At 42.1% G+C, this 288,358-nt stretch overlaps 4 protein-coding genes across 8 annotated transcripts in view; 2 read left to right on the plus strand and 2 right to left on the minus strand.

The window, feature by feature from the left end:
• Positions 1–13,780: 13,780 nt before the first annotated feature.
• Positions 13,781–132,874, plus strand: AOAH (acyloxyacyl hydrolase). 3 transcript variants are annotated; one of them, XM_077809231.1, is made up of 22 exons: positions 13,781–13,887; positions 14,684–14,835; positions 36,864–36,959; positions 44,899–44,965; positions 46,580–46,679; positions 61,087–61,146; positions 69,691–69,761; positions 71,479–71,539; positions 72,023–72,093; positions 74,211–74,259; positions 75,142–75,190; positions 76,404–76,498; positions 88,249–88,340; positions 91,881–91,963; positions 100,557–100,593; positions 102,902–102,976; positions 110,809–110,981; positions 113,079–113,137; positions 113,223–113,282; positions 115,894–115,990; positions 122,344–122,420; positions 132,287–132,874. In XM_077809231.1, exons 2-22 carry the CDS (start codon positions 14,685–14,687, stop codon positions 132,413–132,415), a joined length of 1,752 nt encoding a protein of 583 aa, XP_077665357.1. In that variant the 5' UTR covers positions 13,781–13,887; position 14,684; the 3' UTR covers positions 132,416–132,874. The 3 variants fall into 3 exon arrangements, with proteins under 3 accessions (XP_077665357.1, XP_077665359.1, XP_077665358.1); XM_077809233.1 differs by having other exon boundaries at positions 13,880–13,973; XM_077809232.1 differs by lacking the exon at positions 13,781–13,887 and adding an exon at positions 14,118–14,227.
• A 3,047-nt stretch (positions 132,875–135,921) lies between these two features.
• Positions 135,922–177,554, minus strand: ANLN (anillin, actin binding protein). 2 transcript variants are annotated; one of them, XM_077811028.1, is made up of 24 exons: positions 177,499–177,554; positions 169,631–169,784; positions 168,749–169,045; positions 167,956–168,296; positions 166,987–167,206; positions 165,178–165,371; positions 164,926–165,033; positions 164,229–164,349; positions 163,105–163,221; positions 162,339–162,574; positions 160,367–160,518; positions 159,568–159,715; positions 158,144–158,279; positions 157,561–157,743; positions 154,084–154,210; positions 152,415–152,463; positions 152,274–152,333; positions 149,635–149,673; positions 149,253–149,274; positions 148,390–148,502; positions 143,623–143,709; positions 140,332–140,439; positions 137,799–137,971; positions 135,922–137,355 (listed from the first exon to the last, which is right to left on the minus strand). In XM_077811028.1, the coding sequence occupies exons 1-24, from the start codon at positions 177,514–177,516 to the stop codon at positions 137,232–137,234; spliced, it is 3,327 nt and encodes a 1,108-aa protein (XP_077667154.1). In that variant the 5' UTR covers positions 177,517–177,554; the 3' UTR covers positions 135,922–137,231. The 2 variants fall into 2 exon arrangements, with proteins under 2 accessions (XP_077667154.1, XP_077667153.1); XM_077811027.1 differs by having other exon boundaries at positions 152,274–152,463.
• A 19,700-nt stretch (positions 177,555–197,254) lies between these two features.
• On the plus strand, positions 197,255–244,925 carry MATCAP2 (microtubule associated tyrosine carboxypeptidase 2). 2 transcript variants are annotated; one of them, XM_077811029.1, is made up of 7 exons: positions 197,255–197,672; positions 215,859–216,547; positions 228,358–228,501; positions 229,581–229,713; positions 230,817–231,122; positions 231,741–231,838; positions 244,306–244,925. In XM_077811029.1, the coding sequence occupies exons 1-7, from the start codon at positions 197,645–197,647 to the stop codon at positions 244,465–244,467; spliced, it is 1,560 nt and encodes a 519-aa protein (XP_077667155.1). In that variant the 5' UTR covers positions 197,255–197,644; the 3' UTR covers positions 244,468–244,925. The 2 variants fall into 2 exon arrangements, with proteins under 2 accessions (XP_077667155.1, XP_077667156.1); XM_077811030.1 differs by lacking the exon at positions 244,306–244,925 and adding an exon at positions 236,266–236,491.
• Positions 244,926–255,977: 11,052 nt separating this feature from the next.
• Positions 255,978–288,358, minus strand: part of EEPD1 (endonuclease/exonuclease/phosphatase family domain containing 1) — an 83,767-nt gene continuing 51,386 nt past the window's right edge. The window contains exons 3-7 of the mRNA XM_077811031.1: positions 271,753–271,863; positions 265,644–265,778; positions 264,040–264,172; positions 256,931–257,125; positions 255,978–256,680 (exon numbers count right to left, since the gene is read on the minus strand). Of these exons, the coding sequence (XP_077667157.1) occupies positions 256,481–256,680; positions 256,931–257,125; positions 264,040–264,172; positions 265,644–265,778; positions 271,753–271,863 (774 nt within the window). The 3' untranslated portion in view covers positions 255,978–256,480. The remainder of the gene's footprint in view (positions 256,681–256,930; positions 257,126–264,039; positions 264,173–265,643; positions 265,779–271,752; positions 271,864–288,358) is intronic.

Consider the following 288,358-nt stretch of genomic DNA (forward strand, 5'->3'; position numbering starts at 1 on the left):
TCCTATGGGCCACATGCTCCTAGATAGCCACTCCCTGTGAGAAGGTTCTTCTGATTGAGGGAGGTGAGGACATAGTATAGCTGTCTTTGGTCTTGATTCTACAAAACTTTGTATTTGATGGGTACCGGGGCAAGATACTCATGGGTGCATGTAAGGCAAAGTTGTTGCCTTGGTACTTCACAGCGAGCAGTGTCCAGTCCCACAAGCTACAGCTCAGAAGTGTAGAGGGTAAAAAGGAAGCTTCGCGAACCAGCTGAGCGGCGGCGAACCAGCTGAGCAGCGGGGGACAGCAGAGCAGCACACAGCAGGAGTTTGCCTGGGAGTTCGCCTGGAGTGAGCCCAGTGAGGCTTACATCTTGCCAACTTCTCTGAGGAAGCTCATAGTAAGAAGGTGGTATGGAAGGGAGGGGTTCAGCTATTGTGACCTGCACTGGATGTGCCATGTTTGTCTTTCTTCCACAGGACAGAAGCGACTTTGTGTGTACAAAGTGCAAGCTGGTCTCCATACTGGAAGAGAAGATTGAAGGTCTGGAGCAACAGATAACGACCCTGCGTTGCATACGAGAAACGAAGGATTTTCTGGACAAAAGTCAGGATATGCTTCTACAGGCACAAAGCTCTAAAGATTTAGAGCAGGTTGCACAGCGGAGCCAAGAGGCCAGTGAAGAAGCTTGGCAACATGTGACCTCCAGAAGAAGAAGGGGGAATGTCCGGGTTCCAGCAACGCGGACACAGGTAACTAACCGCTTTCATGTTCTCTCCACAGGTACCGTTGCGGAGAGTGGACCAGATGATACGTCTGGGGGGAGAAAGCAGAAGGAGACTCCGCTGGTTGGAAGGCATGAGATGCGCTGTCCTGAGATGGGGGGTTCCACGACCACCACTCCCAAGAGAAGGAGGCGGGTGGTGGTGGTCGGGGACTCTCTCCTCCGGGGGACTGAGTCATCTATCTGCCGCCCTGACCGGGAAAACCGAGAAGTCTGCTGCTTGCCGGGGGCTAAGATTCGCGAAGTGACGGAGAGACTGCCGAGACTCATCAAGCCCTCTGATCGCTACCCCTTCCTGCTTCTCCACGTGGGCACCAATGATACTGCCAAGAATGACCTTGAGCGGATCACTGCAGACTACGTGGCTCTGGGAAGAAGGATAAAGGAGTTTGAGGCGCAGGTGGTGTTCTCGTCCATCCTCCCCGTGGAAGGAAAAGGCCTGGGTAGGGACCGCCGAATAGTGGAAGTCAACGAATGGCTACGCAGGTGGTGTCGGAGAGAAGGCTTTGGATTCTTTGACCATGGGATGGTGTTCCATGAAGGAGGAGTGCTGGGCAGAGACGGGCTCCACCTTACGAAGAGAGGGAAGAGCATCTTTGCGAGCAGGCTAGGTAACCTAGTGAGGAGGGTTTAAACTAGGTTCACCGGGGGAAGGAGACCAAAGCCCTGAGGTAAGTGGGAAAGTGGGATACCGGGAGGAAGCACAGGCAGGAATGTCTGTGAAGGGAGGGCTCCTGCCTCATACTGAGAATGAGGGGCGATCAGCAGATTATCTCACGTGCTTATATACGAATGCACAAAGCCTTGGAAACAAGCAGGGAGAACTGGAGGTCCTGGTGATGTCAAGGAATTATGACGTGATTGGAATAACAGAGACTTGGTGGGATAACTCACATGACTGGAGTACTGTCATGGATGGTTATAAACTGTTCAGGAAGGACAGGCAGGGCAGAAAAGGTGGGGGAGTAGCACTGTATGTAAGGGAGCAGTATGACTGCTCAGAGCTCCGGTACGATACTGCAGAAAAACCTGAGTGTCTCTGGATTAAGTTTAGAAGTGTGAGCAACAGGAGTGATGTAGTGGTGGGAGTCTGCTATAGACCACCGGACCAGGGGGATGAGATGGATGAGGCTTTCTTCCGGCAGCTCGCAGAAGCTACTAGATCGCATGCCCTGGTTCTCATGGGTGACTTTAATTTTCCTGATATCTGCTGGGAGAGCAGTACAGCGGTGCATAGACAATCCAGGAAGTTTTTGGAAAGCGTAGGAGACAATTTCCTGGTGCAAGTGCTAGAGGAGCCAACTAGGGGGGGAGCTTTTCTTGACCTGCTGCTCACAAACCAGGAAGAATTAGTAGGGGAAGCAAAAGTGGATGGGAATCTGGGAGGCAGTGACCATGAGTTGGTTGAGTTCAGGATCCTGGCACAGGGAAGAAAGGTAAGCAGCAGGATACGGACCCTGGACTTCAGGAAAGCAGACTTCAACTCCCTCAGGGAACGGATGGGTAGGATCCCCTGGGGGACTAACATGAAGGGGAAAGGAGTCCAGGATAGCTGGCTGCATTTCAAGGAATCCCTGTTGAGGTTACAGGGACAAACCATCCCGATGTGTCGAAAGAATAGTAAATATGGCAGGCGACCAGCTTGGCTTAACGGTGAAATCCTAGCGGATCTTAAGCATAAAAAAGAAGCTTACAAGAAGTGGAAGGTTGGACATATGACCAGGGAAGAGTATAAAAATATTGCTCGGGCATGTAGGAATGAAATTAGGAGGGCCAAATCGCACCTGGAGCTGCAGCTAGCGAGAGATGTTAAGAGTAACAAGAAGGGTTTCTTCAGGTATGTTGGCAACAAGAAGAAAGCCAAGGAAAGTGTGGGCCCCTTAATGAATGAGGGAGGCAACCTAGTGACGGAGGATGTGGAAAAAGCTAATGTACTCAATGATTTTTTTGCCTCTGTCTTCACGAACAAGGTCAGCACCCAGAATGCTGTGCTGGGCATCACAACATGGGGAATAGATGGCCAGCCCTCTGTGGAGAAAGAGGTGGTTAGGGACTATTTAGGAAAACTGGACGTGCACAAGTCCATGGGGCCAGATGAGTTGCATCCGAGAGTGCTAAAGGAACTGGCGGCTGTGATTGCAGAGCCATTGGCCATTATCTTTGAAAACTCGTGGTGAACCGGGGAAGTCCCGGATGACTGGAAAAAGGCTAATGTAGTGCCAATCTTTAAAAAAGGGAAGAAGGAGGATCCTGGGAACTACAGGCCAGTCAGCCTCACTTCAGTCCCTGGAAAAATCATGGAGCAGGTCCTCAAAGAATCAATCCTGAAGCACTTACATGAGAGGAAAGTGATCAGGAACAGTCAGCATGGATTCACCAAGGGAAGGTCATGCCTGACTAATCTAATCGCCTTCTATGATGAGATTACTGGTTCTGTGGATGAAGGGAAAGCAGTGGATGTATTGTATCTTGACTTTAGCAAAGCTTTTGACACGGTCTTCCACAGTATTCTTGTCAGCAAGTTAAGGAAGTATGGGCTGGATGAATGCACCATAAGGTGGGTAGAAAGTTGGCTAGATTGTCGGGCTCAACGGGTAGTGATCAATGGCTCCATGTCTAGTTGGCAGCCGGTGTCAAGTGGAGTGCCCCAGGGGTCGGTCCTGGGGCCGGTTTTGTTCAATATCTTCATAAATGATCTGGAGGATGGTGTGGATTGCACTCTCAGCAAATTTGCGGATGATACTAAACTGGGAGGAGTGGTAGATACATTGGAGGGCAGGGATAGGATACAGAGGGACCTAGACAAATTGGAGGATTGGGCCAAAAGAAATCTGATGAGGTTCAATAAGGATAAGTGCAGGGTCCTGCCCTTAGGATAGAAGAACCCAATGCACAGCTACAGACTAGGGACCGAATGGCTAGGCAGCAGTTCTGTGGAAAAGGACCTAGGGGTGACAGTGGACGAGAAGCTGGATATGAGCCAGCAGTGTGTCCTTGTTGCCAAGAAGGCCAATGGCATTTTGGGATGTATAAGTAGGGGCATAGCGAGCAGATCGAGGGACGTGATCGTCCCCCTCTATTCGACATTGGTGAGGCCTCATCTGGAGTACTGTGTCCAGTTTTGGGCCCCACACTACAAGAAGGATGTGGATAAATTGGAGAGAGTCCAGCGAAGGGCAACAAAAATGATTAGGGGTCTGGAACACATGAGTTATGAGGAGAGGCTGAGGGAACTGGGATTGTTTAGTCTGCAGAAGAGAAGAATGAGGGGGGATTTGATAGCTGCTTTCAACTACCTGAGAGGTAGTTCCAGAGAGGATGGTTCTAGACTATTCTCAGTGGTGGAAGAGGACAGGACAAGGAGTAATGGTCTCAAGTTGCAGTGGGGGAGGTTCAGGTTGGATATTAGGAAAAACTTTTTCACTAGGAGGATGGTGAAACACTGGAATGAGTTGCCTAGGGAGGTGGTGGAATCTCCTTCCTTAGACGTTTTTAAGGTCAGGCTTGACAAAGCCCTGGCTGGGATGATTTAATTGGGTATGGATCCTGCTTTTGAGCAGGGGGTTGGACTAGATGACCTCCTGAGGTCCCTTCCAACCCTGATATTCTATGATTCTATGAAAGAGGCTTGGGCAGAAAATGGATGTGTCTGAGAAGATATGGACATCTAGGCAACCTATTTTATTTATTCTGCATAGTGCACCTATCCTCATACTGTCTAGGAGTAGATGCTTATGATAATGAAACACTTAACTATGTGTTCTCCTTTTGGGCCTTACGTCTGTCACTAGTCAGGAACACAGATGATCTCACCGAAGAATTCTCAAAGCAGGATTGAGTTCTGTACACTCCTTATTCTCCTTCTATCTTGTATTTCAATCAAGGCAAAGCTCTACACTTGCTCTGTTCAGAATCAGCCCCCCTAGTGGGAATCTGAAGTATCATTCATCAGATACACCAGATGACAAAATAACAGGTACTTTAGAAATGCATGCAATATCTGGTATTTTGGTATATTTGTTGTATTTGAAAAATTTATATATATATATATATATATATATATATATATATATATATATATATATATATATATATATATATATATATATAAAGTGTGCAATAAGCTGTGGTGTATACCTCTGGGTAATTGTTATGATTTTGTTTCCTGAACAGTGTTTCTTTAAATTTCTAGGAATCTGATCCTTGTTGAAGGCCACTGCCATTTTGTTTTCAGTTCAAATGCAGTTTGCTATAGAAGAGACATACACTGTGTTCTCTCAAGGAGAATGTACCCATTTTCTTTCTTTCATTGTTTTTAAATTTGTTTCCTGAGAATTTAGTGAAAAGTGACCCAGAACTGTGGTGGTGTCTATGTGGTGCATTCTCCCTCACTGGAAAGTTTAATGTCAAGATTGGATGTTTATCCAAAAGATATGCTCTAGATCAAATAGGAATTAATACAGGGAAGTTGTATGGCCTGTGTTATACAGGAGATCATATTAGATTATCACAATGGTCCCTTATGATCTATGAATCTATACATCTATTTGCTTTCCCTTTTGGCCTGACAGACCCCCCAATGCTCAATCCTGCAAACTTCACTCATTGAAATGTCCTTTCTAAAGTAATAAGAAGTCTCACTGAGTTTCCTAGTCAATGGAACTACTCAGGTGAATATGGTTTGCAGGACTGAGCCCCAAGTTGTTGACTTCCCGGACACAGTGTAAAGCCAATCTGTTTACTCAGATTTTTGTCTTTGTGGGAGCTGGCTGTGATGAAGGCAAAGAATTTCATGATCAAGTTGGAGTCTATTTAATTTGACGTTTGTCATGAAATTGTGCCTATTGCTTTAAATATGAAATATGCACTCAGAGCCTGCATGATGAGTGGTGTTAAGCAAATAAATAAAATGAAGTGAGAGAATCTGGGGATAGTACACAGTTAACTTCTTTGCTAAGCAAAGGTCTGAGTGAAAATATTTCTCCCCACCTCAGTATAACTACAGATAAAATTATCTGCTCTCTCTATTTGTTGGTCTGTGATATTTATATGGTACCAACCACTAGTATCTAGACAAAGAATACAGAATTAGGATAAGAAAACTGAATAATAAGTCTTTCTGATATCTTGATGTTCAGCTGCTTAAGCTTGATTTTAAAAAAAACCCTTTTTATAATCGGCATATATTTGGGCACCCCCTGTGCAAAAAAGGAGTTGCCTGCTCTCAAAAATCTTGGAGCACATTCGTGCGGCAGATGAACTGATTTGTAACGCTGAAACAGACAGGAATAATTTACTTGGCTAGACTTTGCTAATGCCTATGCCTATACGCCTCGTACTTTAATAAACCTTGAACTGAGCATATATCAAGTTTCTGAAAGGATTCAATAACTCATCAGAGAGTGTTATGGTTCTTTTTATGTATCCAGAAGTGAGATTAGAAAAAGCGTTAGAAAAGAATTATAAGGAGGTGTTGATTTATCTGAAATACTATTTATGTTTCATTGAATCAGCTAGTTGAATCAGCTAGTTAAATCAGCTGAAAAAGGACTGCAGAAGGCCAGTAATGAGAGGGGGAGTCAGCCAACCAGTCAGCTATCCCACAGAGCACAAAGTACAGTATCTTGATGGCTGACTTAATGGTTCCAACCTGGGCAATAGTACCAGAGACCAGGTGGAAGGAAGCATTCTGCATTCAAGGGATTGGTGGAGTGCGAAAGTACAATACAGTGCCTGATTCTTCTCACTTACACCATCTTACGGCTACCTTGATTTCACTGGTTTGATTTCATTGGTACTACTCGTGGTTTGTGAGAGAAGAATCAGACTGGTAATCTCCATGATTAGGCCTCTTAAAAGGGGAATTAACTCTACCAAACTCTAGTCTAGTGAATTCTAGTCACTTATCCTATCAGGTAAATCAGTAAAGTGCCTGAGCAAGTGGTGTTATATTTTCTTCAGGAATGCAAGAATTTTTCTTTCTTTCTAACCATAATAAACCTTACGTAGAGAAAAATCTATCATGATTCCGGAACAAACAGGCACGCCCAAAAGTTTCGCAACCAGCATAATAACAAAAGGGAGTGAGGAAAGAGCTACATATGAATAAAGTAATTCCCTTGTGCATATGGGTGCTGAGAGGATAAATTCCTTAATTATTGTGAGGTGCTCAGATACTATAGTAATTGGGACTGTGTCCCCATATATTCTGCTTTTATATACACAGGCAGGATTAAACTAGGAGTAACTCCACTGATTTCAAAGCTGTTAAATGAGCATAAAACTGCTGTAAGTGAAAGGAGACTTAGGCATCTATACAGTTTTAAAATCAAATACGGATTTTTTAAAGACATATGTTCAGCCTCGATTTCAAAAGGAATTATATCAATGAAGTTCTATGGCCTGTGTTATGCAGGAGGTCAGACAAGATGATCACAGCGGTCCCTTCTGGCCTTGGAATCGATGTAATAGACCGATAAATGCAGATTATTCATGAATCAGATTTCTGTAAAAATACCTGGAAGACCAAGGTTTGTGTGCTGATTTGTCATTTGCACTGGGATTATCTGTGTAAGGTTATCAACCTGTACAACATTAGCACAACAGGAATATATGGCATTTAGTGTTTAACTAAAGGATAGGTTCACCTTTTTGCTATGTGCATAACTGGTACTGAGTCTCCTAAAATTCATACTGTTTAAACTGAGTATGTGTAACCCACACACCTTCTGGGTGTGGTGTTCTGTCCCACCTAGTGGCACTGAGACCACTTGAAGACAGAGATAAAATGAGTTGGCTCTACAGCCTTAGCTAACAGGCAGTTGGCTTTTAGCTCATGCAGTTGAGGCTCATGCACTAAGCTCCAGAGATCCCAGGTTTGATCCTGCCTGCCTACGACAGGGGACTGTCGTAAATCCTAAGAGTCTTGAGCACATTAATATGGCTAGGCTTCCTGTACAGTATGGAAACTCTGTAAATGGCTGGATGACTAATTGCTTGTTTAATTAATAGTTTAAAAATCATCTTGTAATGGCTCTGCGTATTTATACATGCGTCACTGGGAAATGTCTCTTTAAAAAACAAATGTTGATATTTTTATGCTACCACCAATACAGTTTATATAGGCACAACATATGTCCCATTTATAATCACAAAAAAACACAGTCACAAAGCTCAAACAATACATTTAAACAATGTTGTAATCCCTAGTTTACACTAAGAATGCCCATTTTGACATGTTTGTGCCACAAACCAAACTGTGGAGTAATTGTTACCATTTTTAATGGGTCTTTTATCTACAGATATCTCATGTTCTGACAAAGACTAGGGAGTACTGTTAATATTATTTTCACCAATGGAGCGAAGCCCAGATGGAATAAATGTAATCAGCCCTTGAGGTGTTACACTCACAACTACGAATACTTTTCACACGATGCTACCTGTAAATGTTTTTGACCAGAACCAGTAAAAATTGAAATAGTTGCTACATTTCTGATTAAACTGACTGTACAGTGGTAATTCTGCAAGGATGGATTTCATGGATCTCATTCTCTATTGGCTTGGAACATATGAATCACTTACACCAGTGTGACGTGAAAGTAAAATGCTACCATTCTGAGTTGGTAGTGTTTTACATCCAATTTGCATAGGATTAATTGACTATATCAAGTGCAAGGCTTTGGAGAATCTGGTCCAGTGTTTCAAGTTTTTCTTACAATATGACACAATGTTCTCATTAATCCCTCCTCCCATCATCATCTCCTCATCAATAACCCCCACACCCTTGTTCTCATTAACTCATCATGTGTTTAGACTAGTAAAGCAGGAATTATGTCTTATTTATGGCCACACAGCCAAAACTCTGTGTCAGCACAGAACCAAATGCAGGATCAGGACTTATGTATTTAAAGCTGTACATGCAACCCTATGGTGCTATAAATGTGTTTTGTTACTGAAATAACGATTATGGTTGTATCTACAAACTTAGAACAATCGGCTAAAATGCGATACATATGCTGTTAATTTGGAGACATTTTATATTATCACTTCTATTCTAAAAGTCTTAAATGTCTTGATTCACATATTTTGTTACACCTGAAACTGAACTGAGTAATGTCAGCAATTTACATTTCAAAAAGCACAGATGTCAACAGCTCTTGCAGGCTGAGACAGATAATTTCATTAAAGGTTACAGAATAAAGGATAATCACCTCTTCTACAGCATAGTAATAGGTCAGAACACATTCTCAGATATGAATGTAGAACAATATTGGTTTGAATGCTTTCCCTGGAGTTTTGAATGACAAGGAGATTGAAAGAGAGTCGGAGAGCGATGTATAACTTGAACCACAAGCAGCAACTGATAAGGAAACCAGAGTGGGGAAATGACTCACTTGGATGTGGCACTGTAGAAAATCCACATGGGGCCTTGGAAATGTTCATCCATGCCAGCGATAATGCGCCAACCACAGAGATGATTATGACAGTCCCAGAAATTGTAAGAGTGGTAATGAAAAATATCCAACTCAATGAACCAGTGAGAATTTAGCTGTCAAAGGCCACTGTGAAAATAAAAACATGAAAAGGGAGCAAGGTGATCACTGGTCTAAAGGTTTCTTTCTGCTGGATTTATATCTTGTAGGCAGATTTCTAAAACGTGAGGTACATATCCGCTCACTTAAAAAGAGCAAATAACATGTCCAATAAGAGAGGCCTTCCAAAGTAACTATAAAATTGTCAATATATTTGAGTGTGAGAGAGACATATTTTTAAATTAAATAAAATATTATCAAAACAAGAAAGTTATAATGGTAATGGGTGACGAATACAACAGATTAGAGTAGACTGAGTATATATTTTTTCAATTGTTATTCCTTTGGGAATGTTGAATAGCGTATTTAAAGCCTTATCCACCCTAGGAAAATTAGGATCCAATATTCAGCACTACTGCATCCTCATCGGTGTCAGCTGCAGTGGAGTCTATAGTGTAGATAGGGCACAGTGCTTTTGCCCCCGGTCATCTGACTTTCCTTATGGTAGGTGTTGGGAGCTGATGTAAAGAGCTTTTCAAAGGAAACCATTTGTAGTGTACGGCGACAAGCTTTGAGTCCTATAATACCCAGGAACTGTGCTGCATGTTCTTGAGTGCCAGCAACTGCCACCTTATCGATTTTGGCATATATACAAATATTAGAGCACTCTTACAACAGCAGGGTGACACAACATGGTGATAAAAAAGTTTGAGTCCTGTCTACGCTGCAGTTGCCATTGTTGGGGTCATGTAGTAATTTTTGTTGTCAGAAGGGGGTCACGGTGCAATGAAGTTTGAGAATCCCTGAAATCCCTAGTCCTAGGAGGTCCTTAGTGTCTCTTTCAAGATGGTGCATGGGCCCCTCACCTCCTAGTGATTGAAATAGGAGTTGAAGAAGCTCAGTGTAACTGTAGCATCTATTACGCTCAGAACTGCACAGGGTCAGGTATTTAGTTAGGGATTACACTGCAGCGTAGGCATATCCTAAATGGCCCCCGTTACAGTAGTATCTGAGCCCCTCACAATCTTTTACTGTATTTACCTCACAACATCCCTGTGAGGTAGAGAGTACTATTAACTCCATTTCACAGGTGGGCAACTGGGACAGAGAGAGACTAACAGCCAGTTTTTCAAAGGTATTTAGGGCCTATGGATGCAGATAGATATCTGTTGGGATTTACCTGGCTGGCAGTGCTTGCCACTTAAGTCCAGGTCTTGCAGCTGTTGCGAAATGACCCTGTATCACTATTGTTGCTGATTCTGAATTAACATTCAGATGGGAATTGCCAGTTCTCAGGCACTCATTTTACCATCCTTACATGCGAAGTCCCAGTGAAATTAATGAGGCAGAGTATGTTACTGCTCAACGTGTGCAGGGGCAGAGAGGAGATGCGGCAACATAGAAAATGTGTGTGGAGTCAGGCATCCTTCAGATCTGGAGAATAGAGATGTAAAGTCCCAACTAGCTGTTAAGACATCAAAATTCACCTCCTGCTTAGGGCAAGACTAATGCCACACGTAGGCTTAATTTCCCCAGCCTCCTTCTGATGTGTATATCTCTTACCCACACACAGTTGACTCAATGCAGGTGTGTGGGAGGGGGATGAAGGTGCAGTGAGCACTTTCCTCTATCCTCCAATGCACCCATGCAAGTATCAAGCAATATTTGGCAACAGGGTGCTGGGAAAAACAGGAGATGAAGATTAGATAACAGAAGTGTCTCTAGGCAGTAGGCCTTCTCCCTAGCATCCTGTAGGAGGCAGAATTTTGCCTATTGTAGTTGTTTTATTTATTATTTATTTGTGTTGAGGCAGCGTAGAGAGGTCTTTAGTCAGGAATGGGTCTGAGGCTCTTAGTTTGGAAGAAATTTCAAGGCTTTTTTTCCTCATTAATCTCATTCACATTCTTATCAAGGGTTTCAGAGTAGCAACCGTGTTAGTCTGTATTCGCAAAAAGAAAAGGAGTACTTGTGGTACCTTAGAGACTAACTAATTTATTTGAGCATAAGCTTTCGTGAGCTACTTATCAAGACGTTTGCAATATTACCTGTTCCCTCATTGTTGTACTAAAGTGAATATATAGATCATAAAGACCAGTAAATTGATAATGTCAAAGCGCCTTAAGTATCTGCTATTAACATTTTTACCTTCAAAATACCTTTGGCAAAAGGAAAGAGTGAGTAGCTGAGTTAATTTTTGCCTGGCCTCTAAAATTGACCATGTAAATCCTGTATTTGCCTAGTCAGACTGCATTTTAAGAGGTTTATTTTTAAAATTGGTTTAATAGCTTTGAAAATATATAAAATGTAGGGAAAAAACACTCAGATCTTTGTTACACAGACCTCTGCATCACTGCACCAGTATTTCTAACACCACATATGTGTAACAAATAACATAACTGATAAAAAACTACAACAACACTGTAAATAACTGATAAAAGATGAGAACTATATTCTTTCCTGGCTTACATCCCCAGCAGCAGCTGAGTATCTGGCCAATGTATGTAAATATTTTCTAAGTGGCAGTGATGTTATTTAGATTTGTATTTTGCTGCAGATATAAAATGGAACCAGTTCAAAAGATCTAGGTGCTAGGAATATTTTCCAGCATGAGTATGAGAGCTCTGGCTTTTGAAGCAGCTTCTTATGAGCCAGTATCCATGGTTTTAAAGGACTTCAAAGTATTATTGGGAACCAACTAATATGTGTGTTAAAAAGGTTTAATAGGGGATTAAGGGAGATGCAGACACTGTAGCATAATGTCTTTTTATAGTGAGTTTTTATTGAGATAGAAAACAATCCCTGTGGATTACAGGCACTGGCATATTGAAAAGGTAATTTACACTAACATATTTGCTTGTCTGCTGTTGAAAATAGAGGCCATTCACGATGAAGATTGCCAGCTTCAAGAAGAAGAACAAGTGGAGACAGGCTTGAGAAATTCAAGTACTAATTATTACATTTATTTTGTTTTTAATGTTCATTAAGGGCAATGTACTGAATAGTCCTGAGTTCCGGTTTAAAGGATGAAATTACATATACCATGAGGTGCATCCATTTACATTTTTGAATAAACCTTTTTGCAGCCATTGCATCGGAATTTGAACATGTCTTTTTGTTCCTTAAAATGAAGACAAACGTTCAGTTCTTGAACCCTCTTTGATAAATATTTGTCTAGCTTTTATATTAACTAGGTTCCTTATGGGAAGAAAGACAACACAATTTGTGACTGTTTGTTTATACTAAGGTAGCACTTAGAGACCCCAACTAGAGCTTAAAGTGCGCCTGGTCAAAATGGGTTGCAGGCCCAGGAAATACAATTTCTAGGCGGCAACCTGGGTTGCTAAGGAGTGTATAGTTTTCATACGGCCCTCTCACTGGTTGCTTTCCCCACTTGCCTGCCTCCTGGGGTAGAGCAGCCATTCAGGCCTGCTGCAGGAATCCATCAGCGATCTCTCCCCAACCCCTCAGCAATCCAACACCTTTCTCACAGGAGGGAAGAGGGGTGAAGGAGCAGAAAGAGCCCAGCACCTCAGAGTGGCTCCATTCCCTTCCCTCCCCACCCCAGCAACACTTGGCTGGGGAAGGAAGAGGGAGGACCCCACTGCAGCCTGCTACAGCCTGGGAGAGGGGGTGAAGAACTCCAGGAGCTACAGGACAAGGAGAGGGGAGGCGGGGGTGGGGGGGGCAGAATAGATATGGGAGTAGAACTAATGTGAGGATTGTGGGGACAGGACTGATTTGGTGATTAGGGGCAGAATTAATTGCTGGGTGAGGGGCAGGCAGATGTGATGGTGATGTGACCCCCACCCACTTTTTTTAGACCACTTTAAGCACTGTTGCCACCTGAGATTGGAGCCCTCTTGTACCCCCCTGCCAGAGGCTGGCTAAGCCCTAAGAATTTATAAGCCAAAGGGAAAAAAAACAGACAAAAAGTAGGAGAAATGGAATATGATTAGCCCCATTTTATAGATGGGGAACTGAAGCACAGATACAACAAGCAACTCCAGTGGCAGACCTGGGAAATGAACCCCGAGACCTAATCCAGTGTTTTACCCAGAGGACCATCCTTCCTCCCACTCCTACGGCCTCTGTAGTTAAGACATTTGGGCTCATTCCATCTCTGCCATTACGCCATTTTAAGTTAACATTTCGCTATTCATTTCTGCTGCAGGCAGAGGTGGACTTTACTTCAATTTTTGTTTCAAACCTTATTTGAAAAACAGGCAGCAAACCTTCAGGTGCTTAGATGGTCCAAGCAGGAAATGTATCTGGCTTTTTAACCCTCAGACACTGGTGGGGGTTGTAAACAAACTTTGAAAATACTGATGAGAATAGAGATGTCCAAGTCTGCTTTGAATCAGTCAGCTCCCTGCATCCCCTTTGTTCCCATTATGTTGGCAACTTGGCTTGGCTTCTTTTCTTTCCTCATCATTAGACTTCAGCAGAATGACACAAGTAAAACACTGGTCTGGGAACCCTACAGCCTAATTGCCACCCCCCACAGTGATCAAACTACACTTGTTAAGAAAAAGGGAAGAAGAAAACAGAAGACTGAGCTGTTTGCTGGGAGTGTGTCACCAACTCGGAGGGTATTTTCTTCTATTATTAATATTCATTATTTCTATCTGAAAGTGGAAGGTCCAGGCTGAGATACTACTGGAAGAGTCTGGGTTAGGTATTATTTTTTTCTGGGCTTTTTTCTTTTGTGTTTTGTTTTTGCCACACTAGCTGTGCCGGGGAGTGTCTTGCTTTATTAATGCCGAGCGGCTCCAGCACTTGCTGTGGTTTTATGATCAGTTAGTCATCTGCTGCTGCTGCCCTTGCTACAAGTGGCTGAAGAGCCCAGAGCCACAGCAGTGCATACGGGCCCCCTTCTGTTCCAGGGCCAGCAGGGAAGGAAAAGGAGGGAAAGAGAAAGGGATAATACAGGTGTGGGGGAGCTGGGGGAGGGTACAGTCCTACTGATTTTCTCTAAGTTCCTGATGAGAGGGGGGATGTTGTGTGAGTGCTAGTGAGGGAGGGGGAGCCTCTCTAGGTACTATGAGGGAGGAGAGACCCCTGGGTACTAGTGAGAGGCTGTGCAACTGTCCGTGAATATTAGTAATTGGGGATTGGAGGAAGAGACCCTCCCTGAGTACCAGTGAAGGGTGTGTGTGTGTGGAGGGGGGGAATATATGTGTGTGTGAGATTCTCCCTGAGCACCAAAAGAGCAGCTGGGGGTGAAAGAGACGCTCCCTGTGTAGCAGGGAGGGTGTGTGAGTTTCTTTCTGTCCCCCAGATTATGAATGAGAAGCAGGTGTGCCATTCTCTCCCTGAGTATTAGGGGTATGTGTGTCCCTGAGTACTCTTCCTATATTACAGTTCGTTCTTTCTTCCTTTCTCTAGGATGAGGGGGTCCTGGCAGGCGTTTCCCCCTCTATTCTTCTCCCTTTTCCTCCTCATGCTTCCACTGAAGGACATCTCAACCTCACCTCTCTCTGGTAGAGCCCAACCAACTTTGGTCTCTGGTGGGAGTGACAATGGACACACCTGTCTTGGTATGTATTCAGGTTTTGTTTGCTTGCTTTGTTCGTTCATTTGTTATTACACTGGTAAACAGAGGCTAGCTGTGCACGTAATAAATCATCCTTTATCTGTTTCAACAGCTGCCACTGCTGCAAACCACCAGTAATCTTAGCCCAAATAATAACTGTTTTAAGACTCTCAAGGCTAACATGGGATTTGGAGCTGCTGTTTGATAGAATTCATACCCTTGGTCTGCAGGAAATATTAGTGATACTGGCTTTCACACCTAGTAGCTAGAGAACCGAAAACAGGATGTGATTGTTTTTAATATTTATTGTGGCTGTTTTGAATGTATGTTACTATGTTTTATTTTATTGTACAGATGAGCTCCCCTTTCCCTCCCCCAAGACACCCTCAAAAAACAGAAGTTTCATCTCAGTTGGTTTTGCCTGGCAAAATCTTCTTAAGAAATACATTTAGGTTTGGGACACAGAGCTTTGTCAGTGCTTCTTTGGGTTTGACAATATGTTCCTGGTGTTCAGGGTGAAATTCATCTAATGTGAAGGGCCTGTGCAAGGCTTTTTGCATCACTTAAGCATTTACCTGCTTTGGAGGATGTGTCTGCTCTGGTCTGAAAGGCCAGCACAAAGGGAAGCATTGAGAAATGTTAGGGAAGAAGCCTTGAGATACATGGATTCAGTGGTCCTAACTACCTGTATAAATGACATGGAGGTTTGCAGCTCCTTTTCCAACTTGCATGCTGAACCAGTAGCCATGGATGTTGAGATGTGATTTAAATGCACACACCCAGGGTCCATGCACTTAACCAAATATGAGATGATTTGGGCTTTATGAGGGTGGAGTGATGTTCACCCAACATGGACTTGGTCAATTTACTCCCAAGGTGTAGCGAATCTGATAAAAGTACTAATGTAAGAGTCATCTCGGAGCATTTCTGACATCTGTGGTTAAAGTGCAGTAGGCAGGAGAATCAACCAAGGTAGGGAGTTGAGCTTTTATTGATTTATTTTTAATTGACATATAGTGACAAAACAAACATCAATTTGCTTTGTGACCAAACAGACACCTTTTTGTCCCTCTCTAGATAATTCAGTTTTCACTGAATTAGTTCCCATAGGATTCACATATCAGTTTTCACACTGTTTATACAAGTTTTGTTACGTTTCTGTGTGTATAAGGAAGAATCCTCTATTTTGAGTCTATAAAATTACTTTTATGATTCGGAAACGGAGAATTAAATGTAGGCTTTGTAAAAACAAGCTTTTGCAAAACTTAAGATGAGTAGAAAACTTTTCCATGAATTAAAAATGTGTAATAGGAACAGTTGTTTTTCAACAAATAAATGTTGCCCTGCAGTGTCTGTAACCCAATCACTGAAGCACGGGGAACCTGAAAGTGAAACGAACTGTAAACATAGCAAAATGGAATTAATTGCTATTTACTGTCCAAGGAGACAGCCGTGCAAATGGTAAACAAACAATACAAACAGTGAAAAGTAAATTGTATTTTTTAAATTCCTTCAGTTGTAATAATTCAAGTTTTAACATGGGTAAGGGATTTAGTTTGCTTACAATATGTGATTTTTGTTAAAGTTTGTGTCCCTTTAATTTTTGCACAAGGCCATTATCTATCTTATCTATCTTTGAATACCACATCCATCAACATGGTAAGCATCTGAATCCTAGCTGGCTGCATAAGGCACTGGAATACAAGGGAAGTAAATTCTACTTTCATCCCATCCCTAACATCATTGACCCTCCATCTAATATCTCTTCCCTCTTTGAAGAGACCTTCAAAACTCTGCCCCTACACTTTGTGTATAGAGAGAGAGAATCCAGATCACTCTTCTTGATGTAGAGAAAATCACTAATTGTGCTGAAACCATCTATGTGACAACAGAATTTGACTCATGACCAAAACAGATTGTCATGCCCCTGAAAACTCTGCAAGCTAAATTGGTGCTGTTCAGATAATTAAAAATGCAAGTGCAGGGGGCCTGCAAGAGAGGCTTTGTAATTTCGTACACACACAACCATTCCTTATCCCAGACTGCAATGCCTGTGGTTTAACTTCTTATTACCCGCTTTCTGTATTAATTTTGAAAACAATGACAAGCCATTTATGTTTCTTCCCTTTAATCAACAAAGCTCTGAGGATCTGATTTTTTACACTTACACTGGTGTAAAGCAGGAGTAAGTGCACAGAAGTGCCTGGAGTTAAAGTGGTGTGAGAGAAGAATCAGTCCCTAAGTCAATAAAACTAACCTGCTTAAAAGCAAGGAAGATAGGATTCTATCTATCTATCTATCTATCTATCTATCTATCTATCTATCTATCTATCTATCTATCTATCTATCTATCTATCTATCTATCTATCTTAGGGAAGTGTGGACATCATTTCTGACTCCTCTCCAACAGCTTCCCTAAGCCACAGACTTATTAACTGAATTCTCTGTTTTGGACAGGAGTGAGAGAGATTGAAGAATCATACAGGACTCCCATTTTCATATATGTCATATGTTGATATAAGATGAAGCAGTATTTTTAACAGGAAATGGCAAACTCTCCAGTGCAAATGCCCACTGTAAAATATATAGGAAGATTTTCTTTCAGGAGCAGACTTTCAGACAGGTTAGCTGTCCAACTGGTGGTTAACTTTCCAAGACAGTTACATCCTTTGGATAAGTGAATTGGGCAACTGCTCATTTGAATGGACAGTTCAGTGCACCTGTGTGTGCAATTTACCTGATTTACATGTGTAACCATGGTAATAACTAGTTGGTTGGAAAATGAGCCTTGTGAAAAATTTCAGTGGAAACTGGGGGAAAAGATAATTGTTGAAATTTTCCACTAAACAGTTTGACTTTTCAGTGAAACTGAAAATCAAAATATTTTGTTTCAGGAATGCTGCTATCGTACTGTATAGGAGTTGTAATTCAGGTGTTTCATGTGTCTGGTCTCCTCTGTAGTCCAGGCTCTGAGGTCAGACTGTATCTCCCATGATGCACTGTATTCTCCTCTCATGGTGAGGGGAAGTGGCCACAGTGCATCATGGGAGATGTTGTTTGCCTCAGAAGCCCATGGAGGAGGTCAGAGGCAGAGGAAACCCAGATACAACTCCCATGAGGAACCAGGACAGGATATTGAAATCAATATTTTGGGTTTTGGTCAAAATATTTGTTTTCAAATGTCTGATTTTTCAATAAAAAATCAAAACGTTCTGCAGAGTGCAGGCATTTTTCTCAAAACAATTAATTTTTTTGAAAACTGAATTTTCCATCAACAATCAGTTTTGACAGTTAACTTTCATCCAGTCCTAATAACTGCACAAAGATAATGCATATAATTGTGTGTGCATTTTGCACACACAATCACATGCCAGACTAGTCTGAAAAATTCTGTTCCTCAATCTACAGAAGGCTTTTTGGGAATATACTTATGAAAATGAAAACTATCCTCACAATTTCAATGTAGTCCTATGTAAAAGGGGACTTTTATGATGCTGTCTTTTAAAATAAAGACATTACAAACAATTTAGGGACTCCCTCCGCTCTTCTTTGTGTTGCACGTGACAGATAAGAAGGGTTTAAACTGCTGCCTATTTTATATGTTTAAATTACAACTATAGGGAAACAGCTGCTTTTCCCTATAGAGGCCCAGATCTAGCGCTCTGCATGCAAGATAGGTGAGTTAGGAGCCCTTGAGTTCTGAGTCTGGCTTTGCCACTATCTTGTTGTGTGGCCTCAAAAAGCCAGTTAGTACCAGATTTGTAAACCCTTATTAACATTCATGTGTACTTTTTGACAAGAGTAGCCCTCTGCTTTCAATGAGACAACTTGTTGAGCAAGTTACTACACGCACAGCTGAGAGTGTGGCCTTTAACCTATTATGTCTCCATTTTTCCCATCTGTGGTGGGAAACAAATAGTTAATATTTGCTAACCACAGTTTGAATACCTGGTATTATTGTTGGCCATGTCTAACATCCCATTCTCTGTCTCTTGTCATTTCTTCTTTTGCATCTCTGTTGTATATTTTTACATTGCTAGTGATTTTTAAAATAAGCTTCTGTTCTCTCCTCTGTTGCCAGAGAGCACTGTAGGGGATCTGTGCAAACGATCTGTGGAGTCTCTTGTAAGGATGAGACTGCATGTTGCAGTTGCCGGGCACTTCTTGCTAATTGCACATTTTATTTTTTTTAAAACTTCAGCTTGCACAGCCCCCTTCGCAGCTCCCCTTTGGCTGCCCTGTGGAATGAGGCTGTTAGTCAGAGAGAGCACAATATGTTTGGGCAGCAGCTCTTTTAATCTTCTCTAGCTGACCGATATTGCATGGGTCAGCAGCCACACAGGCCAATTTTAGCTTTACCAGGACCAATGTAATTCTGCTTCATTCTTCTCATCACTTCCCTGGACCACCTCTCACATTCATCTGTAAGAACCTAACTTCTGGGGGTAGGGGGGAAGATGCGGTAGGCACCATATTAAAACCATGTATATTTTTAATAATAACAATAACAACTTCAGAAAAGCAGAGAAAAAACCCAACCCATAATTCCAGGCTCTCCTGTGTTATAAAGCATTAATTTGCAGCCCTGATAGTTTGTGTGATATCCAACTTTTAAAACTCTCTAGCTGTGCTTTTTATGGCGTGGATGCAGGACTGAATAATTTACTGTAGCGTATGCAGTGTAACTGTAGCTCCAGTCCCAGGATATTAAAAAGATTACCTCGCCCACCCTATCTCTTACTGTAGAGTAATAAATTCCAAATCTCAGATCAATGTTGTTTGCAGTTCCTGATAATTTAATACAGTAGCACATACCTAACACAGTGAGAGGCTTTTAATAATAATGCTGAAACAAAATGGCTGTCTAGGGAAGGAGTGTGCTATAAAACATAATGTATAGACCAATGAGTGCTGTAAAATGTCATACGTTGGCATCAGTGTAAAACCACAATTCATTTTAGGCTGACAGTCTAGGCTAGATTCAGATCTGATCTCACGTAAACCAGTGTAAATGCAGAGTGAAGCCATTCACTTAATTGAAGTTACTCTTGATTTACACAGATGAAAGTGAGCAGGATTTGGCCCATACCCAGTAGTGAATGTCAAATGTTTTCTATATATTTTTCCCTTTGGTTGAGATATGGATATATGAATTCCAGGCGTATATAGCACTATGGTAGTGATACTATACCAACAGTTGAATAGATATTTTCATTCTAAGCCTCTATTTTCAGAGAAATTTCAAGAAATATAGGGTAACATTTTCAAAAGCACCTAAGTCCCATTTTAAAAAGTGACTTAGGCACTTAGGAATCTCATCGAAAGACAGTGACCATAAATCATACATATAACAATGAGTGCTGTAAAGAATGTATGTAGCATACTTACATACATTTTGGTGCTTTTGAACATTTTACCCATCACCCTTGGGGTTGAAATTCCTTGTACTTGTTCTTAGCCCAAAGGTAAGTTTGTTTTTTTTTCCCCCTTGCACCTTTAGTAACATTCTTTTTTGGCCCATTTGAATGATACAATGATGAAAAGTTGTTTATGATTCACATAATAGGTGTAACTCAGCCACCAAATGCTTGTATATATATATATCTTTTCTCCTTCTATAGTCATCAGAAGTATTGCACGTACTCAGTGAACACGTTTCGGTGGTTTGGGGAGTCCTACATTTGAATCTCTTTACTTTTGTGCATATAATATGTTAAAATAGTAAGCTTTTTGCGGAAAGGACCATCTTTTTGGTATGTTTGTATATATACGGTACCTAGAACAACTGGGGCTTCTAGGTGTTACTGCATCAATAATTACTGTGGTAGGTTTTTTCTCATTAGACTGAGGACAAACTGGAAGTAAAGATGTGATTAAACCTTTCTGACGCCAATTCAGACTTCAGTGGAATTTAAGCACATGCTTAACTTTAAGCATGTGCTTAAGTACCTTTCTGAAGAGGGAAGCTTTCCTGAATTGGGGCGTCAGAGAAAAGAGGAATAGAGAACATCACTTCTTACATTACACACACACACACATTTTTATATTAAACAATATCAAAGAGGAAAGTCCATTGGAAATGCTTGTTATATATTTTGCTAAATGATTATCTTTCAGATATACCTTCTGTAGCACCAGGCATCTATTTTGCCAATGTGGATAGGTACCACTGACCTCTACTGGGTGGAATCAGAACTTTCCACATCTATATCATGGCCCCTGTATGGTATCTAGAGGAGAGAATAATAAATACAGACCTTTGTTTTTTGAGCAGTAGGATTAGAGTTCTGTCCCTGCTATTGCATGATGCTCAGAGTGACTGTGGTAAACAAGAAAAGTGACACATGTGATGTTCCTAGGTTTTTATGCCATCTACTGAGATGCAATACACTTAAAATATCAATACATTGATATTAATATTTTAAATGTATGGTAATGCACTACATTACATTATGCAGCATAGCTCAAATATAATGAAAATTGACAAATTTGGTGATATTCTAAATAAAATTTGTGTATTGCCACATGTATTTAACATGCAAAATATGTTACGTAACACAACAAATTTAGGGGGAAATGTATAGTTTATGCTAACATTTTTAAAAGTGGGTACCTAAAATTACAATCACATCAGTGTCTCTATCAAATGTATTTACATATTATGCCTATATGATATGGAAAACTAAAATCTGAATTTTGTCCTTCAGAACCTCCCAGACTCAGGTCTCTTTGTCCTTTTTCTTCAAAAGCCATAGAACCTCTGGGTAGCCTGGTAGGTGAGGTTTTTGACATACAAGGCCCATATAAATCCATTGTACAATGAGTGAGGCAGAGTTGGAGGAATTGTGGGGGGAAATGCACGTTTGGCCACATGGAAATTCAGATGTACTGTCTTCTGTAGAATAGCATGCATCTGCATGTGTGCTTATCAGGAAGCAGGTAGGGGGGAAAGTGAACAAGCCCTATAAAATAATAATTTTATAATTGCCTTCAAGGATTTCATTGCACTGTACAAACACTGAGCCTGTTTACAGATGGGGAAACTCAGGCCTTGGGAATTGGCTTGTCCAAAGTCACGCAGGAAGTCTCTGACAGAATAGACTCCAAGACTCACAACTCCATGGGCAGATCCTCCACTGGTGTAAATTGTCACATCTCCATTGACTTCACTTTCACCTGAAAATCAGTTCAAGTGCCTTCACCATTAGATCACGTTTCCTCTCTCTCTCTCTCTCTCTCTCTCTCTCTTTTTTTTTTTTTGGCTTCTGGGATAATTTTAGCCCAGGATGTTGAAGCAAGTCAAAATACAACAAGTTCTCTTCAGAAGTACAGTTCCAGAAATGTCTCAGAGCCCTCTCTGGCTATACACTCTATGCTGTATTAATCATCCCTAAGGACTCCAACTGAGATAGCCAAGACATTTTTTATTCATTCTGTTTCCTGATTTTCCTCCATATCCTAAGGCTCCTTTTGTAATAGAGTTTTCTGAAACTTGGACAAGTATTGTATTAACTGTGAAATACAATAGATTAAGGGATATTGACTTAGAACAATGTTGTGCCTGTTGAAACCATATATTATCAGCCCCAGCTCTTAGCTAATTTACCAATCTATTCAGCTGAAGAAGATAAAAATACCAGTAAACATAGGAGAGGTCAAGACAACCAGACTCCTCGTCGAAATGCAGGTGTATGGGAAGGCAAGGTGGTAGGGGCCAGACAACTGCATGAAATGGGAGAAGTGCTCATGTGCTTCAGAAAATCTTCGTTCTTGATATCAATAGGAAACATTTAAGAAATATACAACATTTGGGAATGGATATTCATTTTTATAAGGGTCACTCTTTTACAGATAGAAATCAGGAGGTTTTGCTGTATATTTAGATCTGTCTTTATTTTCCATTGAACTTGAACTCATTTTATGGAAGATGTTCTTTAATAACTAGGATCAGATGGGTTTCAGAGTAGCAGCTGTGTTAGTCCGTATCCGCAAAAAGAACAGGAGTACTTGTGGCAGCTTAGAGACTAACAAATTTATTTGAGCATAAGCTTTTGTGGGCTACAGCCCACTTCATCGGATGCATAGAATGGAACATATAGTAAGAAGATTATATATATATACATATACACACACACACATATACCAAGAACATGAAAAGGTGGAGTAAGAGGCTAATTAATTAAGATGAGCTATTATCAGCAGGAGAGAAAAACTTTTGTAGTGATAATCAAGATGGCCCATTCAGACAGTTGACAAGAAGGTGTGAGGATACTTAACATGGGGAAATAGGATCAGATGCTGTCTTGTGTTTCAGAGTAGCAGCCGTGTTAGTCTGTATTCGCAAAAAGAAAAGGAGTACTTGTGGCACCTTAGGCAAAAACAATCCCTACTCAAAGCGGAAAGCAGGAAGAATGGACTGCTGCAGGCTCGTGCCCACTGGAGATTGGGGATGCTGTTCCACGGGAGCTCTGCAGGGCTAGGCTTAGGATCTTTGGAAGTGGGGTGGAGAAAGCAAGAAATGGAGCCAGCAATCAGTTCTTCTCTGCAGGGTGCTTTGCTTCTGGCCCCATCGATTACTGAGCAAAAATCTATCCCTTAGAGAAGAAATAGCCCTCCTCTCTGCGGCTGATTCTGAGCAACTGTGAGGGGAGTCAGCCAATGTTAGCTTGGCTCCTGAACATTCAGTGCACCTGGGTAGCAAATGGTACCTCCACACCTCACCAGTTCAGCTATTACACTGTTAATATGGAGTGATCAGAGTTTCCTGACTTCCTTCTGCAGCAGCATATGTCTTATTTAAACACACAAGGGAAAGACACAACTTACTAACAAAACTGTTTTATGCCAGCTGCCTGAGCAGCAGTGACTCTCCCGTGCAGTAGGTCTTCCTATTTGGGTTTGCTCAGTAGGGTGGGAAGACAATATGTAAATAAAGTCATGAAATCAATGCAAGTAGACACATGCAGGGCAAACAGTACACACTGTTACACCTTGCACTGCTTCTAGAAGAGGGAGGACTAGGAATGATTACTCATGTTCAAGGGGAAGGGTGGAGTTCTCTGTTGGAGTGGAGTTCATCCCATTCTCGAGACACTGCCCTATAGTCCAAGTTTCAAAAAGATACCCCTGAAGACCAAATATTGTGCCTTTCCGCCAAATGGTGTTCATTATTTAGGTACTCTTCTGCACAGACTGCCACCCCCCTCTCACAACTCGGCACCGCTTTAGAGAGAATGCCTCCTTTGCATCCCAGTAGCACAAGGGGCAGAGAATAATTTGCAACACCCCTTTATGGGGTACAACATTCTCTCTGCTGCACAACTGGCTGGCTCCTTGGGGCTGAGAAGGCAGAGCCATAGCTCCTTCCACTCCCCGCTGCCTTTTCAGTGCGTTGCTCCCAGCGGAAACAAATTAGTCGCAGCCCTGACACGCCTCTGAGCGCGGGGACTGCCATTCTGGGTAGCCCCTCCATCTACACCCTAGCCCAAGTACAGAGGCTTGTGCTAGCTCAGCTTGGGTGAGCTGCATAACAGGGGAAGCATCGTTAGCGGCCTAAAAGGGGAAGCTAGTTGTTTCCTCACCACCATGTATGTTTGTGAAAGGGCTAGCCACAATCTCGCCCACAGAGTTTGCGCAATGCTGGAAGCAATCTGCCTGGAAACTTTCTCTCATTTCCTGTCTGAACTGCACTTTTCAGAGGGGCTGTTTGCCTAACTAGGAGTTCAGTAAGGGGGGTGGAGGGGTGAGGAAAAACTCCATTGTCTAGAACCCTAGATCAAAGTAAAGGATGACAGGCTATTCTCAGTCAGTAACCTGAAGGTCTGTGGGTTCATGTAGAGTGCCAGAGAATCCATTTGATAAAGTCTTGGCTTTACAAAAACTTATCTGAAATTGGAAACCTGAAAACTAAAGAGGCAACTCTGTGTGCCTTGACACTCTCACAGCAGCCACAGATATAATTCTAATGATGGTTTCTTTTGTGTGTTGCTGCAGAAGTGGATTAAGTTAAACAGTCTGCTGAGATTGCTAGAGACTGCATGGCCAAGAAATGAATTTCTCTTGCTCTGGTTTTATTATAAGGGTATGATTTTTTCTAGTCTATTGGTAATGTCATTTTATTATTAAACACTATTTTCAAATACATGGGGAGAAGTGCTCCTTGACATGTGAATTTTCAGATTACTGCTGCTGAGTAAAATGGTTATGGTTTCCTCTTATCTCCTCATAAATTAACAGCAAATGGGACAAACTATCTCTAAAAGAGGCAGGTATTTTATTAATACCAGAGTCTAGTTTCTAATGGCTAGTAAGCATTATAATACCAATGCATTTCTCCTAGAGAAAACATTCTTCAACCTGTCAAGGCATTGAAACCTATTATCAAGTACCATGGAACAGTCAATTTCTTGAATCTTATTTATAAAGAAAATCCCACACAACTACAAAATAAATGCAAGTTTTTAACTTCAATTGTGGAACCAATTTTAAAAAAATCTTTAAAAAAAGGGAAGAAGGAGGATCCTGGGAACTACAGGCCAGTCAGCCTCACCTCAGTCCCTGGAAAAATCATGGAGCAGGTCCTCAAAGAATCAATCTTGAAGTACTTGCATGAAAGGAAAGTGATCAGGAACAGCCAGCATGGATTCACCAAGGGAAGGTCATGCCTGACTAATCTAATCGCCTTTTATCATGAGATTACTGGTTCTGTGGATGAAGGGAAAGCAGTGGATGTATTGTTTCTTGACTTTAGCAAAGCTTTTGACACGGTCTCCCACAGTATTCTTGTCAGCAAGTTAAGGAAGTATGGGCTGGATGAATGCACTATAGGGTGGGTAGAAAGCTGGCTAGATTGTCGGGCTCAACGGGTAGTGATCAATGGCTCCATGTCTAGCTGGCAGCCGGTGTCAAGTGGAGTGCCCCAGGGGTCGGTCCTGGGGCCGGTTTTGTTCAATATCTTCATAAATGATCTGGAGGATGGTGTGGATTGCACTCTCAGCAAATTTGCGGACGATACTAAACTGGGAGGAGTGGTAGATACGCTGGAGGGGAGGGATAGGATACAGAAGGACCTAGACAAATTGGAGGATTGGGCCAAAAGAAATCTGATGAGGTTCAATAAGGATAAGTGCAGGGTCCTGCACTTAGGACGGAAGAATCCAATGCACCGCTACAGACTAGAGACCGAATGGCTAGGCAGCAGTTCTGCGGAAAAGGACCTAGGGGTGACAGTGGACGAGAAGCTGGATATGAGTCAGCAGTGTGCCCTTGTTGCCAAGAAGGCCAATGGCATTTTGGGATGTATACGTAGGGGCATAGCGAGCAGATCGAGGGACGTGATCGTCCCCCTCTATTCGACATTGGTGAGGCCTCATCTGGAGTACTGTGTCCAGTTTTGGGCCCCACACTACAAGAAGGATGTGGATAAATTGGAGAGAGTCCAGCGAAGGGCAACAAAAATGATTAGGGGTCTAGAACACATGACTTATGAGGAGAGGCTGAGGGAGCTGGGATTGTTTAGCCTGCAGAAGAGAAGAATGAGGGGGGATTTGATAGCTGCTTTCAACTACCTGAAAGGGGGTTCCAAAGAGGATGGCTCTAGACTGTTCTCAATGGTAGCAGATGACAGAACGAGGAGTAATGGCTTCAAGTTGCAGTGGGGGAGGTTTAGATTGGATATTAGGAAAAACTTTTTCACTAAGAGGGTGGTGAAACACTGGAATGCGTTGCCTAGGGAGGTGGTGGAATCTCCTTCCTTGGAAGTTTTTAAGGTCAGGCTTGACAAAGCCCTGGCTGGGATGATTTAACTGGGAATTGGTCCTGCTTCGAGCAGGGGGTTGGACTAGATGACCTTCAGGGGTCCCTTCCAACCCTGATATTCTATGATTCTATGATTCTATGATTCAATTTAACTTGCTTCATATGTGCCTCCCACAATATGAAAAATAAATCAAATATCAATTTGCTGAATTAAAAAAGCTATAAACAGGTATTTCTAGATCTGAAACTGGTTAACTTGCTTTTCCACTGAGCCCATGGTATTAAAAAGCTTATATACTCTCTGAAAATATTCTCTGACATCAGCAGAAGTGATTAAAGCAGTGAGATTTCACCAGGTTTTCAAAGGCAGTTGACTTTTCTTTTTTCCCCCCTCATTTCCTTTTTATCTACCTAATGATTTTCCATTTTTAGCCAACAGAGTACTGACCATAAATGTCTTATGAAGATTTGCTAATATGTCTGTGTGAGGAGCTGATGATTTGTCTACTTATTGTGAAGTGTTTTTTAAAAAAGACTGTAGCAAAAGTGAACTCTGCTGATGTTACTAGTATATGCCTGGAGAAAAATGGATTGTATCATTATGATTATGGTATGATCAGTGTGCACTAAGGCACAGTCCCTGCCTTGAGTGTCTTATAATTTAAAGAGATCAGAATTCCACCCTGAACTTCCCAAAATCCACTTGGGGAATATTTATAACTTCACCATGTGTCATTCTTTTCTAGGGCTTTGGGAAGGAAAGGATGAATCATTATGTTGATTTGTTTTCTATCAGTCTTAGTTTTACACTGAAATAAATCTGTCTGTAGTATATCAGAATGCAATCTGGACACACATCCATGTAACAGTGTAATTAACATTCTTGCATGCATCTTACTGACATGCTGCTGCATCTGAAATATTAAGTGAATATAATACTTAGTTCAGTTTTTGGATACTACAGTACAACTGTGAAGACCAGAAAAGAAGTGACATGACACAGGATATACATCCTCCCCTTTCTGCAAGACTGCAAACATGCTATGATTACAACATATAATCACATCATCAATGAGCGTATGGTATCACACTGACTGGTTACATTAAATGGCAGCTATATGGATCCCTAACCACAACAGCAAATAGTTCCTTCCTGCCTGATAGAGTGCAAGAAGATGCTTGAGGTAGGAAGAAGACTTCCACAAGGACTGTCAGGATTGTAACCATGGCTATGGCTGAAACTTCATCCCTGCTATAAATGGCTACAGTACAGTGCTTTGAAAGAAAAGCGGATGTGCGCTTTATTGCTGTCTTAATTGAGAAATTAATATATCGTGAACAGGAGACACAGAGGGAATGCTATCAGGGGCTTACGTGGTGAAAGAGCAGTGAAAATGAGGAGTTCTCTGTTATATCACAAAGACAAATGGAACATTATTTTTTCTGTGCTGCAGACTTTATAACCTTCAGCTGCTCAAAGTGACAGGTTGCTCAGCTTGAGGAAGTAGATGTTCAAAATCTAAATGAAAATCTCTGCAAATTTTACCTACATTGGGCGGGGGGGCGTATAGGGGAGAATATGTCTTTTCTCTGTGAATGTGACCAGCCTTGGAATTTGCCAATAGATCCTTTCACTCCCTTGTTTGAACCACTTCATCAGGTTCTCCTTCCCAGGGCATCAGTTTGAATATTTTGCCCTGAATTCCAGGCTGTGCTCATTTCTGCCTGAGCCTACATTTGGCTCTTGTCTCCTGTCACATTCTCCCCTCATGCCTTTTGCTTTGCCAACAGTGTTGACCTCGATGCCCCCATAGTTTTCTTCTCTCACTCCCATCTTTGCACTTTTTCCAGGCTGCCATGAATGCAATGCATGACGTTCCGAACCCACTTCTCCCAGCCAGTGTCCCATCTTCATTCAGATCTTCCCTGAAGAGTCACTTCTTCAGTGAGGCCCGCACACAATAAAAATGAAAAATAATAACTACTACTTTTTAGAAATGTCAAAGCCAACTCCTGCCTCTCGTTTGGCTAGTGCATCTCATCTTTCTACTCCTGTCTTTGAGACTGTAAACTCTTTAGACTGAGGGCTGTGAAAAGAAGGGTAGTCCTGTGGTTAAAGCACTGGACTGGTACTCAAGAGACAAGTTTACTTCTTAGCCTTACCACGTATTTCCTATGTAAGCTTGAGCAAGTCATTTAATCTCTGTAAAATAGAAGCAGCAATAGGGGTTGGGAGGGTAAATTTGCTAATATTTGTAAGGTGCTCAGACATACAGTGGTGGGGGCCTTAGGTATATAGAATAGAAGTCCCTCCTGGATATGTTCCTAGCAGGGTTTCCACGGTGGGTATAGGATGTACGGTATGTCTCCTCTGGGCATTGATGTTGGGTCTCTGATTTTGTTGGTAAGGTCTTTATTATTTGGGATATTTTCCTCATTATGAACTGATTTTTTTTTTTGATTAAGTGCTAATTCCTTGAAATGTGCTGCTGTCTTTCTTCCTTGGTGTCTGTCTCAATTTATTCTCTGTTTTATCTAAGTATCCATTCTTATAATTAGCATGCCTTCTAAATTACATCTGTAAAGGAGGCCTGTTGAGGGTTTTGTTTAATGATCTTAAGTATAGTGAAGCAGGGTTTTTTATGTCTACACTACGGAATAAGGTCGATTTTATAGAAGTCGTTTTTTTAGAAATCGGTTTTATATATTCGAGTGTGTATGTCCCCACAGAAAATGCTCTAAGTGCATTAAGTGCATTAACTCGGCGGAGTGCTTCCACAGTACCGAGGCTAGAGTCGACGTCCGGAGCATTGCACTGTGGATAGCTATCCCATAGTTCCCGCAGTCTCCGCTGCCCATTGGAATTCTGGGTTGAGATCCCAATGCCTGATGGGGCTAAAACATTGTCGTGGGTGGTTCTGGGTACATATCTGCAGGCCCCCGTTCCCTCCCTCCCTCCGTGAAAGCAAGGGCAGACAATCGTTTCGCGCCTTTTTTCCTGAGTTACCTGTGCAGACGCCATACCACGGCAAGCATGGAGCCCACTCAGGTAACCGTCACCCAATGTCTCCTGGGTGCTGGCAGACGCGGTACGGCTTTGCTACACAGTAGCAGCAACCCATTGCCTTGTGGCAGCAGACGGTGCAATACGACTGGTAGCCGTCATCGTCATGTCCGAGGTGCTCCTGGCCACGTCGGCTGGGAGCGCCTGGACAGACATGGGCGCAGGGACTTAATTTAGAGTGACTTGACCAGGTCATTCTCTTTAGTCCTGCAGTCAGTCCTATTGAACCGTCTTATGGTGAGTAGGCAGGCGATACGGATTGCTAGCAGTCGTACTGTACCATCTTCTGCTGGGCAGGCAAGAGATGAGGATTGCTAGCAGTCGTATTGTACCATCTTCTGCCAGGCAGGCAAGAGATGAGGATGGCTAGCAGTCGTACTGTACCATCTTCTGCCGAGCAGCCATGAGATGTGGATGGCATGCAGTCCTTCTGCACCGTCTGCTGCCAGCCAAAGATGTAAAAGATAGATGGAGTGGATCAAAACAAGAAATAGACCAGATTTGTTTTGTACTCATTTGCTTTCCCCCCTCCCCTGTCTAGGGGACTCATTCCTCTAGGTCACACTGCAGTCACTCACAGAGAAGGTGCAGCGAGATAAATCTAACCATGTATCAATCAGAGGCCAGGCTAACCTCCTTGTTCCAATAAGAACAATAACTTAGGTGCACCATTTCTTATTGGAACCCTCCGTGAAGTCCTGCCTGAAATACTCCTTGATGTAAAGCCACCCCCTTTGTTGATTTTAGCTCCCTGAAGCCAACCCTGTAAGCCGTGTCGTCAGTCGCCCCTCCCTCCGTCAGAGCAACGGCAGACAATCGTTCCGCGCCTTTTTTCTGTGCAGACGCCATACCAAGGCAAGCGTGGAGGCCGCTCAGCTCACTTTGGCAATTAGGGGCACATTAAACACCCACACGCATTATCCAGCAGTATATGCAGCACCGGAACCTGGCAAAGCGATACCGGGCGAGGAGGCGACGTCAGTGTGGTCACGTGAGTGATCAGGACATGGACACAGATTTCTCTGAAAGCATGGGCCCTGCCAATGCATGCATCATGGTGCTAATGGGGCAGGTTCATGCTGTGGAACGCCGATTCTGGGCTCGGGAAACAAGCACAGACTGGTGGGACCGCATAGTGTTGCAGGTCTGGGACGATTCCCAGTGGCTGCGAAACTTTTGCATGCGTAAGGGCACTTTCATGGAACTGTGACTTGCTTTCTCCTGCCCTGAAGCGCATGAATACCAAGATGAGAGCAGCCCTCACAGTTGAGAAGCGAGTGGCGATAGCCCTGTGGAAGCTTGCAACGCCAGACAGCTACCGGTCAGCTGGGAATCAATTTGGAGTGGGCAAATCTACTGTGGGGGCTGCTGTGATGCAAGTAGCCCACGCAATCAAAGATCTGCTGATATCAAGGGTTGTGACCCTGGGAAATGTGCAGGTCATAGTGGATGGCTTTGCTGCAATGGGATTCCCTAACTGTGGTGGGGCCATAGACGGAACCCATATCCCTATCTTGGCACCGGAGCACCAAGCCGCCGAGTACATAAACCGCAAGGGGTACTTTTCGATAGTGCTGCAAACTCTGGTGGATCACAAGGGACGTTTCACCAACATCAACGTGGGATGGCCGGGAAAGGTACATGACGCTCGCATCTTCAGGAACTCTGGTCTGTTTCAAAAGCTGCAGGAAGGGACTTTATTCCCAGACCAGAAAATAACTGTTGGGGATGTTGAAATTTCTATATGTATCCTTGGGCACCCAGCCTACCCCTTAATGCCATGGCTCATGAAGCCGTACACAGGCAGCCTGGACAGTAGTCAGGAGCTGTTAAACTACAGGCTGAGCAAGTGCAGAATGGTGGTAGAATGTGCATTTGGACGTTTAAAGGTGCGCTGGCGCAGTTTACTGACTCGCTTAGACCTCAGCGAAACCAATATTCCCACTGTTATTACTGCTTGCTGTGTGCTCCACAATATCTGTGAGAGTAAGGGGGAGACGTTTATGGCGGGGTGGGAGGTTGAGGCAAATCGCCTGGCTGCTGGTTACATGCAGCCAGACACCAGGGCGGTTAGAAGAGCACAGGAGGGCGCGGTACGCATCAGAGAAGCTTTGAAAACCAGTTTCATGACTGGCCAGGCTACGGTGTGAAAGTTCTGTTTGTTTCTCCTTGATGAAACCCCCCGCCCCTTGGTTCACTCTACTTCCCTGTAAGCTAACCACCCGCCCCTCCTCCCTTCAATCACCGCTTGCAGAGGCAATAAAGTCATTGTTGCTTCACATTCATGCATTCTTTATTCATTCATCACACAAATAGGGGGATGACTACCAAGGTAGCCCAGGAGGGGTGGTGGAGGAGGGAAGGAAAATGCCGCACAGCACTTTAAAAGTTTACAACTTTAAAATTTATTGAATGCCAGCCTTCTTTTTTTTGGGCAATCCTCTGTGGTGGAGTGGCTGGTTGGCTGGAGGCTCCCCCACCGCGTTCTTGGGCATCTGGGTGTGGAGGCTGTGGAACTTGGGGAGGAGGGCGGTTGGTTACAGAGGGGCTGCAGTGGCAGTCTGTGCTCCAGCTGCCTTTGCTGCAGCTCAACCATACACTGGAGCATACTGGTTTGGTCCTCCAGCAGCCTCAGCATTGAATCCTGCCTCCTCTCATCACGCTGCCGCCACATTTGAGCTTCAGCCCACCACTTACTCTCTTCAGCCCGCCACCTCTCCTCCCGGTCATTTTGTGCTTTCCTGCACTCTGACATTATTTGCCTCCACGCATTCGTCTGTACTCTGTCAGTGTGGGAGGACAGCATGAGCTCGGAGAACATTTCATCGCGAGTGCATTTTTTTTTCTTTCTAAGCTTCACTAGCCTCTGGGAATGAGAAGATCCTGTGATCATTGAAACACATGCAGCTGGTGGAGAAAAAAAAAAGGGACAGCGGTATTTAAAAAGACACATTTTATAAAACAGTCGCTACGCTCTTTCAGGGTAAACTTTGCTGTTAACATTACATACATAACACATGTGCTTTCGTTACAAGGTCGCATTTTGCCTCCCCCGACCGCGTGGCTACCCCCTCAACCTTCCCCCCTCCCTGTGGCTAACAGCGGGGAACATTTCTGTTTAGCCACAGGCAAACAGCCCAGCAGGAATGGGCTCCTCTGAGTGTCCCCTGAAGAAAAGCACTCTATTTCAACCAGGTGACCATGAATTATATCTCACTCTCCTGAGGATAACACAGAGAGATAAAGAACGGATGTTGTTTGAATGCCAGCAAACATACACTGCAATGCTTTGTTCTACAATGATTCCCGAGTACGTGTTACTGGCCTGGAGTGGTAAAGTGTCCTACCATGAAGGACACAATAAGGCTGCCCTCCCCAGAAACCTTTTGCAAAGGCTTTAGGAGTACATCTAGGAGAACCGCGAATGCCAGGGCAAAGTAATCCTTTCACATGCTTGCTTTTAAACCATGTATAGTATTTTAAAAGGTACACTCACCAGAGGTCCCTTCTCCGCCTGCTGGGTCCAGGAGGCAGCCTTGGGTGGGTTCAGGGGGTACTGGCTCCAGGTCCAGGGTGAGAAACAGTTCCTGGCTGTCGGGAAAACCAGTTTCTCCGCTTGCTTGCTGTGAGCTATCTACAACCTCATCATCATTTTCTTCGTCCCCAAAACCTGCTTCCGTATTGCCTCCATCTCCATTGAAGGAATCAAACAACACGCCTGGGGTAGTGGTGGCTGAACCCCCTAAAATGGCATGCAGCTCATCATAGAAGCGGCATGTTTGGGGCTCTGACCCGGAGCGGCCGTTCACCTCTCTGGTTTTCTGGTAGGCTTGCCTCAGCTCCTTCAGTTTCACGCGGCACTGCTTCAGGTCCCTGTTATGGCCTCTGTCCTTCATGCCCTGGGAGATTTTGACGAAGGTTTTGGCATTTCAAAAACTGGAACGGAGTTCTGATAGCACGGATTCCTCTCCCCAAACAGCGATCAGATCCCGTACCTCCCGTTCGGTCCATGCTGGAGCTCTTTTGCGATTCTGGGACTCCATCATGGTCACCTGTGCTGATGAGCTCTGCATGGTCACCTGCAGCTTGCCACGCTGGCCAAACAGGAAATGAGATTTAAAAGTTCGCGGTTCTTTTCCTGTCTACTTGGCCAGTGCATCTAAGTTGAGAGTGCTGTCCAGAGCGGTCACAATGGAGCACTCTGGGATAGCTCCCGGAGACCAATACCATCGAATTGCGTCCACAGTACCCCAAATTCGAGCCAGCAAGGTCGATTTAAGCGCTAATCCACTTGTCAGTGGTGGAGTAAGGAAATCGATTTTAAGAGCCCTTTAAGTCGAAATAAAGGGCTTCATTGTGTGGACGGGTGCAGGTTTACATCGATTTAACGCTGCTAAATTCAACCTAAAGTCCTAGTGTAGACCAGGGCTATGAGATGGTGAGCTCCCTGCTATTCCCATTGGTGTCCTTGAATTACTTCCTATAAAATATAAAGTTTGCTTTTCTCTATATAGAATTATATTACCTTGTAATAAAAACTCTCAATAAAGAGATTGGGCCTAATAATTTCCAGTGGTGGTATGTTTTCTCCACCACTTTCCAACTCAGAACCTGGCCCATGAAGAATATCGCAGCCTTATGTTGGAAAATAACACCTTGTTTGGTTTATTAGCACATTGTGGCAGGGTCATCAATAGAGAATTTATCTGCCCCTTACTAGATATAGGCCTGACCAAAACCCTGAATGTTAATAGCTCTGAGCTTTGGGAAAGTTTGGATCTGTATCAGTATTTGAATTTTGCATCTCTATTTTGTGTCAAACAAAAACCTGAGATCTGAGTCTCCTCAGTAGTCCCTGGTGGGAGAAAAGAGACAGGACTCAGCTGTATTGAATACAAAGGGAATTCTTTATTTGCGCTGCTGGCAACAAGTAGATCTTAGAATTCTCTCCAGCTCTCTAGCTCCTAGAATACACACACACTGTGCTACTGATTGTCACTACACAGGCACACTCTCTAAGTCTGTCTGCACTGCAACCAGGGATGTAATTTGCAGCTCATGTAGACATTCCCATGAGAGCTTTAATCTAGCTAGCTCATGGAAAAATAGTAGTGAGGACACGATGGCATCAGCAAACTCTGTACAAACCCTCCTCCCTTGCTGGTACATACTTTCTTGACCAGCCAGGGCCTGCATGTCCTCACTGCTATTTCTAGTAAGCTAATTAGATTAAAGCTAGCAAGGGTACAGCTACATGAGCTGCAGATCACAGCCCCAGTTTCAGAGGAGTCAGCCTAAGCCTGACTTGAACTTCGCAGTCAAGGAAGGGTCTGCTGATTATTTTGGTCAAGACATAAGAACGGCCATACTGGGTCAGACCAAAGGTCCATCTAGCCCAGTATCCTGGGTTCCGACAGTGGCCAATGCCAAGTGCTTCAGAGGGAATGAACAGAATAGGGAATCATCGAGTGATCCATCCCCTGTCGCCCATTCCCAGCTTCTGGCAAACAGAGGCTAGGGTTACCATCCCTGCCTATTTTGGCTAATAGCCATTGATGGACCTATCCTCCATGAACTTATCTAGTTCTTTTTTGAACCCTGTTATAGTCTTGGCCTTCACAACATCCTCTGGCAAGGAATTCCACAGATTGACTCTGTGTTGTGTGAAGAAATACTTCCTTTTGTTTGTTTTAAACCTGCTGCCTATTAAGACTTTGCATCATCTAACATGGCTCCTTTTAAAATTGCAGATCCTTCACCCCATAGCCTCACTGAAGGGAGATCCAATGACAGGTACCCCAGTTTTATATGGAGCTATATTCAGCTTTTGAGCAACAGCTCTGTGCAGGGCCAATGTGGAGCCACCCCTCGAGGAGCACCAGAGACACTGGACCTCTCAAAGGCACAGCTCTCTAGTGCTTCCCCTTGCACACAAGGAGACTGAAATGTGCTCTGTTGGGATTAAATAGAACCTCTTCCCTCCTTCTCTGCCATTTCCCCTGGTGCACCAGCCTTTCTCTGCTGTCTGGTGCAGTGGAGGCAAGGCTGTGTTCCCACTTGCACAGGCCTAGAGCAGCAGCGAGCAGTCCCTGAGCTTACCAGAGCTCAGAAAGTGACCCCTATACAACCACATAAAGGGAGCATGGTGAATTTAGGAAATATTTCGGCCTTAGCAAATGTTTATTTTGTTGTCTTGGGGCCTGCTCTTACAAGCCCTCTGTGTGTAGAACCTCCATTGACTCCCATGGAGATCCTGTGCAGGACTATGCCATGTTGTCAGTGGAGTGTTTTGTCTGATGTGTTATATTTGTGGTTGGTGATTTCTAATCTACAGTCATGCAGGAGTTTTTTGTCCTTCAGCTTTTGCCTATTTCTGTCCAGGTGCATGCTGTGAAGATGTAACAGTTAAGTCACTGTGAATCAACCTTGGGCATGTGATTGCCAGCTATGTGCAAAATGCCAAGATGCTGATTACAATACTGTCTGTTGGAATAGTGTTGGATCACTAGAATATTTTTTTTCCTTCCTCAGTTTGTTTCTTCCTTGCAGGTGGGTTCACACTAGGGACAAGAATCAAACCTAGAAATTAGTTTGTTTGTACAGTGTTTCTCACCAATGTGGCTAACAAAATATTTTTCTATTGGAAAATACCATTTTGTAGAAATCTTAACTTTCTGCTGGAACGTGTAGATTTTCGAAAAAATTAATTTAAAATTTTTTGGATAAAAAGGCATTTTGATATTTTATTTCAAAGTGAATTTTTTAGAAATTTATTTTACATGATAAATTATGACATAACGTACAAAAATCAAAGTTTGAACAAAACATCTTGATTTTATTGGAATGAATTTTGTTTTCAGAAAGATTTTGTTCCAGGAAATTTCTGGTTTTCTTCTGATTCAGAATTAAAACAAATTTTGAAATGTCAGATTTGATGGGCGACTTGACCAGATCTAAATATGGCTGTATAAAATTCAGGCTGTTTTGTGCATTCATCTACCAATTGCATCCAATCTCTGGCTTGATAAGTAGCACTGTTTTAATAAAAGTTAGAAATAAAGTGGGGTTTTTTTTCCAGAACTATTGTCAGCCATGGAACATCTCAAAAAACAAAACACCCAATGGTTCATGTCCACTTGGCTATATTCACACTCTATTTAATCCTGTCATATGTATGAGATAGTGATCTCTTTGTTTTTGCTTGTTTGCAGGATGTGTGCTTGTGGTATCAGTAATTGAACAGCTTGCAATGTTTCACAACTGTACAGCAAAAGCAGCAATAGAGAGAGTCTGCAACTATCTACCTGGTAAATATCAAATACACCATATGTTATGCTGGTACCACTGTATTTCACTGTTAATTAAAAATTCATTTGAATCTGAAAATGTTTTACCCACTACTGTTACAAAATCTACGAATAGTGTATGTGAAAGACATCAAGGGTGAAATTGTAGCTCACTAAAGTCAGTGATCACTCCCACTGACTTTAGTGGAGCCAGAATTTCACCCCAAAGATACTTGCATATAATACCCTCAGTTTGTTTACTTTGTATATTTGTCAGCACTTTAAGAATAGCCAGTTTCACTGTATATTCAGTCAGTTTCCCCTGACATTTGTGCGAGTCTTTACATAGCAACTGGGAAGATGAAAACATTTTCAGAAATAAGAAACTGTTATAAACTGTTGTAAAGTCACAAAAACTGGCAGAGGGACTAAAGGGCAGGTGTAAGACATTCAATTACTTCAAAGTAGCTTTTTAAAATGGACTAGATATATGCCATAGTGCTGGTAGGGAACCGTACCTCACTCACCCGTCCAAAACATAACCCAGGGGCTGCACTTGTGCAACAGTAACACAATCCGCAGCATGCAGATGGCGTATCATGGGCAGCCAAGGCCTGAATGAGGTCAGGCACGTGCTGTGCTGCCAAGGGGGAGAAGGAGGAGAGGTGCTGTTCACAAAAGGCAAGCAGAAAGAAAAGGAGTACTTGTGGCACCTTAGAGACTAACCAATTTATTTGAGCATGAGCTTTCGTGAGCTATAGCTCACTTCATCGGATGCATACCGTGGAAACTGCAGCAGACTTTATATATACACAGAGAATATGAAACAATACCTCCTCCCACCCCACTGTCCTTCTTTTTGCAGGACAGTGGGGTGGGAGGAGGTATTGTTTCATATTCTCTGTGTATATATAAAGTCTGCTGCAGTTTCCACGGTATGCATCCGATGAAGTGAGCTATAGCTCACGAAAGCTCATGCTCAAATAAATTGGTTAGTCTCTAAGGTGCCACAAGTACTCCTTTTCTTTTTGCGAATACAGACTAACACGGCTGTTACTCTGAAAAAAGGCAAGCAGGAGAGCTACCCCTCAAGGGTCACGGTAGATTCTCCATTACTGACCATTTTTAAATCAAGATTGGATGTTTTTCTAAAAGATCTGCTCTAGGAATGATTTTGGGGAAGTTCTCTGGCTTGTGTTATACCAAAGGGCAGATCAGATGATCACAATGGTCCCCTCTGGCCTTGGAATCTATGAATCTGAAGCTGTCTCTAACTTCATGAATTTAAAAAGGCAGTTTAGGATTTTTCATTAAAGAGTTTTTTCATACAGTATCTTATTAATTCCATCTCTGAAAAGCTAATATTTTTCTCTTTAGTCCCTAGTTTCATGGAGGATGCATGTAGAATAATAATTCTATGCTTTCTAAGGTGTGGAGAAGCGTTTGCTAGAGGTCATTTGCTGAGTCAAATGAAGTCAGTCAGTTCCTGTTACATGAGACATGTTTTCATTTTTGACATCACAGGCAGATAACGATAGAGCTTCAATTATAAACCCTAATATTGCTGTTAAACTATGGTTTTCTTCTTTAAAAAAAAAGGCTCTGTAAAGATGACACACTGTGGTTCTATGTTTATTTTCACACAGTGAATCTATTTCAAATTTGTTCAGTGTACAAGTGATGAAATTTATTTTTAACTGCCAGACCTGTAAACTTGCCCTCTACTCTGAAGGTCAAGTTGCAGTCTTTGTGGTTTATACATCATTGTAAGTGTAAAAATTCTACAGGCCAAATTCTGCCCTCCTCTGTATGTATATAACCCCATCATCCCTTCAAGTTACATCTGTGCAACCTCATTATCTTCAGTGAGGCACATGGATGCTATTGCTATTCCTTGAGGGAAACGTTTGACCTGGGACTAGAAATTTGTTAACAATTCTATGGATGATGCATGAGTCAGAATGCAATCAAGCCCTCTCTCTCTCTCCTAGATGTATAGGCTCTGCAGAGCTAATAAGAGTAAAAAGCAGTAAAACTTACTTTTATCACTCAAGTAAATAGATATTATTTTGAATGCACTCAGGAAGCAGAGCTGTTGAAGAAAAAGGTACCATTTAAGCTGAAGGAGCAATTCTATTATTATAGATATGCCTGAAGAGCCTCATGAATAACAAAAACAAAGCTAATATACAACAATTCGGTTTTCAGAGGAACTAAAGGGAGTTGGGGTTTCTGTTGGCCTAATCTAACTTTCTTTAAGGTCAATATTCTTCACCTTCTTAAAATAAACATTTTTTACTTGAACCTCTTTCCCTTAGCAAGGCTTGTTTCTATAAAAAAGACTTCTGTGTATTTTTTTCTTTGTATCTGTGTGCATACAACACAGCAGGAGATATGTGTAAGTACAAATACTGACTGACTCTGAGGACATAATTATAAAATACTGGTCAGAGGTTGTGGTATATTGCCTGAAGCCAAATGCTAAATGTAATATGTACAATCCAAGAAGACTATATTTACCCTAAAAAAAGAACAGGAGTACTTGTGGCACCTTAGAGACTAACAAATTTATTTGAGCATAAGCTTTCGTGGGCTACAGCCCACTTCATCGGAAGCATAGAATGGAACATATAGTAAGAAGAGATTATACATATCTATATACAGAGAACATGAAAAGGTGGCGAGGAAGAGGCTAATTAATTAATATGAGCTATTATCAGCAGGAGAAAAAAACTTTTGTAATGATAATCAAGATGGCCCATTTAGACAGTTGACAAGAAGGTGTGAGGATACTTAACATGGGGAAATAGATTCAATATGTGTAATGACCCAGCCATTCCCAGTCTCTATTAAAACCCAAGTTAATGGTATCTAGTTTGCAAATTAATTCAAGCTCAGCAGTTTCTCACTGGAGTTTGTTTTTGAAGCTTTTCTGTTGCAAAATTGCCACCTTTAAATCTCTTACTGAGTGGCCAGAGAGGTTGAAGTGTTCTCCTCCCGGTTTTTGAATGTTATGATTCCCGATGTCAGATTTGTGTCCATTTATTCTTTTGCGTAGAGACTGTCCGGTTTGGCCAATGTACATGGCAGAGGGGCATTGCTGGCACATGATGGCATATATCACATTGGTAGATGTGCAGGAGAACAAGCCCCTGATGGCGTGGCTAATGTGATTAGGTCCTATGATGGTGTCACTTGAATAAATATGTGGACAGAGTTGGCATCGGGCTTTCTTGCAAGGATAGGTTCCTGGGTTAGTGTTTTTGTTGTGTGGTATGTGATTGCTGGAGAGTATTATTTGCTTCAGGTTGGGGAGCTGTCTGTAAGCGAGGACTGGTCTGTTTCCCAAGATCTGTGAGAGTGAGGGATCATTTTTCAGGATAGGTTGTAGATCTTTGATGATGTGCTGGAGAGGTTTTAGCTGAGGGCTGAAGGTAACAGCTAGTGGTGTTCTGTTATTTTCTTTGTTGGGCCTGTCAGGGTTTCCTTCCCCACTCTGAACTCTGGGGCACAGATGTGGGGACCAGCATGAAAGACCCCCTAAGCTTATTTCTACCAGCTTAGGTTAAAACTTCCCCAAGACACAAAATTCCTTGTATCTGGGATTCAGTATGTTACCACCACCAGGCGATTTAACAAAGAATTAGGGAAGAGACACTTGGAGACGTCTTCCCCCCCAAAAGAAAATATACCACCAAGCCTTGCATCCCCTTTCCTGGGGAGACTTGAGAATAAACAAGATGAGCACAGACCAGCCTTGGGTTTTTAGGACCCTAAAAACCCAATCAGATTCTTAAAAAAACAGAACTTTATTAGAAGAACAAAAAAAGATAAAAGAAACACTCTGTAAGATTAGAATGGAAGATAATCTCACAGGCAGTCAGACTCAAAACATAGAGAATCCCTCTAGGCAAAACCTTAAGTTACAAAAAGACACAAAAACAGGAACATACATTCCCTCCAGCACAGCAAATTTCACAAGCCAAAAACAAAAGAAAATCTAGCACATTTTCTAGCTAGATTACTTACTAACTCTGTAGGAGTTGGATTGCTTTCTTTCTTGATCTGTCCCCAGCAGAGGCATCATACAGACAGACAGACAAAGCCTTCCCACACTCCCAATTTGAAAGTATCTTGTCCCCTTATTGGTCAGGTGCCAGCCAGGTTACTTGAGCTTCTTAACCCATTTCAGGTAAGAGGATTTTATAGTACTGTATCAGAGCTTCTTAACCCCTTCCCTTTATATTTATGACAGGGGCTGTCCTGTAGTAGGTGACTTCTGGGTACTCTTCTGGCTCTGTCCATCTGTTTTTTCACTTCAGCAGGTGGATATTGTAGTTTTAAGAATGCCTGATTGAGATCTTGTAGGTGTTTGTCTCTGTCTGAGGGATTGGAGCAAATGCGGTTATATCTTAGAGCTTGGCTGTAGACAATGGATCGTGTGGTGTGCCCTGGATGGAAGCTGGAGGCATGTAGGTAAGTATAGCAGTCAGTAGATTTCTGGTATAGGGTGTTGTTTATGTGACCATCGCTTATTAGCACAGTAGTGTCCAGGAAATGGAACGCTTTTGTGGATTAGTCTAGGCTGAGGTTGATGATGGGATGGAAATTGTTGAAATCATGGTGGAATTCATCAAGGGCTTCTTTTCCATGGGTCCAGACGATGAAGATGTCATCAATGTAGCGCAAGTAGAGTAGGGGCATTAGGGGATGAGAGCTAAGGAAGCGTTGTTCTAAGTCAGCCATAAAAATGTTGGCATAGTGTGGGGCCGTGCGGGTACCCATAGCAGTTCCGTTTACTTGAAGGGGTATATATTGCCCCAAATGTGAAATAGTTATGGGTGAGGACAAAGTCACAAAGGTCAGCCACCAGGTTTGCCATGACATTATCAGGGATACTGTTCCTCACGGCTTGTAGTCCATCTTTGTGTGGAATTTTGGTGTAGAAGGCTTCTACATCCATAGTGGCCAGGATGGTGTTTTCTGGAAGATCACCGATGGACTGTAGTTTCCTCAGGAAGTCAGTGGTGTCTCGAAGATAGCTGGGAGTGCTGGTAGCATAGGGCCTGAGGAAAGAGTCCACATAGCCAAACAATCCTGCTGTCAGGATGCCAATGCCTGAGATGCTGGGGCGTCCAGGATTTCCAGGTTTATGGATCTTGGGTAGCAAATAGAATACCCCTGGTCGGGGTTCTAGGCATGTGTCTGCACAGATCTGTTCCTGTGCTTTTTCAGGGTGTTTCTTGAGCAGATGATGTAGTTTCTTTTGGAAATCCTCAGTGGGATCAGAGGATAATGGCCTGTAGAATGTGGAGTTAGAGAGCTGCCTACCTCTTGTTCATATCCCAACTTATTCATGATGACGACAGCACCTCCTTTGTCAGTCTTTTTTATTATCATGTCAGAGTTGTTCCTGAGTCTGTTGATGGCATTGTGTTCAGCATGGCTGAGGTTATGGGACAAGTGATGCTGCTTTTCCACAATTTCAGCCTGTGCACGTCGACGGAAACAATCTATGTAGAAGTCCAGTCTGTTGTTTCAACCTTCAGGACGAGTCCACACAGAATCCTTCTTTTTGTAGGGTTGGTAGGAAGGTTCTGTGGGTTAGTATGTTGTTCAGAGGTGTGTTGGAAATATTCTTTGAGTCGGAGACGTCAAAAGTAGGATTCTAGGTCACCACAGAACTGTATCATGTTCGTGGGCCTGGAGGGACAAAAGGAGAGGCCCCGAGATAGAACAGTTTTATGTTATTGCTATTCCCCCTGGAGCCAGTCATTATTTGTTTTGTTATGCCATTGGATATTTATATGCTGAGCTTCTTATGCTCATAAGGAATTCTGTGTGCATAGAAATGGCTCTAGCTAGCCAGCTCCCCAATGTCTACTTTCTAGAATTGATGGCAAGCCAAACCAACCCCTCCTCCTAGCTGCTAGTGAGACTGAACCAACCAGTTATCTCTTCTTGGGCAAGAGACGTTGTACAAACCTGCTGGCTTGTCTCCTCAACGGGAAGCATTAGAGGATGCTGTCAGCTTTTGTCCGCCATGGGAGATGTTGGGGAAGCCAGCTATTTTCTCTTACAGGACACTTCAAAGAGCCAGCTGGCTTGCTGGCTAGCTTTACCAAGGGTATTTTAATCAGTGATGGTAGCAGACATGGGATTGTGTTTATCCACTGCATGTGCCCTTTCAGGAGGGTAATAGCAAGATCTAATTCTGGTCAGGAGACCCATTTTTAACCAGCAGATTGATTATAAAAATCCAATCAAAAGAAATTATGTGGCAAAGGAGGCAAATAAATGAGTCTAATAACTTAATTGAAATAAAATATTTAACATGGGATAAGAAGGGTAAGCTGCAGTAGCTCTTGCAGCTATCATCAGCACCTTATCATTAAGAGGTAGTTGGGTATTTAATTTATGTACTCACAGCTACATTGTTAAACCTTTGGGGCCTGGCTCTCCCTTCACTTATACAGGTTTTACACTGATGTCACTCCGTTCACATCAGTGGAATTACTCCTGATTTACTCTGGCAGGAGTGAGAGGAGAGTCAGATCCAGTGCTGTCTTAAAACCTAGCAGTGTTTTGGAAGGAAATACTTTTTGTCTGGGGAAGAACCTCAGAATAGACCACTCCAGCTGGATGTTGGTTCTGATAAATCTGATTGGGTGAGGAAAGATAGCTACTTTGATTGGTGGATCCTAAGTGTTTATTTGGGCACATTAAGACGGACAGGAGAGAGATACATAGGAGTTTGCGGAACAGTGTTTAAGGGGGAGGTGACTGGAGACTTGGACATAGCTACTTTCTAGAGTCCTAGGAGTTGTGGGCTTTATTCTTGCTTATGTATTTTGCCACATTTACCATATACATACCTGTGTAAATGCACCTTTATTTTAATGTCTGGCTATGAGTCGTGCTTCACTGCCTATTAATAAGCAAAAACTGATATCCAGTTGTTGATTACAAGATACAGGAGACTGGTAGGCATTACAGCCCCAATTGAGTAGTACATCCCTGTTCAGCACATCTCTTAAGCACTTGGTTAAAGTTAGCCACATGCTTAAGTGCTGTACTGAACAGAGATGCATTTAACAATATGTACAAGTGCTTTGCTGAATCAGGCCTGAGTCCAATTATATGCAGGAAATACTCCCATTCCTCCACAGAACTACAAGATCAGACCCTAGTATTAGATTGTAACTGGATTCAAACTCAAGTTTCTCTCACAGCAGTGCACCGCTTTTCCCTCAAGGCTAATATATGATAGTCCAAGTACTTGTCTTTTTCAGTAAATATGTTGCTAAAGACTTTTTTTATAAACCGTATTTCGATGTGTATCCTTATTTGTTCAACTAAAAAGAATGAGATTTTAGTAAGTATTTAGAAAGGCCATAGTAATGTGAAAGATGAAAGGAAAAAGGAACACGATAGCTATTTGCTAAACTATAATTACTCCTTCTGTTATTCATTGCAAAATTATTTCTGTTCTAAAGATATGAGTTTTTTACCTGCATAAATACTTGAAGATATTAGGTAATTCCAGCAGTAATATGAACTCATACATCATTTTCTGCACATTGATTTATCTGTTTTGCTTTCTTTTTGAGTTACAATATAAGATAACAAGTGCTTTGTCCTTAAACTGCTTAGAAGATGCTCTTTAATAAATATTATGATAATTCTTAGCGCTTACATTATGCTATTCATCATTGCACTTAACAAACATTAATTCTCACTATAGTTCTGTATGACTCACCTACTAACACACAAAGAGTCAGAGCCTTGGTTAGAAGAATTTTCTGGTTCACAGTCATGTGCTGAAACCACTGACTGAGCACATGCCTTTCTCTAAAATAACCTGATATTTACCTTGACAGAGCAAGTCCAGCTGTGTTTCATGGGTTTGTAAAACTATCTTTAATTATGTTCCATTGTTTCAAAAATGTATGTTTTCCAGAAATACTGAACTTGCAAGGCATCTGTTACTTGGTAGCTGAGCTTTATGGGCCAGAACTAATTAAACTGTAAGTACTAATTAAACTGTAATTTTTCATCTAAAGTTTGCTTGTTTTAAGGGATTGTTTTTGGTTTTTAATGTACTGATGTATTGTCAGTGTGAATTGCGGGGGTTTCACTCTTCAAGTTCCATTAGTATGAGAGTGAGAATAACTCTTTTTTATATATAAGGTGTTCCAGAGAGACGCTCGATTAGGTAGTTTGGGCAGTAGACTGAAGTTATCTGTTGTAAGGACCCAGGGACTAAAACCGGGTCTGCAGAGACTGCGATGGCTGATAGTCCCACAGCACCCCTGGGGGCCATGCAGCGGCACAGCCAGGGAGCACAATGGAGAATAGGCGCCACAGGAAGTGCCACCCAAAAGACTCAAAAAGTGGTGATACTCTGAGGAACCTCTGATTGGCCAAGCACTCTATTTAACCCTAGGAAAGTTGTCTGGGCAACCATACAGACTTTGGCCTGCTGCGACACCAGATTTTGCTTGATCTCCTGTCTCCTAGTCCAGTTTGACTCTGACCCTGACTCTTGTTTATGGAACCTGCTTGCTTGTGCTTCCTCCAGCTCCTGCCTGGCAACTTACTGTTCCTGGTGAGCAGACCTCAGCCTGGCTGTGCCTGCTAGGCCAGACCGCCTATGCTCCGGTCCCATAAAGCTGTCCCTGAATGAATTAATAAATGCTATCGCTAGCTCCTACTACTAAGCATTTTTATAGATCTTTACATATCTGTAAATCTCAAATCAGGTCCATCTGTCTCTGTTACCTTTTGAAATTCAGTCCATTTGGCTGTGGAAGAAATTTCTTGAACCAGTGGTGTGTGGGGGAGATCATCTAAAGGGTCATAATATTTTAATCGCTTGTTCCCTAGCTTCCTTTTATACCTTAATAGGCTTTCTAACTGTCATCCTCTACTTGCTTCCAGGCCCTGAGCTTGATCTGAGCACTTGGGAGCCCCATAAACTAATTTAAATTCCTTTAAAAATAAAAGTAGATCATTTATTCCTCTTTGCAAGTTCTCTTTGCAAGATTAATTAAATGAATGTTTGCTTTACTTTCTACTTCCTTGGGGCTTTTTTTAAAAAAAAATCTAGCCCGGAGACCATGCTACAGAGCTAAGTAGTTCAGTAATCAAACATCTTGATTTAATTCTCTATAAATCCAGAGGTTTGTCCCAAAAGAAGGAAACTATCTTGGCACTTGTATCTGACTAGAGGTTTGAAGGATTTCTAGTTATTTTGTTGAGTCAGGGTTTGAAAATTTGTACTAGACAAATTGCATCTGGATTAACTTTATCCTTTTAAAAAACAACAACGAGGAGTCCTTTAAATCTTTGTCACGTGTATGGTTGCTTAAAAGTGAGTACAGTTATAATATATTTGATTCAGGGGCAGTATATAAAGCTCAGGGCTTCTTAGCCCTAGAATCTGGTTTTAAATGCTGAGTAAAATGCAATGGGAGAAAATAATTATGTTCAGGTAGCTACACTGAACTGAGCTTAAAGATGATTAATAAAATGAGTTAAGGTTCTTAGTATTCTGGATACTCACCCTTCCATTGAAGTAGTTTATATTCCTAATACCCAGGAGAGCTTAATGGTCTTTGTTGTGCACCATTTCCCTGTAGGTTAAAGTATAAAATGAATGCTGATGTGGTATGCCATTCCATTAAGCTGTGTAAACAGAATGCAGGACAACCGTTTTGTCACTTGTACCCTCCTCCTGAGGTAAGTTATGCTTGGATTTCTGAAATTACAGTGTAGAGGTCTGCTAAACTTGAATTGTACAATAGAAAGAATGAAGTTTGCAATCTTCATGCACTGAATTGCAAGCAGAAACACTTTAAATGTGGACAGTTCAAGAAAGCTTTCAGTAGAATAAAGGGTACATGGTACATCTTAATTGTTTCTTTGACTATGTGTGATCCTGCTGTCTGTAGTACCAGATGCATGGCTCTCAGTCTCCATTTATCACAATGGGAATCTTAGAGGTAAATTCTCCTGCACCATTGTGTGTGAGTGCATTTGCCCTAGAATGAGTAAAATTCTGGATTCCATGTTATATACAAGTAAACATCCAGTTTTTCAAGTAAAAAACTAATACGCACATACACAAATCCAAACTTTCAAACATAGATGCCCAAAGTTAGGTACTTACATGCATATTTAAGCACCTAAATAGAAATGGTTTGATTTTTCAAAGGTGCGAAGCATGCCCATGTTCCATTGTCATCTGTGAGATATATTGGGTTGCTCAGCCCATTTGAAAATCAATCCATATATTTAGGCACCCATTTCTGAAAATCTATAGAACCTGGGACAGAATTCAGAAATCTAAATCTGAGTAAAATGCTGTGTGTGTGGTCTCTGATCCAGTGCCCACTGAAGTCAATCGGAGCCTTTCTGTTGGCTTCAGTGGGCTTTGAATCACGTCCATAAGAAGCGAGCTGGTTTAAATTCTGTTGCTGTTTAGAAGAGGGAAAATAACTGACTTCCCACTTCTCTGACTTCATTAGTGCCAACCGCTGAGCATGACAATAAATTTCACTTTACAGCATGCGTGCATTGCATACATGTACTAACTCCCCCCCCCCACCAACACATAGCAGCTACAGCAGTGGCCATTCTACACGTGGTGTGAGAGATGGTAAACGCGGTAGAGGGGCGGGGGGCGACCTCCCTCAGCTCCGATGCTGTGCTGCCAAGACTTTAACCAAGTGCTTCCCTCAATAATATTCTGACTCAGCTGGCAACTTGTTCTTTGGGTGAAATACCCCTTCCACCTTTCCACAAACTGCATCAGTCCTATACTCCTCCTGCCTTCCTCTGAAAATCCACCAGTCACATACTCTTCTCCACAAATAAATCCACCGCTGCTCCCACCCCGGCACCTGCCCCAGTATCTCCTGGCCCACTGGGCTTACCCCTCCCCAGCACTCACAGCAGCAATGGCGGTGTCAGTAGCTGCCGGGATAGTAATAGTGCTGCAGCAGCAGCTTAGCCCTGCTTCTTTCTTTCTTTCTTTCTTTCTTTCTTTCTTTCTTTCTTTCTTTCTTTCTTTCTTTCTTTCTTTCTTTCTTTCTTTCTTTCTTTCTTTCTTTCTTTCTTTCTTTTTCCAGGAGCAGTGGGTAGGGGTATGTGGAGGGACTACATAGTGCATCCTCTATGCGCTCCTAGCAGCATTGGGGGGGGGGGAGGCAGAAAGGCAGTTCCCCTTCCAGAAGGTGCCAGGGCAATAGCTGATGCACCGGTAGTGGACTAGATTTTGATCTGAATTTAGATTTTGATTTGTGCCTATACGGGGGAGAAAGGAGGAGCAAGAACTTCCCTTGGACCTCTGCACGCGCAAGACTACCTTGGACCTAGGTCAGCAGCAAACACCTACCCTCTAGAACAAGGGGAAAGCAGGAGTGAACTGTGCCTAAAGAGAGCAGAGAAGTGTCTCTGAAAGCACAGAGCTTCCTGGGCTAGTGCACTGTATACCCTAGGGCTGTACCTAAAGACTGTATCTACCCCTGAGCCAGCAGCAGTTGGGTTAGTTCCATCCTCAGAGAAGACTAAACATTTTAACAAGCCAAGATGGCCACAGTATATTTTGCCACTCCCTCCACTTAAAATATTTTATTCCAGTCCACCATTATCATACTGCTATGCAGAGAGTCAGCCTAAGAACTCTGGGAGGGGTTAGTGAGGTGATTTGGGGATACACCCAAATTTAACTGACTCTTTGTATAAATAAGTGTGTGGAGACGAAATCTGACCCATTGAAGTCAATGGCAATCCTCCCATTGACTTCAATAAGGCCAAGACTTCATCCTGTGTGTCTGCGTATTTGATCTTTGGTTCACCCCCACCAGTCTCCTACAGCAGACTGGAATCCTTCTGCCTGCCTCTTCCAACCCTAGAGAGCTGTTCACATTGATTACATTTTTCAGAATAAATCAGCAAACAAAACGGCTGGAAACTTTTCCCAAAAGTCAAGATTTGGCCGAGCCCAGTGTTATTTTGGGGCTTGTGCAAATCTTCTCCGGCTCATCATTATTACTCTTTCTGACAGGCTTCATTTGTCTCTCATCACCAGCCAGGCAGATCAATTAACAGAGTTTTTTCCTCCCCAACTTTTCCCCTGAATCTTTAACTATTTGGACACCCCAAGAAACTATGAATGGAGGAGGGGAAGGTGTTTCATTTAGAAACCATGCTCTGTTGGCTGATAAATTGCCCACGGTAATTCTGTGACAAGTAGGAATTGTGGGTGAAAACTTTAATATGCAGTTCAGGGATTCAGATACATAAAACCCAGTTTATTTCACATTTGCTCCTTCAGTTTGTAGTTTGATTGATCATTTCAGTTATATGAACGTGCAAATGTTGGCTAAATTCCCTGCCAAGTGTTTGAACAAGATTTTAATACTAATGACTGTTTCGTTCAACTCTACTGATTTTCAGGTACATCATTTATGCATTTGGATGCATGCTTTCCCAGAGTTAGTGCAATATTTGTACTGGCAAAGTGAATGCAATAAATATGTAGTTTCTTTTCTTTATAGGACAGCATAATTTTTTGTTTTAATTGTCTTTATGACAACAAATATTAATGGCACTTTGATGTTTAACAGTTTTTTCAATCAATATTTTACAATTAGTGTTTACGGTAATGTTGATGTTTATAAATGAACATGTTGCTGTACCAAGGGCAAATGTTCTCAGCAAATAAGAGTCACTGTTCTAACAAATTAACATCAATTAAATTTTGTGCTATAGTCATTAATGCTCCCTGATTATTATAGGAGACTCAGATAATTATGATTAAAAATACTGCTCTCGTCATGAAGCATGAAATTCACTTAGCATAGCAGGAGCTGTAGAATGTTCCAAAACAGTGGAACCAACTCGGTGTGGGTGGATGGCCATGGAGCGATTGTGTGGGGGAACTACCCATTTACTCTATGTAGTGGAACTGGGGGAGAGGGAAGGGGAAGGTGGCATGCTTTTCAAAGCTGCTCAAGGGATGTTGACACTGAGTCCTTATTAAAATAGGAAATGACTGTCTAAAACCCCGTGCTGGCTTTTGGAAATCTCAGCCTATCTCCTTATCTTGGTTATATTCTGTGAAAACAAGAGGATTCCATGCCCACGCATTCATTATTGTACACTTCAGAGAATACTTTAGCAGTCCCGTAGCAAATCTGTATTGTGAAGCCTGTGAGGAGAATGGGCTCTTCGGATCTTGTATCTATTATTCTCTTTTGACATGGTGAAAGCAATATGGATCAAAGTCAGAGGAAATATGTAAGCTGTGGTGTAGATTCATCTACACCCACTTACTGATGAGTTAGCCATTCTAAGTTCATACAGCTTACATACTTAGGAATCAGGTGATGGTGTAAAACAAAGCTTAGTAGTATGTTGTGAGGGACTCTGCTTTCCAGCACTGCTTTTTAAATGTTTCATGTCTGCATCCACTACAGCTCAGTGTCTTTATCCAGCATAGCTTGTCAGGGTTCTTGGTCTCTGAGAATTAAGTATAGGCAATACTAGAAAAGGTTTGCCAGTATAGTTGTACCAGAAACCTTCCTACTGTAAATGCAACTTATACTAGCATAAAAGTGCTTTTGAATGTATAGCTAGTACCAATTCTCCCAGTGAAATAAGATATTCTATGAAAAGCACTTCTATGCCAGTATAATAGTATTTACACTAGGACTTTTGCCAGTATAGAAACATTGCAAAAAAAATCACACCCCTAACTGACATTATTGTACCAACAAAAGTTTCTAGAGTAGACTTGCCTTACACTTCTGATCTGAATACTATAATTATTACTCCTTCTATCAGTGACAAGGATTGATTTGCCAGAAATCTCAATAATATTGAAGGGAGTTAAGTGATTCCGACTTAACAGAATTTTTTGCCAGGTGAATGAGACCAACAACCTAGCCTGTCATTTGTATTGGAACTGAAACTCTGTGGCCCATTGGCATGCTGATACATAAGTGAAACAGGGACCTGATGCAAAGGATAGATAAGAACAAAGAAATTAATGGAAACGGGTTACTTTACAAGCTGTAGTGTTTGATTGTTTCAGACAACCTCAGACACTTGCGTACACCCTGCTTCAGTGTGCCAGAGAAATTCTGGATTGTACCTGATTCAGTTTTCCAGACTACCCAAATCACTAGCAATACAAATCACTCAAGTGGTGAGAGAACTTTTATGTGTGTATCCTAGCTTCTCACTCAGTTTGTGGCAAGTTCTCAGAGTTTCAGACTTGATATGCTAAGAGGAAATCAAATGTATATGAAAGAAGCAAATATTAAACACAAAGCAAAACAAAAATGCCCCAAAAATCTTCTTTACTCTTAACTTGTTCACCTATCTTTTCAGGTGTAAGTGTGCATCGTTATAGTTAGGGGTGGGACTGATCCAAGTCCCTTGATCTGAATGCCTCTGAACTCTGGGTGAAGCCTAACAGAGAGTACGCAGTTTGAGCAGTAACACATTCCCGCTCCACCTCACTTAGCTACAACTTATTAGAAATAGATGAACTGCAAAAACCACAAATAAAATAGTAGTTCGTTTCCCAGGTGCTTCTCCACTTTTGTTGATAGCTGTCATTACTACCATAAGTATGGAGTTAACAAAGAACGCGCTCGCACACACACACATATCTGTTTCTGTGTGTATATATATGTGTGTATATATAATATGTACGCAGCAGCTATATGTTTGTGTGTGTATATATATAATATGTACACAGCAGCTTCCCTCAAGCAGAATCCCAAAGCACTTCACAAATATTAAACATCCAGTCACACTGAAGTGCAGACTCTTCTCAGGTGAGAGGGCGGTACTTAGGAAGGTGACTTGTATATGGCATGCTACATAATACAGCAAAAGTGCATAGGGCAAGAAAAGGAAAGGACACTATGGCAATCCTCTGCTCTTACAAAAAAGTGCCACAGACCTTTAATCCAGAGAACACAAAACCATGGTCTCCTCCAAAAGATCCAGGTGCTTTAAAATGCATGGAACTCAATGTAACTCCCTCCAAAAGATAAAAAGCGGAATCAGCCCTACTATATTTCAAACCCATGTGAGATTGCAGAACAGAACATTCAGCCTTCCCTTCTGACACTGTTGTTGTATGTGATATCAGAGTAGACCATGTTAATAAGAAATGTGTTTCTGAAAAACATAGCCTGAAGCAAAAAAGCCTTCTCTCCTACTGCTGCTTGTGCCCACAACTAAGATGCACAATGCAAGAGTAAGGAATGAGAGATAGAAAGAGTGAATCCAACATCTGCAAGTGTTGTTCATCAAGGTTTCCAATCTTTTCCTTTCTCTACTTATTGATGGCAAAAGGAGTTTCTCAAAAGAAGATGAAAATTGAGGGATTGATCCTGAGTGAGAAGAGAAAATGATATGTTTAATAAATATGTACCGTACTAGAAAAGAGAACTTGTTAACAAGGGTTATGAATGAGAAAGGATTAAAGGTTCTGATTTTTTTTAAAAAAAAAGGATACAGGGGATCATTATGAATGAATCTAAAGGCCAGGGCACAAAATGAATTACGCCTAAGGGACATAAAAGGCAATAAGAAGAGTTTCTATAAATACATTAGGAGTAAGGGAAAGACCAAGGAAAGTGTAGGTCCTCTACTTAGTGGGGAAGGATAGAGAATAACAGATGGCATCAAGAAGGCTCAGGTGTTTAATGTCTATTTTACTTCAGTCTTCACTAAAAAAGTTAATTGTGACCAGATACCTAACACAATTAATATTAATAACAAGGGGAAAGGAACTCAAGCCAGAATAGGGAAAGAAAAGATGAAGGACTATGTAGATAAGTTATATGTATTCAAGTCATCAAGGTCTGCTGAATTTCATCCTAGGGTGCTTCAGGAACTAGCTGGAAGCAATCTTGGATCTGTTAGTGATTATCTTCAAGACGTTGTGGTGGACAGGTGAGGTCTCAGAGGACTGGATAAGGGCAAACATAATACCTATCTTTGAAAAAGGGAACTAATTGGACTTATAGTCAGTCAGCCTAATTTCAATACCTGGAAAGATACTGGAACAAATGGTTAAATAATCAATTTGTGAGCCCCTAGAGGGATAATAGGGCCATAAGTAATAGCCAGATGGATTTGTCAAGAACTAAGCATGTCAAATCTACCTGATTTCCTTCTTTGACAGGGTTACTGGCCTAGTAGGTGGAAGGAAGCTGTAGACATGATATATCTTGGTTTTAGTAAGGCTTTGGATACAGATCCACATGATATTCTCATAAGCAAACTAAGGAAATGAGATCTAGATTAAAATACTATAAGGTGAATGCAAAACTGGTTGAAAGACTGTACTGAAAGAGTAATTATCAATGGTTCACTGTGAAATTGGGGGGATGTATCTAGTGGGATCCCACAGGGTTCTGTCTTGGGTCCAGTACTGTTCACTGTTTTCATCAATGACTGAAATAGTGGAGTGGAGAATATGAGGATGACACTGAGTTGGGAGGGATTGCTAACGCTTTGGAGGACAAGATTAGAATTCAAAATGACCTTGACAAATTGGAGAATTGGTCTGAATTCAACTAGATGAAATTCAGTAAAGACACAAGCACAAAGCACAATACTTAGGAAGGAAAAATCACATGCACAATGCTCCAAGAGAGGTCGTGGAATCCCCGTCACTGGAGTTTTTTAAGATTGGTTATAAAAACATCTGGCAAAGATTGTCTAGGCATTCTTGGTCCTGCGCCAGCACAGCGGGGCTGGACTAGATGACTTCTCAAGGTCCACACTTCTATGATTCTATCATTAAGGCTGGTAGAAAACATGACAATGTAAATAAGTAAGTAAAATCCATTTATTTATGTCTAAATGTTGGTGACATCCTAGCAGAATTTTCAGAAGCCTTCTCAGTCTATTGCTAGTTTCAAACAGTCAGCTGACCTCTCAGTGGTCTGCCGCATACCATCTATCCATCTCCTTGCTGGTCATCCCCTTCTACAATGACCTGCCACCATTCCTTCCAGGATAACTTTTCTCAAAAGTCTCTATTCCTGATGTGACCAAAGTTTGTTGATTTCCGAAAGCAGAGTCTGATTCTCTCCAGTAATATTTCTGACCTAACCATTCATCATCTTTTCTGTCCAGGACATATGCAGAGTCTTTGGCAGTACCACATCACAGTGACTTCAATTATCTTTTTGTCAGCAGCATTCATTTTCCATGATTCACATCCATAAGTCACTATGGAAAAAAATATGCTTTTCACTAGCTGACCCTTCATAGATTTTGAGAGGCCAGGGTTTTTCCAAACTTTGGTAAGAGAGGTCCATGGCTGAGTGAGCCATTTCTAGTTTTCTTCCAATTTCTTTGGAACAGTATCCTTGATTGGATATGTATGAGCTGAGAGAATTGAATTCTGTTACCTTTATAGCTTGTTGGTTAATCATGATGTCTGCTTGCATCCTGGTTTTATTAGTCATCTCAATGTACATGCCTTTAATTCTTGTCATATTCAGGAATAGTCCATATTCCTCACTATCTGTTTGTACAGATTCCAACATTCATTTAATCATATTGCATCAGTGGCTGTAGCGAAGAGTTTTGTGTCTTCAGGATATCTGAGGTCAGTTAAGAGGTGTCCATCAATGAAAATCCCAGCTCCTTCCAGGGCTTGTCTCATAATAAATTCTGCATGCACGTTGAAAAGTCTTGGGGACAGGATACACCCTTGTCTCACACCCTGCCTGGTTGAAAACCACTCACTATCACCTGCTGCTATTCACACCAGAGTCTGTTGTTGATGTTATTGACTTGCAATGAGTTCATTTAGGGGCTTTGGAATCCCCACGTCTGCCAGTGTCCTCCAAAGATGGTCATGCCAGACCGTATCAAACCCTTTTTGAGTAGTCTGTGAAACTGCATTGTACGCCCTGTGTTTTTCAATGATGTGACTGATGTTTGTGATTTGATCACATGTGCCTCATCCCTCTCTGAAACCAGCTTGTTGTGGTGGTAGTTCTACTTCTATCATTTGCTTCAGGCAATCCTGGATTATGTAGAGCAGAACTTGTCTCAAGCAATATCAGGGAGATGATTGTTACTACACCATGTTATGTCTCCTTTCTTTGGTAAGAGTAGAAAGATTCCCGTCATCCAGTTGTTGTTCTCATCCATCCATCCATCTTTGCAAATTTTCCACATGAAAACAATTCTGTTGTCACCAACCGCTTTTAACAATTCTGTTGGACCGTTATCTATTGCCATGCCTACCCCCAGGGCTTTCCCAGGCTTCATTTTCGTAATAGCATGCACTGCTTCCTCTTGCAGGATTCTGTACTCTCCTTTCTGTCTTTCTGTGTTGTGAGTGGCTCTGAAGAGGCATGCAGACTGGCACAGTAATGCCTGTAGCATGTTGTACTAGTCATAAATGTGGCTGTATAATCTTTAAAAGACAGCAGTGAAAGAGCCAGGTAAATGAAATCCCGTAGTGCCCAACCTTTCCTTGGCTCTCTTCTGTTGCATGGAGCCCTCAGTAGCATTGCAGCAACCCTAGGCGGTGCAGCCAGGGACACATTCATCAACGTGGATGGAGCCGGACCTACTCTGGAGGGCTATGTGGGCACCCAGTGATCTTCCCTCCCCAGGGAAGGAGTCTGAGTTCACCAATCAGCTACCAAATAGCATCCCAGGCACACAGTGCTTCTTCTGTGTAGCAGCAGAGGTTACTCTCTGGCTGAGTTACAGCAAGGGAGATTGCATGGGCTGTGTAGCCTACAGGGACAGTTCCAAAATAGAGCTCTGAGCCAAGGATAGGACAAGGATGCTAGAGGGGAATAAGAGAGAAACTCTTGCCACCTCCATAAACATGGAGCCTATCCTCGATTCTCCCTAATCAGAGTAGACAGAGGACAACTGGACTTAGCATTTTGTGGAAAGAATTTTTCCCATATAAAATGAGGGTCAGGGGATTAACAAGCCGAAATCTGCTGAAAATAATTGGGTGCACTCTAGTGACAATATTTATTCAAGATAACTATTGCAAATGGGAGATGCATGTATGTACTGAGGCCAATGGGCTACGTTATCTTGGCTCCTTATTGGCACCTCTCGTGTACTTGTTATATGCTACAAACCAATATTTTTTAAAGATTGTCTTAGAATAAAAGCACCATAGTGCTCATACTGTAGGCAGAATAATGTTGCATATAAAAATGTACATAAAGAACAACCTTTGCTTTGAGAGAGACTCTTCTACTAGTTATTCTTATACTTCATTATTCCTCATATTGTTTGCCTTTTATTTTTGACCCTTAAATTTCTGAGTTAATTAATTTTGCTTTGATCAGTATCTACATCAACTATAATAACAAACTGAATTTTATCTCCAGCAAAAATATTGATGGTAGTTTCTTGAAATGCAAGTATATGCTGCTTAAAATTCCAAACTGGCATCCCAGCCACTCAGTATGGCAACATCACTTGTTTTTTCTAATATTTTAAATCTGCGGGCTCGACAAAGTATGCTTTTCCCCACATTGGATATCTATAACTTCATCCAGATAAATATAAACTTGCACTGAACTTTTCTACTGAGCCTTCAAGCCTAGTGGATTTAAAGCTAGCAATTATATTCTTATGGCGGATTATAAGAGGGATTGATAGGTCATAGTCAAAAGGAGCAATTTGTCCTGACTAACCATTTTGATCAGCAGCAAAGCACTCACACAGTTGTGATCTGACCGTATAATTTTCCTTTCAGTTTGAAAACTGTTCAACATTAATTGATTTCTTAGTTCACTGATTTTTGTAATTCACAGAAAAAAGGCAGGGATTCCTTCCATAGCAAGGTTAGTTGGGCATATTCTCAGCTCCTAAATTCCTCACTATCTGTTTGTACAGATTCCAACATTCATTTAATCATACTGCATCAGTGGCTGTAGCGAAGAGTTTTGTGTCTTCAGTATATCTGAGGTCAGTTAAGAGGTGTCCATCAATGAAAATCCCAGCTCCTTCCAGGGCTTGTCTCATAATAAATTCTGCATGTACATTGAAAAGTCAGCGAATGACAAAGGCTGAGGGAATCAGGAGAATGTGCCCCCGACTGATATGACTGGTTATAAAAGATGGCCTAATAAAAGCAGAACAACACATGGGATTCATCGTCACTGTTGTGGAAGAGTATTATTTAAAAAGTAAGCTGTATAAAGGGTGGGTATTAAGATGTTGCTCTTATGAAAGTTCACAAATTTGTCTTAAGTTCTGGGCTCTGTCCTGAAAGCAATCTGCGGAGTCCATCTCCAGAGGCACTCGGCACCTTACAAAACTGAACCCCAATTACAGGGGTCTCTGACTTCGGTGAAATATAAACTTGGAAGATCTTTCTCACATCCATAGAGCTACCCTTTTCCCTCTACTGAAGCTTTTTAATGTATTGACATTTTAATAGGTAAAAAATTAACATTTTCATACATAAAGGAAAGAGAGTGTAAATATGTTCCAGAGTACACTGTCATTCACTAATGGAGATACCTCCCCTCAGTATCCTGCATCAATCGGATTAATATTATTTATAACAGAGGGGAGAACAGTTCCCCAATAACTTAGCTACAGTGGCTTAGATTCTAGTCTCAATTACACCCCAGTCAACACAATCAGTAGGGATATCTGAGTGTAACTGAGGGAGGATCCCCCACCTCCTCGACAGTGAAGGGTCCTTTGGCAAAGGAACCAGTGTGATTCTTCTGTACAAGGATAGGGAAAGAATTCCCGAAGGTTGTATAGTGGGGTGGGGGAAGGGAGAGTTTCACACCACAGTAAGGTGCAGAGGTCTACTCCACAGTGGCTCTCTGTGCTTCAGCATTCATGCAAGGGGCTGGTGTGGTGTTGGGAGCAGGGCTGAAAGATCTACTGTCTGAGGCTAGCATATTTTTGTGCTGTGAGAGTGGCTGCAAAGCAGTTTCTTAGCTGCTCCACTACCCACTTCCTTCTGCACTTTTCTCAGGCCAGTCTATCTGGACTGAAGATTTTGGCGCAATTTAACCAAAATAAGAAAACGCATCTGGACAAATTCTATAAGAGAGGCACAAAATAAGTGTAAAATGAAACCGCAAGTGTAAATTAGTTGTGGTCAACGGTGCACACCAGATTTTGGATTCTGCAAGTCTGAACAAGCAAAACAAGGGCCTGATCCAAAGAGACAATGAGCTCCTAGTGACTCTCAGTATCAAGCCCTAATCTTAGGTGTAGTCCCAAGTGAAGTGTCAGAGTGCAGGCTTGACAAGCCAGCTTTGCTTCACAATGTGTCTTGCAGATGCCTACTCACAGATCTCTGTGACACACTACACACAGCAGGTGTTACAGATTAGTGGAGCTGCTGATAAGAACCTAGACATTGATAAAAACTAGGCCCCCTTGCTGTTTCCTCTTGTATCCAGAGTACCCGCTGAGTCCTAATGGTATTGCTGAATATTTGGCAGATCCTGGCTGTGAGAGCCAGTGGTTGCTGTGGATTTGACCTTCACAGAGCACTGCATAGATTACCTCCTACTGCAATATGAACAGGTCTCTAGTATTACTGCTGTCATTCATGTTCATGGTGCCCGATGCATGTGAATTCCTTTGTGAATGGGATTGGTTGGGTAGATGGCCCAGTAACATTTCTTGTTCCAAAGAGTGACACTTCCACTGCAATTGGGGGTGGCTATGTAGGTCTTTGTGTACTGCTGCCAAGTGTAAGGGATTAATATTAGTATAGTTGCTTTTGACCCACTTGTACAAATGCAGGAGAGGCTTTTCTCCTTGACATGCCCTCTTTTTGGCCAATCTGTCCCCCTGTTCTGCTATACTTCCCTGTGTAAGTAAATTTACTGTCTTTTGGACACCTACAGAATGCTTCATTAGAACATGTGCAAGTGGATTGTGTCACAGGGTGACACTGGCCCTTTAAGAGGGAGCTGGGCTGGTGCACCTGTGTTTTATCAGCACTCTCCATTTTGGCCAATTAAGAGGGCTTTACAGAGGGCACCTGGGCATAGAGTAGGAAGGGGGTGGGGGGAAGAGATCCAAAGAAGGAGAGTCTGGGTGAATCAGGTCTAAGGGGGGGAGAGAGAGAGAGAGAAACTCTCCCCACCTGCTCCCTGAGAATAAGGGGAGAAAAAGTGGGAAGTTCTCTGGGAAGCGGGGGAGGGATAGCTCAGTGGTTTGAGCATTGGCCTGCTAAACCCAGGATTGTGAGTTCAATCCTTGAGGGGGCCATTTAGGGATCTGGGGCAAAAACTGGGGATTGGTCCTGCTTTGAGCAGGGGATTGGACTAGATGACCTCCTGAGGTCCCTTCCAACCCTGATATTCTATGATTCTATGATGGAAGATGCATCCCGTGAGTTGGAACCACCAGCTCCTGTGGAAAGCCCTGAGCCAGGGTTTGCAAGGAAAAGGATACTCCAAGGGAGCCAGCCTGGGGACCCAGAGCCAGGAAGGACACAAGGCACCGAGCCCAGAAACAGGCTGGGAACAGTGCCCCATGGGTGCGTTAAAGAGAAGCCCCAAAGGGCAGAGGGACCTTTTTGTTTGGTAGAGACTTTTTAGTTTCAACTTTGGTACCCCAGAGGGGGTTGTGTTTGTTGTGACTAGGCCAGAGAGCTAAGCCACATCTCCAGCACAAATTGGTGTGTGGAGAGCTGAGGATGTTGGATCATATTAAAGAAGTTCTGTATTAAAATCACAAATGAGTTTGATTCCCCACAGTTTAAATTCCAGGGTATTACTAATTAAGAGGTCTCTGGGTTTTTGGTACTGTTTCTCTCCCTCTATGTGTGAAACTTGCAACTGCTAATTGCGTTCGTATATTCTAAGACAGAGTCTGTTCTCAAAGCATTTCACACAGAGAGAGACTCAAAGCAATGCTCTGTAACAACAGAAGCAGCACCCAGAGACTCCCCGCCCTTTTGTTGTATTAACAATTGTGATTAAAATAGAGATAGAGGATGTATGTGGATGGACGCTTGGTGTGGATAATAACTGAATGATCAGGGAGGTGCCAGCCTAAGAATCCAGTGTCCATCGGCTGAAGAAGGCGTCAAGTGGAAATAACCAGAGGACCCCCGGAGGGCAGACTGGAATCCACCCAACAGCCTCAAGAATGGGAGAACCAAAGAACAAGATAACATCTGGCAGCACGGAGCCATCAGGAATGTGCCATCTGCTGATTGATTCAGCAACAGCATGATGAATCAATTCCCATAGACTGGCATAGGAAGAAATTCCTATAAAAATGGACTCTAGAAAGTGAGAACTTTGGGGTCTGATTCTGCAAACCAACTTCCAGGAGCATCAGATGAGCATCTGACAAGGCCCTGCTCCCTCCTCATGTCCAGGCCACCTGGCCAGTGGCTTGGCATGAGCAACTCTAAGGCTGGTAACTATGATAACAACCTTGCAGAACCTGTGTGTGTGTGTGTACATGAGTGAATATGAGATTGAATGGAATGTTATAGCTATAACTAACTGCTTACTAGGATTCTTTCTGTATTCACAATAAGTGTGGTATTTTGCCTTTTCCCCTTTAATAAGATCCTGCTGGTTTTTATTTTATTGGTATAACAAAGGGAACCACCTCTGAGAGGGAAACTGAGGCTAAGAGTACTGAAAGTACCATATTCAACCGACAGGGAACACTACAGAGCTATGACAGATGGCAAATCTGAACTGAAGTTAACCTCTTGTTTTCTGGAGACTGGGTGGTTCGTGCATCCTTACATCCTATTTCTGGCCATCTTGTATAGAACAAATAGATAGCGCTTCTGTAAGAGTTGTTGAATTTTGTCCACTGTCACTAATTCAGCATTGCTGAGATCTGAATCAAAAATCGTAAACTGAGCTGGATTTCATCTAAGAAAATAAATGGTGCCCTGAAGCAAAATAAATGAACTCTTGCAACTGGAGTTTCATACACGGTGATTAGATAATTGATTATTAGTCCAATAAAAAGTAGTGAATGATTTATTTATAGATCCATCCTTCATTTTTGTGCCATGATTAATGACAGAAGAGAGAAAATATTTGGGGAAAAATATATAGGTAATGCAAAATTGATATATTTTGTTTTTCTCTTGCTGTTTTAGATGGGGCTGAATAAGGCTGTAAGGAAAGCAAACAGGATTGTCAGGAATTCCAAAGTTCTGGTAAGAAATAAGAAACAAAAGGTATTTCATGTTGTGACTGCGTTTATCAGGGATAGGTGGCCTCAGTTTGCATAATTTCAAATTTCAGAGTAGCAGCCGTGTTAGTCTGTATTCGCAAAAAGAAAAGGAGTACCAGTGGCACCTTAGAGACTAACCAATTTATTTGAACATAAGCTTTCGTGAGCTACAGCTCACTTCATCGGATGCATTTCAAAACCATTTGAACCTCATAGATTTGAAATGCTGACTCAGACTTCAGAATTTATTAGTTCTGCACTGTGGTTAGGTGAGACTGAATACAGGAATAAAGAAGGAGCAAAGAGAATGTCTAGTGTAAAAATAGGTGGAAAATACTGCAGAATGAAAAACAAATGCAGAGAGACTGTATGGGAAAATAAAAGATAGAGCCAGCAAGACCAAAACTATAATGAAAAGTAAAAGAGTTTAGGTCCTCTCAAGCCGTAATAGGTATAGCAGATTTACACGTCAGCTGAGGTGCAGTACCATACTCGCGCACAGTTGGTGCTAGCTTAACTCTTGGATGATTCGTCCATCCTTAATACATAGCATTTTTTTAAAAAAAGGAAATGGGGGAATAAAAAAAGCTAGAAATATATGAATAAAAGCCTGCTGAGCTCTAATTAATTTTATTAAGCCTGCCAACCTGATAATGGTTCAAGAAGCTCCCTGAACTCAGACTCCGTGCCCATGCTCAAATCCTCATCTGAGTGTTTACTGCAGCATTATGCCTCATTATTATTTATTACTATGTTGTTTGTGTTTGTTTATGCACAACACTGTGCTGCCAGCCTCACTCGTGTTGAATAGTGCTCACTCACACAAGTACCTCATTGAACCCCATAGGGCCTTCATGAGAGTGTAACGGTGGCAGGAATCCAGATAATAAACACAAAACACCATGACGCTGCAGAGCTTAGGAGTCTGCTTCAGTAGCCCGATGTCAAACCCTTTGGTTCAAATCCTATTTAGATTCTTTACAGAAGCAGAAGTTTCCAGAGCCTGTCAGTTCTGTCCAGGGCTCTTCCTCCAGCTGGGTCTCCAGATCTGTTGCTGGTCCAGCCCTGTCTGTGTTGCAGTTACACTTTTCTTCCTAACCCACCATCACTCCAACCTTTTCTGCATGCGCAGACCTTTGGCTATTAGAGATAAGCCTGAACCAAAACGCTGGATCTGAACACCCCTGCGTTTTGGGGTTCTTTGAAATCCAAATATGTTTATGGGTGGGCTGAACCAAAGTAAAGGCCTGGCTCCAGCCAGCCTTAAACACTAGAGTTGGAAACCTCACATTTTGAGCCTTGCACCCACCTCTAATTGGTAGCAGCGAAAAGAAGAGCAACTTTTTTGCTGGTAGCTGGCTATGCCTTCAGTTTTATGAGTCAAGTAAGCCATGGAGTTTGCTTCCAATTTTCTTCAGGCATTTGATTACTGAGCAAACATTTTTTGCTGTTTGCAAAGAAATTATTGATATTGTTTCTTCCTGAATCCTCACTGTGATGCTGCTCACAGTCATGAAAATTGAGATTCCTAATTAGCCTTTGGGCTACTGCCAAACTGTGATACCAAGGCAATAAACAATACACTGTAAATAAGGGTTTCCCCTCATGTGGAGCAGCAACAACAGGACCATGCTCCTTATTCTTACCATTGAATATCATGTTAGTGATGGTCAAATATTTCCTCGCAAATTGCATGAAGTTTCTACTTTTTTCCATCACTGGAGAAATCTAAAACTGTATAAGGTTTGGGGTTTAGTAATGCAGAGACCTCAGCCTGCTTAGTGTCTTGAGGAAAAAACATTTTAACCTTATGTTAAAGACACAAGCGAAAAGAGTTAAAGCATTTGAAATGTAAAGTACTAAGCAAGGCTTTCACTTTAACGACATCCCTTGCTCACATTCCCTTTAGCTGGAGAGAATTTTTTGACAGTCTTTTACATGATATTAAAGAGGATGATAGCTGTCCTTGAGGGGAAGGTTGAGGAGGAGAGAAAAGGTTAGTTGAGAGGGACTGGAGCCACTGTTGCTGTTAAAGCCCAATCCCATTTCTTAAAAGACAAAACAAGACACACACACACACGAACGAGGGGAGAGAAAAGAACAGCAAACATAGAAAGCACAGTTTCTGTCTCTGGTGTTGACTCTTTCTCGCAATTTCACTGCTCAAGAAACACATGCATGGAACACAGTCTTATTAGCCACTCCAAAACCTGGCAACTTGGGCCAGCATTGGACTGTTTGGGGCATTGTTTTTATCTGCCTTTCTGGTCACAGGCTTACAACAGTGTTGCAAAATATGCAATCTTGGCTGGCAAAGCCAGACTCTTAGTAGATGGAAGGAAAAAGGAGAGGGAAAGGAATGAGAAGAAATAAGGTGGGGAAGGAAAAGCACACACTGAGGAGAATCATAGAATATCAGGGTTGGAAGGGACCTCAGGAGGTCATCTAGTCCAACCCCCTGCTCAAAGCAGGACCAATCCCCAACTAAATCATCCCAGCAAGGGCTTTGTCAAGCCTGACCTTAAAAATATCTAAGGAAGGAGATTCCACCACCTCCCTAGGTAACACATTCCAGTGTTTCACCACCCTCCTAGTGAAAAAGTCTTTCCTAATATCCAACCTAAACCTCCCCCACTACAACTTGAGACCATTACTCCTTGTTCTGTCATCAGCTGCCACTGAGAACAGTCTAGATCCATCATCTTTGGAACCCCCTTTCAGGTAGTTGAAAGCAGCTATCAAATCCCCCCTCATTCTTCTTTTCTGGAAACTAAACAATCCCAGTTCCCTCAGCCTCTCCTCAGAAGTCATGTGTTCCAGTCCCCTAATCATTTTTGTTGCCCTCCGCTGGACGTTTTCCAATTTTTCCACATCCTTCTTGTAGTGTGGGGCCGAAAACTGGACACAGTACTCCAGATGAGGCCTCACCAATGTCGAATAGAGGGGAACGATCACGTCCCTCAATCTGCTAGCAATGCCTCTATGTATACATCCCAAAATGTCATTGGCCTTCTTGGCAACAAGGGCACACTGCTGACTCATATCCAGCTTCTTGTCCACTGTAACCCCTAGGTCCTTTTCTGCAGAACTGCTGCCTAGCCATTCGGTCCCTAGTCTGTAGCGGTGCATAAAGGGAGTCAAAAAGTCTCACATCCCAGGTGGTTGTCAGGATTTAGCTGCAGACAGTGGAGGTGCTGATGTCATCTGGGTCCCTCTCTCTGGCCTAGTCTGGTCAGCACATGTCTCAGGATTAGGAAGAAGACAGCCCAATGGTGACTGGATTCCAGGAGACAGTGGTGGTGGAGCCATGATGGTAAAGCTTGCTCCTGCTGGTTCGCCCATCTCCCAGTCAGTAGCTGTTAATGGGCAAATTCTTCTTCCTTTCCTCACAAAATCATCTTTTCTTTTAAGGGTGCCAAGAGGGAATGATGGACAGAACAGTTCACCCTCTCATTTTGTTCACCAATTAAGCCTAATTTCTGACACACCAATTTTGGTCCATTGATTTTTCGGTCCCATGTCTCTTTGTTTCCATGAGTTATACCAGTTGGCCTTTTTGTTTGAATTCATTCATTCTTTCTGTCTCCTGTTTGGACCTTTTCCCATCAACATTTTGGTGTTATAGGTTATTGTGACATTTTATGAATATTCACTCACTTTCACAGTTGAGCTCACAATTAGGGTAAATTTATAGGCTCATTTATCACAACAGGGCTAGGCAGATGATGGCCCTGAGACAGGATGAACAATCCTTCAGTTATTCCTCAAAATACTAGTTCTCCCATTCACTGTTCAATGAATAATGGGCATGAATTGTTTAAGACAGACAAACTACATGGTCCCAAATCAAAACTGCATAAAAATAAATTGGTTAGGTCCATCCTGTAGTTAATCCTAGCATACTGCTAGCAATTACCTCACAGCTATCCTTATTGAAACATATTTTAAAGCTACACATTAATTAAAATTAATATAATTTCCAAGGGTTTAATGATCTTTTTTGACTCTCCATACAAAAAAGTGCCACCATACACTTTCAGTCTGATCGAGTTTTATTTTAGATTAAGGGTAACAACGAAGAAGAAAACAAAAGGTAAGATCACTCTTCAGAGAGCACAGTGTGTGTACGTGTGTGGTCTCTGTAAAATGCTGCATTGAGTGTGCTTCCCAAAATGGCAGTTGACCCAGCAGATAGGGAGAAAATTGCCTGACCGACTCAAAAATGTCTGAATAGAAGATCATTTCAAATCATACCCTGTTTCTTTAAGCACAGCCCTGTATAGAGAGCAGGGGGAGCAGCGTTGCCCCAAAGGGAGCCAGAGAGAGTTCCAATGTGTGCACAGGGTGTGTGTAGGCTGTAGGATGGTGCAGTCTGCTCCCCTCAGTTCACCAACCCTGTACTGTGGGCCAGTGTGTGGATGTTGGGGTTGGGATTGTGGGGGTTTAGCTATCTTCTTCTACCCGCTTGGGACACAGAGATGAAAGTATCCCTGCAGTCCCCTGAGTGAAATACTGCATTTGTTAGCTGGCCTGCACGTGTGCTACGCAAGGGGAGGAGACCTACTGTGTACACATAGAAGGACTAGCTATAATCTCTTTCTTGTGTCTTCAAAGTCTTCAATGCAACCATCACCTCAGCTGCTTCTGCCCAAGCTGGGATGTCTGCTGTGTATGTGAAATCTTTGAAGTTAATGTGGCCTCGATCTGAAGCTGTTTTAAAATGAGAAACCGAAGGGAGGGGAGGAAAGTTTCTGTTCTACTTACAGCTATGTTTGGACTTAAATTTGACTGTAATATATCTAAAGCACCAGATTGTCTTTCCAAAGAGGCTTCAGATGTGGCTGTGTTAACATCAAAGGCTTTTGCACACTGCAGAACATTGTGACTTAGGGCTTGTTTACACTGGCGCTTTACAGCGCTGCAACTTTCTCCCTCAGGGGTGTGAAAAAACACACCTTCCCCCCCGAGCGCTGCAAGTTTCAGCACCGTAAAGCGCCAGCGTAGACTGTGCCCTGTGCTGGTAGCCACGCCCCCAGTGCTGGTAGCCACGCCCCTCGTGGAGGTGGGTTTTTTAAGAGCGCTGTGCCATGACTACACAAGCCACGTTAAAGTGCTGCTGTTGCCAGCATAGACTAGCCCTTAGGCTGAAACTGAAAAGCTGACAGCTTGAGTGAAGCTTAAGGTGCTAAAAAATATTTTACAATCTCTCCTGTTGCTTTTGTATTCCTCATTTGGATTAGATTTACATGGCGGGGGGAGTCATTTAAAAAGTCAGATATATTTGTGCAAATTATATTTTTACAAAACTAACTACAGCATATACACACCTCCAAAGTTGTTTAAAACAATTACACAAGCTAGTTGGGGTGTGTGTTGGGTGTGTGTATAGCATGTTAAAGTATCCCTTTATTGTGTGATATTTACACCTATTCATAGATTCCAAGCCCAGAAAGGACTATCTGTGATAAGCTAGTCTGACCTCCTGCATAACACATGCCAGAGTACTTCTCTGAAATAATTCCTCGAGCATATCTTTTAGAAAAACATCCAATTTTGATTTAAAAATTGTCAGTGAGGGTGAATCTACCATGATCTTGGTAAATTGTTCCAATGGTTAATTACCCTCACTTAAAAATTTACACCCTATGTCCATTCTGAATTTATCTCGCTTCAATTTCCTGACATTTGGATTGTGCTGAAGAGCCTATTATTAAATATTTATTCCACATGTGGATACTTAGACTGTGATCAAGTCACCCAGTAACCTTCTCTTTGTTAAATAGAGAAGCTCTTTGAGTCTATCACTATCAGGCCTGTTTTCTAATACTTTAGTCATTTTCGTGGCTCTTCTCTGAACCCTCTCCAATTAGCACCTTGAATTGTTGGCACCAGAACTGGACATTGTATTCCAGCAGTGCCATCAGTGTCACACCAGTGCCAAAAATAGAAGTAAAGTAACCTCTCTATCCCTACTCAAGATAGACCCCTGTTTATGCATCCCAAAATGCATTAGCTCTTATGGTCACAGCATCACGTTGGGAGCTCATATTCAGCTGATTATCCACCACAACCCCTAAGTCTTTCTCTGAGTCATTACTTTCTCTATTAGCTTTCTTCCCGTCCTCTGGAACTTCCCCAGTGCTGCAAAACTTATTGAAAAACACCATTAATGATTCAGCCAGCTCTATTAAAACTCTTGCATCCAAGTTATCTGGACTTACTGATTTTAAAATGTCTAACTTTAGCAGCTTCTGTTGAACATCCCACAGAGATGCTAGTGGGATTGAAAGAGTGCTATCACCATCTGATGAGACTGTCTGTTTTTTCTCCAAATATAGAACAGAAATATTTTATGAACACTTCTGCTATTTCTGCATTATTATTGATAATTCTACCATTTCCATCTAGTAATGGACCAATACCATTGTCAGGAGTCTTTTTATTTCTCATATATTTAAAAAACTCATTCTTGTTGTCCTTAGCTCTGCTGGCCATAGATTTCTCCTTGTGTCCCTTATCAATTTTCTACAATTCCTAATTTCTGATTTATATTCATTACTATCAACTTCCCCTTTCTTCCATTTGAGATATAAATAGATAGATAGAAGGTGCCCCGAAGGCCACAATCCCACATTTGAGAATGATATAAATAGATGCCTTCACTTCCCCTCTATACCAGATTGTTGTGTTTTTTTAACCAGCACAGCCTTCTTCATCAAATGTGAGATTGTGGCTTTTGGGGCATCTAGTAAAGTGTTCTTAAATAATTCCCAATTATCCAGTTATCTTCCTCCTACCCAATTTGGCTCATAATTGTTTTCAGATTTGTGAAATTAGTCCTATTAAAGCATCAAGTATATATATTACTGATCTGAACTTTATTCTGCTTGGACATTGTAAATGTAACCAAGTCCTGATAACTTGTACCTAAGCTACCATTAAGTTTTAGTTCTGTGATCAGTTTTTCTTTGACTGTTAGGACAGATCTAATAAAGCATTCCCCTGTGTTGGCTGCAACACTTTTGGAGTTAGGAAATTGTCATCTATAATCAGAAATTACAAGGATGTTTTAGTTCTGGCAGTTCCCTTTTTGTCTACTTAGTTCTCCTTAAATAAGTTATAACCATTGATTTTAACATCCCAATAGTGCGAATCATCCCACCAGGTTTCAGTAATACCAACTAGATTGAATTATGCTCATAAATAAACTATTCCAATTTCTCTCGTTTGTAACCCAGGCTCCTAGCATTGATGTATAGTCAATTCAAGAATTTCTTGAATATCAGATACTGATGGTAGCTGGCCACTCAATATGCACCCAAGACATGTGGTTAACTTCTAATCATGTGTTGTTGCCTGAGCAAATCTGCTTCCTTCCACCCTAATCCCTGCCACCGGGGGCATGTTGAGTCCTAAACACAGCAGAACTGGTGCATTGGTACAGTATTGGGAGTTAGGATGCAGGGAGCCCACACAGGAGGTCTGAGTCTTCTTGCTTGCTGCAGAGCACAGCACCATGGGAGCTAAAATAGAGAGTGGGGTTAAAGTGGGGTGAGACTGGTGGATCTGTGACTGTGATTGCCATGCTGACCAATATTGTTTCTTTGTACTCCCCCATCTGTCTGTCTGTCCATCTGTTGTACCTTGTTTTATACTTAGATTGTAAACTCTTTGGTGCAGTGACTGTTTTTGTGTTCTGTGTTTATACAGTGCCTAACACAAGGGGGATCCTAGTCCATGACTAGGGCTCCTAGGTACTATAGTATTGAACATAATAATAGTAATCCTCCGTGGCCTGAGGAAAAGATGCTGTTCAAGCTGTTCATGCGTACACCCTACAAACCTCCTTAGCCCACAGCCCAGTTACTCAGGCTGTGCACTGACAAAAGAATTTTTAGCCCTTCATATTTATAGTCCATTTGAACATATGGTAGGTCATACTAGCCACATGTGCATTAAATTAATGCCCCATTTACATTATGTGAGCATTTCTTTAACATAAGCATGTACCAGTAAGTGCTACTTTGTTCTGGGATATTAGGATTACTCTGTATCCTCCACATTTGGTTTGTCACCAATGAAGGTCATGTATTGTAAAAAGGATTTACCTTGGAGCATAATTTTCTACAGGCGGTAAACATGGCCCTGCCTGGGGTTTTCTAAGTAGGAATCCCATTAAAAACCAATGGATGTACTATGTACACATCCAGCTCCTTAAATTATCCTCCTTTTTAACCTGAGCCTGCATCCCTTGCTCACCCAAAACGCCCATTGAGCATTCAGGAACAAGATTTATGTTCAATGAACACTTCCACAATTCCTGGTAAGTATCATTGTCACTTTTTCTGTTCTCTTGCAAGATGCAGATGGTTTATAAAACGTTGACTTTATTAAAGTGAAGAATCCCAGTAAATGACCATTTTCCCCCAGGAAATTGTTCATCCCCTTTAATTATGTGACAAACATTACACAAGCAGGTGGAAAGTATGTGAGCTATATGAACTAATGCACTGTTCTCTTTTCCTAGAAAAACACAGCCGGTTTTTCAAGTATATGTGCACTTCCCCTTCTGGTCAAGCTGTGTGAGAAGATTAAATAGTATGTATGATATTTCCAGTCCTTAATAAGAGAAATTGTAATATCTGGGGCACTTGTTCCTTTTTATAAATAAAAAAAACAACAACTTCAGATTTAAAAGGGCTTTGTACTCCTCCTAAAGATGACAACATTGTTTTCCATCAGAAACATTCTTTAGAAAGAACAGCAGTTAAGGTACATTTTGCTCCTAGAAGAAGATGCTGGAAATGAATTTGAATATTTTTAATATTGAAAACAAAAGTATAATGACAGTGGTGATAGGAGGACATGTAGGCCCTGTCCCAAACTGGGGGTAACTTGGCGTCTTCCCACCCAGAGATTCCATGTCTGCAAGCCAGGTTATCATCTAGTACCACTTTTCCTCTCAGATTTCCTGTCTCCAAGAGACTTGTCAATATTGGTCACTCACCCAGTTATTGTGCTTCCTGTCCCACTGGAGAGAAACATGCTGTCCTTTGATCACAGCAAGTAGCATCTGTATAATTCTAAAAGGCACAAGATAAGAAGTGCACAGGGGAAATGCTCAATTACACACATATTAAAGCTCACGTCTCAATAAAGGAATGTAGGACTGGGCATCAAATGGGCTACTGTTTTCAGAGAGCATCTGTTGGAGCAGAGAATTTATGGGTTGGAGGAGGAACACATGAAGCATATCTAGTAAGGGATAGGAACACATGAAGCATTTTTAGAATGACCCTATTTCCCAGCCCAATTAGTTCAGTAAAATTCCACTCTCGTGAGTGAACCTCAAATATCAATAGTAGGAGTTGGGGTAATCTGTGCAGAAAATTTCTAGAGAGACTGTAAAATCCATTAAGTCAAGGCTAGAAGTATTATGAGCAGGGAGACTAGAAGATTTAGCTCCGTGAGTCAGATAGTGGTAGTGGGAGCCAAAATGTACATACATACACACTATAAAATATAGGCCAGATCAACGATGTTCAATTCCCTCCCCCGCAATATGTGGCAGAATATGTTTTCCTCTTCGAACTTGTTCTGGATCTGTGCCATTTCCTTTCAACTAACACTAATCACAGAGACTGAACTAGCCTAAAGCAGGCAGTACTTTCAAAGCACTGAGTGCACAAAGAACCAGGGTGACAAGTACAAATACAGATGTGCATAACATATCTCCATTGGTTCTCAGTGCCTGATGCTAATGTAATTTGAAACCACCTAGCCCAGGAGCACCAGCTTAGTTTATTTACCCTGATTCAGCAGCTCTCATGTGTCCAAGAGGTTGGAAACTCTTTGAAGGTCATATGCTTAGCCTCCCAAGGAGAGGATTCTTAGCATGTCATTCCAAGAACACTACCTGCTAAGCAATACATGAGAGTGCTTGTTTCACCACTGAAGACAGCTGCTGATCTGCTTTCCCTAGCCAAGGACAGATGTCATAATGTGTGGAAGAACTACAGGATCCATGGGGTTCAGTATGCTGTCACTTTACATAATTCAGAAAGTATTAGGCTAATTTTACTAGAGATTTGATTTGATATTTTATTTTAGGAATTTAGTGCTAGATTCTGCTGTTATGCAGGTGTAACTCCATTGAACGGAGAACAGAGAGACTGAAATCAGTACTCTGAAATGCAGATCCTTGTGCTTGAACATGGAGTGAGAAATTAATAATATATTAACAAAGAGCGTGTATATTTTCATCTCTGTATTGTATTTTCGTTTCTGAAACAAAGTATTGTGGTGTTTTTTACAGTGTCATAAAAAATAAGTTACCTTATGAAGACTTTGATGGAGATAAATTTAGTGATTTCCCAGTAAGTAAAGCTTCTCTTTTGGTGGGATAATCCCCTATTGACAAGAATCTCTCTGAAGTTCCTGCTAGCTTCTACAAAACTTTTTTCTTTCATGGGAGAGCACAGGAGTCGAGTGAGAGCAGTTTTTATTATAGAAGGTAATATTCTTTTGGGGGAAAGGGAAAGAAATCACTCATTTATGCCATTTTTGGAGATAGCTGCATTGTCTGCAGAAGCAAACTGCTCTGCCACTGAGTAGTATGTTTATTGAATTAATAGATGGTGAAGCAAAGCCATTTAAAAAAATTAAAATTGGCAGCTTGTCTTATTTCTGCATCAAAATTAGCACAGTGTCATGTATTAAAGCTTAGTGTTGGGAATTTGGAATAAAACCCATTTACTAGGCTTTATTCCTGCACCTTGAGTTACACTGTCATTTTAGATATTTGAAATTAAAAAAGAAAGAATAACAAGAACATCCTATTTGTGCCTCTCGTCTTTTAGACATTGAGGGGATATCACTGGAGAGGCAGAGACTGCAATGAACGAAAAGCGTTAGTGTACCCTGGTAGACGGTAATTCTGTTAATTATTTTTAGATACTCATGTTAAAAATAAATATGTTACAATGTTTGGTCAAATCTTGAAAGTGTATGCATTATTATTATTATTATTTATTATTTATTTTATTACTATTATCATCATGATCATCTATTAATTTGTATTCTGATAGAGCCTAGATGACCCAATCAAGATGAGACATAATGGTGGTAGGTGCTGTACAGACACACAGAGCTTACAGTCTAAATAGGAAAGACAGACAGAGGATGAGAGGGGAGGGCAAAGAGAAGCACAGAAAGGTGAACTGATCTTAATCAGTGTTATATAGCAAGTAGGTGGCAGAGCCAGGAATAGATCCCAGTTTCTTGAGTCCTAATGTAGTAGGCTACACTGCTTCTCATCACTTCCTCTCAGACTTCACTGGTGGTTGCAGGTACTCTGCACCACTGCAGAGTAGGCCCTTTTGACCCTTTTTGATCTTCAAAGCTAGCTCCTATTTACTCATTATTCACTAGAAGCTGAATATACTTATATGCTGGTACAGAAAGTATTACAGAAGAGCAATGGAAACAACATACAGTAGGGCATATTAATACCTTGATGCAAGGAGGAAACACATACACACACTGTGCCATGTTCTGCCCTCAGATGCACATTCAGGGTTCCCGCTGAAATGGGCCTCCTGAAGCAGAAACAGAAATGGGGCTACTGAAAGAAGAAATGGTCCAATATCATGTGTGTTTGGGAGTCATATACAACCCTCTATCCACATGTGCAGCTCCTACTGAAGTGGGTGGAAATTCCACATATAGATGACTGGTTAGATACAGGGCCAGATTCCAGTCTCACTAACATTGCCATAAATTCAGTGTAAGTGATATTTTATCCTATATTAGGTAAATAACTCCCAGTAGCATCAGTGGGACTTATATGCACATGCTGAGTGGAGAACTATGTGCCTCTGACAAAGGCCCTCTCTGCCCCTTACTTTACCCCATGCTACAAAATCATTTAAAAAAAGGTTTCTGCTCACATGATTGTGCCACCAAGCATCAACAGGGCATAGTTCAGAACTATTTTTAAAACCTTGTAGTAGCCAAGTCCTGAATAGTTTAAAAATACAGGCTTAGCAGAATTATGTTCCACTCACACTGAGCAGCACAACTGTGTTAGCAGAAACAATCTTCTAAAACCACAGTGAACACAGGAGAAACTTTAGATAGGGCCACAATGTAAAGTGAGCACGAGCCAGTTGTACTACATGATGGGCCTGATCCAAAGCTTGCTGAAGTCAAAGCCCTCAATGATATTTGATGAGATCTGAAATAGTGGTGAACTAGGAGGGAAAAGGGTAGGTGGAGACTGCAAGCACTTGTGCTATGTCTACACTGGAGCTGGAGGGGTAATTTTCAGCTCAGGTAGACTTGTCATATTTCTGGGCAAGATAGCCACAGTAAAATAACAGTGTAGTGACCGTGTCCATGGGCATCAGAATGGGCTAGCCACTCCAAATATGTACCTACAGTTTCAGATGGGATTGTACTTGGGGCAGCTAAAAGCACTGGAATAAATTGCCTAGAGAGGTTGTGAAATCGCCATCGTTGAAGATTTTTAAGAGCAGGTTAGACAAACACCTGTTAAGAATGCTCTAGATAATACTTCGTAATCCTGTCATGAGTGCAGGGGACTGGACTAGACCTCTCGAGGTCCCTTTCAGTTCTTTGATCTTGGTGCCCATGCAGCTGGAGCTACGCAGCTATTTTTACCATTGTACTGTGGGTATCGCTACCCAAGCTGGAAATGCCCCCTCCAGCTCCATGGTAGACGTACCCTGGGTTAGAATTACTCAGCACTTTGCAGAATTGGGCTCTAAATCACCAATGTATTTTGGGGGGAATGTCACTTCTCTTAAATTCTGAAAAGAAAAACTTATATACAAGTTGAAATTTCTAATTATTTCCTTTAAAATGCTGACTGTTTGATGACCTCCAAGAAGCACATGGTCTGACATTATGCTCTTATAGAATATGGACCAAGGAGGCTGGTTTCCTTGAAAAGCACAAAGCATTTTACCGTTAACCTTATTTTATTATTTTTTTAATGCCATATCTCTTTTTGTAATTCTATATTAGCCCAGATAACTGGGATGTGGAAAGAGATTCTAACTGTAACGGTATATGGGTAAGTAAATGATGTTAAATCTTGAAATTTCTTCCTGATTCCCCCTCCTTTCTCTTCTTCTTCCCTTCCATCCATCCATCCCGCTATTTTGCAATTAGTCTGTAAGTGTTTAGACTATTTTCATTTGCATACCAGATTGTGATATCGGAAGTAATACCACTGAAGTCACTGGGTCTACTTGCAGAATATCCTTGTGAATAAAGGACACCACTGTGGGTGGGTGGGTGTAGAGAGACATCCAGAACATTCTGAAACATGACCCTTAGTCAGGAAACCTCACCATACTTCAGGTTTGTAACAATAAAACCCAAATATGCAAGTGTTTCCCAGTCTGGTGTTTTGTTTTGAGGTGTTGTGGGGGTGGTTGTTTTGCCAAAGTTTGAGGCACCTTATGAAGGTCTGTGAGTGCAATGTCCAAAAGAGAATTCACGGAAGTTATAATAGTGCTTCCACAGGCTTAGCTGGAGACCATTGGGAAATTAAATTATCTACTGGCGAATATGGAAAAAATATCACTTTTATTCGTGCCGCATTTGCAAGAGACATCAAATCCAGTGTAAATCAAAACAGCATGACATTTGCGATCTCTCAAACATTATGCTATTTTAATTTACATTGGATTTAAACCAAACCCCAGTGACATAGCAAGAACTTTAAACTTCCTTATGATCTCTATTTAAAAAAAAAGGGAATTCCCAGACAAAAAAATTTAGTTATAAGAGAGTTAAGGTCATGAATAAACATCCACGGAATTAAAAAACAACGTTATTATGATGTGAAGTTCTGAAAAGCCAATAATCCAAATGATAGTCTTATTATTTGATTTGTGCTGTCACTTTCCAGGTATCAAATAGACTTCTCTTCCCTTTTCTCCTCTAACAGGGTGCAGATCCAAAAGATGGAATTCCGTATGAGAAAAAATTCTGTAAAGGTAAATCATTAAATGTAATACATGGCTAATGCAATATTTATGTTACATATGTTTTTATACAAATAGTCATGGTCATTGTAAATCCAGAGAAAAGATAACAGATTTCACAGCTTCTTTATAATGACAAAAATGGCAAATTCACTCTTTGCTTTAATGTGAGGAGAAAACTCAAAGGGCATGTGCTGTTATAATATCAATATAAATTTAGAAAAATGATTTAAAAAGTGACTTTAGAGTTGAAAGATACCCAGCTGAGAGAATTGGAATTTGATTTTTTTATTCATAGACCAGGTACAGCGAAGGCAGCAGCAGAAGAGACCTCTTCATCCTGCCAATGTGCCTCAAGCTGAACTTGTAGGGACTCCCTCTAGGAGTGAGAGGACAGTTTAGTTTCTATGCAAATCCAGTCCATCACTCTGTTGGAAATGCCAATAATGGTGCCAGTTGTAGTGATGATATTTTTCCTGGTATGGCTATCTATTCACTAGGAAATGGACTGACATTAACAACTCAGGCCATAGATAGATAGATATAGATACACCAGTATTATAATATGCTAATATTAAGAAACCATAATAACAACTTTCAAACCTACATTGACTCACACTAAATTAGTGACTTAAAGGTGAAAAGCTCCTCTGCAAAGCCCTTTGTCATTTTAGACGGAAAGTACCACCCGAGTGCTAAGTAACATCAATTATTAAAAAGCCAGATTATTCCAATGAAATTACCTTGAGAGCCCCTGACTCACAAATCTACTCTTAATATGAGTCATTACCAATTCCCTGAGTATTCTGATTTCCCTAAATGTTTGATTTTAAGTATTTTTAATAAATATTCCATAGGTAGAAAAAATGAATGTTAGCTTCACAGCAGAGCCTGTGTTAAAATAACAATGTGAATAAAATCTTAAGGGATTCTTTCTCATTAAGCAAGAAGTTCTCTCTCTTATTCATACAGCATGCCTACTTGTTTTTCTTAGATTGTTGGCACATCTGTTTAGGCAGGCTTTTGGTGCAGATGGAGTGAAAATCTCCCATTCTAGGATCTGAAATGAACACATTTCAAACACAAATACTGGCCAATGCCCTACTTCCATTTTACACACTGAATCTACCAGTGCCATGTCTTTTTTATCTTAATCTTGTTGTTTTTTATACGGAGATTCGAGGCCAAGGGCATTTTAAAACTATTAATGAAATGTACTTATTAGATGCAGAGTCCAAGGGGATCATTCTGTTGGGAGATTCAGCTGGAGCTCATTTTCACATCCCTCCTGAATGGATGACAGCAGCACAGATGTCTCTGGTAAGGAATTCTGTTCTGATCCTTGAAGCAGCGCCAGCCTCGGATTGATATTTGCCTTCTCTCCTATTATACAGGGTGCCAAAAGAGAACAGGTGCAAAATGCCCTTTGTTTTGGAAATCCATCACATTTTTGGAGGAAATCTCCATTGGAATGAATTCTGGAGAGACTTAGGAAGAGGAAACATCCCAATCTATGCCAAAACACTGCCAAGGGGTTCTTTTAAAAAAAAACAAAAAACAAAAACCCACCAAATTTATAAGATAAAGATAAAGGGGAAAATTCTTTGCTGCCATGACTTCTTTGACATGAGTGGAGTTAGGTCAGCAAAGAATTTGGCTCCAAAGTTCCACTATTGCACGGGAGATAGAACCCAAGACGTTTGGCTTTATAAACGCAAGCCTTGAACAAAAGGAGAATGTCATTTTGCTATCAGTGGGCCCAGTTTTGGAATCCTTTCCTACATTAAAAACTATTTACATAAGCAGACTCAATGAAGTCAGTAGGACTCATTACACTAGTCTTAAAGGAAAGAGATTGTCCAGGGTACTCTATCAGTAGCATAATGATGGCTCTTCATTTGCTTCATATCTCAGCATGAGCTCCATGATTTTCAAATGAAAAAAAAGCCTGAATGTAAATTATGCTAAGGATGCAGATATTGCAGTGCCATTCACTGAGGTGGAATAAAAAGGCAAGGGGAGTAAGTCACTTTAAAAATTCCCACTTGTTGGTGAAGGGGAATCCTCCAAGATGCCCCATTCCTCCTCTTTATTCTTCCCCGAACAGGGTCCCTTGTGTTGTACAGACTTGACCCTCTACTTGAGAAGAGCTGTATATTAATCCCTCTGGAGTATATCGGCACTGCACTTGGGTCAGTAGCAGAGGGATTGCTCAGAAGTGACACAAGTTAGCCAAAGAGACTGAATTTTTCTGTAGCTTGCTAAACTCACACTGGCCCCAGAGGAAGAGGAACATGGAAAATGTGCCATTTTTAAAGAAAATATTCAGTCCCAATAATTGCCGCATTACTGGAGGCATGCAAATTTCTATCAGAATTGTATGCATTTTTCATCTTTCATTTGCAAAGCCAAACTGATTTAAATTTTCTAGATTAGCAGTTGTTTTTCTTCATTAGTAGTTTGAGAGATGATTATAGGAATGACATTGATGACAGAGCTGATGATGGAACATAACAAATTAGTGGTAATGATAATTGAGATAATCTTGTCTAATAAATATAGTGATAATAGTGATGATGATGATGATGACGACGATGACAATAACAATACAATAACAAAATGATGCATTCAAGCTACAGTTTTAGACTGTCAGCATTTCTATTACAAATCACTGATGTTCAGACTTCAGAACTTTTCTAGAAACAATTTCTCTAGGTTGAAACTTGGCCCCATAACCTTTCATACTCTTATTTTCTGTACGAAATGCAACAAAAATTGGTTTACAGCATCTGTTTTAAGATGTGTCAGGCTTACCCAGTTTCTTGTTAGCATAGGTTTAACCCTCGCATAGTTCAGATTAATCCAATACCTTCTTCTGATTTAAAAAACTACTTGTTGGAGGATTGGATGCAGGGGTGGATTAAAGCTAGCTGAGCCTCAGAGGCACTAAAATTGTGGGGCTTCCTCAAAATTTCAGTCTTTCCTAGAGAGAGGTTCCAGCCATCTCATTCCTGAAACAGACATTCCCCCCCCACCCCGTCTCTTACCAGCCCGGATGACGCAATCCCTATCAGGCTCTTCCTCTTAGTCTTCCCAAACCCTGAAAGATTCATTAACTTTCTTCCTACTCAAGTAGTGCAGTCCCATCCAGTCCAGCCCATCACGGACTGACTGGTTCTTGCCTTGTGCCCAGGCAAAGCAGGTCTGCTCCCACCAGAATCAAACGGATTCCCTTGTACCTTCTGTTTCATCCCTGTCAGTCTCTCCCTCTCTCTGGTGCCAGTGGCGTGCCCTTCCCCTCGTTTCTCAGACAGTTGCCAGCCAGTCTACACTCTTCCTAGCTCGGTAACATGCCTCAGTTGCCCAGGTGCGACCAGTGTCCCCACAATTCCGTGTCTCTCCGCTCATTTGCTAGTCATGACTTGAGGGACTGAAGGGAGGGGCCTGCTGCATCCATAGTGGGTGGCGTCATATGTACCTGCTAATATGGCTGCATGTCCTACCTCTTCTTAGTTAGGAGGCACTCTGCCTGCTGCTTTCCCTTCCTCCCCTATTCCCTTGGGTCACAAAGTGGCCTCTGTGAATGATTTGTATTAGGGAGCTGAATGCCTCTTGTTCTCATGCCCTCCGCTGGTGCTAATGTTAGTCTCCTGGGAGCAGGCAGCAGCTGGCAGCAACCCACTGTGAGGTGCACCTCGTACTGTTGTTGTCGTGCTCTAGTCTGACCCAGTATTGCTTTCTGATTTTGGCTGGGCATTGGCCTTCGCTGAGTACTGGGCTTACAACTCAATGATTCACACTTAAATCCTCCCCTGACTAGATGGGTCAGGGGGTTGATAACGGGATATAGAAGCTTTCACTTCTAAATCAGTGGTTTGAATATAGTCCAGCTGGGCTGGGATTGAATGTTGTTACTGTCTGATAGCTGTTCAGTGGCCAGTATATGAAATGAACTGATCTTCTCAATGCAGCACCTGGTAGACAAAAACCCCCAGCAGAACCCCCATTGACAGGCTCATTAGAGAGCTCCAGGACAGAATGCACATGGAGATTGTGCTGTCCTTTTATTTCTAGAAGTGGTGTCTCTCAGTCAGGTTTAAGGCGCATCAACAGGAGAGTGGTGACAAATAGAAGACTTTGTGTTTGTCCAGCTGACACCTTTCATGAGCACTATATTCATTTGCCATATTATCTTTTTAAAAGGAGAACGTATGTGATCATTGAATGGTGGAATTTGAAAGAAATTCTTGTGTAAAAATATTAAACCTCAGACGCAGACACCATGCGTAATGCATAGGGATAGAACCTAAGACCTTCAACAGACAAAACGTGGGAGCAGCCCCATTAGCTGGCAGTGTGAGCCGGTCACTAGACCATGACTTCTTCATATGCTATCCCTTGTTTTTAGGCTTGTGTGTCCTTTTGTTGGTACCAGTATCCAAGCTCTCCAATCAAACTTTTAAAAGTTTGAACATGCTGATTTGTACACATAGAACTTGATTCTCTGTTGCCCTGCACCTCATGCAGTTATTTATGCCAGTGCAAAATGAGTGTAAAATTCTACCATTCTGCCTTGGTATGATTTTATACTCACTTTCCCTCATGTTGCACAGGTATAATGGCTCCATGAGACTCAGGATAACAGAATCAAATTATTTTTTACTGTGCACTACGCAAACTCTCCTACCAACCTGTGAAAATAGGACAGTTAAACATTAATGTAGAATTATATGGAACATGGAGTGCTAAAAGTAGTTAAACATCTTTGCTCAAACAGTTGCAGTAATTACATTTGATTTGATTTGTAGTTCATCATGGGAATGAACATTGTAGTCTAGTGGTCTGAGCACAGGATTGAGAGCAGTGAATCCCTGAGGGCTAATCCTGTCTCTGACACTGATTCTCTTATTCTCATCTAATTTCTGTGTCTCACTGTTTCCATCTGTAAAATGGGGGTAACAACAATTTTCCTACCTTGCAAGGGGGTTGTGAATATTAATTGTTTCTCAAGCACTTTGAAGATATATAGTGCTAAATATTATTGTTAAATATACTTCATGTACTTGTTTAAATACAATTCTAGTTGAATATGAATTTGTACAGGAAAATTGTTAATTTTTCTTTCATTTAAAGATACTAGTTTTTGGTTAGGCAGAGAGTGTAGATGAAAGCCAAAGAGCAACGTCTCTTATCACTTGACCACTTCGTTTGTGAAAAGATTTACTACACTGCATGTGAGTTTTTTCTGACAACATAAATGAGTGGTTAAATTGGGGTGAATTTTGGTGCATGGGAAAAGGAAAGGCTATTAGCATTACCTTGAGCCAATGCCAGTGAGTTCAAGTAGTGCACATCTTTACCTACTGGGCTTTGTTGGCCTGCTTAAAATTTAACTTAAAAGTTCCCTGCTCTTCCAATTCTAAGCCTTTCTAGAGCAGGAATTGCTAATCACAAATGTGGTTTTGGGTTGTGAACACAGAGAGAGTAGGGTAGTCACATCCAAAATCATCCTTAATTGAGACTACAGCAAGAACATGAATTTAGGCCTCCAGTGGGGAAAAGATTAGTGCATTAACCTACTGCACCACTTAGCTCCCCATGTCACATAGCTACTGTTAATTTATTACAATACACTTTACTTTGATTCCTCCAACCCTCCTGTGAATAAATACTTGGATAAGTGAGTTACTGACCAGTTTTTCCCAGCATTCATTGCCTCCCAAAATGACTCAAAGATGAAAGTTCAAAAAGGAAATGTTTTTTCTGGAGTATTTAAATCTTGTGGAGAGTAGGAAATGAATATGCTGCCTTTTCAGATTTATTAAAGGGTGAAGTTTACAGTCTACAGCAATTCCATGCACCCTTCAGTTCATCAGCACCACACTGCGGAAGACTATTAACTGCTGTTTGAAAGCGAATTAGATTAGGCAAGAATTTTCCAGGAGAGACTTTGGGAGTTTAGTAAAGAGACTCTGAGGAATGTCTTTTGTGATTTGTTATGCTGGCTGTTCCTGCTCTGCCATGCAGTGGAAGTCAGGTTGAACCAGGGGAGGATTATAGAATAAGTGATCAATCTCCTTACTTAAGAAGTCTCAGGTTATCATTTTGGATAATTTAGCAATCATCAGTATAAATGAGACCCAGACTTTCAAATGTGGGTGATTAAATTTAGTTAGATAAATCTATATTTAGGCACTTACAGAAGAGATCTGATTTTTTTATTCAGAGGTGTTGAGCATCCACAGCCTCACCAAGTTCCATGCAAACGGCGGGTTACTCCACGCCTCTGATAAATCATCCCATGGATGTCTAAATATGGATTTTAGATACCTACAATCAGGCATCCCATGTTCAAAATTTTGGCCCAGTAAAATGAAAGTCAGGACAGACACTTACACTCTCTGGCCCATATCATGCCTTTCCACAGGAAAATTCCCAGAACTGAGTGCAGGTGGCAAAAAATCTGTAGGGATTTCACTGTATTATGTGGTAGGAAGGGATAGTGGTTTGAAAACTACAAGCAGATGGGAGTATCACCTCTTCTGCTCCAGTCCTCAGATGACCAAATGTCCACAGGTGTGACGTTGTCTCATTAAAATATAATCATGCAAAGCATTATTGCTACCACTGCTATATAATTGCAGCAAATCTTACACAAAATATAATCCATGGCCAGAAAAGGTTAAGCAGCTTGCAGGCTGGATGACCTAGAGCCAACCTTTAAAGTCATGTTAGAAAGGTATGCAAATGGTAATTAGGGCCATTCATGGTTGATAGGCTAGAACTTTGAAATGCAAACCTATATTGTTAGAAATTAGAAGTGATACTAATTGTGTGCATCATAAATGCTAGCCATGTAAACCAGTGGTTCTCAAAGCTGGTCCTCCGCTTGTTCAGGGAAAGCCCCGGAGCACCAGACTGGTTTGTTTACCTGCCGCATCTGCAGGTTCAGCCGAACGCAGCTCCCACTGGCCACAGTTCGCCGCTCCAGGCCAATGGGTGCCGCGGGAAGTGGGGCGGGCCAAGGGACGTGCTGGCCTCCCTTCCCGCAGCCCCCATTGGCTTGGAGCTGCGAACTGTGGCCAGTGGGAACTGCAATCGGCCGAACCTGCGGACGCAGCAGGTAAACAAACCAGTCGAGCGCGCCAGGGGCTTTCCCTGAACAAGCGGCTGACCGGCTTTGAGAACCACTGATGTAAACAAACAGTTCCTGTTTGTCATTATAGCTACTAAGTCAGAGATCAAAAGGGAATATTAACATTTAGATTAATCTTGCGTGAAATAATGTTATTGTCTATATGTCTCTTTAAAGTTTGTGATAAACTGCCAAATGGATAAATTGTCCTATGTTAATTTGTGTAACTAATTACTGGTGGTGTTCAGGAAACAGAAGATTACATCAAAAGCCTATTGTTTACCCAGGACTCTATGGTCAAGTGGAGGCTAGAAAATTGTGTAAAAGACAGTTGGGTCCCGATCCTGATATCTTAGATTTGCTTAAGCTTCATCAGGGGAAGCTTAAGCCACAAGATGAGATCCCAGTTAAACTGGTACAGCCTGAATATGATATTGGACAATGGGCTATAACCTAGGAACTAAATTCTAAAGGAACTCTTTGCAGCTACAAAGCTCACCATCTCTGCAATGAATCTGAACCTCAAGAATTGAACTCATGTCTGTATGTATATTAATCTTTTAACCATACTGTCTCCCTTTTCTTTCTTAATAAATTTTAGTTTAGATAGTAAGAATTGGCTGTAGCATGTATTTGGGTAAGATCTGGAATATTCATTAACCTGGGAGGTCATGCGGTCCGATCCTTTGGGATTGGTAGAACCTCTTCTTTTATATGATGAAATAAGATTTTCGGAAATCTTCATCATATTTGACTTGGGTACCTGGATGAAGACCTGAGGCTGGCTTTCTTCAGTGAAACTGTGTTGTTGGCTTCTGGGCAACCAGTGAGGTAATAAAAAAAGCTGTTTTATGGTGGCTTGGTAAATCTAAGTCTTGGAATATCCACCAGCTTTTGTGGGGATTGTCTGCCCCATTCTTTGCAGTTCACCTTAACTGAGTAACCTCAGCTGGCCCTAGGGTGCCCAGATGTCCCGATTTTATAGGGATAGTCCTGATTTGGGGGGTTTTTTCTTATATAGGCACCTATTACCCCCCTCCCCATCCTGATTTTTTACACTTGCTGTCTGGTCACCCTAGCTGGCCCCCACTGGGGTCCTGGTCACAACAGGTAAAACCTGTCTATCCTGAGACAGTCACGGAACATTAAGGCTTCCACTATTCTCTCTTGGTCCATTGACCTAAAACCCCCTCACCAAATGCCTGCTCTGAGGGATTTGAATACAAGGAGCAACAATATATAAGAATTGATGCTGAGAGTATTAGTGAGTAAGTCTTCATGTGTTTTGCAGCAGATGAGTGGCTCTGTGCCTTATCAGTAGGGCCCCACCAAATTCACGACCATGAAAAACGCATCAGAGACCATGAAATCTGGTCTTCCCCCATGAAATTTGGTCTTTTGTGTGCTTTTACTCTTTACTATACAGATTTCATGGGGGAGACCAGTGTTTTTCGAACTGGGGGGCCTGACCCAAAAGGGAGTTGCAGGGGGTCACAAGGTTATTTTAGGGGGTCCTGGTATCGCTACCCTTATTTCTGCATTGCCTTCAGAGCTGGGCGGCCGGAGAGCAGCGGCTGTTGGCCAGGCACCCAGCTTTGAAGGCAGCTCCCCGCCAGCAGCAGTGCAGAAGTAAGGGTGGCAGTACCATCCCATGCCATCCTTACTTCTACATGAAGGCAGAGCCGCTACTTTCCAGCTGCCCAGCTCCGAAGGCAGCGCCACCACCAGAAACAGTGCAGAAGTAAGGGTAGCAGTACCGCAATCCCCACCTACAATAACCTTGCGACCCCCCCCACAACTCCTTTTCGAGTCAGGACCCCTACAATTACAACACCATGAAATTTCAAATTGAAATAGCTGAAATCATGAAATTTATAATTTTTTAAATCCTATGACTGTGAAATTGACCAAAATGGACTGTGAATTTGGTAGGGCCCTAATTATCAGTCCAGACACACCACCCTTAAATCACCAGAGCCTCAAACATACAGAGATCACATGGAAGATCTTTGACAGGGCAAGGAAGGTTGATACAACTCAGGTTCAGCTTCACTCCCATCAGTGGGTCTAGGGTCTAGCATATTTTGTGCTGTATTAATTCTCCCCCTCTCCCCAGCATAGAAACATTCAGCATGGGTGATCTGTCTCTTGGACATTGAAATACAAAGTTTATCACACAGAGATATATGTCTTAATAGGGGTTAACCAAAGTGGAAAAGTACTGTAGATTTTTTTATGTGGAGGGCTTTTCTGAACAACTCGTGTTTAAAAAAAGACTCTCATGTCTAGCAAAGGATATTGCCCTCCGGCTGCTCTGGCCATCTGCTTAGAATTGACTTACAAAATGTAGCACTTTCCTATTATAATGTGTCTAGGATAGGAGATTACCTCTAAATCTCATTTGAAAGGTGATTTTTTGAAGGTAAAGGCTCTATACCGTCCTGTTCTAAAATGCTGGTGACACTCCTTCTAGGAAGTTGAATTTTAGATAAATGTTCCTGAACTCAGTAGGTTTTGATTTCATGCTGTAGCAAGAGCAAAATAAATCCTTAATCTAGCTGTGATGCAATAAATATCTGTTTACCCAAGAGCAGAGTGGTTCTGGTCTTTAAATGAAATAGTTGGTTCATATTCATGTCTCATCTCCCTTCAAGCAAGAAATATTTTCCTCACTTTTTAGATGCATAGCTCATGAAGAAAGCATAGTCTGAAAACTGTGCACTACAGGCTTGCTCCTGCACCACTGAAGTTAATGGGAATCTGGCCATTTCAATGGGAGCTGGATCAGGCGCTGTGATTGCTGAAATTCAATATTTCGGTACAGAACCATCCATGCTTTAGCTTCAATCTCATCTCCTGCAAAGTTCATGCTATTTTCTGTTAGCAAACATTTTGGTCCTCAGGATACTGTTTTACTGAGAAATTGGATTTTTATTTTGCTAATTTTAAACGTGCAGTGTTGCAAATTAGGAATGTTAAAGAAGTAAAGAAAGAGGGTCTGCAGTTTTAATAATTACTTATTTATGCTGTTAGAAAAGAAACACAGCCTGAGATTTTCAAAGCTGCCATGGGGACTTGGACACCTAGTTCCCATTAAAATGAAGGAAGCAATTCCCATTAAATTGAATGGGAACTGTGTATCCCAGACCAAATCCCTTAAGTGGCTTTGGAAATCTCAGTCATCATGTTTAGTATGTTAAATGGTTTTGTAGATGGGGGAACTTTTCATAGGCTCAGATGAGGATTAGGTGCCCAACTCCCTTTTGTAAAATATTCCCCTACAGTGAGGGGAAGGTTCTTTGGTTCAGGCTCACTTGATTTCAGCATAGCTTCGTAACTGTACACACAATTACCCATTGTTTTGACTGCCCTATATGGTAGAATTGTGACTCTTCAAGCTAGCACATGATTTCCAAACCAGGCGAGGCTATAGTCTAGTATACTCGTCTAAGACATCGCCAGAAAATGATTCCTAGGCTAGAATACTGCTTCATAACTAGACTTAGCTGGAATAACATTTGATGCTAGAATACAGTTTCAAAACTAGGTTGGAACATCCTTCTCATAATTTTCTGCTAAAGACTGGTTCCTATGGTGCAACATCATTTCCAAACCAGGATAGTCTAGAATATGGGATTTAAACTAGGCCATGCTTGGATACCATTCTAATGTAGAACTCAGCTAGGGCCCCCTTCTAGACTGGGACATGTTTGCATGGTAGTTTAAGCTAGAATTATCTTTTTAGGTTACAACATGCTTTCTAAACGACATCCCTGTAGAGCTTGAGGGCCAGATTTTTAAAGGCATTTAGGCACCTAAAGATGCAGATAGGCCCTAGGCACTTTTGAAAATCCTGCTAGGCACCAGTCTGCATCTTCCCATGCTTAAATATCTTTAAAAGTCTGGACTTAAGTACTTTGATGGATCAGGGTCTCTGCTAAACTGGAATACAGTTTTAGGTTGGAACATAGTTCTAAGCTAATACATGGTTTCCAAGTCAGTTTCAACATGGCTAGGTGCTGGCTATACTATATTTAACCTAAATTAGCCTGAGAACCGGTTTAAAATCATACTATAAAACTTGTTCCCTGACAACAGTTCCCAGCCCCCCAAGTGTTGGCAGGGCCTAAAGAAAGAAGTGGCTTTAGATGCTTTTGTTTTAAAATACATTTCATCATCTTTTTTAAGCCTTACATGTGTATTCTGTAATTGATAAGGGATCTTAAACATTATTTTATATTTACTGATTTTATTTTAAACATTTCACTTCCTCTCTTATAATAAACATATTTTGGGCCAAAATTTCAAAAGTGACCAGCCAAATTGTGTGCTTAAACTCCTTCTCTTGTGCAGAGTACTTGTGCATCTTCAGTAAGTGCCTCTTGCACACACAAATATAGAATTGGAAGCAGACAGATTTGAAAATTGTCCCCAGTGTTTTTCTTAAGAGTGAGATGAAGGGTTATCAAGCCAGAACTGTTTTCACCTTGGTAGCTAAAGCAGATTTACTGTAAGTAGGTCAAATATGATGTGACTTGCAGTCTCCCCTTCCCCCATCCCCGCCTCTAAGAATCAAAACCTGTAAGGATTGCAGCATTTAGCTCTTCTATTGTTCATTGTTCACCTCTGGAAAGAATTATCCACATGCTGGTTGTGTATAGTTGTGGGGGTTTTTAGAAAAACACAATTGCTTAAAAAGAAAATGAAGTCAATAAATTAAATGCATTACAGCAGCATGTAGGTTTCCTTACTTTATGCTTTGACCTTCCTTTGTTTATAAACAGTTTTTCATCAACGGTTTTTCAGCATGAGCACAAAGGACTTGTGCATTTGTCTCTGAAAGTGTACCTCAGATTGCTAAAAGCTGAACATTTACTCTGTCTTCTCACAAGGATGAGATGGGGTGATTTCTCCAGGCTATTTTTCTTCCCTTTTGTGATTTTTTTTAACGCTTTCACAGATCGAAATGGAAAAGAATAGAGTGCCATTTATTGAATGTACAATAGAGCTTTCATCCCCATAGTGTCTTTCATAGAAACTGTATTCTAAAACGTATTACAGAGATAAATAAGAGCAGAGGCTAGGAAAACATAAAGGCTGTATCTGTTTTCATGAAAGTTCTTACTAGCAGCTCTTCCTGCTGCTAGGAGGGTTTATACCCTGCTCCCCGCTCTCCTTCCATTCATGTGCCCTCCCCGACTCCCTTCCCCATCCCTGGATTCTCCCCTGTAGCAGAGGGATCCCCAGTCACATCTGTCTTGCCATGGGGATGATTCCTTCCAAACTCTGTGAATAAAAAAATAAAAATAAAAATGTCTGTGGTAAAACCTGGAGGAGATTGACTGAGGCCCAGGAAACCCAGATTCACTTTGTGAAGTTTCTAAAACGGCATGTGTTTGCACCCTACCCTTCCCACAGATCCTAGGGATCAGGGAGAAAAGAAGGCTTCAGCCCTGAGGTGCATGATCCCTTAGGTAGTTATGCCTGGCATCCCATCTCCCCCATAGCATGGGCCCTTAGGAACCTTGCAGCCATTGGCTCCTTTGCCCACAGACAAAGGGTCCATGAGATGGGTGCAGAAGTTAATGCTGCAAGCCGATATCTACCATTCCAGTGGTGCTGTAAGTATTGTATAGGCTGTAGTTTGTGAAGCACTGTGGGGTCCTTCAGAATCACAGTTGATATTACAATGTATGCATTTAAAATGTTTCTACTAGTCTGAAAGCGTTTATTGGTTCTACTCTTATTCTCCATGTTAGGGATAGGAAATATCTCCGAAATAAGTAGCAACTTTTTAAGTGTAACCACTATATAAATATACTGTATTATCCCTAATTGGCTGATGCTCCAAACTGAGAATGTTGGTTTGATTCTGTGGGTGGGATTTTATTTGGGAAAGCAAAACCATCTTAATTGCTTTTAAATTTCCTTTCAGAAATCATTTTCTGATCTCCCAGTGGCTCTTACCAATGAGCTTGACTGGCCCCATTTCTCAGGGACCACTGGATTTCTGAACTCCACAATTGGGTAAGTTCATAGAAGGACTAAGCCAAGTTTCAGCAAGCCTTGATGGGGAAAAAAGAAAAGAAAAGAAAGACAGGGGAGGAGAAACCAAGCAAAGATGATGGGAGAAAAATCCAATGTTTGAATGGAAAAATAAAAGTGCTGGCATGCTCTGCCTCTGCTCTTCCTAAAATCATGCTTGTCTCAAAGATTTTCCCCCACGCTCTCTCTCCTCTCAAACATTTTCACTAATGTGTGGGCTCCCAGACCTGCCTCACCTACTCCTTCAACTTTGCTTGCCCTCTGTGCAGTCTCTAGAGATGGTCAACATAATTTATTTGGAAAAAAAAAAAGATTAAATTTTCCTTTTTTCAAAACCAGAAACTTTAACATAAAGCTCTTGGTATACTGCCCGTCCCCAAAATTTAATTCCAAACATTTTAAATGTGGATTTGTTTGGATTTGTACTTTTTCCCCTTCCTATTTCCTTTTTTTGCCACTGAATGAATGATGTCTGCATTTTTAGCGAGTGTTTCACTTTTTCATTTTTCTTTTCCCCTTTTTCCACTCTGCAACTTTTGCAAGTCCTCACCTTTGAAAAAGTTACAGTGAAAAAGGAAAATGAAACACTAACCCTGCCGCTCTGTAACTTTTACAAAGTTGGAGATGTTTGGAAAAGTAGAGAACTAAAAGAGAAAATGAAAAAGTGGGGATGTGGGGGAGAGAAGCCCTTGACCTAATTCACTTTATTGCACTGAATGGCAAAAAGTTGAGGAATGGGGGCAACAAGAGGAAGAAAGGAAGGAAAATGCAAATGTTTTAGAAAAAGTATTTCACAAAAAATTAATAAATGCAAATGAAAAATTGCTCCATTTTGATGCCAGTGAAATGGAAACAATTTCAAATCGTCAACATTTTTCCTGAAATTTTTTCCATTTTTTGACCCGCTCGAATAGGCTAAGTGGTATGGAGTGCAGAGGGGATAACGTTATGGACACAGAGCAGCTCCACTAATGCTTCATGCCCTAGAGCAGTGGTGGGCAATCTGCGACCCATCAGGGTAATCTGCGGGCGGGCCGTGAGACAGTTTGCTTACATTGACTGTCCACAGGCATGGCCGCCCGCAGCTCCCAGTGACCGCGGTTCGCCGTTCCCGGACAATGGGAGCTGACAGGTTGCAGGTTGCCCACTACTGCCCTAGAGCATTGACTCTCAACCTTTCCAGACTTCTGTACCCCCAAGTTTCACCTCACTTAAAAGCTACTTGCTTACAAAATCAGACAAAAATACAAGTATCACAGCACACTATTACTGAAAAATGGCTTACTTTCTCATTTTTCCCATATAATTATAAAATAAATCAATTGGAATATAAATATTGTACTTACATTTCAATGTACATATATAGAGAACTATAAACAAGTCATTGTCTGTATGAAATTTTAGTTTGTACTGACTTTGCTAGTGCTTTTTATGCAGCCTGTGTAAAATTAGGTAAATATCTAGATGACCTGGAAGACCTCTGTGTATCCCCCAGGGGTACACGTATCCCTGATTGAGAACCACTGCCCTAAAGAGGCTGCTCAGGGTGCATGTAGTAAAGTGGTCATGACAGGGTTAATTATGTCTAAATTATTATGGGATGGAGTCCTGCTCCACTCCCGCACCCTCTTATTTCCGGTTTAGTCAGTATGCGGGGTTTTTTGTCACCACTTTGTTGTGGTGTAATTAAATAAATATCAAGTTCCAAGCCTGCAGTCCTGTGAGTAGAGTTATTTTTGTTGCTCTGAGTGGTCCATTTACAAAACTAGGGACTTGGAGAAAAGACTTAGCCCTAGGGGTTAGCATATATACGCTTGGATTCTGAGTGTCATGGTTTGCTCCCATGTTTTTAATTTACATATCTACTTTAAAATAATTGGGCCAATATATATCTGGAATATGTAAAAGCAGGACTGAAGCAAAGCTAGCTAAAATCCTATGTAAACAGAATTAAAAAGCTGGGATATTATGCTGTTTTCTACGAAGCATTTATTATTTATATTGATTAACTAAATATTGCATTCTTTGACCAATGCATCCTCTTTGCTTTGCTTTCCACTTCATGCTGAAGGCTGTAGAGATTTAATGTGTTACTTCTATAGCCTCTTTCATGGTTAATGGTCAGCATTATCCCATTTCAAAGTAGGTAGTATTTTGTTTTTTCATTCTTGGTTTCAAGACTTGTTATGGCTTTACATTTATCTGCATTGTGTTTGCCATCCTTTACCCCAAATTCCTCTACATCTGAGTTCCAACACAACTTCAACAGCCTCAGTAGGGATCAACAAGTATCAACAAGGGTTCTAGAGAGCGATCTTTTTATCAGCTTTCCTTAAAGCTGTTCTCCTTTACAGGAGATTTTTACATTTTTCTCTGCGGTACAAAGGAAACGGAAAAAATAGTCAAATACAATCTGTCTTTCAAATCAGTCGGTCCAAGATTTAAAACACGAGGAAATGAATGTCCTGCCAATACTTCCTCACTCTTATTTACTGTTCCACAACTATAACAAGAAGCCAAAATCCTTGCAGTCAGTAGTATTGCTTTGGTAAATGACATCCAGCATAAAGGTTGGTGAAGCCATTATCTGAAGAATCAGTATAAACACAACTAGAAATATGGACAATTTGAAAGCTCTTGTCAGCCTAGAGAGAGCTTTTGGGGGATATCTAGATTTCCACTTAAATCATTATATTTAATAGAAAATTATTAACGGTAAAAAGAGGAGGCAGAAAAACAAAGGAATGTCAGGTTTGGATCTAAAATTGATTTCTGAATTTTCAAAACCACTGAGTCTCCCTGTTCTTCAGAGAATTAAATCTAAAGGATGCTAATGCCTTGTTTGGCAGTTTCAGGCTTGGGACCCTACTGTGCCACACAGAAAAGCTTTCCTGGTCATTTATGTCAGAGAAGAGTTTAAATGAAAATCCTCAGAAATAGCCAGTGCAATTTAAACCTGGCAAAGGCAGTTTTACCTTTTTCTCACCTACGGGCTGCTTCCTCTGGCTACTTGGTTTTCCCTTACCCTCGTTAACCTGCTGATTGCCTTATCCTGCCTTTCTAAATTGCTGTATGCGTCCAGCTTGCATACAACTCTGACAAATCTTCCTCAAAATGTTAATTTGAATCTCTTCCTAGAATTTTAATTATCAACTTGTCAAAATTACCGTACTCCATTGGCTTAAATTATGCCAAAATTCCAAAATTAAACTATGAGGGATGTGCTTAATGGCATAGCAAACAAAACATGCCAAATAATGCAAAATAATGGTTCAATCCTGCAAACACTTGGTAGTCCCATTGACTTCGGTGGGACTACTATTGATAAAAAGTATTATACTTGGTAGTAAATACTAACACCAGTAGTTAGTGTATGCAGAATTGGGATCTAAAACTGTTCAGAGAACATATTGTATATTTTAATCTATTTTTAATATGTAATCTGACAGCCCTTCTCTTTAAAGCTAGCCATGGTTTCATTTGTAGCATATGAGTTGAATACCTTTTGTTAATGTGTTTCAGAGGCTGGACAGACTCTCTGTATCTACGTTTACGCAGAAGAAACCGCTGTAATCACAGAGACTTCCAGAATATTTCCAAAAATGGTACTATAACCTAATTTTTTCCACAGATGAAAGTTTGATCTTGATGTTGAATTAATGGGTACAGCTCAGGAACACCATTCAGAAAAATGCTACATAACTGCATGCATGAATTGTGGAGAAGTAGAGAACAGGATCTATTTAACACAGTGTTTTTTCTCTTCGGTTCAGTCTCTCTATTGATTCTGAATAAGAACTGATTTATGCTTGATCTCTTTCATCTCCTCTATGACTAATGAATGACTTCTTCCAGACTAATAATTGATGCATTTCACTGTAACTCTAAACTGGAATTCATTTTTCTCTGTCTAAATATTTTTTCTAAAATTAAAAAAGTTTCGTTCTTAACACTGAAGTTTGCACTGAGGTTCTGTGCCTCCAGAATTACGAACTTTAGAAATTGTTGCTGGATTGAAAGTTAAAATATTTACTCCCCCACCTCACATGGCCATTCTACATCAGTGATAGAATTAAAAGCCATACAAAATCAAAACTGCATGTGTGATACAGAAAGCCACCATGTTATGAGTCCTGGTTACAGAATGGGTAGTGTCTGACATGGTTGGAATACCATTTGGTCCTGCAGTGGAGATCGGAATAAATCATTCCTGAATTGTGCTGTGACCTATGATTAGGTTCACAGTCATCCTGCCTTCTCAAGGGCAGGTTGGCTCATGCATCTTATTCCTGCTCTAAAAAGAAGCAACATGCCTTCCTCCCTATCCCTGATTGTGTTGCACCCCCATCCTGGCATTCAGGTTTGTGCTAGGAGGTATTCCTGCACCATTATACAGGGATGTTTGGGAGATTAGATCTTCTCTATGCAATACAACTCTTTATTCCCGGAAGGCTGTTGTAGAGTACAGGTCAGACTTTTGTATAGTGTGTACATACTAGAGCTATTTAAGGTGTTCTGGTGGCCTAGGGGATTGGCACTCACAGGGTCAGAGGGCCCAGGTTCAAATCCCCTTGGTCCCCTGGGGAAATGAAAATTGTCAGGCAAGATTATCACAATAGTCCCTTCTGGTTTTATAATCTGTGCATATAACATCACCTGTCTATAGCAGCTATATGTTCAATTTCCCTCTCTTTCTCTGGCCTCTCTTCTTTTTTTTATACATCTTGATGAGCTCCCCATCTCTCTTTCTTTTCATTTCACATAGATATTTTACACTCCTGTTGCAGAAACCTGCAGGGTATAAATGAGGTGAGATTGTGCCAGGGCAAATTCTCTCAAGAAAACTGAGAGAAAAATTTAGGAGGACAAAAATTACAAGCAATAGAAAAGTCCCATGATGACTTCCCTTAGTGTCTTCTCTTAATCACCCCCATGACAGAGTATTGTAAAGTATTTCCTCTTATGGTGTAATATTTTCCCCAAATAGGAAAATTTAAATGGACACTGTCAACACTGGTAAGGCTAAAAACTGATCACTGAACTGACAGTGGTCCCATCTGGGAGAACTAAACCTATCTGCCTAAAATAATGCTTCCTACTACTGGAAACATGAAAAGAAAGAAGATGCAAAGAAATTCACAATGCAGAAATCCATTTCCTCTATCATAGGACCAGTCCTGCAATGTGCTGAGCTTCCTCAGCTCCCAGTGAAGCCACTGGGAAATGAAAGTGCTTAGTATCTCCAGGACTCATGTGGCACTGTGTGGAATTAAGCCCCTAACACTTAGACAAGGGTTTTTTTTATCATATGCCTCATAGAAAGCTGTGTGTCATCTTTTCTTCATATTCCTAGTGTCACTATGAAAACAAATAAAAGAAGGGCTGCTCCAGGTAAGAGCTTTCAGAGGGCCCAGACTCAGTCGATGGGAGATCAATATTTTTACTTACTGACTTTGATGGGTTTTCCTTTAAAATTCAGACTTTGGAGATTAAAAGTGAAGCAGAGAGAGAAAAACAAAACAAAAAATCAGCCATTTAAAAACACGTCTATCAAAATTCAGCTGAGGAATTGTTGCATAAGTAAAGTTTTAGGTACTTAAAGGACAGTTTATTTTCTTGGTGTTGATAGGGTTAGAGGAAAGTTTTGAGGTTTCGTTTCCTATGTTTGTTCATTTTACAACATGCAGAAATGCTGATCACTGCAGGCTGGCAAAATCCTGTGCCCCGTCTGCATAGGTGGGGTCTTAAATGCATTGTGAGTGCTGTGGTTTTGCTGTGTGGGGGTGAAAAACTGTGAAGCATCTGCAGTGAGGCAGTCCACATCTATGTGTACAGTGGAGAAATGTTCCACAGCAGCAGCCCGGGTCACAGTGCAAAGGGAGCCAGGAAAGGCTGAGGGCATGGCCCGTAACAGCTTTCCTAAACATAATGATGTCACAGCTTCCTCTAAAGTCCACTAGCCTATAAAGCCAGAAATGGGATTTCAGTGCCATTGTAAACTGGAGAGTCCCAATTTCCCAAGGTGACCTAGTAAACATTTATATCCATGGAGAGGTCTGAGATAACAACTGTTACATCTGTGACAGCCTTAAGGGACAGAAAAACCCTTGTAAGTTATTTGTGAAGATTATTATGGCTCCATCTGAGCCCTGCATGGTTGGACTCATGGTCTCTGAGGCACTTGGCTTTACAGATGGAGAGATACAAAAATAGTCACACTAGAAACTATAAAACTGCTCCAGAATGCTCCTAAAATAGTTTATCTGTAACATATGTGGTGTATACAGAATACACGATGGTATGGTATAAAGGCTTTCTCTGCACTCATTTGGGATGATGCACATAGCTCACCAGTGGCTTTCCAACATGTTTAATATGTGAGCTAGGTTACTAATTCATAACTAATAATTTTCTCTAGCAATTTTGTTTCTTTTTTCAGTTTGCAAGTGATCTGTAAACAGTTTACAAATCTAATTTATTTGCTCCTCAAAATTATTTGTTGAATAACTTCTGGAAATAATTTTTGGAGCACAGTTTATTCACAACCAGTTCATCGTACTTATTCAGTAGATGAAGTCCTAAATTCAAGCTGTTTTAAGTAGATCAGTAGGTCACATGGCATATTTTTGTTTCCTGGTTGGATTAGTGCAATTCTTAGGATCAGGTTTCCAGTACAGATACTCACAATTATGAATTGGAAATTTACTTTTTGTGTATGTTGTGCAATATTTGCTTGTTTTGGTGAACATTTCTGCTAGTGAATTTATTTTACTATAATATTCACAAAGATGAACATGAGAGGGACATGAACACAGTCAAAGTGGATTCCCTTAAAAATCATCGAATAGTTACAGAATTTTGTTTTGCAGTATTCACCCACCTCTCTCTGTCACGCAGACATCATTGTGTGTGTATATTGGGGTTGTCAAGCAATTTAAAAAGTTAATTGCGATTAATCGCACTGTTAATAATAGAATACCATTTATTGAAATATTTTTGTATGTTTTTTACATTTTCAAATATATTGATTTGAATTACAACACAGAATACAGTGTACAGTGCTCACTTTATATTTATTTTTGATTACAAGTATTTGCACTGTAAAAACAAAACAAAAGAAATAGTATTTTTCAATTCACCTAATACAAGCACTGTAGTGGAATCTCTTTATCATGAAAGTTTAACTTACAAATGTAGAATTATGTACTAAAAAAACTGCATTCAAAAATAAAACAGAGTAAAATTTTAGAGTCTGCAAGTTCACTCAGTCCGACTTCTTGTTCAGCCAATCGTTCAGACAAACAAGTTTGTTTACATTTGCAGGAGATAATGCTGCCCGCTTCTTGTTTACAATGCCACCTAAAATGAGAACAGGCATTCTCATGGCACTGTTGTAGCCGGCATTGCAAGATATTTACGTGCCAGATGCAATAAAGATTCATATGTCCCTTCATGCTTCACCCACCATTCCAGGGGACATGCATCCACGCTGATGATGGATTCTGCTTGATAACGATCCAAAGCAGTGCAGATTGACGCATGTTCATTTTCATTATCTGAGTCAGATGCCACCAGCAGAAGGTTGATTTTCTTTTTTGGTGGTTTGGGTTGTGTAGTTTCCACATTTGAGTGTTGCTCTTTTAAGACTTCTGAAAGCATGCTCCACACCTCGTCCCTCTCAGATTTTGGAAGGCACTTCAGATTCTTAAACCTTGGATCAAGTACTGTAGCTATCTTTAGAAATCTCACATTGGTTCTCTCTTTGCATTTTTCAAATCTGCAGTGAAAGTGTTCTTAAAATGAACATGTGCTGGGTCATCATCCGAGACTGCTATAACATGAAATATATGACGGAATGCGGGTAAAACAGAGCAGGGGATATACAATTCTCCCCCAAGGAGTTGAGTCACAAATTTAATTAATGCATTATTTTTAATGGGTGTCATCAGCATAGAAGCATGTCCTCTGGAATGGTGGCCAAAGCATGAAGGGGCATACAAATGTTTAGCCTATCTGGCATGTAAATCCCTTGCAATGCCAGCTACAAAAGTGCCATGCAAATGCCCGTTTTCACTTTCTGGTGACATTGTAAATAAGAAGAGGATAGCATTATCTCCTGTAAATGTAAAGAAACTTGTTTGTCTTAGCAACTGGCTGAAGAAGAAGTAGGACTGAGTGGACTTGTAATTTTACATTGTTTTGTTTGAGTGCAGTTATGTAACAAAAACAAACCTACATTTGTAAGTTGCACTTTCATGACAAAGAGATTGCACTACAGTACTCATATGAGTTGAATTGAAAAATGAAAATATTTATAATAAAAAATAATATACACTTTGATTTCAATTACAACACAGAATACTATATATATGAAAATGTAGAAAAACATCCAAAATATTTAATACATTTCAATTGGTATTCTGTTGTTTAACAGTGCAATTAAAACTGCGATTAATCATGATTGATTTTTTTAATCGTGATTAATTTTTTGAGTTAATCACATGAGTTAACTGCAATTAATGGACAGCCTTAGTGTATTTACATGCATTTTGTAATGTATTGAGTGTAATTATGGTATAGTTGTAGTTTTTATTATCAGTAATGACTACTAAAGTCATATAACTGAAAGATTAATTGCATGACTGAGTGATTGTAGTGTAAATACAATATAGTTAATGTATCTGAGTTGTAAAAATAAATCAATCAAGTATGAAATCAAATGGGTGATAAAAAGCAGTTTAGTAATGTAATTAAACTTCCAGAATGGGCCTGATCCAAAGCCCACTTATATCAATGGAAACACTCCCACTGATTTCAGTGGATTTTGAATCAGGCCCTATATGAACAGGTAATACTTAGCAGTTAAAAACATAATCGTGGTGTAGGTTTCAGAGCAACAGCTGTGTTAGTCTGTATTCGCAAAAAGAAAAGGAGGACTTGTGGCACCTTAGAGACTAACCAATTTATTTGAGCACAAGCTTTCGTGAGCTACAGCTCACTTCGTCGGATGCATACTGTGGAAAATATAGAAGATGTTCTTATACATACAAACCATGAAAAAATGGGTGATTATCACTACAAAAGGTTTTCTCTCCCCCCACCCCACTCTCCTGCTGGTAATAGCTTATCTAAAGTGATCACTCTCCTTACAATGTGTATGATAATCAAGGTGGGCCATTTCCAGCACAAATCCAGGGTTTAACAAGAACATCTGAGGAAGGGGGGGGGGGAGTAGGTAGGAAAAAACAAGGGGAAATAGGTTATCTTGCATAATGACTTAGCCACTCCCAGTCTCTATTCAAGCCTAAGTTAATTGTATCCAATTTGCAAATGAATTCCAATTCAACAGTCTCTCGCTGGAGTCTGGTTTTGAAGTTTTTCTGTTGTAATATCGCAACTTTCATGTCTGTAATCGCGTGACCAGAGAGATTGAAGTGTTCTCCGACTAGTTTATGAATGTTATAATTCTTGACCTCTGATTTGTGTCCATTTATTCTTTTGCGTAGAGACTGTCCAGTTTGCCCAATGTACATGGCAGAGGGGCATTGCTGGCACATGATGGCATATATCACATTGGTGGATGTGCAGGTGAACGAGCCTCTGATAGTGTGGCTGATGTTATTAGGCCCTGTGATGGTGTCCCCTGAATAGATATGTGGGCACAGTTGGCAACGGGTTTTATTGCAAGGATAGGTTCCTGGGTTAATGGTTCTGTTGTGTCGTATGTGGTTGCTGGTGAGTATTTGCTTCAGGTTGGGGAGCTGTCTGTAGGCAAGGACTGGCCTGTCTCCCAAGATTTGTGAGAGTGTTGGGTCATCCTTCAGGATAGGTTGTAGATCCTTAATAATGTGTTGGAGGGGTTTTAGTTGGGGGCTGAAGGTTACAGCTAGTGGCGTTCTGTTATTTTCTTTGTTAGGCCTGTCCTGTAGTAGGTGACTTCTGGGAACTCTTCTGGCTGTATCAATCTGTTTCTTCACTTCCGCAGGTGGGTATTGTAGTTGTAAGAATGTTTGATAGAGATCTTGTAGGTGTTTGTCTCTGTCTGAGGGGTTGGAGCAAATGCGGTTGTATCGCAGAGCTTGGCTGTAGACGATGGATCGTGTGGTATAGTTAGGGTGAAAGCTGGAGGCATGTAGGTAGGAATAGCGGTCAGTAGGTTTCCGGTATAGGGTGGTGTTTATGTGACCATTGTTTATTAGCACTGTAGTGTCCAGGAAGTGGATCTCTTATGTGGACTGGACCAGGCTGAGGTTGATGGTGGGATGGAAATTGTTGAAACCATGGTGGAATTCCTCAAAGGCTTCTTTTCCATAGGTCCAGATGATGAAGATATCATCAATATAGCGCAAGTAGAGTAGGGGCGTTAGGGGATGAGAGCTGAGGAAGTGTTGTTCTAAGTCAGCCATAAAAATGTTCGCATACTGTGGGGTAGTTACACTGTATTTGCTATGTAACTACAGTGTAACAGTCACTGTATTATAAAGCATATACTATGTGTGTATACATATATATTCCAGGTAGGTCAATAACTTCAGTATCTGCATACAGAAAAGATTATTTGCTTCTGAAGACATTTCCCCTATATCCCTAATTATTGTTAAGAGTTCTGAACCTACCCTTATTTATTAATGCTGGGATTGTTTCAGTTTTTCAAATCACCATTTATCATATATTCCATCATTATTTTGTTCTATGATCTGGTGTATTGGTGTTTTTTTGCCTTTGACCTGAAAAGCTCAAGTACTGTACCTGTTAACATATACTCTGGCCCACTGAACATTAAAGCACCAGGTATTTCACTGCAGCCTGGAATACAGTTAGAAGTTTAAAATGTTACCTTCATCTCAGCTGTCTGGGGAATAGTAGTTCACCTGGATGCATTTGAAGAAACCTGGAGCCTTTTTCTTTGCACCCTAACATTTTAAATTGCTTTATTGTCTTGAGGGAGCAAAAAGTTCATTAAGCAATAAGACATTTGCAGCCGAGCAGCCCAGTGCTGAACCCTGGCACAACTTGGAACCTGACTCTTCCAGCACATTTCAGCAGTGCTCCTTTTCATTTCCTGCATAATCTGGTGTGTACTGATCAAAATACCTATCTAATGAGTAGCCATTAGTGACCTAATTGCAATACATCAAACTGGTATACAGCAAGTTAAAAATATCCACCTCTGATATTAAAAAGAAAGGAAAGAAAATGTCACTTTATATTAAGGTTACATTTATAAATTGCTTATACAGGTTTAATACATGATTAATAGAGTTTTTTAATAAATCATCAATCAATTATAGATTGTTATAGAGTCCAGCTGGTTAAAGAAAACACACAACTGAGGATACCTCTCTGAAGTGCAGCCTTTTGTACATTAAATTAAAGAAGGATTTTACTGTCATCAGCTTGCTACCATTATTGTTCTTTACCTTCAAAATAGCTACAGCTACCATCTTGCTGTCACTACCTTATAGGCCACAGAGAGACAGAAATGACTTTGTCAGTGTGGAATGATGGGATTGTGGACATGAGTAAGGCCTTAATTCAGGAAAGTATTTAAACATAAGCTTTGTTGTTAAGCACTTGCTTAAAGTTATGCATGTGCTTAAGTGCTTTTCAGAACAGGGATATTTTCCTGATTTAAAGTCTAAGTGAAGTCTCCATTTCATCTTACCAGTTGGGTGAAATGCTACTTAAATTCACAGCTGCACCGTATGTTGTGAAAGGTGTTGTTGGCATAGTCCCATTTTGCATATGCTTGTCACTCATAAGGTTACCAAGACATGGGCCATTAATTTTTATTAAATTGTGAGAATGATTCACTTCTCAATTTATAGGGAAAGTTAGAAGCAGTTTGACTGTTCACAAACAAGGATGGGTGGTTTACTGGAGATGACTGTGTGGGCAAAGCAGTCAAGTCTAGATTCAAATCCAGATTCAAATTTACCCCAAAGTTCAGAATTATTTTAATCCTTCACTATTATATAAAATACCATTGGAAGCATGTTTATAGTGGTGGTCAGTTGCTGGCACTGTTTTGTGCAGGTGGAGGAAAAGGGGTCCACGGAAAGATTTTTATTCAATAAATAGAACCCAAAAGAAAGGGCATGTGTGCTACATCCCTAAAAACACAAATTCACTCTAGAGATCTGTAATTTTAATGGTGTTACCCTATTTCTCTTTCTCCCACTATGGTTGATCGTGTAGGTGGTTCTTCAAAAAATCTTCTGGATTTAATGAAAAGGTAAGCACTTAATGGGATTTGTATCCTGGATGCAGGTACAGTAGTTAATTAGAATTCTACCTTCCAAAAATAAATCAAAACAAAACTGTGCAGTGAACATACTGGCTGACGGTGCTGTAAGTCTTAAACCATAGATTTAATGACCTACCATATTTTGGAAGGCTGCCTATTTCTTCTGCATCATGAAGAATAAGTAATTGAAATAAAAACATTTGATTGAATTGCCTCATACTTAGGGCCTGGACCAAAGCCCACTGGAAGTCAATGGGAGTCTTTCCACTGACTTCAAAGAGGTCTGGATCAGGCCCATACATCAGTTACACTGATGTAACTCCATTGACTTCAATTGAGTTACTCTTGATTTACATCAGCATAAATTAATGGTTAAACAGGCCCTTTGCCTTATTCTGTGAATGTAATTTCTGAGGTTTAGACTGATAAAGCTGAGTGGCTGAGGATGAACAAGCAACAACCCCAAGTCTGAGCTGAATTTAGATGAGTAGTAGGTTTGGTTTGAGTTGCCACACCCAGAGTTAATAGAGGGAGATACATTGTGGCTCCCACGCCCCAGGTCAATCAAAACTGATCCTTAGGATTTTCCTGTAATAGATCCTCACTCTTTGCTCTTGTGCCCGTAATGCACAACAGGAGGAAGTGCTGAGTCATTGGAGAAACAAGTGTTTCTGTGCTATTGGGCCACTTCACCAGCAGGAGAGACATGTCTGTCTCCTTGAGCATCCCCAGCCACCAATGACTCCATTCCTTTCCCTCCATGAGCGCGCTTGGCAGTTCCTCTTGGCTGTGGCTACTTGTCTACACTCCTGTGTGTCTGGCAGCGGCTTTCAAATGTAGCTTTGTCTTCTCCTTGCTAATTGTAAATATTTTTTCACTTTTCTCTGGCAGCTTGTTTTTAAAGAGGAAAAAGTTTGACTGTATTAAGCTAGGCTTAACCTTTGCTGTGAAATTTTGATGCATCACTTATTTCTGTGACAGTCTTTCAATAGGTTCAATGCGTGTTTCTCTGCACCTAGCCTGCTCTGCCATGGGCTGGCCCATTGCCACCCCTTTCCGGAAGGCAGAAACCTAGCACAGAGCAGTGGCTCTGATTCCTAGCCACATGTGGCTGGCCCCTACACAGTGGGGACAAAGTAAGGAAAGCCCCTGCATGTTGTTCCCCATATTTCTGCATCCAGGCAAGGCGAGCCCAGTTTAGCTTTTACTGACTAGATGGGCCTTACACTGTACCCTGAAGGTGAATGAACTCTGCCTGTGTTGGATCAACAGGAAGAGAAAGTCCCAGAGTCAAGGGCCTTAAGCAACCACACTCTGCCCCCAGCCCTTTCAAATATAGGAGTGATGAGCAAGAGCATTCCAGCTGATGTCAGCTATCAGTGCAGTACATAGGAAGAAAAGCAGTGTCTTCATGAACTATGACTCAAAGCATATAGTTTATAGAGCAATGAAAATAGAACAAGAGACTTTTGAACTGATCTTCTAATATAATGGCACGTTTGTAGAAAAATGTGAATTCATGAAATGCCATGGTTTCACGTCCTGGGCATTGGCTAGATCCCCCAATGGGAACATGTATGTTCAGTCTGAGAAGACCCTCTGCTAATCAGTCACTGGAATCTGATCCTCTTTGAATTTGGGGGTGAGGTGGTTTCCAGTTCAAATGTCTGGATCTGAACTTACCCCTATGGGTTTCCAGGTCAGCTCCAAAGCCAGAAGGGGCCTATTTTCCAGTTCCACTTAAATTTGTGTCAGATTTTCTTCCACCCTGAATGTTGGAAATTTTTTGATAATCATGAAATTAACTGATTTAATTAGATTTCCTCCCTCTTGGGCAGTAGTCTTGAGAGTTTAGCTCTCAAGAGGTCAGCAACGTTGCTGCCGAAACCATATCCTGATTTGATCTTGAACCCAAAGCCTTAGTGTAAACCTAATCCGGAGTGAAACATGCCCTCCTTGTCCAATTTCTAATTAAAATGCTTTGGTCATGGTTTTACCTGAAAGGAGAGTGCTTGATTTAGATTCTGATTGATGCAAAGAAGATGGAATAGCAGCTAGTAAAGAACTGAAAATAAATATATCGGGGGAAAAGGGAATTATGAAAAAAAATGAAATTACCAAAATATAGGACTATAATAAAAACAGATTTAGAATTATTCAAATATAGCCTAAATCTAAAAGAAATACTTCGCAATGTGCAATATGCTCTAACAAGCATAGTGTGTAATTCAAACTACTGTATGAAAATGGTCTTCTCCATTAATATTGCTACTTATTTATGTTTTATATTTTTTAGCTTGGCTAGGAATCAACTGTTGGACAATCCCGCCATAGTTATCTATGCTTCAATTGGGAATGATGTCTGCAATGGGTAAGGCGTCTAGAAACTAAAATACCATTTATATTACCATATATATGGCTTGGAGGCCTTTTCACTAACGAGACATTTCAATCTTATTACTTCATTCAATTAAAATTTGCTTTGGTTGTTAGCAGTGCTCTTTTTTATCTGTGCTGAAAAATATTAGTCACAGTTACAGGGCTAGCTGCTGCTGTGTTCCCTTTCGCATCTCTCAGAGTGCATCACCTCACAGATAGGCCTCTTTCCCTTACGTGTGTCTAAGTGAAATCAGATGATTCTGCCACTCTTAACCCAGACCTGGGGACACCACACTGTGTCATTCAATCATTAGCACGCTACAGCTCCAACTGGACACTTGCGTTTCTTCCTTTCAGGAGCCTCTGAACGGCGTTCTTAAAACAAAGTATTATTTAGCAGTAGGAACAAAGCATGAGTGAAAATCAGATTTTAAAACAAGAAGCCGTGTACAGGCATTTTACCTAAAGTCAGTACAAGCTGTATTTTGAATATACAAAGTACTCTGAAAAATCAGGTCCCAAGTACCTCAAATTCAGCACCCGAATTACGGTATACTTTTGATCTTAATCTCTCTGTGCCTCAGTTCCCCATATGTAAAATGGGGACAATAATACTTATTCATTTCACAGGGTTGTTGTGCAAATAAATTCATTAATGTCTGTGAAGCACACAGATATTGTAGTGATGTTTACCATAAGGAAGCCATGAGGAAATTCATAGAGCACAGTTTGAATAGTGTGCAATAAATAAGGCCACAGACCACAGGCTGAACACTGAAAAAAAAAAAATATTGAAGAGCTGCTTATTAAGCCAACACTGCCCAACGAGTGCATTCAATGAGGCAAGAATCTTCTATATAACAGTACAACCTAGTAGTGAGCTATTGATTAGAAAATAAAGCCATTACATTACCCAGTGGCTCAGTAATATGTCTAAAGCTTTGGAATAGAAGCAGGCTATAATGAAGTTCACAGTAATAGACAAGACATGACAATGACAAATACATACTACCTTTTCATGGTAATATGTAATCATAATATCATTACACAAATGAAATATCAGGTTTTATGCGTCTTCATGCAATAGCTTAGACATCAATCTAATCCTGGAAGCCATACAAATGCTAGTATCTGTCATGCAGGAAATCAGACCATATGATCATACTGGTCCCTTCTGGCCTTAGAATCTATGAATTTCCTTTACTCTGCAATATTTCTTTCTCTAATTCAGGTAACCCCTCAGTTTTCCTGTCTCTCACATAATTTTTTATTATTTTACAAAATTATTTCTCTTCCCCAAAATTATTTCTCTTTGCCTCCCCCATTTGCGTAGATTTTCATATAGATTATTAATATTGATTATTAATATGTATTCAAAATAAACATTTCAAAATTTTTATCCCAGCCTTCATCACATGACAGTGGTGCTTTTGTGTGGTGAAATATTATGTGTTGTCTGTGTCCCACCAAAAACATTACTGGGATCAAAAGCACAGGGTTGTAAGAATACAGTCATTCTTGTTACTCTTTCTGTGAAGGGAAGATGCTGCTGCCTTATGCAGAAATTCACTGCTCCCACAGATCGAATTGAGTGGAAAGGAAACCGTGGATTGGTTTTCAAGATGTGTCTATATATAGTGAAACTTGTTCTGAGGCATCCACAGAGGCTCTACTGAATGCAGAGCATCTACTGGGTATGACTTTAAACAAAAGTCTAGACAAATAAAAATGTCTTTTAAGGCAGCTTTAAACTGCAGTAATAAAGACCTTCAAGCCTAATCCTACATTTCTCTCTTCAGAAGAGATAAATACTGCTGTATACGCTGCAGGAACAATTCTTAGCCAAAGCATGGCTAAAATGCCAATATTTCCTCCCATGTGGGGAGCTGGGCAGTGAGTAATATAGGCATTTGTAGAGGAGAAAGATAATAAAATTGGCAGCACATGGACTACTTTCCCTCTAGTACCCACATTGTGGTGTCCAATTGTGGGGGTTAGAAAAATAAAGACAGATGGAGATTATATCTCTCTGCCTGCTGAGGCCCAAAAGTGGGACACAATGAGGCTCAAAGACCCAAAATGGGGGGGGGGGGGAGAAGAGAGAAAATAAGTAGTGCAAGAAGCTTAAAATGCTGTGGAATTATTAAATGTATTCATTCAGTTTTATATAATAAACCATTTCTACAACCTCTTTCATGATTCTGTATTTATGGTCTAAAGACATTACAACTGAAATGATAGCAAACTAGTGTGAAATGGAGGTAATCCACTGTCTAAAATGAAGGACAGCTGAGATGTATAATGGGAATAGATTAACATTTCATATCACAATGCTGCCGTTACTGGCTCCACTACCAATTGTCCCCAGTTCTTAAAATGCTTTATGCTCATGAGCACTCCCATAAACTTGAGTGGGACGAGTCATGTGTAAATATATTCACTTACGTAAGTGTTTGCAGGACTGGGGCATCTCAGAACTATGGGTGAAATTTACCGCAGTATACAGGACCAGCCCAAGGCCTGTGAGCTGTTGATGTCCCACTGAAATCCTGTTTCGAGTATTTAAATGGTGCATAGGCCTGATCTGGCCTTCTGAGGAAGGCCCAGTCCTGTAGTACTCTGATGAATATAAGGCCTAAAGCACCACACCCCAAGCAAGGAATTCCATCTTATCAGTTATCAGACAAAAACTTGTTAGTATGCAAACTTTTAAACTGTGTGTGTGTGTGTTAGGATAACAATGAGAAGTCTGTGTGTAGCTCTAAAGGTAATATATGGCCCTAATAATGTAAGAGCCCCTTAGAGTAGATTGACACGAAGTAGCATTTTGTCAAACATCCACACATTAATATTTGCTGAATTGACACAATGTACTGTGACGGAAATCAGTTTCTGAATATCTTAGTGTTATGGATTGACATGATAGGAAGCTATTGCAGAGCACTGTGTCCAAGAACTGTGCTGATGTTCTTTGACGATGTGTTGACAGTGCATCCATCCTTAGTGTTCTCTGACGAGCCTGGAAGCAACTGCTGCAAAGACTGAAATGGAAATGTCTGTAAGACATCTTTTTGGTTTGTTTTTGTTTCAAACACCTTTTTTTTGGGGGGGAGGGGGTAGGGGGGTGGCAAAAAACCTAGAGCCAGCCCTGTCCAGCCCGAGCCTGGAAATCTACACAGCAGTGAAACAGCCCCACAGTCCAAGCCCCGTGAGCCTGAGTCAGCTGGCACGGGCCAGCCATGGGTTTTTCTTTGCTATAAAGGCATACCCAGAGGTGAAAGTAAGCCGGTACGGCGTACCGGTAAGAGCCTGTGCGCCGTACCAGGACCGGCTTTCCCAGACAGCAATTTAAAGCCCTGGGGTAGCGGTGGCGGGGCTGCAGCGGGAATTTAAAGGGCCCCGGAGCTCCAGCCGCTGCTACTGCCCCAGCCCTTTAAATCTCCACCTGTGCCCTGCTGCCATAGCCCTGGAGTAGTGGCGGCGGGGCTCTGGTGGGGATTTAAAGGGCCCCGGAGCTCCAGCTGTCGCTCCCCCCTCCGGGGGCCTTTAAATCCCCACCTGAGCCCTGCTGCCCGAGCTCTGGGGTAGTGGCGGCCGGGCTCCGTCGGGGATTTAGAGGGCCCCAGGGCTCCAGCCGCTGCTACCGTCCCGGCCCTTTAAATCCCCGCCTGAGCCCTGCTGCCGAAGCCCTGGGGTAGTGGCGGTGGGGCTCCAGAGTGGATTTAAAGGGCCCCAGGCTCCCAGCCGCCACTACTGCAGCTGGAGCCCTGGCCCTTTAAATCAAGATTTAAAGGGCCTGGGGATTTAAGGCCACGCCTCTTCTGGTTGAGGCCACGCCCCCTGCTCAGGACTCCGGCGTACCGGTAAGTCCTCTAACTTACTTTCACCCCTGGGCATACCCTTAGTGACTTGCCCAAGAACAAAGTCTGGATGGAATCCAGGTCTCCTGACTGCCTAGTACAGTAACCTGTCCCCAAGCCCACAAGGAGAAAAAAGAGGACAGACATGATAATGAAAACAGATATAGCAATACACGATGTGAGTTACATCCCCAGGTGGTGGTAATTTGTTCATTAATTGAAAGCACTTAACCTTTTTGTACTGACTAGTCCAAATCCTCCATTTAAATCTGTATAGCTCCAGTGACTTCAGTGAAGCCACACCAGTTCACATCATCTAAGAACCTGGCACAATATTTTTAACACTATGGCTAAATTATAAAAAGTTCTCTGAAGGTATTCAATTTTCAAGCTGTGTTTTGTTGTGATTGGTCAGACAAGTCTCATGGGATTGTGTCTGCTTCATGGCTTGAGTACTTCCAATATGAATACTTAGGTGCACAAAGTTCAAATCTGCTTTCTGTGAATTCTGGTATATGTGACTTTAGAATCACTTCCTGCAGACACTGATTGCATGAACATTTGTGGAGAGCAAAAGCAAAAAGGACACACGCATGGCTGAAATACATTCATTTTAAATTAAATATGAATATTAATGGGAACTGTTTTACAGCATTCAGCCAGCACTAATAGAAAGCAATAGTATTAGACTTTCATGAATGACTTTAAGACAATTTAACTCCAAGTTCAGAGGAGCAGTGTAAACCTAAGTTCATTCACCCCATACAGCGTATGGTCCATTTAGTACTATTTCCCAGTAGTTTGTATTCAATAAGATTTTGTTCCATATTGTGCATGGCAGCACACACATACGCATTCTGAATTTTAACCACAGTATCTTAAACTTCCATTTTGAAATGACTTTTGAGAGCCAAACTGATACGGTCTCCCACAGTATTCTTGTCAGCAAGTTAAAGTAGTATGGGCTGGATGAATGGACTATAAGGTGGATAGAAAGCTGGCTAGATCATCCGGCTCAATGGGTAGTGATCAATGGCTCCATGTCTAGTTGGCAGCCGGTATCAAGCGGAGTGCCCCAAGGGTCGGTCCTGGGGCCGGCTTTCTTCAATATCTTCATTAATGATCTGGAGGATGGCATGGACCATCAAGTTTGCAGATGACACTAAACTGGGAGGAGTGGTAGATACGCTGGAGGGTAGGGATAGGATACAGAGGGACCTAGACAAATGAGAGGATTGGGCCAAAAGGATTGGGCCAAGTCCATCCTGCACTTAGGATGGAAGAATCCCATGCACCGCTACAGACTAGGGACCGAATGGCTCGGCAGCAGTTCTGCAGAAAAGGACCTAGGGGTTACAGTGGACGAGAAGCTGGATATGAGTCAACAGTGTGTCCTTGTTGCCAAGAAGGTCAATGGCATTTTGGGATGTATAAGTAGGGGCATTGCCAGCAGATTGAGGGACGTGATCGTTCCCCTCTATTAGACATTGGTGAGGCCACATCTGGAGTATTATGTCCAGTTTTGGGCCCCACACAACAAGAAGGTTGTGGAAAAATTGGAAAGCATCCAGTGGAGGGCAACAAAAATGATTAGAGGGCTGGAACACATGACTTATGAGGAGAGGCTGAGGGAACTGGGATTGTTTAGTTTCCAGAAGAGAAGAATGAGGGGGGATTTGATAGCTGCTTTCAACTACCTGAAAGGAGGTTCCAAAGAGGATGGCTCTAGACTGTTCTCAGTAGTAGCAGATGACAGAACGAGGAGTAATGGTCTCAAGTTGCAGTGGAGGAGGTTTAGGTTGGATATTAGGAAAAACTTTTTCACTAGGAGGATGGTGAAGCATTGGAATGCGTTACCTAGGGAGGTGGTGGAATCTCCTTCCTTAGAGGTTTTTAAGGTCAGGCTTGACAAAGCCCTGGCTGGGATGATTTAGTTGGGGGTTGGTCCTGCTTTGAGCAGGGGCTTGGACTAGATGACCACCTGAGGTCCCTTCCAACCCTGATATTCTATGATTCTATGAACTGTAAATACAATACTTTGTTTTTGACAGTAAAAATAGGTGTCTATGGTAATGTCCTTACCCAGCATCCACCTCAAATAGCCAGACTGAGTACTGGGCAGATGTGGGTAGATAAGGAGGAGGGACTCAATGAGGTGACTCGATGGCATCTGTTTCAGCCCCATAGATTCTTTAGCATAAACAGAGTGGTGGAGAGAGAGAGCTGAAGCATCCATGCAGGAGGCTCCTCCCATAGATTGTCTATGACCTGTCCCCTGTGCACTTCCACGCAAGGAGCCCCAGGGGCCTGGGCTCCTAGCCATGTAGCAGGGGCGTGGGTAGCCCTCCGGTTCCTAACACCCTCTCTTTCACAAGAGAACACCACAAGTTGCATGGTTTGGGGACATCTTAGCCACAGACATGAGGACTGGATGTGCGCCGCAGAGCCGTGTTCTTAAAACTGGCCTGTTATCTCTCGAGTCAGTGGAGCACAAGTAACAGGAGTGTGTACGCGCTCGTGTGTGTGTGTGTGTGTGTGTGTGTGTGTGTGTATCAGGAAGTTTTGGATATAATAAACCAGTTATTTAAATCATATAAAAGAGGGATGTTCTCTAGGCAGCCCACTTTTTAATTCAAATTTATTTTGCATTAAAGAGTTTTTCCAAAGCGGTTTCCTGCTGAATGTAATAAGGGAAAGATAAAGCTGCTCTCACCAATGACCGAGACTCCCGATCAATGAAAACCTAAGTCTTTGTTGCTGTGTCTCACTGACAAGCGCAGTATTTTAACAATGTGCCCGCGCAATTATTCTGTGGAAAATGAAATGTCAGCTGCTCCTACATCTAATTTTCTACATTTGCTACGTCCGCAGTATCCGCTCTCCCTTGGAGCACTGGTAAAAGACATACAAGATCTGAAAGCCTCAGCTATACATGATGTCTGTCTGTTATACCCAGACAACAATGTATTGAATGCGAGATGTATACACTAGTTTGGAAAACATCTGTTGTTATCCAATGCAACTGTCATAACACTATCTTAAATTTACATCACATCTTTCGTCCTAAGCAATTTATATACTCAAGAATCATTTCATCCACTTCTGGGGTGAAACACAGCAGCTGTTTAACAAAACACAGCAAAACAATGAAAAAATTTAGAACAGTAAGTGAAGAATATCTTCTCCAACTGAAACTTCAGGGGGAAATTTAGCACAGTTGTCTGTAGATACCCAAACTGGAATTTTACAAGTACATCACTGTGTTTACTATCGCTGTTTTCTTGGAAAGTGACATGGAATCTTTAATGACCACAAGAGACACGACCTTGGTTTTGTGTCTCATCCAAAAAATTATACCTTAAGGTAGAAAATTAGTGTTGCTCTCACCATGTCTGGGTACTGGTTTAGAGGATAAAATGCCCGGCTGAATCACAAATACCATTTCCTACAGCACTTTGATGTTCCTTGGTGTTCCCCAGGCAAAATTATAATCCCACTAGAATCAAGGTACTGGATGATATGGTATAGGTTTGTGGATTTTAAGGCCAGAAGGAATCACTTACAATAATCTAGTCTGCCCTATAATCCTAATTCCCCTCTCACTGGGTACATAAAAATTAACTCAGTTGAAATCAGTAGAGTTACCTCACAACAAAATGAGTGCAAGAGAGAAGAGAATCAGGTGTTGGGTCCTTTTATATAGGGAGGCCACTCTGTGTGCTTATTAAAAAGCATGCACTTGCTTGTTTTTTGTTGTGTTGAGAGTTTTTTACGTGACTTGTGACTGTGGAAATAAGTGATACCAAACCAAAGAACATTGTTTTCATTCCATTTTAATCAGCTATTACAAAATGGAGAAGCACTGACTAATAACACTGCTGTTTCTGCTAAACACTGTCTTTTTGTGTGTGAGCACATTAATCAGTAAACTATCTGACCTTTTTTCCTATTCTTTCATATATAGGAGACCTGACACAGTGGCTCACATGACTACACCCAACCAAATGCACGCCAATGTCATGCAGATGCTGCAGTATCTAAACTCTCAACTTCCTAAAGGCAGCCATGTGATTTTAACAGGCTTGGTAGACGGTCGCTTTCTGTGGGATCATTTACATAGCAGATACCATCCTCTTGGTAAATATCTGACCTTGTTTTTAATTTCCTAGGCATGAATCTTGAACTCCACTGATGTACATTACAAGATGGTTTTAGGAATGGTGAGCCACTGAACTCAGTGGTATTACACCAGGGTTGGATTTGTCCCGGTTCATCCAAACCTGCTGTCTAACTGGCTGATCATTGTTTTTGGGGAGGTTGTTCCTGGAGCTAAACAGAGTCATTTACGTGAACATCTGTCCACACCCAAATTTTAGATGTTTAGATAAAATTGGACCCAGATTTGAACAACCCCATGTCTAGGTTTTGCAGAACAAATCCCCAGCGATGAAATTTTGCAAAAACAAAGTCATGCCCAATAGCTCCCAGTGAAAGTGGAGCTGTGCAACCCCAAAGTTCACAACATTAACAAGAATGTGCTTGGGCTTTTTTTAAACATAGAATTGTAATAAGGCACTTTGGGACAGTTCTTGGAAGCCTCTCATTTCAGAACACATGTGAGGCTGCACCCATGACCATGGTAAGCTCTTTGGGGCCTGTATTTTTGTTCTGTGTTTGTACAGCACCTAGCACAGTAGGGTCCTGGGCCATGACTGGGGCTCTACACACTATGGTAATATTACTACTACTACTACTAATAATAATAATTAATAAATGCACACCCTGTTTATTGCCTTGATATTATGCCAAGCAAAGAAGGGGGCATTGCCATGAAGGGCTGCTCATGTATGGGCCAGTGGGAAACTCCCTGGAATTCACAATTTTTTGTATGTGCAGACAAGTTATGTTGCTTGGGATGTACTTTTTGGGGTTCACCTACCCAAAGTTAATAAGAAATGTAAAGGTTTTGTACAAAGAGCGAGAATGAGACTGCAAAACTGTTTAGCATATTCTCCTCCAAAGCCTGTGTAAGGAACTGTGAATGCACACAATCAATCATCCAGGGATCAACTCTGGGACTATTTGCACCAAGGGCTTAAGGCACACACCCCTATCACTAGATCTAAAGGAGTAATTGCCTTAGCTCTGAGTATAAGTGGAAGGCTGTTGTAGTCGCTGGGTCCAGTCCATAGAGGAAGAGTTGATCATACTGTTAAACCAGTGTAATATACCTGCAACTGATTTTGCCAACCTATGGGTATTAGAGCTCTTCAAAGCTTCTGTGATTTTGCTGTCTCCTAGGTTCATCCTGTTAATTACTGGCACTGTCATTACAGCCTGAGAAGGTTGTCTGTCTTATATAGCAGGTGCTACTCTAACCCTGAAAAGAACCCATTTTCCTCTCCCACCACAGAGTGAACAATCTCCACATTTTGGTATCAGTTTAATTAGTGAGTGACTACCAGAGAAGTAAGCAGCCAAAAAAAGCCTACGGTTCACAGAGCACGCAGGGCCAGTGTGTGGCACGATGAATGTCAGAGAAAGTCTGGCTGGCGTTTAAGTTAGTGTTTGAATTCGCTCACCCACGCAGATGTATACATTTCCTTCTATGACAGGCAAATTGTTTCTGCCTTTTAAAGATAACCTTTCTATGGTAAACATGAAAACAGTGCGTACCCAGTCGCCTTCAATCTTCCTTTTGGGTTTGAAATGGCTACATTTGTTTGGAGAGCGAAAGAAGCGTTAGTGGATAAAGCATCAGTCATTCACCCTGGAGATTTGAACAGGCTATTACATGACTACGCTTGCATGGAGGTTGAATTGCCTGTGGAAGGAGGGGGAGGCGTAGGTGTGTGGGAGAATGAAAACAGTTCCTGAACAATGTGGCTGAGGTAACTGGCATGGCGGAAAGTTCATGCTGCTGCTGCTGCTGTCACCGTACCTGTGGCAAAATCCTGGGTCTTGCAGGATATGAGTAACTCTTGTTGACTTTAGTGGGAATTACTTGACTCCTGACAGTGGACAATAAGCTTCTATTCCCCTTACCAGTGTGAGTCGTTCTACTCGTGGGATTACTCATGCAAGTAAAGTGAACAGGATTTGATGCCTAGATCTACAAACTTTCAGTTCCTCTTAGCCTACATGGTATAAAACTTGGTAACCAGGTACAGTAGAGGGTTTCAAAGAAGAAAATTTGACTTAAAATATGAAAAGCTAAACACTTCTTTTTTTCAGGTCAGCTAAATAAAGATATCACATATGAACAAGTGTATTCATTCCTAAGTTGTCTTCAGGTAAGTTTTCCTCTTCAACTGGTAAAATATCTCTTTTTTTCCTGTCTTATCTATCACTGAAACAGTATTTTGTTTGATCACACAGATCAGTCCCTGCAATGGGTGGATGTCTTCAAATGAAACCCTCAGGAACCTCACCTCAGAGGTATGTCTAAAAAGGACAGTTTAATAATTTCTTTGGTCATCCCCTTTTTAAAGGGAGTATTTTTGGATAGGGTCCCAAATGAAAGATGTCAGTATTTTTATTTTCATAGAGATGGAGGCAAGCCCAGAAAATGAAGGTCTGGATTTCAAACACCTCTGAAGTTCAGGGCTCTTCAGGTCTGGGATCTGGGGTTAAGTTATGGAATTCAGATTTGGATTCTAGTCCTGATTATGCCCCAGACTTATTCACATGGGACATGATTTACCCATTGCACTATGACACAAATATATATATTGTAACCTCTTGTTCTTTAAGAAGAGAGCTTATTTAATAAAAAGAAAAGAGGCCTGCTTGGAACCCATGTGAGTGAACAGGGCAAAGAGGACAAGTAACTGTGACTACAAAATCCAACTGCATTTCTTTCAGTGGGAGCAGGAGCTGAGATAACTGGCATTGCGGAAAGTTCTAAAGGACCAAATTATAAGGTCGTTACTCAGGCAAATTCCACTGACTTAAGTGCCAATTTACCTGAGCAAGGAGTGCCTGAAAACTGGATTTGGCCCAAAGTACCTTAATGGGCAGGGCTACACAATGTTGCCAATGCAGGTTTCTCTATAAATTATCCTAGAAACCTGACCCTACAACTGGCAAATGAATCGTCTGAGGGCCACAAAATGTTAGCCACTTACTTTCTCTAAATCAGGGGTCTCAGACTCAATTTAGCTTAGGGCCAGTGCCAGTCCTCAAATCCTCCCAGCGGTCCAATAATGTCACTCATGCCACCCAGAAAACCCCCCCCCCCCCCCCCGCAAAACTCTGCCTCCCCCAAAACTCCTCCCTCCACCTTTCTAAGGCTCTGGGAGGGAGTGTGGTTGGGGGAGGAGGTCTGGGTTAGGGGATTGGGGTGCAAGCTCTGGGACGGTGTTTGGGTGCAGAAGGGGTGAGAGGTTGGGCTCTGGGAGGGAGTTTGGGTGCTGGGTACAGGCTCTGGGCTGGGGCAGGGGGTGGGGGTGCAGTAGGAGGGGATGGGGTTGCAGGCTCTGGGAGGAAGGAGGAGGGAGTTTGGGGGCGGGAGGGGGGTGTGGGAAGGGGAGGGAGTGCAGGCCCTGGGAGGGAGTTTGGGGGCTAGGGTGTGTGGGGAGGGAGTGCAGGTTCAGGGAGGGGGTATGTGGGGAGGGGTGGCTCTGGAAGGGGGTCAGAGGGTGTGGCACTTACCTAGGGCTCTAATGCGGGGCAGGCCAGGGGGCCCCCACACACTGCTGCCCCCAGGCACCGTCTCTGCAGCTTCCCATTGGCCACAGGGGTGCTTGGAGCGGGGGCAGCGCCACGGAGGCACAGCCCTGCCCCGCCCTGCCACAGGGAGGGGCCAGTAGACAGGTGGAGCTAACAGGCAGATGCCGCTCACCTCCACTGTGCTGCCAGGGCCCCAGGCCATTGTAAATCGCCTGGGGCGGGGGAGCGCCCAGGGGCAGCAGATGGGGCCAAGGGAGAGACCCAGCCCCAAAACTGCTGGAGTCCCACGGGCCACACTGGGGAGGTTCCGCGGGCCGGGAGTTTGAGACGCCTGCTCTAAATGTACAAATATATTTGAGGTTCTCTCCCCTGCAGTCATGCAAAAAAAAATCTATGCACTAGACAATAATTATGGCCCCCATTTTACAAAGACTTGCACACGTGCCTTTACCTGTACGTGCTGTGAGTAGTACTATGGATCGTCAATGCATATAGTTAAGAACACACCGAAGTCTTTGCAGGATCGGAGCCTGCGCCTTTTTATAAGACAATACAAACTCTTCAGTACATATCTGTTGTCCAGGAGCTATTCAAGTGTCCGCAGGTCACCATTCTGAGCTCTTGTCTGAAAATAACTTTGTACATTCTTACCTAAACTGCGCACATTAAATGATGAGATTCTGATTTCCATTACGGTGGTAGAAATCACATTGGAGATACATGAGTTAGTTGGAGTCCACTGAAGTCAATGGAGTTACTCTGGATTTACTCTGCAGCAAGGGAGATCAGAATCTGGTCAGGGATATGGCATGTAAGTACTGCACCAGCAGCATGGGAAAAGGCAATGTACAGGGAAGAAGAGAACTTTGCCTATATAAGGAATTTCAATTCTCTGCAAGCTGTAGGAGCGATGAAAAGGGCCTCCAAAACGAGGGTTCTAAGCCCTGGTCTACCCTACAGAGTGACGTCAACTTAAGGCAGCTTCTGTGGACCTAACTATGCCAATGTACATACTACTGCCTTGCTCCCGCCGATGTAAGCGCCCTACTACACCGACATCATAACTCCACCTCCACGAGAGGCACAGGGTTTATGTCGATGTAGTTACGGTGACGCAGTGTTCATGTAGACACTGTGTTACTTACATTGGCTGTCGGCTATCATTCTTGTCAATTTCACAGCTCCAAAATTGGCAAGAAAGCCCAGGGCTGGTGGTGGGCTCCAGCTAGAGCCCGGCTGCCTCCCATCCTAGCTCCCCTCTCAGGGAGCTGAGAAGCCCAGACGACTGCTCCCCACACATTGGTTACAAAAGCTGAACCCAAGTGAAGTGGTTTCAGTGGCCGTGAAAATCTCATTAATTCCTTGGTTTTTTTTCCAGAGAGCTTTACAGCTTTCCAATGTCCTGAAAGAAATAGCAAGATCTGAGATGTTTGACAATTTTGATGTTTTCTACATGGATTTCCCACTGGAGAAAAGTAAGTTGCATTTTGTACTATTCAACAAGCATTTAGATAAGAATGAGACAAACAGCTTTAATATGCTTCTTATTTTTAGTGCTGTACAGTGAAAATAGCAGCACAGTCATTCAGCCAACATGGACCTAGTGATAGGGCTGTCGGTCACGTGAGGAGACTCTTCTTAGTTTCCCATCCCAGTTCCACTGTCTCTAGGATAGACAGCGCACACAGCCCCTGAGATAGAGTGCCCATGTTGCCCAACCGCAGGCCCCCTGGCTGATGAAGAAGGGGCATTCATAGGTTTCCAAGCAATGCAGGATCTTGGATGTGTGTGTTGCAGGGGTATAAAATACAGGGGCATTATGAAACTCTCAGAGGAACCTGAGAGGCCTCACACAGGGGAAAGAGCATTCAGCCTGCAGCGCTCTGAACAGCTAGAATTGTACTTAGAGTAAGGAGCACTTTTAATCCAAACATCTCAAAGTGATTTACACACAATAATGAATTAAGCCTTACAACGCATCTGTGAGGTACAGCAGGCAGACAGGTTACTAACCATTAACTGGGTGCTGAGAGAGCATTCTCTGTGAGGATCCCTCAGTCCAGGAGCAGGCTTCTACTCCAGGTCCGAAGTATTCCTAGTCTATTGACCTGCAGGGCATGCTGCAGGACACATCTATGTATGCAAGCTGCCACGGAGGTGAGCTTTGGAAAGGAATCAGACGCGTGGGGGAGAGGGAAGTTTGGTGCTCTCCAAGTGATTGAATTTTGTAATATATGGCATTTGCATCTCAACCCTTGGATAGATGCCCATTTTTCATTTTTGTACATATCTAATAATAGTAACAGAGGTTCTTCAAGCTGAGTCTCTGCACATTTGTTTTAATAATGAAGAAACTAAGGCTCAGAAAAAGTAAGCATTTACCCAAGCTCCCAAAAGCTGTTGGAGGCCTGGGCGTAAATACAGGATGGATGGGGGGGAAGGAGGCATTCCTCTTCTGTTGGGACCAGGGAGAACTCGAGGGGAGCACCAAAGGGGCAAGAGGGGCAGCAGCAGCAAGAGGCGTGTGTACAAGTAGCTGCTTGTCCCCCTCAACTTTAAGGCCAAAATTCCTCCAGTGATTAGAGGTACTATAAGACTGGCAAGGAAACTGAAGTTTTCCAGCTTTCCAATCCTCTGCCCTCCCCACTGACTTTCCCTCTCAGTTTAATATTTCTTCTCTATTGTGGTTACATATTGCAGAAATAGCGTTTTTGTTTTTAAAATACCCTGATGGAATGCTTTATTAAAAACCTACACAATCATTTTTAACCCCAAAAACCTCCATGGAGTTGGCTGCTGGGCCAGATGATTCTAATAAAAAAATATTGTTGTTTATACTGTGGTACACCAGATTTTCTAGGTTGGAGTTTGTTAAGGTTCCTTCCCCACTCTGAACTCTAAGGTACCGATGTGGGAACCTGCATAAAAGACCCCTTAAGCTTATTCTTACCAGCTTAGGTTAAAAACTTCCCCAAGGTACAAACTTTGCCTTGTCCTTGAACCGTATGCTGCCACCACCAAGTGTCTTACACAAAGACCAGGGGAAGAGCCCACTTGGAGACATCTTCCCCAAATATCCCCCCAAGCCCTATACCCCCTTTCCTGGGGAGGGCTTGATAAGAATCCTCACCCATTTGTACAGGTGAACACAGACCCAAACCCTTGGATCTTAAGAACAATGAAAAAGCAATCAAGTTCTTAAAAGAAGGATTTTAATTAAAGAAAAGTTAAAAGAATCACCTCTGTAAAATCAGGATGGTAAATACCTTACCGGGTAATCGGATTCAAAACATAGAGAATCCCTCTAGGCAAAACCTTAAGTTACAAAAAGAACAAAAACAGGAATATACATTCCATCCAGCACAGCTTATTTTACCGGCCATTAAACAAAAGGAAATCTAACACATTTCTAGCTAGATTACTTACTTACTAACTAACAGGGGTTGTGAGGCTGCATTCCTGATCTGTTCCTGGCAAAAGCGTCACACAGACAGACAGACCCTTTGTTCCCCCCAGATTTGAAAGTATTTTGTCTCTTCATTGGTCATTTTGGGTCAGGTGCCAGCTAGGTTAAATTAGCTTCTTAACCCTTTACAGGTGAAAAGGTTTTGCATCTGGCCAGGAGGGATTTTATAGCACCATACACAGAAAGGTGGTTACCCTTCCCTTTATATTTATGACACGCCCCCCCCCCAAATCACAGATAGGGTGAACCCCGGGCTGTGATTTTTTCCTGGAGCTCTAGGAGAAAATAGAGTTAATAAGACACATGCACCTCTAAATATACTACTAACTGTATAAAAACTAACAATAGTTTCCACATCTCAAGGATGATTTTAACCAGTTGATTCTGGGACAGCTTCACTGCGGTTGTTGTTCACGCTAGCTCAGGTATTCTACACATGCTGCTATCACACCTCTGATTGCAGTGTAGACATACCGTGATGGTTTCTCAGGGAGTTCAGGACTGTGAGTCACCTTGTTACCCCCATGCTCCATCGAGAAAGGGACTTATTGGAGCTAAACTATGTGATGGGATCCCCGGGGTACAACCTGGGGCTGGGGTGCCCCCTTAACTATCCAGCCTGGGCTTTCTCTCACAATGCTTTGCTTGTGACAAGCAGCAAACCCCTCCAGGCACTGTTATCACTCAGTACAATAGCATGTGGAGCTCCACACCCAGCTAGAATGCATGAATGCTCCCTGAGCCACCCACGAATCACACGGCAAAAGACACCAGCAAATCTCCCAGCCTTGTACCCCCAGAATAAACCATCTTGCCCTGGCCAGAAGCCTGACCTGTGTACGTTTATTACCCAGTCCGCCTGTCTCTCATTGTGGAGAGGAGACACACTAGTTTTTGTAAACTGAGCTGAGATTTCCCAAGCACTTCAATCAAAGCACACTGTTTTAGGTAAAATATAAAACAGATTTATTAACTACAGAAAGTTCAATTTTAAGTGACTATAAGTGCTAGTCATAAAAGGTCAGAGATAATTACCAAAGAAAATAAAAGGTAAGCACACAATCTAAATCTTAAACCTTATTAGACTAGGCAATATTTGGATCAAGCAATTTTCTTCCCCCACTAGATGTTACAGGTCTTAACAAACAGGCTTCCCCTTTAAGCTTCCCAGTGTTCTTGTTCTTCCCAGTGTTCTTCCCAGTGTTCTTGTTGCTTCCAGTGTATGTGGGGGAGAGAAAGGCCAAAGTATGATGCTACTGTCCCCTATTTTATATCCTCAGTTCATGTGCCTGGAAAACACCAATCCAGACATGTCCTGGTGAGCTTTGCTGAGTCACAGAGTTGAGCAATCCCCCATTGTGTGATGCTTGCATAGCCCTCCTACAGCATTGCAAATCCCTTGTTTACAACTCTCCTGCTGATTAATGGTCACTTAACACTGGGAGTGGGTAACCACCCTTGCTGTTGCTGGGAACTAGCAGTAGAGACTCTCAAACTTACCACATATTTCAGTAACAACCATAGAGCAAAAATCTCATAACTTCAGACACACTAACGATATGCGTATTTGGACAGAACAATGCGTTTCAGCAGATCATGAGTTTTTGTATGATATCTTAGATGACATGCTTTGTATGAAATGTATCATAATTATATGACAGGGATGAATATGGGGGTTGCTTTGAGGTACAGAATGCCACACACTCCCTGCTGTTAGGCTCCCAGACTATCTCCTCAGAAGGTCTGCCTGCCTTTACTCTGCCTTGGAGGTTAACCTCAGGTGCGCTCCAATCCCCAAACCTCCTTAAAATGTGTTCCCCTACAGTACCCAGCCCCTGTCAATGGACACTCTCAGAGACGACCAAGTCTGCTGTTTCCAAGAGACAGTGTATATACCAGCCTGTTATCTCAGCTGAAGATTCACCCTTTAATATATTGCACTGAGATGAACTTATAGTAAAACCAAGAATAAGTTTATTTAAAAAAGAACAAGCACTGGGACTCAGGATCCACTTTTGGATCAGAAGCCAGCGGTTTTGAAACAATGGGATGCCCCTGTGTGACAGCAGAGCCAGGATTCCAGGGTGCTTGTGGCTCAGGGGCTTTGCACGGGTTGTGCAATAGACAGACAGTGAAGTACAACTTCCAGCCAGTATTGTCATTGTGGCTTTTCTGGCAGGGGCAACTATCAGTCAGAAATTGGTCCATAGGCTTATTTAAAGTAGCAGTAGAAAAAAAAAGTGAAGTGAAAATTATTAAGGGCTGGATGATCCTGTCCTGTGGAGAGAGAGGGCAGACAAAATTGCCAGGAAACTCTGTGAGATGAAGCTCACTGAGCTTCTCAGCTTCACAGGTCCTGGGAGGGAGCCCTGCAGATCTGGACACACATTAATGGCATCTGTCTGTGATGCCTTTGGGGTGTGTAGTACCAACACTCCCCTGCACCATGCTAGTGCAATTCTATTTGCTCCATGAACTAGTGTGCAAGGGAATGTGAGGGCTCCCTGCATCCTCTCTCCCTGCTGTGCAACCTGGCAAGGGCAGGCAGAGTCTGCCACTTAAACACTAGTGTAGCCTACAAATCTTGTCCCAGAACCAATGGTCTGGTTGAGCTGTGCTTGGTGCAGGGCCAGAGAGTGTGATACAGCCATGTAGCACCGCCGCAGGAGGGATGTGTGTGTGTGTAATAGTCCAATGAGTTACAAAGCCTATTGCTGCATCATTGGCTAGAGATGCTAAATGTAGCCATTAAATATATCAGAGTAGATTCTCAGCTGGTGTAAATCAGCACCGCTCCATGGAGATTAGTGGCACGGCACTGGTTTACACCAGTTGAGAACCTGTCCAATAGCTTCTGAAGATGTTTGAGAACATGGGATACATGGCTGAAGCACAATCTCTCCCCTACCCACTTTGATGTAAATACAGGTGAACTCCCTTCCTTGCCAAGGAAAAGAATAAAACATGCTCAAACACTAACTTGAATTCCAAAATGAAATGGTACCATCAATCCAAAATCCTCACACTATTACGCTTCCTAGGATTGGTCCATGCTTATGCCTCCCAAAGGAAATTTTTACAAGATCCTTAATGCATAAAAAAAGATACTAACAGCAATACAAACCAAAAGGCATCATCCCTTTGCATCCTTGCTCTCCTATTCCTTCTTGTCTATGTGAGGACCGAAAATAATTGTAACTGTGACAGCTCAGTGTTGTCTTACTTTAGATCACGTGTCCTAGATTAAAGTATATAGTATTGAGGTATGGCTGAGTAATATTGTATCACTAATGTATCCCAGATCCCTTATGAAAATGCAGTGTGTATTTCATGAGCAATTATTTTTTTAATAATATAATCGCCTAATTTTAAGAAGGACTTGGAGCGCCATGATTTTTTTGTGTGTGTGTGTGTAATGTACAAGGAAGATCCAGAGTGTATGGTGTGTTACTAATAAGCAATATGGTTTTTTAAAAATCTCTCTGTTTTGCATCACTTATTCTTTGTCTGTTTAAATCAATATTTTAGGTCTGATTCTACAGATAAATCAGTGTTTGAAAAAATCTGAATCGGGCCCCAGGTGCAACAGCAATGATTCTAGGGCAGGTTGTTTAGCCAAGCAGAAATGCTGTTTTCAAAAGGGAGATGGAGGAAGAGAGCATGTTCTCTCATGATGGAATATGTGCATAATACCATTAAAAATTCTCATTCCATCATTATAAAATAAATTATTGAATTAGGAGTTGGCTAAGGCCATTTCCACTGGTCCGATGCATGATCGCCATTCAACCCTTTTCAAGGAAGGAAGCTTTTTATTCCTTCCATGGCTCTGGGGCTTACAGAACAGAACCACATGCCTTGAATGCAGTGCTTATATAATTCAGAAAGGTTATTTTGTCAGAGTTGAAAAGGGCCACTCGCAAGAAAAGTAACTGAAAATGACATTCTGTTCCTGAAGACATCAACCCAACTGTCTACTGGTACACTCTCTTTTTCCGAGCAGAAGTGTCTTTATTTTTGGCCTTGCTGAAGATGCTGCTGATGAAAAATGAGGGAGTGTTAAATATTTCATAGTGTCACTCACTGCAGCAGCATTCTTAGTTGGAAGGCAAAGTTAATTGTTTTACAATCATTTATGTTCAAAGAACTTCCCTGTATAAATACAATGGATAAAACAAATAAGGGCTTAAATACTATCCTACAGAAATGGGATTGAATGCAGTGTTGGCTCTGGCCCTGTTTCATAAACTAGCATAATCTTTATGCACAGCAGTTGTCTGCTAAAAATACTCTCTCTGATGTGGCATGAAGGGGATGTGATGTGTGTGTATCTTTAATCCTTTGTGATGATGTGATTTACAGTTGATGATGAGTGGCGCAAACTAGGAGGAGAAAGCTGGCAGCTGATAGAACCTGCTGATGGATTCCATCCTAATCAGGTAAAAAAAAAATGTGGGAAAAAAGGGGCAAAGTTGTTTCAGTTTTCAAAGACTCATGCTTCAAACTCCCCGGAACCACAAGTTCAAGTCTCAGGAGGGACTGTCAGCCCTTCAGCCTTCTAAGATGAGTACATTGCGTTCCCTTGTGTTTGGAGGACAGATTATAAACTGAGGTTGGTTCTGCTCTGCATTAAAGATACTTGCGTCCTTGGCCAAAGTTTCCCTGCTTTCCCATGTAGTTCAGAGTGCCATGTGCCTGCATAATGCCCCCGAATAGTTCCATTTCAGTTGTACTGTGTCGTATGCTGTAATTGGAAACCTTCACTCTCAATTTGCTGCTTTCCTTCACTTGTATGTTGTTCATTGAGGCGAAGTCTGCGTCTGTGTACACAGCAGCTGGGAGGTGTAGAGATAGCACGCTGAAAGTGTGAATGGCACCACAGGCAGAGGCTCAAATTAGCCAGCTGAGTACAAGCCTGCCTGACCGCGGGGTACGTACTCAGGCACCTAGCCTGAGCCAACGCCCATGCTACCAAGTAGCTCAAGCACAGCTCATGCATGTATGTCTACCCGAGCTAGGAATTACACCTCCCAGCTACAGTGAAGACATACCCTTACACGTGTGCTTCACTACTACCCACATGCTTCAAGTTAAGCACGTACATGAAATTTTGCAGGCTCAGGCCCTAATATATTAAGCTACTCAGTTAGGGCCAGTTTGCACTCCACTGCCTCATGGATGCACAATGTGGAGGGGCACAAGAAGCCTTCCACCTCATTTCGTGTTTGACATCCAGGAGCTGGCCACATGGAATTGTCTTATTCCATATCTGTAAACTGCTCCAAGAGAGCATAGTTTGGCATTTAAAAAAAATGATCTAGAACAACTTTCTCTTTGCTGGTTTCTTGGCTTTCAAAAATCCACAAGAAGTAAAATATCAGCAAATATTTCCAACATTGCTCCCAAGTAGGACTAGCTGCCACAGTGCACAAACGCTTCCAGTGCTGCAGCTGCAACAGGCCATGGCAGATCTCCCAGCAGTCACTGCCTGGCATGAATATTAACTGTTAGCAGCCACCTCCTCTGGTGTGAGTGAATAGTTCTGAATTGCCCCTTGTCAGTGGCAAGACTGCCGTTCTCTGCAGTGGCCTTAGGGTCCTGCCCTATATGGGGCCAAGTTCTGTGGTCTTTCCTTAGTTTATATTTGGTTCTTAACTCAGGCCAAATTCCATTTGTCACTATAGGAATTTGCTTCAGTAAGGACCAACTGCCAGACTTTTAAAGGTATTTAGGTTCCTATCTCCCATGGCTTTGCATGGGAGTTAGGCACCTACTAGGAGTATTGCCTAACTACCTTTAAAAATCTGGCCCCAGGTACAAACTGAGTAAAGGCCTCTGGATTCATCCCATAGGTTTTGTAAAGGGATTTAGGATCCTTAAGGATGAAAGGCTATATAGATGTAAAATATTATTGTGATTATTTTATTAGACGGAATTAGGTAAAATCAAGCCATAGTCCCAAGATCCTAATATCATCATAAAGGGCTGGTTAGTATCCAGAGGGATTGTTTTGAACAGTACTTTTGTCATGTGGCTTTGCTGGCTAATTACATTGTGGACTACTACAAAGGGAGATTCAAAACCTGAACTTTGTAGTTCAGCTTATCCATTAAAGCCCAGGCCATGACTCAGCACAGGAGTGGCTCATGCTGGAGTTACTGCCTTTGTGCATTTTATCAGTTCTCACAGGACAGTTCAATTTCCCATGTTTTTCAAGCTTAGCTCATCTAAGATAGTAGAGCAAAAGGTTATATACTTGGCTATAATTACAAGACATTAAAATGCACAGAACAGGTGAAAAGTTTATTGGGCTTCACATTAAAAATGGAATCAGCCCAGCAATCTTTGTGTCATTTAGTTTTGTGCTGAAACTCTCATATATGTGAGGTGTGCAAGACAGCAGTAAAAACAGTGGCTGCTATTAATCATCACATCCTTTAGAGGTGGATTTACGAGTTTAGAAACATTTGCATTCCTTCCTATATTAGAAACACATGCCCTTGAACCATAGGCAGATCAGCTATTGGAATGTCTGACCTACTCTCCAGACTGGTTGTGGCAGCATGTTGAATTTTGGTCACTGCCTGAAGGAACTGAGGGTTATTTTGGTGATGTTTTGGTGATGGTGATGTTTCTGTGTCCGATAAAGTTGACGGGACACTATGGCAAAGCCACTGCTAGGAGTATTGCTTTCAAGGGCATTACTGCCTACTGTGATGGCATTCAGTATGGTGGCCCTGGTTAGCGACAGAATATATGTGAAGTACCCTACAGGGGGTGGGGGATTTGAACACCAGTCCATCCCTAGTTGTAATACAGCCCAATATTCTCAAATGTTGCTGTTGGCTATGCAGTGAGGGCTATGAGAGTGTTAAAGTTGTATTAGATATTACAGGCTTCATCTATTTTTTATATCCGTAACAGACAGCTGAGGCAATAGACAAGCATCTAAGTTAAAACAGACTCCTGCTAGAAGTGAGTCTCCTTTGCAGCAGACATTCTTGCTTGGCTAAAAGTACAAGTAGCTAGTCACAAAAAAGTACCATCTCAGAGCCTAATGTAGTGGGGAAAGCTTGGAATGGGCTCAGTTTTCACTGCAGGACTTTTTGAATGAAACATTTGCAAAGCTTGGTGAACTATTTGAGGTTAATAGGAACTGTTGTTTTTTAGTTGGCAACAGCACTGAAATAACAAATTACAGTCCAAAGCCTTGGATCTGATTGAGTTGTGCAAAGAGCAGAACCTGGGGCTCCAGGGCAGAGCAAAGGGGTATTACATCACCTTTATGCCTTCTTATCCTGAGGCTCAGCAGAGGTTGCACCAAGTTACAGCTAACTTCAATGGCTGCCAAAGGGCCAATAGTAGCATCCATGGATTGCTGGAGTGCATCAGTGCTCCAGGCCCCTTTTCTCCTGCCCACACTCCCTATGCTGTGAAGATGACATAGTGGCATGCAGCTGCTGTAGCTCACTCTAGGTGATTGTCATCTGCAAGGGGAGTTGTCAGCTGGCCACTTAGGGGACAGCTGTAAATCTGCTTTGTGCCACTGGGACATTAGAAAGTAGCTATTAACAGGGACCAGGATCTGGCCATGTGAGTTTAGACTTCTGGTTGGATTATTTCTCTCACCTCTCCCATTAGCCTTTTGCAGCTCTTAAAGTCTAGTGCTCCTGCTGTTAGCATGATGAGGAAGGCTTGGCAGTTTCTTTTTCTCTTATTTTCCAGGGGCCTGATCCGCTTTCATAGAACTCGAGAGGCCATCTAGTCCAGTCTCCTGCACTTGTAGCAGGACTAATTATCTAGAACAGAGGTGGGCAAACTACGGCCCACGGGCCACATGCAGCCCGTGGGACTGTCCTGCCCAGCCCTTGAGCTCCTGGTCCAGGAGGCTAGTCCCTAGCTGTCCCCACACCTGCACAGCCTCAGCTCGCTGCGCTGCCAGCACTGTGGTCTGCTGCTCCTGCCGGGAAGCACTGCGGCATGGCTGCCAGTCCTGCCGCTCTGAGCGGCATGGTAAGGGGGCGGGGAGCAGGGGGATTGGATAAGGGGCAGGCAGTTCCGGGGGCCTGTCAGGGGACAGGGAGCGGTTGGATGGGGTGGAGGTTGTCAGGGGACAAAGAGCAGTGGGGGTTGAATAGGGGGTGGGAGTCCCGGGGGGGGGGGGGCCTGTCAGGGGGCAGGGAGGTAGAGAGGCATCAGGACATGGGGGGGCAGAGGGGGGAAGTCTTGGTCCTGTCCTTGATCTTGCTCCTAATGTATTTGTAGAATGTTTTCTTGTTAGCCTTTATGGCTCTGGCTAGTTTGAGCTCGTTTTGTCCCTACATACTTGTGTTATTTGTTTATATTCATCCTTTGTAATTTGACCTAGTGTCCACTTTTTGTAGGACTCTGTTTTGATTTTTAGATCATTGAAGATCTCATGGTTAAGGTGCCTATGGCCAAAATTTAAATCATCAAACCCCAACTCAACTGTGCCCTAACCTTGCAGATGTCTAAAGCCCCTAGGTGTCTATCTGATGCCTGCCCAGCCCAGTCTGGTAGATCTGCTCAGGGGCCACCCAATGCAAAGAAAAAAGAGGACACAGATCAGAAATGGGGCTCACAGTACTGTATGTCCTTATAATCATCATCTTTTAAGCACACTTGGCTCTCTCCCCTTCAGCTCTGGCGTATCTCATGTGTCTTCTTAGATAAGTGCTTTGGAGCCGGAATCCTGTCTTTGTACAGCACCTAGCACAAATCAGCTCTTTAGGCAAGTGTTGCAACTAGCTCCAACGATAAGGCTGAAGCAGAGCTGGTGGGGGGAGGCGCCCAGATTTCTTAGCTCTCGGTTCTGTGCGATAGCTAAACGGTCATCCTTCTCCTGACAACCTAGGCCCAATTTTCAAATGTAGGCACCAATCCTGCAAACAGTTAACCATGTGATTAGCACAGGCAGCAGGGAGCTAAGGCTAATGAGGGCTCAGCCTTCCCCTCCTCCCCCGAAACTGAGCCACTCCTGTACACTGCCCAGCTTGGCAGGTGAAGCACCAGCTCCAGAGGAGCCAGGGCCAGCTTGATGCTGAGCTGGCTGGGTCCCCAGCAGCAGGATGATCTGGAACAATCCCCAGACCCGGGTAGCAGGAAGTGAGATGAGTCCACGGAACCCCAATGGCAGTTCAACCCCTCCCCAGCACCTCCAAGCAGAGATCAGGCTGGTCAGACAGGGAGACAGAGGGAGGACTGAGGGGCAGGGGAAGGGGCTGCTGAGGTAGGAGCAAGATACAGACACAGCCACTTGCAGCCACTGCTACGGCCACACAGATTCCTGCCACAGACCCCTGCGTGACAGGGTCCTCAGAATACAACCTGGACTGTGGGACCACTGAGCCCTCCAAACCCTAGGCTGCCCCTCACACTGTGGTGCTAATATCAAGCTACCAGCCTCTGACAGGCACTGCACGTACACAGCCATCCACAAGCAGGGACACACCCAACTGAGTTACAAGAATGATCTCCCAGCCATTCATGAGCCATAAATAGAGAGGCTTCAGCCAATGCCCCACCTCAGAACCGTAACGTCTTGCGCTGCTCAAGGACCCCTTGGACAGTGCAAACTCATTAATAAGTTCATCACCTCTTCATAGGAAAGTGGATATGCACCAGCCTTGGTTTTTGATTGAAGTGCTAGGGGAATCTCAGCTCAAATTACAAACGTTGTAGGTAAAATAAAACAGATTTATTAACTACAGAAAGATAGATTGTAAGTGATTATATAAGTAGCAGGCATAGAGAGCACAGAGTTGGTTACCTAGGAAATAAAAATAAATTCACAATCTAACTTAGACTAAGCAAGACTTGAACCAAACTGTCATCCTTCCAGCCTGGGACCAATCTCCCTAAGTCAATGTCTTTATCTTCCAGATGTTGAGATGGGGGGGGGGGTGAGAGGCTAAGTGATGATGTCACTGCCACTCTTCTTCCAGAGGCTAGAAAGATCCTTGCTGTGATGTGGGTTAGTCCGCCCAGCCCCATGGAATATGTACCTTCTCTGAGAAGTCTCAGGGATAGTGGATTCTTCTTGATGGGCCATTAACAATGTCTGGGCTCTCCTTTGTTGCAATTGAAAGGCTGGCTGTGGGCGTTTCCCAACCTTGCAACATATTTCAGTAGCACATAGAGCAATACTTCCTAACTTCACCTACAATGATACAACAGTACAATCCAACAGGATATTAAGGTTCAACAGATCAAGACTTTTAAAAATGATACCTCACAAGGCATGCGTTGTACCAAACATATCATCAGATTACAGTGGTGAATATGGGGGTTCCAGGGTGCTACTTTGAGGTAAAGAATTTTCACTCCCTGAAACGGCCTAAATGCCGCTTTCAAGCAAGTGTGGAAATGCACACCCTAATTCAAGTGCCCGAGTTTTCCACCTATTAAGAAAGTAAATCACTCTTATAGAGACTTTACATAAGTTGCTAATATATTTTTCCAAATGTTGAAGTGGGAACTAGAGGGGGTGAGATTGTGAAAAGCACTCAGCTGTGGCCTATCTCTGCTCCTACTGCAGTGGGTACAGTCAGGCCAAGGCTAAATGGTTTTGAAAATCCCACCCTTAATGTTGTCTTGTGATTCATCCCTTTAGGGAAGTTACATCGGGTTGTATTTATACTGTAATTTTTTTTGAGAGAGGGAACGGTTTTGTTTTTTAAAACAGACAGAAAATTCAATTATTTTCCTTTAAGCTCCCAGAATCCTGTTTTACTACAACAATCCCACTAAAAGTCACTGCAAGGCCTACATAGCTTTAAGGGCAATGGTTGTTTTAAAAGAAGCTGATTACTTTGTACATATGACACGACTATGCATTTCAACAGGCTCCTATAAAAACAAAACCGTTATTTGTTTCATGAACCTACAAAAAAAAATTCTAAGCCCTGAGTCACAAACAGAGCCTGTATGAGATGTTCTAAAGGATTCCTAATGATTATGTACAGGCAGGAAAACACAGCTTTAGGGTGATTAGAGTCTCCCTTAAGTCATGACAAAATCCATTTGTATTAGAAAGACAAAGCTAAAATGACATGTGGACAAGTTATGTAATTAAAATTAAGGGAAACGTACCCTGCCCCAGCTCGCAGCAGCTCAACAAAAAATAAATAAATAAATAAATAAAACATGCACGGCCAGATCCCCACTGGTGTAAATTGGTATAGCTCCCCATTGAAATCAGATAGTATACTTTTCTAAAAAACAGAGTAATGGTCTGCAAAAGGTTAGTAGCAGGTCACTGCAGTTATAGGTTCCTGGCTGACATCTGACCCTTCTGGGTCTCTGCTCATCTGGCAGTTACATAGTAGAACATGCAAAATGTAGTTGGTGATCTTTTTAGCCATTTGATTTAGGTACAGACAAATGTCCACAACCCACTGCTAGAATTGGTACGCTTGTTGGCTTTGAAGAAAACCAAGGATGACCCAGTGCTGGAGATTCTCATCCCCAAAGTGGCCTTTTTGGTCAGAGTTGAAGCTCATTGCTACCATGAGGTCAGATCAGTTGAGTGCCACATCTTGGCCACTCACTAGACTGCTGTCAGGGGACTTAGGGTATGTCTATACTACCCACTGGATCAGCAGGCAGCAAACGATCCAGCGGGGGGGTCGATTTATCACGTCTAGTCTAGACATGATAAATCGACCTCCGAGAGCTCTCCCGTCGACTCCTGTACTCACCACTGCTAGAGGCGCAGGTGGAGTCGATGGGGGAGCGGCCGCAGTGAAGACACTGCGGTGAGTAGGTCTAAATACGTCGACTTCAGCTATGTTATTCATGTAGCTGAAGTTGCGTAACTTAGATAGATTCCCCCCAGTGTAGACCAGGCCTCAGACACCAGATCCCATATGTTTTAAGCTTCTTGAGACTGAACAAAGTCCAGTCACTGCCATGGGTTCCCTAGGCACATTCATGGGGTATAGATCTTCTATCTGACATACCCTGCTGGGAGGTTAGACCACAAGGCCCACTGCCCAATCTCTGGCACGAGGTCACAGCCCTCAGACTACTACCCACCTCGACAGCTTAAACATATCCTCTCCCAAAACTCCACCTGCAGTTGTGAACCTTCTGGTTTTACCTGCTCCGGGGGCCTCAGATAAGGTAGAATCCTGTGCAAAGTCTCTATGTGGCCTGTGTTTAACAAACTGGTGACCCCTTTCACATAGCAAGCCTCTGCGTGTGACACCCCTCCCCCCCTTAAATATATTTTTAAAAAGTGTTTTTAATTTATAACAGCATTATAAATGCTGGAGGCAAAGCAGGACTCGGGCTGGAGGCTGACAGCTCACGACCCCCATGTATTAACCTCACAACCGCCAGTTTGAGAACCCTGGGTTTAACACATTATTGCTCTCCCTTTAATAGCACAAGACACCAACAGATTCACACAAAAATAACCTACCCTCATTGCCCTGTCTCAGTTTCCTCACCACCCCAGACCATTCATTGCGCTGGAGTCAGGGGAGCCATCATTTGTGTTCTGAACAACTGAGCCGCCTTTTCCCAGCTTGTCTCTTTTGACCTCATCTGCTCCATCCCTTTCTCCTCTCCTGCCCAACCTTCCCATGGCTCTTTCAATCTCTTGCATAGGTGACTCAAGGAGCAGCCTTAACAGGTGATCACAAACCACTAGCAGGTGCCAAGTGTCCTTTCCCCTGATAAATCAATATCCTCAGTGGGAGCCAACCTGTTGCCCAGGATGGTGGATGTAGAACAGAGGACCAGCCTGGGTTAATGACCCTCTATTGTCAGCCCTGTACCTCTCAGAATTTCAGTCCACAGCGGAGGTAAAGAGGCAACAGCGAAGGCAACTAGCCTTTGCAGTTAAAATGAAGTTTGCAGCTTGGTAAAACCATGTACACACAGTCCTATTTTAGTCTTGTAATTATAATCAATGCAACAGTGAATCTTCTGAGATGAAAGTAAAGCAACCATATAATCAAAATGAAGAGGTAGAATTGTAGGTCAGAAATTAGTTTTTTAAAAAAATACATTAACTGCATATGAAAGAACTTTTGTTACAGAAGAGTCAGACTGAAATAGAGTTTTTGTTTTTTTGTTTTTGTTTTTCTTTAGGAGTGGTTTTTTTTGCACTGAAGTTATACTGTTTATCAAATCACCCTCTTGCCCTTCTACAGTGTTTAAGCAGCCACTGTGGGAAGACAGTCACTCTGCTAATGAAGGGACTAATTAAGACATGTGTAACCAGTCAATGCTGTCTTCATACAAAGGGACTGGCAATCAACCAGCACCACTCGTGAAGTAGCACTTGCTGGTTTGATTTGAACTTAGAACTAATGGGTCTCATTTTCAGAGGGGCTGAGCACCTGCAGTTCCCATTGACTTTGAGGGGGGTAAGAGGGATTTGCAAAAGCACCTGACCCATTCAGGCACACAAGGGCCTTTGACTTTCAACAGATTTTTGCTTTAAATCCTGCAGGTGCTTTTGAAAAGCTCCTCTAAGAGTGTTCACTACCCCTGAAAAATCAGGCCCAGTTTGTTTGTTTGAAATAGCAGCTCATGGAGAAGGCAGCAGCCATACGAGGTTCTAGCCTGCAACAGAATATGCTGCCTTGAATGCAGCAGAGTGGACTAGATGACCTAGTGAGGTCCCTTCCAGTCCTACACTTCTGTGGTTCTCTGCTTAAGACTTGCAGCCAATTTACTCATTTTTTCATACCTCATAATAATCTGAAAGCACATCTAAAAATGAATTTTAAGTAGCTGCTGCATAGAGCTGTCTACAGATACAAGCAGCCTAGATTACTTTCCTTCTCTGATGAGTGGCCTGAACAAGACAGACAGTTTCATTGAAGTGCTTGTTTAATCTAAGCTTAGAAAAACCTGCAAAAATAAAGGCTACCAGCTAAACATGCGGCCAGCTTGCTTCCAATTACAAGGACCAGTCACTTTCCTCAGGTCAGTTGCATCTTAGATCTCATACCAGGAACAACACTTCCGTCCAGCTCCTTGCTCTGCCCAGTAGTACCATCTCTTCTCTTCTACTCCAGATTTGCTTTACTTCCTCACAAAAAGAGAATATTGCACCTGCTCACTGTCTAAGTGGAACTGACCCGCAGGTGTAAGGAAAGCAGGATTCTGCCCGTCAAAGTGAATGCTCTTGGGGGCAGGGTCTGTCTTTTTGTTCTGTTTGTACAGCACCTTGCACAATGAAGTACTGCTCCATGCTGAGTGCTCCTAGGCACTATGGTAACACAAATAAAAATAAGAAACTGACGGTATTTGTGTAAACTATTTGCAGATTACTTCAGCCCTGGGGGCACGCATTATCTGGCAGAAGGCACTAAGCGAATGGCCCCATGTGCTTGGAAAGGAGAATCCCTTCAATAAACAGATTGAAGATGTGTTCAAAGATCAAGGGGGACACTGAGTTCAACATTGCCTGAGCCATGCAGCACTGTCTATTCTTACTAGTGTCTTCTAGGCTGCAAGGAAAAGAAACAAAGCCAGCCTCTTTTGGCCAGATGACGTTAAGAGCCATCTTTCCAAAAAGTGTTGCATCTCATCTGCAAAGCCACATACGTGAGTAACCTAGGCTTTAGCTTTGGTTATGTATAGAGTCATGAAAATGAATCAATGGATGTTTGCCAACAGGACTATTTAACCACCTCAATTTGCAAATCCACAACAGGGCTTTCTCTGCCTCTACTAAATTGAAGAAGCCTACCTCAGATTTCTTTGGTGATCTCCCTGTGGATGACTTTGAATGGTTAATCCGATCAAACAAAAACTCATTGATGTTGCCATAAATTGTATGTAACGGTTGGTGTGGCTGTGTCAATCTATTATTAAAACTGCTATTTGCTTATTAAAAATGTGCCATGGAGGACTATGAAACAGAATTTTGATTTGCCTGGCAGCACTAAGTCAATCTGATTGGGCAGAGGTGTTTCCCCTGCCCCCATTGAGAGTATGTAGGGTCCACCTTGACAGCCCGTTATGCATTTGGAAAAAAGATATACTTAAACTCTGAAAAAAGTAGTATTATTTACACTGTTTGTGAGTTGTCAAAGTCACACGAAAATACTGGGGCCAACCTGCAGCCTTTACTCACATGAGGAAGCTTTTGAAGCTAAGAAGGGGTCAGCTCAGGTTAGGACTCTATATATAAGTGATGGAGGGTTGGATCCATTGGTAGCAGTGACCTCACGGCAAGCCGGTAAAGGTAGCAATCAATCACCTGCCTTTTTAAACAAAAAGTTACAAAGTTAGACTTTGCATAAAACAGCCCTAATGAAGAAGAGTTCATGGCCCTTATTCCATTCTTTATGCCAATCTATACATGAGCAGTGCTAGCCAGTAGGAAAAATCTGTTAAACGAGCATACCTCAGTCCATATAATGTAGTTAAAGCGTAAAAGAATACAGCCTGTGATCAGATTGTAAGCTCTCTGGTGCAGGGACGGTCTTTATTCTGTTTTGTACAGTGCTTAGCACAATGGGGTCCTAGTCCATAACGGAGGCTCCCAGATGCTACTGCAATACAAATCGTAGGTAATATGGCCTAAGCCTGCAAGCTTCTGAGTGCTCTTAACTCATATTGAAGTCAGTGTGAGATAAGGCTGCTCAGTACTGCAGGTAAGCTGGGGGTGAGTTGTAACTACTGTGTCCGCTGCTATTGAGTGAGCTGTCAAGCTGGCAGGGCACAAACCCCAATTGGCTGTGGGTTCTATACTTAGATTTCACCACATCCTGCTCTTCTCCCATGGCCCCACCCACACTGCACCTCTTCCCCTCCCTCTCCTCATACCTTTTCACTCCTTGAAAGGCCGGGGGGGGGAGTAGGGGGGAGAAATGGGACTGCAAGGGGATGGGGTGGAGAGAAAGGGGCAGGACAGCCCCTCAGGGAGGGGGTGAAGAGGTGCAGGTGGCAGGCAGGGCACCTTGGGGGAATGTCAGAAGGGGCATGAGCAATGGGCAGGCCTCAGAGAGCAAGCAGGAATGGGGAACCTCCAGGGCAGGAGGCTGAACAGGGAGTAGGGGCATGGTCCAAGCACTAATGGGTCCCCCCTACTTCCAGCACTCCAGCCCAGCCTCCCCAAGTGCAGGAGTCACATGCCACCCATCTGAGCTATATACAAGTCCCTTAAATCTAATCCAGGCTAAACACTGGGGCTCTCTTGCTTATGCCTAGAAAACCTGCCCTCAAGCACCAGCCAGCTACGGTTCCTTCATGTCAGGGCTTTTTATTACTCCCCTACCCCTGCTTTGAGTTGCAAACTTAGCTGGTGGGAAGAAAGCACTCAAAAACACTTTTGTCCTCTGATGTTTGAGAATAGTTTGGAGTCAAGGTGCATTTCCTGGGGGACGTGACCTAGCACCTTCTGTTGGAAGCCAGCATTTCACTCTAATCTCTTTCCTGTCTGGTGATTTACAGAGGCTTATAATTCAAACACTTAATACCATTAAAAAAAAATTAAAATATCAGTTCCCATTTAAACCACTTTTTCCTCTTGTCACATTCACTGAGGTGCTACAGTCAGCAGCCCAGATTCAAAGCACATGGGAACAAATTTAATTTTTTTAAAAAAGGAATTATTGTATTTTAACTAGTCGCTTTCAAGCCCCTCAAATAGCTTTTATAGTTCACATTTAAGAGGATTAAAGAGAAAAGTCACTGAAATATAACCACTGAAAATTTAAACAACTGCTTACTGATAAACTAATGAAGCATGTTTCTGCTCACTGCAAGCCTACATGACTCAATTGCTGCACTGGATTGTATTTCTCACATCAGCCTACGATGGGATCTGAGTACACCATGTATTTACAAACTAAAATTTAGAAATGCACTATTCTTTTATTCTTCCACTGATAAAGCTCCCTTTGTACAGTAAGACCTACTCTATAGATCTCAGTTTTCCAAAGTTTTAAAAACACTTCCATACACATAAAATTTTGGATCCAATCTTTTGCTGTTTTATTAGGGCTGGAAGCTAGCTATAGAAGGATGGGAGTCCCTGGCTTTCTGTTGGGACAAAGATCCCATTTCTAGTTTTGGAGTTGCAAGATATCCAATATACCCATCACTGTGCAGGAATTATGTTGGCAATAGAAGGGTTTTAAGCTGCTCAGGAGTTTGGACTGCTTGCAGTTCAAAAAGAGATTGCTTGTGAACAGCATGCAAATGAAGTGGTCAGAAGTTTAAAATAGAGTCCAAAGTTTTCATTTCAATAAAATTTAAATTCACATAGACAGGCCTGATAAAAAAAAAGCAGGGAGGGCAGTTTTCTGTAACTCATATTGAATTCTGAAGTACCTACATTTCATATGTCATCAGCTCCATTACCCTCAACTTGAGAGGTGTCCCTTGACACTGCTTTGAGCATTGCTTATGTTTTGAGTGTGTCCATCACTGGTGGCCAAGAGACTTTCTTTGCAATTTTCCTGCTGTTCACTTGTGAAAGAAGATGGTGCATAAACTTGGAGATTATGCTCTATCTGGATAGAGGACTTTAGACAGTGGAAGTTCAAGCTTCATGCTGCCCTGCCAACATGCTTCAGTCCTGATCAGGTTGGACCACCGCAAGTCTCCATACCCAACACTTGGTCTCTGATGAAGTTGCCAGGAGGGTAGAGGTCTGTAGCATGATTACTTGACCTCTGAACTGGAATGAATGTATCAAACAAACAGACCAGACAATTGTCAGATCACTACAGACTTAGTATGGTATGGGCCAGACATCAGCAATGCATCTTGTTTTCTATATACAAGTCAGTCTTTCCCTCCACTGAGCACAACCCAATCCACCATCTGTACATGGACTAGAAGCCCTGAAATGTTATCTACTTCCTTCAGAGCCACTCTTCTCCCCCCTCCAATCCAAAGTTTACTTCTATTACTGTAGGCGACCCATTTCTGAGAAGCTTACTCAGTGTTTTTATTCTTTACATAAAGGGAATAAAATAAATCTTAATACATCATTCTGAAATATTTAAAGACACAAAAAAACTAGATTCAAGAGCGATAGTACAAAATGACAGGATGAAAGAGGTATGGGTGACAGAATTTAGTGTTTCAAGTGTGAAAATTTAACAGTTCATAGCAATTTAAAAGCACACTACTGCACTCGCAGTTGTGCTATAGTACTTTACACTAAGCCCAGTGGAAAGCTTGTGAACATTGCATATTTGGACTTTAACTGAGTAGTTCTGCCATTTTACAGATGGCCTGAAGTACAGTGCGTTTTACCTGCACTTACAGCCAACTCTATGGTATTCCTTATGGCCAGAAAAGTATTAGTTGGGATATAGCAGCGCTTTTTTTTTTTTAAAATAAAACTCAAAGACAATTTTACAATATATTTTCCTGGTGCTCAAATGCAGAATAGTGAGAATTATAGTCTGTACAAATCATGAGATTCCAGAACCAAACATTTGGGCAGTTTGAAACTAAATTTATAAAACCCTAGTAAAATATTCAAGACATTTTATTTCTATGAAAATGTGCAACATACCGCATACATAATGCAACTCCTGTAAACCACATAGCGTGTGCCATGCACTTGTCCATAAACTGGTTTGTATAAGAAATGGCAGACAAGATTAAGAATGTAAGAAACAGTTATGGATGTATCTGTACATTTTTTGTTCTGCTCACAAGTAGTTTCCACAAGCGAAAGTTTATACTGCGTGCTGTAAAGTGCACAAAACTGGCAACTTTTATGCCTAATGAAGAACTACTGAAAACCTCAAAGCATTGAAGTTCCTTCCTGCTTCAGCACTCTACCTAGTAAACTGCGTGTACTCTGAGGAGTCACTGTTCCCTTAAGGAAAATACAGTTAACTAGTACACTTGTGTTTTACAAGAAATTTCTGATTTCCTGTGATAAACCTAAGTCCTGATTTAGCTGTTTCAGAATAAACTGATATTTTAAGAGAACATACTAAGCTGTATAGATTTCCAAGAAGTAGAGGTTTATAAAAATATTTAGCACATTCAAAGAACTTAATTGCTTCCTATCACACTCAAATGTTAGGAAAAAAAAAGATCAGTTAAAATTCTAATAGAAATACTGCATAATATAGTCCTGTATAATGAATGGCACATACTCTTCCAGATTTAAAGCATAAAGTATAATAAGTAACCCAGAGGACCTTAGACAATCCTACATATAAAAGGATTTATAATATAATTTGTGTTTGTTTTCTTGTACATAAAATCTCATGGCAATTTTCCTCATCGTTTCAAGGCTTTCCAATAGGTTTATAGCATGCATCAGGCTGCCACATACGAAGGTCAACAAGAACTTGGTTGAGTTTTTGCATCCAAAGGTTACGCTCTTCTTTAGTATCAGCGGATAACCAGTTCCTTAAAAAAAAAAAAAATTAATAAGATCTGTTGCTACATCCTTCCCACTCTCCATCCAAGTCACTAAGGCCAACCAGCCTTCCGAAAAAGTCCTGTTAGTTCTCCAGCCAATCAAGACTCAGAGCTCAGAAAAAATGAAGGGGGGAAAAAAACAAAAAACAAAACAAACACTTGTCCGCCACACAAAGTGCTGTCAGACAAACTATAGGACACTAATACTGCTCTCAAAATGAGAGCTGTGGTTCCTCATTCTCACAAGACTGGATGTGAGCAGAACAGCAAAACAGAACTAAACAAAATGGCTCAAGATTAACCCACTCAGTGTCTTAACATGGCAGTTGATAATGGTCCTATTCAAATTCTGAAGATCAACAGCATCATAGCCTGTTAATATCAATCCTAATACGCTGCAGAAAGGTTACAGTTCATATTTATTCACTTACTTGGTAACACAGAGAGTGTCTTTACATTGGCTGACCAGAGTCTCTCTATCCTCTTCCCTCTGAGGTCGGACAGTGATTAGCTCAAAAGTGTTGGGTCGGGCACAGAACTCTCGGTTGGCTGGTTCAATCTGACGATTAGTGCAGTTAGCCAAGTTTATCCGGCCCATAGGATGCTGAAAGTTAGTGGAAAAGTCAGGTTATAGCAAACAGGATTTGTAATTCTACATAACACTGTTTGCCAATAGGTATCCTATGATGTGCACCCAGAACAGATTTTCCACCCATACATGAACAGGGTTCACTTCACCCAGAAGTTGAAACAGCCATATCTGGAGTGGGAGACTGCAGATATTACAGTGGAATAAGCAAGCCCTACCCTGCCATGTACTACATGGCTGCAGAATTCAATACTTACTACAGAACTATGCACCAGCATCTATTTAAATTTTCAGAGTTGAATGACATAATGGGGGGGTGGGCGGGGAAGAGCCAGACAATTATTAATTACAATTGTCAACATCACATGTCAAAATATACAAAATAAATATCCCTAAATCAAACTATGTTCTCAAGAAGCACTTTTCTTACTTCACCTATCTGTAAATTTAAATCACCATCATCTATGGAAAAAAAGTGTGTGTGTGTGTGTGTGTGTGTGTGTGTGTGTGTGTGTGTGTGTGTGTGTGTGTGTGTGTGTGTGTGTGTGTGTGTGTGTGTGTGTGCGCGCGCGCGTGCGCGCGCGCTGTGAAATTGACATTTAATCAACAAAAATCAAATCCTTCCAAACCTAGTTATTAGTCACAAAGATAGCTTTGGAAGTATGAACCAAAGCTGATGCAGTGATGGTTGCCCAAATCTACTGAAAGCCTGAAATAGTAGCATTGAGATGTAAACTGCACCATTCATTTTAGTGTACAGCATGATTCTATAGCCACAGGATTTGGTGTAAGGAAAGTTAGTTGTATTACATTGTATGATCCCTGCACTGTTCCACAGAGGCAGAGCTATAGTCTCGGCTTGCAGCTAGGGAGCCACGAGAACAAGAAGGGTAGGGCTCACAAGCTGAGCAGATGAGCCACATAAGGGATTTCCCTTGACACATGGGGAAGAAGGTTGTGAGCTGGGCTACCGAAAAAACTACGGAGGTTTTCTTAGAAAGGCCAACCTAAGACGACCTATGGTTTAAAGTAATCATTGACAAATTTTAATGTTATAGGAGCCATAGTTCTGACTGGGAATGAAAGACTGAGATAGAGCAAGTTAACTATGCCACCGAATGTAGGGGTTCTTGCCATGGTATACACAAGATCTTGTGTATAGGCCAGTAGGAAGAACAGTGACTCAACAACAACAAAAAAATTACATGCTGTTAATAATGTTACCTATTACCATAGCTGCCCTGCCCACAGTTTTTAGAAAGAGGCAATGATACAACCTGGAAGACTTGATACAAGGAAGTTTGGGAAGCAATCCCAAAGCTCCTTAGACAGCAAGGTCTGGAGAACTTTCCTATCCAAGTCATCTTTCAGGCTGTAAAATACAGTATAATCTCTCCCAGCCAGCAGGGAGGAAGAGTACATGATTCATTATGGCAAAGCTGGCCAGTGCACTGTCTTCTGCTAACAGGGAGATGCTATATCTATGCATGTGAACTGGCACAGAAAGCCCAAGAGATCCAGTGTTTGACCCAGAATTTTAAGAGGAAATTTGTGCTTTGACAATAAATTAGTCTTTTAATGGTAAACTGCCTAAGTGAGTCAGGGAGCCCTCAGGAGTTAAAAACATTTACATACACATGTAAAACCAGACTGAGGAGCCAAGAGGGGTCCGAATCAATGAGAGATGAACCTTTCTGATTTGGGCCATTAGCTAAAGAGTAACAAACTGTCTACAAGGTGTGTGTTTAAGCACCATACACTCAACCACATTAAGGAGCTGCAAGACTACAAGCCATAGTTGTAACATGGTTTGGTAAATTCCATAGGCAGTAAATCATGCTATAAATACAGTTGGGCCCCTACTATGGTAAAGCATACTGCTTAAAAGTAAGCTTTATGGATGGGGTTTGTCAGACTAAGGATGCTGTTCTTCCTGACAAACTTGAAGTAATCCACATATATCATTTAAATGAAACTTGCTTATTAGAGTTGTCAGGGGTGTTACATCACCTCTTAAATTGAACAACAAGACACATCAATCATCAGACAAGATCACTAACAGAAAAAGCTTTAAAATCTTGAAAATTAAATAGAGAAAATGAGGACCTGCTGCCCCACTACCATGGAAACTGCTACCAACTTTAGGATCTGCCTCTCGGTTTTTGTCCTGGGTTATACAGAAGTTAATCAAATTGAGAGAAGAGTTATCTTGCACACCCCACCCCAAAAAGCTTCAAGAGCTTAGGTTTATAAGGACTAACTCTGCATCAGTAAAAAATGAATGCAGGATTAAGGGAAAACAGATACTGTGAAATATTTCAGATTAAGAATCCCCACATTAAGCAATATAATAGGTGGATTATAAACTACATTACCTTTCGCTTTTCATCATCTGGATATGTCCAATAAGAGATGCAGTTTCCAAAAAGCACACACCAGCGCCGATGCCAAGCCCCAAATCCACTAACATCTTCAAACATTGTCTAAAAAGAAAAATTAAGTGACCTGTGTGACTTAGACATGTTCTACACACCAGTTTATCCTGGTTTAAACTATGTTGGTTAATCATACTGCTATAAGCACCTTTATGTCGACCATTGTGTCGTTTGTTTGGGGTTTTTTGGAGGGGGGGGCAGGAAGGGAGCATACCACTTTAATGATATTAGTATATTAAATTTGTGTATAGTCAAGGCTGTAGTAAATCAGAGGCTAGATCTTGCCTTTAGACACAGTAGGGCAGATTTTCAAGAGTTCAGCACCCAGCATGCTGAGCTTTCGAAATCTGGCAGTGTCATGGTATCCCTATGCATTTAGGAACCAGAGGATAGTATTGGCCACCACCAGCACTTAGAATTCACTATACATGTGACATTTCCTCCCATCCCTCGCCTCAATATTAAAACATGCTTTGTCTTCCCAGAATACTTAATTCTCGTATAGGGCTTTTCACAAGATCCGATTCACTGCTAAGAGCTGGCATTTGTAATGACCATGATGTGACACCAGGTTGCCTTCCACAGACCTCACATCCAATAAGCTTTTTTGTGTGAAAAAGCTGTTGATGTGCGTATTGAGCTTTATTTTTTAACACACACCTGCAATCTAGAAGTTAATCCTAGATTTAGAGTGCTGCTACCCCCAATATTTCAAAAAACAAAAAAAAGTTAAGAAGTTAGTTTAAAAGATAAACTTTTTAATAAATAAAATGATCTTCTAGCACTGAATTGCAAGCATCTCAAGGTGTTGGCTAGAATAGTGGTTTTCAACCTCTGGTCCGTGGACTTCTGAGGGTCCACAGATTAGTCTAAAATTAAGGGGTTCACATCTCCATTCAAAATTTTTTTAGGAGTCCACAAAATGAAAAAAGGTTGAAAACCACTGACCTAGAACAGACACTGGCAGAACTGGTTCAGCAAAATGCTATTGTAAGAGTGCAATATAGGAGTCATTAAAAACGTTAAGTGATCACATAGTTATGTAGAATTTGACCATGTTATGATAAGCTGAGTGAGGAGTCAAGTAAGCTTAAATAAGAAGTTGGAGGGGGATTTTCAGATGTTACAAAACTACTGAAGATAGTTAAGTCCCAAGCAGACTGCCAAGAATTACAAAGGGATCTGTAAAACTGGATGACTGGGCAACAAAATGGCAGATGAAATACAATGTTGATAAATGCAAAGTAATGCCCATTGGAAAACATAATCCCGATATACATACAAAATGATAGAGTCTAGATTAGTTGTTACCACTCAAGAAAGATTGTGGAGTCATTATGGATAGTTCTCTGAAAACATCCACTCAACATGCAATGACAGTCAAAAAAGCTAACAATGTCGGAAATCATTAGGAAAGGGATAGATAGTAAGACAGAAAATATCATATTGCCTCTATATAAATTCACGGTATGCTCACATCTTGAATACTGTGTGCAGTTCTGGTTGCCCTACCTCAAAAAAAAGAGGTATATTGGAATTGGAAAAGGTACAGAAAAGGGCAACAAAAATGGCTAGAGGTATGGAACAGCTTCCATATGAGGAGAGATTAAGACTGACTTTTCAGCTTGGAAAAGAGATGAAAAGGGGGTCTAGAAAATCATGACTGGTGTGGAGAAAGTGTTATTTTCTCCTCATAACACAAGAACTAGGGGTCACCAAATGAAGTTAATAGGCAGCAGGTTTAAAACAAACAAAAAAGTATTTTTTTCACACAACGCTCCTACAACCTATGGAACTCCTTGCCAGAGGACGTTGTGAAGGTCAAGACTATAACAGGGTTCAAAAAAGAACTAGATAAGTTCATGGAGGATAGGTCCATCAATGGCTATTTAGCCAGGATGGGGAGGGATGGTGTCCCTAGCCTCTGCCAGAAGCCAGGAATGGGCAACAAGGGATGGATCACTTGATGATTACATGTTCTGTTCATTCCCTCTGAAGCACCTGGCATTGGCCACTGTTAGAAGACAAGATACTGGGCTAGCCTACACCCCTATATTTCTTTAGTTTATGCAGAGCATTTACTTCTCTTGGCAAGATTAGCAGTTTTCCTGTATCACATTAAACACCCTTTTCTAGGCAATTCAGAAGGCAACACATTTCAATAGTACAGGAAGCCAGTGTAAAAGAGCCCACTCCAGAAGGCTTTTAAGACTATAGTGAAAACAAATATTATTGTTTGTGCTTAGCATAGTATAGCAGTCCATTTAACTGCATGAAAATAGAAGTTTAATGCTGACCCAAAAAGAGGCTGTTAAGGAAAGTGGGGGCATCGATAACAAAGCATGCAACAATTTGCAGATCATAATAATGAAGGGGATTTCAAGAGGTAGAATGTAAGCTCCAATTTCATCTATACAGAGAGGAAAGGAAGACAGATCGTGGACTAGGAATAAATCAAATTATAGTAGACACTTGTTTTGCAAAGGCATTTTTACAACACATTTAGTGCCATCTGCTGGATACAACTGCAGTAATGCATTTCACTAGGTTGGAATGGCAGCTACATTTAAACAACCAAGGCCAGATTAATTAAGGTTTGGTTTTACAGATGTTGATTTTAAACAATTTGTTTCTGATACAATGAGAGTAACTTGCCTGCTATGAGCCAAAAGCTAGAAGGAGAGCATAATGAGTACATTAAAAAAAAAAGTTTTGCTTGTTCACAAAACGGAATACATTCTATTACATACGATTTGCTTTTAATAGGTCAAAAAGAGTCCAAGTTGTCAGAAAAAAAGCCTCTGGCAGCCTCTAGAATCTCACCCAATGTCACTGTCATTTACTAACCAGATTAGCTCCTTCAAAGGGAGGTTAATGGAAGGGCATGACGACAATAAAAGGTCTGGCCACAACCATACAAAACAGACAATTAGACTTAAATAAATAAATAAATAAATAAAATCAGTCCATCAAAAGGCAATATTGATACCAAGCGATTTCAGCCTAAGACAACTTTGTAGATTCAATAGGCTGTGCTTTTTAACTAGGCAAATAAGATATCTTAAACCAGTCTTAGAAACTTTACTTTAAATCAGAAGATACGGGTAGCGTGGAATCATTTCCACCTGAGCATTTATTAAGCCTGGTTTGGTTATTGCCCAGAAAATAAATGTGTTTGTTTTACTTAATGGAAGTCAGGGTGATTTAGCAAACAGTGAGCAAGTTACTTACCAAAAATCCCTTTTCCTCCACACAGGAGTCTACTTGACATTTTAGTTTTAGATGTATGTGGCCTTCCAAAGGAGACAAAAAGGGAACCTGCAAAAAACCAAGCCCCTTAACTTAGTTATTTAATTTTGATGCATCTTAACAGCTTTGTTCCCAGTACAAACAAATCAGCAACAGCAAGAGATTAGCAACGAATGGTTTTGACATCTGTCATTGGAAGAGTGGCCAGAGATCCCTAAATGCCAGGGCTAACAGCCACTTGCTGTCAAAAGTGTTATTGACCTTCTGACTCCACTTATAAGGGCTTATCTACACAAGGAGCTATTCCTGATGAACTCCACGTGTGGATGCTCTTATCTGGAATAAGAGTGCCATATTCCAAATAAAATCAATCCACTCACAAAGTCTGCGCAAGGAGTTAATCAGGAATAGCTACTCCACTTTAAATTCACATCCTACCTTAATCTGAATTAACTTCTCAGTGTAGACAAACCCAACTTTTACTTTTCTAGGGTATGAGCAGGATGCTATTTGTATAGCCATCTAGAAAGATTCATTTTTCAAGGTTTGGCTATGTGCACTAATCTACTGTCCTCAGTATTAGGAGGCACTTGGATGCCATCTGAACTCTCCTTTGCTTACAAATGTATTTAACCCACCCACCCACGCACACACACACCCAGCCCCGAGTAAAGCGGAAAACATGACCACAAGACAATATATCCACCAATAGTGCTTTTTAGCTAAAACCTAAAAACCTTGGTTAGAGTATTCATTACAGTTAAGCCATGAGACAAAATAGATTTTAAACAGTTGTTTGTATAAACCTATTAAAACATTACCAAGCTAAAACTAGGGCATAAGTAGGTTCTGTGTCACTAAAGTGTAATTAGAATGCTAAGCTGTTGAACAGAACATACATGCCTTGAAACAATTCCATGCAAGTGAAGACTCATTCATATCTAAATTCTATCATCTTCCCAAATCATTCACAGGTCTCCACTTCAGGGACAGATGGAGTGTTTATAACAAGCCAACTGTTAAACCTCAATTTTGCCTTGTAGAAACTGTTTCAGTAGGGAAAAACTTCGTGATATAAAAGGTGAGAGGTTCACAGAATCTCCACAGGATTGGAATGATTTGATAACTCAGAATCTAAGTGTGTTATTTTGAAGCATAATGTTGTGTTTATTTTTCATGTTACTGATGAGACCCACTGTAGCCATGCAATGTCTAAAAGCAAAAAGAGCCCATGCTTCCAGCAGATACACCAATATTGAAACACCAGCATGCTCACTACTATACATGAAGAAGAATCCCTTCTCCTTGAGAGGACTTGATGTGTATATCGAGTGAAGAAGCATCAAACAGAACCAATGCCATCCATCACAATTGATAGAAATTTTGCCAGTGACTTCTATGGGAACAAGATCAGGCCCTCCATATTTATTGCTTAAGGGTATATACAATATCAAGGAGAAAATTCCCTAAATAAGATGACTTATCAGTCGTCAGAAATGTTAGCACTCTTTGAATTGAAAAGCTGTTAGGTAGTCAGTATGTTTAGCCCAGATACATAAAGCACATCTGCAGAGGCAAGAGATCTGACCATTTTTAGAGTACTAGACTATCCCAGGTGAAGTGTGTGGTTTTATTCCTGCACTAGGTAAAGGAATAGAGAAACCTTGGCAAATGTATCTTGAGCACAAGAAGACAGGCAGTCTTCAGGTACCAAAGAAGTTAAAAAAGCAAGACTATTATAGTTTGGAGAGAAAAAGGACTAATGCTGGATTTTTGCTTACAACAAAAGAAGTCCCATGGCTCCATAGTTTACTATGTGCCAAGAGAAAGTTACTTATATTCAATCAAACTACAGTAAAATCCACTTTAGAAAAGTTAGTTTAAGCAAGTTAGTCTGGCTCCCTTATTTCCCCTCTCATTTCCAGTGAGGATCATAGTTACAAACTACTTTGTAAATGATAGGAAAGTTATTAAATATAGCTGCATGGTAGCTAATGAAGGCTCTTGATCATGTGACTAACAAGTTGACACAGATTTATCAAGTGACTAAGAAGAGTTGGGAATTACTGCCAGCTATTTTGTGTGTGGAAGGGTTCTTGGAGACCTCCTCTTGTGTGGGAGAAATATGCTTCTCTTGACAAAGTTTCCTTCAGTTTTGAAGTTTCCTTGAACGAGAGGTAGATGTGCTGGACAACTGCATGAAGAGAAAACTCTAGTCCATGACCTTTGGTAACCTAGCCTGGGACTACCATTAACACTGATGGACTTGGAGCTTCTCTGTAGTTTATGAATACTATATATGGACATGGATATTGGCATGTTGACTGTAGGAATACACTGTTTTTCCTTATAGACCCTATTAAGCTAAACCAAGCAAAAAGGAAAGAAAAAAAAAAGAAAGAGTGGCTCAAGATAAGCCACTTCTCCACAAATACTTGAGGTTTAAGAGACAATGCCAGGACAGGAAGGGACCCTTTCCCCATACACCTCAAAGTGTGGGAGAGTACCTCAGGGGAACTAGACTAAGATGCAAGCGCCTGCTGAGGTGTCTGAAGTTACCTAAAAGCTTGCCAAGCAGGCTAACACATATGTGGAGACTGTTTAACAGTAGGAGAAAAGTATTTAGAGAAAAAGCCATAGAATTTGTGGGATGCTAAGTGTTTTGTGTTTTCTGATCCCTTCTATCCTAGAAGCATAACAGTTAACCTTATCCCTTTGATGGAATTGTGTGGAAAAATGGAAGTAGGATCACTTGACAGCATTAGTTTGTAAACAAAAAAACCAACACGGTTTAAATTTGGAAGCTTTGGTGGCATTTAAACAAATTTGAGTTCTAGCATGCTGGACAGACTAACACTGCAGAGATTTCTTTTTAAATGACCCAGTTGTATTATATTTCACTTGCCAATTTGCTAAGTTTATTAGGAGAATCTTTGTAAGTGTCCTTCTAGAAAGATTTCAACTTCTAACTACTGCAGAAGAAGAGCAACAGACATGAGCAACATGCACTAGGAAAAGAGTGTCTTAAGTTTTAGTCACAAGCAAGTAAACATAGCAACCTTGTCCTGGAACATAAAGCCCAGTAGCTCTCTTTCCTTCCCTCCATAATTTATCTGGGGAAAAAAAGAAATATGCTGAATGTGACTAGGTGTGAAATGAAGGTTTTTTGTTTTTTTTTTAAAGCAGCATAAAACTACATTTGAGTATGTTTCATTCCTCTCTCTGCATTCAGTCTTGCATTATAAGATATTAGAGCAGAAGCATTTGCAACACCACTGTGGTGGTCATCTAAGCCCCCATAAGGGGAAGTATAAAGCAAATTAAAAAGCAGTTCAGTGCAGTAGAGGGGCAGGACATAGCTAAAGCTTTAAAAAAAAAAGTCACGTGATTGTAAGCAGTGTCAGATCTCCACTCTTCCTGTATAACAATGTGCATTTATGGTATTGAGAAACTAAATATCTTAAAATGATATTCCTAGAAGGATTTCTAGGAAAAAATCTATTTCCCAGCTTGGCCCATAAATTCATTCAAACACTATCAGATGATCATGATGGCTTTTATAATTTACTTTTCCCATCCAAAAAAGGAGACTACTCAAACATGAAGCACTGAGCACAATGGTAAAAAAGACACTATTTCCCAAAGAACCAGAAGACTCCAATAACCAAATCAAGTGCTTAATAATCCAAGAACAATTCCCACAAGAGGCCCAAATCAAAAAAGAAAAAAAAATTTTTTTAATTTTTTTTTAAATAAAGAATTAAAGGAAGCATCAAAGGGGATCAGAATTGGCATCTGGAGCTTGTTTGAAAATCCCTAGCCTGTCATGGTCTATAAAGATACCTTACTACAGAACTGAATTGCACTAAGTCCAATCCTTCTCTACCAGACTTCAGTATGACACTTCAAAGTTTATTGGAGAATTCTTGAAGTAACAAGAGTTAACTTGCACAAATATAAAAAAGTAACAGACTAGACCAGTTCTTGGCATATAGTAATAAAACTGTTTAACAGGTATTTACATTGTAAAGGGTCTGTTTTTTCTCTTTGTTATGCAGTTAGTTTTTACAAATTCTAGAGTCACTCACTTACGTGGAATGCAACTGTGACAAAGCCATATTTACACAAGACAAGCTCTACAGAAAACAGCTCTCCATTTTTTAAAAATCCATCATCATGAAGAACATGGAGGCTAACAAAAGTTTTAATTAGTACCTGAATTCAATCTGCATAAGATAAATATAGTCAGGAGTATCAGTTACATGGCAAGAATGTTGTTGTGGTTTTTTTTGTTTAAGTCAACTCCAAATGAAATTCAGTGCAGAGGAATTCAGATAATGTGTCTTCTGACAATAACTGAACAGTTAAGTGGTTTATTTCTCAGGTTATAGCATATTTTTAGAATTGGCTGTTTATAGACCATTCTTAAAGACCTGCATGAATGAGCTTTCTTCTGATAAATTTCGTTGATCTAAGAATGGATACCAATGCACTGGTGGCCATATGCTACTGTATCTTACATTTAGTCCTAGTAACAGTGGTTCTCAGTGCCAAATATTAGATTTTTTTGTATTGCAAACCTGTACTTCAGTCCTCTAAAAACTACATGTGGTATTGTCTGAAGATTTTTAAATGATTTTATTTTTAAGGAGCAATATTGCCTAGAAACACAAGGCCAGGCAAAATTCCATTCTTTCACAGTAGCACGCGGATATATTTGAAGTAGTAGTGAAAAATAGGTTCCATTACCTTGTCCAAAGTAAATTTGGAGCTCCCTATTGAAGACAGTGAAATCTTGTGAGATCCAACAAGTACAAAGTTACTAGTGCGCACAGCATTGGGGCCACCTGGACTGGCCATGACTGATGAGTTAAAAAATAATAATAAAAAGAAAAAGGTTAAGACAACATAACACATGCAAAATTATGAGGTGTTGCTGGGATCATACACTACAATATTAAGTAAGAGATGGAAAGAATGGAAAGGGAAGGATGATTTTTCTGCTAGCAACTTCTCCCCTGATTCTGCATGAATGGGCTGTGCCTCATCCCTGCGAAAGGCAGAGACACAGGGCATTTATGCAGAGTTGGGCAGAAGCCATACAGCAGAGATTATTTCCTCAAAGTTAGGACTAGAGACATGTGAGAAGTGCCAATGAAATGCACATTGATGATACTTTGAAATCCATTCTTATCATTGGTTCTCAGAGTTAGTCTCCAACAAACAAGACTGTTACAAAATTATGTTATGCGATATTGCATCTGTTGAAAGCAACAGAGCCCAATATATGGATTAAAAATAGAATAACCACCAAGTGTTGGTTTACTTAAAACACACTTTTCCAGGTAAAAAATGGATGCTATAAATATTTGATGCTAGATGTTAATTTTAAAGTTGTACAGTAAAATTCAGCTACTCACAGCAATAATTTACATGTAAACCTGGGGCCAGATTCTCAGCTAGTGTAAACTAACAGAGCTTCAAGACTCACACCAACTGAGAATTTATCTTGGGATTAAGTACAAAACAATTCTGTTGAGAGATTATTATTGCTTTCGCTACCCCGCATTATAGATATTCCCTTTGGTACAAAAAGGTTAGGTTTTGCTTACCTGGCGTAAGAAGGGTGCTTTTCTGGAAAGACAGAAAGATTCATTAGGGAAAGAAAATAGAGAAATCAACGGATTTTAGAAGCTTGCTTTGTATAAATTAAGACCAGTCTTAAGTCAAACACTGCACTTGAAATTCTAGATCTCTTAAAAATAAAGCATATGTACTAATTTTAATCTTTTTTAATGTATTTAGAATGCTCACTAGCTCATGGTTATGTGCTGAAAAGGCTTGATAGAAAGCTAGGTAGTTTCGAGTTTCAAGTGAAAGAAGATACAAGCTGTCTGAAGTAGGGAAACAATGTTGTTCAGCATGTGTGAACATGGCCTTTAGAAAAGGCCATTTAATTTCCAGAAGTCATTAGAGTATTACACTAGTACTTACAGTAGTAATAGATGTCAATAATCTCTTTGGAGTAATAACCTATGAAAAACAAGATAGCATGAAAGCCAAGTACATTTCAGATTGCACATTGTAGTTCAAACCAAGTATAGTTTTAATATGTATGATAAAAATGCCATTCAAGTTTTATGGTCTAAAGCAATTCTGACCGGTGTTTAACTCTTGTCCTGAGTCAGCCAGGTTTGTTTTCCTATACCCAAGACCCAAGGTTGAATAATTCCACTGAAGCATGTAATAAAATACACAGATCAAGAGGTAGAAAACATACATTTACATTAATTGGGTCTGGACAGCAGGTGTTTTAAAATGAATATCCAAGCCTTCTATTCACGTGCAAATCTTTGGTGCATTTAGCAGCTCAACTTGCATCTGTTACTCTAGTAAGTTTAGCAGTTAATTGAAATGAGAATCAAATAATGCATATATTGTAAGTAAATGAGTGCCTAATGTTTGTGTTCTTGTGTATTGACAAGTGTCAAGTTTAACTTATCAAATGAACATAAATATATTACCTGAAGCTTTGTTTAGTTTAAGAGAAAAATACATGAACAGTAATTAAGAACAAGACAAGTCCATCCTTGCAACTGATGGGAAAAGATACACAAGAGATAATTTGTCATCAAAAGCAGATACAGTAGACCGATTGCCAGGGGGCTGGAACGGAGAAAGTTTTCTAGATGACTTGACCCCTGCAAACTTTCACTGAGCTCTGAAAAGTACCTACTGAATGGTCCTGGTTCTCCCTTCCTTAGACAACAGAAAAACTGCAGTTCCAGCTAACAAGTCAATGCAGTGCTTCTAAGAAGGCTGGTTCCTGGCAAACTTTGAAGCACCCCCGAAACTACAGCACATAGGAGGGAGGTGGACCCAGGATCTCAGATTCTCAGGCTTGCATCAGCTGGACAAGGGAGAGAGAATCAGACAGTCCCTTCCACTCAAGATGTCTGTGGCAAGTGGCAAGACACTGAAAATGTTTTTAATCAGTCAGTTATGAACACAATGAAAATCCTTCAATGAGCAAAAACTGATTTTAAAAAGTAAGATCTGGGTTCTGTGATGACCATTCGTCCTCTCCCAGCTGCAACCAATTTCCTCAGCAGAAGTGAGAGCTAAGGAGTTGCAGCACTATTGGGTACTTTGAATAGATGTACTTCACACCTCCAACCCTGGATCTGTACAGTTGAAGATTACCACAGCGTAGGTTGGGGGCGGGAGAGAAGAGTGCACACAAGAGGTCTCAAGATCATCTTTATATGGGAAAAGAAGTGGAAGGTTGAAGGAAAAGGAAATCCAAAGGCCAACGTTTGCAGGAGCTAAGCCCAAGCAAGCCTTCTATGTCCTGTAGGAGCCTAATTTACATAGGCAAGCGGGGATGATGGGGGAAGAGACAAACTTTTGGTTCTTTGTTTTAAATTAGAGCGTTCAAAGTCCTCTGCTCCCCCGCCCAAAAATAGTTAAGCTTTTTTAAGCCACAAAGTCCAGTCTCATTTGTCCTGGAAAGTCTATAGTAATCTTTGCCAATGTTTAGTCATAGAAAAACACCACAGTTAAAGGTTTCAATCTTTGTTCCATTATAGTAGTGATTATACTGCTGCCCTTTCCCCAAAACACACATTTTCAAAATACCAAAAGGTTAACTCACAGAAGTATATATTTTACTAAATACGAAAAGAGCAAAATATTTTAAATTTAAACAAAAAACCCACAAAACAAACAAAAACAAACTCATAGGCTTTCAGAAGTGGCCAAAATTTGTGTCTTTACTTACTGAAAGAATAGGGAAATTAACTCATTATTCTTATTAAATACTGTAGCTTGTCATAGTCCTGTGCATAGACTTGTAATTAGTGCTTGCACTCTATACTAGCTTCAGTTTGCTTTAAAAAATGATAATCTTATTAAAATAGCATTTGTTTACTTTATCCCAATGACTACATTGGCAACATTCTTTTTCTAATTTTAGGTGCTTAATACATTTCCATTGACCAATCTGTAGAGCCTTATGCAGATACAAAATTTAGATCCACATCTATCCACAATCCACAAAAATGGTTCACGGATGCAGATATCTGTGGATGTAAAGCAGATATCTGCAGATTTGCAGGGCTTTAACCATCTGGCTGCAGTACAGGGCACTGGCACACAGTTTACATGTTTGGGAGCGTGAGGCAGTAGAGAAGGGAACGAGCCACACTAAGAATCATTACCAAAGAGGCAAAAATGTCTTGTACTAGATGAAAGCTTGGAAAGCGTGCCACTTTGCAAAACTGCTAGAAGAGAAAAACAACGAACTTTCAGACCTGACGTAGTTAAGTGCCATGTGAAGATGGCCAAGTCTCAATTCTACTCAGTTGAAGGACTTCAAATATAAAAAGACATTTAGAGAGACAGTACATTAAACAGACTGATCAAAAGAAAAGGTAAAGTGATGAAAGGTAAGTATATAGATTTTTTATGAATGAAGAAAACTTCCCAGTAACCAAATCAGTAAGAGGAAATTGCATCCGCTTTCAATATTTTCAATATTAAAAACAGACTGTAGCTCAGTTCTTCTCTCCTTGCTTTATATTGCTTCTAGGGTACCTTTCTTATTGAACTAGTGTGTCAGTTCTTGTGTTTACCTTTGACTTATTTGCCTTTTTCCTCTTATCAGTAGTGCTTGTGCCTTCTTTCCGCTGTACCTGTAAGACAAGAAAGCATTTGAGAAATGGAGAGTGCCTGGCTCCCCCAAGTGGCCTTTTAATAAAAAGACAAGTACATACCAAATGGTAAACTTCAACATTTATTTCAAAGTCATTGGACACATCTTGCCTAAAATAAAGAGAGTAGACTATAGTTAAAAGCATTAATAATGCCAGTAGTGTTTTTAAAAAGTTAGTTATCCCCTCAAAACAGAAGAGGGGTTCACAGTAACTAGTTATTCTGAAAGCAACGTCTACAGTAGTCAAAAGTGTTGGGTGTGAATCTAAGATAAAATGTAATAGCAGATATTCTTTATCAGTACATCATAGCATGGCTCTTCCAGGCACGCATGGTGGTCTGTCAAGTCTTTTCCATCTCTACTACAAACCTGTTTTCAACAAACAAAGCGTTCCAGCACATGAAACATTAGAATATTTGAGACTAATACACTGCTATCTTGAGATAGATTCCAGATGTCACAAGCAAAAGAAAGTGAAATATGATAGAACCTCGATTATATGATCATTTTCCCCCCAAATGGAAAAAAGATTAAGTGATGTTAAAGAACAAGTTGATATTCCTTCACATTGTGAAGCCTTCGGTGCATTGGAAATCTCTTTGCAGTGGTTTGAAGTACAAGAAAGTGATGCAATGCACTGTGCTGCAATTTATGCATCACACCTTCTGTTATTTTGAGATATTCAATTTTATGAACTCTCAATCCTCAATTAGTTCATAAGATAAGGGGTTTTATGTAATGTGTGTACTACATTAGGTTGTAAACACTCCCTCCGAACAGTGTCCCACCTACAGCAGGACAAGAGTATGTCCAGAATGCAGATTCATCTCTCCAGACCAAAAGTTACATAGACTACTACTTTTCAGAATAGTTACCTTTACCATCACCTCAAAATAGGTTTCAGTGCCTTGCATGGCTTCTCACTTTCCAAGGTTTAAAATTTTATATTATATTCACTTTTAATAGGGTTGGCAGAATCTAGAAGGATATTGACGTTTAAGCATTTTTTTCAGTCAATTTTCAATTCAAGGAAATTATGCGGGGGGGAAGAGATCGGACAATTTAATGACAGACGTTGAGATTCAAAAAGTTAAAGCTATATAACAATTAAAACAAATCATCAACATCACATGTCAAAATACACACAAAATAAATATGCTTAAATCAAACTAATAAGTTCTCAAGCAGCATTTCTTTGTTTGTGCATGACTAGCGAAGATGACATTTACCACAAAAATTTTTATCATTCCAAGTCTACCATTTAAAATAGCATATATCCCATCCTAAACCATCCAACTAAACTCACATTATTATAAAGAATACCTTTAAGCCAGCTATTACTCTAACATTTGACAGGTACGTAGTTAAATTTTAGTCCAAAACAGTGTTGTCGTCAGAGACAACAAAAACCAAAAATGGCCTAGTAGAATGTCAGTCATTACAGCCAGCAGAAAACTCTCTCAGGGAGAGTGACTAATCAGCCATTGCAGGTATCCAAGAGATGACGGGAGAAAAACCAATCCATTCATGAAATTGTTCTTTATGGAAAAAAGTTTGTTCCAAATATTTCTAGAAGAAAATACGCATGCCACAAGACCTGTGAATGTTTGTAGAATATAATATCCTTACAGAAAGGTTAACATTTTAAATTAGTTTAGACAAGATTCTCAGGTATACTTTTCTTCAAAAGCCAGCTAGTTGAGTTCTGAAACTGTTTTTTTGGTACTTACAGAGTAAACGTTGTAGTAAAAGTAAGAGCATCTCCATTCAGGGAATTTGTGGTGCTTGCTACGGGAGTTGCTACCATGTTTTCTGCTCCCGATCTCAACAATATTATGTAGTAGTAGTTTGCTGCTTCTGTGGACAGATTTGAGATGATCACTGTAAGTAGGGTCAGTGCACCCCATGGAACAAGGACCCCAAATTCTACAAAGTTAGCTTATTGCATGGCCGTGAAAATACCCTTCATTCTCACCTTCCACAGATATTTCAGTCAAAAATACTTGATGAATTAAATTGCGATTAATTCTTCTTCACTATGTTCAGGCAGTCCAGCTCTCCAGGCTTCATCACATCAGTTAAGATGTGGTCTGGGTAGTCCATCTAGGTCTTACCCTGACCCACTACATGCCAGAGAATGGAGGGGAGCTTGTAGTCAAAATTCAGCAGTTCCTCATCTTAGCTCTACAGGCCTCTGCTGCTGCTCTGTTCTCTTAACAGCCTGACTACCCTGTCTGCATACTAGCTTCCTATGCTCCCTGGCTCATTAACCCTCTCCTTCCTGCCTACATCTGTAGAACAATGAAGGAGTATATACTGTCATCTTGTTAATTCCCCCTTGTAGGGAAAGGGACAGAGTAAGAGGCAGCTGCAGGCATATCTGAGCACAGCAAGGAGGCAAAACAAGAATCCTGGGTATCTGGTTGCAGCAAACAAACTACAGCAAAAGTCCTGAGTTCTGTGGCATCTTAGAAAGATAAGCTCCACAGCTGCCTAGAGTCCCTGGGACCCAAAATGAGATGACTGGAACAGTTCTCTCAGGCATTGGTTCAGGAACTTAGCAGACTCAGACAGACAATGGCTTACACTGTTCACATTTGAGGTTCTCTTCAACAATAAAAGCAGAATACTTCCACCAAAAAAATGAAAGCTGAGATTTTGAAGCACAATTATGGCAAATTCCACATTTGTGGAATACATAGCAACCTGACTGCAAATGAGATACAAAATGAAAAATGGTTTTGGCCAATTTATATAACACCGTTGACAGAATCACTAAAAAGGGAACAAAATACAGCAGCATGTTTGTAACACATGGGGATAGAAAGCAAGTATCACATCAGATACGTGTGCATCCCCGCTGCCAAGATTCACATTAGAGAATATTAACAGAATTCACATTTTAGATTTTATGATTCGTGATATGTAAAAACAGGCTGTTTAAAGATATACAGCTATCGCATGCAGTCAATAAGAGTTACTGAACCAAATCTTGTCCTCACAATTTAGTGCTGCAAAAAGCAGTTAACACATTAGAAACCACTGAAGTTTCTGGTGGTATTACATAAATCACTGACATTGGATAAAGCGAGCTGGTTAATGCAAGCTTGCAAATGGTCAGATTTAACCACCATGGGGCACAGTAATTTTTCAAGTATTTGCAGCAAAAACCTTCAAAAACTTATTAAGCAGATACAATTTTAGTTAGCTTGGCTAGATGAAATATTGCACCTTCAGATCCATGTTTAACAAATTCAGATCTTAACTTAACTCTTCTCAACTCATTTGATTTAGACACACCAAGCAGACAGAGGACTACTTTTCAGAAAGAGTATTTAATTTGAAACGTAACTATTCCTGTTCCTCAGCAACCCTAGGTTAAACATGCACTGAGCAAATTTAAAACAAAAAACCTCATAACTCAACATCCACATTGATACAAGGCTAATATTAGATATAGTCCAGAAATTCATACAGCAAGTTTAAACAGCACAGAAAGTAGAGAACTAAAATCCAAGGTTTCCCCTCAAAACATCAGGGAAAACTACAGGATCAGATCTTTTTTTCAAACACCAGGACTTAGAGGAAGTCAGAATTTCTTGAACATTTTTAGTGAGTTATGAGGTACCGTATCAAAAGGAGAAAGTTTACTTTTACATTTCCTTGGTCTATTGATAAGAACAGCTTGAAGTTCAGAGGATTTTCACTATACTAGTTCTGGATGCATCAATTTATACTAATTAAGGACCTAATTATTCCACATAGGCAGTCAAATTAATTTGCATGATCAGGGCCCAAATAGGCTTATTTTACGATATTATTCGCACCTTACTGGAAGAATACAGTGCAGGCAGCCGGCTAAAGAGAATCAAGGTTTTCTGAAATTCAAGGTTGATGACAGGGGTTTTTTGCCACATTTTTACCAACTGCTAGCGGATCACCTAAATCTGCAACTTCTACCTATTGTAAAGGGCTTGACAACAGGTTTCATTCAGGATTTTCTTCTCCTATGAATCATTTCCAGGCATTACCGCATCTCAGAACAAAAATTATTCTCTGAGAAACCAGACTATGAAAGCAATCCATCCAAAGACTAGGCAACTGGGTACTCAATAATATTGCCTCTTTATTCCTGTGAGAAATCAGTGTTATAGCATTTCCTTAATACTAAATCCCTGCTTTTATTATAGAGGGTCTGGGAATTTTTGTTCACTGATTGTAGGAATATTTCTGCCACAACCCCAGGAAGACAAAAAGGAGAGTTGTGGTCTTAAGATGACTCAGCAGTGACACATGTAGAGCAGCTAGAGCAAATCTTATGCTTCCAAAGGCCCTGATTTCAGAGTCTTTATCCCCCATCAGAGAAGTGCCTACAATAGGACAAATACCACTCCTGAAATGTCCACTAGCATCTCACAAATCCTCTACCTGATGCTGAAATAGTAGTGAAAACACAAGCAGGAGAAGTTCTTCCGTCAGTGCTGAATCCATGTTGCTGACCCCAGTTACAGTGATTGCGCAGACACAAAAATGGCTCAGTTGGATGTGTTGGTGGGCTAAGAGCATTTCCAGTCAAGTTCTGTGGGATGGACAGACAACTTCTCCCACAAAACACCATGAACCAAGCCCTAGAGCAATGACAGATAACTATGGTTGTAAGAATCCTGGGATACATCCCCAGAATCAGTGTCTTGAATCACGTCTGCACAGTATGGATGTGTAAGCATGCATATGAGGCTCATGTAGCAACACAGCATGGACCCTCAAGAGAAAGCTTGGAAAGAACAATCCGCAGGCATGGGTCCCACAGACTTTGGTTTACTATGCAGTGTAAACATCCCCATGGACGAGCATCCATGGGACATTTATTTTAGGTTTTTTAAGTCACTTACGTTAGCTTTTAAAAAAATTGGTGAGAAAAGGTGATACAATGAGAACTACAAGATCCAAAACAGTCCAGAGGTCTCATTTTTTCCTCCCTACTTCAAGGCAGTCAGGCTGTTTCCTGAGAGGTGCTCAGATACTATGACAGGTGCCGTTAAGAGAACTTAGAATAAAGTTTTAGCTAAAACCAGGTTCGTATTACAGTCACTACAATCTCCTTTTCAAATACCATGGCATTTGTGGGAAACACCAACAATCATAATGATTAAAATGCAAGCAAAGCAGGCTAAATATATTTTCTAAGTTACACCTAAGCACCTTACCTGGTTTCTGAACTGTACTGCAAACAAAGTCTGCTTTCAGAGGTAGTCGCATTTCTGAAAGAGTAACAGATCCCCTGGACGGAGCAAATTCACGGGGCGTAGAAGCAGCTTTATTTTTTTTGCCCTGAGGTCCTTCGTTCTTCAATTTGTTGAGCTCTTCAAGCAAAGCTTTTCTCTTTTCAGCTGTAAAGAGAGATTATTTAAATTGGAACAAGGGAAAAAAAAAGTGGAGAGAGGGTGTAGCTAAGTACCATTTGCTATCAATTCCTTTATTGGGTAAGTGTACCATTATGAAGTGTTTCTGAGGACAGAGTGCCAATATGCAAGAGGAAATTGTGCAAGGAAGTATAGTGGACTGACAGAAGGGTGTTGGAGAATGGAGGGGCAAGTGACCTTTACCCACCTAATCACTTCTTCCTTTCAGAAGAGGGATTATAACTAATCCCTAATAACTAGAGAGAACAACAGACTGCCATCTGAACTGGATTTTCCTGGGCCTGTTAACTTGAAAACTTCAACCATTCAGAAATTGTTCTGTAATTTAAAGGATGAGTCTGAATTTTAGCCATTCTTTAAGACATACTTGCAAGAAGGAGAAGTCTTTCTGCTTCAGCTTCTTCCTGTGACCCCTTTCCATGTTCCTCATCAATACAGCAGTTCAGAGCTTGGCTGGCCTGATGAATCACAGTCTGCTGCAAACTGATGTCATTATTCAGCTCCTAACATAGTCCCATAATTTAAAAAGAGCGAGGTTACAAAAGAATTTTACTCTTTGAGCTAGTATCCAAGAGGAAAGCCTTCAGAACAGCATTTTCTTTAAATGGTTTCCTCCAATCTGTAGAAACGTAGCTAGACAAACTATAAATCTTACAGTATGAAGTTTTACTCTCAAGGGTTTCTCTTCCCTTCCACCATTGCTGACAACAGTACAGATGTGACAAGGCAACAAGTGGGGAATGTTCTAGAAGGAGTTACCACCTTCAATAGGGCTTCTCACGAAAAGTTAGGAGATACATGGTAGAGAGAGATACAGATGGATTTGTAGGCAAGGGAGTAAGGTCAGAACACAGCATGATTAAAGCTACAGTTACAATTCCTACATAAACCTGGAAATGGCAGTATCTTAGATTAGTGAGAACAGGCAAGAGTGCCCAATAAAAGAGCTATGTTCTCTCCAGACCAGAGGCGGGCAAATTACGGCCCACGGGACCATCCTGCCCGGCCCTTGAGTTCCCGGCTGGGGTGGCTAGCCCGCAGCCTCAGCTCACTGCACGCCAGCGCTCTGGCCTGCTGCTCCTCCCAGGCAGCACAGTGGCATGGCTGGCTTCAGCCAGGCGGCAGGGCTGCGAACTCTTGCTGCTCTGAGCAGCATGGTAAGGGGGTGGGGAGGTTGGGTAAGGAGCAGGAGGTTTGGGGGGGCAGTCAGGGGACCGGGGGGGCGGGGCTTGGATAGGCGTGGGAGTCCGGGGTGGGGGGGCGGGCTGTCAGTGGGCAGGGAGGGTGGATAGGGGTTGGGGCTGTCGGTCTCAGGAGGGGGCGGTCAGGGGACAAGGAGCTTGGGGGGGGGGGAAGAGGGGGTTGGGTTGGATGGGTTTTGAGGGTGGCAGTCAGGGGGCGGGAAGTGGAAGGGGGCGGGGCCCAGGCTGTTTGGGGAGGCACAGCCTTCCCTACCCGGCCCTCCATACAGTTTCACAACCCTGATGTGGCCCTCGGGCCACAAAGTTTGCCCACCCCTGCTCCAGACTATTGGCTCACAGGTAATGGCCTCACACAACAGCTTCCATAAAAATTTATACAGAACCAAAAAGTACTTAGCACGTATCAAATGATGCTACATTTGTCCTGTCTTTAATATAAGAGTCCTAAATTTGGCCAAAATACCTTAATTTTGCCAGTCTACGCAACATTTATTGTCTGTGGCACATACAGGACAAAAACAAAAAAACCCCACAAGAAAGCAGTAAGTGGGAGACTAGGTGTTTGTTTGTTTTTTAAAGTTACACATACCTGCATTTTCTGTTTAATATTAACTTGATTAGAAGTTCCATTCCTTTTTACTTCTAGTTTTGAAGCAACATCTTCTTTGCGAACAATCACTTGCTTTATTGAAGAACGATCTGTTTCTTTAAATCTTTGAGATCGATAAGCATCAATGCTTTTTAAAAGAAATCAAGTGTTAGATACATTTAACATTTTAGGGTCCAGCACAGCTTTTTACATTAGAGCATTGATGCTTTGGCCCACACATTCTGAAGAATGCCCAAGTCAACACATTTAGATGGGAGCAATTTTATTGCGACCTCCTGTCCAGATTAAGGTTGTGGCAATATAAAGATGACTTTTTTTTTTTTTTTTTTTAAATAAAGATGTAGAGAAGAAGCCTTTGGTGAAGGCTTAATTGCCAGCTGGGATCATCTGGGCATTTCACCTTAACAGTTCACTGCCATTGCAGGGGCCTCTGGCATCGGTGGCATCTGGTTTTCCCCTGTTCTCTACCTTTGGCACACAGTTTAATTTCCCTGAGGACTGAAATGTTTTGGTCTAACTAGAGTCTTAACAGATGTATCTGGGTGAATTTAATGGCCTACACTATTAGCCTTAAACTCTATGAAAGTGAGAGAGAAATTCTTGATGAAGACCTGTCACAGCTACACCACTGAAATAGTCTGTTGTTGGGGGCCAAAAGACTGAAGCTTTTTCAAGCTTGTCTTTCCCCGCTCCAGGAGGTACCCAGTTTAATAATGCCAAATATTTCCACAGTGACTTGATTTGCATGTTTAAGCCAAAGCCTCTGAAAATTTGTTACCTATATAGAAGGTTGTGATCTTCTGACAAGGAGCCAATACTGTCTCCAGATTCTGCTCTAGGGACGCGTGTCCTTTGGAATTTGCCAGACTTTGGACTTTCATCACTTATACTGCTGCTTTCAGCAACTGACCTATTAGGGGAAACAAAAACCTTGGGGGGAGGGAAGGAGGAGGAGGAGGAAGAGGAAGAGGAGGTATGCATCATAAATAACTGGCCAGTTAAATGTGGCTTATTCTGCTCCCACCAACTCTACTTCTCTCTCCACCCTTATTTACTCTTCCCAGACATTCCCTTTGAGTAAGCAACCCCTTGCCTATATTTACATTTCCATAAAAAAGTCAGAAGAACTATTTATACTGTACTTTGCAAATACTCTTAGGATATACAATGACAGTTTAATTGATTGTTCCTTGCCTTCCCCTTTAGGTACTTTGACAGGTTGGTTGAAACTTGAACATAGTTAGTCTTTAAGAACACGATGCTGTCAGCTTGACATTAAGTTGAGATCCACTAGCAGGAAACACAAACCCTTAAAATATCTTAAGGAAAGATGAAGTATCTTATTGCATAATTAGTTCTGTTATATTTTATTCTAACAGACAGCACTGTATCTAGGACCAGAAACAAATTTACTAGTTTCTGACTGATGACCAAGAACGAGAGTCAGCAATCCTTATGCAGCCAGTGTTCCCACTGACATTAATGGGAGTTCTGGCTAAGTAAAGACTTCAAGATAGACACATCATCTCCAAGGAAAGGCAAGTATTTGACTAGTAATGTGATTTAACAATAACTTCTTGGAAGCAGTGCGTCAGAATGTTCCTTTTCTAGTTGTACTTTTAAACCCTATGTAAAATAAGAGTTTAATCTTTCTTTAGCATTTTTGTTATATAAGCAAACACCAAGCTGCAACTATCTTGTAAGCTATAACCCCAGAATCACATAGCAGGAAGATTTGCCAAAATGTTTCTTATGATTCTTCCACCACTACACAGTGATTTCACTAGATGAAAGTTTGAAGAAGTCCAGGGTTCAGTATGAAGTACAGATGGAAAAAAAAAAAAGTAGATTACATATAGTTTTGTCCCCACCACTTCTGACCTGCAAAGCCCTATGATTTCTTTAGAAAACAAGAAGTAACATGAATAATCTTTCAGCTGTTCCATTTCTAGAAAGTTGATCGTTATGAAGAAATGAAAGTTAAGAAGTGAAAGGAAAGCTTTATATTACTGAAATGCAGCCACTTCACAAATAAAACAACAGCTGTTAAACTGGGGAGGGGCTGCAGACAGTTGCTACAATGTTGCCAGAGTGATTTAGTTGACCCTCCTCCCTGCAACCACACACCACCACAGAAGGGCAAGTACCAGGGAAAACTGCAGTTCTTTCTAACTGACAGTCATAGGAAAAATAAAGAAGCTGGTGTGCACCTCTTTCAAGCCATAGAGCACAGTTTATCATGGGTGAAGTATGCTAAAATAGAAAGAGGGAAAGAGGAGGATAACTACTATTTTCCCCTTGCCTTCGCACTATCAGCAGCGAATAGCAGGTACCAGAGTTAAACTTTCAAGCTGATTCTGTTTGTTTCAAGGAGATCTCACAGAGCTGCTTTGGGAGTGTTAAAACTAGGGAGCAAACCCCGTGAAAAAAAATTCTGCATCAGTGATTAGGTCATGGAATAAGTGGGGATAGTCGTACTGCCCAAGGCATATGATGCTTCTCTTATGAAAAGAGGTTAAACAGGATTGCATGCTATTTTAACAAATGTTTAGGCACAGTGGCTTAAATTGGACGGATTTTGGCAAGAATGTGGAAGACAAGAATGTAAATATTTCACTGATTTAATAGAAAAGTCTCACATTTTATTCATAGTTGTTCAGGGACCACAATACATAATACAAACATTTATGAAATAACATTTTTGGTGTACAGTCAAATTGTAGATCCCTGTATTTAATATCTGTTCTTACCTCTGGACTTACAACACCAACAGACTCTGCTAACGGAGTTAGCAGAGACATTGATGAAATATTCAGTGACTCTTCCTGCTCATCATCACTCTCAGCTTCCAGGTTCATACTCATTTCTTTTTTTAGTTTTTCTATGTCTGGCCCATCCTCTTGAAGAACTTCATCAAAGATGTCATTTATTACCTTTGAGCTATTCATTTCATCATTCACACTCATCTCAATTTCACATACTGCATCTGAAGAGTCAGAGATCCCAAGATTACTTATGAGCATATCCTGTAGTACATTTAAAGCACTTATCTTTATTAAAAAAAGAGGCGGAAGTAATTAAATAGAAGATGCAATAATATTTTCCAAGTGGTTCTCTGCTAGCTTATTTCTATAACTTCATAAAGTATTGGCACTTGAAATCAGTTAAAGGTGCACTTAGCGAACAAATCCCAACTTTGAATTGAGGTCTTAAAATTAAATGAGTGTTTCATCACTGTAGGACCAGTTATTTTTTCATTGCAATAAGTTCACACACCAGCCTTCTTGTGTTCCTTTGAAGTCTGAATATCACAATATATTTCTATTTTCCAATTACAATAAAATAATTAAAGTAACCCGGTAATGTTCATATGAATTTGATCTCAAATATATGCTTTGATAGCAAAAGACACTTGCTGAACTAGAAGCCCACTTAATTTGCGGGAAATTGATGTTTTGTTGGACAAAATAATAGTGAACAAGCTTATTTAGGACTAGCTAATGAAGGGTTACAAACCATTCTCTTTCTCTGTAAGTTGCTCAAGCTTTGAGACAGATACTACTTTTAGTGGATTCTTTAGCAACGTGGTCTTCAGAGGACTGAGTTTTTCAGTCTCTTCACATTTTGAAGTGTCTGGGAAGTTTAAAAAAAGGAACAAGGTAAAATTTCTGCAGGTATGGCCGGAACTATCCACTGTGTCTGATTTCTAATTCTTAAAAAGTCCATAAACCTACAAGTGGAAGAAAAGAATAATCCACAAAATATTACTATAAGTTTTTTTTGTTTTGTTTTTAAATTTTAATCTGAAATATTTTGAACATCATGGGACACTGGGGAAGACTCTTTCCCCCACTCCCTGAATGGAGAGACACTTGGATGGGAACAGTACTGACAGACTGCCACTCTGCTCCGAAGGAAGACATAGGAGCCACCGCACTACAAAAAAAACTGGGGCAGAAGATCACCTGGCCCTCAACAGCTGTGTTTGGGCATGCAGAGCCAGCCTAGCATCTCTGCGCACAAGGGTGTTAAAGGGGAACTCTGTCCCTTTTTCCTCTATGGGGCAGGGCACCTAAGTTCTCATTCCCTGACTGTTAAGTATTTGGTGGAGTGTCCTATAAGCCTCCCAGATCCTGCCGGATTCAGGGAGCCCACTCTTGCTGCTACTCCTCCTCCCCTACAGTGATAGACACTTGGCTGCTTCATGATGCCTATCACATTGAAGGAAAGGGGACGCTTCTCAGAAGTCAGGAAGGAAGTCTTACACTCAATTGGGTTGCTCCTCAGTTTTATTATTCCAGTATGGGTAGTTACAGCACTCACATATACTGTCTCCACTCCCTACATACACAAGTCAGATTAAAATATTAATGTCAGTTTGTGATTTTAGTTCACATCTGCCTATATCATAAATGCTATTACCTGGTTGACAGTCTGTTAAAGACGCCTAGGACTGGAAGTGCAATGATGTTACGTGTCAGAATCAAGATGCATTGGAAGCACATGGGGAAGTGGTATGCCCATACACTATGCCCAGTTGTAACCAGTGCTGTGAGTCTCAAACGTTCATAACAAAAGTATGAACACTAAACCCTTTACACCAATATTAATCATATCAACTCAAGGAGGATTGTTCTCACCTGAAGATTCTGAGGGGACAGATTTTACTGATATCTCAGATGCTGTGGTCTTTTCTGCTGCTACAAACGAAGTAGCATCTGAACTAGCGAGCTGTTTTGAACTAGCTTGAGCTTGGCTTTCCTGAATAAGAAAAAATTACACTAAAGTCAGTCTCAGAATGTACTGTAACTTGTGGCTTGTAAAACTAAATGATACTTGAACATTCGAGGCACAACCTTATTACTTATTCAAAACAAATTTTATAAAAATAGTCTTATTTTCAAAGACTAGAAAATAAAAAAGTTACAGCTAGGAGGCTCCTACTCAGATGCAATGACCCAGCAAGTCAGATTCCATGGAGAGAAGTATTTTATTAAAAAAAAAAACAAAAAAAAAAACACACTATATATCCAGAATGGCAAATTTTTAACATTGCAAAATAGCACCTTGAAGGTGAGGCAAACCTAATGTTGAGATACTATTAGAATTTCAGTAATAAATAAGTGAAATTCTCCTTTAAAATATTGGCAGATATAAATATACTCAAGAGTACACACACTATAAGTTGTTCCTTTCAAGTCTTTTTAAAAAGTTAAGATTTTGTAGCAAGCAAAGATTAATATAGATTATTGTACATTTACATGCTTATCCATGTGTTCTGGGTTCCCTGACAATTTATAGATGGGTATGTCAAAAATACACTCCAACATATATTACCATTTTAGTTTCTGGATGTTTGCTTTTTGAATTTTCACCTCTCTCAGCACTCCACAGACTGCCCTTGTCAAACCGGCCACGAATACAAGCAAGTTCTTTTTCACGTTCCTAAGCAGAAGAGAAATATATGTTATACAAGAACATACTGTAGGCTGTAGCTATTTGTTGTTTTTTAATCCCTAGGCAGTTTTAGAGCATTAACAAACATTCCTGAAGATTATAAGTAAGCTATTAAAATTTAGCAAACCATACCTGCTTGAGCTGTTGTGCTAGACTGGCAGTGGAGGATGTTTCATTCTGTTTGAAAAGTCTTTCCTGGATTGTCTTTGTGTTTGGGGTAATAATGGGTGTTCTGTATCCAGTAGTAGTTGTAGCAGGACTTTGAGTGCTATTCTCTTGAAAGCGATCTCCAAAACGTTCCAGAAAGGGTTTGATTCCTGATCCCCCTACAAAAACAATGGTTTTAAACTTTGCAAGAGTCATACACTTCTAGCAATTTTTAGACCATAGAACATTAGTTGCTTTCTTGTAAAGCCTTCAATATTTTGCATATCTTACTCCACTATCTTTTGAACATGCTCAGCATGTAATTGTTGCTCTGGCTCCAAACAGAAGACTAATGGACATTACAGCAGTGCAAATCAAAGTTTAGAGTGTGAGATGTCTCTCAATGCAAACAAAGGTCCATCAGCTGATAGTTAAAATGGTTTGCTTCCTCACCTACTCTCTCCAGAACCAGATCTCAATCACAAGTCTGTACAACATGGCTGAGAAATACAAGGTGGAGAAGCGGTTTGGCATTTACCTTACTTTAAAATAACATTGTTGGGTATAACAGCATAGATTTGTCTTCTACTCTAAGTGAGTCTTGGAAAGAGAAACTTAGTGAAGCAAAACTGCAGAGCTATCCTTAAATAAAGTTCAGTTTGCCAGTCCAGCTCAGTTCCTTGTAAAGCTGATCAGCTAGGTAGCTGAGACTGTTTGATTACTTTCAAGCAGTCTTCCCAGATCTTCTAGTGTCACATCATTAAGAGTCACTAGAAGAGCTCTCATAAAAATCTAGACATTATACACATCTTTAGAAACTGAGGAATGGATGAAAGTTTCATGCTGTAACTCCCGTGTAAGATATCAACCGAACACCTCTTTGGTCCACATGCAGCAAGAACCTATAGAATTTAATAATTTGCAAATCACTTTAAATGTACCAAGTTGGCTAGTGTGACATACCACAACCATATGCAGTGTCTTTGGAGAGTATTGTATAACTGCCATAAAGTTAATATGTATAGTTGCAGGCCAGGGATTATGTTCCACTCCATAATAGAGGGTTACTGCAGCTCCGCCAAGAACTAGAAACAGTGGGGGTAATTCTTGCAGTGACTGGGAATATTAATAGCTCCAGAAAAGTACCATCCATTGGGGTGGTTTGGATATACTGGTTAGGGACTGGCTCAAAAGACACAGGAGACAAAGACAGAACTTGGGGAATAAAAGGCCAGCTTGAATTGATTCAATTCATTATGATCCCAATGGTCAAAGGTGCTGTAAGCCTAAACCCCTGGTCAGAAAGGAAAGGGACGTTGATCCCTACCCAGAGTGGCAACTGCTAAAGGCCTGAGAGAGCATTCCTTCAGCAGACCACAGAAAGGGCTCAAAAAACACAAAATTTTGAAACCTGGTTTTAAAGGGATTGAAATATTCTTTATCTACAAAGAAGTTAGCTCACAGTTTAAAATGGTTCTACTGAGAACTATGTTCAGAAAAAGAAAGATATATTTATGGAAGTTCTCTTAAATTACTACTAGGGTGCTTGATTAGAATTCTATTAGTAGAAAGTTACAAGAAATTCTAAGCCATAAATTCAGAATATGAACAGCTAACCATTACATGGTATAGACCAGCATTAGCTGGAACGGAGTTTTGGACCGCAGGAAAAAAAAAAAAAGATTAGTACAGTTTGTTGGAAACATTTACAATAAGTTAAATTTAAAACGGAAGGTAAGGGTTAAAAATCAACTGTATCACTCATTGCTTTAAAAAACAAACACAGTCACTTACCTGGTGTTGTAGGCTTATCCTTATGTTCAGGTTGCACATGTGTTCTTTTGATTGGCTCTTCTTTGGGCTGAACTGGCTGGGATAAGGTTGGTTTTACTGTTGGCTTAAGTTCCTCTGTTTTCTGGGGGCTGCACGGCTTTTTTTTTAATAGTTGTGGTACCTCAGATTCCTTAAGATTGGGATTGGTTACTCTAGAGGCTTTTCCTAAGTAACTGGGTCCCTAAAGAGGAAAAGAAATATACATATGGATATGATCTTAGTTAAATGGGAAGACCACACTTTCTTCACTCACCCAGAAAAGGCTAGATGAAGAAATTTTGCACATAGCTCTTATTTCCCAATAGAACAACAGAAAAGGCAGAACAAGTTACGATGCCTTTAAAGCATTTAGATCAAATATATCAGTTTTTCAATATTTGATTCCATAATTTGCCACCTGTTGCACATATTATTTAATATTCATCTAACCTTAATTCTAAGTTCAGTGGAACACTGCAAGTTCATGAATGGGATAATTTTCTTAACAGATGCTACTACTTTCAGATGTCTGAGTTGCATTTTATAAAAACATTTACATTTACAGTTGAGAGTCGCGATTAACCACATGAACAATTGATTTCTATAATTCCTGCTTGTCAAATTTACTCAAAGAGTGTGCCACTCTTACAAATCCCCACTGGTGGCTAAAAAGAAGTGCAATTCACATACATTTGGAAGCCATTGCTCCCCTCTCTTGCTCATATGGCCCATCTTAATTTTTGCAATGAAAAGAGAAGAAGCTTATGATACCATTTAAGTGTCAGATGATCAACGGTATTAAGATTGAAATAATAAGCAAGAAATAATTAAGGCTACTCATTTTAAAACGGTCATGATCATCTGTCACTAACATTCAGATTAGACATGTAAGGGTTAACATCCATCCCACAAAAAAAGACATCAGGTTAGTTGTTAAATTTGATCACTCACCGATATCTTAGAGGTTGCTGGTTTATTTACAGATACCTCAACAGCCCTTTGAGAACAGGATGCAGCTTCCTGCTTTACACTGCCACTATTGATTCGAGCAGATGCTTCACTTGTAGTGGACAATTTGGATAAACAAGTAGTGCCAGGCTGTTCTTGTGTATTGTTTTGCTTTGCAGATGGATGACTTAGATCATTTTCCCAGGAACCAATTGTAGCAGCAAGGTTAGCTAAACGGCCTTTTCTCCCCACTGGGGTATCACTTGTGAGAGATGGCTGTTTGGGTGGGGAAATGGCCTGTTCTTTTGATAGGAGGGGAGATAGGGGAGAACTTTCAGACGAATCTGAAAATTAAGACAGGTAGTTAAGAGCTACACACTTTTTGAAACATAAGACACTAGAAAAAGTCAACCTTTTGTAAAAATAGAGTTCCTAAGCAACTCAATTACAATTGTTAATGAGTTAGGTTATTTTGCAAAGACAATGGCAGATTACTTTACTAGAACCCAAGAAATGTTAAATTTCTAAAACCTGATTACATCAATTTTAACAATGATGTAAAAATCAGATGGGGTTTATTAGAGAGCGTACAGAAGGTGTATTCTCAATGATTTCTCATTTTTTTGGACACCCATTTCTTTTCCTACAATATTAACATTAAATTCCTGACTTTTATTTTTTTTGTAAAGAAATCCTGTGTCAGGAACAGTCACTGAGAAAATTTTTTTCTAGTGCTTGCTTACACCACTGTCACGACAAATGGTTTAATTTTTAAATTCTATGAAGTGGGACATACCATTATCATCCCAGCAACGTCGCTGTTGTGCCAGTTTCTGCATACGTGTTTTGACTGTAAGGGCTACAGGTACTTCAGATTTCAAGTTCTGTTCTTCCTTTTCAACAAGCAGTGGAACAGGCTGAACTGAGGGAGCCCTGTTATTTGCAGTTGCTTGTGGCTGTGCCCTCATCTCAGGAGGAAGAGGTTTCATGGAAGTTGAATTAACTGGCTGTCTATTCTCGGCACTAGAAACAGGAACCTCCATGCTGTCAGAACACAGCCTTTTTGATGGGGATGGCTTTGTACTAGGTTTCACTGTAAAAATTAAAAGTATTTGAACCAGTCAGTTATCAGCCATAATCTTCACAGCCTGCAATTAAAAGTACTGACATACTTCATCTTTCTGAAACAGCTTTTTAATTTTTAAGCCCTCCACTACGTCTTATGTAAGAGTTCATTTAAAAAAAGAGGGGGGGGGGGAGGAGAGAAGAGAATAGTTGCCCAGTCTTTATGTCCATCATCAAATCTTGATTGTCCCTTTAAACTCTGCATTCCCAAATGTGTTTCACTATTATTAACTAAGGCGAGCGACTTTCATAGCAGTGATGTGTTTAAATTAGTGCCCACTTAATAGTTTAAAGTTACTTCATCATCTGCAAAACATTTGCCACCAGTTTAGAGGCTAGTCACATTTTGGACCTAATTAAAAACGCAGGCAATAGCATCCCTTACTGCTGAGTTTAGAAAGAAGAGCGTTAAACTTTGGTACTAAAAGGTAGTATTTTTTTAGTCAAAGTAGTATGTGTCGAAAGAAATAAATGGGAATTTTCACATAGAAACAGTGATCCATATGATTTTTCCAAGAGGTTTCTTATTCTGTACTATGCCTATTCAAGATACCTTCTTCACCGGACAAAGGTGACTGGTTACTAGTTTCTGACAAAGGTTCTCTCGTTCTCTTTGTCTGTATCGAGGGCCTCATTCCTGCTGTGGGTCGCTCAGCCATTTTCTTCTGCAAGTTCTCTCGCCTGGCACGGGTTCGTTCAAGAAGTTTCTAAAATATTTAGAAAGGCACAGATTGTTACATACTTTGGTATTCTAGTGGAAACGCGTGTTACTAATAAAGTATAAATTACTGAAACCCTGAATTTTTATAGTAAGTTCTCAGTTACATGTTTCTAACGTCCTACGCCAGAGGTCCCCAAACTGCCAGGTGTGCCCACCGGGGGGCACAGAGGAATGTTCAGGGAGCGTGGCGGGGCCCCACAGAGAGTGCGGGGAGAGCACTACTCAGCCCCACTACGCTCCCAGCTCTGCTCTGGCCACAGCCACAGCTCCCGACACTGCCCCCAGCCTCAGCCCCTGGCCGCAGCTCTATTTCCGGCCCCAGCCCCTTTACTCCTGTCCACAGCATCTCCAAACCTCCCCAGGATCCACGGACAGGTGTGTGGAGGAGATGTGGACGGGGCACGAGGGGCACAACGCTGAAAAGTTTGGGGACCACTGTCCTATGCAAAAAATTCTCACTATGGAAACAAAAGACTATACATCTATCAGATGTTGCAAGCTTACTAATTACACTATCCTTCTAAATAAAGAAATTCATAAGTAGTGACAGTGACTAACAGTGAATTAGTGACAATTGACTTCTAAACTGTAACAGTAGCATTGCTAAAAACAGCCAAGTATTTGGTTACTAGTTTGTTTGTTTTTTAAACAAAGTTGCCAAAATTGGTGTACATGCCAGCTGTATTGCAGATGTGCATTCTCTACAGCAGGGGTAGGCAACCTGTGGCACGCGAGCTGATTTTCAGTGGCACTCACACTGCCCGGGTCCTGGCCACTGGTCCGGGGGCGGGTCTCTGCATTTTAATTTAATTTTAAAGGAAGCTTCTTAAACATTTAAAAAACCTTATTTACTTTACATACAACAATAGTTTAGTTATATTATAGACTTATAGAAAGAGACCTTCTAAAAACGTTAACATGTATTACTGGCACGCGAAACATTAAATTAGAGTGAATAAATGAAGACTCGGCACACCACTTTTGAAAGGTTGCCAACTTCTGCTCTACAGCAACCCTTCTAGCTGACTGAGGTGCACCATTAACAGGTTCTGAAGTGAGCATGGCCAAAGGGATGTAGGCATTAGAGAGATGAAAGAAGAGCATTTTGAAGATATCATGGATGCAGAGGATGCCATTAAAAAAAAAAAAAAGAGATCTGCACTACCATGTCTAGACAGAAGAAAACAAAACCACAAAATTTGTCTTTATACTGACAAAAGTATTCCATTTAAAAGAGGAAAGATTTAAACAAAGATATATCAGTTATGCCCCAAACATATGGGATATTTCTTCTGATCAATTGATCTGATTGTTATAGTTCACATTCCATTTTGGTTGTATTGACCCACTTCATTACTTATAAATCACTTCAATGAAAGTTTAGAAGTTGTAACAAGTGATATTTGGAGTTACTCTGCCTTCAAGTACTATTTAAAATTAAAGTATTTGTATCAGATATTGCTTAAGGAATACAGTACTGCTTGATTTAATCAATTTTTAAGCGTGACAAACTCCTTTGAGCTAAATTAAGCACTTTGAGACAAAGTTCAGTTATGAAAGTTCTAATTCACTTTGAAAAGGCAGCACTTAGCACTGTGTTGTGGTGATGGCACAAAGTAGTTAAATTCTGTGAGCTGTTGTAACCCATTATCCTCCCTGATGCATGGCAGTCAAATATAAATTTAAGAGTTTAACTGTCTAAAAGACTTCAGAGTCTTAGACAAAGTTTCATTTGCTCAATGTGCAGCGGCAGTCAAAAAAAGCCAACAGAATGTTAGGAACTATTAGGAAAGAGATCGATAATAAGATAGAAAATATCATAATGACATTATATAAATGCATGATATGCCCACACTTCGAATATCGTGTACAGTTCTGATCGCCCCAACTCAACAACAAAAGTGATTAGTTGTATGGAACATCTTTCATCTGAGGAGAGATTAAAAAGACTGGGATTTTTCAGCCTGGAAAAAAAGAGACAATTAAGGGGGGGTACAGGGGGGAAGATATGATAGAGGTTCATAAAAATCAATAATAATGTGGAGAAAGTGAATAAGGAAGTGTTATGTACCCCCTCCATTTAATACAAGAACCAGGTTCATACCCAGTGAAATTAATAAGCAGCAGGTTTAAAACTAACAAAATAAAGTACTTCTTCACTCAATGCATAGTCAACAGGGTGGATTTGATTTAAATCACTAGTCAGGAAGACTTGATTTAATCATGGATTTCTATATAAAAGTCCGTTCTTGTTGGTTGTTATAACCTTAATACATATTCTTCACAACTCAGAGACAGATGAGACCCAAACTGGGTCTCTTTTACGGCCTGCTGCCATTGTAGGTTTTCCCTTCTAGTGAGAGACTGGTATGGTAGATCTCAAACCAATGAAGGCTACGCTCAAAGACCTCAAGACTTCTGGAATATGCTGCTCAAACAGTTTCACTTTTGTTTCTACTGTCCCACACTTCTCACATTTATCTCCAGACTTCTTCTCCTTGTAAAGATCTATTCCACCCACAACAATCTTCTATTCACTGAACTTTTTGAAACTTTACACTTTTAGAGAGAGTTAAGGGATTGACTGTGTACACAAATTTGCAGAGGGACAATAGGGTAAGGTCTGTTATTTCTCACCTCTATATATTATTTTATTTATTTAAAAACATTTTTGCTGTTAAAGCATGTTATCTCTGGAGACACAAATCCACAGTCTGAGAACTGCAAAACTAAGCATCTCTGATGGTATCTTCTAGACTCAGCACTGAGTCCCATTGGATAGATAGAAAGATTAACCTAAATAATCTATACAGAAGCCTCTGGGGCCCCAAAAAATTGGGTCCCTAATCTGTGAACTATTGGAACTCATTTACAAAACTTTTCTTAAACATTACGTGAATATATTGTCTCCATACTATAGAATTAGAATTTATAATCCCTATTACGTGATGAGATATCTTTGAGTTATAATATATCTTAATTAAAACTATCTTTAGACAGGTTGTTTTCCTCAAAAAAACATTTTATCAAAAAAAATCCTATTTAAATACAAAACCCGATTTAAATAAAAAAAATTGTTTTTTTTAATAATGGATTTTTATCCACTGATAGTCAACCTGGGCATGTTGTGAAGGCCAAAAGTAAAATTGGGGTCAAAAGAAGAATTAGTTAAGTTCATGGAGAATATGTTCATCAATGACTATTAGCCAAGATGGTCAGGGATGCAATCCCATGCTCAGGGTGTCCCCAAGCCTCTGACAGCACGATTGGGTGAGAGGGGATGGAGCACTTGATAATTGCCCTGTTTTCTGTTCATTCCCTTTGAAGCATCTACCACTGGCCAATGTCAGAAGACAGGATACTGGCCTATGTGGACCACTGGTCTGACCCAGTATGGCCATTCTTATGTTCTTGTTGTATGACTAATGGCATGTCAATCTCAGCAGTTCTGTGTAAAAGCAAAATACTGACTCTAAATTTCTGTAACAAAGGAGGACTCTGGGAAACTACATGAAGGCAGGAGCGCCTATAATGACAAATTGCATGTCAGTTTTGGACTCCACCCTGTTCCCTTGCTCTACCCCACTTCCCCCACAAAAAAAGTGAAGTGCACAGGGAACCATGCATGTGAGAGAAAATTTTCAGATGCAGAGACTAAGTAATAAATATGCAGCAAAGGAATAGTTAAATAGCCCACACTTTGGGCTAATGTGTAAGGTGGGACACTCAGAGTAATTCAAATACACATCTACATTCCATTCTGTTCCGTTAGCCCAGCTTGAGCTAAATTTCAGTTGCTGCTGCTAGGATGTCATTTCACAAGAATGTGCAGCTCCATTGTTGAGCTCAAACTTTTACTGGTTTGCAGCATACTCAAGTTTTCCAAGTAATAGTCATAACTCAAATTCTGCTCTCACACACTTGATGAGTAAGCCACACTTTGAAGTGACCGTTAGAATTAGTTTTGAAGCCCACTGGCATTTTTTTTTGGGGGGGGGGGGGAGGGGGGGGAAGAGTCTTACCGTGTTGTGCAAGGGTTTTGCCAAGGGCTAGAAGTTTAATTAGAATATTCACAGTTTTAGTACTTGCCATAAAAACATACTTCCTAAATATATAATAAACTAAATGTATACACAGTGCATGCATGATCTATTATCATATCTTAAAGGTGCATACAAGTGTTGGGTTCCAAGTTATTCCACTTCTCCCCTACACAGCCAAACATTGTTAAGGGCATGTGTCATAAATATAAAGGGAAGGGTAGACACCTTTAACCCTTTCACCTGTAAAGAGTTAAGAAGCTGAGATAACCTCACTGGCACCTGACCAAAATGACCAATATACTTTCAAAGCTGGGGGGGAGAAACAAAGGGTTCTCTCTGTCTGCGAGACGCTTTTGCCAGGACCAGAGCAGGAATGCAGGTCAGAACTCCTGTAAAGTCAGTAAGCAATCTAGTTAGATTCTGTTTTGTTTAAATAGCTGATAAAATAAGTTGTGCTGAATGGAATGTACATTCCTGTTTTTGTGTCTTTTTGTAACTTAAGGTTTTGCCTAGAGGGATTCTCTGTGTTTTGAATACGATTACCCTGTAAGATATTTACCATCCTGATTTTACAGAGGTGATTCTTTTACTTTTTCTTTAATTAAAATTCTTCTTTTAAGAACCTGATTCTCCCCCCCCCCCCCCCGCCCAAGCAGACGTTTCCAAGTGGGCACTTCCCCTGTTCTTTGTGTAACACTTTGGTGGTAGCAGTGTTTAACCGAAGCTGGTAAGAATAAGCTTAGGGGGTCTTTCATGCAGGTCCCACATCTATACCCTAGAGATCAGAGTGGGGAAGGAACCTTGACAGCATGTCTACACTAAGGGTATGTCCGTACTACCCGCCTGATTGGCGGGGAGTGATCCATACAGCAGGGGTTGATTTATTGCATCTAGACACGATAAATCGACCCCCGAGCACTCTCCCAACGACTCCTGTACTCCACTGCCATGAGAGGCGCAGGCAGAGTTGACGGGGGAGCGGCAGCAGTCGACTCACCGCAGTGAAGGCACCGCAGTAAGTATGTCTAAGTATGTCAACTCAGTTATTCACATAGCTGAAGTTGTGTAACTTAGATCAAACCCCCCCCCCCCCCCCAGTGTAGATCAGGCCTTAGAACACTGCATAGGCGTAACTGTGCCACTGTAGCACTTTTATGAAGACACTAAGCTGATGAGAGAGAGGTGGTAGCTATGTCAGCAGGAGCAGCTCTCCTGCCAACATAGCACTATCTACACAGGGGGTTAGGTTGGCATAACTGTGTCGCTCAGGGGTGTGGATTTTTCACACCCCTAAGTGATGTAGTTACATCGATATAGGTCTGTAGTGTAGACAAGACATAGTGATAAATTGTTAGCTGACATTCAGAAGTCAAGATCTGCGTTAGTTTTTGTATCTAAGGCTACGCCTACACTGCACTTTCGTCGGTAAACCTTTTGTCGGTCAGGAGCCTGAAGGAAAAAAAAAAAAATCCTGCACACGCCAGCCAACAAAAGTTTTACTGATGAAAAGCGCCAGCGTGGACAGCGATTTGTCAGCGGAAGACACTTTCCCGCCGACAAAGCTACTGTCACTCATTGGGGGTGGCTTTATTTTGTCAGCAGGAGAGTTGTCTCCTGCTGACAAAGATCAGCTACACTGCGTACCAGTGCTGCTGTAAGGTACGCGGTGTAGGCATAGCCTGAGGCTTATCAAGAGATATATTATACAACTCATGTATCTAAAATATTAAGCAGATGTTGCTTAGTATTTAATTTTAGTTCAAGGACAGTTGTGTTAGGCTTAAAGGCTGACCAATATTAGCATATCATACTCCTTTCCAGAAATAGTGGAATCAGTTCAAGTAACAACAAAAAGTTGTTACTTGAAGGATGCTTCTCTCTTGAAGCACTGGAGAGAGGGACCCATTAGTATTGTGAAATATTTGAATAAAGTTTACTCTAAGGAACAACCTAACAGCTCCAGCTTGTACTTCTCAAAATTCAGTTATTTACAAGAAGGTTGTATGCATATTGGAATACTTCCCACCATGCAAAACAATTTTAAATTCAGTTCAGTAGTTTAGACTTGAAAAGGAATTTAATACAAGTCTCATCAGGTCACCCATTACCAATTAAGGAAGCAAGGTTAAGTTGTTTATATATAACAAACATTACATACATAGAAACTAGATGGACTCCGTTTTAACATAAACTAAGGGCAGAGCTACAGTTTGTGCTCCAATTTAATTAAATGAGTGCTACCTCTTTGTGCAGGTTCTCTTCCAATCATTTAAATTAAATCACAGTAAAACATTCAGATACTCTTCAACCAGTTTAAGAGTGTATGTGGGGGAGGCTGCGATAACTAAAATCAGTATAGAATTCGTTTTTAAGCTTCAGTTACATCAGTGCACAAACTGTTTAGACCAGTCTCAGTTAAGATTTTAAATTTTATCACAGCAGAAAATCTGATCATCTCCATTCATTTTAAATGTATATATACACACTGATTGATAAGAGAGTCAAATGTTTTCGGTTAAAAAAGGGTAAATTAGACTTCTTAAGGCCATTAGTGTTCAGTACAACATATCAACAAGTCACACAAGTCAGCTCCACGTTACTACCTCAGTGTCATCTCTTTGGAGTTAGGACAATTCTTCAGATGTTTTATTTTCTGCAAGTAGCATGTTTAGATCAGTTGCACCCACCATACAGACTCAGACTCTGTTCAACCTCACTCAGTTCACCTTGACTTCACATTTTGTATTTAGAAGCCACACATCACCTAAGCACTGCCACTTCTAACAATCATCCTAGAAGCAGCCGCCGCCTTGACCATATGATAAAGTCAGGAAAGGGAGAAACTCCACAAGGGTGGCTACATCTGCTGGACGCGCTAAGTGGGAGCGCCCTGCCCAATGGCCTCCAGGCCAGTGGTTCTCAAACCTGGGGTTGGGACCCCCTGATTGGTTATTACACGGGGGGGGGGGGGGGGCGCGGAGCTGTCAGCCTCTACCCCAACCCCGCTTTGCCTCCACCGTTTATAATGGCGTTAAATAGATTTTGAAGTGTTTTTAATTTAAAAGGGAGGGTTGCACTCAGCGGCTTGCTCTGTGAAAGGGGGTCACCAGTACAGAAGTCCGAGAGCCACTGCTCTAGTCTCTCCCGTGCTACGAGCGAGCCGCCCATTGCGCACCCCGACACACCGGGCGGGAGCCAGCCACCTTCCACAGGCTGGACAGCGGGAAGCACCCGGCAGCCGAGGGCGCAAGAAAGGGCAGCTTCGGCAGCAGCAGCAGCGGGTGGCACCTTACCGTTCTCTGCCAGCTTTGCTGCGGGAGCAGCGCGGGGGGGGGGGGGTATCTCACCCCCACGGGCCGCCCTCCCCGCAGACACTGCCAAGGCCACCCCTCGGCGGGGCACGGCGCAGCCCAGGAGCGTGTTGAAAGAGCAACGGTTTGGGCTGCGGGCGGGGAAGAATCGATTCACACCGAGCTCGCGTACAGCGGCGACCGCCCGCGCCCCGATCCCCCCCGCCGCCGCCGCCGCCGCCGCCCTGAGCGTTACCCTCCCCCCACGGGGTCCGACATCCCAGCGCCCCCATCTGCCCTCCCACAGAGGCCGCTCCAAGCCCGGTCGTTCGCTCCCCCGCCGTGGGGGAGGGGACCGGCCGCTCACCTCGGTGAAAGGGTCCATTGCTATTGCTGCTGCCGCCGCCCGGCACCTCCGACTCCGTCCCCTCTCGCGCTGCCCCGGGAGTGGCTAAACTACCACCCCAAACCGCTCTTCGGATTTTGAATTTCAGCGCCCTCCTCCACGGCGCACGCGCCGCAGGAGACAATTCCGCCCTCGGGCCGGCCGGAGCGGTCACGTGATAGCCGGGCTCAGGCACCCCCAGCCTCCCTCTTGCGCATGTGCGTGCAGAAGTCTCAGCGCAACCTAACCCACCGATTGAATCCCGATCGTCCTTGCTTGTAGAGGAGTGGGAAAGGGGCGGGATAAAAGCGGTGATTGACATAGGCACTGGCCGTCCGGCAAAGGGGAGCCGAAGGAAGGGTGAGGGACCAGGGTTGCCAACACTCCAATCACATAAAGCCAAACACCCTTGCCCTGCCTCTGTCCCGCCCCTTCTCGAAGTCCCTGCCCCGCGCACTCCGTGCACCCTCCCTCTGTCGCTCGTTCTCCTCCACCCTCACTCACTGTCTTTCACTAGGGCAGGGGGGTGCAGGCTCGGGCCCAGGGCTTTACAGTGCGGGAGGAGGCTCCAGACTGAGCCTGGGGCAGGGGGTTGGGGTGCAGGAGGGGGTGCAAGCTCTGGGAGGGAGTTTGTGTGCTGGAGGGGGCTCAGGCAGGGGGTTGGGTGCAGGGGGGTGAGGGGTGCAGGCTCTGGGAGGGAGTTTGGGTGCTGGAGAGGGCTCAGGGCTGGGGAAGGGGGTTGGGGTGTGGTAGGGGATGTGGGGCGCAGGCTCTGGCCAGGAGGCCGTTACCTCGAGCAGCTCCCAGTTGGTGGCACAGCAGGGCTCTCTGCCTGCCCTGGTCCTGCACCACTCCGGGAAGCAGCTGTCACATCCCTGCAGACCCTGGGACTTGGGGGTTGGAGGGGGGCTCCGCACGCTGCCCCTGCCTGCAGGCACTGCCACTGCAGCTCCCACTAGCTACAGTTCCCAGCCAACGGGATCTGCGGAGTAATCACTGGGTGCACAAGGAGTGCGCAGAGACACCTTAGGGGCTACAGGGACATGCCGGCCACTTCCGGGAGCGGTGTGGGGCCAGGGCATGCAGGAAGCCTGCCTTAGCCCCACTGCGCCACCGGACTTTTAGCAGCCTAACATCTCTCAGAATGCTTCCGTAGCCTCCAGGAGATAGAGCCCGATTCTTGGAGACTCCTGGCAAAACCGGGAGCGTTGGCAACCCTAGCCCTGACCCTTGCCTTCCACCTGCCCTGTCTAGTGGTTGGGGTCAGAGCAGCGTTCTGCTGAACAAAGCACAGCATCTTGGCATCACCACCCTGATAGGTTGCATGGACTCTTCCCTCTCGGAGCAATTGTTTCAGGCTCTCTGCAGCCTCAGGCCACTAGGGCTGCTGCGCTTAAACACACTTCATGTTTTCAAACTTTTCTTCAGACCCACAAGAGCCATTACTACACTTCAAAAGCTGAGATTTTGAAATACTTAGACAATAATGCCCAGGCTTTATTCCAGCTCTGCTGCCATCTTTCCCCAAGGTCACGAACAGCATTTCCTTGTTGCACTGAAATGGGAAGTCCATTGTCACTTCAGATGACATGTATGGAGATGTCTTTTGTACTGTGCTATAGTTGGAGTAGAAAGTGACTCTCTGTTCCTCTTTAGATGTACCCTATCCCATGCTACGATTCTCCCAGCCTCCTCCTCTAGCTTATGGTCACTGATTTTGTATTTGATGAGAATCTGCCTTAGTCTGCCACATGTAGTGGGGGTTGCAGCAGCTCTCAATCCAGAGGTTAGAATGTGCTCATGGGAGGTGAGCAGCATTGGAGTCCCCATAGAGACATACCACTTATAATATGCTCTGTGACCACACAAGCATTCACAACTGTAAGAAGGGTGAGACTTCATTTCCTTCTCCCAAAGAACAAGCCACTACTTGTGGGGGTAAAAGATCAATTTCTTTAGCTGTAGTATTAGAAGACTCCATAAATGATAGAAGAGGTATAGAAAGCAGGACATCCAACATGCAGTCCACAGCAATCACAGCAAAGGGAAGATGGATCAAGAACCAGCAGGCTGTATCATCAGACATCCCCATGAAACACCTGGTGCATGCACAAGAGGTCTTCAGCTCCCTGGAATGCAATTTTAGAACTGCTCCAGTTTGACTTACTACATCTTCTGTTACATATGCAGACTCAGTGGGATCATGCAGTGCTGCTCTAGCCTGTATTTCTGCACCGCCATGCAAGCACTCTGTCCTGCCACTGCACTCTTTCAAATGTATATACAGTACCATATTGCACTATATTGCACCTAGGGGCACTGTGACGGGTTCCCCCCGGGGCGCCACCTGGAACTGGGGTGCCACTGAGCCTTCTGACCCACTAGCATGGGCTCCCTCTCATACTGTGCTGCTGTAACAAGTTGCAAAGCCCTCCAAGCTTGCAATTTCACCAGCATTCACATCCTGCTTCCTAGGTGAGGAACCCAGAGCAGTACTGTCCTGCCCTAGTCAAATCTGGCCAGTATAAAACCCGGTCTGCCTCTCCCTCAATGTAAAGAGAACAATGCACACTTGTGATAACCAAGTGGAGATTTTCCCCAAGAACTCCAATCAAAGCTCACTGGTATAGATTAAAATATAAAATAAGTTTATTAACAACAAAAGGATAGATTTTAAGTGATTGCTTTGATCCGTTTGCTGATTACCTAGTAAATAAACAAAACCACAAACTGAGCTTAACACACTAGATAGGTAGGATATGAATTAGCAAATTCTCACCCTGAGTGATAAACAGGCTGCAGATTCTTAAGGCACAAGCTGCCGTGGCTCTGCAGCTTGAGAATTCCAGGTTTTCATACACAGGCTAGAAATTCCTTTCCACAGTTCATCCCTTGTTCCTCAGGTGTTTCCAGGTGTGTTGTTGTAGGGAGAGTGAGGTTCCTTCATTATCTCATTTTCCCCCTTTTATATCTTCCCATTTGCTAGAAAGCTCTTTTGCTGTGAGCTGGGTGAAGGGCCAAAATCCATTTGCTGTGGATGTAAGATCTTAACTACAATTTCTGATAAGAACTTTTCATATAGGCCCAAATGAGGGCTAGCTAACAAAGAACAATACATGGCTAAGAGAAAGCTGGGGTAAACAGACAACTTTGTGTGTTTAAAGTCAGTGAGCGGAGTCAGCTTAACTCCGAATGTAATTGGGCATCCTTATCATGAGTTATACGAAGCGCTGAGAAAGGCCTCAAAGTTAACTCCCTAATGCAAGGAGAAGATAGTGGCACAATACCCCTCAGATTCTAGACAGAGAAGGCCTAATATGATTGAAATGAGTAATGACATCCTCCCCTCACAGATGTATGCCAATCCTAGCCCACAGAAATTCAAGGGTAAACCTCTAAACAATTGTCATTGTTAAATACTAATTACTACCTTTTTTGCTTTAAATCTCTAGGAATGTACCTGTTGGTCAACCGAGAGAGCTGCTACCTCATTCCCCTGGACCCCAAAATTATGCTTTAACCTATATACTTTAATAGACATAGTTTGGGGGTAATTACCTGTGTGTCAACAATATGTTAATTTGGGGCCATGGACGGAACCATTATGTAATCTTTTAGACCTTTGACTTATTGTGCTTATCTTGTCTTGCTGCTAGAACCTCTCCAGGGGCTTGGGAGAACCCATCCCTGTTGCTTCTCTCTGCCCAATGAGCACCATATATATTCTATTGTAATTAATTGTTCTGCAGTGTCTCTGAGCCTAATAAGCAAAGTGACACTCCGCCAGCGCTGTGCGTAATAAACTCCTGTACTTGACTCTACACGGTGTGAATTACTGTCCTTCACTGGGTCAAGCAGTTTCCATTGTGCAGTGCTACCTCTGGGAGGTTTCTATTGTACACAGTTCCTGGGGTAATCCTTGTGCTTGTGTGCATTTCCTCAAGAAGCCATTAATATTGTTTAGCCTTTTTACTGTTGTACCTGAAAGGCTGCTTGTGGGTGCTTTCAACCTCACAACATGTTTCAGTAACACAAACACAGCTTTTAACTTCACATACGGCGATAGCACATACAATCCAACAAGATGTTGTCAGGTATCATTCTAAAAGTCTTGATCTGCTAGACAAGGCATACTTTGTACAAAACATATCCTAATTACATGACAGTGGTGAATACTGGCATCATTTTGGCAAGTCCATCCATTCCCCTTTAGACATTGTCAAGCTGCATTAGTATATTGTACACAATTTTGATCAACTGTGTGCGGTGCAAATAGTCAATAATTAACCCCCTGAGTTTAGTCTTTAAAATGAAACTAAGATACACTTAGAGCAGGGGTCTCCAAACTATGGCCCGTGGGCCGGATCCTGCCTGGGGCTTGCATTTGTCCGGCCCTCCAACCAACAGGGGAGAAGCGACCAGCTGAGTAGGCACACCGAGCAGGCGGGGGAGGGGCCGCCGGCAGCAGCTCACGTGGGTTCGGGGGCGGGGGGGTAGCTCAGCTGAGCTGTGCGGATGGGTGAATGCCCCCGGGAGCCAGTGTCCCCCCAAAAGGGGAGCCAACTTAGGGGAGAGTTGCTGCTGCAGCCGAGCAGGCACGGACCCCTCCCTAAGAGTAAAAATACAAGCCAGATGCTTAATTACATCTCCAATAAATGGAGTAAAGAAGATGGAAATGAACAATTTCATAATGGTTACATTTTAACTACAGCACTAATCGAACCAAACAGTCCCAACAACAATGGGAACCTGGAGCTTCTCTTACCAAAGTACAGCCAAACTTTCAATCCTTTGTCATTTTCTTCAGCAGAGCAGGCACACCTAGCAGGCAGAGGGAGAAGGGAGCAGGTACGGGGCAGAGCAGACCCAAAAAGGGGAGCCAACTTATAGTACCTGCATTGATTAACTTTTATACCCGATTTAGAGTTTAATGCAACAGTGACACAATAGAGTAATGTTGTTTTTTAAACAATTTTGCATATATTTTGCATATATTTAATTTCTTTCACAGTTGCTTCGGCCCACGAAGCCCCTTCAAAAATCTAATATGGCCCTCATCTTAAAAAGTTTGGAGACCCCTGACTTAGAGAAATCTTAATATGTTTATTTTCTTTGTTCAGTATGTAGTTAATAAATGCCTTATCAATTTGATTGACGTGATTTGATTTGGCTGATGTGACTGGGAAAATTTATATACTGGCATTCTCAAAGGAAATTACCTGTTATCGCTAATAATACATAGCACTTTTCATAGTTAGATATCAAAATCTTTTACAATCTTTAATGTGTTTATCCTCATAACACACAGGGTGGAAGTGCTATTATCCTCATTATACAGATTGGGAACTGAGGCATGGAAAGACTAAGTGACTTGCCCAAGGTTACAAAGAGAGTTTATAGCAGAGCAGGGAATTGGACCTGGGTCTCTCAAGTTCCAGGCTAGTGGCAGAACCGCTAGACCATCCTGCTAACATGATATCTTTTTATCAGTCAAAGGCTTCAAAGGTGGTCAGTCTTCTGGAACAATGCTACAGAAAGGCTTGTGAGCACAACAGTGGCCAAGGGACCTAAAGTTACTAGGTTTCATCACAATGGCACACTTTTTTCTCCAAGTAAATTAATACTAAGTTTTAGTATTCCATAGGGCCTAAAAAGGAATCAAAAGACAGACATCAAATAATCTTTTACAAATTTGAAAAACTGAAAGAGAGCAAGGAATTCTGTTTTGGGGATAGGTGAAACAATGCCCAGCACTATGCACTGGACTCACCGTATTGTCACTCTAAGGGATTCAAATATCGTGAGTTAGGCACCCAAATATCATAAGATTGGTTTGAGAGATCAATTTGGGAGACCATCAGATTTTCCATTTTGCCAGCAGGCAATTGTCACCTAGCAGTGGTGAAAGAGAATCCTGTGGGTAATAAACGATAAAATGCAAAGTAGATATAGAATACTTTCTGCAGCTTTAAAAATTTGTCATGAAAACTAGCAGCCCAGACACAGAAACTAGTCACTTGCCTTTTACCATGGTAATAAATAATTAAAATAAATACCTGAATTGTCAATTTCCCCTACAAAAACTACTTGCACAAGTCATATGGAATTTTTCCATTTTCAAAGAGCTGGACAAGCACGTATCTAATGACTAATAAAGTGGAGCACCTGCTTATCTCACTTGGAAAGTTTGGGCCAAATGCTGCCTAGCTCTGGCTTTCTTCCTTAAAGATACTTGTGCGTTAAACTTTAACTTCTGCGTTAAACACTGAAGACAAAATCCTTGCCTTATTATGGTCCACAGTGTGGAGCTAGCCAGACTGTGCAGCCCAACCCTACTACTCACCTATGAAGCACTACTCTAATCCTGAGAGGACCTAAACCTTGCCCTTTGCTGACAGGATGGCGTCTACAATCCTGGTGGTCCACCAGCAAAGACAATTGGGAGGTACTATGCATGTAAAGTGCGTTCCTAGCTCTGTGGACAAACTTAGAGGAACCATGCATTAGAGAGACAAATCCTAGCCGACTGCCTTCTTCCAAACAGTACAGAACAGTTCCCTTTCTATACAATAGATACAACACACACAATTCAAAGTGAAAGCTTACACTGAAGTTATTTGCCTTTGCATCTAAGTAATGAGGACATTTCAAAAAGATTTCTTATAATGTTTACATGCAGTAGAATTTTGTCTACACTAAGTCATTTTCACAAAAATTCATGCTGGGTCAGCTGCTGTAGTGAGAGCTCTAATATAGATGGCTCTTATACTCTGGCTACTGTTCTCAGTACTGTCAATTAAAGCTGCCATCAATTAAACCCATTAAGAGCTAGTCTAATCAGCACAGTGCTTGAAACAGCTTCTGGAACTGAAGAGCTGAAATACACAAAGATTAATTCTCCACAGCATTGCACCTTGTGCCATCATTTACATCTGTGCTAAATGGGTGCAAAACACTCCCCCTCTGATCTGGCAGTGTTTTACATTTGCTCAAGGTGCAAGGCAGAGGAGAATCGGACCATTATCTAGTGCACAGGACTGGGAGAAACAATCTTCTAAATGGGCCCATCTCTGATATTTATTCCAAAATTGGGCAAGTTACTTAGCCTAGGTGAGGGAGCTAAGAGGGAGGATCCTTTGCAGAGTTTATTTGGGATTGTTCCATCAAGTGTGGCTTCTGCCCTGGAACATGGTTTCCTCCTCTCCAGTGCAGACAGGTTTAATTTTGAGAGATCTATACAAATCACAGTGTAGAATAACTCATAACGCTACAAACATGAGCGTATCAGGGGATCACTCACAACCATGTTAATAAATGGCTCAATTTTCTAAAGCAGTTGGGATCTTAACTTTATTCCCAAATCATCCTACAGTTCTGCTGTCTCCAAGCTGGTAGTACACTGCTTTCATGCCATCCCAGGAATCCCTTTCCATAGGAAATTACCCAGATCACCAAGTTTGCAACCTTCTGTGCCAGTGGAGTTGCTCAAAAGAGGTTGTAGGTCAACAGAGTATAGGGCTCAGAAAACCAAAATAGGTTAAAAAAGATGGTTATACCTCAGCAACGTGGCTGAACAGTCTTCAAATAATGAAGAAAAGACAGGGCCACCAATGGGGGGGCGCAAAAGCCCCTTTAAGGGTACTTAAAGCACTGCCATGTCAGTGCTTTAAAGTAAGGCGGTAGCGGCCGGTACCGGCGGCCACATTTTACCGGTACACCGTACCGGCCCGTACCTCCTTACTTTCACCCTTGCTAGAAGCTCCCTGCTGCTAGAGCCTTTCCTTACAGCCTGCCAGAGCCTTCAACTGCTGCATGTAGCTACATATGAGATTTGGATGCAGTCTGCTTTTCACTGTAGTTTAGGCCTGCCCTCCATACCACCACCAGTGTAGCCAAGGCCTTAGGATCTGTTCTCTCTGCAGAACCCGAGCTGATCATACAACTTTTCTGAATATACGTGAAAATCATCTCGGCATTATATATTGGCAAATTTGGCAGAAAGGAAATTTACTTATGACAACGGTGAGGGAATGTGAATAAGCAACCTGTGCAAGTTCACATGTTGCACGGCTTTAAACTATCTATGCTCGGAGCACAGAAATAATTCTCATTAACCTTAGTGGGAGATATGTGATCAGCACAACCACAGTAAGAGAACATGAGGTCCCTAACTCTTGCAATATAATGTTCAGTATTGTTGAGACTTTGTTTTACGATTTGAAACTCAGCATCAATTTATTAGTCCAGCCTGATGAGTATCAAAAGCATAAAATACTCTTTCAATCTGATCTTTGCAAAAAAGGAAAAATATATTGCATTTTCAAAATTGGTAAAATGCACAGAGTTCATTTTAGACTTTGGGACTGCACCTAGGGGACCATATAGGGTTTATACCCCCATCCCCAAACTCCTGGCCTCTGGCAAAGCTATCTCATCAAGTATCACTGGTAGCACCACTCATATTACACATTAGAACAGAGGTGGGCAAACTATGGCCCGCAGGCCACATCCCGGCCCGCAGGACCCTCCTGCCCGGCCCCTGAGCCCCTGGCCTGGGAGACTCGTCCCCGACCCCTCCCCCGCTGTTCCCCCTGCCCTACAGCCTAAGCTCACTGCACCACTGGGGCGGCAGGGCTGCGAGCTCCTGGGGCAGCGCAACTGCAGATCCTGGCCTGACCTGGTGCTCTGTGCTGCGTGGTAAGGGACAGGGCGGGTTGGATAGAGGGCAGGGGAGTTCAGGGTGGTGGTCGGGGGGTGACTGAATGGGGGCAGGGATCCTAGGAGGGCAGTCAGGAAGGAGAGGGGGGATTGGATGGGGCGGCAGGGGACAGTCAGGGGCAGGGATTCCGGAGGCAGTCAGGGGACAGGGAGAAAGGGTGGTTGGATGGGGCAGGGGTCCCGGGAGGGCCGTCAGGGAATGAGGGGGGGTTGGATGGGGCAGGAATCCCCAGGGGGAGGCTATCAGGAGGCGAGAAGTGGGGAGGGGGAGACGGGGGGGAGCAGGGCCAAGCCCCCCTCCCCTAACCGGCTCTCCATACAATTTTCGAAACCTGATGCAGCCCTCAGTCCAAAAAGTTTGCCTGCCCCTGCATTATAAGCACCATATAAATGCTGATAGTCTGCGTAGATGGGGGCCATATAAGCATCTAGATAGATGAGCACTGCTATGGTTAGAGGTCAGATGCATCATCTAACACTAAGAATGGTTAGGAGAAAGTGGTGAGGAAACAGAGGTTGGAAGATAAAAACAACAGAAGGTTGTGTGGTGGGGAATAAGAGGAGATGATGAAGAATGGAGAATTGTGAATACCACTGAGGAGATAAGAAGAAGGAAGTGAAAGAACAGGAAGAGAAAAAGGAAAAGAAGAATTCAGAAGACAAAATAGAATAAGAGATAGTGTAACATGGAAGGAGACAAAAATAATGCATTCCACCAACAAAAAGAGCCTCTTGTCAGACAGGCTAGATTCCAGAAAAACCTTCAGAAAGACCATTTAGGTATAAGGAAATGGCAGGACCAAGATTAATAGATTCCAGGGCCCAAAGAACATAAGAACGGCCATACTGGGTTAGAGCAATGTCTATCTAGTCCAGTATCCTGTCTTCCAACAGTGGCCAGTGCTAGATGCTTCAGAGGGAATGAACAGAACAGGCAGTCATCGAGTGATCCATCCCCTGTTGTCCACTCCCAGTTTCTGGAAATTAGAGGCTAGGAACACTTAGAGCATGGGTGTGCACCCCGATGACCTTGGTTAATAGTCAGAGGTGAAAGTAAGCCGGTATGGGCTGGTACAGCATACCGGTAAGAAAGCGGCCGCTGGTAGGGGCCGGTACTGCTGCTGTGGCAATGCTTTAAGGACCATACCAGCAGGGCCGCTGATGCGGGGGGGGGGGAGGGTAGGGGAGGGGATGGCAAAAGGGGCAGCTGCCCCGTGGCCTGGTCATTTAAAAGGGCACGGGCCCTTTAAATCACCACCGGAGCCCCAGCCGGTGCGGGCCAGGCAGCGCTGAAGGGCCAGCTGGAGGAGTCTGCCCCCAGCCCTGCCCCTTCCAGGGGCCAAGAGCTGCTCCCCCCAACCTTGCCTTTTGAGATGGGGTCAGAATTGCACATAGTATTCAAGAGGTGGGCGTACCATGAATTTATATAGTAGCTTTATGATATTTTCTGTCTTATCTATCCCTTTCCAAATGTTTCCGAACATTGTTAGCTTTTTTGACTGCCGTTGTGCATTGAGCAGATGTTTTCACAGAACTATCCACAATGACTCTAAGACATAGTCACTAACTCCATGGGTGTGGTGTTCAGCACCTACTGGCAGTCCTGAAGATCAGCTCCTCCCCCACCCCCAGCGCCTCCTGCCTGCCAGCGGGCCCCACTGATCAGCTCCTCCCTTTCCTCCCTGCGCCTCCCACTCACCTTGATCAGCTGTTCTGCAGAGTGTAGGAGACACTGGGAGGGGAGGGCAAGGACTGCGAGCAGGAAGAGGCCGGGGGAGGGGGAAGAAAGGGGTGGCAGCTTGGAGGAAAGGGTGGAGTGGAACAGGGGCGGGAAGAGGTGGGTGGGGGTGGGGCCTGGGGTGGAGCAAGAGCAGGAAGAGGCGGGTGGGGGTGAGGGCCTGGGTGGAGGGGGAGGTGGGCCTGGCGCAGAGTGGGAGTCCAGTACCCCTGGGGAAATCACAAAATCAGCACCTCTGCTCAAAGATCTCTTTCTTGAATGGTAACAGCTAATTTAGATCCCATCATTTTGTATGTATAGTTGGGATTATATTTTCCAATGTGCATTACTTTGCATTTCTCAACACTAAGTTTCATCTGCCACTTTCTTGCCCAGTCACCCAGTTTTATGAGATTCCTTTGTAACTCTTTGCAGTCAGCTCCTTCAGATTTAACTATCTTGAGTAATATTGCATCTTCTGCAAATTTTGCCACCTCACTGTTTACCCATTTTTCCAGGTCATATATGAATATGTTGAACAGTACTGGTCCCAGTACAGATACCTGGAGGACCCCACTATTTACCTCTCTCTATTCTGAAAACTGACCATTTATTCCTACCTTTTGTTTCCTGTCTTTTAACAAGTTACTGATCCAGAAGAGGACTCTCCCTCTTATCCCATGACGGCTTACTTTGCTTATCTTTGGTGAGAGACCTTGTCAAAGGCCTTCTGAAAGTCCAAGTATACTATGTCCATTGGATCACCTTTGTCCATATGTTTGTTGACCCCCTCAGAGAATTCTAATAGATTTGTGAGGCATGATATCCCTTTACAAAAGCCATGTTGACTCTTCCTCAACAAATTGTGTTCCTCTGCGTGTCTGATAATTCTGTTCTTTACTACAGTTTCAACAAGTTTGCCTGGTACTGAAGTTAGGTTTACCAGCCTGTAATTGTCAAGATTGCCTCTGGAGCTTTTTTAAAAAATTGGTATCACATTAACTATCCTCTAGTCATCTGGTACATAAGCTGATTTAAATGACAGGTTACATGCCACAGTTAGTAAGGGGCAATTGTGGTCAACTAGTCTAATCTCCTGTACATAGTACAGGCCATTAAGCTTCCCCAAAATAATTCCTGGAGCGTATCTTTTAGAAAAATATCTAATCTTGACTTAAAAATTGTCAGTGATGGAAAATCCACCACAGCCGCTGGCAAATTTTTCCAATGGTTGACTACCTCATCATAAAATTTTGCCATATTATATTATCATACATATTATAGATAGGTGTATAAGGCGGCATTCATCCTGTTCCCTTGTGCGGTTTAATGATCTGTAGCAGATACCACCTCATACCCCAACTTGTGCTTTATCTGTTAGGATATTGATCCATAAGCATTCAAGATCATTGTCTTCTGAGTTACCAGTGACTCAAAAACAGGTAATGCTATTTTTGACAGAGTGCCACTCCCTCTCTGCTTTTGTTCCCTCGATCCTTCCTAAATAGATTATAGCCATTTATTTTAGCAGTTCAATAGTATGAATCATCCCACCAAGTTTCAGTAATACCAGCTAGATCAAATTTATGCTCATAAATGAGCAATTCCAATTCTTTTTGCTTGTTACCCAGACTCCTAAATTTTGGGTATAAGCAATCCAAGAATTTTTTCTCTTCCCTTTGAGTCCCTGATTAATTTTGTTCTCAACATCTCTATTTTGTGCTGAGTGCTCATATCTTCCCTCTTTTTACCCTCCTGTTTTGATATTAGTTTAATACCCACCCAGTTACTCTAGAGCAGGGATCTCAAATCACCACGAGGGCCACATAAGGACTAGTATATTGGCCGAGGGCCACATCACTGACACCTTTTCATACAAAGATACAAAAGCCGCTCCCTCTGCCGCTGGCCTTGCCCCCACCCCACCCCTTCCACAAGGCCCCGCCCCTGCCCTACCTCTTCCCATCCCTTCCTCACCCCCATTCCAACCCCTTCCCCAAAGTCCCCGCCCCAACTCCACCCCCTTCCTGCCCCTATTCCAACCCTTTCCCCAAATCCCTGGCCCGGCCCCGGCTCTTCTCTGCCTTCTTCCCTGAGTGCAACACGTTCCCACCCTTGCCTACTGGAAAGCCCTAAGTGCCAGCAAACAGCTGTTTGGCAGCAGGAAGCACTGGGAGGTAGGCGGAGGAGCAGGACGTGGTGCACTTGTGGGGTGGGGGAGCTATGGCAGGCCACAGGAAATAGCTCTGTGGGCCACGTGTTTGAGACCCCTGCTCTAGAGGAATAGGGGCTGAAACATTTAACCTAAGGTAAGGAAACCAAAAAGATATATACATTTCAAATTCTCTGTCATTGTTGGAGCACCATCCCAAATTGCTGAAATGTACTTTACATGCAACTCAACAGCAGGCTTTCAAAACTGAAATCTGCTGAAGAAAAACATTGTCTGAGCAATCCAGCTTTGCATCTTTCCAGGGCCATGTAGGTTAAGAAACATTTCCCTGGAATTTGAAAAACGTTGCTCCATTCTTAATCTTTTCAGTGTAATATTGTATCACAAAATCATAGAAGGTTTCCCAGGACCTCTCTGAATTCAGTCTTCTGACTTCATCATTGATGTAGAAAGATAGAGGAGGGGGAGAAGACAAAGACCGCTTTCATTTGTGTCTAATTTATTAAATACTTTCTCTTCTATCTTTTGCCATTCAATACAGCTGAGACATTTTGCTGACACAAAACTCCTGACAAAGACCAACGGCCAGATGGAAAAAATGGAAGTATTTCAATGGAATTGTGCTTATTTATGCTAACTGAGGATCTGGCTTCAAATGTGCACAAAACGGTGGTTGCTGGTTATGTGAAATGACTCAATAAATGACAAAATCACATCATTAATTATATCCCACATAACATAGTATCATATTTTGTATTTTGGAAGGAGTTTTTGAAAAATTGAGAAAATAACTCTTTAAAACCGGGAAGATTTTATTTGAAAAGCTATTTTTAATCGAAAATTTGTTTTGATAAAACAATTAAACCAATTACAATTTGGTGACGCAACATGCAGTAAATTCAAAAGCTAATAATTTTCAGTACTCTATTGCTGCCAAGGACTGATTCTTGTCATGTTGAATTACTGTTTGACAGTACACAATAAACATGTGCTTAAGTGCTTTGCTGAATACCAAGCACACAAGCATGAGCTTAACAGCTTTGCTGAATCATGGCCTAAAAACTGCATCTTATGGATAGAATATTGGCTTATGACCTTGCTTTCTCTACCATTTCTTTTGCATTTTTATTCTAACAAGTGGGTGCAGTGACCCCAGAAATTGTTTATGCAATAACAACATGTTTACACTAGAGGGCATGACTTAAACAACTAATGGATTTTAAGACTATTTAAAACATTTTGCAACTGGAAATCTATTTTTACATTAAAATATATAAGCACTGCTGAAATTAACAAGAGGCTGTGTAAGAGGGTAAACTGCTACGGTGCTGTGAGCAAATCTAATCTAAATATAATGTAGAAAATATTTTTCACATACTACACTGCAGAGACTTTATTAACATAGCCATCTCTGCTGCAGTATTAAGCTACTCAGATAAACACAAGAAGGCATTGCAAGAGACAACTAAATATCCCAAACATTTCAGCCCTGCTTTTATAAATATTATTGAGTAGATTAACTATAACTAAAGGGACATGGAACGGAGATTTTGGCATGCACATCAATGAGGCACAAAAGCCTCTGAAAATAATACATAAAATACTAATATTAACATAAATGCAGTGTTATGTATTGTATGGGTCTAATACAAATACAGTGTTATAGAATGCGTGGGTGTAATACAAATGCAGTAGTATATAATCCATGGACTATGGGCAGGACCACCTCCTCCTGCAGTAAAACCCAAAGGAAGAAAACACCAAAAGGATTCCCTCAGAGGATTCCCATCATTTTGGTGGTGCTGTTTTGGGTGAGGGGAGGAGAGGGGCTGCTTGTCCTTCTACAAGTCTGGGATCCACAGGAGGCCAGTGTTACTTATGCAGAGGCCCTGTAGCTCCACACTACTGCCTTGCTACCAGGGCTTCCTATTATGAAAGATAGATTCCCAACAGGGGGGTGCTATAGTATGTAGGCTTATATAGAGAGTAATATCCAGACTCTTAAGGAAGTCTACTTTCAAAAAGTGCTAGATTAAAGAGGAATATATATGTGGAGCAGGAAACAAAGCTTGAGTGTTGCACTGTCTTGGTTCTCTCTCTCCCTCTGAGCTTATGTTTGAATGCTGAACACTTGCCCTTGCCGCACCTGCCTCTGAGACCCTGTGAAAGGGGGATACCCCGCCATGGAGGGCCTTCATTGAAAAGGTCAGAGCTCCCAGGCTGTACTGCCTGACCTTGAGGAACTCCACAGGACTGGTGAGGAGACAACCCTGGCCAGGCTAGACAAAGGGCAGATCCTGACCCTGATGACTGGCTCCCCGTAAATGAGACAAAGCTGCAGAGGCAGCTGACCCTTCCTGCCAGAGTTGCTTGAGGCAGTGGCCTCTGAAGTCAATGGCAAAGCTTCCATAGTGCAGGACCAAACTCTACGAGAGCACTGAGATCCACATGCAAAGAAAGCTTCAGGGGCTCTTCTCGGTCATCTATTACAAAATCTCTTCCTCTTTAAAATATCTGATTTGTTAAAAGTACCCAAAATGGGATTTGAACTATTGCTCTCCAACAAGATTGAAGAGCACCGGGGAAATCGGTATGATAAATTAAAAGAACAGAGGTTTTTTTAGGCCCAAATCCTGAACTCTTATCTCTGTTTTTACTTAATGAAAACTACCTCCGCCTTCCGTGAGAGTTTTGCCTGAGTAAAGACTGAACAAAAACTAAGGAAGGACTTCAGGATTTGGTCCAGAGTTGGTAAAACTTAGTGATCTAAGTTCAATGGGAAGGAAAAAGACATAAATCCAAATTCTTCAGTCAATTAAACTCGTCCCTGGATGAGATCCACTCTTGAAGATGTAGGAAGGTGGAATTTTGTATGACCAATGGCTGCCACAGTCCAGGGATTCACAATCAGGTGGGGCAGGAAGTATTTCCAGTGCCACCATCCCTCATGATTCCATCAGGAAACAGCTTTAGTACCAGATTGCTCTCGGGCTGTGCCACTAACTCCAGGCTGTGCTGGCTGTATGGAGTTCCTTGGCATACACCACCACTGAATTTAGCTCCTGAATTCAGGCTAATTAGGCCCTGCATCCGGTCTTACTCTTTCAGAAAAATCTGGACAGTACCTGCTTGCCTTAAAGGTGTAGTCCCATTGAATAGGGTGGTTTGCACAAGTAAGGTGATTTGGGCCTCTCTAAACACGTTGCATAGTCGCTGTTTACAGGGAGAACTTTAGAATCCAGTCAGACAGCGATGTCATAGAGACTTTAGGAGAAGGTTCTAGAAAAGGTGCAACAGACAAGAGAACCAATTAAAGGCAGATTGTTAGTGAAGTTGTTTGGTCAGAAACTAGTCAAGCAGTTAGCAGAACCACTAAACCAGATAATGGGGGATGACCCTTCCACTGCGACTGCTCTGAGTCTGGGCCAAATAATGTGAACTTTTTATTTCAGCTACCCTGGGTCTGTACTAATCTTTCTGAACAGAGTAGGATCTCATGGATAGCAGAAATTAGCCCGAACACAGGGACCAACACAGCGAGAGGAACAAAATAAAGCAGAGGTTATTTTAAAAAAATAAAACAGCTTGTGACTTGGCAGCATTACTTAAATTGCTACAGAGTAGGGAACCACATAATATCTTTCTGTTCTTCTGGATCATGCACATACAGACAATAATACTCCTGTAAGGATATTTTTCTACAGGCAAGTAGGTCAAATAATTATATTTCTGACCAAAGAAAGTGAAATTATCTCTGGAATGAATGCAATGTTGAAGTGCAGATTTTAAATCCCAGGTTCCGTTCCCATGTTAGTTTTCATTCTATCTCCTAACAATGGGTGAATAGGTTGAAACTGGGATTTAGATTTGTTTGTTTTCAGGAATCCTGCTATTTAATATATTCATACTCTAGGAAACTATCATCTGATCCCAAACATCATCCCCCAGAGTACAAGACTTCCCCACCCCTCCCCACAGTAACATCCATCCTCCCAAACAGATGCTAGCTGCATCCCCAGTTTATCTAGACATGTCTTTTCTGTGGAAGTAAGGGAGCCCTGCAGTGTTTTACCCACTCTCCAACTGTACTGACTTTCCAGGGAGAGCAGAGTCTTTTTGCGGTGCTGTACCAGGTTTCAGGTACCTTTTTAAATGCACTAGATTCTTGTTATGACTACGTGAGCCAGATTTCCCTCTAGAGTGAGCTCATGTGCAGCAATGACCCCTGCTCAATAGACACTGCACAGAATACAATCAGTGCCACTACAGAGGTGATCCGGGCACTTGACTGAGCACCCTGCTTCCTCACTGCTGCTTGCTATTGCTGCCAGGGAAAATTTCCTTGAGCAGCTTTCCCCACTTCCCACCTCCTGTTACCAACAGGAAAACTGGCACTGAATTCTCAGGGGCTCCCCACCTCCGGAAACCACTGGGACCCTATGTAGTCCTTCATTGTGCTTACACTGAGATGACTGAATGCAAGAGTGAGTGTGAATGTGAGAGAAATGAGACATGAGGGAGAGGTAACAACCATGGAAAAGTGGATGGCAGGTAGCTAAAAAAGGATAGGAAGATGTCTAGTGGGAGTTGGGGGAGGAAGGTGAACTGCAACTATTTAATTTTTTCAAATGCTCTGGCTTCCAGTGACTCTGGGCTGTGGCCACAAGACTCCACTGAATTAAGCTACCTCCGGGATCTAAGCTACCTTCAGGATCCACTGAACCAATTTAGGACTCTCCCTTCATACCCAACTTCACAGTAAAACAGAGAAAAATCAGGAAACTCTGAGTCTACATCAGTCTGCAGACAGTTAATGAAGTTACTTTATCAGACAGATATCCACTACCTACCACTGAGGGCTTTATCTTACCACTTGCAGGACCTGTGTACTTCTCCAAAATGAACCTGACTCAAGCTTAGCAAGCGTAGCACTTGGCTGACTACAGCCAGAACTCATTCATATCTCCTGAGAGTGGGCTAGATTCCTTAGTGGTATTTGCTGAAAACTGCACCCATGCCAGTGAGGGCTGCTGTACCCATGGAAGTTCACCCTTGATGAAGAGAAGGCAAGGTCTGCTTCTCTGCTCCCCCTGGCCCTCAGGGTTCTGCGGTGGGGAGGACGGCTCTAAACTTTTGACGTGGCTGTGTAGGAGCTCCACCAGCAAACACCACATGGAAGATGTGCTAAATTAGCATGTTACCTGAGTGCACTGGTGAACACCAATCAGTTTATTCTCTTATTCTGATTATTTGCATTGCTTGAACTGAGTTGCTGTTTTTATTATAACTGCCAGATATCATGTGAAGAGATAACTGGCTTGTGAACAGACTCTAACCTACCACAGATAGCTTGGTCTATCTATATTTAAACAACGTGTTTATTAATTTCCTATGATTTTTTTGACTTGTAGTGAAGCCTGTGGGTTTGGATACTCCAGTGCTATCAAGATTTATTATAAATATACAGATTAGATCCATTTGTTTATAGGTTAAGCTTAGATTTGCTTTGGACAGAGTGCAAATCCTTTCTACTCCTAGACTTCAAGTTAAAAATGACCTAAAGTCTGTCAGCCTTCAACTATGTATAATTGTATTTCAGTACTAGCTCTCACATTAGTATAGATTCTGAAAATGTCCTTTAGCCCTCTTCACAGAATGAGTTTAATACCCCTGCTTTTGAGTACATATGAAGCTGTGGTGATGATAATGAAAAGCATAAGGCCATTTTTTTTGAACTGTGACTGCTTGTATTGTAGTACAATCTGAAGCCTAGTTTTTAAACATTGCTTTTGTATCCTATTGTTCTCCTTAGGTTCTTGTACATAGCCTGGGGGCTTCAAGCATTTAGAAAACTACCAAAAATGGAAGGGTGACATATTGCTATCTAGATTCATGGCCTATAAACAGGGATAGAAAGAAGATAAAAATCTATATGATCAGCATTATGTGGGGAGAGCCCAGTTACTCAGCCATTGTATTCTATATTTAAAGATATCCAGTAGGAGGATTCATGGAGCTCCATGAAACATTATCAGGTAGGACTCAGAATGAGATTTTTAACTTCTGTAGAATTGGGGCTTATGGACATTCATTTTCTGTTACATCCTAATACAATCAGATGTCATGACTTTGTATTATTATGATTTATGAAAAAAGTTATATACAGTATGTTGTATATTTTTGTTAAATGGTTAATTCAAATACTGAACATTGTACATAATTGGAAAACAGGGACTGAAAGTGTCAACAAAGTGCTGACCATTTAGAAAAATCAAAATATATTACTGTACCAAGTGTATTCCAACAGAGTCAGATTCAAAAATATTTATCTCTGTAATATTCTGAAGTCTGAAAAAAACCAAAAACCTCCCAGAACAAATGTATGTTAGTTGGTCAAACAAATGTATGTGTCAAGGCTGTGTAATTGGCTGCTATTTGACACTTAGTGGGTATTTAAAATTTGGGTAACTTACATGTCAAGGGATGGATGGGTGTCATAACAAGAAATGCAAACAACCTCCCTGCTTTGAATTGTATCCACAGCATCACCCAAACTCTCAGATGCCAAATGCAGCCCTAGTGTAAGTGGATACTTGCAGTAACTTCAGTGAGAGTTGACACTGCTTATGCTAAGATTCAATTCGGGCCCCAGAGAACTCATAGTGGTATAAGCCACACTCAGTCTGCACATGCACTGAATGTTAAACTGGCACAAGTCACATTACTGGGGCACTTATATCCATTTTCCTACATTATACCCGAGGTGTAACTTACACTATAATTTATTTCATTGCTGAATTTGGTCCAGTATTTGCATTTACATCAACTAGAGTAAAATTACAAGAGATCAAACTGGAAAAATAAAAAGTAGGGGTACTGGCCCAACTCTGCCTACAATGGCATGGAGAGGTGTCAGCCACAGTCCACTGTGCAAGATCTCCACGCCGGCTATGGCATACATAGCACTGCCTCGTATCTGGGGTCGGCAACGCTGCTTAACCTCCCTCCCAGACTACAAATCCCAGGATGCAATGCTCCACCTTGCTAACCGGCTGTGCATAGGACTGCTGGGAACCGTTGTAGCGCATTGCATGCTGGGACTTGTAGTCTCCATGCGGAAAACCGCATTGTCTCCCTCTTTGCGCGGGTGCTGCGTTTTGTTCTTCCGACCTTCTCGCCCTAGGGCTGTGCCGTGCCATGGAAGGCTGGCGAGTGTCCAAGCAACAGAGCCTAGCCAGCCCTTTTCCTGCGGTCCCTGAAGCAGGGAGTAGGGGAGGTAGCAGCTGCTGCTAGGTGTGGGTGGGGGACAGGCTGCACAGAGCCCTGCGCCCTCCCCACTGCTGCAGCCACCTCAGCCCTCTCCTCCCCTGCCTCCCCCTTTCACCAGCCTGTGGATAAAGAAAAGGAGGATACTATCTCCACCCTGCTCCTTGCCTGTGTCTCACAGCTCTCCATGCAGAGGGGGCATATTTAGGGTGTTAGGGCAGGAGAGGTAGACACACACACAGACTGCAAGAGGAATGATGCTTGAATCCATCCGTGTCACTGGTGAGTATCACTATTCATTATTATCATTATTACCATTCGATTTCAATCCTTCCCTTCCCATCCTATTCCTGCAGTTGCCAGCTACAGCAGGAAAGCAACAGGTTAAGCAGTAATGTGAAAAAAAAAAAAGGCATAAAATGGACTTTAAATACCCCCCTCCCATTAAATTATTAAACTGATAATATTTAGTTTCTGAGGTGTCTTCTGTCCCCTGATGAAGTTGGGATGCTGCACTGTTATAATGATTATAATGAATAATGGTCACATTGGAATAAAGCCATAGTAAAAAAACCAAACCACGAATTAAATACTAAATGACTCGTAATTTTATTCATGAAGTGGCCATCTCCCACCTGCTGATATATGTTCTAGGGCACAGCCTTGCAAAAATACAAACATTTCCTAGCAACATCAATAAAAATGATATCAAAACAGAAAAAAAAAACCAGTAAAATGGCAACCAAATAAAATACTAAATGATCTCACTTAGTTTATAAACCCCTCGCTTCCCAGGTGTTCATTGACAAGGTGACTTGGGATACTGAATACCTAAACAGCTTAAATTTAATGAAAAAAGGAGAGAACAAAAGAGGCAATATAAAAATCAAATAAAACACTAAACAAGAATGCTAATAATTTTGATTATGAGGCACCCTTCGATCCTAAGAAGTTGTAGAATTTAAATGTAACTACAGCATTTTAATGAAAACACAAAAGAGAGGTAACAAAAGTAAATAAAGCATAAAATAATAGTAGTGAAAAGTATTGACAATTATTTCTTCAGTATCTTTCCTACCCCTTTGCCACTAATATGCTTAGAGAACTGTGCAAAGTTACCATATAACAACAACAATAGAGAAAGCAGCGTAGACTATAAATACCAATTAAAAAGTACCACTACATAATAAATGCATGATATAGGAATAAATATATGTACAGTACTGTATATAATTACTTTTAAACTACAGGGATATCCCATTAACTTCCTGTAGCTTGAAACCAGTTTTGTTTTGTTTTTCCCCATACAATTGCTTTGTTAAAAGATTTTTGTACATAATTTCTTAAAGTGCTTCTGGCCAATACAGCCCACCACTGGGAAACCTGTCCAGCAATGAGGGGGCATGATGGAGTTGATTGTAAGTGCACTGTCACAAGACATTGTTATGCTCATTATTAGGATTGCTTTTAATTAGCATTAACCTGAGTAGTTGTATCGGCTTTTAAAATGTGCATGGCTTCAGATTGGTAGTGGCACTGTCAGTTGAGTGATGGTGAAAATGTCAGTACTTGGGGAAGTTAAAGGAATAGAAATAAGAACTAGAGGGGAGAGTAGATGAAGTCTCCCCTAGAAATGTACAGTAATAATAATAATAATCTTAAATTATTAACCGTGAAGGTATTAATTTTGGGTTCTGATTCTGCTACTGAATCTGAATAATATCATAAATGATCTGGAAAAATGGGTAAAAAGTGAGGTGACAAAGTTTGCAGATGATATAAAATTACTCAAGATAGTTAAATTCAAAGCTGACTGCAAAGGGTTACAAAGGAATCTCACAAAACTGGGTGACTGGGCAAGAAAATTGCAGATGAAATTCAGTGTTGATAAATGCAAAGCATTGCACATTGGAAAAACATAATCCAAATGATGGGGTCTAAATTAGCTGTTGCCACTCAAGAAAGAGATCTTGGAGTCATTGTGGGTTGTTCTCTGAAAACTTCTGCATAATGTGCAGCAGCAGTCACAACAGCTAACAGAATGTTAAGAACCATTTGGAAAGGGATAGATAATAGGACAGAATATATCATACTGCCACTATATAAATCCATGGTATACTCACACGTTGAATACTATGTGCAGTTCTGGGCACCCATCTCCAAAAGATGTATTAGAATAGGAGAAACTATAGAGAAGGGAAATAAAAACAATTACGGGAGTGGAACAGCCTCCATATGAGGAGAGATTTAAAAGTCTGGGACTGTTCATCTTAGAAAAGGAATCACTAAGGGGTATACATAGAGGTCTATAAACTCAGGAATGGTGGGGAGAAAGTGAATAAAGAGGTGTTATTTACCCTTTCACATGTAACAAGTCTCAGGGGTCTCCCAAAACCTAGGCCAGTAGGTTTAAAACAAAAGAAAGTACTTCATACAACGCAGAGTCAACCTGTGGAACTCATTGTCAAGGGATGTTTTCAAGGCCAAAAGTATATATGAGTTTAAAAAAGAACTAGATGAGTTCATGGAGAATAGGTCCATCAATGGCTGTTAGCTAAGATTTCAGGGATGCAATCTGATGCTCTGCCTATGAGTGCCAGAAGTTGAGTCTGAACAACGCTTGATAAATTGCCCTATTCTGTTCATTTCCTCTGAAGCATCTGGCACTGGCCACTAATGCTGGACCAGATGGACCATTGGTTCTTACCCAGAGTAATCATGCTTGGAACCCAGTTGAAGCCAGTGGGCTGAAACTTACCCTTGCAGCTAAATTTATAGTTTTAATATAAAAAATACACTTTGAATAGCAGATATTAGGTTGCAAGATACAAATGTTAAGTGGAATTTTTAAAGAATCTTATGACCAGTGTTGACTTCTAAAATTTAATTTTGCAGGTATTTCATAACACAGAGTAGACCCTGTTGATAGGCAATTATCTGTTTTAATGTATGAGCTATTGTGATGGCATGAAAATTAGCTATTATTCTTTTTATTGAGCTTACTGACAAGCTGTACAATTAAAAACCATTTTCAGTCAATGGCAGAGCTGGTCACACCGCCTATATGGCTCAGGTTTCCCGACACTTTCCCATTGTAAGACCCACGTTGTGAGCCTCTGAAAAATCTCACTTCACACAGATAGAGACTTAGCAGACATGAGAGTGTCTTGGAAACTTTTAAAGTTGTCTAAAAATGCTAAGTATCTGAAAAATGTGGTCCTAGGTGTCTCAGATTGTGCACCCAAAATTAGTGGACACTTGACAATTTTGGCCTTAATTTCTCTGTGCCACAGTTCCCCAGCTATAAAATGGGGATAATACCACCATCTAATCTCACAGTAGTATTGTGAAGGGAAATTCATTAATGTCTTAAGCACCCGGATACTACCATTGTGAGAGCACTATAGAAATGCCTAGGAGGAAATGGATAATTTAGTATTAAGTGCAGGGTTAGGATGGTGTGCATTAAATAATTCCTGAGGCTTACTGAATGAGGAGTGTAAAAAGAAATATTGACTAAATACCCATAATTATACACATAATTCACATTTATAAAGACTGTATAATAATGCAGATGCACACGGAGGCTGAATTAAGGTTGCACAGGCATCTTTTGAGTTCTTTACTTTGCAATCCAATCATTCTAACATACTTCCCCCGCCGCCACCCGTGTCATACGTACTATATATGCACCTATACATACGAAGTCTCTGTAGATTGTAAATTCTTCAGGTAGGGACCATGGACCAACTTCATCACCAGGACAGGGAATAAGTGGAGGTGGCTGAAGCCTACCCTATTCATGGTCAACCAGAGTCCTGCACGGACGCTGTGTAGGTTAGGGCAGCCTAGAAGGCCACCTTAAGATATGACCCTGTTTCAGCAGCCCTTGTAAGCTTTTGCATGGATACAGAATCACCAGAATGCAGGTCTGCCTTAGCCATACTCACCCAATACATCACTGTTCCACCTCAGAATGCTCCCTATAGTGGGGGGCACCAGGTCACTCTATGCTTTGCATAGGGTTCCCTAGTACTGGGACTGTTCCCCAGAGAGGCCTTATACTTGCCCTAGGGCAGTGACTGACATCCTGTGCCTTCATATGTGCTTTTACAGAGCCAAACACACTTTGTTTATTGCACCCATCCTTGGATCGGTCGCCTCCTTGCTTACTGCAGAGATTGGTTGCTACTGCAATATAATTTATAAATAATGAGTCAGCTGGAATATGTTTATCATTATAAGTGTAACCCTTCTGCCCGTCAGAGTTGGCAGCAACAAGGGCCGGGTTCAATATCTAGGGGATCCATTCCAATAACACAATGCAAACCGGCTCGAGCCCCCACCCAGTGACCTGGGACAAATATATACCACCCCCGCTGGGCGCCTCCAAGAGGCAATACTTCCCCTCTCGCAAGCACATAGCCTGAGTGTAGCAAAAGCCTTTTAATAACAGAGAGAAACAATGTGGCATTATGTTGGGGAAACACCACCAACAGGATTCATAACACAACCCATGAGCAAAAAAACCCACCCCAGGCAAATTGGGGCATGCCCTTTTCCCTTTGGTTCTTGAGTCCAGCAACCCCAAATCACCCAAAGTCCCAAAAGTCCAATGCCCCAAAAGTCTCTGTCCCTGGTCAGGGCAGCCCCAGAGTTCGAAAGTTTATCTGCGGAGCTTTACCTCCCAACCTGGGTGGAAATGGGATGGGGGTAAGAGGCACCTTACATGATCTGAAGCTGACCGCCCCATAGCTCCATAGCAGCGCTCCGCTCCGCCAGCCGCCCCACAAACTCCTTCGCTCCGCTGCGCTCCGCTCCGCCAGCCGCCCCACGAACTCCTTCTCTCAGCTGCGCTCCGCTCCACCAGCTGCCCCATGAACTCCTTCGCTCAGCTCCACGACCCACAAGCAGCTCCTGCCATCCACACACTGCTCCGCGTTGAACTGCTTCACCAGCCGTGCCGCAAACTGCTCCACAATATATCTTCAGGCTCCGCCACTACTTAACACAACACTCAGTGATTTCAGCTCTTAGGTGAATTCAGCTTGTAGTAGGGGAGCCCCAGTGCTGGTGCACTGTCAGCCCAAAGTGAGCTCAGCAGCCTATAACTAGACTTCTAATGAAATCAAAATTAGCTCTGATATTCCACAGTGGAGAGAGGAGGAAGTGCAATTAGCATGTAAGGCCCTCACCAAGGGGCCCATGCCACCAAGTATTAATACTTGTCCCCAGCCTCTCTCTATTCACACAGTTTTGGAACCCATGACCCTTGCCTAGCGAGTGCTACTTAGTTGATGGTGAATCCCTCCATCATAACAAAAGGCCACGTACAGTTCCAAGCACAGTTCCCATAATCAGGGTAATAACAATTTATTCTTCCTGCCCCAATAACAGAGACGCTGGGGATCCCACAGCAGCCAAAGTGACCATTTGAGCAGCTATGGTCTCATTCTAGGCATGGTGGGTGTGCCTATGCAAATGACATCGGCCCCTGAAGTTCTTTTCCACAACTTGCCACACCTCACCACCAGATGTCAGGGTGGAGCTCATCCTGACACTGCTTACATAAGAAAAGGCTGGCCAGACAGGATTTTTTTGTTGTCACTGTGCTGCAAACCATGGTCACTTAGTACCACAGTGAAAGAGGGTTTAGGAGTCTGAAGCTGAGGCTTCAAAAGCACTGGCCTCTGTCATTTGCGCTAAATAAGAATCTGGTGCACATATACATTCATGATATTGCATAGCCATCAGAATTTTGATTCTGCAGCTGTCTGTACAAACAATGCACATTAGCTTGAGTCTTCAATACAGTCAGAGCATGTACCATCTATTAAATATTCATGACAAATACTGAATTGTTTACAAGTTTAAAAATACCCAAAAAACCATAACTGGAAACTTGTGGGATGAGTCAGAGGGAGGACATCAGTCCTAAAGAAATTAGTGAGATATCTTCCCTACAGCTTTTCATTTTAGACTTTTGCTACTTTATTATTTTGTACATGAAATGCTGTAAACTACTTGGCCTTCCTGCAAAATAGCCAAACACATGATGTTATTGTGTGTGGTCGCTGTTATTGAATAGAAAAAAAAAATCATATTAGGGTAACTTCTTGAGAGTCATGCTCTAAAATGACAGCCACAAAACTAAAAAATCACAGCCATATCTTTACCTTCCCACAATTAAACACACGGGGGGGTGGGCTGGGGAAGAAATCTTTCTGAGGACCTCCGTGCAAAGATTCTCCCCAAAATCAGTACAGTGAGAGGGACAGGATTTGCCCCTAATGCAGCAAAGGCCACTCTCCTTGTGTGCTATGCAGCCTAACTCCACAGGGGCTCCCTATGTGCTGAGAGCAGGGAATGGAACGGCCAGGGAGATTTGCGACTACAAAGATCCACCAAACCATTCACTCCATTGTCTCCACCTGCAGAGCAAGATTTAAGAGCCTTGGGAATTACCCAGTCCTTGGGGGTGCAAGAATGACCACAAGTGGCCTAGGTGGGAGAAGTTTTCTTCCACCAAGCCTTTTTAGAGATCCCTGGTATGGTGTTCAATCTTTAAGCTGTACACTGGGCCAGGATTTGGCCCTAAGTGCTGATCAAAAGCCCACTGAAGTCAATGGAAAAAAAAACCCCTTCAATGAACTTCAGATCAGGCGCTTAGTTACAATGTAATAAATGATGGTATTAACATGCCAGTTTCTAGATGTTGAAAGCAAATAACTTCAGTAAGAAATTATATGAAATTTAAATCTATAGTAATAATTTTAATAACCTCCAACAAATATTTGCTGCCACTGTGTTTCTACATGATCTGAAGCTATGCATAGGCTAAAATAAATGCAGTTTATAAATGCAAAATATATGTTAATACAACATTTTGATGAGGTGCCACATACACAAATAACGAAAAGCAGAATTATGGCTCCCACAACAACCACAACTCATCCCCAGTCTTGGGCCTGAGTCTCCTTTTGCAGTGGGATAGATCACATGTAACTCCACTTAAGTAAATGGAGTTATAGTAGTATAAAACCATTGTAAGAGAAATCAGAATCAAGTCCCATATATTTTCTATTGCTGTACAGTGTATGGTGTTGGTTTTCATGCTGTTCTGTGAACTTTCAGTGTGCCTGAGCTTTAGCTGCTGTAGGAATCCTGACAATTTCTTGACTTGTGTGTGTTAAGAACTCAGCCATAATATTGCAGAAAGTATTTCATATTTAATTGCAGGAAAAGGGGAATAAGGAGAAAACTACCCAGTCAGTGTACAAGCTAATCCACCGGTGTTAGAAAGGGACTGCACACTTGGGTAGGGCCTCAATGTTTGCAGCTTCTGTGTGTGTGTTGCAGAGGGGAGCAAAAGATATGGAGAAAGCCAAACTGGGATAATGTGGTTTTAAGGGACTCTAATGATTTTTTGTCAGAGGTATTGTGTTTTTGTGATACAGTTGCAGTTGCTGGGTATTATGTAGTGGGATCAACTGAGAGAACCTGTGTGTATATCACATAGTTTTAGAGAGGTCATCAGAGCTGCCCAGAGTCTGGAACAGATGCTCTTTTTAATTTTATTTTCTGTTGTATAAATTGAAATAAATAGAATTAAGTCAGAAATCCACCCCTTCCCACTTCCCGACCCCCTCAGAACCTCCGACCCATCCAACCCCCCTTCTCCTTGACCCCTGACCGCCCCCTCCCAGGACACCCTGCTCCTAACCGCCCCCCCCAGGACCCCGCCCCCTCCCCCACTCCCTGTCCCCTGACTGCCATGACCCCTATCCACACCCCCGCCCCTAACCGCCCCCCAGGACCCCACCCCCTATACAACTCCCCCTGCTCCCCATTCCCGGACTGCCCCCCACCCCCAGAACCTCCGCCCCATCCAACTGCCCTGTGCTCCCTGTCCCCTGACTGCCCCTCCCGGGACCCTTTGCCCCTTAGCCAATCCCCCTGCTCCCCGCCCCCTTACCACGCTGGAGCCAGCCACGCCACCGTGCTGCCTGATAGGAACGGCGGGCCAGAGCACTGCCCATGCAGCGGTGTAACTGCTGGGGAGGGGGGACAGCAGGGGAAGGGCCGGGGGCTAGCCTCCCCGACCGGGAGCTCAGGGGCTGGGCAAGACAGTCCCACGGGCCAGATGTGGCCCGCAGGCCATAGTTTGCCCACCTCTGCCCTACTGGCTTGGATTGAACCCTAAAGTATCACAGCCATATGCTACATATAATTTTTTAAACCCAAAACTCACACTGATCTCAATAGTAATCCTGCAGTTATATCAAATGAACTCCCGGTGTAGACTGTGCCATGGCAACAGGAGGGCTTCTCTTGTCAACATAGCTACCATCTCTCAGAGAGGTGGAGTACCTACACTGATAGGGGAAGCTCTCCCATCATCGCAGGTAGCATCTTTACTAAATGCTACAACAGCACTGTAAGTGTGGACAAGATCTCAGAATCAAATAGGGGAGGGGGCTCCCAGTCCTTCCTAGCAATCAAGAAGGTGGAAGGTAGGGTTGCCACCTTTCCAATCATTGGTAACTGGAGCCCCAAGGCCCTGCCCCGCCTCTTCCCCCAAGGCCACGCTCCTGCTCTGCCTCTTCCCTCAAGGCGCTGCTCATGCTCAGCATCTTTCCCCAAGGCCCTGCCCCCATCAGTCGCTCTCCTTCCCATCACTTGTTGGATCATCTGAAAGAGCCTGCCTGCAGGTAGGAGGCAGCTCCGGCTGAGCAGTGGCTAGTGTGGGTTAATGACCTGGCGCCTTTCCGCCACCCCACGGTAACCAAACTTTTCATTCAGGTGCCATTTAGGGTTGCCAGGTCCCCTTTTTGACTGGACTATCCTGTCAAAAATTGGACACCAGGCAACCCTAAATGGCACCCAAACACAGAAGCCAAAAACCAGACTGTTCTGGGTAAGACCTGGTTGGGTGGCAGCCCTAATGGAAGGTTCCCTCTTAGCAGTCAGGAAAAGAAAGAGGGATGTCTTTAATGGTGTATATATAAACTGTGCACTTAAAAGGGACACCATCAAACTAAGGAAAAAATCATTGTCTAAATTTATTTGGCCTATTTTGCTACTTGTAGCTCTTAGGATAACTAAAAATAAAAAAAAAAAAAAAAAAAAAAGAGGAAAATAACATTAGTTTACTCACTGTGTGCATTTGATAGCAATGTTTCAAATCACTTTCATTGTTTCCCTGTTAGTTTTCCCTATTAATTGTGTAGGTCTCATGCAGTAATAGGGGAGGGAAATTAAAAAAAAAAAAAAAAGAAGTGGTTGTAACAATTGGCAGAAGGATTTGGGGGGTGGTAGAGGGCCTGCAACTACTTGTATCTAACATTAAAAAGTATACTAGATTTCAAGTGGACAGTTTTCCTTTAAGATCTGATACTGCCCTGTACGGAAAAAACTCCCATTGCAGTGTATTGGAGTTGGGAGCATATGGGTCAAGGACAGTGTTTTGTGTGTAGCTTGTACATTTTTGTTTGCACACCTAATGGCACTGCTCACACAAAATATAGAGCAAATATGGCTGTGCACCATGTCCTCAGTCAGTCTAACAGATCTGCAAAACCAACTTTTCTGATATTTGCTGCAGTGAAGGACATTTCAGGCCCAAATAATGTTCTACCTCTTAGATGGAGCAACTGAAGTGTGTCAGCCTCTGCAGATGTAGAGGCATTAGGCAGAAGATAAGATTATTGCACCTGAGTCTCCTCTCATCTACTTCAGAGATTTCAGTTGAGCTACTCTAATACACACTGGTGTAAGTAAGCGGGAAACCAGGCCTACTGCATGTATGGCTGCACATCTGGTGAAGGCTCCAAGATTAGCACTTAAGAACATCCTGTGGATTTGGGAACAATCCTCAAGAGGCTTTTAGTGCCATTAAGAATTTTGTTTGACTGTTTGGGGCAGATATAATCCTGCTTCCACATGGAGGTCTTCAAGGGACATTGTAGCCATGTCTTAAAACAATCATAATGACATTTCAAGACTTTAATGTGTTTCAAGCGGAATAAATTCAGGTATATGAGAGTATTATTTAGCATCATCTTTTGATATTTCGGACTTCTGAAGTAAAATGGATATGCTTTTCTTTGTATCATTGTTGAAAACAATGTGAAAAAACAGCAAATCGATCATTTATTTTGCAAGAAGGACTGTACCATTTTGAGTCCTGTTTGCATGTATAGCAGTGAACTGACAGGCTGGTCTCATGCCTACTATTCAGTTGTGTCATGACACCAAAAATATAGAGTGCCACAGGTTGGCAGTGACATGGCACAACCGAGGTGAGAGGTCACTGATAAAAATCAGGTTTATATACACCTGTCACTGGCCCAGGGCAAGTAAAATAACATAAATGTTTTAATCATTATCAGTCACCAGTTTAATTGATTATATACCAAAACAATTGAATTTTCACGACACTTTTTCAAGGATACTTTGCCATTATGTCTCAGAATGTCAGTCCCTTCCACTTTATTTTGGAAAATAAAGTAGTGAAGATTACAGTATCAGATAGAGGATTCAGCACAACAGTTACACGATTTTTGACCTTTGTATAATCTATGGAAAATAATATCTGTTATAATTATTCAAATCTTTTGGCTCATCCATTGACCCTTATCTTCCAACACAAATGTGTCTCACACAATATTAATCCTGGTCATATTCTGTGTAAATTTAGGTTGGAGAACGTTTAAAGAGCACATACGGTGTTTGGCAGATGGTTGTAAGGCTTTTTCTTGCAGAATGCATTTAAATCTAACTACAGATTTGGAGGTGGCAGTTGGTGGAACATTTACCATATATTTGAGCTGCGTGGATCTGGGAATCTACAGCCCAGACCGCAACACCCACATATGCATGATAGTCACAACAGCATTCGGATTGTTTGCTGCTGCTGCTGCCCTGTGTTATGCAGAGATTGGCAGATAATTGGGTGATCCATTCATGGATTGCCATGACAGTAGTACTTCGACCCAAAAGCTCCATTGGCACGTGCATCCCCAAATAGGTACATGATATTAGATTGATGCAAGGGTAGGGTGACCAGACATCCTATTATCATCATCAGAACTGTCCTGGTATTAGGGGCTTTGTCTTCTATAGGCAACTATGCCCCTGAAAATAAAAGCGTCTCGATTTTTCACACTTGCGATGTGGTCACCCTATGCAAGAATCTCTGGGATTGTATTTTATTTTGGACTGGGTTTTTTTTTGCATTTTACTTCTATTTCACTTTTATCATTTCTTAGATATGCTTGCGACATGCTTCTTCAGTTCCAAAGAATTGCTTACATTGTAGCAATAGAAAACCCTTCTCTACCTCAACACTGTTTTGGTTAGGTTCATAGTAAAGGTGACAAATTTCCACCGTTAGATAGCTGGAATTTAATTGTTTTGTAAATACTGTGGCTAAATTTTCAAAGGTGGTCAGCAAATATACACTTTCAGTTTTGCATGCACAACCAAAACTGTGTGCCCAAAATTTTGTGTAAGATTTCACATGATCCGGCAATCAGATTGGCACTCTAACATTTAGAGACTAGGTTGAGGTCACTTGTTAAAGGGCAAGTTTTCAAGCATCTACCTTTCTTAAAGTCAAAGAGCCTCACATTGTTAGATTTAATATATGCCTGAAGGTAGGTTTCCCTACCTTCCTCCTTTCACCCTCTCCCCAAGAAAGAGATGAGAGCAATCCTTTTCTTGTTGCCAAAAGGACCTTTCATTGTGTAGCAATATATGTATACTAATGTGGCTTGTGAACTTTAGCCCACTGGAGAGTATCCTGACTGCACCATACTCTGTGGGACAGATACTTGATATTGTTTTCTTTATGCTGGGAATTGTGATTTTGCACACCACTACAGTATAGGCCAAAGCAAAATAAGCTAGGTAAGCAATCTGTCCTGCGTTGATTAAACTGATTTTATTAAACTTGAACTGTAGTGCCCTGAAGCCATCTCTGTGCCAAGCCTAAAGGAAGTCTCTCAAATTGACCATAAAGCAAAACTAATCTTACATAATATCTGCTTGTCAGAGCAGGGAAAATACAGTAGAGCCTCAGGAGTTACGAACACTTCAGGAATGGAGGTTGTTCATAACTCTGAAGTGTTCTTAACTCAGAACAAAACGTTGTGGTTGTTCTTTCAAAAGTTTACAAGTGAACATTGACTTAATACAGCCTTGAAACTTTGCTAGGCAGAAGAAAAATGCTGCTTTTAACCATCTTCATTTAATTGAAACAGAAACAGTTTTCTTACCTTGTCAAAAAAAATTTTAAACTTTCCCTTTCTTTTTTAGTAATTTATGTTTAACACAGTACTGTATTTGCTTTATTATTATTTTTGGCTCTGATGCTGCCTGATTGCATACTTCTGGTTCCAAATAGGTGCGTGGTTGATCAGTCAGTTTGTAACTCTGGTGTTCGTAACTCTGAAGTTCTACTGTACTTCTTACTCCATCCTTTCAGTGTTGGAAGGACGCTCCAAGACTGTGTGGTATTTTCCCCATTTCTAGATGTGTACATTCATGCAAAATGTGAGACCACAGTATCTTGATCAGTTTACTGCTTGCACCAGTATCCCCAGTAGCACTGAACAACATGAGTTTGTACAATGTGAAAAATGAAAATGAATTCATAAAGCATGAAAACTTACATAGTGGTATGGTGTTTTTGGTCTCATTTGTTCTGAGAGCCAAGTCTAATTTTACTAGGAAAACAAAGCTGGAATTAAATTATTGATTCAGTTACCTGGGAGGGATTTAATGATCCCTTTGTTAATGTTCTATTGTCTGTCATGTGATAAACCTCAAGGAATATGTCTAACCAAAATTGGCAACCCTACCCTCTTAGTCCCTTAGGCCCTGCAGAAGCCCAACTGTAGTGCTGAGGATCTGCTTGGGAGGAGTAGATAGGGCCAGTGAAATGCACATCATTCTTCCACTAACTCCATGAGGAATCAGCACAGATGCTACATATGGATGGAGACTATATTAACTTTTATGTGCCAGTGCTTGGCACTGTAGAGATTCCCTCCTCCCTGAGGGATGTTGCAGGGGAAGGAACCAGCTGCAGAGTTGAAGCCAGTAGGGCTCCAAGCCATTAGAGCTGCCCTACCACACAGCCCAGCAGGGGAACAAGGGACTGGCTTTGCAAAAGTGGATTTAACACAGTCAGTAGGCCTGTAGGGGTGTGTGGCTGTCTCTCACAGTCAATCTCTGAGGGAGGCCACACCTCTTTGCTGTCATGCCCCTGGAGTAGCAGTCTATCAAAGGGGGGGCGGGGTGGAATTAGCAGTCTCTTGGGCTCAACCTCAGGCAAGGGAGAGCAGCAAATGATTTCAGGGCCTAAGCCCATAGGTTGAGGCAGAGCCTCAGTTTAGAGTTCCCACCCTCAAGCACAGTAAAGTAGTTAGGGACCGTTCAGGGGCCCAGGCGCTTGGGCAGGGCAAGGCACCTTGCAGTCTAATACTCTAGCCCTCAGGCAGGGGTGAGCACCAAGCAGTCAAGGGACCCACACAAGGGACAAGCACCAAGCAGAGTCTGTGGTGTCTGAGGAATGCAGGCCTCCCACCCTAAAGATAGGGAGTACTGCCCCCCCCCAGGGGTGGGCTTTCAGGGGGGACACAGGCCCACCCAACATCACCATGTCCCAGCCCAGGACAGAGTGTTCTGTCACCAAGTCAGCAAGGACTCCACCCACAAAACAGTGACTATGTCTCCAGCAGCACCATTGCCAGACAGTGGTCTAGTTCCCCATGGCTGCTTCCTATACTCCCCATCAGGCATATCTGCATTCAAGGGTCATCCTCCATCTCCCCAGATTACACTGCAAGTAGCAGTCCCAGCAAATCCTCAGCATCAGACATGCCTGGCTGTTCGGGTAGATTAGGAGCCTCCTGCACAGAGGTCTCACTCAGGCTCCAACAGCAAGCACAGCATGTCTATCTCCCTCAACAATTCCCACTCAACTGAGTTACAGGGCCCGCCTTTTATGCTTCCTATTCTTGTCCCGCCTCTGTGCTTCTGGCATGGACTTCCTGGTTCCGCCCATCAAGGGGTATGTGGGCCTCCCTTACTGTCAATCTCAGAGGGAGGCCACACTTCTTTGCTACACAGACCTTAAGGAACTTTATTTGCCTGTTGAATTTAGTTTAGTTTGTCATTTTTATACTTTAAAGCACATTTTTTTAAACCCAGCTGAGTGTTGATATTATACAGCTTTGAGTAGATGTTTTGAAAATGGGGTTAAGTTCCTTATAAATGGCTTTGGTACTAATTGCTCTCTTTTCTTAATAGTCTTAATTAATGGAGGGTTTTAAGTGATAGCTGATAAACCCCCGGCAACTAAAAATGTGAGTTTGGGGAACTATACTAAATACCTGAATATACCCTACCATTTTTGTCATGTTGAAATTTGTTCGCAGGGGCTGGCACGTCCTAGATATTCCTCATTTCTCTGGGACCTTATTCTGGGGAGTTTTCTGGAGAGGGACAGTTTCTTTATAGGTAGGGCCCTTCATTTTTGGCTATTTTAATTTTTGCCAGGAATTTATTGGTGTTTATTACTACAACAATAAAAATTGGTGGAAAAATCTTAATATTTTTTTTCTGGGTAAATATTGGGATCTATTTTGATGGACAGAAGGATAGGGAAAAAAAGTATTCAGTAGATTAATGTTTTGATTAATGGCATTCAGTGTGGTTTGCTGCAGAACTAAAACAGAACTAAAAACACAATGCCACCTCTGAGTTTAAAAAGCAATGCATATCTAAGCCCCAAACAAAAATGTTAATTTGAATAAACAGTTTACTGCTGTAGACTTAGAACTATCAGCCTATAAATATTTGCATTTAATAATTGGGCCACACCATTTGCAGCACATATGCTTAACTTCACCCTTTTCTCCTGTTTTTTTTTTAAATTTCTAATACTTCTTTGTGTTCTGAAAGGTATTCTGCTACAGATTTTTGTTTTCTTCTCATTTTAGTGTGTCAAATATTTAAACCATTATCTGTTAAAAGCTTGAAATGTGTATGTCATGGGTGTGAGATTCATCAGTACGTTCAGAGGTGCACGCACTTCAGAGCTTGCATGCATGCCTGTTTGTTTATTGTATGTGTCTTCCAGACTAATACATGTAGCCGTACTTCAACAGGCAGCTTTGCATATACATACAGACTAATGTATTATCGTAATACATATATCTCATGCAATGTATTGTATTTTCCTACTAAAACAAGTTATTTTTTATATATTTGAATGATACAAAAATAGGGTGAAAATCAGAAAAAAACAAATAATACTTTTTGTAAAACGTGGGATTTTTTCAGTCAAAATCAGTTTAAACTGAAAACGAAGGGGCTTATTTATAGGCTAGATAACACAGCAGCTCAGAGGAGAAGGGAGTACTAAGGTACTCCTCATTCCATTGTGTGGTAACATTAGGGCTGCTTGCATTGGAGCCCGGGCACTTGTGGCTTTCTCATACCAGGAGCAACTGGGCTGAGAGTAGCAGGTAGATGAGATCTGTGGTTCTGCCCCTACTATTCAGTGTCTTGCAGCGCAGACTAGATGCATGTGGGAGAATAAATCACACTCTTAAAGGACTTTACACATTATTTTCCTCTCCAGCACAACAGAGGAGTCCCTGAGGAACTGTGTCTAAGGTCTTGTCTACACTGGCAGTGACATGTAGGTACATGTAGCTACATACCACAGTGAAAAGTAGACAACAGCCATATGGCTGTGTGTAGCTAAAAGCGACAGTGAAAGGTTCTGGCAGGGGCCTTTCCCCTTTGCCTCTTGCCTGCCAGAGCATCTGCCCACTGCTGAGTCTTTCGCTGCAGCAGGAAAAGGCTCCGGCAGCTCCCTATGGTAGGGAAAGGCTCCAGCACTGGGGAGTCAGCGGAACACTACATGGCTAAAGATAGCAGTGTAGACAGGAGAGGCACTGCTAGGACATGTAGAGAGCCAGGAAGCGTATATAGCTTAAGGCTTTTTTTTTTCATAGATATTTAGGTCAGAAGGGACCATTATGATTATCTAGTCTGACCTCCTGCACAACGCAGGCCACAGAATTTCACCCACCACTCCTGCAAAAAACCTCTCACCTATGCCTGTGCTATTGAAGTCCTCAAATCGTGGTTTAAAGACTTCAAGGAGCAGAGAATCCTCCAGCAAGTGACCCATGCCCCATGCTACAGAGGAAGGCGAAAAACCTCCAGGGCCTCTTCCAATCTACCCTGGAGGAAAATTCCTTCCCCACTCCAAATATGGCGATCAGCTAAACCCTGAGCATATGGGCAAGATTAATCAGCCAGATACTACAGAAAATTCTTTCCTGGGTAACTCAGATTCCACCCCATCTAATATCCCATCACAGGCCATTGGGCCTATTTACCATGAATATTTAATTACCAAAACTATGTTCTCCCATCATACCATCTCCTCCATAAACTTATCGAGTTTAATCTTAAAGCGAGATAGATCTTTTGCCCCCACTGCTTCCCTTGGAACACTGTTCCAAAACTTCACTCCTCTGATGGTTAGAAACCTTCGTCTAATTTCTAGTCTAAATTTCCTGGTGGCCAGTTTATATCCATTTGTTCTTGTGTCCACACTAGTACTGAGCTTAAATAATTCCTCTCCCTCTCCAGTATTTATCCCTCTGATATATTTATAGAGAGCAATCATATCTCCCCTCAACCTTCTTTTAGTTAGGCTAAACAAGCCAACCTCCTTGAGTCTCCTTTCATAAGACAAGTTTTCCATTCCTCGGATCATCCTAGTAGCTCTTCTCTGTACCTGTTCCAGTTTGAATTCATCCTTCTTAAACATGGGAGACCAGAACTGCACACAGTATTCCAGGTGAGGTCTCACCAGTGCCTTGTATAACGGTACTAAAACCTCCTTATCCCTACTGGAAATACCTCTCCTGATGCATCCCAAGACCGCATTAGCTTTTTTCACGGCCATAACACATTGGCGGCTCATAGTCATCCTATGATCAACCAATACTCCAAGGTCCTTCTCCTCCTCCGTTACTTCTAATTGATGTGTCCCCAGCTTATAACTAAAATTCTTGTTATTAATCCCTAAATGTACCTTACACTTCTCACTATTAAATTTCATCCTATTACTATTACTCCAGTTTACAAGGTCATCCAGATCCTCCTGTAGGATATCCCTGTCCTTCTCTAAATTGGCAATACCTCCCAGCTTTGTATCATCTGCAAACTTTATTAGCACACTCCCACTTTTTATGCCGAGGTCAGTAATAAAAAGATTAAATAAGATTGGTCTCAAAACCGATCCTTGAGGAACTCCACTGGTAACTTCCCTCCAGCCTGGCAGTTCACCTTTCAGTAAGACCCATTGTAGTCTCTCCTTTAACCAATTCCTTATCCACCTTTCAATTTTCCTATTGATCCCCATCTTATCCAATTTAACTAATAATTCCGCATGTGGCACGGTATCAAACACCTTACTGAAATCTAGGTAAATTAGATCCACTGCGTTTCCTTTGTCTAAAAAATCTGTTACTTTCTCAAAGAAGGAGATCAGGTTGGTTTGGCACGATCTACCTTTTGTAAAACCATGTTGTATTTTGTCCCATTTACCATTGACTTCAATGTCCTTAACTACCTTCTCCTTCAAATTTTTTTCCAAGACCTTGCATACTACAGATGTCAAACTAACAGGCCTATAGTTACCCGGATCACCCTTTTTCCCTTTCTTAAAAATAGGAACTATGTTAGCAATTCTCCAATCATACGGTACTGGTGTGTCTTTATTTTACTTGCCTAAGCTGTGCCTCCCTGCTATTTGTACCCATGCTAGCGGGGCGTATGGTGTATGTACTCTACATGCTGCCCTATGTGTAGACATAGCCTAAGAGGAGAGTTTCTGAGGCATGTCTCCCTTTTGGTGCGGTGCACCTACAGACTGCCTCTTACTGCTTGTATAATTCAAGGATCACAATATTTTTAAACAGCAATTACTTTTTGAAAGAATCTTTAAAGATAATAATAATTTGCTTCAAAGTAAACACAAGTAGAAAAGATAATTATATAACTGAACTATTTAAATGTGTATAGACATGAGCAGCACCTGAATTTAAACAAGGTAGTCGCTGAGATGTGCACTGAGATAGGCAGAGTTGCTTGTGCAAATTAGGTCTGAAATTCCACATCTAGCTTGTTTAACAATATGTGTGCACGCGCGCACACACACACACACACACACACACACACGCCCGTTTCCTTTTATCTTAAAATCAAGATTGTCTTAAGGTAGTTGTAGTCATGTAAAAAGTTACTTTGTATTCAGATTCTGTTTCATACTTGTTGTTCTGTTAGGTCCTAAGAATTGTGTATGGTTTATTGTGTCATCACAGAACAGTCAGATTTGTTCTAGCTTTCCATTTTCTTCTTTTTTTTTAAATGCAGAAAAACTTCACTGGCCTGAGCAAGAGCTCTCTAAAAAATCCGTCTTAAATTCAGAAGAACATAAGCTGATCATTAAGAATGAAAGCAGTCTTCAGCACCTGTCCTCTGGAATCCTTAAGGATATTTTCACAACAGGAACCAGTAGCTACAATGTCCTTCTGCAAAGCAAAGAGGAGAAAAAACACCACTCTCAAAAGCTGTCATCTGCCCACCACAAGAGGAACAGAAAGTCCACCAAGTCTTCTACTACCTCGCGAAGCAACGAGCACCGCAAGATCAAAGTCCCACTACCTTTGCTCAGCAGTGGCTGGTATTGCATGAAGAGGCAGCCATCCATCTTTATCGCTAGCCCAGCGTCCAGCAGTGTAAAGTTTACACACGGTATTTCCGTTGCAGGGAACGGCATAGGACTGCCACCTCGACCCAAAAGCAAGGCTAAGAGACATTATTTTTCTAGTCTACCAAAGCCAAAGCATCCTCAATTGTCAAAAAGCCATGGTAAAGAGGTAGATGTCTCTGGCCGAAAACTCTGTATACTAACTGCTATCAAGCCTTCCAATGTGGAAAAAGAGAAGATTAAATTCTTCAAGTCTGATTTTACCTATAATCCTCAATTTGAATATGCAAATCCTGCATTGCCAAATGTGTTAGCTAAGCACAGCCAAGCATCCGACAAGTTTCTTAAACAGGTATAGTTATTGTTACACATGTTCCTTGTTCACTCCTCTTTGTAGTACCTTTTCCCACTTATAAAGACAGCATTTGGCTTTGTTTGCTGAGTTAAGAACAGTCTTCATTATCTCATAACAGGCTACATTAAAATAGAGTATGAAAATACGGCATCTGACAGAATACAAATTATATGCCACATTAGAAGTACTGAATGCACATCTGTATTATAGCAGCCTTTTCACTTTGAACGTGATTTGATTTTAAAAATCTTTTTCAGGACTAAAGCACCTAAAACATACTATCATAATCTATAAGGATTTGTCCACAAACTGTTAATTACTAGATGTCTTTCTTTATTTCTTGTTTTCTTTGAGTAGTTTGCTCTATGGATAAAGATTTTACTATAACATTTTGTGGCTCTAACCCCATTTAAAGCATGAAAGGGACCACCATAGTAATTACATGGGATCTAATCCAAGAAAAATACAGTGAATAAAGTAGGCTTTTTTTGTATATGTTTCAAGAGGGCGCCGGAGAGAAAGAGCCTAGAAAACCTGCCAGTCCTCTTGATGACACAGGGATTTAGGGGGCAATCATACATTCATTATTGCTTGTCTTAAGGTCACGATTGTTGGTAAGCATGTGTTGATTTCATTTGGTTTAATTAGCTTTGGAAGGATTTTCACATTGCGTCCAGCTCAGTCAGGTAGCAAATCAGTGCCCTTGACTGTGACTGAAATTCTGTTCCAGGGACAGGTAAAGCTGCATAAATCAGTTTTCCTATGATACATGGCCTAATTTCAGTGTGGATTATTGTGTGTTACTAGGATGATGTTGTTTGTCTGATCACAAATCTGCAGAGTTTTCCATTTGTTTTAGTAATGTGGCTTCCTACCTATGTATTCTCAGGCTCAAAATGTTTTTATTTTAATTTTAAACTATTTTAACTGTAAACAAAATAAGACACAGTCAGTGCTTATCTACCCAGTTTCAGAAGTGATCCTCTTTCCACTAGTGCTTTTTTGGTACGGTCCTTGACTAGCCTAGGAAATAAAGGGTGTTTGGAAAATGTGTTTAACAAAGAATGCAATATTGTAAGTGATGCCCTGGTTACAAGCCCTGTCATTGTGTAGTAGCTTCTGGTTTTGTGAGCATGAGAAGGCAAATTATTTCACTTCAAAACAACAAAGAAGCTCAGTGCAAAAATTTAAAACAAAAAACAAGCACCTATGATTCTAACATCTGCTTTAGGGAGAATTTTATGGCCACTGATGTGCTCAGAGATCCATTTTTTCATGATTCACAAGCTATCTTATGATATTTAAAGGTGTAGTTTGCAGGTTTATATTAAAATATATATATTAATATAACCCACTAGCTTGGTTTGATTATTACCATTATGAAAAATAGAATTTATAATTTATCTACTCTGTCCTAAAAAGTGGCAAAAAAATCCTCTATTGAGGAGCATATGTATTTGGTTTTTTCTCTCTCTTTCTGTCTTTTTTTTTTTTTTTTTAAACAAATGTCCATTTGCTCTTTGGATAATTTTAGAAGCATTAAAAAAATAGATGATTTTAAATTCAGGTCCTCTTTTCTATCTATAACTAATACAATAGTTTTATTGTTAAACTAAATTTTGCAGATTGCACTTAAATTAAAAAAGAGCTAGTGATATTATGAAAAAACAAACAATTCAGCCTGGTATGTTGGAATTTTTTTAAAAAATGAGACCTTAAAAAGATTTTATGTGAAGATCGCATATACAAAAACCTGTGAAATACCTGTTTAAAGGTTTGATTTCTTTCAGCCTATTTCAGTAAACCAAAACACTGTAATAATAAATGCATGCCTTTTCTAATAGTGAATGGTTCCTCAGCAATATGCTGTCTGGTTTTAGGGATTGATGTGTCACTTTAAGCTTTTCTACTTTAGAATTAAATGCAGAGAATCACAATTTTTAATATCATAATACAAAAGTAATGCAGCACGTTTGTCTTCTGTCCAGTGAACTCTGATATTTCTGATGTTTTCTCTTTAGTCAGGCACGTAACAAGGGAAAACTTCTCTTCCCAGATAGAGCTGCAAGTGCTGATCAAATTCATTATTTTAAGTGATTGAAATTATAAGAAATAACATCTCAAAGTCTGACTTGTTAAGGATTGAATAAACAGATTCTGGACTTAAAATAAACAAAATATCAGTAGTCATAACTCAAATAATACCAATCCCAGCAGATGGCACTAATTCTTTTCATTAACTGTAGAAAACCTCATCTTCCTGCAGATTTGAATTTAGACTCTTACAGATTTTGTCCATATGAACCAACATATTATCCAAAATGACAATCAATAACTTGTATATTCTTGCTAAGATGTGGGCCATATAAGTTGTTGCCTCACTTCAGTGTGAACTGGAAGTCTGAACTGAAAAATGAATTTGGGAAGAGAAGGGGGAACACTCTGTAGCCTTTTATAGTGACTGATACATTCTGAAGAGACAGTTCAACTCTTGGAACTAGTTAACAAACAGTACCCAGTATGTCAAGTAGTTTATAGTCAAACACTGCTATATACAGTACATAAAGCATTTTCCCTATAACAGGACATAGGCCTCAATGTTTTTGCAACATTCTCAGGCTTTGATTGGTTACCATAATTATTCTGGAAGAGCTTTCTTTCTACAAGAGAAACCAAACAAATTTCTAACAACTTACCCATGATTGGCTTCCTGGAATGTAACACTGTTGACTTGATCCCCTGACTATGTCTTTGTAACTGGTTTGGCTAGTTTTCCTTTCTTTCAGCTCTGTGCAGAAGAACAGTGCATTGTCTCATCTTTGCAGGTACTGCCTATGCTCAGGCTCTCTGTACCTTACTTTGGCACTGGGATAACTGCCCAGGTTTTCCTCAGACTGCACAGTGTAGTAGTTGTGGACACACAAACTCAGTTGACACATGGCTGTGTCATGAACACAGCTCAACCATGTTTATTATAATTGGATCAGGTGAGAGCATACAATGGTTGTATTTGCACTGTGGATGGGTTAGGGTGCTGTTAGTGTCCTCAATCTATCCCAACACTTTTACATATTTTAATAGGTTATTCTCCATTGGAGTTGAATTCATCTAGCTAAGAAGGGTTCATCTCATGATCCTCAAAGGATTCTGTCCACCTCTTCACAGGAATGAGGACCTAATATTTACATAGTGCTTTTGATCCATAGGTTTCAAAGCACTTTACAATGGTTAGTAAGTATCATAAACCCCATTTTCAGATAGGGAATAGAGGTACAGAGGGGTTCAGTGACTTGCTCAAGGTCACACAACAAGCAATAGCACCCAGGTCTCCTGACTCTGAGGCCAGTGCTCCATCCACTGGTTTACAGAGACTCCTAGCCTAGCATTAGTGATCGGAGTTTCCTGTCATCGAGAGCTTCATTTGTGTTCAGTGTTCTAAAGAAATTTCCTCACTGCTATTTATAATGAAGTAGTATTAGAAAATACTGCATTCTGATTAGTTAAATGGCAGAGCATTCTTCTGGGACAGTGCCATATGTCAGAGCTGCTTCTATTGCTAAACTGCATCACAGGTAATATCAACATTCCTCTCTAAACCATGTCAAAATGGAGGATTATCTACTAAAGATTACCTATAATTGCATTTACTAAACCTCTTCATTTTCCTTTATCTATGAGCTTTCATGTTCTGAACAAACTTACTCAGCGCCAGGCATTACATATATTTTCATCCACATCCTCAAATCTCTTCTCAATCCCTTTGTCCTTTGTCATCACTCTAATTTATCGTGCTCTTTTCAGATACCATCCCTTCCCTAGCTTTAGAGATTAGTTCTTATTCTCGTCATCTTTGCCACTCCTTTTGCCCAACTTCACTCTCAAGATTCCTTCCAGCTCTCCCTCCTCCTTGTTCATCTCTGTTTCTTAACAAGGCTTAGTCCCCACCAATGAGAGCTGTTTTTTCATTTAATTTTTTAAAAAAGTTGAACCGGGACTAGTGCGGGCTGCCCTTCGTGTTGAAGCATCTCTCTGAAGCCCTGATGAGATACTTGGTTCTGACAGAAACAGTATGTTAAAGCCATTGCTGGGACCCATCTCTTAGCAGCCCTTAGCATGCGGGAGGACTGCCTTCTTACTCCCACTTCCACACCCCAACAACAGAGATGATGCTAATGCCACATGCTGCTTCCGACTCAGCATCTAGTAAAAATTAAATGAAAAAGAAGGTCCTCAAGTGGTGGCTAGGGTGGAAAAAGAGGAGAAAAAAAGGAATTGGGGAAAGTCTTGGGAGTAGGAAGCCACTTAAAATATGTAAAATAAAGATTTTTGTAAAGTTTTTATTTTTATTTAAGATAAATTGAGTGATCAAAGTAGGGGACAGGAGTCAGGATTCCTGGATTTCATTCCTGATTCTGTTACTGACTTGCTGTGTGACTTTGAGCTAGTTACTTACCAGCAAATTTTCCAAAGCGGCTACTAATTTGTTTGCCTCCATTCTTGGTGTGCTCATCTTGAGACTTCTAGGGCTTGAAAGTGCAGGGCACCCACAACTACAAGTGAGGTCAGTGAGAGTTGTGGGTGTTCAGTACTTTCTGAGAGTCCTGCCTGAAGTATCTTAAGTTGGACTTCCAAAAACTGAGGCTCTCAAAACCAGCGGCCACTTCTGAAAATGTTGGCCTTAACCTATCTGTGAGTCAGTTTCCCAGCTAGTAAATAGGGACATTTATTACCTCCCCGAGTCCCCACAAGAGTGTAGAGAGGCCAATTTTAGCAATGTGTGTGAAGCACTTTGACTTGACTTTTAAAGGAATGATTTTAACATTTTTTTCTATTTACAGAATTCAAAATATGAAACTTTTTTCACAAAGGATTTATTACAGTTTCGATCAACTTATTTAAGAGCTTTTTAAAGGCAGTGTCATAATAAATGATTGCACAGACTTTAGACTTACAAGGATAAAAAGATACATGGATCTTGCTGATACAACATATTACGGCTTCTTGGCGAGTTGCATTGCTCTGCCTTTGGCCTCATGACTAACAACCCCCTCAAAGTGTGGCAGGATCCTAGCCTGGAACACTCCCTATTGTTCATTCTTGCTTAAACATATTACTGATTATTATATAATTAATGTATTATTGTTGTGGTTAAATTATGAAGTTTAACATAGTTGTGACAGAAAGTTTTAGGGCCTGATCTAGCTCTCAGTTGAGAAGCTCTCATTGGCATTTATGAGAACTGGATTTTACGCACAGGGACAGATTCTGCTACCCTTATTGCTGAGTAGTACTATAATCTGCAGGGAGTTCATTCAGTGTGAGTAAGGATGGGAGAGTTGGGCCTTTACTGATCAATTAGTGCAGTAATTTCTCCTATCAGAACTGTCTGTTAAATTTAATTTAAATTCTTATTTTCAGCATCTTAATACATTTTGGTAAAACCTATCCACTATTCATTTTTAAGAAGTGGAATTGAATAGATGTGGGAACAAGAAAGAGAGAAGAAAAGAGGGCTGGGAATCAGAATAAGAGACTATTGGTCAATTAAGTTTCATTGTGAATGCAGATATCTGTGGCATGTTCAGAGAGATTTGAGCCTCAAAGACGATAAATAAGTGCCCAGTTCTTAGCATTTTAGGTGCTTCCCCTACAGATTTCCTTGAATGTCCTTGTTTCAAAAGCAGTGAAGAAAAGTCTATGCCAAAGGATAAAATACTAAAGGAGATATTCTGTTTAAATGAAAGAGTGAAATTAAAGTGATTGGACAGTGAATCCAGATATATATAGCAACTAACAGGTAACATAAATATCTTAAAAGATCTGGTACACTATAAGAGAAACTGAAGAACTGTTGTACGGAATTGTTCAGGTTATTCAGTGAAAGTAAACTGCACTCCTGTAACTAAGTAGGGAACTTATTATTCTTATAAGTGATGTATACAAGCATGAGAGTACATATCAGAATCTACACAGTGACAGGAAAACATCTATTTAAAATGAATATCAGAAGATGGCTAGAACAACTTGATCATTCAGCCTTTAAAAAAACGTGGAAAAAGCACACAGGTTCTCTGACTAATAAACAAACTGGACTATAAACTGAGAATGAAATGTTGCTTAGATTACTCCTGGGAGAATTCTGCACCACTGTACATGCACAGAATCTATGTCCCCCACATATTTCTTTGCTTCCCTGCAGAAAAATGACTTTCTGACGGGCAAGCAAAGGGAAACCACAAGAGTGGTCACATGACCCTCCCCAGCAGTATGTTTCGGGTGCTTGGGGCAGCCAGCAGAGAGGAAAATCACTGTGGGGCGGGGAGTGGGACTGGGGAAGACTCGGCTGGTGGCTCCTACCCTGTGCCAGGCTCAGCTCAGAGTCCCGGGTTTTCTGGGGAGGATGGAACTCCCTCTTCCCCTGCACGGCATCCAGATTTCTCCCCTGGCTGTAGGAAGCTCTGCAAACTCTCCCCTTCCCGTGCTTCCTGCACCCATCGCTCCTCAGTTGCAAGGGGAGGGATCACTGTACAGGGAGCTGCTCCCCCATCCACCCATCCTTTGTGCATCCAAACCCCCTCATACTGAAACTCTCCCACTGAGCCTCCCCCTCTCCGCACCTGGGCCACCCCAATGATCCAGCTGCACCCAGATCCCCCACATCGATCCCCAAGCAGTTTTACATGGATCCCACCCCACTGAACCCCATTTCCCCAGCATCTGGACCCCCTCACTGAGCTCCCCACACCCAAACCCCCCTGCCGAGCTCTATCCCCCCACACCCAGAGCTCCCCGCTGAGCCCCAGCCATCTTCACCTGGACCCCCCTGCAGAGTCCCATTACCATTGCACCCAGAACCCTCTAACAAGCCCCTGTGTATCCAGACCCACCCGCACCCGGATCCACCACTGAGCTGCCCACACCCAGATTGCCCCACACAGAACCCTCTCAACCCACACCTGGATCCCCCCACACTAAGCCCCTCCACACTTGGATCCTCCCTTGCTGTGCCTGCTTGCACACACCTGGTGCACCTGGCATGGAGGGGCAGGGCCCTGGAGTGTTTCTGGGGAAGGGTGGTCCTTGCGCCTCCACATTTATTTGACAAATAAACTTTGCAGAATTTTAAAATATTGTGTGCAGAATTTTTAATTTTTTGGTGCAGAATGCCCTCAGGAGTATTAGATTTCTTTTTCGCTTTTATCCCCTGAGCCTGAGAATTGCTAACAGCCAGCAATTTTCGACCGGAACACGCAGTCGCAAAGGGATCCTGGCAGGCCGCTAAACGTCCAATTGGCTGCTGTGCCAGCGGGGCAGGCAGGCTCCCGGTCCAGCTCTGTGCGGCCCCTGGGAAGTGGCCGGCACGTCCCTCTGGCTTCTAGGCATCCACAGGGGCTCCACATGCTACCCCCTGCCCCGAGTGCCAGCTCCACAGGCTCCCATTGGCCAGGAACCATGGTCAATGGGAGCTGTGGGAGTGGCACTTGTGGGCAGGGGCAGCACGCAGAGCCCCCTGGCCGCCCTTCCACGTATGAGCTAGAGAGACATGTCGCCGCTTCCTGGGAGCCATCTGAATTCAGCACCATCCGCACCCCACACCCTCTACCACACCCCAACCCCCTGCCCCAGTCCGGAGCCCCTTCCTGCACTCCAAACCCCTTGGCCCCAGCACAGAGCCCCCTCCTGCACCCCAAACCCCTCATCCCCAACCCCACCCTGGAGCCTGCATCCCCAGCTGGAGCCCTCACCCCCTCCTTCACCTCAGCCCCCTGCCCCAGCCCGGAGTCCCCTCCCTCATCTTGCATCCCTCATTTCTGGCCCCACCCCGGAACCCGCACCTCCAGCCCAGAGCCCATACCCCCTCGCACACCCCAATCCCTTGCTTCAGCCTGGAGCCCCCTCCTGCTTTCTAAATCCCTCATCCCTGGCCCCACCTCAAAGCCCACACTCCCAGAACTCACCCACTCCTCCACCCCAATCCCCTGACCCAACCTGGAGCCCCCTCCCACACTCCAAACCCCTTGGCTCCAGCCTGGAGCCCCTTCCCGCACCCCAAACCTCTCATCCGCGGCCCCACCCCAGAGCTGGCACTCCCAGATGGAGCCCTCACCCCCTCCCACACCCCAACCACCTGCCCCAGCCTGGTGAAAATGAGCGAGTGAGCAAGGGGAGAGCAAGTGACGGAGGGAGGGAGGGAGGATGGAGTGAGCAGGGGCGAGGTAGGGGCCGGGCTCTGGGAAGGGGCCGGACAAGGGTGTTCGGTTTTCTGCAATTAGAAAGTTGGCAACCCTAGGTGCCAGCCTCTTCCCAGTGGGGGGAGTGCTGAGGTGGGCCTTAGCCCCCCCTTTCCATGATGTCCCACCCCTGCGCCTTCTTTCAACCCCCTAAGCCCCTCCCCTGTGGCCAGCTTGGCAATGGTAAGAGACACCCAGGGACCCTGGACTGCTGTGGGGAGCCCTGAACCCTCCACCTGCTGTGGGCAGTACATCTGGTGGGGGACATGGGCCAGGAGCTGCTCTCAGACACCATGTTCCCCCCAAGGCTCCAAGGCTCCTCACAGTGGCCCAGGCTCCTCTTACCATGGCCTGACTCCAGCTTCTGGGCTGGCCACAGGGCAGGGCCTCAGGGGAAAGAGGTGGAGCAGGGGGCTCCTGCTTGTGTCCTGCTTTTGCCTTCTGAAAAGGTGATCACCCTACTTCATTGATGTATAGGCCTTGTGCTTGCCCTTCCGCACAAGGGTTTTACCCAGGAAGAATAGGGTCTAATAATAAAGATTTGGTCTGTGAGAACCAAGCAAATTATTCCACCTTTAAGGAACTCATATTCCTCCCTTAAAAACAAACTAGCACATAATCTGTCTGAGGTCATTTTTAAATAAGGCAAATTGACCTGATCTGTTGCAAGAGAAATAACTCAGTTATTAATGTAGGGCAATTCCTCTAAACTTCGCTTACCCGTTAGACCCACTCACAACTGGGCATCTATATAGATCTGATCCAAACTCCACAGAAATCACTGAAAAGATTCCCACTGACTTCAGTAGGTTTTGGATCAGGCTTGTGGTACACACATCCAGTCATAGTTCTCGTCACTCAGTCCCATACCTCTCAAATATGCCAATGAACATACGAGTGAAAACAACAGAACTAACTAAATTTTATTTGAATGTTCAAAATTATCCTCATTTGGTGCAAACTGGTGTAACTCCGTTGAAGTCAGAGTTACTCCAGTTTACTACAGCTGAGGATCCAGCCTCTATATTTTATAAATATTTTTAAAAATGTGATTGTTTTTAAATGCAGTGTTTCCATAGCTTCATGTTTTTCCTATCTGTAGGATTTATTTTCCATACCATCATTTCAAAAGAGAAGCCTCACCCTCTGTTGAGCACTGAGCTGTACAGCTGAACACACACATTCCAGGGGTCGGACAACATCTCAGTAACCACAAGAGCCAAAGTAAAGTGGTTTGTGATGCCATCATAAACCTGAGACGTGTGCATGATTTTATGCTGTGTATATGCTCACACACACATATATAATCACCTCAGGTTTTACAAGAAAATCTTTTTAAAAATTAAAACATATGAACTACTGCTACTCACTGGTGTGTTTGTTGGTAATGGGACCTGATCCAGTTCCCACTGAAATCAATGACAGAAATCCCATTGGCTGAAGGGGGCACAGGAGAAAACTCTAAGTGTTCTATTGCGGGTTATTGGCCAGATCCAGGGGTCTCTTGTCTGAAGGGGAGGGCAATGGTGACTTAAGGCTCACCTTTGCACTCCCCTGATCCTGGGACTGTCCTGAGCAGGGCTAGTTATCCAATGTAAGTTAGAACAGCTGAGGGTTTCTCTAATGTGTGCCAGCTGCAGATGGCCTCAGTGGGCTGAAACTGCAGCTTGTATGGGCCATTAATATGGTATGGGGCCTTCTGGCCACTTTCTTTGCTCTGCTCCAGCAGCAGGAGGGAGTTGGGGATGGTGTAAAAGCCTCCACATGGCTTTAAAGCACTAAAGATCCTGCTTATACTGGAGTGAGCTTTCCAAGGCCAGATACTCTGACTTTGGGGACGGATTGTGCGGGCAGTGCTGCACAACGTAGCTGCATGTACCTGAGGATCTGGCCAGGTTGCTCCAACGATAATGAAAACTTCCTTTTTATCTCACTTACTCCTATGCTGTCCAGATTATTATTCACTGTCCAGATTATTATTCACAGATTATTATGTCACTTATAAAGCAGTTCAGTAAATAACTTGATTTGGCAAATCAGGCGCAGATGTCTGTTAGGGAGGAAAGGTCATGCTAATTACTGTACACATAATACACAGATATATCCTTTGCCCCTGAACCTATACAAAAATATTTCTATTATTTTGTATAGAAATAAAAGAATGGCTTTGTTAGAGCTAAATTTAGTAAACTATGCTGCTGATAGCCATAGTTGACTAGAGCCTTCAGTCTTACAGGAGACCCTTCGGATACTGTAATAAGTGTGAGAGGCAGCATTCTAAGCTTCATCATAGGAAAATATCAGAAATGGTGTGGAATATTTGTTCAGCATTCAGAGAATCTCTCTCTTGTTCAGCCAAGAGCTACAATACTTAAAGAGTGTCTCATGTATAACTCAAACCATTTTTAAAAATCTCATGATTGTTAAGTCAATTTCATGATTTTTTAACATTTGTGGTTGGCAATACTGGCAGTGATATGCTGGATGGAGTTCCTGGGAGCTGTTTGTAAAAATTCTCCCAACAAATTTAATTCTCCTCAGTCATCCTGTCTCTGAAGTTCTCTTCCCTGCTTTGCTACTGCTAAATCATTCCTACTAAAGTTGACATATCTCTGGAATCATAAAATTGATCCTTATGAGTATTTTATTGTCTTTGGAATGCACTAAATGACATATTTGAAAATAAATTGGGCTATCCCCATCTCTCCTATAAGATCTTCAGCCACAGTAACCTCAGTTCCCATCATACAGGGCTGAACACTGTGCTGTGCTAGATATATTCAGTTCTGTTTTCAGCAACAAAGTGTAAGCATTTCCAGATAAATACACTTAATATCAGTTTGTGTGCCAAGTGTTTTTGCCTCCTTTCTTGTGCTTATAAGAAAAAATAGTTCTATATTTAAATGGGAAAACTGTGCACAGATTTCCCAGTCCTTCACATTTCATCTCTCCAAACACATGCGTCCATTGTACAGAGGGGTTAAAATATCAGTCATCATCAGGAATGCTCTGTCATGATTCAGCACTTCTAAGTTAAAAAATACCAAAAAATAAACAGAGAGATTGTAATAATGCTTCTCATTTGTACATTGAATGAGAGAAGTACTAACTCCTTAACCCTCAGAACATCCCTGTGAGTAGGGAAGGATGTATTTTCATCTCTGGTTTACAGATGGGGACATTGAGACAAAGAGGCCCAGACCTCAAAGGTATTTAGGTGCCTAACTCCCATTGAGTATCTGGATTTAAGTGACTTTTCCCAAAGTCGTAGAGGGAATTGGTTGCCATTTACTGAGCTAATAGTAGGTGTGTGGGGCATGGTGGTCTAAGACGAGTAAACCAGGTTCCTGCAACTTTTTCTTAATGTATTTGCATTCATACATGACTCTGAGGATGACAGAAGTTGATTACTGAGGGTAATAGCTTATATGTAACTACAGGAGTTCAGTAATGCATCCCGTAAGAGTGAAAGGGAACAAACAACCATTTGTCCCGTAGCTACAGAGGTAATACAATTGCTAGTCTGCATCTGGAATCTTATTGCACTTATGTCTGCTATGCTTTTGTCTTTTACAGTCTGTCAATATTATGGAACGGACATTGCAGAAATATGGAAGCTATGAAAAGTTTGAGCAGGCTACTGGAGGCAGCCTGCTACCAAAAAGTCGCATTTGGAATCATGTCAGGAAGTACATGGTGAAAGAAGGCTGCGTTGGTGAGGTAGGATGCACACAGGATCAATGAAAAAGCTTCCCCTTTAATCACAGAATCAGAAATTAGAGATCGAAAAGACCTATAAGGTTATCTAGTAGTGCATCCCTTGTCAATATAGACTTGCTCCTTACAGTATATTTTCTAATGGGTTTGTCCATTCTAGTTTTAAATGATCTAAACAATGTGTCTTCCAACTACTTCTCTTGGGGGATTATTACACTGTGGAATAGAGCACATCAGGAAGCTTTCCTGCTATTTGAATTATGTGTTCCCATTCTTAATTTCATTCCATTACTTGGAGGTGAACCTGACATAACAACTCTCCTCCCTTATCCTTTCAGTTAGTTGTAGCGTAGCACATCCCCATTTAGTCACTACTGTGTATGTCTGCCCTAACCTGCGCTGAGTTTTTCTAATGCCGTATCACAGCACAAACTCCTCTAATTTGCAGTCATCTTATATTGCAAAGCTTTTTTTTGCTGCTTCCTATATTTCTTATTCCTGTTGTATACATTTATGCTGAATTAGGTTTAAACAGGAGAGCTGTGCTGGATTTTGAATTTTACCGGATAGACCTCATTGATATATATAATTATAATTTAAAAAAAAAAACTCAGACAAACAAGTACCTGTTTGTCAAGGTTGGTTTTTTTTAAATTTACCTTCTATTGCTACTAGTAATATACAAGTTTCCAATAAATGACTTAAAAGAGAATTTATTTTCTCTTTTCTTAGTCTGTTAACTTCGTGCATTTGACTGCACTTTTTGTTCAGTCAGTTTCACTGTTTCCCCTCTAGGACAGTTAGGTTCCAATTCTGCCATCTAATTTGCATGTCTGAACCCTTATATTCATGCAAAGTCCCACTGAAGTCAGTGAGGCTTCACACAGGCACAGGGGAACAGAACCTTTCTAGAGACACAAAACCTTAACACAGGGATAATTTGCCTCTTGTTGGGAAGAGCATTGAGCAGCATATGACCGAGTCCAGACAGAGCGCTTGGGGAGCGAGAGGGAGAATAGAAGCGGCAAAAAGCAGGAAAGGAAAAGAACTTTTTTATGCCTCAAGCTTGCCTTTCTCCTTAGATTGTAGTTCATCTCACTGAGGACCTGCTTTCTCGTGCCTCAATGACAGTGGTGAATGGCCGCCCAACTCTGACTATCAATGTTTCCACTGCACGTGAGCACTGGCTAGAAGGGATGCTGAGGCATGAAATAGGTATGGACACATGTTTTGAATTCTTCATGCCAGAGTGAATATGTGCATTCCTATTTATTATTTGTTTTCAGTAACACGGACAATGTGCTAGGCGTTGTACAAACCCAAAAGGAGTTCTGGCTCCTGTTACCGTAGATGTGGTAAAGCATAAGAAAGGACTATTTATAATTGTAGTATACAGTAGAACTAAAACACCCAACTAGTACCTTGAGAGATGTAGGTGTGAGAAATGTTGCCAGTGAACCCCAAATCTGTGCAAATCCCCCTTTTTGAGTTATCTGGAGAGAGGATGAGAGAACAAACAACACAACGTATGTGTAGTAGTCATATTGCTTAATGCACTGCTGGAAGGCACTCAGACACTACAGTGATGACCATGGTATAAAAACCTCTATAACATAGAATAGTTACAAACATTTAGCTCAGGATAATAGAAAGTTTTTCGCAAACTTTTTCTAGGTTTTGGGTGAACCTGCCCCAGTTTAGTAGACCAAACCCAGATGAAATCCAATGGCTTTGACCAAGTTACTCTTTTAGGTTTTATGCCTGTGAATGCCCTGCACCACTGGTATAACTACCCTCTTATTCCAGGGCAACAGCCTCCTCTACAACTGCAGTAATGCTCTATGATCAGCCTCAAGGAGAAAGAAATACTAGTGCATGTTGAATCTTCCCTCCTCTGTTCTCCCCACTTCCCATCCACAGCAAGGCCTTGTCTACACTAGAGAAATGTGAGTGGGTTAGACACTTCTGAAAAATCTCCCTGTAGGGATTTAGGAGCATAAAGTTCCACCAATGTTCAATGGGATTTGTGCTTCTAAATCCCATAGGTCCTTTTGAAAATCTCTGCTGGAATCACCCGGTGGACACCCTACACTGTTGGCACTTAGATGATTGTGATTCCACTCGTTTAATTACCATTGATTACATTCTCCACAGTTATCAAGGCCAAAGTTACCTCCTTTCCCAGTCCCCCATTGTCCCAATAGGTGAGAATCCTGAAGTTGGATCCTAAACTTAGTTAGCTCCTGTGGTAGCTAATTGTACTATTATTTGAGACACTGGTTGTTACTGTTCTAAGCTCTCTGCTTCTTTCCTTTTAGGAACTCATTATTTTCGAGGTATTAACAACAACAGCCAGCCTTGGTGCAATTGGAATGGACGTAAAAAGCTTGGGTTAAAGCCAATCAACCCTACTGAGGAAGGCCTGGCGAGTATTCACAGTGTCCTGTTCCGAAAAGACCCCTTTCTATGGAGGGCTGCCCTTCTCTACTACACTGTCTATCAAGCTAGCCAAATGTCCTTCAGTCAACTGTTCCAGGATGTAGGGAGATTTGTCAAGGACCCCAACACTAGGTGGGATTACTGTGTACGAGCCAAGAGAGGGTGGACTGATACTTCCCAGCCAGGTTGGTTTCCTATGTAGCTTGAGCACATTCCATCTTCATTCTCCAAAAGCTTTGCTCAAAATAAGGGGCCTCTGCAGCTCTGTTGGCAGGTGATAGGATTTGTGCAAAGGATTGTGGAAAAGTTAAACTCTTTGTTTTCTAAAATGGATTCTATAAAGTGGCAAGGATCCTTCATTTAAAACAATGATTGAGATGAAAAACAGTATTTTTTCCCTACTACTTTCAAAGTGATTTGGTAAAGGAATTTTTAATGGATGTTAAAGGAGACACTGTCAAGACCTTTAGGTTCACAGTTTTCCCTCCCTTGTTTTTTATGTCCTGGGCAGAGCTTGTTATGATAGTGCTGCAAATTTATGTGACCCGGGGTTTTAAAGCTGCTCAGCTCCCTGCCTTTCACTGAGATTCCCAGTAAGCCAGTCTGCCTAACGGTCGGTGCCTTTGCTTAGTGTCTTTCAAGTAGGCTTAATCCTTTAGCCAATGGGTGTCAGGTAAATTTTGCAAGTCCTGGGACAAAAATACCTATGGCAGGAAGTAAAGTAATTTCGTGTACAATTACTTTTGGCAAATGCATTGCTTTGAAAAAGCGTGAAAACAATACTATGACTCTGATTCCTTTAGGCTGCTTCAGTAAGGATCAGGTATACTTGGATGGCATCCTCCAAATCCTAAGATACAGGGAGTCTATCGATTTCCACTCGCTGATGGCTCTTGGAAAGGTGAGTGGAATCAATCTCCGAACAGAAGCAATAGTAGTATTTTAATAAGCACTTTCCTAAATAGTTGTTAAATTGCATGAACATGACAGGATCACTTCCTGTAGGTGTTGTCTTAAAATGTGCTGTGTCCTTTGCATCACCTTGATCTTCAATCTCCACTGTCTGTAAAATCAGACATCACTGTACATTATAGTAAAGAGACACCACCAACTTGAAATATAGTCAATTTCAAATAGTAAGTCAGAAGTACTTTCAGGACCTATACCTTCCTGTCAGTTCCTACCACCCTATACCTGACAGATTGTGGTTTTACAGTCACATTTCTCTGTTTTTTAAAAATGTTTTTCTCCTCCCTGTTTGCATGGGCCTTTTGCACTGCAACAACAGGAGCAATGGGCAGACTTACACAAAGTGCTGTCAAATCTACAAAGTACACAAATGAAATAAAAAAGAAATAATGTCTCTCTCTCTCGAAATCATTTTTATCTTAGGTGTTTGTAACAATGGCAGGTAATGTATTTGCAGACAGAAGTTTCCTTTAGCCCAGTTGCAGCGTTAACTGCACATACAGGGAAGTAGCCACCAGTTCATAACCCCAATGTGGGATTTGACTTTCAGATGAGAGTAGGAAGTGTGATCTAGTAGTTGAAGAAGGACACAGGGTCAGGAATCCTGGGCTCTGCTCCCAACGTGGCAAGTCACTTAACATCTCTGGGTAAGTCTACACTCCAGCTGGGAGCGAGCCCCCCCATCCTGGCTAGACTGACTTGCACTAGCGGGGTTCAAGCTACCATGCTGAAAAGAGCAGTGCGAGTGTTGCAGCACCAGGGGAAACTTGGGCTCGTAAGCCCACCCAACTGCCTGGGTCTGAGCTGGGGGGGCGGAGGAGTGGGGGCTATACTGAGCATCTGCTGGTGCCACAGCAGCCGCACCGCTATTTTTAGTTCATTAGCTCACGTAAAGCTAGCTTAGATCAGTCTACCTGGGCTAGAAGGCTCATTTCCAGCTGCAGTGTAGACATAACTTCTGTGTCTCAGTATGCTCATCTATAAATGGGTGCTATTATTGCTTGTATTATATTAGCACCTAGAGCCCCAGCCACATTCAGGACCCACCTGGCCCGAGCTCAGGTGGCGAGCCCAGGTGTCTGGCCATGCAGCAACATCCACACTGCTATGTTCAGCGTGTTAGCATGAATCTGTCTAACTGGTCTGGGAGGCTTGCTCCCAGATGCACTGTAGACATACAGACCAATGTGTTGGCCCTTTGGGTGTCAGCTGGGGGCGGGCAGGGGGAGGAATTACATGAAATTGTAGAAATTGCCTCAATGTACAAGTTTTGCAGAAACCACTAAAACAGACTTTCCCACAAAATCTACTGAGTTCCACTTTAAGCAGAGTCCTGTGCAAGCAAGGTTCCCCTCTCTTAGCTGCCGCTAGCCATGTGGTCCATTATCTGGACCCTGCAGTAGTGGGGCACACTGGTAATATTTCCATATAGTGGTTTCACCACAGCTTCAGTGATAACCGCTGGCAGGCTTCTTGCTGTGCACTTGAAAACTTAATTTGATGTTACCTCATTCTCTACATAGCTTCAGGAAGGCTAGAACAAATTCCTCATATTTGAAGGGGCTGGAAACATCAGGGACTGATGTCTAGGAGAGCCAGTGAATGACCTTGGTCTATCCAAGGCCTTTGCTCCATTTCAGAAGCATGGTCAGGAATATTTGACTCAGGTCATAAATTGCTTCCTGCCCTCTAGAGAAAATTATAGGGAAGTACTTTATATGGAGAGAAAGCAGATGTGGTTAGTAGTATACAACCAACAAGGAAACTATAACAGAAGTCATTGACATATAGATGTTACCAAGTGGTTTGGCTTTCTTGTTTGCAAACCATTTAGAAATACACAATGGGCCAAATCCACTGGAGTTACATTTGATCCATATTATATTAAGCTATATAAATAATGTGTCACATTGGATGGACATGGGACACTTACGAATAGTCAATTTGTCAGTGGTAGCAATATCTATAGTCAAGTTTGTCTAACATTTTCCATGATAAACTATTTTCAGTTGTTTCTAACTGCTGGACCTTACCATTTGGGCTAAAATTGTCCACAGTGAGGGTCTACCTTAGGCTGACTTTTTTGGGAAGTTTCCATCAAAACAGGTCAGCTGTTGGTTAGGGGAAAATATGTTGTTTTGCCCATATTAAAAAATTCTTACAGCTGCCGTGCTTCCATGGTTTGGAGCAGAGATGTGAAATTTGACAGGAAGTCACTCTGGTATCAAGGATGTGCTTTTTGATGTCTTTGTGATTTCCCTGTTAAGTTATAAGCCTCTGGGAAAAAAAAAATCACAGTTCACACATACTCAGATGTATTTTAGAGGCTGGCAGCATTATTTTCTGAAGGTTCTTTCTGTGGACTTCAATCCCCAGAGTTCCTGTGTGCCAGGCGAACTGAGCATGTGCCATCCCTGCAGAGTGACTTCAGTACTACTAACCCTCAGTGTTCAAAAAAATCCACAAGTCAAGCCCCTCAAAAATCAGGACATTGGCTTAAAAATGATGAGATGTTTAAAATAATAAGTTTTGTTCCTTTTGTCTTCTGGTGTTGGATTATTTAAGGTTGGTGGTTTTCTTTGGGCTAGAAACGTATTTTTATTTTAATGAAAGCTGAGATTTTTCAGGTAATAAGTGGACTCCAGTAGCTGGGTCTTTAAAATAATCAAATTGGGGTATTGGTAAGGCTGCAGCTAAGCATGCTCTGTCATAGCATTGCTGGGGCTGACCAGGATGTTTTCCTGCAATCACTCCTTCTGGTTGCCAGGGGCCACTGTGGCATCAGGCACTGGAACTAAGAGCAGGGATACTATTTTCCCTTTGCACTCAGTGTTCCACTTATTGGCACCCAGGCAACAAAGAAGAGTTGGAGGAAGTAGACTAGCTTGAATGGAAGAGGGTGAGGGAAGACAAGCAGAGGGGGATAGGAGGAATGGGGCATTTGGGGGGTGAGGGCTGAAAGATCTATAACCATTTTGAACACACTCCCCTTCAGAACCTAGACCTGAACCCAGGAGTGGTGTCCCATCCATCTCTCACCCTAGATTAGCATCTCAACCCACATTGCTCCCAGCTTGCAGCATCCTCTTCAGGACACTGCCCTCCAGCAGTGCCCACTGCTCTGGTCTCACCCCCTTCCTGGGGTTTGGTGTTATCAGCAGTCCTTCTCTTTGCCTTAGCCACCATAGCCAACTACACCCCAAAGTCTAACCCCTTTTGGCAGGGGGTCTGGTGCAGTCCATGATGGACACTCCTAATGGCCAGGTGGAAGTGCAAGTGTGTGTGGGGGGACATAGGCCCACCCTCTACTCTGGGTCCCAACCCAGGGACCCTTTGGCAGCAGCCTTCCTGCCTGCCCTCCTTCTCTCCTTTTGTCAGTCTCTCTCCCTGGGCCATTTCCCCTTCAGCCCCAACCCTTACCAGGTAGGCAATCCCTTAGGTGCAGGTGTCCTCACACAGGAGACAGCACTTCACCCTCTGACAGCCTGGGAGAGACTACCTGCTCCCTTCCTGGCAGCCTTTATATAGGACCTAGCCTAGCCCTGATTGGCTCTAACAGGCCCTCCCTGATTGGCTGCCGCCTTGCGCAGCTGCTCTGGCCTGTTGAAGCCCAATCTGGCATGGGGATGGGGCACTGCCCCATCACCGGCTCCCACATTTCATTGATTTCAGTGGAAGTTAGGCCCAGATTCTCAAAATTATTTAGGGTCCTATGTGTCTAGTGGCTGTTCCACATAGAGGATAATAGCTGACTTCTGCTACCACGTACTCTATTAAAGTGGTGAAATTCTGAGCTGTGGATCCAAAGGTCCCATGCCAATGACCCACGTAATTCTATATGATCTAAATTCTGATTTTGCAGTTTTGTTTTATTAAAACTTTAGGAAATTACATAGAATAAAAACTACTTTAAAAGAACAATAAGGTTTCAAAATCAAGTGCTCAAAAAGTTAGGAGCTGCCAGAATTAAGGTTTCCTGTGCAACCCCTTGTGTGCATGCATTTGGATACAATTACATAATCACATACTATTTTTCTCACGGGACCCAGCCTCATATAGTGCACAGGATGGGTTAGGCTCAGGGAATGAAAGGAGTTGGTGTATGTGTGAAGCTGTAGTATTCCTGGAGGACCCCTCCCACATTTGCTGTTGGAAGGTGTGTAATGAATGAGGCAGGGAGTTGCAGGAAAAGAAAGGAGAGTCTCATGGTTAAGGCAGCTGAATGCTACCCTGGAAAATTAGATTCTTTCTTTGTCTCTGCCATAGAACTCATATATGATGCTATGCAAGTCTTTTAAGCCAAACTTTTCACACACGATCACTAACTGTGTGTTCCTCATTTTCTGGGTGCCCAACTAGAGATCCTGAGGTCTGATTTGCAGAAGAACTGAGCATGTCCAGCTGCAGATGAAGTCAGTGGAAGCTGTGCTTTGAACATATAAACTGCTATAAAAATGCTAAGTACTCTGGAAAAAAAAATCAAGCACTAGATTCCTCAAATTGGGCACCAAAAATTTGTCAACACATTTGACAAATTTGGCTTTAATTTCTGTGCCTTTTCTCCATCTGTAAAATGGCAATACCACCACCTTATGTCACAGGGATTTTGTGAAGATAAATTCATTATTGTTTGTGAAACACTGAGATACAACACTGATTAAATGTAATAAAAAAGCCCTTGAGGAAATTAATAATTTTGTGTTGATGCAGGGTTTAAATGGTGTGCAATAAATATAGTCTGTGGCTACTACACATTGAGTGATGAGGAGGATTAAAAGAAATCTTGAATCAGTAAGCACTGTCCCTATCCTGTGCACTGAAAGAGGCAGAGGTCCTGTGGAAAACATAGCATGGGAGCATGCAATTATTATTAGAGTGTATCATAATGTATGCACACAAGAGGGCCAAAGTACAGTTACACAGACACCCTTCATTCTGGCATTTGCAACTTTAGTGTTCTTTTAATGTGGGTTTTTAATATAATTTTAATACATTTTGTTACATGTATCTTTTGCAAGAAAACTAAGTCTGAGGCATGTAAGAGCAGTGGCTATTCTTAGAAAGTCAAATTCTGCCATCAGATATGAACAGAAAGCTCCCACTGGAATTTGACAAATGATAAAGAAGTGTTATGATGAGACCAACTTAAAAAAAAAAGAGGATATTGATGTTCCAAAAAGAATATTAAGCTTTGCTGAAAGAGCTTGAAAAAGTAAAGGATCCAATCATAGTGAAGATTGCCATCCACTTGGGAAATTCTCACTGCAAATCAGAAAATGTTCTCATGGCTTATTGCAGCAAATGTACGGATTATTCTGAGCAGATGACAGATCACAAGATATGCATTTTCCTCTGGCATTTTTCTACCATGAATACAAGTTCTATATGGGTCCAAAATGGAATAACTACTTTGTACAGTTTATTGATAGTTAAATTAATGTGTCTGTAAAATCAATCCCTGATTTATCATGGGAATGTGTTTAGTATGGTGCTCATTGAGGAGTTTCTATATCTTCTTCCCTTCCCCAGTGCTGAAAGCCTTGTCAATCCCAGGAAAAGTCCTCTCTTTTGCTACTTCTCATTTTACTTGGTATTTTGAAGACAGCAGTGTGTAGGAATGCATAGAGTAAGACTAATGTGCTGTGCAAGCTGCTTGGCCTGCCCAGAGGGGAGAAACAGATGAAAGAGGCTGAAGCCCGGAGAGAAATAATATTGAGAAGTAGCCATTTTAGAGATTTGCAGTGGTTTGCTAGGAATTAAATCTTAGAATCCTTACAGCCCAGAATGTGATAATCATGTACAAATTAAGCTAGATAACAGAAATAGAGCTCATACATTGCACATAATTCCTAAATGCATTAAATCCAAGAATTTTTAAAGTCAGAATGTAAAATGTCACAAATACACATTTTTGGAAAGCAATCTGGCGAGCGTGACAGAAAAATCAGCCTCAAAATAAACTCAAAAGCAAAAATCTCTTTTTTTTTACCCAGTACAATAGATTTGCTTGCACAAAGTGGTGAAAGTACATTAAGAGAGAGCTATGTAGTGAGTCATATCTTTCCCTCCTAAAATGTTGCCAAATACCATTTTTAGTGATGGCAGTGGCTGGGGGAAATGCAGCTTGATTGGGGCATAGTTTGATCACAGCTATTGAGCACCTGGGTAGATTCAGGTCAGATGGGAATCTGACCTTTTCTAAGAAACAAAAATAAAGACTTCCTTGTCCTGTGGAGGGAGGGGGTTGAAATTTGAAGGCAGGGTGTTGAAAGGGCGGCCTCATAGAGTGACCCTGCCTTCAGTGCTCTCCAGCGGGAGGCCACTGCATGACAGGTGCGCCTGCTTCAGTCTCCCTCCTTCGGAGTCCCCAGTAACTCCACACAAGCTTTCTTGACTCACTGATACCTGCGGGGGGCAGGGGGCAGAATATTGCCAAAACATAGTTTCAAATCCACAACCAAAGTCCCAAGCATGGTCCATTTCTCACAGCCAGTGTGTGTAGTCTGTAAAATGCCACATCCTTGGGTCCATCAGCATAGCACATACCACACGCCAGCATCTTCACCACACCCAGGCTCTTTCTTGATCCCCCACTGATTCTGTGCTGGGAGTTCATCCTCAATTAGGGAACATCCCTAATACCCCATGGACCCTCAGCCCTCTGGCTTGGGAAGACCAGCCAGCAAACCCTTCTTGCTCCGCTGTCTTTAGCCTTCCCCCAGGAACAACCTAAAGCTTCCTTCAGGGACCTCTCAGTTGCCTGGTCTCTGGCAGCTCTCACTTACTGATTGCCTGGTTCTCTCAGGGTACGTCTACACAGCAGTAAAAGAACTGCAGCGTGGCTGCTGCTGGGCTGGGTCACACTTGGGCTTGCTGCACTCAGGCAGTGGGACTAAAAATTGCTGGATCCCAGGCTCTGAAACCCCACAAGGGGGATGAATCTCATAACCCAGGCTCCTGTCCGAGCCTGAACGTCTACACTGCGGTTTTTAGCCCCACAGCCCAAGCTCTGCAAGCCTGAGCCAGTTGACCCAGGCTGTGAGACTTGGCGCTGCAGGTTTTTTGTTGTGGCGTAGCTGTACCCTCAGGCTGTCGGGCACCTCTCACCTGGTTCTTTCCTGACTGGAACCCTCTCAGGCCCAAGGCCTTCACTTAAACTCATGTGGGAGGTAGCTGATGAATCACAGGTGCACTGGACACCACTTCCTCTTAAAAGGGGCCAGTCAACTTGTGACATCTTGTAGGCATCTAACCTCAGCCGTCCTACCTTGTACACAGCAGTGCTCAGGGCCGTGTCCCCAGAGTTAGGGGAAAGAGTCCATTTCCTGCAACTTTCCACATAGCTTCCCTGCACACAGCCAGTTAACTTGAGCTAGTGTTTGGCTTTTTAGATGTTTCCATATTTGCACAAGTCAGGCTGTAATGTAGATCTTCCCTTTTTATGGTCCTTTTAAACAGTAAGTCTCCCATTTGACTTGGATTAGCCTGTGCTTGTTCTCTTTTATCAGGATTTATTTTTCCACTGTAGCTCAGAAGACTTATCTGTGCACAAGCAGGTGTCTTTCCCAAGATGCTCTATGAACACAGTCTGCACACGATATGAAGTCCAATCTCACCCCTTTCCTGGAGCGTGGAGTTGTTAAGTAACAATGACACGATAACATAAGAGCAGCTCCCCAGACTTGGCTGCTTCTAATCTTCCTCCAGACTGCTCAGTCTAAACCCTACATCCTCTCTTTCCACCCCACCCACTTATGTATAGATGGATTGACAAGCCACCTGCCTCAGAGAGTCAGCAGAACTTTCTTTAACTCTTTCCCCAATCTGCTATATCACTGCCAGCCTGTTACACTGTGATTAAAGCTATATCCTAGAGAAGCTACATGTCTTTCCAGCTCTGCAATAGCATATGGGAGAATTGTGGGGGTGGGAGAAACCTATGCAATATTACAAAACTCTCTGGCCACCTACCACATTTTGTAAAAACAAATGGTATGTACTGTATTTGTTCCTTATTTAAAAATGAACAAAAAGCTCTAGCTGAAATCCCTTGTTGCAGAAACATTTTAATTTCTAAGATTGTTTTAATTTTATAAAGACAGTTGTTGTTTTTTTAACTTAGTAACTGCACATGCTCGACTAGTAGAGCCCTATCAAATTCACAGCCATGAAAAACACGTCACAGACCATGAATCTGGTCTTTTGTTTACTTTTAACCTATACTATACAGATTTCATGGGGGAGACCAGCCTTTCTCAAATTGAGGGGCCTGACCCAAAAGGGAGTTGCAGCGGGCGGGGGGAGTTGGGAGGTCGCAAGATTATTTTATGGGGGTCACGGTATTGCTACCCTTACTTCTCCGCTGCCTTCAGAGCTGGGTAGCTGGAAAGCGGCAGCTGTTGGCCAAGCGCCCAGCTCTGAAGGAAGCACCCCACCAGCAGCCGCGCAGAAGGAAGGCTGGCAGGGTATGGTATTGCCACCCTTACTTCTGCGCTGCTGCCTCAGAGCTGGGCGGCCAGAAAGTGGCGGCTGCTGACTGCAGGCAGCAGCGCAGAAGTAAGGGTGGCAATCCCATACCCTGCCAGCCTTCCTTCTGCGCGGCTGCTGCTGGCCGTGGCTCTGCCTTTAGAGCTGGGCTCCCGGCCAGCAGCCGCCGCTCTCCAGCTGCCCAGCTCTGAAGGCAGCGCCATGGCCAGCAGCAGTGTAAAAGCAAGGGTAGCAGTACTGCAGTCCCCCCCCCACAATAACCTTGTGATCCCCCCAAAACTTTTTTTGGGTCAGGACCCCTACAATTACAGCACCGTGAAATTTCAGATTTAAATAGCTGAAATCATGAAATTTACGATTTTTAAAATCCTATGACCGTGAAATTGATCAAAATGGACCATGAATTTGGTAGGGCCCTATCGATTAGCAAAGAGAAGCAGGTAGTTGTGTAGGGTAAGAGCTTGCAAAAGTGCTCATGAGAGCATTCCCCATCCCCGTGCAGGAGCAGAGCAGGATTACAGCCTTGTACTTAAGAGACTTCTAGGGAAGAGGATCTGGCACAACACAGCCTCAGTGAAATGTGGCGTGCCAGTTAGTAGAAACATCCATGCCTCAGGCCTGCCTGTGGCACAACAGTGCAAGTCCAATCACGCTGGACATTGCTGGGGGAATGACTCTTGTAGCTAACACCCAAGCCAGCACTCCTCCACTCTTCCTCCCTGCACGATTCAATCACAGTGCTGCCAACTCTCATAATTTTATCAGGAGTCTTGGGATATTTGGAGTTTTTCTTAAAGCCCCAGCTCCTGGAGTGTAGTAATGATGTGAGAATCTCAGCTGTCATTTAAAAAGTAACTATATAGTCTGTATGGTAGCGGAGAAATGCTTGAAAATCATCCACCTGCACTCTGAAGGCTCAAAAGGCTAAGAAAATAAACCCATAATTTATTATTTTTGTAACAATCTCATGATTGTTGAGACCTTACTCATCATTTTGGAATGCTTACATTGCCAATACTGCAATCATAATTTGTAACAAATTACTTACTAATTGGGTTGCCACCTATGCAAGTTTTCCCAGTATCATTCCTTTTTGGAGATACTGATTTCCTAAGACAGCTAAGTACACACTGCCAGCTGTCCAGTTTTATGGGCCCCAAATCATCCTGTATGTCCCAGATATTTTGTAACTCAGAGGTGGCAGCCCTCCGACTAGAATGACACATTTTTATTTCACTTTGCACAAGCACAAATGAATTATTGGGGATGAAACTAAAGCTTTGGAAGCTTGGGTCATGTTAGCACTGAGAGTTTGGCTGCTTCCCCAAAACTTTTATGAACCATACGAGGACTCCTGGGAACTACAGGCCAGTCAGCCTCACCTCAGTCCCCGGAAAAATCATGGAGCAGGTCCTCAAAGAATCAATCCTGAAGCACTTACATGAGAGGAAAGTGATCAGGAACAGTCAGCATGGATTCACCAAGGGAAGGTCATGCCTGAGTAATCTAATCGCCTTCTATGATGAGATTACTGGTTCTGTGGATGAAGGGAAAGCAGTGGATGTATTGTTTCTTGACTTTAGCAAAGCTTTTGACACGGTCTCCCACAGTATTCTTGTCAGCAAGTTAAAGAAGTATGGGCTGGATGAATGCACTATAAGGTGGGTAGAAAGTTGGCTAGATTGTCGGGCTCAACGGGTAGTGATCAATGGCTCCATGTCTAGTTGGCAGCCGGTGTCAAGTGGAGTGCCCCAGGGGTCGGTCCTGGGGCCAGTTTTGTTCAATATCTTCATAAATGATCTGGAGGATGGTGTGGATTGCACTCTCAGCAAATTTGCGGATGATACTAAACTGGGAGGAGTGGTAGATACGCTGGAGGGGAGGGATAGGATACAGAAGGACCTAGACAAATTGGAGGATTGGGCCAAAAGAAATCTGATGAGGTTCAATAAGGATAAGTGCAGGGTCCTGCACTTAGGATGGAAGAACCCAATGCACAGCTACAGACTAGGGACCGAATGGCTAGGCAGCAGTTCTGCGGAAAAGGACCTAGGGGTGACAGTGGACAAGAAGCTGGATATGAGTCAGCAGTGTGCCCTTGTTGCCAAGAAGGCCAATGGCATTTTGGGATGTATAAGTAGGGGCATAGCGAGCAGATCGAGGGATGTGATCGTCCCCTCTATTCGACATTGGTGAGGCCTCATCTGGAGTACTGTGTCCAGTTTTGGGCCCCGCACTACAAGAAGGATGTGGATAAATTGGAGAGAGTCCAGCGAAGGGCAACAAAAATGATTAGGGGTCTGGAACACATGACTTATGAGGAGAGGCTGAGGGAACTGGGATTGTTTAGTCTGCAGAAGAGAAGAATGAGGGGGGATTTGATGGCTGCTTTCAACTACCTGAGAGGTGGTTCCAGAGAGGATGGTTCTAGACTATTCTCAGTGGTAGAAGAGGACAGGACAAGGAGTAATGGTCTCAAGTTGCAGTGGGGGAGGTTTAGGTTGGATATTAGGAAAAACTTTTTTACTAGGAGGGTGGTGAAACACTGGAATGCGTTACCTAGGGAGGTGGTGGAATCTCCTTCCTTAGAAGTTTTTAAGGTCAGGCTTGACAAAGCCCTGGCTGGGATGATTTAATTGGGGATTGGTCCTGCTTTGAGCAGGGGGTTGGACTAGATGACCTCCTGAGGTCCCTTCCAACCCTGATATTCTATGATTCTATGACTCTATGATTCCTCCCATCCCTGCAGTCTGCATACATCCACAGAGCCTTTTCATATCCCTTTCTAGTTTCCCAAACCTTGGCCACAACAGCCCCCCTTCCCTCCTCACATCTCCCATCGGGCTTGCCCCTCCCCTTGCATGTGAACATGTGTAAGAGCAGATTTTCCATCCCTTCCCCGTCACCTAAGAGGCCTGCAACAGCTCTGATCCTTCATGTGTGCAAGCTCATTCTGTCTTTCACATCTTGCTCACATGGTGGCTTCTGTGTCAGAGCACCCTGTCCCAATTGCACTGTGCATCTCTGTCAGGAAAGCTCCAGAGCACGTAAGGTTTGCAAGGAGAAATCTGCCCCAGTGTAAGGAACTGGTTGTCTGCTGGCACGTACAACAGGAATGTCAAAAAGAAGAAGAAAGGCCATCCTTGTGGATGGGAATGAAATCAGTTTTTCCGGACCAGTTCATTCATCCTTAACAGCCACCAATCCTGCTCCCATTGACGTCACTAAGACCTGGTCTACACTACAGACCAAGTAGACTGTGTAAGCATCTACACTACAGTGTTCCTCCTGCTGATTTAACTTCCCCACTACGCCAACCTAACAACTCCACCTCTGCTAGAGGCGTAGCACTTAGGTCGATATAGTTAAGTTGATGCAGTGTCCGTGCAGACACTGCGTTACTTACATTGTCTGCTGCTGCCTTTGACAGCTGTTGGCCTTGAGGCGGTAGGGGGCTTTGGCTGTCAGTGCCCCGAACTGCCCCACTTAAGTCGGTGCAAGCGTTTGTGGTGAGGACATACACCGCTGACAGAAGGAGCATAATGTGGACACAAATGTTCGATTTAATTACTGTGGTGGCTGTAGGTTGACCTAACTTAAGTCGACTTAATTTTGTAACGTAGACATGCCCTGAGAGTCTGTTCATTGACTCCAGTGGAAGCAGAACCAGGCCTCCTTCGAAAGGAGTTAGTAATTCCCCGGGCTCATGTTCTAATGCACACTTTACTGGACCATGCGTAAAGCCAGACCCTACCATCCCTTTGAGAGAAGGATTCTGACAAGCTGCTTTAAAACACCTGTGCCCTGGAATCCTTTTGTCACCTATGGGAGGGGAATTAAATTGGGTGTTTTAGACATGTCAGTTTGCAAAATGGGTACAGCTTTGACTTAACCCCCTGTCCTCTCCTCTAGGTCTCTTACGAGGATGTGGATCACTTGAAGGAATTTGCGGTGATCGAGAACGTGAGAGTACCACACTTCTTGCAAGACCATGTCAGATACATGGAACACTTGGAAAAGATCATGGAGGTGAATGAGCTGACTGACCAAGAGCTCCAGGATCTCATAGTGTAAAGTCAGTCAGTCTCTTTTACCTGAAATCTGTTCTGTATGCAGCCGGTTATACAGAACTAGACTTCACCACAGCTTGCAAAACTAGAATGAATCAACTTTTGTTTTGTTGTCTGGCAAAAATCTTGACTATTCAGATTTGTTAATTTTTTTTTAAAAAAAGAAAAAAATACAAACCTCAGACTATCGATTCAGAAATGTTTATTTGAAGGAAAAAAGAGAAAAAAAAGAAGAGTTCTTTGAGATTCTTTCCTCACTCCCATAATATATATTGGTGGGTTTTTTTGGTTTTTTTTTTAAAAAGGTTTGTTGCCTCTTCCAAATTAAATTATGGAGTGAACATCATTTAGGACTTCCCTTGTAACTGGTCAGTCCCATTGTCCCTTAAATGTTCTGTACACTGAGGAGGATCGTTTGAAATGTCTTGCTTTTAGGATATACTGCTTTTTATTCTTTCTAAAGTCTGTGTTTTGTAATTTTTCCCCTTGGCTCACTCGCATTGGCCTCATTTCTGGTCACGGCCTTCACAACAAACCCCCACAGCAGCAAAATTGCGGAACTGCTGTAGACTATGCCACCATCTTCTTAACTCTACCCCATTGTATACTGCTTCCCTCATTGTAAGGTCACAATGCACAGACGCTCTCCCTTGCACAACAGTGCTGTAGATTGGATATGATAGAAAGAAGTGATTTCCACACTTCATGTGTCAAATAGCAGCAGCTGAGGTTGCTGTTTAAATGGGTGTAAACAGGCTAGAAGGTTGCCCTCTTAATCCCAAGAGGGGATGTGCTGTTGCAGCATTGTATATATGCCTTTCCCTGAAGTGACTGTCCTCCTCTGGCTTGTACAATACAGGTTTCAAGAGGAGGAGTTGCAGGAAAGGGCCTTTTTTTGCCCTTAAGGACCCAGTTAGCATGTTTAGCAAATCGAATGTGCTAGTGGTTCGGAAGAAGGACTGGGCTGAAGTGAGTTTTCTGACTAACGTACGTAATGAATCCAGATACGGAGCCATATTTCATTTCAAAAAGCAAAAGCACCCCTTCGCTCTAGCACCTGAACCCTGCGTGTGTTTGGTTACTTGGAGTGGTTTCGGCCCTAATGCTGCAAGGAGCTCAGCCCTCATGGAGCTCACTGCCGGATTGGGAACTTTAATGGGGGGCGGGGGGATGACAAAATTCACAAGTGCCCTAATCCACTATGCAAAGCAACTGAAGAGCTCTGGCACACCTGAAGCATCCTGAGCTCTGTTTTAAATGTGGGTGCCATACAAAACACGTAGCGAAAACACCTCAGTGTAGGGTCATCTATTCAAACGGATAACTTAGGCAAGGCAAGAGGGTTGTTCCCTACAGAGACCACATTTTCTGAGTCCGGGGTATTAGAAAAGCGCGAATAGTGGCGCCATAGCACATGCTGAACTGAGCTTTGCACCTAAAGTATTGGGCTTACTTTTAATTCAGATCGTTTTACCAAGGCTAAACGCAGCCGTTAGTCCCTTGTGCCTCTGGAAGAGTCCCAGACTCACAATTCCTTCCCTTGCGCCTGTGGGGAGTGGGGACAGGAGCAGTGTACCGCTGCCGTGAAAAGGGTTCAGCTTGCTTTCCCACCCCCACGTTGGCTCAGCTCTGCTGGTCAGTGGGTCGGCAGGTGGGGGAAGAGAACTGGAGCCAAAGTGGCCTGCTTTGCAGCGGGAATACTGGCCACAATCCTCCCCTCCTCCTGTACAGCAGGAGCTGCCTGCGATATGTGGAACATTAATGCGGACACACCATGGGGGTAGGGAGGTCTTACTCCCCAGCATGGCTGCATCCGGCTGAATGACAATCCAGCCCCTGGCATCCAGTTGTGTGGAACTTAGTGGCTTTTGATTAAGGAATGGAATAACTCCCAAAGCCTCCGACTTTACACCAAGAACGATGGTGTCCATTCCAGATTTAAAGTTTAAACACCACATTTTGTGACCAGTGGGGATCTCACCTAGCCTAGAGGTTTTGAAGTTTTTGAATAACCCATAAAACCAGCTGCCTTTAAGGTACTATTACGTGTGTGTGCTGTGGTGGCTGCCTGCTTGAAAAAAAAAAAAGAAAAGAAAAACATTTGAGCTGCTCCAGGAATTCAATGAGCAAATTTGCTGATCTGAGTGTTTTATAAAACATGGACCAAGAACCTCAGAATAGCCTTAATTTTGTATTGTTTAACAGCTTCAGACTCTTAATCTCTGAATTCTAGTGGGTGAATCTTCCCTTCTGCCCCCAAAATATCAGTCGTAGCCTTGCCTGCCTAGCTTTGTTTCAAAGCCCTTCAGGCGACCTGGGGAGGTGCTGTACAATTGCATCAAGCTGGTGGAAATATTTGCACGTCAGTGTCCGGTAATGCACCCAGACATTCAGAATGTGTCAGCTCAGCTATTTTGCTGTGAGCAGCAGAAGTGCAGATCAGACTTTTCACATGTCAAAGGTTGAATGTGAAAATTCCAGGTAAAAATCCATCCTTGGGGGTAATTGGATTGAGGTCTGTGGAATTACACCAGGGATGAATTTGGCCCTCTGTGTTGAAGAAGAGTTCCATATGTCCCGTTCTTTGCGAAAGGGCCATACGTTAGAGGTGAACTTTTCTTAACTGAAATACCCCTGCATTTCTCCAATCACTTCTGTAGGCAATACAAACATATGCGTAAGCAACCCAATCGTAGTCATGAGAATAGTCTTGCGTTTTATATTTACAATAATGGTGTCCCTGAAAACATTACATTTATGTGTTGCCTTACTACACAATATGATGGTTACAGCCCCTTCTCAACTGCCTGTTGATACTCCATTACCCCTCTGTGGGTTTGCAGATGTGAACTCCAGGGGCTTATTTTTCTTCTTTAAGAGACCTGGGGTTTATTTTCCCCAGAGAAGTTGCTGCCATTCCACTTCTACCATTCTCCATTATGCGAATAGGTGTACTCCAGCACAAGCTTAGATTCTAGAAGTGTCAGCATGGATGTCTCAGCATAACATCGTACTGAAACAGGTGCAAATGTCAACCTCTATTTTTCAGCACCTAACTTGTCCTGCCTCTTTTGTAACAGTGTTTCAGATTTGTAATGGTAGTTTTGTAAACTTTTTGAAATTTTTATTGTGATGGACCTTGTTATTGTCATAGTATTGAAGTTCTGTAATAAAGTATGTGGATGATACTGCATAGAAACTCACATGATCAGAAAGTCTCACAATGTCTCTAATGTGAAAACAGACTTCTGGTCTTTAATAATTGTTTAAGTTGAAAAGTGAAGAATATCACCAAAGTGTCCCACATGCCCTTCCATCTCCCCCACCCCCCTCACCACCACCACTCCGAGCCTGATCTTCATCAGAAAAGTCACACCTCTTTAATTTAAAATCACTTTTAAGACCTTTAGATGCAAAAAAATGTTTCAAATGTAAACACACAAGTTAGGATGTGAAAGAGTTGTGGGGCTCACTGCCCTGTTAGCTCTAGAGCAAGTCAGATTTTTTTTTTAAACTGTGAACAATTTTGGCAAAAATGAATAATAAAAAAAGTTATCAAAATTTTCCATGGAAAATTCTGACTTTTTGGCAAAAATTGAAACCCAAGAGTTTTTCTCCAAAACTTCAGTTGCCAAATGCTGCCACTCTGTCTCACGGGAGTTGTAGTTGAGGTTTCTCCTCCCTCTCTCTCCTCCGTACTGTACTCTCATGAAATAGCCGTGTATACGTTACCAACTCTAATTCAGGGTGATAGAACATAGCTGATGGAATATTTCCCATTTGCTCTCAGTACCAATCTGAAATTCATTAGACCCACTGCAGTGGCAGACGTACGACAAGAACATATCTTAGATCTCTTTTACAGCATTTGAGTTGTGTTGGTGCAAGTCATCAGTTAGGCAGCTTTATAAACCATCATTCTTAATTCACACAACAGATACAGCATGGGCAGCAGCAAAGCAAACTTCTCCACACTGAAGGACCAATGTTGCTCTGGAGGGGCAAACTACAACACCCATGAGGCACTACAATGTCGAAATTCTAAATATATAGACAAAAAGCCCATCGCAGACACTTTTCACCAAAAATTTCATTTACTTGACAACCCAGTTTTCCCTTGAAAAAACTGTTCTGATGGAAAATTTTTGACCAGCCCTAAATTTATACTAATTATTTTTGGCAGGCAGCACTGCAGTCCCTCCCACCCCCTTTGTCAATAACAGAAACAGCTCTGGGTACGCAAACAGCTTGTATGGAAGATGCCTTATACAGGAAATAGCTTTTAGCTGCCTGGGGTCTTGGTTCAGTAGGAACTCTTAAGAGTAGTGTGTCCCCTATTGAATCAACACCGCCACCACTTTCTGGAACACATCGGGTTTGCTTGGGGAGGTCTCCAATCCAAGTACTGAGCTGGCCCAATCCTGTTTAGCTTGTGACAGGGGATAGCAATCACGGAGCTGAGTGGTACAGGGGGACAGCCAGCAAGTTTAAAAATAAAAACAAAGAGCCTGATCCTCCACTCACATAAAATTGTGTAAATCAGGAGTAACTCAAATGAAGTCAGTGTGAAGCTGGGGTATGTATATGAGAGGAGAACAAGGTCCAGAGTGACATGAAGGAGGAAAGGCATAAGGGGGAAGACTCTAGCCTCCCTCTAAGGAGCATTTACACCACACTGGACACCTTAGAGCAGGGGTGGGCAAACTTTTGGCCCAAGGTCCACATCGGGGTGTGAAACTGTATGGAGGGCTGGGTAGGGAAGGCTGTGCCTCCCCAAACAGCCTGGCCCCTGCCCTCTATCCACTCCATCCCACTTCCCGCCCCCTGACTGCTCCGCTCAGAAGCCCCCCCCCCCGCTCCTTGTCCCCTGACCGCCCCCTCCCGGGACCCCCACCCATAACCATCCCGTGGGACCTCCCCATCTAACCCCAGCCCCGTTCTCTGCCCCCGCCCCCCAGAACCTCTGCCCCATCCAACCGCCCCCTGTCCCCTGACTGCTCCCCGGGACCCTCTGCCCCTTACCGTGCTGCTCTGAGCAGCAAGTCTGGCAACCGCGCTGCCCAGCCAGAGCTAGACAAGGTCCCTGTAAGATGTCTCAGTCTGAACACGTAAATACCAAGGCATCCAAGAATCACTAGTTACTTTTAAAAATCTTGCCCATTGAACCTAATCTAAGCAGTTCTATAGGTTGGACCTGCTATAAGGAGGAGACATTCACAGATTAGTAGCACTGCAAAAAAACATACAAATAGTATCAATATTTTTAAGGCAAACCAAAGAGAAATGAAACATCAAAAATCACAGAATACAGAAAAAGCCCTACTAATTAAGTGGACACTTTATATTATAATATAAACACAGTGAATATTCATTGCCACATATTTGGCATGATACTGGATTGAAGTGGATCACGTCACAAGACTAAGTCAGTTAGTCTCTTGCAAAAGATATTTGAAGGGTCATCGTTACCAAGTTTAGGATGGCGGGGAGGGGAAAGGAGGAAGAGAAAGAAAGACAAAGGGGAATATTTTTAAGAAATAAATATAAAATAAAAAGAGTTAATTGAACCAAGTTTGGTTCTGATTTAAATAGTCCCAGGTGATGCATTGTAGCATTGGAAAAAACAAAACAAAACACCCATAATGGAAGGCTACAAACAAAATCTAAACAGAAGTGAAACAGACATTCATTGCCTAAACTTAGAGAAAGGCAAAAAAGAGTACACGAATGGCATAAAGAGTTGAGAAGTAAGATGGAGTTTAAAAATTGTCACTTTTCATAAAATGGTAATACCAAATTAAAGGGTTCTTTTTAATCTATTATTTGTAACTAGATGGTGTCCCAAATGTCCAGGGGATCTGCAGGCTCTTCAAAGCATTTGGGATGAAAATACAGAGGTCCCTGGCACCATTGTGATGATACAGTGAGAGAACAAGCCATCATAGGAATGATGCATGCAGGCTCATGCTGCATAAGGATCTGTCTGAATAGGAAAACAGCAAGAAAAAGACAAGTGATGCAGGAATCGATGCTAGCGGTTCAGCAGATGGCGCTCTTCTCCAAGCCAGTACTGTATCAATTCCCCAGCATGATCTTGTGCACACTGTTGGAGCGAGGTGCCATCTATCTGAGGAGACGTATAACTGAAGTCTGTCACTGGTGGTTATTTGAGATCCCTGTCACAAGATTAGGAATACTGCCCCAATGTCCTGGCCTGATTCCAATTCAGGTAATTCCATGCTGCCTGCTGTAGCCAAATTTCCACTGCAGTTAGGGCAACTAGATTTCTGAAGTGAATTATCAGGACCCCTGTTTCTGCTCACTCCCTGTGCTTCAATCTGCTCACTCTTTTCTCTTCCCTCCCTTCCTTTCTCCCTGCTACCCTCCTGTCACACCATGTGCTGCACTTCTTCATTCCCAATCTTTTGTCACCCCTGCCCCCAGAAACATGCTCACTTCCAGGCCCCTGCAGGATTGCTAATCCCCAGTATTCCAAAATTATGAGCCAGATCCAAAACGCTGGCTTAAAACTGGCTTAATACCATGTTGGGGTTTGTGTGTTTTTAAATCACCTTGGTTTTTGCCCTGCCTTCTGATTCTGGAGCTTTTAGGAAGGAAGCTGTTCCAACCCCAGTAGGTCTCTGATTCGTCAATGGAAACATGTTGTGGGTGTCCTACCATGAGTGCAATGGGAGACACACCTGGTTCTCTGCCCTAGACACCCCTGTCATTCTGCCCCACTCCATCCAGCTCAGCTTCCATTCTCCTGCCCACTTCCCCATTTCCTCCCCTCCCAGTCTCTGGTCCTACCCCACCTGTTCTTTGCTAGCCTCACAATCTTCCCTCCTGCTGTTGTCTCTTAAATTCATCTGTCCTCCCCCTCTTCCTTTGCAATCTGATCTCTTTCCATCCTCCCACTCTACACTCCGTATTACCTTGAACCTATATCCTACCTCCAATCCTCATTTCTTGCCTCAGTTACACCTCCACATCTCCCAACCCCTCGCTACACCCTTTTCTCCCTGTCCCCTGTCTATCTTTCTACCCTCCATCCATTTCCAGCCCTTCTTAAGTCTGCTTCCCCCACCCCTCCTTGCACTAGTCTCCGTCTTTGCTGCCAACTGTCATGAGAACGAGAATCAGAGTCACTTTCTTCTAATACTGAACAAGGAACATGATTAGAAGATGGGAAATTGTCCCTAAAGCTGCACTTACTCAGTGTCACTGCAGAGCTTCTGCCTAGAACCTTCCTTAGGCCCCTCTGGCCTGGCTTCCTGCTACAGATCTAAAGACACAGCATACATATCCTCACATCCGCCCCACATAGCTGGGAAACCCATTGGTAACGTGTATGTCTCATGCTCCTGTAGTGACAGGTCCACATTCAGGATGAATACCTGCTACTGCTGCCAGCTAGCAGTGGTAGAGGTTTGTGCTGATGACCCAAAAGTTAAGTATTCCAAAGTCAGGAAATACCAACATTAAGGTTGCCCATGCAACATCAATTTGCCCCCCTTGTGACTACGCATGAGGATACAGTCTTAATTAACATGATCGCTTACTATTTTTGAGTGCTTGACTTTGCAACTTTAATGGTCTTTTAACACAGGCTATTTTTTGATGTGGTATATAGTAAGGTTGGCAGTGACCAAAAAACATTAGTTTTAAAGTTTCAGTACTGTGGAGGAGTTTGCACTAGCCACACTTTACCTATTCTCTGCATAGAGAATTTCACTCTCTTGCACTGTCATTCAAGTCCTACGAGATACATAGATCAAAAATATTTCATTTCTTTCAAGGGGGAAATATACACGTTGCCCACAAGAGCCTTAAAATCCATCGGGGTACTTTTGATTTATTTAGTAAATATTTGCAGCCCTCCCATATCGCCTGCCCAGGTGATGGTCGGTATCAAACCTGAATCTGCCACATAGCAGTACATCGCATAATCAGAAGGCCAGTTCCATCATCAAGCCTCTTGAAAGGACACTGAATCTGATGTTATGTTTGAGAGAGTGAGGATATGCTTGATAGATTAACATTAGATCTTTGTCTAGGTATGATTCACCCCTAGCCACTGATCACTCAATCAGCTTGATGAAATCCATCTCTAGGACAGAATTACCCATTTAATCACTTTTTGGCATTCACTCTTTTAGGTTATATTGGCCTCAGAGACCTTTCAGGAAACATTTTGCCCAGAGCCAGACTATTTCTGCAGACCATTTAGAACACTGTGTTGTTAAATAAGTCACTGAAGTCCTCCGACCAGTTGCCGTGTATTATACACACTCTCCTAATTGTACAAGCTGGTAACCAGGTAGTTGGTACACAGCATAGGCCAGATCCTGAAGTCAACAGGACAAGGCAGCTGAAGACATCAAGGAGGATTTAGTCCTGTGTGTTCTAAGAAGTCTGTCAATTTGGGTATGTGGTGCAGGGGAAGGAGATGGAGAGAAATGATACTATAGAGTACTAAACACTCACAAATTCAGTCTTATCTAGTGAAATTCTTCTTAACTGATCTGAAGCTGGGTATAAACTAGGTTCACAAAAAAATAGACACACCCTAAAGTGGAACCAAAAGGAAAATACTAGTGTCTAACAAAGCAAACTTGCCTACAAGATAGTCAGACAACTTTACTAGGCCCCCTATCTAATGGTTGGTGTCAGATAGAATTAACTGAGGTGAATAGCTCTGAGCTATAGCTATCCACATACCTTTACTCTAGGTGGGTCATTTTCATAGCTGCCTTAAAAAAAAAATCTTGCTTTCATTTGTTCAATTAAAAGTGATCAGAGACCTTGAGAATCTTGGTCTCATCACTTCATGGATTGTATTTCCTGAGCATGGAAGAAAACTGTAGACCAACTTTATCTCTTACTCTGTATTTACATTGGTGTGACTAATTCCAGTCACTTGTGATCTCACTTGCTGGTGTAAATGCAAAGTGGCTCCGGAGTTACTCTAGATTTACGTATATAGTAAGCAGCCTTGTGAGTTTTCACAACTTGCTCTGAGAATAGTGCCTCCTTTGAAAGGGTAAAACGCAGAGTCATATGAGCTGGTCACTTGGAAAGCACAGCATCTCAGACACTAACTGAATTAGTGTGTGGTTATAATTATTAACAATTAGTGATAGGCTCCAACCAAACCCAGATCCACAAAACACCCCCTAAGGCTGGATGGATTCAGAATCTACAACTGGCTCCAGATCTGAATGTCTTATCTGACCTGTGTGTCCCTAAGAGCTCAAACACTCCCACCCCAGATCTAAACATCCTGAATAGGTGTTGGGGTGTATGTGTTCAAAACCCAGATCTTGAGTCAAGTTTGTAGCTTGGACGGGCCTGTAATATAAAGTGGCTTGTAAAGATGCCATCATGTTCCAGCCCCTCTCTGCACTGGCTGAATCCCATCTACTTAGTTTGCTGACAGGCCCAAGTTTGTGTTACTGTCAGCACTGCGGAGCCAACGTGGCTATGGAAAGGTGAACTACTTTTGCTTCTGCTTTAGGCGCACACACACACACAAAAGCTGCCTAAGTTTTGCTTTTCTCCTCGGAGTTTCTGGTGGAGATGAATGCAGCAGGAAGGAGCACAGCGTGAGCTGGAGACAGTCGGCTGCATTTGCAGGGTTTGGTTTGGCTTGAAAGCGAAGTAAAACATGATGGAGACACTATCGAGAGGATAACGACATGAGAGCAGGCTGTGAGAGTGCTGGAAAGCAAAACACCCCAAGGCCCCCACTCCAAACAAGAGCTATTAATGCCCCCCCCTTCACCATGTTCAGAGAGCACCATATACAACAAATGGAGCAAACTCCCCTTAATGGCTGCTACAGTCCCTTGTGCAGAGGGCAGCAAGAGGCCTATGCACCATTTATATCTCCATAAGTCCCCAGGTTTGGCCGATTGCGACTCCCGCTGGCCATAGTTTGCCACTCCGGGCCAACGGGGCCTGCGGGAAGGGCAGACATACCTCTCATGGTCTTCAATGGCATTAGCCCAGGATTTATAGCAGTGTGAGTTCAGAATCAGGTCCAAACAGGTTTATTTTATTCCAGTTTCCTTTTTTTTTTTTTTTTAAATTTAAGAAAATCTGTTCAAAATTATTGTTTCTGCAAAATAACAATGTGTATGTGTGAGTGGTATCACTTAGTTACTCCTAACTAAGCGTTCAGACTTTATTTCCAAAAGCCAGTACAATGAAAGTAGCCTGGGGAGATTTAATGTATTTTGCTTTTAAGCACTCATTTATAATAACCCACTCAGATATAAAGCTGTGATTTATTTTTTCTCCATAGCACAATGTTATAAACCTTTTCTTTTAATTCATGGTGAAAATGTTCTGGATCATCTGTTAGAGCCTAGAACAGAGTGCACCTTAGCAGGCCATTTGGCAGGGCTACGGCTCCTTTCAAACTCAACACATTCCTTTGGTAAATGCTGATTTGCTCTTTCATATCCTGGTTGGCTTTGTGTCTCTTGCTTTTCAATAATTACTTTGAGAATTGTGCATATGTGCAAATGTAGTGCTTGGCTCCAGTCACTGGATTGACAGCCCGTTGACTGAAGTCCTCTCGCCACAAGACAGGCAAGGGAAACAAAATTTTCCCCAAACTGCCGCACACTTCACACAGGCATACCATGTTCAAGAAAGGATTGTCGAGATAGATCTCATTTAATCATTTCCCTACCACTGTGGTGGCCTCGGGCATTGGTGCACCTCAGTCCCTCCTGTTCTCTACCTGTGGCCCATAACAGTCCAGTCTCCAGTGGGCTGTAATACTTTGGTCTAATTTCAGTTGTTGGGTTTAGTGTGCAGGTGCTGAGTGGTATTAGTGGCCTGTGATATATAGGTCAGACTAGATGAGCTTGTGATTTCTTCTGGCCTTAAACTTCACGACTCTAGGACTGTATTCCCTCAGCTTTCAGGACAGAACAAAAATAGGGCTTGCCTACCTGGTATGGTAGTGCATATCAGTGGGGCGTGAACTCTAATGTGCACCAAAGTGTCGCATACTCATGGCCTGTGTAGACCCTGCTGGGGTGCACTAGAAGTTCCCTCGTGCACGTTAACTTAGTCCTGGCTGATGATGTTGGTTAGCATTAGAATTCACACCCCATTGATGTGCACCACGGCACTGCGCAGACAGCAGTTCGTTAAAAATGCTAACTCATGGATAAATACTATGGACTAGATTGTCTCCAAGACCACCGCAAATTCTCTGCTCAGCCATACCAGGGTTACTCAGATTACAGCTCCATCTGCAGGGTGGGAAGCAGGGGCTGCTTCTCTGATATTTCACCCTGTGAGCAAGGAGGCAGAGAGGAGTAGCAGCCTTGGCTCTGCTCACTCACTGACAGCTTGAGTAGCTGGCTGGGTGCACGGGGGGAGTTAGCTGGAGTCTGAAAAAGGATGAAGTAAATTACTCTCCACCTTCAGGAGCAATGGGAGAACTGGGGAATACGTTTGCCTCTCTGAGATCAAAAGACTCAAACTAGCCCTATATAATCCTCAGGTCAGATCATGTATTGGTCAGAAAGAAATGTTACATCATGACAGTTTTTGCAAGTGTTAAACTATACTCGACAAATCACTGACAGTTTCCAAGGCGTGTCTCTTGTCTCTTTTTATGGTCTCCATTATTGCTTCACTTTACAAGGAATCAATTAAAAACATCAACAACAACAAAAGCCCTGTTCTGCTGGGTTTTAACAGAGATAATGTGCCGTAGTAAAAGTGCATTTTATTTTCTGTATGATTCTCCTCCAAGTCTCCAGGCATGTATGCGTCCACTGCATCTGTAAAAAGTTACAAATCGCTCTGCGGCAGTGAGATCTCCTACAACACCCACGAGGGGCACTGGAGGCGTGGGGGTAGGTGCGGTAGGGGAGAGACATCATCAGAAGCAGAGGCTGATGCTCTCTAAATGGGGGGGGAGGCAGTTCTGCTTCACAGTTGAGCCTCAAGCAATGGGATCTTCTGACTGGGCCCTGCCACGCCCTAGTTCATCATCGTTCATGTTTAATGTGTGAGTCACTGCGTTCCACGGTCACCCCGTTTCCATTTCGGGTCACCTCTTTTCTGTTCCAGTCCTTTTCCATGTAAAATTCAGCTAATACAGGGCAGTGTTCTGAAGCCACTCCTCCCCAGGACCAGTTATCAGGGATCCATATATTTGTAAGGCCTTCTCTCACAACAGCCCAGTGACCTGCATGAAGAACAATTGCAGAGACAAAGATTAGTACGGAAAGGGGCCAGAGGAAAGAGGCTTAATCCATATAAGACCAAGGGCCCAATTCTGCAAACATTTATGCACATGAGGAATCTCATTCCGACTGACATCAATGGGACTGATGATGAGATAACACTATCCACGAGTGAGTCAAGATGCCAGCCTAGAAGGGGTCATATAAAGAATGTGTTTTCAAACATTGTTCCCGCTGGTAGAGAAATTTTACCTGTGAAGATCTTTTTCAAGCTTCGACTGATCCAGATGTTATCCAGCGACTTAGATCCCTGAGGATTCTTTGTGCTGATGTTTGTAAATGTATTTGCAGGAACTAGGTGTTGGAACTTTTCTTTTCTCAAAAGATCAAGGTCACTGCTGTCTGGGGCTTGGTTAAAATCGCCTAAGATGATCAAATCTTTTTCTCCTAGAAAAATTAAAAGGACAAGAAAAGAATGGAGGAAAAAAATCAGTGATTAAATATGGGATGTGGGAAAAGAAATACAACCACTGAGTAGCGATACTGAATTTACTTTGCATAGGGCTGTTTGTTTTTTGAACATGACATGATATGGTTAAAAATCTTCTATTGTGAACGAACACATTAGCTTACCTATCTTACTAATAGCCACTCAGGTTATTACAATTGTAACCAAAAAAAGAATCTGGAAATCCAATATACATTGCACAATTTATGCTGCTTGTTTCCTTTTTGAATTTCCCTCATCACAACTATGTCTGGGGAACTATCCATTTGTACACGACAGACTGACCCTACCACCAAGTGGTGGTAAGTCTGGTCTTGTATATCTTAGGAATCTTAGGCGTTGTAAAAGGTGGGAGGGTTTTGTTTGCTTGTTTGTTGTTTTGTTTTGAACAAGATCTACATTTTGGGCCAAATATGCTCTGCTGCTGTCCTTTTACAGTTTTGCTACTAAGACATTTTTGTGAAAATACTAAGAAGGGTGTGTCTTCCTCAAGGATGGATTAGTGCCAGAAAAACACAAGAATGCAGGACTCATTCTAAAATTGTAGATTTAAGAAATTTAAAAAAACCACCAGGTCTAGCAGCCTGTGAGCCTGATGGCAGAAGCAGCAGTCATGGCCCCTTCCAGTTCACAATCCAGGACTCTATACATCTATAGAAGAAATTAAACTTGTATTTATTTGCCTATGTGATTAAATTGATTTTGTGGAACTTTGAGATGCCTCAGAGTTTGTCTAAGGTTGAGACTTTGAAAGGAACTAAGGATGTTACGCACTCAACTTCTTTAGGCTTCTTTAACAATCTCACCTTAAATATATGTGGAAAATTGTCTAGATTCCAAATATTTTATTTTTTGACCTCATCCCCATTCCTGAAATATCCTGCTGCTTTGACACCAGTGTAGCTCCAAGGCTACCAATGAAGATATCCTTGATGTATGCTAGTGCAAGAAGAGAATCAGTCTTTAGATATTTGTGTCTCTTTCATCCCTTGATAAAAGACTCTTCTGGTACCTAACTCAGACCACTCCCAGGGTTGTGGTGATGACCTCAATGATGCTGGTATCCAACCAAAGAAGTCATTGCATTATGACCTGATAAATTACTATGAATAAACTTCTAAAAAAGGACACAGATGTGCTAAAATAGCCTAAAATTTGACCTCAGAAAATCTGATGGAGAATATCGTATGGATTATAAGTATCTGGGTGTTTGAGAATGAGTTTATTTCAAATATCTGCTGTTGATGTACCATCCTACAGTTACTGTCACAGACCAGATCAGCTAGGTCCAGATACTGGCCTGCTCCCTAACTTCACAGCTAGGCAACCAGTGAGCCCACTGTACTGCCTTGGGATTGACAGAGTGTCCACAGCCCCGACTGGCTGCTGGTTTAGCAACCTTGCTTATAAGCCTGGTTCCCACAGCAGATCAGCAACTGCTCAATGTGCACCATGTCTGCAGCTGTGCTTGACCTTGTTCCGGCCCCTGCTGCCCTCTGGCTTACTGCTCTGATTGATCCTCTGGTTCTGGATTCGGCTTCAGTCTCTCTGGAACTGGTCCTTGGCTTGCCTCTGGCTTACAAACTGTGGTTTACCCTCAGGCTCTGGCATTTGGCTTCTGTGCCTCCAGTACTGACCCTTGGCTTGTTTCCTGGACTGTGCTCACCCTAGATCCAGCTCTAACCAGTAGGCTGAACTCTCCCCTAGGTCTGAAGGTCCCTGGTCTAACTGGTTACAATTATGTTCTGTTGCTGTAGAGGCAGTCAGCCAGCAGAGGGAGCTTAAGTTAAACAACGAACACTGTTCATCTCTTCCCTGCTATCTTTTTACTTACTGGACCAACTTCTGTTGGTGAGACAAGAATTTGACAAGCTCTCTCACCAACAGATGTTGGTCCAGTATAAGATACCGCCTCCCTGACCTTGTCTCTCTGATATCCTGGGACTGACACAGCTACAACTACACTGCATTCATCTTTTGCTTATGCTTTAGAAGGGGAAAAAATACCGCACTGCAAAACCGAGCTGTCCCAGAAGAAACAAAGGGTGGCAGGACCAACCTTTACTGATTAAAAATAATGAAGCAGAGAAACCACCATTATTTTCAGTCTTCTAAGAGTATCACAAACCACATGATATTTAGTAATTACTCTGCAGAGTGTTTGTGACAGTGGCTCCCCCTTTTAAAAGAAACAATCATGCTATTTTCAGCTCCATTAGAATTACGAGGAAAATCAATGCCTGCCTGATGGATAAGGTCAGAATCACTCTGGAAGTAATTCGTTTACTTGCGTGCTTCTAACGCATTACTACAAATAGAAAACACCGTTTAAACAGCTTATAAACAAATTCTTGAAGGCGTCCTTTTAAAAGGTATTATTCCCACCTTGCAGCCTATATCCAATCTGGTCGGGTACCACTTTTCATGCACTAAGTTGCACAGGATGGTATCCATCAGTCCTGAGTTTTGCATGTTTATCTCACAACCAACTAAGATCCCAGTCTTGGTAAGAGCAGGGAAATGAATCAGATCTCATTGGGTCATGATGTTACAATGTTGCAGTGAAGTGGGTGGCAGAGCACGGTAATTACCTCTAATCGCTGGACCATCCTTCCCCTTTTAGAAAGGAAGAACTGAGCCATCAAAAGCATCTCTCTCCAGCCTCAGATTAGGTCTACAATTGCTCTTGGACAAGGATATCAAAAATTGCTGAAATAGCTAAAAGAATCCACGTGGAGATGCAGCCTTTGGCCAAAGTCACTGGCCAAGAAAACTAATGCAATCACAACATCCCTGCTGGAAACTAGACTGAAAAGGAGCACAAGGATCCCAGAGGCACATTGCTGCAACTTTCCTAACCACTCTCTTCAAGAAAAGAAGTTTTGAGACTAAGCCGTAATTAGCAAGATTGCTAATGTCAAGGGATGGCTTCCTGAGCAAAAGCAGCTGAGAGAACCTAGTACATTTTTTTCTACCCAAAAGGAGGTATTAGTAATCTTCATAAAAAATTGACTCCAAACAGCCCCTCACTGGCCCAGTTTTCACCATTTGTGAGTAACAAAGGTCCTCTCACAAGTCAGAGCTTTGCGCTTCCAGAATCTCAGCTGGCAAGATCAGGTGGCACTCAGCTTTGAGATGATGGCATGCTTGTCCAGTCTTGTGGGTTCTTATGTTACCATAGCCAGAATCATCCAGATCAAAGTGATCTTAATTAAACAGATGGAAAAATCTTCAGAGTGAGAAAGATTCCACTATGTTCTATTTCCAAACAGAGACAAAGCATATTCACTAAGTCAGAGGTGGGCAAACTACGGCCTGCAGGCCATATCCGGCCCGTGAGACCGTCCTTGCCTGGCCCTTGAGCTTCTGGCCATGGAGGCTAGCCCCCGGCCCCTCCCCCGCAGCCTAAGCTCGCCCTGCAGACAGCGCAGCTGGCTCCATCCGGGCAGCAGGGCTGCAAGGTCCTGCTGCTCTGAACGGCATGATAAGGGGACAGGGGCAGCCGGGGGGGGGGGGTATTGGATAAGGGGTAGGGAGTTGCGGGAGGGGGGGCAGTCAGGGGACAGGGATCGGGGGCGGATGGATGGGGCAGAGGTTCGAGGGGGAGCGGTCAGGGGTCGGGGAACAGGGAGCGTTGGATAGGGCCTGGGAGTCCCGGGAGGGCCTGTCAGGGGGCAGAGGTGTGGCTACGGGTCGGGAGGGCAGTCAGGGGACAGGGAGCAGGGGGGTTGGATAGCGGGTGGGGTTCTGGGGGGGGCGGATTGGGGCAGGAGGTCCTGGGAGCGGGCAGTCAAGGAGTGGGGGTGGTTGGATGGGTCGGGGGTTCTGAGGGAGGCAGTCAGGGGGTGGGAAGAGGGAAAGGGCGATAGGGGGCGGGGGCCAGGCTGTTTGGGGGGCACAGCCTTCCCTACCCGGCCCTCCATACAGTTTCGCACCCCGATATAGCCCTCGGGCCAAAAAGCGTGCCCACCCCTGCTCTAAGTTGTACACTACTCGGAACAGTTTCTCTGATCTATACTTGGTTGACTTTATGGCAGTGGAGAACACTACTTTCTTAGCCTACCCAACAGCCACAGTATTGAAATGCAAAAAACCTCTGTACGTTGCAGATTCGGGGCAAGACGACGCCTATCAATGGTCTACTCCCCTCCTCGATCTCTTTATTTGATCATCTGTATACCAAAGTGATTAGTGAAGGCATGTCTAGATCCCTTGGAACGATAGTCAAAGAAAGGTAAATCACCATCTCCTACTAGGTAATGAGCAGTGTTGAACGCTGTTTTCTCTCAGAGAATTGTGAAGCCCTCATTTCCTTCCAGCAGTCTCACAGGGCCTGATCCAAAGTCCACGTAACTCAATGGTAAGCTTTCCATTGACCTCAATGGGCTTTGGATCAGTCCCATAGCAATGAAATAGAATTTCCATCATGTGCTGCGGTAAGACCTGACATACTCTTGAAGGAAGTGATGGCATAATAATGAGAAGGGCATGACACAGAGCAGGGAACCTATGAGGAGGCTCCAGGAAGAAGGATCCTCCCAGAACCTCAAAGATCTGTCTAAACTGGGCACTCAATACATGGACAGCCTGTGGGGGCTTGGCCAGCCAGGGGGAGGAGGAGTTACTGGACCTGGAGCCTGACTGACATATTAGGACAACCAGCTGCTGGCCCAGGATGGCTTGAATATGGGTGGGATCACACAGACTTGTGCATTGAACCCAGACAGGCACAATGTTTGAGAGGAAAAAAAGGGAGTTGGCTGCATGGGGTCAGCTCCTAGGAGCTGTAGGAGAGACAGCCTCTCAATCGCTCCCAGAGGGAAGAGCATTAAGAATCCAGGGCTCACTGGCCTAAGACCACAGGGCCACTGATGAGGGAGGAACAAGGAGACTCTATTGCTCTTGAGGACCCAGGGTGCTCCATGAGGGAGCTATGCTTAATAACTAGTTTCCTCCAATGTACAGGTGCCACTTCCCATGTGTGCAAGAAAACAAACCTGCCATTTGTTCACAAAATGAGTCTGAAAGCAGAAAAGGTTTCCTTAAAGTTCCACTTTACTTCCTTTTAACTCATAAACTAAGTGACACACTTGAGTATCCCGGTGAAATTCTGTCTTTACTATCCACATATTATGGCCTAATTAGGGAAGAAAATTGAGCACATGCATAACTTTAAGTACATGAGTCATCTCATTGACTTCAGTGGGACTGAACACTGTTCGTTTGGAGAAGATACATGGTAGTCTTCACACAAGACGAAGAGTCTGAATTCCTGCTTTAGGTGAAAAACTGAACACAACCCAACAGTACCATGCCTCTGTAAAGTTCCAAACCACAAGGACCATTGGTCTGACACAGCATGGCCATTCTTATATTAAACCCTGGTTAAAATAAATGAAAACAGAACAAAAATGAAACTCTAAAGATGTAAACCTAAATTCAGACCCAGAGTAAGTGGGTGCAACTCTATTGGCTTCTATAAACCTGCATCCCCTTATGCCAGGTCTGAATTTGGCCCATATGGGTTATATAAATGATCCATTTTTTAAAAGAATCCTTTCAAATTTCAAGTTATGTGAACAAATACTTAACACAGTACGACTTAAAAACAGCCTTGACTGACATCTTGCAGCTCAAAGGAAAACAAGAGAGTGTGCATAAAAACTGCCCACACCTCTCCTGGAATAGGAGATTGGTATAGATTCTGAACTTTTCAAGCGGCTGACCTTGCCAAACTGGGCCAAACTGAAAATCATCACATACCTAACTTTGACAGGTTTCAGAGTAGCAGCCGTGTTAGTCTGTATTAGCAAAAAGAAAAGGAGTACTTGTGGCACCTTAGAGACTAACCAATTTATTTGAGCATAAGCTTTCGTGAGCTACAGGTCACTTCATCGGATGTATCTTATGCTTATGCTCAGATAAATTGGTTAGTCTCTAAGGTGCCACAAGTATTCCATACCTAACTTTGTAACTGTTTGGTCTTTGTTAAACAGCAAACAACATGCTCACTTTTCCTATCCCTATGAAGGGCCCTAATATCAAAAATCATAAGTACTGGAAAATCACTGCTTAGCCTCATAAGAAACTGTTTGAGCCCAACCTACAAGTACCCGGACAGGAAGCAGGCAGGTTGTCAGAAGTGGGACAGAGTCAAGCTTCCCTTTATTAAATTACATATTCAGTGCCAAAATCTACTCTGATTTACATGCTGTCAGTTGAATTACTCTGAATTTACAACAATTTATAACAAAGTAAGATTTGGCTTTCTTCTTCTTTTTAAATATGCATCAAATGATTTGAAAGATGCACTGTTTTTTTTCCAAATAGTTACAAAAATACTCTGAAGTTAATGCATACAATCAATTTCTGCATGAAAAATCACTAGTCCTGATTCTGATCTCACATAAGCCCCATTTCAGCAAAGCACGTTAGCATGTGTTTAACTTTAAGCATGTGAGTATTCCATTGACATCAGTAGAGCTTTGCTGAACTGGGGTTTTACACTGGTGTACAATCAGGAGTAATTCTATATAAATCAGTGGCAAACCAGTGCAAAGTGAATCAGGCCCCATGCTAATTACTGTTAATTGTTCAGGATCAACAATGTGCCCAGCACAGTAAGATAGTCCTGGTACCAAGGAGCTTGTGCCTTAAAAGTCAGACAAAAAACAGAGAAAAACACACTGAGAAACTCATGGGATGGAAATAGCTTAGAACTTTTAAACTGAAATAGGGATGGTGAGAATATAAAGGTGTTGTGGGTGTTTGCGGACCTTAGTTTTAGATTAGTTGTATTAAACAAGCTGACCTATGCCCATATCTTTGGAGAAAAATAATGTCATAGTCATACCTTTCAGTGTTTCTTGCAGAGTCTGTGCAAAGGTTGCTAATTTGTGGCTATCATGATTCTTCTCTGTATTCTCTCCTGCTGAGGGTGCAAGGGCCAGATGAAGGTTAACCAGTGTTAGATCATTCATTCCAACCTGAAAAGGAGCAAACATCATAACAAAGACAGGTTCAGGATAGTTCACAAAGGCATAAGCTTTTCATGCTGTCACTCACACCTAGAGCACACCTATTTAGCATTTGGGACTGGTCACCAGGATGAGGGTGTGATTTATTTTTTTGTTTTCTTTGAAAAGTCCAGGGCAGACATTCTGCAGCTCTAGCTGCAATATAGTTCTATCCTTTCAGGCCTGGGGAAGCAAGCAGCTTTTCATAAGCAATAAGCTCCTTTACTTTGTGTACCAACACAACACACGTTACTACTGAAAATACACATAACGCCAACTTTGTTCAGTTATTACACATATTAATTATCCCATATTGTGACCAGTACTAAAATGTCACGGAGACCAAACAAGGAACACAACTCCTTGATGAAAACTGTTCACTGGTCTCTTTGCCCAGCGCACACATACTTAGCAGCTGGTACTCAGATCAGCATCTGGTGTGTGTAAAAAGCAAGCAGCAGTATCCCTAACTTTGACCCTTTTTGTACATACTAGAAATCAATTCAAATATTATCAAAGGCATCATAGTCACAAACCATGATCCCTCTGTAGCCCAGTTTATTTTATGTGAAGGCAGGTGCATCAAATTGACACTTGGTCTCCTTTGTTCACACACATACAGGAACACAGGCAAGTACCCCATTTCAGACAGACAACGCTTCTAGAGTTTGTTGACATGCCTAAAGGGGCTGCCCCAGTGAAAGAGCTTACAAACTTTGTGAGGTCTCACTGGTGGAACTGAGTTTACATTTCTCCACCAAGGGAAAGATTTGAGCCTGTCCTGCCCCCTGAAGGCATCGGGGAGCTCAGCCTGCAGATCTCAAGGCTACTGGAGCCCCTGTGCTTCCGCATTGCTTCCCATCCTCCTCCCAGAGTTTATGGCATAATTGTACTGGTCCTGTGGTCATTTCTATTGGACCTGCCCCACCCTCAAAGGGGTTCATTTGGTGAAGGTTGAACAAGATTAGCATGGATTTATACCAACAGTTCCCACGGAGTTTAAAGGGGACAATGCCACATATAGAGGCCCCACCCCATACCTTCCCTTCCTACCATGCATAGCCTGTGGTGTGGGAATGGAGGTGCTCCCCCTGGGTTGATAAAAAGGTGGAGCATAGCAGAGAGTCAGCATGCCCTACTCTACACCATCGTCCATGCTGCTGAGATCTGCTGATTGTTGTTTACCCCCTGTCCATGAGAGCAGAAGGGCCTTCACTCTCACTTCTTCAGTACAGAGGGATAAGGCCTGCTAATGCCTTATCGCAGTCAGAGTACAGCCAAGCTGCTTTGCTTATGATATAACAGGTCACTGTATTGGCCTCCATTAAAGGCCAGGCAACTTTTAGTCATTAGAAAGGAAATGTTGCTCCTTTAGATTTTCTATCGAAAACGTTTTTACAGAAGCATAATTAAAAAGGCAAACTCAACACAATGCCACCACCTTGAAATGTGCAAGGTAAGGGGGAGGGTAGGCGTGTTTCCCATTGCCATTAGTGTGGGCGCTCTCCTGGGAGGACGCATCCTTCAGCTCGATGCCAGCCGTCGTGTCCCAGAGGAAGCCAGAATATTCGACACCCTACAATTAAAAAGGGAAAAAGCTGGTAACAAAAGCTGAAACGTGACACCGTTCCCGTCATCATTCCACGACTCGCACAAAGGGCTACACTCAGCCCAATGCAGCTGGAGCATATCACTCCCACCAGCGTCTAGGGTCCATAGGGTCCAAGGTCAGTAGTATCCTCAACGGTGGCGGAAGCTGTTCAGAAAACATGAGACACATGGCAATGTGGGGCAACTTGTGCTGATTTAGCATCCAGTGGAGGCACAGAATGAGTTTAATTTACCACACATGCCAGGCGAGGAGGAGGAGGAGGAAGAGCAAAGCTACAAACAGTAGAATGTGAGAGTAAAACAGCTCCTCTACCCATTCACTTGAATTTATGCCCACAACACCCTAAAAAGAATGCTCCATGGCCAAATTCAGCCCAGATGTGGCAAGGCACTTCAGCCACAACTTCCACTGACCTCAACGAAAACTGCTTGCACCAAGGGCTCAATTTACACAGCTTTGCACTACTTACAGCTACTTTATATCTGTCTTCTGGACAACTGAGGCCTATGTAACTTACAGCACTGCTAAATTTAGTCAACAGTCTCTGAATTTAATAAACCTCCTCAACTATTCCACTGGTAAAATGGCTGCATGCGGTATGGTCTGGTGCAGTGTAAGATGCATCCTTTCAAAGGGTATAGTATGGGCTACTCTGAGATCGGTTCTCTGGGTATCCTAGGAAATTACTCTGATTTAGATATAATATCTCCAGGAGCTCTTGCTGGGGTCACTAATGTCTGTCTGCCTTTCTTGCTCTTGCTCTCTCTCACACACACACCCCTCTGCCTCTACTTGACCTTTTTTAAACACCTCCCTCCAGATGAATCATAGCTAAAGCCAGTAGTAGAAATGGCTTTCCATTCCCTGCTGCAATAAAAAAGCAGCATCCACTGTGCTGTATTTCCATAGGCTTTGTAAGACGACATTAGGATGAACTCAAATTCTTTGCTAGCTCAGTTAAAGACTGCATAAAACTTTAAAATAGTACCACAACTATTTCATCTGGCACAAGACTATTGTACCATATCAGTAAGTAATATGAGGACGGAAAAAACAGCTCTCCCCTGTTCTCTCCATTCCCTGGCTCCAGACTACCTCATTACACTCACAGCCAGAAATCAACATTTGGAGGGGCTGAGAAACCAAATGCAAGGGACGGTGCCTCTGTCAAATGAAAGGGTTGTGTGGGAGCATGGGTCTCCCCATCCACCATCTTGTATTATTGATCACTGTAAAATGTCTTGGATGCAGTTTGTGCTAAAGATACCACACAACGTATGGCTAGGCTATGGTATTGTATTGTGTGTGCTGACTGCTCAAATCTGACTATGCTCCTGAGCCACTAAATAAGCTAAGACATAGGCTGTACGTCTTGGCATAGCTAGTGGCTCAGTAGCATAGTCAGATTTGCTTCTTGATAAAGCACATCACAGCAGAAGTCAGCGGACACAGTTTTTACTCCTAGTTTGGGCATAGACTTCCTCTGTGATTTGTGCAGGTCATTTAACTTCTCTGTATCTGTGAAACAGGCTTCCTCATGGTTATTCATCAGTCACTCAGTTAAAACTCCCATTGACTTCAGTAGGAGTTTGGCACAAGTAAAAGCAGAGAAAAGACTTCTGGACTGGGTCCAGGAATACAGAAAGACAGTGAATATGTAATTTTTTGGAAGTGTAACGGGGGGAACTTTACACCACTTCTATATTTCGTATTCAATTGGTCTAATTTTTAAGATGTTACAATAGATCCCAACGCCGCAAAGGGGATCAGTATCCCATCATAGAGATGGTAGTCCTATCAAAGCTAATGGGATTCTGTGCAGGAGCAAGGACCCTGCTTGTAGGTCCCTTAGGATGGAGGATGGAGGCTCTAGAGTATAATTCTTAGAAATTGTAAACTGACCTAACTAATCCACTCTGAGCTAGATTTTAATGGTTCATAACACCAGTAAAAGTCAGAGACCTCCTTGACTCAATCACCAACTGCACTTTATCCTACACATTATTAATTATAATTATTATAATTAGTGCCAGGAGTTCAGGGTTCTATTGTGCTATATCCACAGACACATAGTCAGAGGCTGGGGAGAAAGAGTAATTATTCCTTTCCCCGCCGCCCCATTTTACAGAAAGGGAGCTGAGGCACATAGAGTAAGTCGCCTTCACCTGGCTAAGGTCACAAAGGAAGTCTCACAAAACTGGGAAACAGAGTAACAGCCGTGTTAGTCTGTATTCGCAAAAAGAAAAGGAGTACTTGTGGCACCTTAGAGACTAACCAATTTATTTGAGCATGAGCTTTCGTGAGCTACAGCTCACTTCATCGGATGCATACCGTGGAAACTGCAGCAGACTTTATATACACACAGAGATCATAAAACAATACCTCCTCCCACCCCACTGTCTTGCTGGTAATAGCTTATCTAAAGTGATCATCAAGTTGGGCCATTTCCAGCACAAATCCAGGTTTTCTCACCCTCCACCCCCCCAAAAACTCACTCTCCTGCTGGTAATAGGCTATTACCAGCAGGAGAGTGAGTTTGTGTGTGGGGGGGTGGAGGGTGAGAAAACCTGGATTTGTGCTAGAAATGGCCCAACTTGATGATCACTTTAGATAAGCTATTACCAGCAGGACAGTGGGGTGGGAGGAGGTATTGTTTTATGATCTCTGTGTGTATATAAAGTCTGCTGCAGTTTCCACGGTATGCATCCGATGAAGTGAGCTGTAGCTCACGAAAGCTCATGTTCAAATAAATTGGTTAGTCTCTAAGGTGCCACAAGTACTCCTTTTCTTTTTGCGAAAACTGGGAAATGAACCCAGTTGTCCTGAGTCACAGCAGAGTGTATTAACAAGACCATGCTTTCTCTCAGGTGCAGCTAAATGGTGTTCTTAAAACAAGCAAATGAATGCTTGCATAACTCCGGTTTCCTATACCCCAGCCATCAAATGCTGTGGTGAATCTAGTAACAGAGAGTAGAAATGGCATTTTCCAACCAAGGATTAAAAATGCCTTGAAATAGATTAGCTCATTGTGCACCCAATGAGGTACTGTCACGTATTCACATTAAAACTTAAACAGTAAGGCTGTCAATTTATTGCAATTTATTAATTAATCACAGTTTGAATTGCGGTGTTAAACAATAGATTATGAATTGAAACTTATTAAATATTTTGGATGTTCTTCTACATTTTCAAATATATTGATTTCAGTTACAACACAAAACAAAGTGTACACTGCTCACTTTATATTATTTTGACTACAAATATTTCACTGTAAAAATGATAAAAAAAGAAATAGTATTTTTAATTCACCTCAGACAAGCACTGAAGTGCAATCTCTTTATTGTGAAAGTGCAATTTACAAATCTAGATTTTTTTTGCTTACATAACTGCACTCAAAAACAAAACAATGTAAAACTTTACAGCCTACAAGGCCACTCAGTCCTACTTTTTCTTCAGCCAATCTCTAAGACAAACAAGTTTGTTTACATTTACAGGAGATAATGCTGCCCACCTCTTATTTATGTCAACTCAAAATGAGAACAGGCATTCACATGGTACTTTTATAGCCAGCATTGCGAGTTATTTATGTGCTAGATATGCTTAACAGTCATATGCCCCTTCATGCTTCAGCCACCATTCCAGAGGACATGCTTCTATACTGATGATACTCGTTAAAAAAATAATGCGTTAATTAAATTCGTGACTGAACTCCTTGGAGGAGAATTGTATGTCTCCTGCTCTGTTTTACCTGCATTCTGCCATATATTTCATGTTATAGCAGTCTCGGATGATGACCCAGCACATGTTCGTTTTAAGAACACTTTCACTGCAGATTTGACAAAACACAAAGAAGGTACCGATGTGAGATTTCTAAGGATAGCTACAGCACTCGACCCCAGTCTGAGAGGGATGAGGTGTGGAGCATGCTTTCAGAAGTCTTAGAAGAGCAACACTACGAAGTGGAAACTACAGACCCCGAACCACCAAAAAAGAAAATCAACTTTCTGCTGGTGGCATCTGACTCAGATGATGAAAATGAACATGCGTCGGTCCGCACTATTTTGAATCGTTATTGAGCAGAACCCATCATCAGCATGGACACGTCCTCTGGAATGGTGGTTGAAGCATGAAGGGACATATGAATCTTTACCGCATTTGGCAGACACGTATCTTGTGACATTGGCTACAACAGTGCCATGCAGAGGCCTGGTCTCACTTTCAGGTTACATTGTAAACAAGAAGCAGGGGGCATTATCGCCTGAAAATGTAAACAAACTTGCTTGTCTGAGCAATTGGCTAAACAAGAAGTAGGACTGAGTGGACTTGTAGGCTCTAAAGTTTAACATTGTTTTATTTTTGAATGCAGGTTTTTTTTTGTACATAATTCTACATTTGTAAGTTCAACTTTCATTCTAGAGATTTCACTACAGTACTTGTATGAGGTGATTTGAAAAATACAATTTCTTTTTTTTTTACAGTGCAAATATTTGTAATAAAAAATAAATGTAAAGTGAGCACTTTACAGTTTGTATTCTATGTTGTAACTGAAATCAATATACTTGAAAATACAGAAAACATCCAAATATATTTAAATAAATGGTATTCTATTATTAACAGTGTGATTAATCACGATTAATTTTGAAATTGCTTGACAGCCCTACTAAAAAGTATTCAAATCATCAATGTGTTTCCAGTGATTGCTAGAATACATTTCTTATGATGCTTGTGTGGCTTTTCGATTAGTCCCAGTAGCTGTACCTAATTTGTAAAGGAAATGCTTTTTTTTCTTTAGCTTCCACTTCAAAACCATGACAGCACCCAACAACTGTCACAACAAGCCATGAACAAACTTGAATAGTAACATGATTCATATGTGGAGGAGAAAAATGAAGCTGTGGGTTCTTTTTTCAGTACTGTGATGAGGTATTTAATGGGACACAACCGTTACCATCTGTTTCATAAAAACAATACCCAGAATAGACTGAAAATAATCCCCTTGCACAACCACAAACAATTCATTTCCTTCCATGGGGACATGTCTCATCTTCATGACATGAGGTGTGCAGAATACCCAACTATACAATTATAAGTGCCATGCAAATTACCATATTTAATAACAACAGACCAGATCCTGGCATGCTGAAGAGTACTTTACTCCTCAGGTAGTCTCACTGGAATAAATAAGACAGCTACTCGAAGAGTAAGGCACTACTTATCCTCTGGAAGGCTGGCAGAATCTAGCTCAGTGTAAATATATTTTGTATATTGTCAACAGCGGTGGGTGCCAATAAATAATTGTTATTACATTACAGGATAAATACATTGCTACAATATACACTCTTAATATAGGAAGTGCTGCAGTAAAAGTAACACTTTTGCAGTACTGTGTTTATTTTTTAATAGTGCCCACAGTGTACTTTAAATATATGCAAGATACAGTTGATGGGACATAGAAGGTAAGCTACTTTTCCAGATGACAAAAGAGCACTGAAGAGAGTCCCTGTGAGATCTTAATTTTCAAACTAAGAAAACTGGAAACATTACCAACTTCCAGCCAACATTTTATCATGGAACAAGGTTAGCTGACTAGCAGACTAGTACTTGGGAAGTACGTCAGTGTGTCAGCATGCAGAATGCAGGACTATTTTCTTATCCTATTGTGTGGCCTTTGCCACACACTCTTCTTTTTTAAATATATATTTTTTCCTTGCTTCCTGGCTACACAGAAAGAAAAAAATCACTCTTTGAAAAATCAGTAACAAAAGTAAAATCAAATACCACAAGAAGAGTCAGCTCAAAATAGAAGAGAATTGCAAACCTTGCCCCCCACCCCTGCCGAAAAAAAAATTGCTGAATGCTTTGGCCCAAATTAAAAATATGTCCTTGGCTAGAGCAAAAGAAAATGAAGTAAAAGGTCAAGCTTTGGGGATTAATGTACCTTATGTAGCTCGCCTGAAGGTTTCTCGGAAACAACACCCTTCCAGCATCCTCTAGGGCCCTTCCATTTGCGGATATTTGGCAGAGTCGGCTGGTTCAACTCCATACAAAACTGCAAAGAAAAAGAAAAAGCTTTGTAGAGAGTTTTTTTTTTCCTCATACAAGAGTAAAGCAGTATTAATAATAGACATAGTGGAGATGACAGATTATAACCTCTACTGAAATATTAAACACACACCACCTCTGGATGTGAGGCCAGCTCCTCAGCTGGTGTAAAACTACCTTGACTTAAATGGAGTGATGTCAATTTATACCAGCTCTGGATCTGGCCCCTGGATTTTGATACAGCAACAGCTTGAACAAGACGTGGAAAGGAAGGCTTGTTAACATAGAGAGAACAAGCGCATGTCACTAGTACATAACAGAAACTCTGAAACGTTAACCTCGGCGACAGTTTGCATAAAAGGAACACCGAGCCAAATTCTGCACTAACTTGCACTAAGGATGAATTTGCACCAAGGATGAATTTGTCTAAATGAGTTTTTCAATAATTTAAATCATAAAACAAAACCACTGTTGGCGATAAGAGTTCTTATTATAAATCTAAACAAGGAATTCACCTATCTTTATGCTGCAAGGATCTGGAACAGCAGGTCAGAATCTGACAATATTAAATAAAAAATAAAATATCCATTATTCAAAAGAGCACCTGCATTCAACTAGTACAAAGATTTTGGTTCCACTAAATTGATCTGACAATGCTACGATTTAAGTGTGCTCAAATGAAGTGGATGGAGCAAAAGATCACACAGTTCTTCCTCAAAAGGACCAATACATTTGGGATGTAATCAGAGGGATTTGAAAACTTGCTCTGAATCAGCTGATCTTGACTTGTGCTCCTTTTCCAGTAGAGGAGGCACACAAACTCTGAAATTCTCTCAGCTTGCTTGCTTTAGGTCATCTTTGTGCTCAAGTGAGAAGGGGATTTCTCAATTCATGCTGTCCTGCCCACAAAATCCAATATCAAAGTACATTAGGCTTCACTTTTTACAATATGAATATACAGATAAGTGCTTGGTCTACATGAAAAAACCCCTCATCCCTTATCCATTCTCTAATTTAAGTTAGATCTGTGATAAATACATCTTGAGAGAGTCCTTTAGATGGGCAAGAAACATTAATACAAAATTCTTGATCAAAAGGATGCCTTGGGCTCATAAAAATAAATTCCTCATAAAAATAAATTCCTTATAAAAAGAGCAATAGGACAGAATTTGTTTTTCTTCTATAGCACCTTTCAGAATCCAGATTTCCCGAAGTTACAGTAAACCAGGATTATTAAATTTGGAAGGGAAGTCAAGGGGGTCAGCAGTGGAATATTCCATCCAACACACTATACTAGGATGTGTTTCATTTTCTGAACCCATGGATGCATACTGAGCATAACCTTGAATATTCTCAGTAATAGTGATTGTGTAACTACCCTTGACAGCTTGCTCCTTTGCAAGTTTTCCTAATATTTAACCTAAGCTGTCATTACTGCAGATGCAAATATTCAATTTTTGTTCCTGTTGACCAACAAGAATAACCGATCCGTATAAAGAGCTAAAAGTGACAACATGGTAATTATGTTTATTAATACAACACCGTTATTCACACTTTGGTGACTCATACACAGGCCTCAGAACCTGTCTCACAGGATGCCAGGGTTAACACAGCACAACACACTTCCAGGTAGTATTTAGTGTGAACTTTAAAAAGGTGCTCGAAGCAATTAGCTGTCCAGTTTGTTAAATTCCCATAGAGGCTTTGGGACCAAAAGGGCACTACAGTAAATGTAAACAGCAACATACTTTACTAAAGCAATGCTGACCTTGCTTCCACTTTAAAAAAAAAAAAAAAGGTAGGGAATAAATTTTTTTTTTTAAAGATGCCTTTGCATATGCATTTTTCTATAGTTTTTTTAAAGTTGCTTGATGGATAATAGTTTTAATAGTTTTATTTTTTGGGGGGAGGAAAGCAGGGCAGTGAGGGGGAAACAGGTGGCTAATCTCTAGAGATGTGTTTTCTGAAGTGTAGAGATAATTGTAAAATGGTAGCAAATCAATACATTTAGAAGGAGGGGCACAGGAAATACATATTAAACCTATATCATCAACTGCCAGTGATTCCAGATATTTTAAGAAGACCACATTAGCAGAGGCAGAGCTGATTTTATTTCTGTGGGATATGGGGAGAGACACTTGAAGTCCATGAAGTCTGAGGGCTGCGAAGGCTTGTTGTGGTTCTGGTATCTGAAAAGGAGAGCTTGACCAATCAATTAAATGTTTTACCATGTTAGGCAAGGACACAGGATGTGCTATGCATGAACAAACCATCAAATTCGATATCCTGCCTCCTGCAGCAGCCAGTACTGTGCTGTGTGCTTCAGAGGAAGGTAAACAAGAGAGACCTAAAATATGCTTTGTTAATTGTGCAATTCTGTCTATGGAAAATAATTCTCTTCCTGATGCTTCTGGCAATCAGCTTCCACCCTGAAACACGAGATTTTTATTTCAGATAGGCTTAAAGATTCAGAAGATACAACAAAAAGGAAGGATGAACATAGTTTCATAAGGCCATCCAGAGATAACTCTCTCCTAATTCAGTCTCTAATTTATCCTTCCCCAGATTACTTCCTCCATTTCCCCTTCCCTGCCTCTCCTTCTGTTGCTACATTTCCTGTTGCCCCTGGAGCCACTATCAAGCTAAAGTTAATAGTGGCTCCAGCTTAAACTTTGTGTTCAAATCCTATTCACTTCTCAACTGTTCTCATTCAGGAGTAGAGTTTAAATCTGCTCCCAACAAGAATACCTAATCAGAGCAAGACATTTGTAGTTCTCATCTGAGCTACCTTGGAATCCAAGAAAAAAGAATGATGTGAAGGATACAGGTAGGACTAATGTGCCACAACTGAGCCTGTGATCTAGACAATTGGGAGGAGAGAAGGTGGTTTAAGGTTCTCCCTTTCTTGAATATTTTTTTTCACACCTTCAGTTACGAGTGTCCTGATTTGACATTGATTCTCCAGGGGAATAGAACATGAGGTTGCTAGAAAACTTTTGTGATGAGGAAAAAAGAGGTAGGGTTTTCTTTTGCTTTTTTGTCCAACTGGTCAGCTAGATAAATGGCCAAACATTATGGGCCTCAGTGATTCTCCATTGCCCTACACCTTGTGCAGTCATTTACACTAGTGCAAAGTAAGTATAAAGTGGATGTAAAATGCAACCAAATCAGAATTCTCCATTCCCGTATGCAGACTGACAGCATTTTACATTCGTTTTGCCTAGGCACAAGACACTGTACAAGATGCGGGCACAGGAGCAGCATACCTTTGAATGTCATCTTGCTTATTCTATAACCAAACCGTACACCTGCTGGATGAAAGGAATGGGCCTCGTGGCTAAAGTACTGATGGGGACTCAACACATCTGGATTAAATTTCTCTCTACATATTGAAACCTGGAAAAGTTACTTTCTCCCTATGCATATCAATTTCCGCTCCATAAAACGGGAGTAATATCACAATGTTTGGGTGGATAAATACATGAGTGTTTGGGAGGTACTCACATATGGCATTGATGGGAACCATACAAACATGTATATAATTAGGAATCATTTGCTGAAGTATTGTGTTTTATAAATGGCTATTCAATTAGTCCTTTTCAGGGAGACTTTATTAATGATCATTTAATGGTTTTTTACTAAATATTTAAATATTGATATTGCATAAAGGAAGATAAAACTTGGAGACATTCTTTGGGCCCAACTAACAACCAACTATTTACTAAAGAGAGCGGAAAACCACATGAAATCAGTTTCTAATCACAGACACATGAATAGGTATGTTTTGGAAAAAAGCTTTCTACCTTTCATTCTTGATTTAGTTGTATAACGAGATTAAAGTGAAATACCAACAGCCTTGTGGGCTACAGGAGCTGAGTTATACAAGTTCAGAGAAAAATGCAAGAATGAAAGAAAGTTTAAAGAACAAATATGATGAAAGCGAGATCACCACCAAAAACAAAACCTTATGTGAACTTTGACTCTGCCTCATTTTGCCTTTCTACCTGCTTTGCCATGTCAGTTTGATCCTCCTGTTCTCTGCTCTTTAGTTTGAATTTGGTCTGTAGCTTTGGATAGGCTTCTTATGTCTACTTCTTTATTTCTTTCTCCTAATACTAAATAACTAATAATACTTAGCCCTTAAATAGTTCTTTTCATCTTCAAAGTACCTCATAAACATTAACTAATTCATGCACCAAAGAACCCTTTCACAGACTGTGGAACTGAGACAGAGCAGTTCCGCACTAGACATTCAGCCGGGCCTCTAACCAGTCTTGTCTTGTGAATTTCCAGACTTCACCCACTCCACATACCCATCCTCACTTTGAACCTGTGAATACCTGCGAGCGCACTTTAACAACTATAACAACTGTGACCACAGAAGTGTTAAGAATTTGCATCTGCAAAACCCACTTGTCTTGGATGCAAATTGTAATATTAGCATGTACACAGCTATTTGAATTGTTCAAGTGAGCATGCATGTGTTTGGGGAGAAGTGGAAGCCAGGGCCTAAAATTAGGCCCCGAGGCGCAGCTCCACAAAGGTACATAAGCGCCTCACCCGCAGACCTAGACGCACTATGAGTCACACAATTCCCATTTGGATGTTGCCTAACCCTGTAGGTCCCTAAACTCACTTGGGACCTAGATACTTACAGTAACAGTTCTCCAGGTGCCTAAGTTTTTGCTTCTGGGCATGTGTACTGCTACCTCCCCCTAGGTGTCCAGAAGCATATCTCCTGCCTAAGCCCCAAGGTGATCCATGAACCAGGGGAAAATAGGTATTTGGCTGCCTTTCTTGCCCGCGGGCCCACCCAGTAGGTGAGCTCAGAGGCAGCCTACCAGATTGGGTCTCATTCAAAACCTGGCAGGAGGAGGAGGTGATGGCACCCACCTTAAAACTTTTAGTCCAGTGGCTAGAGTGCTCACCTGGGATGTGGGAGACCCAGGTTCAATTCCACACTCTTCCTAGTGGGGAGCAAGGATTAGAATAGGGGTCTCCCACCTCTCAGGAGAGTGCCCCAAACACTGAACTATGAGATATTCTTACATGGGGCTCCCTCAGTCTCTCCCTGCTGAAGCTGCTCTACTGTGGATAAATAATGAAAGAATCACTGGAGTTGGGGGACTGGACCCTGAGACTCCCATCTTCCAGGTGGGTGCCTTCACCACTGGGCTGCAGTGTCAGTCTTACTCTCTTTCTCTCTGCCCCAATGACTCTCATCATCTACCCAGGGTGGAACAGCTTCAACAGCAGAGATGGAGGGAGCCCTCAGCAGAACATCCCATAGTTTGGTGGCTTGAGTACTCTCCTGAGAGATAAGAAACCTCTGTTCAAATCCTTTCTCCCTGCCGGCCAGAGGAGGGAAAAATCGAACATGGCTCTTTCCCATCCCAAGTGAGTGCTCTAACCTCTAGGTTAAATGTTATATGGTCATCACTGCCTCCTCCTCTGGCCATTTGGTGTGGTGTGAGGCAGATGCCTACCTCATTCTCACAAAAAATGACCTATGCACCTCAGCCACTGGACTCCAGGTGCGGGGTTCCCATCGCTAGCAGAGAGAGGCGATTATCTCTGTGAGAAGGGTGTGGCTTAAGACACAACCCTCTCGTTGGCATCTCCCACTGGCTAGCTTAGGCAGCTCCCCATCTAGTGTGCTGGCTTTTGTGGATCACATTCTTAGGCATCTCTCTCTCCCCATTCGTTGTATTTGGAGTCTAAGGAACTAACTCAGGCTCTGTGGATTGCAGTGTTGTTCCGGAGAGTTTCTAGGTGCTGAGCACTGGTTAAAATGAACCAGATCAGAATGTGAAGCACTCTTGTAGCTGCTGCAATACTCATTTAGGGTGCTTGCATGAATTCTAAAATCACTGTGTTCACTGCTGAAGCAACATATAGTATACCTTTGTTATTTTACTGTACAATCCTTATTTACTGTACAGTAGCCTATTTCCACTTATGAACTGAACGTTCTTGACCCTGATCAACTTTTGTAAAGATCTGGGGGTTTTTAAATCCCAAATTATTTGCTTTTCTTCCTTCAGTTGATGTTTTGGAAAACTGAATAGTGAGTTTTAATTGATATGGGAACACAGAGCAAAAACTCACCACAATTACTCCACAGAAGCCTCCTTTGTAATATCTGACAGGAAGTTACACATTTTATCTTTGAAGATTTGATTAAAAAGAGATTATAGTCTACAAAAATAGTCTGGTGTCCATCCTTTAAACATGGGAGTCTTGGGATAGCGGTTCAGACCTTTCATTTGTGTTTTCCTAGCTTCATTCTAAACAAAATTATTATTTATGTAAAGAAGATCTTCTTATAGATCTTCAAAAAAAAGACAGAGAAGCGCAATGTCTTTGGTGCAGGGCAGTGATATGCAGCAATGAAGAGAAAACATAATAACAGTCATGCCCTGTAAGCATTATGTGCCAGTGCCAAAGGAACTACAGAACTATCAACTATCTGTGGTGAAAATGGACTGAATAGTATTTCTCAACCAGTTTGTGATTTGGTGCAAAATTCTCCTCTCCTGTGTGCATGCTGGAGATCTACACCACTGTTCTGCTCCCTGACGGGAGAGCCACATATATATACACAGAAAGAATATAAGAATTTTGCTCGAAATTAGTTTGATGCTACACCCACTGAAGTCCATGGTGAAGCTCCCATTGATTTAAATTACGCAGGATCAGGTCCAATATGAGAAGCATATTGGGGGGGAGGGATAGCTCAGTGGTTTGAGCATTGGCCTGCTAAACCCAGGATTGTGAGTTCAATCCTTGAAGGGACCATTTAGGGATCTGGGGCAAAAATTGGTGATTGGTCCTGCTTTGAGCAGGGGGTTGGACTAGATGACCTCCTGAGGTCCCTTCCAACCCTGATATTCTATGATTCTATGAGGAAAGAGGTCTGAACAAATTCCTTTAGAATTCAAGGGTTGGGCAGTAATCAGCTACAAAAGGACAACAATGCAAGATTACTGCCAGAGTGAAGTCACCCATCTACCATGGTTGTAGGGGAGCTGCAGTGAAATCTTCCTCTCCCCAACAGAAAATCACAGAGAATTCTGGAGTTTTAATAGGAGGTGTGGGAGAAAAGGAAAGGCATGGTTCTCGTACATATTCATGTGCTCTTATTTATAGTATTGCCAACCCCAAGCATTCAAAAAACATGAATCACTCCCCTGTTCCCCTCCAAATCATGAGAAAAATGTGTTGTTTTATGTGCTGCCTTCTGCTTTGAGGGCCTTTAGGGTTCACATTTTCATGCTTTCTTCCACAACCATGAGGGCTAGAAGCTTACTTTTCTTTTCTTTCTTTTTTTTAAATAAAAGCTGACATACCTATGTAATTACATGACTCCAGAAGCTGGAACTATAAGAAAAACCACCTAATAAAACTCATGATAAAAATGACTTCACTGTTCATAATTTCATGTTTCCAATAAATGCAGACAGTTTTGTTTGCTCATAGAGGCTCTGAAGGTTAGTTACTAAATATTGCATGTCATTTTTGAAGTACTTTCAAATAAATCAATGTTTTGATCTAATTTATGCATAAAAGAATCAGTATAATCATAAATAACAAGATTACTTAAATATCTAGTTACAGCAGAAAAAAAGGAAAGTCCTCTTGATCATAATGCGATCTTTTAATCACAGAGTTCTTATAAAGAAATGAATCCTTGAACTCAGTCACCTTTTCCATATAGTTATAAACGGTCCACTCATTTAGTTGGCTGTAGCAAGAACATGATGACCTCAAAATTAAATAGTTTGTAGTTTCTGGAGAGGGAGGAAAAGTTTTAACCTGCTACCATTTTAGCCTTCAGAGAAACTACAGTACAATATCTCTCTTTGTATTTCTTTGTGCACATTCTTCCAGAGAATACATGAATGCTTGGGGGATCCTATTAGCAATATTGTTAGAGCAATAAAACCACAGCAGAATATTCAGAAAACTTATTACAAATGTGCCAACCTGGACATAGCTTCAAATATAAAGAAGAAATTCAAACCTGCTACAAAGCAAACTACTGTATGTTTAGCAAAGGTATACATACACTCCATTTCCCATTGTTATTCTGAAACTGCACAATGAAACCATGTAGTATGCAATAGATGTTAAAGGGAACTTAAAGTTCAGGGATATTCCTTTGAGGCTTGTTTCTACAATGTAATGAGCAACTGAAGTCAATGGGAGTGGAAGACACTCAACCTCTCAAGCGTGTGCACTTATAGCTTGTTCTTGCTGCCACTGAAATGAATTGCAAAACTCCCCTTGACTTCAATGGAGCGGAATCAAGACCTTAATGCTAGATTCTGATACTCTTACTCACGTCCAGCAGTACTTTAATCATTGAGGAATCAATAGGACTACTCAAGGTCAATCAGATTATCAGAATCAGGCCCCTAATTTGCAAGCCAAATGGAGTAATTCCGTCTGAAGTACAAGATGAAAAATGAACTAGTTTCCAGTTCAATGGTGAGGGGAAAAATAATAAAGCTATACTGATTTGCCATGATCTGGTCTCCCCTGAATCTATTTACCTTCCCACTGCCATGAGCACTGCACTGAGCAAGCAGAAAGGAAGAAGGAGCTGTAAAAAGAAACTTATCTGAAGAAGGATTTTTTAAAATTGTACTGACATGTTTCTAGGGCTGGGATAAATTTATACTGCCACATAAAATGTTACAGTAACCAAGACAGAAGAAAAAAGCTTAAAGGGAAGAGGGAAACCATTTTGATCTGATTTTAGCAAATTTCAGGAAAGTTACTCTAACAAGGAAAAATATACAAATCAACAGTTTTCTCCCACATTACAAATGTTTACCCTTTTCTGCATTCCTCCATAGATTTCTCATTTTACAATACATTGTGTTATACTTCATAATGTCATGGAAACAGATTTCATCACATTTCATTATTTCTTTTGGGGTGCTTATCAGGAGAATACATTCTAATCTACTACCTTCAAAAGACTTCACTACACATGAAGAAAACCAGTTTCCTCGCCAATTTAATATTATTATCCCCTCCTTTCTGATTATATATATTTTTCACATCTTTAATCCTCAGGCAGAGAGTCCTGATTTGACAATGATTCTTTGCAGGGACAGAAGACAGTTGCTAGTACATTTTTATGAGGAGGAAAAGAAAAGGGCAGGGTTATTTGTCTTCTCCCTCTGTTGCCTTCCCCCACACTGATTACATTTAAAGAACCGACCTTCTGTACTTTAATTGCACAAAATACTGTTTGAACAGTCCTAATGGTTACTGGCTCCCCATACAGAGTGAATACATTACTAATCCATTTAGACAGCTAAATACTGATTTAGCTTGATATTATGGGGCTCCTGCTGCTATGTAAATTAAAAAAAAAAACTGACTAAACAACAATCTAAAACTAGGCATAGAACTGTTGGCCTTCGCCTCTTTTCCCACTATCTTGTCCAATAAGGTCAGCCAAAAAGGACAGAATAAGGGCTCCATATACTATTTCTACCACCTCTGAAGAAAAACTATATGGTCAGCAGCAAGTGTGTGTCCACTGTTTCTTGTTCTTCCTTGACCTGGAATTTTGTGGGCTTATTTTACCTGTGGCACGCTTGGCTCAAATCCAGACTACAGTCACAATAGGCTTGGTCATGCATTTAGCACAAACACCAGAGAAAGGTGTGGCATGGAGATGCACCACCCGATGGGGAGCACCCACACGCACAGTGCCTCTTGGACCATCCCATCTGTGCTGCGGGAGAGGGGAAATTTGCAACAGCTTTTTAAAGGAAGCAATTATAATAGAATGTTAGGGGACTGTCAGTCACTTTATCTGAACTGCCCATACCAGCTTATCTGCCTACTTCTCTGCAATGGAGCATAGAGATGCCTACACAAGAAGCAGAGCATTGCTTCCCCCTGTTGCTAACTACATATCAGCTGTTCTCAGTGGGGGTGAAAGAGATAACCACTCCCACTGAGAAGCCCTGAAAGACATGAGGCAGCATAAGGACCTCTGCCAGAAGCAGCAGCTCTGAACTCTGGGCTGGCCAGGCCCCATAAAGTCTCCTGATAGAAGCAGGCCCCCTACGGTTCCCAGGTAGCTTTAAATCACCCTGCACCCTGAAGAGTGCTGGAGAGGGAAGGGAAAAGATATGGCAGTGGGAGAAATGGTGGAGGAAGGAGAGAAGAGTGAGAGGTTGCGCTGTGATCCTGGTCAGCTTTCCGAAGTGGTGCTGGTGATTCAAAAGCAAGCATTCTCGCTTCCGTATGAGTACTGAACCAATGATTCACGGAACTATGGGCCCGCAAAGGTGCCAATTCTGAATGCAAGAGTAAGATTGCTGTGAATCTGTGCCCTGGTCAAATTACCAAGAACATAAGAGTGGCCATACTGGGTCAGACGGGGGACAGTGCCTGCAGTTAAGGGCAGCACACGGAGCCCTCTGCGCCCCCCTTTCCCAGGGACCACAGGGATGTGATGACAGCCGCTTCTGGGAGCGGCGCAGGGCCAGGGCAGACAGGGAGCCTGCCTTAGCTCCGCTGTGCCATAGGGCTGGCAATCCCGCAGGCCAGATAGGCCGTATCCGGCATGCAGGCCATAGTTTGCCCTCCCCAGAACTAAATCCACCCACACAATCAAAACACTCCACTCTACCGAATTACTTAATCCACTGCACATGCTTCACCCTCTGGGGAGAGGATGAGAGGGAAAAACAACACATGTAGGGGTAATACTGAGGAGCTGCCTATTTTCTCCTTGCCCGTTCCTTCTCCTTCAGGAAGAACAAAACAAACCTATACATAAGTTGAATTTGGGCAGGGTGAGCCTTTGACAATTGCCTCTGGCAAACAGAACTGTTTTCTGCTCTGGCAACAAGTTTTATCCAAAGCAAACTCTCTCTCAGTGCAAAGGCTGGCAAGACCGCCGAAGTATGGCACCATTCAGAAATGCCTTCACCACTCTCCAGCACTTTGGATTTACACTTCTCTTCTGCACTGGCTCACAGCTGTTGCATTTTACTTATATAAGAAGTATTTATGTATGAAACTCAGGAAATTGTCTGCAACCTTGTCACAGGCCATTTTGATAATGTAGATCATAATTTCTTATGTTCTTGTCCCCAGGCCTAAACTGACAATGAGAAAGTAAGATGTGAAAGATACTTAAAGGTCAGATTATGATTTCTTTACTCACACTGAATAGCATCTTACTCCATGAGAGAAAATGATTCAAGTATAAATTTAATATGTTCGTAGAGGCTTTGGGTCTTTTAAAGAACACTGTTACATAGTCCTCATCTGGAATTGTTACTTAAAGTTTTTAAAGTTATATATGTGTAAGAATTTTTGCTAAATTTTAGTAGTATTCTAAAAGATCGATTCTCCCCTTGATGTGTGGGAAATACACTCTCCGAGGTCAGCTTGACTCCTGTGGGAGAAAAAAATCAGGTCCTCGACACAAAATAGCAGCACTTTATCTAGCAAACATTTCTTCAATACTTTTTAACTGTGGTATAAAGGGCAATGGGTATTAATGTGCTAGTATAAATAAATAATACATCTCAATTATATAGTGCCCTCCAGCTAATGATCTAAAAGCATTTCAGCAACACTAAGTGATTATGCCTCTGGTGAAATAGGCTCATTAAATATTATTCTCCCTACATTACAGAATGGGAAGCAGCCAGAGAGGTAAAATGATCTGTTAAAGGTTACATTGTAAGTCAGAGTCAGAGTCAGAATTAAGCTCCCAAGTCTTTTAGCACCTCCTCCTGTTTTCAAACCACTAGAGCATGCTACCTCCCTGTATCACTATAGAAAGCACAAATACTCAGATGTTAAAACAGATTAACAAAAAATAAAAAATAAAAAAAGTTTTAAGCACAGTCAATATTTACAACTTCTTAACTAACCCGGGGCTCATCCCTTGATTTGTGTTAATTGAAATACTATTATTTATCAGTTATAGAGTTGGGGGACAAACGCATCAGTCCTGTGGCCCTTATTAGTCAGGACTCCCATTAACAGTTCATAAAAATATGCACAGGAAGATGCTGTACTGGCCTAAATTCAGTCCTAGTCTAAGCAGGGGCGCCTCCTGCTGGAGTCAATAAAGCTTACGTCCATGAGGGAAAAAATTGTTTTTAAAACACTGGACTGGACTCAGGAGACCTGGATTCAATTCCTGACCCAGCCAGACTTCTAGGGTGACCTTTTGCAAGTCATTTAATCTCTGTGCATCTCCATTCCTCATCTATAAAATTAGGATAATAATTCTTCCCTACCCTATGGGATGCTGTAAGGATAAATTCATTAATAATTGTGAGGTAGCCAGATACTATCATGATGAGGGCAGTAGATAGATTATACCAGGTTCTGTTTGTCCCAATATATATACGCACACAGCACATAAACACGCATGCACAGACTCCTACACATTGGAGTGTAAGCAGAGTCAGGATGAGCTCTACCCTGACACCTGGTGGTGAATTGTGGCAAGTTGTGGAAAAGAACTTCAGGGGCTGATCTTGTTTGCATAGTCACACCCACCCCGCCTAGCATGAGCCCACAGCAGTCCAAATGGTCACTTTGGCTGCTGTGGTATCCCCAGTTTCTCTATTATTGGGGGAGGAAGAATAAAGTGTTGTTACCCTGATTATGTGAATCAAGGACAGTGGAACTGTTTTATGTCGGAGGAACTCACCATCAACTAAGCAGCACTCGCTAGACAAGGGACATGGGTTCCAAAACCCAGTGAATTGAGACAGGCTGGGGGATAGGCACTTGTACCAAGTGGTGTGGGCCTGAAACACCAATTGCACCTCCTCCTCCTCTCTCTGCTATAGAATATCAGAGCTAATTTTGAGTACATTAGGACTCTAAATTACAGGCTACTGAGCTGAATTCACTTTTGGCCAATAATACACCAGCACTGAGGCTCCCCTACTACAAGCTAAAATTACTAAGAGCTGAAATCACTGAGTGCTGTGTTAAGTAGTGGGGGGGCCTGAAGCTATATTGCGGAGCAGAGCAGTTCACAGGATGGCTGGTGGAGCAGAGCGGCTTGTGGTGAAGGCTGCAGCAGAACCCCATGGAGAGGCAGGGCAGTCGGCCTTGGACCACGTAAGGTGCCCCTTAACATGCCCCCATTTCCACCCAGGCTGGGAGGTAAAACCCTGCAGATAAACTTTTGAACTCTGGGCCTGCACTGACCAGGGACAGAAACTTTTGGGTTGTTGGACTTTTGGGACTTTGGGTGATTTTTGGGTTGCTGGACTCAAGAACCAAAGGGAAAGGACATGGCCCAATTTGCTGGGATGGGTCTTTGCTCATGGTTTGGTTTATGAACCCTAGTTGTGGTGTTTTCCCAATTTAATGCTGATGTTGTTTACCTCATGTTATTAAAGATTTTCTGCTACACCAAGACTCTGTGCTTGTGAGAGGGGAAGTATTGCCTCTTTGAGGCGCCCAGGGGTGTGTGTAAGATTTTCCCAGGTCACTAGGTGGGGGCTCAAGCTGGTTTTGCATTGCGTTGTTGAGAGGGAACCCCTATGTACTGAATCCGGCCCTTGCTGCTATCAACTCGGCCTGGCAGAAGGGTTACAGGAGTATTCATGTACACAAGAACTGACATGCCTGTATTTAAACATGCAAATAGGAAACATGAGCTGTATTTCAAACACTGAACAACTCTTTTCTGCTTAACAGTCCATTCACACACACACACACAAATCTGCTTTACTCTGAAAGCGATTTAGAAAGCACAGTGATTACAATGTGTTTAATCATGATCTGTCTCAATCTACTCAAAAGTAGACTAGCCCCCCCCCCAGCTGACATTCTAATAACTCAACAGAGGTTGTCAAAGTAAGTGCAGATAATGTCAGCACAAAATACTGTATTGAATCAAGAACACTGAAAATAGTTTTTTGTTAAACATCTCTGCCTATCAATACACTTTGCAGACCACAGAAACAGCAGCGACAGCACTTCACAACTCAGCATTTTAAAAATATGTTAGAAGTGCCTGAAATCCCCTCCAAACTGCAATAATAATTGTACAGCTAGAAAGGGGAATGCAACAGCGTTGCCTCTTTTCTCCCATCCTTTGGATCTCTTCCCTGGAACACCCGGCAATGCTAATAATGCAGCACTCAATACTTAAAGGCATCTCTATCAAGTAAACAGAATTTAATATCAGTTGCTATGCAGTTGACATTTGTCTTATAGTAAATAAACCAGCCTGCTCAACACCACACCCACTGTATTTCACTGATGCCTCTGTGGTTCTATATCAGGTTTCTGCATCAACAGGAATGGTCACACCTACCGGGCAGGTCCAAAATATCGATCCCAACATCTACTGTTTCACGTTACAATACAAACAGAGGTCCACAAAGGTGACCCAAAATACTCTTCTTACTGCTGAGTAGGGTGAAAATAGGTAAAAATGAACATATATCCTATGAATTACTTGCATTTTGGGATTGTCATCAATGCAGATAAATGCTACATGTTTTAAAACAAGATAATTATGTTCCTTTTATGGGAATGGAAACGGCCCTATCACATTCATATGATTTGGGGGGGCGAGCAGGGAGGGAAGAGACCTACCAGATTAATATCTCTATCATTTCGCCTTCCATGCACATGCCGGCACAAAATGTCAGAGTAAAAAGGATGCTGACATTTAGAAAACAACAGACACATACCTACTTAACCCAGCTATCAAGTCCTTTGGATATTAAGTCTAGTAAGAACTTCACTGTACATTAACCCAGTTCTCACCCCAGCCTGGATAAGCCCCTCAAGAACATCACTCATTCCAGGCCAGACAATTCATTTCTAACTCATCCATACATTCCAGTTGACCCTAACACTTTCAAAAGACTACTGAACAAAAAATACTATCTTAAGAAGTAAAACTCTTAATAGTTGACAAGAAACTGGCAACCCTGACATATCTGCAGTGTAAATATCAGAGTCCTTTATCACACAATCCAGTGTATCAGCAGATAGGCAAGCATAGTAATACATAAATAGGGAAGGAATGGCCTACAGTAAGTATAGTATTCTGCAGTACAGGATTACAAAATCTCAATGAAAAATGGGATCAAGGCCTACAACATCATTAACATCTCAGACCCAACTGGGAAAATATTTGGCAAAATATCAGGAATAAGGAACTGGTAATAATCTTATGATTTTACCAAAATAAAAGGATCAAAATTGATATTACTGGACTCCAGAGAGGCTGTTTAAGATTTTTTTTAAAAAACAGAACACATCGCAATTACCAGCGATGACGACAACCACATGCCAATGTCATCTAATTTATATCCTGATCCGAAGTCCACTGAAATTAATGGGAGTTCTATTGACGTCAGTTGGCTTTAGATCAGTCCCATAACATACACACGCCCTAAATTATATTCTTATTGGGGGAAAATAAATTAAAAAACTATGCAAGGGCTTCTGTATGGCCTTGGAACTACCATACAATCCACATAACTGTCTGCTGCAGGATTTGAATATTCCAGTCAACCGCATAAAGTGGATGTGCATTGCAGTGAGTGTGGCAAAACATGTCTTACTGGGAAAATGGAGTTCTGAACCATCTTTAACACACAGAGTACACCAGCATTTCATTGTTAACACACAGAGGGCCAGAGTGTCAGCTGGTGTGCAGAGCTGAGCTAATTTATACCAACTGAGGATCTGGCCCAGATGTTTTTTTATTTTTTTTTACCAGTGGCATCTTTGTTTCTGGAGGGGTAGGTTAGTCTTTTCACCATCATGAGAACGTGTGTGTTAAGTTTGTTTGCTTTATACAGAGATAGAAAAGTTCCACAGAGATTTCTTCCTGCATGTTCTGTTGGCTTCAAAGCACCAATGAGCAGAGCACAATAATTTTGGCATATTTGCTGTGCATAGCAAAACACTCATGGGTTTGAACATAAAAACAGGAGCTGAGCTGGAATGTCACCTGGCTGGCTGTGCAGTTCTATTTTCTGACTACCTAAACAGACGACTTCTTAAACTACAAGGAGTAGATTTCCCTTGAGGGGATATTTTTTCTCCCTATATTTATTTAATGTGAACTGGCCAAGAGTTTCTCATCTTTAATTAGGGACTCTATACAATTACTTTTGTAATGTTTAAAATTTAGATAAGGTAAATAGTACACACCCCCACACCACACCTATGTGCTGGTGATATCCATGGGATACATTGCAGAGCTATGTGATACATTGGATTTATAACATACCTTTAAACAACTCTGCCAGCTAACGAATCTCCTCCAGGGTTGCATCCGAAGTTCAAATCCTCTGAGAATCTTTGCATATCATGAGCAATGCAGCCATCACAAATTCATGCTGTTAAATCCTTTCTACCACACCCAATCATCGCATGCTTTCCCTATATGTCACTGCTTAGGACAAAAGATAGCCGTGCTTTTCAAACAAAGGACTGTGAGTTCTACACTTTAAACTGCC

This window comes from Eretmochelys imbricata, chromosome 2 (assembly GCF_965152235.1).
Source record: "Eretmochelys imbricata isolate rEreImb1 chromosome 2, rEreImb1.hap1, whole genome shotgun sequence".
NCBI classification, from domain to species: domain Eukaryota; kingdom Metazoa; phylum Chordata; order Testudines; family Cheloniidae; genus Eretmochelys; species Eretmochelys imbricata.

Excerpts from the sequence above, each read along its gene's own strand:
- AOAH (XM_077809231.1), top strand. The coding sequence starts at position 14,685 with ATGAGGGGGTCCTGGCAGGCGTTTCCCCCTCTATTCTTCTCCCTTTTC. Across the intron at positions 69,762-71,478 it reads CTGTGTGAGAAGATTAAATA|TGTCATAAAAAATAAGTTAC; the intron begins GTATGTATGATA and ends TGTTTTTTACAG. Across the intron at positions 71,540-72,022 it reads ATAAATTTAGTGATTTCCCA|ACATTGAGGGGATATCACTG; the intron begins GTAAGTAAAGCT and ends CTCGTCTTTTAG.
- ANLN (XM_077811027.1), bottom strand. Across the intron at positions 157,744-158,143 it reads AAGACTTCTCCTTCTTGCAA|CTGAAAAGAGAAAAGCTTTG; the intron begins GTATGTCTTAAA and ends CTCTCTTTACAG. Across the intron at positions 154,211-157,560 it reads CAGTACAGTTCAGAAACCAG|AAGCAGCAAACTACTACTAC; the intron begins GTAAGGTGCTTA and ends ATCTGTCCACAG.
- MATCAP2 (XM_077811029.1), top strand. The coding sequence starts at position 197,645 with ATGATGCTTGAATCCATCCGTGTCACTG. Across the intron at positions 228,502-229,580 it reads AAGAAGGCTGCGTTGGTGAG|ATTGTAGTTCATCTCACTGA; the intron begins GTAGGATGCACA and ends CTTTCTCCTTAG. Across the intron at positions 229,714-230,816 it reads GATGCTGAGGCATGAAATAG|GAACTCATTATTTTCGAGGT; the intron begins GTATGGACACAT and ends CTTTCCTTTTAG.